Source organism: Ambystoma mexicanum, chromosome 11, assembly GCF_040938575.1.
Source record: "Ambystoma mexicanum isolate Mex_15411 chromosome 11, UKY_AmexF1_1, whole genome shotgun sequence".
Classification (NCBI taxonomy): domain Eukaryota; kingdom Metazoa; phylum Chordata; class Amphibia; order Caudata; family Ambystomatidae; genus Ambystoma; species Ambystoma mexicanum.
Window position 1 is genome coordinate 1,222,421,248 of NC_090934.1, and position 288,358 is coordinate 1,222,709,605.

At 48.4% G+C, this 288,358-nt stretch overlaps 2 protein-coding genes across 2 annotated transcripts; one reads left to right on the forward strand and one right to left on the reverse strand.

Moving 5' to 3' along the window:
• Window positions 1-25,947: 25,947 nt before the first annotated feature.
• On the reverse strand, window positions 25,948-26,943 carry LOC138505123 (uncharacterized). Its single transcript, XM_069625418.1, has one exon. The coding sequence runs from the start codon at window positions 26,941-26,943 to the stop codon at window positions 25,948-25,950; it is 996 nt and encodes a 331-aa protein (XP_069481519.1).
• A 1,448-nt stretch (window positions 26,944-28,391) lies between these two features.
• On the forward strand, window positions 28,392-240,755 carry CYP11A1 (cytochrome P450 family 11 subfamily A member 1). Its single transcript, XM_069624588.1, has 9 exons — window positions 28,392-28,761; window positions 180,618-180,773; window positions 207,986-208,185; window positions 212,129-212,332; window positions 217,046-217,206; window positions 219,864-220,030; window positions 220,921-220,999; window positions 237,694-237,885; window positions 240,494-240,755. The coding sequence occupies exons 1-9, from the start codon at window positions 28,451-28,453 to the stop codon at window positions 240,605-240,607; spliced, it is 1,584 nt and encodes a 527-aa protein (XP_069480689.1). The 5' UTR covers window positions 28,392-28,450; the 3' UTR covers window positions 240,608-240,755.
• The last annotated feature ends 47,603 nt before the right edge of the window (window positions 240,756-288,358 follow it).

A 288,358-nucleotide genomic window follows, 5' to 3' on the forward strand; every position in this document is an offset into this window, starting at 1 on the left:
ACAAAGATTCTTATTATAATGCAGACAAAAAAACTGTTAGGGGTCCCTGGAATAAATATCGTCAGCTACGTTGTTCATTTAGTGATGCATTGCTAGACACTTTCCATGAAAAGTAAATGCACATGTGATGTCATCAATGACATTTGTGATGTCATGGGTGTTACTCTTAGCAGTGCACAGTGGTGGCGCGAGTTATGGTTGCTTAGTTTACCGTAACTGTGAAATTTCAGGGGTTTGTCGGTTACCTGTAACCATAACACCCCTGTAACAACGTTTTTCCATAGAATTTCAAAGTTTTTTGCTAGTGCAACTTAACCATAACGTCCCTTTAACAATGTTTTTGTTAGTGAATATATCAAGTGCTCAGTTGAGCGTGAAACGCGTTGTGTGCGGGTCGTGCCTCTAGGCGTCCTGCCTCTGTTTTTGCTGTTGCCTTTCCGGCCGTGTTTTTATCTTATTTTTGTATTACCCATTAAATAAAACTTATGACCATTCCTACGTTGTGAGCTGCGCTCATTTTTGTTCACTTGGGCACCTTCATTCTGTCCGCGGAGAGTGCGGTTCCCCTTTCCTCTTTGTCTTTTCGATATATATATATATATATATATATATATATATATATATATATATATATATATATATATATATATATGTATTTTCACTGTTAAAGGGACGTAAAACCAGAAAACCCCAGAAATTCGCCAGGTATAGTAAGCTAAGCAACCATAACTCGCACCACCACGGTGCCCTGCTAAGACTTAAACCATATCTGCCAACTGGTTTTTATTTACTGGCATGTTTAGGCTAGTTTTTCTTTTTACTGTCAATCAGAATTTAAAAAATTGAGAAGGTGCTATATATATAAACAGTAACCTTCTTATATCTTCTTAAAGTAGTTTCTATAGAGTTTGATTTGGACCTTATAATGCACGTACATGGGGCAATACGCAGGGCTCAAACGCACAATTAATTTGTGTACATGTTAATCAACTCTATTGTTATTGTCATTTCTTAGTGCTGTTGTTTCTTTCTTTCTTTAGTTTCCCTGTATGTGGCTCTAATGTGTATGTATTCTGGGGTTTTGTATGTATTTTCTGTACTAACACAAGGGTGTCATAAGTTTGAAATTGTTAGCTACTTATTCAATGTTTGACATTGTGCAAAACGTACCTTTTTCTTGGAGCTTCGGACCGTCCTTCCAGGCTGTTCTTGGCTTCTCCGTGCTCCTGACAAACAGGAATCAGGAAGCTGCAAGAGAGTCCTGGTTCCTGTATGTGAGCTGCAAGGAAGCCGAGGGAGGTGGGGTTAGAGCTGAACGTGGCATGTGACATGTGCCACATGTCACGGTCAGCTCCAACGCCAACCTCTACTGAGCACCTCCCTGGCCCAGCCTTCACTCTGATGGGTGAGGACTGGGCCGGGGACCCACCAGACCAGGAGCTTCCATTTATTTTTTGGGGGGTCCAGGTAAGGGAAGACATGAATCCCCTTCTCCTCAGACTGGCTGCCACCACCAACAGCAACTTGGTGAAGATCCTCGGGCGTAGGTGAGCCCAAAAGGCATAATCCAAAACTGGTAGTGGGAACTGTCATTCACAAACTTCGGGTACTTTCTGTGCTTGGGGTGTATGGGACATGAAAGTAAGCACCAACCAATCCTGGAGCTCTAGGGCTTGGAGCATCTGCGAGAGTGTCACCACCTTGAATTTGTTCTTCCTGAGGCACTTGTTAAAGTGCCTCAGGTCTAAGAAGTGTTGCAGTCCCCTCTCATTTTATGGTACCAGGAATTAAAGGAACCATCCATGGCTTCTTTCCACTTGAGTAACCTTTCCTATTGCGTCCTTCTCCAGCAGGAAAACAACCCCCTGCTAGAGTAGCAGATCTGGATTTTGAAAAGGGTCTGTAAGTGGGGGCGATTTGTAGGGAATTTGAGATTGGAGGCAGTACCCTTGGGTACCGACTTGTTGCACGCAGGCATCTGAAGTAATGCTCCACCATTCTCTTGAATGTTGAGCCAAACACCCCCACAAAGAGTGGATTAGGGTGGGAGAATTTCTCTGAGTGGTTTTGGTGTTGTTGTAGAACCTGACAGAACAGAGGAAGGTTTTCATTGGGAAGATTTTCCACCTCTACCGCTGGTTGGTCTTGCAAATATGTGTTGTTCTTCTCTTCCAGAAGTTTGGGCGTTTCCTCTCTGACTAAAGGAGCTGAAATAGTCAAGGGGTCTCCCACTCCAGTTCTGTGCCGTGGATTGAGCTCGCTGTTGGCACACTTCTGCCCCTAAGGATTTTGCTTCTGCTTTTGATGCTTGCAGTTTCTCAAGGCTTACATCTGCCTTAGGCCCAAATAGGTTGGGGCATCAAAGTGCATGCCAAGCAACTTCGTCTGCATATGTGGTGCAAGACAAGAGATTTGGAACCATGGAAATTGTTGTGTTATGAAACTCGTGCCCATGGCTCTACCCACACATTCAGCTGCATCTAGCCCTAATTGCAGCCCTTTCAGACTCAATGGGCCTCATTACGAGGTAGGTGGTAAGGGATTACCAGCACCGGTAAGGACACCGGTGCCGGTAATCCCTTACCACCCTATTCTGAGGTTCCTTAGCGGGTCCCTTCCTTAACGCCTGGTTTTACCAAGCGTTATGGAAGGGACCCGTTAAGGGACTTCAGAGTTAATAACGGTACCGCAAATTCCGGTACCGTTATTAGCTCCATCCCCATTCTCATTAAGCCCTATGAGGGCTCGAATGGGAATGGGGAATGGTTCCCTAAATGGGGTCTTACCGGGTCCTCCAAGGTTGGAATGACCCGGTAAGTCCCTATTTTGGGTACCCAGACCCGGAATGCGTTAAGGGGGTAGCCATGGTGCTAATAGCACCATGGCTACCTCCTACCTGGTAATGAAGCCCAATGGGCCTCATTACGAGGTAGGTGGTAAGGGATTACCGGCACCGGTAAGGACACCGGTGCCGGTAATCCCTTACCACCCTATTCTGAGGTTCCTTAGCGGGTCCCTTCCTTAACGCCTGGTTTTACCAAGCGTTATAGAAGGGACCCGTTAAGGGACTTCAGAGTTAATAACGGTACCGCAAATTGCGGTACCGTTATTAGCTCCATCCCCATTCTCATTGAGCCCTATGGGGGCTCGAATGGGAATGGGGAATGGTTCCCGGAATGGGGATTTATCGGGTCCTCCAAGGTTGGAATGACCCGGTAAGTCCCTATTTTGGGAACCCGGACCCGGAATGCAGTAAGGGGGTAAGCTACCTCCTACCTCGTAATGATGCCCAATGTCCTTAAAACCATCTCTCACTTCCACCTTGCTATGCTGCCTCTGATATTACAAGGTGTGGGTAAGTGCTAGAAATTGTTGTCTGGGTTGAGGTTACCCAGACATCTGGAAGGACCTGGAGTGAGTTAAGCACATGTAATTACTAAAATTGGCTTATATTTTCTCAATTTTTCATTTCATTTACAGAATTTTAAACATTTGTATACAACGAAAATGTTTTGTAGTCTTCAATTCTTTTTTATATTAAATTGAAGCATTTATTCCTTGAACACAGGCATTTTCGGGAAGTTCCATGCATTTCGGTCTTACTAGACCATCTTCAGGGACCAATTTCTAAAAAGGATATAGCCAAATGCATTCTGTAAGTAGATGGGGATATTGTTTTCATATCACATTTGCTGTAATTGGTTAGTACATGGTGAATACCTGTCTACTGTCCTGCTCTCTCATATCTGCTTCAAATGTCCATGTGGTTTTGGTTTCTGGCGCTGCTGGCCTATTCTCAGGTCTTGGGTGCAGACCTGTGTAACATCTTTTGTGATCTACAATGCAAGATCTACATTTTGCTGTTATGTTTGTACAAAATAAACCCTTGAAGGATGGGCATATTTGTATGTTTGACACACCTTGAGATCACAAGGTGTTCTCCATTCACATTGTAGGTCACAAAATAGTTAAACAGGTCTACACCTAAGACCTGAGTAAGACCAAAATGCATTGGACTTCACGAAAATGCCTATGTCCAAGGAATAAATGCTTTAGTTTTATATAAAAAAAGAATTGAAGACTCCAAACCTTTTTTGTTGTATACGAATGTTTACAATGATGTAAATGAGTCAGAAAAGTTTATAACATATAAGCCAATTGTATTAAGTATATGTGAATAACTAATTCCATGTCCTTCCAGAACACAGACAAAAATTGCCAGCTCTTTATCTAGCCTAGAGTGCAAGAGGGACCTCTCTGGCCACAGGTCCAGATAATACATATTAAAGCACAATATAAACCCCCAAACGCATGCACCTGCAGGTTAAGGGAACGTCCAGTCCAGTGCACTGAAAGTGCAAGTTTCAACTGCTTCCTACACTTTTATTGTAAAACGAAATCATTCCGGAACGGTTTATTTTTAAAATAAAAGTATAAGAACAGTAAAACTTCATTAAAAGAAGTAGAGGAGCACTGCTCCTGACCGCTCCTGCCCACTTCGACCACTTGTCCTTAGGTCTTTACTATGATGCAGAGTAGGGTTTTGTCCACAGCTCTAAAAGTGGGTCCCACAGGGCGGCATGAAATGGAAGGACTGGCTCCTTTAGGGGGACCTTTGTCAAAAATGCCCATCAAATCATGTTCGGAAGTATCTTTATCTGGAAGACCCCACCTAAGGCTTCTGACACCTTAGCCATGACCTCCTGTAAGAGGCATTGGGAAGCGCATAGGGACTGAGCAAATTCGACCTCTGGGAAGGTGTGGAGCCCACTGACTTCGTATATGTCAAGGCTAACTCCATCACCCTTGCTTCCTTCGAAATAAATTCCTCTGAAGTGCTTGAGGATCTGAATGGCTCGAAGCCACAGTGTATTTGGTCTTAGTCATCAAATATGCTCTGAAATGACCTCATGAAATCTGACCTTGACTGTGGGAGACATCTCAACGTCGAGGCTGGGTCAGTGATTGAGGCCGATGATCCAATCAAGGAGGGTGCTGACTTGACATCGAAAAAGGCCAAAGTAGTCGTGACAGTCAACCGTGTCTGAGGTGCAAAGCAGATGTTCAGAGAAGCATGCTGAGCATACAAAAAAAAAGGAATACAAAAAAAAGGAGCTGTGGTCATGCGGTGCAGTGGGAGCTACTTATACTGATGCCGATGTACTGTCCGGCCTCAAGGAGGCAGCCCTTTGATGAACCGTGACACCAATGCCATATGGCACCCCATGCTGTCAAAAAGGTTTCTGAGATCTGCCTAAGCAAGAAGAATATACCTTAGGTGAGGAATGCATGGGAGGACACAATTCATTAAAAAAATTGGTTTCCACCATGTAGTGGGGCCTAGGCCATGGATATATTTGGGAGGGGCTAGGACATGGGTTTACTTGATAACAAATAGCACAAACTGAAAAGTGAGCATTTCATGGCGAGTCACCCGGCCATGGTGGAAGAAGATCTAGGATGGTTGGACTATGTGATACATGTATTTTGTTGATGGGAGAGGAAGAGTAGAGAGGAAGACCCAGGGGTGGGCTATCTACTGAGAACCAGGGTGGAGATATGAGTATTGACAGGGTGTTGGGTGAGATACAGGCATATCTTCCTGATATTTAGAAGGTTGATCTTGGACAGTTATGAAATTATGTGATTTGTGATTCTTATCAAAAAGCACAGCACAATTGGGAGCCTTGGGTGGTGATGTGAAGCGGTAAAGAGGAAAGGAGATTAGGGGGGGAAGAACAGGTTTGGCCTTGGAGGCCCAGGAGACAGATGACATTTGTTTTTGCCAGATTTGGTATCAGACAATATATTACGTCTCTTAATGTCTCAGAGACATGAAGAGTGAAGGAGGGAAAGGAAACAATGATCTTGGTATCATGGGCAAATAGGTGGTATGACCAGCTGGAAGATAAGATCAGTTTGCCAATAGATAGGATGAGTAAGGAGAAAAGAGGCATGGGCCCAGGACTGGTCATTGTGGGACTCCAACTCGGAGACACCAATGAGAAGCAGAAGAGTATCAGGAGAGGAGAAGGAGCAGCAGAGAGAAAAGGGCAACACATTTGAGCATGAAGTTCTGTAAGCCAGCATTGGAAAGAGTTTGGGGGAGGGTTGGGTGATCTAAGGCTACAGAGAGTTCAACCAGAATAGGGGTAGATGAGAGGCGGGAGTCATGAGCAGTAATAGAGACATGAGTGAGACCTGTCTCAATAGAGTGTCTGCTGTGGTACCCAGTTTGGAAGAGGTCTCATAAAGCATTGCTCTCATGGTGGTTCACAGTGTGGTTGAAGACAATCCCCTTTAAAATGTTAACATGGCGAGTAAGAAGTGGTCTCATTAAGTAGAAGGAGGGTTTGTAGGGGTCAGCAGAAGGCTTTTTCAAGATTGGTGTGACCATGGCCAACTTGTAGCTGGCCTGTAACATGGCAACTGATAGTAACTCAGCTCAGCAGGATAGGAGGGCAGAAGTGCAATACGTAAGACATGATGTGATTGGAGGATGGTGGAAAGAAGGAGTGGGGAGACACAGAAAAGTAGGCAGGGTGACCTGTGCGTTTGTAAAGAAGTAAGAGGGGAAGTTATCAGCAGAGCAGCAGGAGGATAAGGAGTGCAGGTTGGGGGACAGCTATGGCCTTGGGGGGTCACAGATCTCATGTAATGGTGCAAGAGGAGAACGCATTTGAGTTTGACATAATAAGATTTTATCAAAGTCAACAACAGTAGTAAGGTCAAGTATTGAGTCCTTGTAGGCAGTGAGGAGGCCAGGGGAGCAAGCGTCATGCAAGCAGCCAAGTACAGACATGGTTGGATGTTCGTGCAACACATGATTGAGGACGGGGTGAGAGAGAGAGTAAAAGACTAGGGGCCTCATTCCGAGTGCGGCGGTAAGGGGTTAACGGCGCCGGTAAGGATGCTGGTGCCATTAACCCCTTACCGCCACATTCCGAGGTCCTTTAGCGGGTCCCGCTAAGGGCGGCTGGTAAAACCAGCTGCCCTTAGCGAGAGCCGCTAAAGGACCAGGGAGCTAATAACGGACCTGTTATTAACGGGCCCGTTATTAGCTCCCTCCCCATTCCCATTGAGCCCTATGGGGGCTCGAATGGGAATGGGGATGGCTTCCCTGAATGGGGAAATACTGGGTCCTCCAAGGTTGGAATGACCCGGTAAGTCCCCATTCAGGGAACCCAGACCCGAGTTTGGAGGCAGCCATGCCGCAATTAGCGGCATGGCTACCTCCAAACTCGTAATGAGGCCAAGTCAAGTAGTGTAACTTGAAAGAAAGTTGGCAGAGTAATGTTGAACTCTACAAAATCAAAAGGCAATTGCATCAGAGTGATCGAGTGGGAAAGAGGGAGCATGAAGGGAGGTCCTCATTTGGTCAAGATATACCATGGAGTCATGCTTGACATTTTTCTTAGTGATAGACGAAGAAGGGGTAAGAGAGTGTGGAGGAGGGTGGAAAGAGATGGTATAATTGATGAATGAGTAGTCAGAGGATAAGGCATCAACAGAGATGGGAGAGAAATGAAGGGATGAGGATAGGAAGAGGAGATCCACCTAATTGCTTTGGTGGGGTGTAGGAAGGTTTTGTAGGTTGACCAAAGAGTGGTAAGAAAGAGTGAGGTCCAGCTGCAGTCACTGTGCCTTGATTATATTAGTGAGGTTGAAGTCACCCATGATGACTACTTGGAAATCAGCCTGTAGAGCTTACAATAATAGGTCAAAATCAGAAAAGAAGGAGATGAGGGTGCCAGATGAGTGGTACATCTGAAGGCTAATGAGAGGGTTGGGTTGAGGAGGAATATGGTATATTTTCAAAAAAGGAATGAGTTGAATCGTAGAGGACAAAGGGGCGTATGTTATGTCTCTGCTTTGCATCAGCCTAACACCGCCACATCTCTTGGCAAGTTAAGGGGAGTGTGGGACGACCACAGTGGCAGTGTCAAACAGGAAAATCCATGTAGATTGGGGTGATGGGTGTCAAAGTGGTAAGGGTGTTTTATTGCAGATAGCATGGGCATGTCAGCGGCCTAGAGTGATTTTGATAGGAGAGCAACAGAATTTAGAGGGTGGGAGGAGTGATGTCCCTTGATGGAGATTAGTGGGATAGAAGAGGCTGCAAGGGGCGTGGTGTGAGTAAGAGGAATGTCTGTGCTGTTGTGTGAGAGATGTGTTGGCGGATGGGAACACAGGAAAGGGGAGAGCGATGGAGTGGTGGGATGGCTCATGATAACATGCAAAGGTCACAAGAGAAGATAGAGGAGAGTGAGAACGGTCAGAAGAAGCTGAATATTTAGGAGCATGGTGGATAGATAGTAGACTAAAAAATAGGTTAGAAAGGCTTTGAAGTATTGTGAGCGTGATTGAGAGACAGAGGGTGCGCACTAGGTTAGCTAATGTGACGTGCAGCGGGAGGAGATACCTTTGGCACTTTCAGGTCCAAGTTGGGCCAAATAGTTGTCACACTGGAGTTTGGATGCTCTTTGCAGCAGGATGCTTCATACATGGGACACATAGGTGTGGTGGATAGAATAGGAGAGGTGGGAACCATCTAACAAATTAAATTAGTTTAGCCAGTTGCGACCAACAAATTCATTTAACTTGGCCAGTAGAGGCTGTTAAAGAAATGTACATAGGCCAGTAATCACCAACAAATACATTTAAACCTGTAGCTAACCAAAATTAATTCTAAATAGGCTAGTAGCCACCAAGACATTAATTTAATTAGGCCAGTAGAGCCAAACAAATTAAAGTAAGCCAGTCATGACCTACAAACAAATGTACCCAGACCAGCAGGAACCGTCAAATACATTGACATAGACCAGCATGACCGGAAAGACCCGGGACCCCTCTCGATCTGGGACAGGGGCTAGTGGGGCGAAAGCCAGAGCCAGTACCATCCCAGAGTTGGGGAGAGGAAGTTAGTGGAGTTGGGGAGGGCTGAGTTGTTAAATGGGCCATGCCTGTTGATGTTAGTGCTATTTCTGGCCAGTGTTCTTTCTTTTCTGTTTCAGAACCAAATCTCCCAGAATGCACCTATGAGCAACCGAGAAAACCTGGACCATAGCCAGGAGATCGGAGTCAAGAACAAACATGGACTGGACAGATATTCTACTTGTCAAACAAAAATGCAGCACTCTTCACCCAACCTACCAAACCCAGATGGAACCCAGGCGAATGATGGGACAGCAGAAAATGAACTGGGAGTTAGAAGAGACTTCAGGGGAACAGGAGCAACATATAGATCCTCCCCAGACCAAAACTAACCAGCTCAGGAAGGAAATAACCAGGCAAACAAGCAGTCTGAGTACCTAGCAGCTAAACTGCAAACAGACTGAAAAGGGGGCGTGGCTAAGAGGAATCTTTACACCAGAAGAGCCTGGTCCTTGTGGAAAGAACAGCTGTGGATTGGTCCTTAGCGTCAGGTCAGCTCTGGCACCAATGGAAGGGGAGGGAGACGCAGAACAAGGTAAAGAGCACTATAAAAGGGGAAGGGTGGAGTTAGAGTGTGTGCTGTATTGATTAAGTCAGGAGGCGTGGGGGTGGACTGAGAGACAAGATGGATGATGGTCAGTGGAGCAGAGTGCTTAGGAGTTACTGGCCGAGCTGGAGAAGAGTAAGGTTGAGGTCCTCACTGTGAGATAATGTGGTATCAGTTGTACATAATGTGGTGTGAGGAGGGTGTTACAAGTGAGTGCGAATGAGAGAAATAAAGTTACAGAGATAGGGGAAGACATGTATGAAGGCATTAGAGAGCGAGGCAGAGTGAAAGAGAGAATGTATGGTAAGAGGGTGTGGAGAAAGTACAATGCTGTAGTGGAAGTAGGGGTGAGGGCGTAGTGATGCAGGAGGTGGGGATTGTTGGAAGAGGTAGGCAGAGAGAATGTGTTAAGATTAGGATATAGAGGGATTGATCGGGCATTGTGAGTAGGAGAGGGGAGAGTGAGTAGACTGAGAAGGGAGAGAAGAGTTGAGTTTAGGGGAGAGGGGAGTAGAGTGAAGGGACAAGGAAAGAATGCATCATATGGGGTGATCAACCAACAGGTGCATTTGTATGGCCTGGTAGCAACCAACAAATAAACCTAAACCAGAAGAGACCAACAAATGAATTTCAGTAGGCTGATATCGGCAAACGAATTATTTGTACAGGCAGTTTAGTGTAATGATAATTCTGGCATGCCCATTTGAGTACCGCATGTTCAGGTGTCCAAGGTCAGAATGGGAAAGCTGGGTGGTGAAGGAGAACAAGGGTAAAATAGATAAAGGTCATTGCAGTTGCTTGTTGGCGGCAGTCATCGGGTGAGGTGGGAGAGTCAGGCAAACAGGTGTTTTACCCTTTACCAATAGGTCTTTACATGGCCGTCCAACCAGCTGGACGCCCTGGTGGAGTATTCTTGCAGATGGAGGCTGTGCCAATTGGCCGGGTCAGCCCCCAATCCATAATGCTTCAATACAGCACGAGTGTTTTGGGGCAAGATTGAGAAGAAAACAGGCAGTTTATTGGCAATATCACCACTGCTTCCTTCTGTTGACAGTATCTCCATTTACCGGGTCGGGGTCACGTGGGCAGGCGAGTCCCAATATGCAATGCTTCAATACAATGAGAATGAATACCCAATCAAGACTGTTGTTGGAACTTGCTCCTTTCAGCGGAAGTCCCAAAAACAAAATTCCCCCCTTTCTTCCTAAGGAGCACCACTTCCGCACAGCTGGCTAGCTAATAAACTGACATCTGGATGATGCCAAAACTCTCCCCCCATACCAACCACAAGCTCTGCCAAATTTTAAGATTTCAAAAGATCCAAAAGCATGCGTGCATGATAATGTTTGCACACCCTAGAGACGGCAAAGTCTCTTTCCTCTGCCATCAACCCTTTTTTCCTACTTGGACATATTTCAAACTGTTTCCCGTGGTCGACATAACTCTGTACGTTTCAAACTTCAGAACATGTGAGGCTAGGACCCAAAGACGTCTCCCCTTCAAAGACCTGCAATCATCCTAGGAGCCCCTCCTCAAGATTCCCAACTCAAACCCTGCGTCAGAGGGGCTGGAAATATGTATTTTATGTATACTTTTTAATAAGAGAGTGTCATCTCTAAACAATTGATGTTCACTAGTAACAGAGAGAAGAAGCAGTCCTTGGTTAAGGTGCCGTTACATAGAGGAAAGCATTGTTGTTGTTAAAGAGGTTTACGGGGTGGTGAAGCGATAATAATAGGAACATATACCATGGACACAGACTAGAGGACACACCTTATGTTTTAAGATTGAGAGCCTGAGGTCAGTATTTACATATTTACAGATTGCATAGAGTAGTCCTGAAGGCAGAATACAGCAGGAGTGAGTTGGGCCTTTAGTTTGGATAGGAGACTGCAGGGTTTCCTGGTCTCCTATTGCAGGCAGGAGCCTCGTTTTGAAGAGTTCCACTGACGAGATGGCTTTAATAGCTGGGAGTAGAGCATTCCAGTGTAGTGGGAAAATAGGGAAAAGGAGTAAAATCGAGAGGAGGCACGGGGTGGGGTACTGATAGATGGTGAAGAGATGAGGAGTGGAGAGTTTGAGAGGGAGAGAACAGTGATTTGTATTCAGCAGGGTAGTGGGGGGCAAGACCATGGATAGGTTCATAGATGAGTAGCAGGAATTTAAAGAGTGATTTTGTGTGGAGAGCCGTCCAGCATGATGGCAGTAGTAAGAGGTGAAGGAGGTTCTTAGTAGATTGAAACTGGTGCATGTCATAAAGCTGAGGATTGTGTTGAGGAGAGCAACATAGAAGAGGTGTAGACCAAGAGGCAGGCTCACAGAGGAGTCCAGATTCCTCGACATGGAGAAGGAAGCGAGAAAGATGAGCTCCATCTTTGAAGAGTATAACATGGTGCAGTGTAGAGCCATCCGGTGGTGGATGGCGGTTAGGCAGTTGGTTTTGCGTTTAGAGATTGCAGGGGTGAAGAAGAGGAAAGAGAAGAATATCTCTGTATTGTGAATGAAAAGGCCACAGGTAGCTGCACTGATTATTACTGCAATGTTTGAGTATTACTGTTGGCCTGGTTGCTGGCCCTTCTCACTTACTGTATGTATCAATCTCCATCTGTCTATATTGATTGTATATCTGCCTATTATGATATGCTGTTCGTCCTTGTTGTACTGTCAAGCTCAATAAACAAAATTTAAAAAAAGAAAAGGCCATAGTCAAAGCCAAAAGAGAAAATGAGTTTGCTGAGAAATGGGGTACATAGGGTGAAGAGGGGTGGTCCCAGGACCTTGAAGGACACCCACATGAAGGGGTCTTGTGGAGGACCTGTTGAAGTGCCATACGATGGCAGTTGGTCAGTAAGATAGGAGGATACCCGGACGAGTCCGGTATCCTTGAAGCCACAGAGGGAAAGAGTTTGAAGGAGGGAACAATGATCCAAATGCTAAAGGTCTAGAAGGATGAGGGGAAGAGGTGAGGGAGGGGAACAGTGGTAAGAAAATTGCCAACGTGGATGAGTACAGTCTTTGTGGAGTGCTTGGACAGGAATCCAGATTGGTGGTGATCGGCAACTGATTGTACCTCCAGATAGTTGATTATGCAATTGAAGAGTTTTAGAGTGGTAGGGGAGGAGAGAGACGGGTCTATAGAATGAGAGATTAGAAGGGTCAGCACATGGATTCTTTTGGAGAGCTATGATTATGGATGCTTTAAAATAGTCTGGGAAGATGTCATTTGAGGGAGATTGGGAGATAAGGAGGAGATGTAACTGGAGGGGGGAATGCTAGTTCCTTAACAGTTTGTGATGCAAGGGTTTCATTGGAAAGCACTGTGGGTTAGCACAGCAAGGATGGGCAGAAGTAGAGTGCAGTGGTGAAGTAGAGAAGAGAGTGTGGGGAAGATGGAAGGAGTGGAGAGTGTTGGCGGGAGGGATAGAAAGGTGGACACGGTGACCCATACATTATTTTTAAACGTTGATCTTTATTTGTTTTTACAAGAATTGGAATACAGGCCTCATGGTGCACACAAGGAGTAACTTGCATTTTCTCCTCCCCACATCTCCAAACTTTAAACTTCAGCACTGCAAAATGGTTTTCCAAATACATCTTGCATATAGGGCATATATCCCACAGTCCGTGAGGTCAACACATCCTACACTCAGAAAGACCTTGTCTCAATGCTGCTGCAGCTCCTCTAGGACTGGCTAACAACATGTTCCCCCCTCCCATCTCCCCCTTCGTAAAGGTGTTGACACAAACCACACATCTGGATACCCCCAACCAGTGTCATCGCTACATCCCGGGTGACCAAATGCCACAGATCTAAAGCACAGGTTTACTGCTGCTCCATTCCAACAGACCCCAATACTGATGGAAACTGGAAACTTGGTCGTTAACCAATGCTGTGACCCATATTTTGATGATTTTTTGTAGAGAAGTAGGACACAAGTTCATCCGCTTAGAGAGAGAGTGAGCCTCATTACGACCCTGGCGGTAATCCGCCGTCATTACCGCCATGGCGTAATGAACGTTAACGCCGTGGGACGATGGTGTAAAGTGCGCCACATTACGACCCATCGCGCACGAGCATTACGCCATGGCGGTAATGTAAACAGCGCCATGGCGGTAATGCCCCCAAAACGGCACCTACCGCCATCGTATGCGGCGCAAGGTGCACCACCGCCACCGCCGTACATAGCGGTGACCGTAGTTAGCGGTCACCGCAATTAGCGTTGACCGTAGATAAGCGGAACCGGAAGTAGCGTCACCGCGGCGGAACGGGAAAGAGCACGGCGGCCATCTTTAAAAACACAATCCATTGCCATCCTCCGAAACCACTGGACATCCGAGCCTGAGACCCCGCCAATACCGGCTTCAACCTTCTACCTGCAGGAAGATGCCTAAAGTTTTGAAAAAAGCCTGTGACCGCCAGCGGCAAGACCGCTTCTCCAGAGAGGAGCTCACCATTCTAGCGGAGACCCTACAGGAGAACGCTGCAGTGGTATTCTCAAACCAACTGACAAGACCGGCCATAACCAAGAAGAAGGCCATATGGGCACTGGTAGCTCAGCGGGTCAGTGCCGTGGGAACGACACCCCGCAATGTCAAACAGTGCCGCAAGCGGTGGGACGATCTCCGGCTCAGAGTCAGGAGCATACTATCAGCCAACATGAACCTGGCAATGGCAACTGGGGGAGGATCGGAGTCCCCTATAAAATTGCAGCCATGGGAGGAAATCTGTGCCTCCACAATCGGAATGCAGAGCATTGAAGGAGTAGGAGGAATGGAGAGAGGAGCCCCGACATCGGGCGATGCAGGTAGGTGGCTCAAATCAAGGCATGCAAAGTCCATTCATGTGAAGTACAATGTTGGCCCATAGTGTGAATGCAACACATCAGCAGGAGACTGCCCACAGATACATCCGATCTGCACCCTGTACACATGCAGCATGCACACCCTAACTGCAGGCACCCACATACCTCCATGCTACTTCCACACAAAAGGGAGTCAACTTTTTTCCCCTGCATGAAATGTGCCACATGTACTAACTGATGAGATGCCAGTCGCCACAATGCCCGGCCAATGTCCGCAGACCCATCAATAACACTCTCCCTCCTCTGTCCCACCACAGGCTCAAATTCCGACCTTGAGGAAGAGGACACCACAGCCTCCACACCCACCAAGAGGGCCAGGCCAACTGTGCCAACGCCACAACCCTCCACCTCTGTCGTCCCGAGGAAAACACCACAGCAGGCAAAATCCATGCAAGGGAAACAGGACAGGGCACAGACAGCCACCCCAGCAGGCAGTACAGCAGCAGCAGCAGCAGCAGCAGACATCACACCAATCATGCCCACAGAAGCCACAGCCTCTGCTGCAAGCAGCACACTTGGGGAGACTGCTGCCATTGCTGCCTCCTCCGATAGTGAAGCAGGGACCTTTGAGGAGAGTGATGTCAGGAGCCCCACAGGCCACCCTCATTCCCCCTACCTGTCCCTAAGCAGCCCGCATGTGGATGCCACACAGGGTCAGCCAGAGGATGACGATTGGCCAGCCACTCCATCCCCGCTGCAGGGGCAGATCAGCCCAATGGGAATGCCACTGCCATTAGCCATGGCCCAGAATCCCAACCATTCTCTGGAGGCGATTGCCACCCGGCAGCAGCAACTTTCCTCGCTGCTCGAAGAACATGTTGCTGAATGTGGGGGGTCAAGTGCAGCAATGGATAAATGTGCTGAGACTGTGAAGGCAGCTATAGAGTCGTCCACAAAGGACATCTGCGCGGAACTAGCTGCTGTGCGGCACGCCATCACTGACCTTGTGCAGACAATACGGGCCATGCGTCCAAATGAGCAGGCAGGATCCTCCTCGGTTGCCAGCTCGACACCGAGCAGCCCCATCCGCCGATCGGGGAGGAACCTCCGCAGCACAGGCAGGGGTGCCCCGGGGGCCAGTGGAGGGGGCTGCCAATAGTGGCCGGACAGTGTAGGAATCCTACTACTGACACTGCTGCACAGACCAACTCACACCTTTGTTGGGATTCCAGGGGGGGGGGAGGGTGGAGGGGGGAGTGGGTGTGTTGGGGTGTGCAGGGGGGTGGCGGGGTGGTGTGTTGGGGAGTTAAGGGGGGAGTTTGGGGGGGGTGTGTGCAGGGGGGAGGTGGGAGGTGGGAGGGGGTGTGTTGGGGTGTGCAGGGGGGTGGCGGGGTGGTGTGTTGGGGAGTTAAGGGGGGAGTTTGGGGGGGGTGTGTGCAGGGGGGAGGTGGGAGGTGGGAGGGGGTGTGTTGGGGTGTGCAGGGGGGTGGCGGGGTGGTGTGTTGGGGAGTTAAGGGGGGAGTTTGGGGGGGGGGTGTGCAGGGGGGAGGTGGGAGGTGGGAGGGGGTGTGACACGACAGTACATAGTTCAAATACAGTTTATTCGTTTCACAAAAGGAAACGTGTGGACATTTTCATTGCGTATGTGTGCTTTATTGGTGTCCAGTCCTCAGTGTGCATGCCCCAGAGTCACACAGTGCCCCAAGTGCTGTCTCCATGCGATGAACACCAGCCGTGTGTGCTAGAAGCAGTGGTTGATGATACTTTGGCGCATGGCACGCCCCTCCTGTGCATCGCCTCCTCCATGTGGTGGCGCCCCTTCTGCACCCTCCTCATCCTCATCCTCATCGTCAGGTGGTTGCAGTTCTGCGTCAGGGGGCAGGGGCACATTCCGTCTGACGCACATATTGTGCAGCATGACACATGCCATGACGATCTTTGCCACCTTCTCATGGCCATACAGGAGTGCCCCACCAGACCTGCTGAGGCTTCGGAACCGTGCCTTCAGGAGGCCGAATGTCTGCTCTATGACCACACGAGTACGTGTATGTGCACGGTTGTAGTCCTCCTCGTGCTGGTTCTGCGGGTTCCGGACTGGCGTGAGGAGCCACCTCTTCAGGGGGTAGGCTGCATCACCTGTATGTAGGCGAGAATGTATGTGTCAGTCATGTTGTCTGTCCAGGAACATGATGTCCCACCATGGCTGGCATGGAACTGTTACCTTGGCTCACTTCTACATGCACTAATTGATTCACACTATGCAACCAGTATATGCCCATTGCTGCCATGGCCTGTTTAGCATGCCATCACCCTATGTATGCAGAGGGGTTTAGTGCATTGTGAGTGGCCTTCCTCTGTATCCGTTCTCTGTGTTACTCACAGCCAGGTGGAGTATGCATCATCCCCCCCCCCCTTTCAGCCAGGTGGAGTATGCATCATCCCCCCCCCCCTTTCAGCCAGGTGGAGTATGCATCATCCCCCCCCCCCTTTCAGCCAGGTGGAGTATGCATCATCCCCCCCCCCCTTTCTGCCAGGTGGAGTATGCACTGGTACGTCATTCCCATGCCCACTTCCATGACATAGCACTCACCGAGTAGCCAGGATCTTGGGCCTGCATGTCGCTCCATGTAGCGTGGTATTGTGGAGTTCCTCAGGATCATGGAATCATGGGTTGATCCGGGGAATCGGGCACAACAATGTGTGATGATCTTGTTGGAGTCACAGACCATTTGCACGTTGATAGAGTGGAACTGTTTCCGGTTGCGGTACGGTACCTCCATGGCACGTGGAACCACCAATTCCACATGGGTGCAGTCGATGGCACCAATGCAACCGGGTATGCTGGCTAGTGCATGGAAACCCACTTTGGTGTTTGCAATCTCCTGGGCAGTCCGTGGTAATGAGATGTGGTCGTCTGTGTGCTTGAGGAGGGCATCGAGCACTTGGATGAGTGTTCGTGAGAATAATGGTTGTGAAATGCCATGCAGGTGCCCCACTGTGTGCTGGTAGGTGCCTGTGGCCAGGAAGTGGAGTACAGCCACTACCTTCAGTAGGGGGGGGATGGCGGTTGGACTTTCTATCATGCTGACGATGTCGTTGTGTGTCATGTCTACGATGGCGGTGATGGTGTCCCTGTCCAAACGGTACAGGGTGTGGATCTGCTCAGCAGTGAGGTTGTTTGGATTGGCTCTGATGCGTGGGATTGGGGGCTGCCTGCGTGGTGGCACTGGCTGTGCTGGTGGGGCTTGCTGGGCCTGCCTTGCCCTCCTTCTCCTCCTGCGTCTCCTCTGTGCTGCCTGTTGTTGTTGTTGTTGCTGTTGCTGTTGTAGTAGCACATGCATTGCTATCAGGTCCTCCAGCCCCAACATTGCTAGTCGTATTGGCATCATTGTGGAGTGTGACTGGGTGTGGGTTGGGGTGGGGTGTGCTCTTTTTATACTCCCCTGAGTCTGTATTGCCTTCACCTGTGCTGTTTCTGTGCACCTGTGGCAGCTGCATTCACTTGAATTGGCCCTTTACGGTTGGTTCGCGATGGCGTTATTTGCACCATGGCGGTAAGGTACTTAGCGGGCTCAATGATGGCGTTAGGTGCATGTCCGCTTGGGTCGGCATTTGCGTGCCTTTCCGCCATGGCGCTAAGTACGGTGTGGGCGGTCGCGTGCGCGCACCCTTAGCGCAGTTTGCGGCAGCGTTAACTACGATGCCGCTATTGGCATCGTAGTTAACGGTCACGGGTCATGATCGGACCTGGCGGAAAACGATGGCGGTAAGCATTTACCGCCATCGTTTTTCGCTTAGCGCCAGGGTCGTAATGAGGCCCAGTGAAATGAAGCAGCGCTTGGGGGGGGGGCATAGTTTGGAGGGTCATGAATAGTTTGCAGGGCTGCAAGCAGACAGTGGAATCACGATTACTGTAGTAGGAGAATTTGGCAGTGTCAAATGTTGTGATCAGGGTCAGTAAGGAGTCCTTGTTGGCAGTAAATGTGTGGGAATCGGTGTTCGCATCAGCAATGTAAGCAGTGGTGTATTTTTGTTTCCAACAGCTGAATGGCTGGGTATATCCACTGTTGAGGACCAACATGTGAGGGCGTGAATGAGTGGATAGTGTAATGATCAATGAAGGGGGTAGGCAGTGGGACCTTGAATTCGGTGAAGCGGAGTTCAAAGGAGTGAAAAAGTGAAGGAGAGAGAGCTTTGAGCAAGATGTTAACTTGGTCGAGGTGGGGGACCACAGAACTGGGCTTCAATTTATTTTTGGATACAGATGGATACAGATGAAGGAGAGTGTGGTAGAGTGGCGGGCAATACATTTGGTGAAGTGAATGAAAGAGTGTTCAGAGGGATAGGTGTAAGTTCTGTGAGTAGATGAGACCAGGGAGGAAGATAGGAACAAGAGATGGAGGGAGTTGCTTTGGGTGTGGGTTGCAAGGTATTAAGGTTGACTAGTGAGTTGTTAAAGAGGGTGGATTCAAGTTGGAGCTGTTGGGCCTTACTCATAATGGAGTGTGTGAGGTTACTGTTTAGAACTGAGGGGACATCAGATGGGGGCATTTCAATACGAAGTCAAGATCAGAGAGGACAAGGTTCAATGTGCCCGGTGGGCAGTATAAGCGAGGATAGAAATATGGGTCGGAGCAAGGAGGTGGAAAGGGATATGCTCAAAGGAGGAGGATGTGAACTTTGAGAGGGGACCAGGTGCTGATGGTATGTCCGTGCTGATCATGTGACCACAACACCACCACCTCTTATGGAGAGACAAGGGGAGCGAGAGAATTAGGCGAAATTGATGTGAAGGGCTGCTGGAGTGGAAGTATTATGTGCAGGAATACAGGTTTCAGTGACAGCCATCACCATGAGTTTGTGTTGATTGTAATCAAAATGATTTGTTAGAAATGACATAACATAACACAATGATCTTCCTTGCAGGGGGTCTGAGCATTCTGGGAACTCTGGGTGAGGTCAGTAGGGGGAGCAGAGATAGAGGAGGTGGTCGTTGCTAGGATAGATGATGGGAAGAGGGTAGGTAGATAAGGTTAGAGTGGCAAAGATGGGAGAAAGAGGAGCAGACTGCAAGACATTTGAGAGAGGAGAAAATAATGGAGATGGGGAGAGGAGGAGGAAAGTGGGTGTTTGGAGGAAGAAGAGGGTGAGTGGAGTCCGGAGAGGGGGAAGAAGAGAAGGTAGGAGGGGCAAGATTGGCAAGGAGTGATGGAGTGCTTGTGAGGAGGGGCACAGAGTCCTAGGCGACCAAACAGTGTAATAAACAAATACACAGGTCCTACACGACCAAAAAGCACAATTTACAAAGTGCAATATGTGGCTGCATTGGTGGAAGTTCATAACAGTGATTGAGAAGATTTAGGATTTTATTTTATTTTTTATGAATGTGTTGTGGTTACACAAGTTAATCTTCTGCATAAAATTTTCATAAGAAGAAGAGAAAACATTAAAATAAATAGGACAATGTTAAATGATTCCTACATTACATTATGATTGATAAAAAGTCCATAATCCATCATATTTAGCACCCTTATTTCATATGGGTATAAATATGAACACTTTTCAGGAAAATAAATTCATGAGCAGAAACACATTTTTAAAACCAATATAATACAAAAATGTGTTTCTAAAATAGGAACTTCTTTTATCCTGTTTCTTATCCTATTACACAACTGTTTCTTTTTTGAATAAACATGAATACAGCCAGAGACAGAGAGATGTCATTCCCACTCGACAGGCTATCCCAAAATTCTTGAGTTGTGAACCATTGGACGCTTTTGTGAAATTTCCAAACAGCTAAATTCTCAAACTAGCTAACGCCGGACACATGTTCAGTAGATGTTTCAAAGTTTGTATGTCCTCTTGCGAAAAGACAAAAGCTACAAGTGCTTGAAATGTCTATAGGTTCTGATCAGATTGCTAAAACTTCGTTTGTCGGTAGAAAATTAAGCCTAAACCTCAAAAAAGCGGTTCTCCAATACAGATTGGGATATTTGTTTCAATAAGACGGAATCCTTCCCAGGGGCTTGTTAGGCTGGCATCTTGCTACTAGAGGATGTCCAGTCCACCTGGGACAACATTTTGTTTGACAAAACTGTTTTTGCTGTCAACCGATCCAAGTTCTGAGAGCTATTAACTGAAACGTAATCTGCATAGTTCTTAAATTGAGCTATCGGGCCTGATATGTCAATGAGCATTGCATCCTTTATATCCATAAAGATTGAAGCCTGTGCAGGAGAAGATTTTACAATAAAGCAAAAGAATCCTACCACAATACCATCCCTTAAGCGATATTGGACCCAGTCCAAATCTCATGACTATTATGGGAAGTCCTGGAGGAAGATCAAGAGCCTTTTTCCATATGCAGCTTTCAATAATATCCCAATCCAATTCTCTTGATAAATAAGAGATAAATTCATTCATAGGCTTTATTTCGACAGTAAAAGTCATGAAAGCATCACAGCATAAATGCATCGTATAAATTTAGCAGATGAAAAAAATACGATCATACAAAAATTCATCGTTATAGATCAGTCAAACAATCAAACATGAATTAGATAGGGAGGGGTGAAGGACAGCATCATAAAATTAGATACTAAGGTGGTTATGATATGATAGGTTACTTATAACGTGCTTAATACCCAGAGGTTTCTAAGTGCCGACCCGGGGAACGTGTCGTCTTGCTTCCAAGGCGAGGATGCTGCCGCTGAGCTATCCTCCTGCATTGCTAAGAGTGGCTAGGCAGGCTCCCTAGACTCCTTCTGGTGGACTCTCCATGCCCAGCTCAAATAGTTACTAGTGGCAAAGACGGCCAAAACGTCTGTTGAGTCCAGGCATTTGGCCATGGCTTCGCCAGTGGTCCTGCAGCCACAATTTCAGAATAACGGCTTGAAGGAACATTCCCTCAGAGGCTTGGTGAAAGGGCAAAGTAACCATGGCACAGATCTTCCACAGCATCTTCACATAAAGTGCATGTTGGGGTGGGCATTATTCCATTTATGGGGAAAGGCAGCTGTTGGCAAGATCCCACGATGAAACTTTAAATATGCAAGAGATTCCCATTCCATATAGGAGAGTGGGAATGACTTTCAATTTATAACAAATACCTATGAGTGGCACAATGGAGAATTTACAAAAAGTGATGCGTGCCCTCTTGAGTTGGTTTGCTTTCTTTTGGAATTGATTTATTATGTCTGCCTTTGTGACATTTAGCTCAACTCCCAGATATTTAATGTGTGTCAATGGCTTAAGAGGATATCCAACTATTGACATGTAAAATTAAACTTTTTTTGGTCTCTCTGGTAAAACTTATCACAATCGTTTTTGATTCATTGATCACAAGTTTGTTTTCTAAAGCATAGATCGGTATGGCATCAATAAGGAGCTGCAATCCCAACTGGGTGTGGTCAGCTACAACCACATCATTTGCATATTCCAGCCATAACACTGCAAAAGATTTCGGAATTGGAATATATGTTGTTGTTCTGCATTGATGAGCAAATGAATGAAGGGGGCGATGGGGCAGAATGGGGAGGGTTAGGATCAACCAGGCCCTAAAAGGGCCAAACAGAACCGGCCCATGTCTGTGCAGCCTCTGGACAGAGGCATACCAGATGGCACTGGGGCTGGAAGGGGCAATGAGGGAGCTGCCTGATTCCAAAATGGCCACTCAGATGGGACAAAGGCCAGACATAAGGCTAATCCACAAGTAGGGATCGTCTTCAGATGAACTCCCACTACGCTAGTTTTATATGCAACTAGCAAAAAGTAGACAGGTTCTGTAGACAGACATGATAACATTCTCATGAATTCTTGAAAATCTCATGATCCTGTAGGTCACTATTCTGAGTCGCTTACCGCTTGATGTGCTTTGCGCTCAGAAGTAAACTACACTGCGAATGGGTGCATGCGGCTGGCTGACATACCCCGTAGCAGAGGTGGGGGGAGGGGAGAGTTGGAGTGCTGCTGCATACTGGGACCTTCTGTGCGCTTTCCCCACCTGTCGCCGCACACTCGCGCGCTGCAGTGTGTTGTGATGCAAATATCTCAGAAGCAGCGCATCCTAGGGTTTTGAAAGGCCTTTTAAGTTTTGTTCCTCATGTCAGACACTTAAAATGCACTTTGTCCGGTCCTTGTACGACCACATTGGTGTTTCACCGTCTCAGGTGTGAAGGGGCTAAACTCGGGCGAAAGGGGTGGGTTGTCCAAATGTCATGTAGCCAGCAATGTCCGGAGGGTCCTAACGGGTAACTATGCAAAATGTCGTGCAGAGTGGTGGAACGGTGTGGCATTGTATAAGGAACAAACTAACAGATCTTCTGCTTTTTATTTAGAGACTTCCTCCATCATCACTTCCAAATTCGGAACCATCCGCCAATCTTTTCCCATGACTCACTTCAGGAAATTATGGGAACACTTGGCTCTTTACTTTATCTTAATTGGCCCGTCCCACTGTTTGCGAATTGCTGCCAATTCGCTCTTCCCTCTCTCTCCCTCTACCTCTGTTCCCTTTCTAGTGCCCTTCCCTACCGAGCTCCTCACTCCCTTTCTTTTCTCCAAACTTTCCTCTTTCCTTTGTCTTCTAACCTCTCCCCTCACCATTCCATCTTGTCTAGCGCCAAGCAACAATTAATTCTTTGGTGTGCACAATATCAGAAATGTAAAAAAACACACAGTTTCACTCTGATATTATAGCGAATATATAGATATATAAGGAGAGAGAGCGAGAGAAGGAGAGAGAGAGGGGGAGAAAGAGAGAGAAGGAGAGAGAGGGGGCAAGAGAGAGAGAGGGGGAGAGAGAGAAGGAGAGAGAGGGGGCAGAGAGGGGGAGAGAAGAGAGAGAGAGAGAGAGAGAGAGAGAGAGAGAGAGAGAGAGAGAGAGAGAGAGAGAGAGAGAGAGAAAGAGAGAGAGAGAGAGAGAGAGTCGTGCCTTTGGCAATCCCATACCATGATGCAAAATTCCTAAACATGAAAATAGAAATTCAGGATTAGGTAGCTTGGTGAGTTAAGAGAACCGTGCAGTAACAGGTATGAATCTTGGCAGAGGCGGCTCAGCTGTCATCCTTCTGACCTCGACAAATTCAGTTGGGGAATGAAATCCATATCCACAGCGCTTAGAAGTAGGGGTAATCTGGCATGAAGCACTACATAAAAACGAGATGTATTTGACAATCCCTGTTTCCAACTGCAGGTTAGTATGTGCGGCCTCCGGTGGCAGCATTGCACATGTGTGTGTCTTCACATTTCTAATGATTGGAAAGTAGCTCGGTAGGTCGAGCCCTTGCTGCTCAGCTCTGCGGCTCGCTGGCAGGTCACATGCCCGAATCCAGGAACAGCAAACTCTGACCTGTTCCCTTTCTATGCTTATACTATGAGTTTCTTAGAACGTAGTTTAGTGACTGTAATTCTTGCAGAAAACCCCCCAATTGTTCCTCGGGCCTCAGTCTGCGCCATGCTGCGGGGGTCTGCAACGCCCACCGTTTGCAAGATAGGGCGATAAAGTTCCCTAACTCTGACCACAAAGGGCATAGTCGTGGATGCATGTGATGGGTGGAGCGGGACGCGTGTCCTGTTGTCTTCTTTGCCACGTGACAACAATGCCCCAAAAGACCACACGGAAGAGCTTCTCTGCAGACCCGAGGGCTTTGAGGCACTGCGAGGTGGGGAAGTAGCAAAAATCTACGTGCAATTAGAAACAGCTAGACGTGTAGGACAGAGCGAGCTCCTTGTTGCCCTTCATGGAGGAGCTAACGCTATTCCACAATCACTGACGTCTATTCCAAGGCCTAGCAGTCTGGGATACATGCTTAGCAATACGTAACTCCCTTGAAGCTGCTTCCCCTCCCTCTCTGCAAGGGACTCGAATACTTTATTCCTCCTACACTTTGCCCTGCCTTGGCTTGAGCTTGCAGCACCGATTGCCACCCATCCCCCATCTGCTTAACCTTCCATGTACTCAGCGTGCTGTATCCTCTCCCACTTGCGCCTGCGTTCTCCCTTTTTATGTTTAGAACCCGCTTCGGTGCCCTCTTCGCGTGCATTTACACCTCTCCTGCAACCCCCCACCCCCACCACCCCACGTTACCCCACAACTTGCACTCGCCTGCAGTGCTATTGCCCCTCTCCTCGTGGCATCTCTTCCTCTCCCTGTCTGGCATCTCCTCGTGGCATCTCTTCCTGTCCCTTCCTGGTCTCTCCTCCTAGCATCTCTTCCTCTCCCTGCCTGGCATCTCCTCCTGGCATCTCTTCCTCTCCCTGCCTGGCATCTCCTCCTGGCATCTCTTCCACTCCCTGGCCTCCCCTCGTGGCATCTCTTCCTCTCCCTGTCTGTCCTCTCCTCCTGGCATCTCTTCCTCTCCCTACCTGGCATCTCCTCGTGGCATCTCCTCCACTCCCTGTCTGGCTTCTCCTCGTGGCATCTCTTCCTCTCCCTGCCTGGCCTCTCCTCCTGGCATCTCTTCCTCTCCCTGCCGGGCATCTCCTCCTGGCATCTCATTCTCTCCCTGCCTGGTCTCTCCCCCTGGCATCTCTTCCTCTCCCTGTCTGGCCTCTCCTCCTTGCATCTCTTCCACTCCCTGCCTGGCATCTCCTCCTGGCATCTCTTCCACTCCCTGCATGGCCTCTCCTCGTGGCATCTCTTCCTCTCCCTCTCTGGTCTCTCCTGCTGGCATCTCTTCCTCTCCCTGCCTGGCATCTCCTTGTGGCATCTCCTCCACTCCCTGTCTGGCTTCTCCTCGTGGCATCTCTTCCTCTCCCTGCCTGGCCTCTCCTCCTGGCATCTCTTCCTCTCCCTGCCGGGCATCTCCTCCTGGCATCTCTTCCTCTCCCTGCCTGACCTCTTCTCCTGGCATCTCTTCCTCTCCCTGCCTGGCCCCTCCTCTTGGCATCTCTTCCTGTCCCTGCCTGGCCTCTCCTCCTGGCATCTCTTCCTCTCCCTGCCTGGCATCTCCTCGTGGCATCTCTTTCTCTCCCTGCCTGGTCTCTCCCCCTGGCATCTCTTCCTCTCCCTGTCCGGCCTCTCCTCCTTGCATCTCTTCCACTCCCTGTCTGGCATCTCCTCGTGGCATCTCTTCCTGTCCCTTCCTGGTTTCTCCTCCTAGCATCTCTTCCTCTCCCTGCCTGGCATCTCCTCCTGGCATCTCTTCCTCTCCCTGCCTGGCATCTCCTCCTGGCATATCTTCCACTCCCTGCATGGCCGTCTCCTCGTGGCATCTCTTCCTCTCCCTGTCTGGTCTCTCCTGCTGGCATCTCTTCCTCTCCCTGCCTGGCATCTCCTCGTGGCATCTCTTCCACTCCCTGTCTGGCTTCTCCTCGTGGCATCTCTTCCACTCCTAGTCTGGCCTCTCCTCATGGCATCTCTTCCTCTCCCTGCCTGGCATCTCCTCGTGGCATCTCTTCCTGTCCCTGCCTGGCCTCTCCTCCTGGCATCTCTTCCTCTCCCTGCCTGGCCTCTCCTCTTGGCATCTCTTCCTGTCCCTGCCTGGCCTCTCCTCCTGGCATCTCTTCCTCTCCCTGCCTGACTTCTTCTCCTGGCATCTCTTCCTCTCCCTGCCTGGCCTCTCCTCGTGGCATCTCTTCCACTCCCTGTCTGGTACCTCCTTGTGGCATCTCTTCCTGTTCCTGCCTGGCCTCTCCTCCTGACACCTCTTCCTGTCCCTGCTTGGCCTATCCTCCTGGCATCTCTTCCTCTCCCTGCCGGGCATCTCCTCCTGGCATATCTTCCTCTCCCTGCCTGGCCTCTCCTCCTGGCATCTCTTCCTCTCCCTGTCTGGCCTCTCCTCCTGGCATCTCTTCCACTCCCTGCATGACCTCTCCTCCTGGCATCACTTCCACTCCTTGTCTGGCATCTCCTCGTGGCATCTCTTCCACTCCCTTTCTGGTCTCTCCTCGTGGCATCTCTTCCTCTCCCTGCCTGGCCTCTCCTCCTGGCATCTCTTCCTGTCCCTGCCTGGCCTCTCCTCGTGTCATCTCTTCTTTTTCCTGCCTGGCCTCTCCTCCTGGCATCTCCTCGTGGCATCTCTTCCTCTCCCTGCCTGACCTCTCCTCCTGGCATCTCTTCCTCTCCCTGCCTAGCATCTCCGCCTGACATCTCTTTCCCTCCCTGCCTGGCCTCTCCTCCTGGCATCTCTTCCTCTCCCTACCTGGCCTCTCCTCCTGACATCTCTTCCTCTCCCTGCCATCTCCTCGTGGCATCTCTTCCTCTCCCTGCCTGGCCTCTCCTCCTGGCATCTCTTCCTCTCTCTGCCTGGCATCTCCTCGTGGCATCTCTTCCTTTCCCTGCCTGGCATCTCCTTGTGGCATCTCTTCCTCTCCCTGCCTGGCCTCTCCTCCTGGCATCTCTTCCTCTCCCTGCCTGGCATCTCCTCGTGGCATCTCTTCCTCTCCCTGCCTGGCCTCTCCTCCTGGCATCTCTTCCTTTCCCTGCCTGGCCTCTCCTCTTGGCATCTCTTCCTCTCCCTGCATGGCTTCTCCTCGTGGCAGCATTTCCTCTCCCTGCCTGACCTCTCCTCGTGGCATTTCTTCCTCTCCCTGCCTGGCATCTCCTTGTGGCATCTCTTCCTCTCCCTGCCTGGCCTCTCTTCCTGGCATCTCTTCCTCTCCCTGCCTGGCCTCTCCTCCTGGCATCTCTTCCTCTCCCTGCCTGGCCTCTCCTCTTGGCATCTCCTCGTGGCATCATTTCCTCTCCCTGCCTGGCCTCTCCTCCTGGCATCTCTTTCTCTCCCTGCGCTCTCCTCATGGCATCTCCTCTCCCTGCCTGGCCTCTCCTCCTGGCATCTCTTCCTCTCCCTTCCTGGCCTCTCCTCGTGGCATCTCTTCCTCTCCCTGCCTGGCCTCTCCTCCTGGCATCTCTTCCTCTCCCTGCCTGCCATCTCCTCGTGGCATCTCTTCCTCTCCCTGCCTGGCTCCTCCTCCTGGCATTGCTGGCCCTCTGCCCTGGTGTCGGTGTGGCTTTGAACACAGACATCCTTTTCACTACACAAAAAGCCCAAACTTTCAGCTGTGTCAAGGCCCAGCATGGCGCCAAGATCTTGGCGTGAAGACAAAGAGCACAGGAGACCCCAGAATCCCCCACTGCTTAAAATATGCAACTCTCAAATTAAAGCAAGCTTTGGAAAAGCCAACAGTGTTGCATGGGGCTAACAGTTGCCAGGTACTGCCATAATGGTACCAACTGCCTATAGGGTGGCAACAGCTAGAACATGTTATTTATTACCTGGACATATGATAACATATACATAAGCCAAAACTGCTGGCTTGGCCAACGTTTGTTTTTTACTGGACGTCAGTACAAGGAACAGAAAAACATCAAGTGGCAGAAGGCACACTTGGCTAAGACATTTTGATTCTCGGGAGGATAGCCCAAGGGCAACGTGATCGCCTTGGAAGCAAGATGACGCAGAGTAACACACGTTCGATCCCCGGGTCAGCGCTTAGAAACCTCTGGTTATTATGTGCGTTATAAATAACCTATCATATCATACACCAGTACTGAACTTACAGCAGCCATTAACTCTCAGCAGAATGATTAGAAATGACACTGGCCGGCCAACGTTTGATGTCATTGGTGATAGACCTAGCAGAAAGAGATCGTCGGAGGATGTGTTTTGGTCAGGGAGGGGCAGGTGGGTATGGCCACGTGGATTAGCATGGCCATGGGCAGTCAATGGGTGGGTAAATAACCAAACAATACCCACAGTCTGCGTGTCCCACACCACGTCCTTTCCTCGCAGGTGTATCCAATGCAATTGTTTTGACTTATAGATGGTGCTATAGCACCACCTAATAGCCAAAACTAAAAAGGTTATCTAGTTAATGCCACCCTCTTGAAGGGTCATTGGAATCCAGAAGAGAAGGCCGTTGCACGCAACAGGTGTTGCCCCCCTCCCCCCTCAACCCCCCCCCCTCCCGCGCCTACACGTACAGAGGGGGTCAGAATGATTAAAAATGAATAGTGCACGCGCTCGGATACTAAACTTCCCTCTGCCCGCGGCCTTCATCTCCTCCTAGAAGTTTCCACTCTGATAAATGACTCTGGTTATCTGTGGCCTTCAGCGCCGATAAGTATATAAGAGAAGCGCCGAAGAGTGGGGGCTTCTGAGTGCCAAGAAGTGGCCTGTCCCTCGAGCTCTTCCTCTCCCCCTCGGCTCCTCGCGAGGCTGCTCTAAGGATGTTCGCCAGGGGTAGCAGCCCCGGCGGCCGCATGGCGGCCTTGGCGGAGTCCTGCCGCCTGTCAGCCGCGTCTCTGAGGGAAGAGGGTCGGTGGGTGGTGGGCCAGCGTCGGAGCCACTCCGTGGCCGGTGAGCTTCTGCCTACCCCCTCATCACCCGTCCAAGCAAACCTGGCCCGGCCCTTCGATGAGGTCCCCGGACACTGGAAGAACGGCTGGGCCAACCTCTACCGCTTCTGGAAGCAGGACGGCTTCCAGAACATGCACAACCTCATGACCAAGAACTTCCAGACCTTCGGGCCCATCTACAGGTAAGAAGGGGGCGAGGTCACCTCGGTGGGTGAAAAAGGCCCAGAGGACCATGGGAGAGTGCCACGGCCCATCTAAGGTCAGGGGCTTGTGGGCATAGTGGGGGTACCGACGCCTAAGCACAGGTAAGAGAGGTCCCGGGGCTTAGCATGGTGCCCGAGTCCATCCATATGAGGCGCCCGGGGCTCTAGGGCAGCATGGCAGAGAGATATGGTCCATCTACAGTCAGGGCCAGTGCACGAGTCCATCCACAGGTAAGTTAGGCCACGGGGAGCATGGCAGGGTACCCAACCCCAGCCACAGGGGAGAGAGACCCAGGGGAGATTGCCAGGGCCCTTCTACTATTCAAGATAAGCAGGAGCGTATAGAGTTTCACTGTTAAAATGTGATGGGGCGAATGTCAGAGCGGCCAGGCTATTCTGCAGGCAACAGGTACAGGGGAGCATGGCAGGGTACCCAGCCCCAGCCTCAGGTAAGAGAGACCCCAGGGAGATTGCCAGGGCCCGTCTACTATTAAAGATAAGAAGGAGCATAGAGAGTTTCACTGGTAAGATGCAATGGGGTGAATGTCAGAGCGCCCATGCTCATCTGCAGGCAACAGGTACAGGGGAGCATGGCAGGGTACCCAGCCCCACCCTCAGGTAAGAGAGACACCGGGGAGATTGCCAGGGCCCGTCTACTATTAAAGATAAGAAGGCGCATAGAGAGTTTCACTGGTAAGATGTGGTGGGGCGAATGTCAGAGTGCCCAGGCTCATCTGCAGGCAACAGGTACAGGGGAGCATGGCAGAGTACCCACCCCCAGCCTCAGGTAAGAGAGACCCCTGGGAGATTGCCAGGGCCCATCTACTATTAAAGATAAGAAGGAGCAAAGAGAGTTTCACTGGTAAGATGTGGTGGTGCGAATGGCAGAGCGCCCAAGCTCACCTGCACGCAACAGGTACAAGGGAGCATGGCAGAGTACCCAGCCCCAGCCTCAGGTAAGAGAGACCCCGGGGAGATTGCCAGGACCCATCTACTATTAAAGATACGAAGGAGCAAAGAGAGTTTCACTGGTAAGATGTGGTGGGGCGAATGGCAGAGCGCCCAAGCTCACCTGCAGGCAACAGGTACAAGGGAGCATGGCAGAGTACCCAGCCCCAGCCTCAGGTAAGAGAGACCCCGGGGAGATTGCCAGGGCCCATCTACTATTAAAGATACGAAGGAGCAAAGAGAGTTTCACTGGTAAGATGTGGTGGGGCGAATGGCAGAGCGCCCAAGCTCACCTGCAAGCAACAGGTACAGGGGAGCATGGCAAGGTGTCTCGATCCATATACAGGTAAGATGGTCCTGGGGATAGCATAAAGCTCAGGCCAATCAGCTGGTAAGAGTGTTAGGGGAGCATGGCAGGATGCCTCTTCTCATCCACAGATAAGAGGGTTTCGGAGAAGTATGGTAGGATGCCCGGACTTATCAACAGGTAAAGGGGGCAGCAGGGCAAAGCAGGGCTGCTCCATCTGGATTGGGTGACTAAGCACCTTCCTCAGGTCTGGACATATGAACCTGTTGAGTCCCCAAAGGGGTGTGGAAGCAGAGTGATCCCATTGACGTCTCTGGGGATGGAGGTTTGGGAGGGGTTAAGGGGACGGGCAATCCCCCACCCGCAGTGTGTGAGAGGCCTTTCAGAGCATGAAAATAAGACCTACTCAAAGGTTGCCGATTTACTGACATGCTGGCACCAGTAGGTTTGGGGTACATAAGCCCGACATGCAGCTGAAAGCATTAATTTCTCAAACTTTTGTATTTCATCACTCAAAAAAGTACCAAATCACATTAGTGTGCCTCATAAATGGTCACTGTGCTATTATGCCATTAGCCATCTCTCCTCCAAACAGCCAACAAGCCGTGCTAAAAATTCCATGAATCAGGCCCTCAGTGCTTTTGTTGTGAATTAAGCCCATTTAACGCCTTGCAAAGTGTATTTTTGCAGTGCAAAGTTCCTATTCGCCGTGCCTGCCGGTTTGTGAATTAGGCCCTTTGTTTTTCGAACTTCTGCTTTTTTAGTCACAGATATTCCATAAACCGAGCAGGCATAGCCGAAGTGGGACTGCAGTATGCATGTCCAGGCCCAAATTGGTCCCCACAAAGTGCAGCAAGGACCCCCAACAAAAGCAAAACATAGTTAAAGGATGTGCTGCATCACGCCCACACGCTGCCCCCCCCACCCTCCCTTCAAGGCACTGACTATCTGGGTGGAAGGGAAGCTACTGAGTTATTTTTGCTCTGCCCATTCTTTTGTTGTGGAAGATGTGTTGAGTTGGGAACTAGGGGACATTGTGTGAGGCTGGGTAAATCCCCCCAACCCACCATCGCCCCCGCCCCACGGTTCACGTATTCACTTATCCGTAGGGCTCAATGGGAATGGGGAAGGCGCTAATAACGCCGAATTGCGGTACCGTTATTAGTTCCAGAGTCCCTTTGCGGGTCCCGTCCTTAACGCCTGGAAAAACCAGGCGTTAAGGAAGGACCCACAAAGGGAACTCGTAGTTGGGCGGTAAGAGATTACCAGCACCGGTGCCCTTACCGGTGCCGGTAATCCCTTACCGCCCGCCTCGTAATGAGGCCCCTAGACACGAAATGTGGGCAACACGTTTTTAAATTGACAATGTGATATAGATACAAACTACTTTTTTAGTTTTGGCTTTTAGGTGGCACTGAAAGAGCCGCCTTTACAGCCAAAATGACTGTCATTAAAATGAGAGCTTTAACATAAGAGCTTGATATAGGGGCTTTGAGTGTAGGTTTGTAATGTCTTTCAATGTAGATGACATATGAATATGGATTTATGTAGTTTGGCTACGTGTCCCACCCATTTAACACCCATTGGTAAGTGAAATGAATAGAATTTTCCTCCCATATCCACCAATTTCTTCTCCAACCCCACCTCCTTTTGCACTGTTTGACTGAATTTGTACTGTGTGGTGAATTTGTCAGCAATTTTGACTTCCAAAATGGGGGCCACCATCTGTACATTTTATTGACAAGTCATTTGACTTGATTGTGATTGGATGTGCAGTGTGTGTTCGTTTGTAAATGTAAGCCGTTTTGTTTCTGGTAAGCCGTTTTCTTTTTACATTTGAAGAGAACTGAAAGCTTTGCGTTTTGTTTGTATTCGTTAATTTGTGTAGGCGGCTTTAAGCCGCCGCAGACACTGAATTTGTTTTACTAACGTTAGAAATATGTGCCGGCAGCTGATTAATGTTGTTAACCCACTGCTAGCACATGTTCGCAATGTTAGTGAGATCTTGGCTGCTGATGCTTGTTTAAATGGCACCAGGGTTCTGGGGGGGATGGGCACAGCACATGGGGATTTGAGCTGGTCAAGGGCAGAGAGGCACTTAAGGCCTGGGCAACTTTTTGGGGTTCCAACCTAGCTCTCTCAGTGTTCCAATAATAACCTTTTGCTTTCAGCCCAGTGACGTCTCAATAATGGTTGCATGCTGATCAAAGTGAAACCTTTTCTTCTTTCAGTTGCGTGACACTAGTGATAATGACTGCCTGAGCTGCCAGGTGGTAGCGGAAAAGACTAATGCTCAGAGTGAACCCTGGTACCACGGTCTGGAATAAAGAATAAAGTTGAGAGGAATCGGGCACACACTGACATGAATGACAGCGTGTGCCTCCATACCCCGTGTCTGCCCTTTGCTTTCCATTCATGGTGCTGCGTCCCTAATGTGGTGTCTACAGAAATTACATCGGAAACAACTTCCTGTACGAAGGGACTATTTAACAGCAAAAAGCACGCACTGCTGTGACCAGCGCAAGTCTTCAATTTATAAATCAGTCAGTGACCAGCCAATGGTTTCATTTTTGAAGCGCACTGACTGGTGGTCTCGGCGGTGCATTGCACTTGCTGTCTTTCCACTCAGTTAAGTTAGTCGGCTGGGTCCTCCTTCTCCAACCACCTAGTCCTGCCCCTACCTTGGCCCATGCAGCAGTGGGCCAGACTATCAGAGTGCAGTGATTTGAAATAGGACAGGCCCAAGCACTGCACGTTTTGCGCTTCGGGAGCCAATCACATTAGATTGCGCAGGTCCAGAGGGGCAGCAAAGCCCTGCATTGCTTTTCTATGTCCCATCTCATCTGCTACCTGATCACCTGATCTGTTTCCACTGTCCTTCTCCCGACTCGCCTGCTGCAGCGAGGAGTCCAGGCAGCTGTCTAGGCAACAGCACCGTTAGTGTCTCTTGCCCTCATGCTATGGCTGCCAACTACCCTGCTGCAGCTAGTCCATGTTGCTATGAGGCTCAGGCTGCCTGGCCTTGGGTTCGCATTCTGGGTCTGCTCCGCACTCTGACCGTTAATAAAAGCATTATATCTCAGCTGCTCTATAATCAGTTATTCGCTTCGGCTGTGGCGTCACAATGCCTGCTGCTCGAGCCAGCACACCGCAGACCTCCAGCTGCAACCGCAGCACATCATTAAAGCAGTGATAAGCTTTTCAAATTCCTTGCTTTTAACATTGTTTTCTGTGACACTTTACAGCCATTTATTGACAAGGGACCGTTGATGGTAGAATGTTTCATTTGTGCGCTGCTGAAATTTATTGAACACTTGAACAAGAATCTTCATGGTATTACTTATTTTAAAGCACAACATTAGAGTTACCTGTTCTAGAGTTCTTGAAGCGGGGGATGTGTAGGTGGGCGTTGGCATTGGATCTGAGGGATCTGGTTGCCGTTTTGCGCGTGAGGCATTGATTGAGGTAGATAGGGGCATTTAGAGTGAGACATTTAAGAGTGATGCTAAGTGTTTTGTGGAGTATTTCTGGCTTGCATGGGAAGCCATTGCCTCTCTCCTATTTTGTGATATGTGATCCCTTTTGTTGATTCCAAATGCTGCTCTTAGGGCTTTGTTCTGCAATAGTTGCATTTTGGTAAGGTTTTTCTTAGTGGTACCTAGTAGGAGTACATTACAATAATCTAGCTTGGACAGAATGAGGGCCCTTGCTAGAGTGATGCAGTTTTGGGTAGTAAGAAATGGTTGGCTGAGGGCAATACGTTTCGCAGTGTAGGCAGTGGAGCAGACGAGTGAATTGACATGTTTGCACATGGTGAAACTGGAATCTAGGTATACACGTTTTGACCTGGTTTAGAATGGTAATAGGGGTGCCATCTATGACAATAGCTGTGTAATCTTGGTGTAACCTACACAAACGGGCAGGAGCACCTATGATGAGGATCTCTGTTTTTTCTCAGTTGAGGCAGAGACTGTTTGTAGCCATCCTTTTCTGGATAAGGGAGTAGATTTTGTTTACTAGAATAGTGTAAGGATAACTTCCATAGGCCTTTATCCAGCTTCCACGTCGGTATATAATATTTGTTTTAAACTGAATGCAACCTCGACTTCTCTAATCACACATTGTTTTTTCTGTTGCTCAATTAATCATGTTTTACCAACTAGACCTTTTTTACCGCGTTCTAAACTTATTTTAACCAGCGCAGGCCATGCTTGTCAACAGTCCTGTTTCAGCTCGTTCTTGATTTTTGCATATTCACTTCACCTTTTGGTGGGCCCTCGTATCTGGGCCTATCGAAATCAGCTCTGACCAAACTTTAACAAGTTTTCAAACTCAAAAGCCAAACTGCTCCTGAAATTGAAGCTGGGAGAAACCATATCTTGCTCGCCCTTCATGGGTCCCGATCAGAGAAGTGGATAAAGCCCAATGGGCCACGTTAAGAGTATCAGACAATTACTTGGGATACTTCCGCCAAACTCTTATTTTTACTCCCACCTGTTTGGCGGCAAACCCACCAGATTATAAGTGATGGTCTTATGACTTACTATGTGGTCAGTGGTACAATGGGGTACCCTTTCTTTTTTTTTTAATCCTTGTATTTATTAGTTTTACATCGATATTACATAAAGAAGATAACATTGATACTTATAACTTTCCCTTCCCCCCTCCCCCATCCCTCCCCTCGGGTCGGATGAAGTCATTTTGTCCCGGGTTCCTGATTATGCGTTGAATATGTCTGTGATTTTTATGTTATGGGGGCACCATTGCTCCATAAAGTCTGACTGGAGGTATTGCAGGGTCCCTTCCCATTCTTTTACAAATTGGTCTCCTGTTCCTTGAAGTTTGTGAGTAATTTTTTCCATTGTTATATGGGCCCATATTTTCTGAAGCCAGGTGTAGGTCAGTGGGGTATTTTTGTTTTTCCAGTTCTGTGCAATGGTGGTCCATGCTGCTATGAGTAGTCCCATGAAAGCTCTCCATTGCGTTTTGCTGTATTGCCTCGCTGTATCGTCTCTAATTCCACAGAGCCACACTTCATCCCCCATCAACCCCACATCCGGGAATATTTTGCCCATCTCATTTTTCACTTCTTCCCAAAAGGGGCTAATGTTTTTACAGTCCCACCATATGTGTCTCCATGTTCCCGCTTCGTCACATCCTCTCCAGCAGTGATTGGGTGTGTTTGGGTACATTGAATGGAGCCTCTCTGGAGTGTAGTGCCACTGTATCATAACTTTGACCCACATCTCTCTGGTTTGTGCCGATCGAGTCATTCTGGGGATCTGCTTCCATAGGTCTTCCCATTGTTTATCCGTTGGCTCCTTCCTCAATGTTCTGCCCCATTTTGTTCTGTATGACCATTTAATGCTTTCCCCTTGTGAGTTTATGTATTTGTATAGGGTTGATACCCACTTTTTTTCCCCCGTGTTGGATGTGATGTATGTTTCGAACCCTGTAAGGTCCCTGGTTGCTGCCTCGGTGATTATCGGAGAGTTTAGCCAGTGCTTTAGCTGCTCATACCTGTTTCTATCGCTTTTGGGGATTCTCCTACCTGCCAAGCACGACTCTAGGGAGATGACTTCCTTGTCCTCAAACATCTCGCCTATTTTAGTAATGCCCACCTTCTCCCAACTGTCATAAGCCCCTTGCTCCATCCCCGGCGGAAATAGTGGATTTCTACAGATGGGTGTAAATGGTCCCATCGCTGTGGTCATTATGCCTTTTCTTGTTTGGCTATCCCATGCTTCCAGCGTGGTTTTCATGATTTCGCTTAATCTTAAATTTTCGTGCCTGTGCTGCCTCTGTTTCCAGAGGAGTTCTACCAGTGGGGTCCTGGCTACTGCTCTGTCTTGTTTGGCCCATATCTGTTGGGGGTTCTCCCCCACCCACTCCCTCAGGACTTTAAGCTGTGCTGCTTGGTAATATTTTCTAAAATGGGGGAGCGCCATTCCTCCTTCTCTGGTTGGGGCCGTGAGGACCAACCTTGCTATTCTCGGCGTTTTTCCTTTCCATATAAAGGACAATACCAATTTTGTTAAGGTTTTGAAGAACGTGTCTGGGACTCCCACCGGGAGGGCCTGAAAATAATATAGTACCTTTGGGAGGATGGTCATCTTGACTGATTGTATTCTGCCCCACCAGGATATCTGTAGTGGATTCCATCTATTTAGTTCCTTTCGGATTTTTGTAATTAGCGACGGGTAGTTTTCCCCATAGAATTGTTCTATTTTTGGAGGTACAATTATTCCCAGGTATTTTATACCGTCCTGTACTAGCTTGAGGTCCAGTATTTTTGCTTCCCTTTCTATGTTCGTTCTATCCCCTGCCAGGATGAGGATCTCTGATTTCTTTCTATTTATTTTTAGCCCTGAGATGGTCCCATAATTTTCTAATTCTCTAACTGTGGCTGATAATGTGGATTCCGGGTCCTCTAAGGTTATTAGCATATCGTCCGCATACGCAATTACTTTGTGTTGCTGACCTGCCATTTCTATCCCTTTGATGTGAGTTGACTCCCGTATTTTAATTAGAAGGGGTTCTAGGAAAAGAGCGTATAATAGTGGTGATAGGGGGCAACCCTGTTTCGTTCCTCTCGTTATCGTCACCTTGCCAGTAAGCTCGTCATTAATGACTATTCTGCTGGATGGGGAGTTGTAGTTTGCTCTGATGCTCGCAATAAATTGTTCCCCAAACCCCATGCATTCCAGGACCCTAAACAGTATTGACCACTCCACTCTATCAAAAGCCTTCTCGGCGTCTACTGACAGTAGTATCGCTGGGGTGTGGGATATCCCTATTTTTTCGACCAGATGGGCTAGCCTCCTAGTATTATCGTGGGTTTGCCTGCCGGGAATGAAGCCTGATTGATCCCCGCTTATCAGTTTTGGGAGGAGCGGGGATAATCTAGTTGCCAGGATTTTCGTATATATTTTTGCATCTAGATTGATTAGGGAGATTGGTCTGTATGATGCGGGGTTTATTGGATCCTTGCCTGGTTTGTGAAACACCAGCACCTTCGCCTCATTCATTGTGGGGGTCACGTTACCGGTGTCCTTGAATGAGTTCAGGAGTTTTGTTAGGATCGGAGTCAATATGTTTGCATATTTTTTATAAAATGGGGCCGTAAACCCATCTGGGCCTGGAGCTTTGTCCCTTGGGAGTCCTTTTATGGCTTTATTGACTTCCTCTTCACTAATAGGGGTCTCTAGTGACTGTTTGTCTTCTTCTGAGATTTTCGGGATCTTTAGGGCTTTTAAGTATGAAGCTTGGGCGTTTATATCGGGGTGTTCTGTGAAGTAGAGTGTTTGATAATATTGCCTCAGTGTCTCCCCCATATCATGCGTAGAAGTTTGAGTGACCCCTTTCGCATCGCATATGGCCTTTATCGTTGTTTCTTTTTGTTTCGCTCTTAATTGTCGTGCTAGGAGTCTGTCCGCTTTGTTCGCTCTTATATAGTATCTCTGTTTCAGATAGAGTAGGTTCCTTTCTGCGCCCTTCGTGCGTAACATCTCTAGTTGGCCTTGTGTATGTTTTAATGATTTTTTTAATGTCTTTGTGGGTTTTATCGTCAATTTCTCTTGGATCTCCTCGATTGTTTTTTCCAGGTCTTTTTCCCACATATGTCTTTGTTTATCTCTCGTGATTTTCATCGCTATCATTTTTCCCCTCAAAACTGCTTTGAAAGCATCCCAAACTGTGCTCATTGCAACCTCCCCTGTATCATTTTGTGTGAAGTATTCCTCTATCATTTCCCTTATGGCCTCCCCTGTAACTGGGTCTTGGATCAGTTCCTGCGGTAGCTTCCATTTCCATAGCCCGCTCTTCCTCCCCGGGAGAGTCACCTCCAACCATAGAGGGGCATGGTCCGAGAGGGCTATTGTACCCTTATCTATACCTTGCATCTTTCCCAGTAACCCCACCGACACCCAGAGATAGTCGATCCTGGACATAGAATCGTGAACATGTGAGAAATATGTGTATCCCCTCTGTTCACCCTTCAGTTCCCTCCATGCATCATTCAGAGCCATTTGGTCCATTTGTTGTTTTAGACGTTTTGATGGCGCCCCCTGTCCATGTATGTTTCCTGTGCTCCTATCTAGATGTGGGTTCCACGCCAAGTTAAAATCCCCCCCTAATATCACTTCTCCTCTAGCGAAGTCCTCCAGTTTCGATAGTGCGTCTCTGAGAAAGCCATCCTGTCCCTGATTGGGTGCATATATTGAGGCGAGTGTTATGCGAAATCCTTCGATTTCCACGTTGGCGAAGGCATATCTCCCTTCCTTATCTATTATAGTGTCTAGTGGTTTTATGTGTTTTCCTTCTTTTATCGCTATCAGGACTCCTGCTTTTTTCTCCATTGTCGTTGCCTGTGCCCATATTTTGTATCCTTTCATCCGCATTTTTTGCTTATCCTTAGTTTTGATATGGGTTTCTTGGAGGAGTAGTATATCCGCCTTCCCCATTTTGAACTGTTTCTCCAGTTTCGCTCTTTTTGTTGGGTGATTCATGCCCCTAATATTGTAGGTCAAACAGCGTATCATCCCCATTCTATTTTGTCTGTATGTTGTTGCATTCGGTCCCCTTCTATTCTCGGTTCAACTCTTTGATTCTTCCGATCCCTTCCCTTCCCTTGAACTTCCCTTCCCCCCCAACTTTGAACATTAAAACAACCAAACTGTCCCCCGAGTAGGGCGAGGGTTCCTATTGACACTAGTGCGTTGCGCCCTTCGCTCCCTGCCCTCCATACCCTCGGGGGGTATGTTATGGGGATTCCTAAACCCCATTGAACCATTTGTCTTTAGCGAGTTCCAGATGGTTGGGTCTCGGCCAGACCGCCGTCCTTGAATTGTCCGTTCGGCTCCGTTCCCTTGCTCCCCCCCGACTGGGTCTCAGTAGCAGCGTTTCCATATCTGTTCCCCAAGTATATGTTTTTCTTGTGTTCTTCATGGTACCTTTCTCCGGGTGTCCCTCTCTGCGTTTGCCTTCTTTTGTTTGGTGTATTCCCAGCCCATAGGTCTTCTCGTTCGCTCTCTCTTGTTTGTGGCCTCCCCCTGTTCCATCTCTTCATCTTGTAGTCCCATTGTACTGAGGCCTTCTTCCAGTGTGGTCACTCTTTTCTGTTTTCCTTCCCATGTAAACAGTAACCCAAATGGGAAGGTCCATTTGTAGCGGATTTGTTTTTCTATTAGCACTTTCACCAGTGGGGCCATTGCTCTCCTTTTTTGGAGGGTGATTAGTGCCAAGTCTTGATACAATTGGATGTCTTGCCCATTCATTTTTATATGCTCCAATTCCCTGGTTCTCCTAAGAATCTGTTCTTTCTGCGGGTAGGAAGATAGAGCCACCAGGACATCTCGAGGTCTTTCCCCTGGGGCCCCCGCTCTTTTCGGTCCCACCCTGTGGATTCTGTCGATTCCTATATCTTCCATGTCTTGTGTTCCCAGAATGTCTCTGAACACTTCTCCCACTGCTTTCTTCAGGTCTTTGTCTAGCACTGATTCCGCCATGTTCTTGATTCGGATATTGGAGCGTCTAGAGCGGTTCTCCAGATCCTCACATTGTAGTTCCAAGTTGTGAGTGAGTGTTACCAGGTGTTCTTGCGTTTCGCTTGTTTGTCTCGTGTCCTCTTCCAGGCTTTGCACCATTTTTTCCATTATGTATGTTCTTTCTTCTAGGTTGTTTATATCAGTTCTCAAGTCTTGAACCGCTTGTTTCATTTCGTTCTTCATGGATGTAAATTGTTCCTGAACTCTAGACATGATTTTTTCCTGCAGGTCCATGAACCAGGTTTGCATGTCTTCCCTGGTCAGTGGTTGCTGTTGCTGGGATAGTGGTTCTGCCTCCCCCGTGGAGTCTCCCTGGTTTCTCCCTCTCTGTTGTGTTGTCCCCTCTGTTGACCACATTTGTAGGATATCGGCCCCTTGTTTCGCCGTTTGGGGAGTCTGCTTGATGGGGTTCCCCTTTCCTTTTGCTCTAGACATGGTCGGGGCGCTCCGGCGGACAGTCTATGGGGTTCCTGCGCCCTCTTGTAGCCCTCCGGTGGGGCCTCCTCGCTTGCTTGACCTCCGAGAGGTTCTTATCTATTGGGGGTTCTGCAGTGGTGTGCTCCTCCTTCCTGGGTTTCCCCCCTCTCCTCACCCCCTGCCTGCGTGGGTGGGGGGGACTTGTGTTGTGATTCCTTGTGTCTCCGGAGAGAGAGGTTTTTCTTTTTTTTTTTTTTTTTTTTTTCCTTTTGTCCTTTTGTCGTCTTGGGTCCCCCCCGGGGTGTGTACGCGCGTGCGGGTGCCTTGTTTCTGGACCCCCCCCGGGCCGGCTCACCTTTTGCGCTTCGTTCTCCTTGTGCGCTCTGTGCAGGGCGGCCCCCGCTACTCCTCCCCTGCGGTCCGCCCTGCTCGCGCTGTTTCCTCCCTCGCTTCGGGGCGGTGTGGGGTGATGTGGGGGGCGGTTCTGTCCTCCGGGTCCGCTGTGTCCCCAATCTCGCTCTCTCGCAGCCGGTGCTTCCCGGACTCCCGATGCCACGCTGGATGGGCCCCTACGACGTCTGAGAGTCTCCTCCGGCGCCGATGGGGGAGGGGCCGTCAACCTCGCTCTTTCGATTTACGGCGGCGCTCGCTTCGCCGCAGCGCCTGCTTCTTCGCCGGGGGGGGATATATGGGAGGGGCAGCTTTGTGGTCGGGGGGGCGGAAGACGGTCCGTCACGGCTTCGGTCGTGCTATTTTTGGCGGCCCGGGCGGAGCGCGATTTAGCTGCGACTCCTCACCCCGGTGGCCATCTTGGATCCAGGGTACCCTTTCTTTTAATGTTAAATTTTGATAGGTTGGCCCTGCCCCCATTTCCGGTCAGGGTTGTGCCTCCCAATCGCATCCTTATCTTCAGGAGAGGAGTCTCTCTCCATGAGGTCCTCCTGAATGTTACCACCCCTAGCGGGACTATCGGTTAGCGGTTTCACCTCCCTAGTCCCATGGAGAGGGCTTCTGCCCTGGGTAGAAGTGGTGCCTTCTAAGGATCATCACCAGTGTCACTTTCTCTCTCCATGACCTGTATCTCTCTTTGCACCCTTCCTCCTTCCGTCCTAACTGTAGCTCTCGCCCCGGCACCCTTGAAAATATCCCCTCATTCCATCTTATCCAACTCACCTTTGTTTGAAGCCCTTACTTTTTATCTCACCATTCCAAGTCTCGGGAGGATACCTCCGGGGCAACGTGCTCGCCTTGGAAGCAAGACGACACAGAGCACTACAGGTTCGATCCATGGGTCTGCGCTTAGAAACCTCTGGGTATTAAGTGCGATATAAATAACCTATCATATCTCTTGCCCTCCCACACCTGTATTCTTTTCGCATCCCCCTTAACACTCTGCACTCTTCTCCTTGCACCCTGGTGCTTATAACTGCAAAATTCAAAGAACAGCCATAGATGCCAAAACTATTGGCTTTGCCAATGCTTGTTTATTGTTACGTATCAGTGGGGCAGCGATCATGTTGTCCCAGCTGGACATACCAAAAGATATTGCTTGTTCTGCTCTCTCTTTTCGTGCATTTTATTAGGCACTTTGCACTTTTTCCATATGTAATGACTTTTATGGCATTTTAGCTGAATAAGGTTTTGATTGATTGATTGACATACAGTAAACAGAGAAATATTTGAAATCAGGAATTGGGCACAGTAAGTGTGAAGGGGCACGGGTTCCATGCTTTGAGCAAGCTCCAAGGTTGGGGCTGTGGATATCATGAAACTATTTTAATTAAGCCACAGCTGTGTGTATTATGATGTCCCCTTACGTGATTATTAAGGCCCCCCCAATCGTTTTGATCCCCCGTGAAGCACAGCACTTCCCATGGTTTGGGTCTATTTGACCTAAAAAACATTTGGCCTAATCACATTTGATCGAATTTATTTGACCTTTTTTCAGTCTAAAATGTGGAGGGAGACCACCCGCAACCCTCCCACTTCCCCTCAATCTAATTTATATCCTTACCCACCATATATATGTATATTTAATTACATTTGACCGAAAAAAGGACAACAAAAATTCAATCAAATGTTTTAGGTCAAATGTTTTTAGGTCAATTATGCTACTACCCTTCCCACAGCCCTGTGCCAGGAAGGGCATGGCATGTGACTGACTCTGCCCTAGCATGGCTGTGCAGACTTTTAGACCCTGCCAGGAAACACCTGGTTTCCCAATAGGCCGCTCAGCTTGTAGGCTTCTGGATTCAATCTAGGCCTGTTTGTGTATGCTCAGAAGTCAGTCACAAAGTCCTGAAGTTTCTCAGTGCAATGGGTTTTCAGACTCAATGCTGCCTCACTCTGTGGGACACAATGCTGCCCATACTCTCTCAATGCCAGTCTCAGTAGAGAGGGCATACACCTCTCACCTCTTGCTGCTCCCAAAGAAGACGGGCACGCAGTGGACCGAGAATCCGGTATCCACATCTGCTCTAGAGTGATCTCTCCAAAGACAAAACTAGGTCTGTACATAATTCTCACCCAGCTCCACACCACCGGAGAAAGGCCAACAACTGACTGGGCCTGTGGTTACCCTACTCACCCAATGCAGCATGGCAAAGACACACCGGTGGGGCAGGTTGTAAAAGCCGCCCCTTCCGACTGCTACATGCTGAATGCAACAGGGCATCAAGCTTACATGTTAAAATCCTAACAACACAATGACACCTTCTGCCCCAAGTTAACTAACTGCTCAAATTCACCTGTACTACTTTGAAGCATTCTTTGAGCTGCATATCAGTTTTTGTCCCGTCGACAAGGGCAGTCCAGCACCGAAATGCTATGGCAATTCCTCTCTGAACAAGAGTACCTACAGCAACCCCACACACGTTTCAGGTAACTTAGGGTGACCAACCCCAAGTTCCTTGCAAATATTTCAAAAAAGTTAGCAGGCGCTCCTCTCTAGAAAGAACATGGCATGATAACCTGTTCTGAGATGAGAGTTTGCAGCTCACAGTACAGATCCTAAGCCTTCATCTCCTACTGGTGACAACAGGTGACGCTATGCAAATTGGACTACTGTATATACGAAGGCAACAGCTCCATCTAGCAGAGCATTCTGTGCATTTGGGCAGCCTCTACTGCGCATGATGGCATTGGACAAACATACATCTGGCCTTTTATTATAAAATAAGAGGTTGTTGTGGGATGTTTGGCGCAGAGTGCTAGCAATTTCTTCAGAGCTCTCAAGTTGTACCATGTAAAAGGGGAGTGTGGCATCTGGGCCTCCTTTTAATCACTGCATCCTAGAGCTTGGAGTTTTGTCAATTCAGCTGTTCATCCTTCTGAGTGCCAGTAAATGGGTGAATAAAAACATCTATAAAGAGAGCACATAGAAGAGGGTGGAATCCGACATTCAGCACTATATAAAACATATTATTGTTATTGCAAACAGGACTGAGAACTTGCATATTTACCTGTGGGGCTGGAAGGTCTGGATTTTACAGGGCAACCTTTGATCCCAGTAATGTTTTCGGAAGTGATTTCACAGGCGCATGCCTTTGGTTGACACACTGGCATGGCCTTGTTTCTTTCATTACAGTCTGCAGTTTTTTATCCAAGCGAAAAAGGGATGGACATAAGGTATTAAATTAATCATAACCACTCGCTTTGCCATAAGCAACCTTTCATACCACACACGGGTGGCACAGCAAACACTGGTTTGTAACTGACTGGTCATTTTATGTGATGGGGCAGAAGGATTAAAACTTGATTACCTGGAAGACTGCTTTGAGCAATGATAGTTGTCAGGATTCATTCAAAACCTTGCATTCACCACTTTTCTTTCCCAAAAAGGCCTCCCAGATGGAAGAAGCAATGCCCGACAAAACTCAGTTACATTGCATTTTCATCTTACTCTGTTTTCCCTCCCAGATTTACATTTCTAATAAAAGTTAATGAACCTTTTATAATGCGCTTAATACCGTAGAATGTTGCTCTGCGTTGTCTTGCTTCCAAGACAAACGTTTTGCCCCTCAGCTATCTTCCTGCTCCATAATTCAGCTCGATTTTTTGAACTCTACTCAACAAGTTTATCCAACAGTTTAGATCATTTGAATAAAATGTGTAAGATACCTCAGTTGGTTGAGCAATTGGTGTGCAAGCTGCGGGTCACAAGTTTGTAACCTGGATGTGCCGGCAAATCATTTAAGCCTTCTGAGTCTGATACAATGAGGGACATTGGGCCTTCTTACAAGTGTGGTGGTATCTTGTTGGAAAATCCGCTGAGATACCACCAAACAGATTTACCGTTACCGCCACTTGGTCTGGCCGAATTACGGCCGGATTACGAATGGTGGTAGGTCTCGTTAGTCCCCATTACTTCATGAGGATTTTGGCAGAATTACCACCGGCTATAATTCTACCGGAAGGTAACTCCGCACTAAAGGTAATTCGGCCAATTTTGCCTTTATTTGGCTGTAAAGTGGAGGCATTACCATTTTTCCTCCGCCTTACCTTCAAAACCTGTAGTTGTGCAGTGTGGTAATGCAGAGGTAATGCAGTGCATTACCACCATTTTTGGCCACACCGCCAAACTCATGTCTCTTTCTCTCCTATCCGGGAAGGGACAGGCAAACAGAGCTGCTACTGGTCTTTAGGCCTAGGGAAGCATTTCCCAGTCCTCTCGCGGGCTTACGTGGGAGCAGCGTGCATGATCCACATATACTGGAGGGTGGAGGGGAGAGGTGAGAAAAAGCAAAGTGATGTGTCGAAGGTAGCAAGCCTCAGGATTAGGCAGATAGCAACCCGCCTAAAATTAGATTATTCTTCTCCACTACAGACTGTGTAGCAGATGGAGACTCCATGGCCTTCGGGGTGGCAGATTACCCTCACAGTAAAGGACTAGGGAGTCCCCACCGCTATCCAAACTTTGTAGCATTTCATTTATTTCACTTTTCAGTTAGGAGGGCACCATGGCTCCCAAGTGAGTGTGCCATGAGCAATACATAAGCTATAGGCAATTCAGCATGTGATGTGCACCATATAATTGATACATAATATTATTGTTATACTGAACTAAAACATTTGACCTAATCACATTTGATCAAATTTATTTGACCTTTCTTTTGGTCTAAAATGTGGAGGGAGACCCCCCACAACAACCCCCCCACACTTCCCCTCAACCTAATCTATACCCTTACCCACCCTATATATATATATGTATATATATATATATGTATATATATATATATATATATATATATATATATATATATATATATATATATATATATATATATATTGAATTCAATTTGACCCAAACAAAGATCAAAAAAATTCAACAAATGTGTTAAATATTTTAGGTCAATTATGCTAATACCGTTACACCTGGAGCAAACAGTATAGTCTATTAAATTAGGCATGAGTGAGCTTTTTGTGTAGGGCACACTTCTTAGAAGGTCTTCCAGGGAATTCCAATTTTGATAGCCAAAGAAAATAAGACCCGTTTGGGTAGAGTATTCTGCCCAAATTCCCATAGATTGTGAAACAGGAAGGCCTTGCTGTGAGCCCAGGCTTTCTGGTTGCACAGTTTGCAAATGTGTGCGCCTCGTACTGCATATTTCCGTGTTGGATCTCTAAGTGTCCTGAATAAAGGTTTGATATTTGGCAAGATCTGGCATTTTAGCACACATCACCCTGTCTTCGTGTATAGTATTTATAATGTTATTTATTTTGCCAGCAAAAAATACAGGACAACACATATCAGAATCCAATATAGGGCAGAGCAGCTCACAAACTGAGATTGCTTTAATACATGTGACAAAACCGTGTGCTCTTGGCCAGTAGCCATCATTACAAGTTTGGTTGTGAAGACAAAAACCAGTGGTAATTCCATTACCTCCAATTTTTGGGCGGTAATGAAATGAACTCTGTTTTACTGCAATGCCAAACAACAAGTTTGACCTTGAAGTTGACAGTTTTCCTCCAGCATCATTCTGGAAGTAAATCCACCACTTTTAGGCCAAAAATGATCCGAAGTACCATGGCGGAATTACCAACCGTAGTAATTTCGCCAAAATCCCCATAGAGTCCTAAGGATTCTAAAAATTGGGGTTGACGTTGCCCTACCACCACTCGGAATCCTGTAGTAAACCCATGGGACCAAGTGGCGGTAATGGTAAATGAGCCTGGTGGTAATCAGGTGGATTTACTGCTGATTTACCATCAAACTCATAAGGCCTCTGCTGGAATACTGCCCGACGGAATTACTGTTACAATCAATTGATCCAGCGGAATGACCACCAGATTACAAGTGGCAGTGACGAAGTTAAACTCAATTTTTGGGCCGGCCATTGGACTTTTTGTGGAATTACCACCAGCAGAATTACAGGAGCAGTTATTCTGTTGATTTTGCCGATTTTCAGAGGAAAGTGGGAGGATTTACCTTCAGCATGATGCTTGTAGGGCTATAGTTGTAGTATGGCAGTGCGAGAAAATTAATTTCGGTACTGCCACATTTCTTCCTGCACCGCCACATTTGTAATGAGCCCCATAATGAGGCCCAATGTGCCTTATTGATATGGATGATGTGAACGAAAGTTGATTTCCCAAAAAAGAGTAAACAGACTAAACTTGGGGCTCATTCCAAGTTTGGAGATGCAGTAAAAATTGAGGTAATGGAATTACCTCAATTTTTCCTGCACCACCTAATTACAGGTTTTGGTGGAATGGCCACCGCGGGGGTTACCGGGTGGTAATTCAGCTTATTTTCAGAGGAAAAATGGAGGATATACCTCCTGCATCTAAGTCCACAGTAAGTTACATCAACTGATAGTTTTCGATATTAAAGAATGGTCTTTGGGGTTCATCCGTGTTTATCAGTAATTTGGTGGTAAATTGTAATCACGTGGGTTCAAGTGGTGGTAGGGTGGTGTTAGTTACACATTTTGGCGGATTTACTGGAGGAAAATCTTCCACTGGTCCTCCAAAAATCAGCTGAATAACTCCTCTGTAATTATGCCGCTAATAATTCCACCAACAACGTGTAATTTAGCTGTGCAGGAAAAAAATAGATAATTCCGTTACTGCCAAAGATAATGGTGGTAATGAAATTGCAGCCACTTTTTTACCTCACCACCAAACTCAGAATGAGCCCCTTAATCTATTTCGTTAGAAGAGTTGGAATTTTACACATTTGTGTTCAGCACACATTTTTCACACTAAAGAAATAATTGTTGCTGTTGTACTGTTACCATAAACCTATTCACTAAAAAGGTCTCAAAATCCCTAAGCACAAAGCAGAGTTGAGAGCTTGCTCAATTCAGTCATCTAGTAAAAATTGCAATCTGCGAATGCTTTAAATGCTACATGTTACACTGAATGTGCCTTGTATGTTTCCATTTCACCCTCTAAATCAGGGGTCTGCAACCTGCATCTCTCCAGATGTTTTGGACTACAACTCCCAAGATCAACCGCCATGGACTTTGCTGGCTAGGTCTGATGGGAGTTGTGGTCCAAAACATCTGGTGAGCCGAAGGTTGCAGATCCCTGCTCTAAATCAACAGGCTCATCTTTCGGTTTGGGCAACAACCGTCCACCAATCCTTCTGCAAATAAAAACCTTGAAGGAAACTGAATTCAAGCAAGAACCACCTTCAGGAACATCTGTTTCTTGAGAGAAGTTAGAATACAGTGATTTCAGCAACAACACGCAATTTGGGCCTTTAGAGATCACCCTATGTGTGACAGCAGGTGGCAATGACACACTGACACGTAAGTGACTATCTATCACACTGCTGATGACCTGCTTTTGTCTGCTCTCAGCTGATGGGTCATAGCAAGCAGAGGACAGGATAAGGTATTCCTTGCAGGATACTCTTTGGCCCCTGTAGTCTAATGTTTCATAGGTTGCTGTCTCCAGAAGGGGCACAAAACCACACCCTCAGGTATTCACAGCGGTAGATGAAAACCTGCAGCCCCCATGTAGCCTGAACAATTTATCATGAATGTAGGGACTACATTTCCAAGAATACAAAGCAAAATCCTGGATTGGGTCCTCACACATGGCGTGTATCACTTTGTAGTTCTTAACTCCACATTCACACTTTCTGAGATAAAAAACAAATCAGTTATTTACATTTATTTATATATACCAGCAAAAAGTACCCATACTCTGCACAGGTTCTCTAGACAGAACTAATAACACTTATAAGTTGTTGAAATTCCTCTAGGTCGCTGTTTGAGGCCCTTACCACTTGAAGTGCTTTGCACTCTGAAGTGAACTGCACTGAGAATGGGCGCATATGCCTGGCTGACATACCCAGGAGCAGACCTGGAGGGGAGGCAAGAGTTGGCGTGCTGCAGCGTACTGGAACCTTCCGTGCTCTCTCTCCACCTACCTCCTCAGTGTATGCTGTCAAATTTGTATGCCTGTCTTGGGCCTTTTCCGCAGCTAATTGCATGTTTTCACTGTTGAAATGCACATTTTGTTTGCTTGGAAGATGAAGTCCTATTAGTGTATGCTTAAGGTAACAGCTCCCTCAAGCTGTGATGACAGGCGAAGCGGGCAGTCTCTACTGCACAACTCAAAGTCTTATTGTTGTATGCATAAGGAAACAGCTCCTTCTAGCGGTGGTAATAGGCAAAGCGGGAGCATAACGGCTTTGGGCAAACATACAGCTAGCCTTTTATTATATAGTGTGATAGAGATATATAAAAAAACCCGGGAGAGAATGGAGAATGAAGGTATGGGAGGGAGACAGTGGACAACAGAGAATGAATGAAGTAGCAAAGTAAAATGAGGTGTGAGAAAGCAAAGAGGTGAAGAGAAGGAAATACAGAAAAGGCAAGGCGAAGGGTGGAGAAAGGAAAAGTGAGAATAACAGAAAGGGAGAAGGGAACAGTGAGAGAAACACTACATTGGGTGTAACATAGGTGAGAAAAGGGGTAAAGAAGAGACGGGATAAAGCAGGTAACTTGGAGCAAGGCAAAAATAAGAATGGGTGAATATAGCATCACATTCTCACCATTCACTTCTCATTGTTCCCTTTTAAATTTTGGCTCATAGGTGATGCTAAAGTGACACCTACAAGCTGAAACTTTTGCATTCGAGTGCAGAGGGACACAACACGTGTAGGTGTTGTTTAGCTATTTACCCACCCATTTATTTCCCAAGGCCATGCTAATCGATGTGGCCATTCCAACCCATTTCCTGCCCCCCCCCTCCCAAATTACATCCTTCTAGGATCCCTTTGAGCTAGCTTTATTAAGCTTTACTATCAAACTTCGTCCTTGAAGTGCAAGCCAACGTTTTTTCAAAGTCGTCTTCTGACAGTTAATGACTTAATAGGAGTTGTAAACACACTACTGGTGTAATAAAAATGTCTTGACACGGTTTACCTTCAGCCACTCGATTACTAAGCACTATGTGTGTCCTTCACTGAAATCCTTTTAAAAACAAACATTGACAAAGCCAGCCATTTTGGCATGTGTGTGAGTATTAGGCATTTGCCAGGCACTGTTATTATTCGCACAGTTACTAGCACCATTTTGGAGCTGCTACAGTCGATGGCCAGTTAATACCACTATGGCAGTCCCTGCTAAATGCCTTTCACATGCCTGCACAAAAAACAAAACTGCTGGCATGGCCAATGCTTGTTTGTTGCATCTGATGATATCATTACAGCGTCATTGAGAGAGACTCTGCTGTAGTTATGGCTAAGCTAGATCCTCCGTAGGAAGATAACCTTTTCAGATTCAACAAACCTGCACACAAACATCCGAAATATCATGCACGCAACTCTGCATTTGCTTTCAGGAACTTCCACCCTGAAGAGTTTTTAAGGGGCTCCAAAAACGTGCATTTCAAATGCAATCCTCAATGGGCATCTTTTACTTGCACCTATAACAAAACGGGTTGATGGATTTACAAAAAAAAGGACGAGGCCATGTTGTCCCGAAATGGTACTTTCCATTGGTGAAAATCAATCCAGCATTTTAAAAGCAAAATACAGGCCCTCATTACGACCCTGGCGGAGATCCATGGTGCAATTTGCACCATGGACCATGGCGCAGAGCTGCCAACTCCGCCATGGGGGTTGGCGGACTTACCGCCCCATTCCGACCTTGGTGGGGCGGTAAGTCCCCAATCCCCATTTACCCTTCCCCATTCCCATTTTTGCCCCATAGGGTATAATGGGAGTGGGGAAGGCGTTAATTACGCCACCGTAGAATACAGTGGCGTAATTAACGAGGGGTCCCGTAGCGCCATGGATTTTTCCGCCCGGAAAATCCGGGCGTAAAAATCACCATGGCGCTACGGAAAGTCCTAATCTGGCGGAGAGGTACGCCATGCATTACGCTGGCGTAAACCCCTCTCCGCCAGGGTCGTAATGAGGGCCAAAGTGTTTAAAATGGAGCAGAGCATGCAGAGTGGGCACAGAGTGAGGCTTGACAGTGGCCCACATGTGGAGGCTGATCGAAGATACACGTGAGGCAAAGCCAAGGTATAGTGCAAACAAACATTTATTGGGGTGGGTAAACCACCTTAAGGGCCTGTGGGAAATGACTAAAAACAAAAGGATTGGTTGTGAAAAACGTGTCAGGTATGTGCCAACACAAACAGAGAGAGGTCTGGGGGGGTCGAGATGCTCCTAACCTCACCCGCCTGGTTTAACTCTAAAGGAATTCACACCTAGACTTTATTAGTTATCGTGCCTCCAGGGATGCCCTAAGCTGTCCAAAACACAGTTCCAATTAAATGACCAAGCGAAATGTTCCAAAACCTACTCTCACTCAGTCCTGTTAGCTCCCAGGCTAACTGCAGACTATACAACGCACTAGCCACAGTTACAGCCAACAGAAAAAACAACAACCTGTTGCGATAATGTTCAGCCCTATACCATAAAATAATCCAAAACAGCACAAGCGTTCAGCCTCCCTCCTTTAGGTGTGCTCACAACACCGAGGGCTCTTTGCAGTCAGCTGCCGCTTTCTCGGGTTTCTGGTTCGTCTTCTCAGGCTTTTTTTCCCAGGTCACTGGTTTCCACCCTCTCACCAAGTCTCTCTATCCCAGGTAGCAGGTTTCCACCCTCTCACCAAGTCTCTCTATCCCAGGTCACTGGTTTCCACCATCTCACCAAGTCTCTCTATCCCAGGTCAAGTCTCTCTATCCCAGGTCGCAGGTTTCCACCCTCTCACCAAGTCTGTCTATCCCAGGTCACTGTTTTCCACCATCTCACCAAGTCTCTCTATCCCAGGTCAAGTCTCTCTATCCCAGGTCGCAGGTTTCCACCCTCTCACCAAGCCTCTCTATCCCAGGTCACTGGTTTCCACCCTCTCACCAAGTCTCTCTATCCCAGGTCAAGTCTCTCTATCCCAGGTCGCAGGTTTCCACCTCTCACCAAGTCTCTCTATCCCAGGTCACTGGTTTCCACCCTCTCACCAAGTCTCTCTATCCCAGGTCACTGGTTTCCACCATCTCACCAAGTCTCTCTATCCCAGGTCAAGTCTCTCTATCCCAGGTCGCAGGTTTCCACCCTCTCACCAAGTCTCTCTATCCCAGGTCACTGGTTTCCACCATCTCACCAAGTCTCTCTATCCCAGGTAGCAGGTTTCCACCCTCTCACCAAGTCTCTCTATCCCAGGTCACTGGTTTCCACCATCTCACCAAGTCTCTCTATCCCAGGTCAAGTCTCTCTATCCCAGGTCGCAGGTTTCCACCCTCTCACCAAGTCTCTCTATCCCAGGTCACTGGTTTCCACCATCTCACCAGGTCTCTCTATCCCAGGTCAAGTCTCTCTATCCCAGGTCGCAGGTTTCCACCCTCTCACCAAGTCTCTCTATCCCAGGTCGCTAGTTTCCAGCCTCTCACCAAGTCTCTCCATCCCAGGTCGCAGTTTCCACCCTCTCACCAAGTCTCTCTATCCCAGGTCGCAGGTGTCCACCCTCTCACCAAGTCTCTCTATGCCAGGTCGCAGGTTTCCATCCTCTCACCAAGTCTCTCTAACCCAGGTCGCAGGTTTCCACCCTCTCACCAAGTCTCTCTATCCCAGCTCGCAGGTTTCCACCCTCTCACCAAGTCTCTCTATCCCAGGTAACTGGTTTCCACCATCTCACCAAGTCTCTCTATCCCAGGTCCCTGGTTTCCACCCTCTCACCAAGTCTCTCTATCCCAGGTCACAGGTTCCACCCTTGCACCAAGTCTCTCTATCCCAGGTCGCAGGTTTCCACCCTCTCACCAAGTCTCTCTATCCCAAGTCGCAGGCTTCCACCATCTCACCAGGTCTCTCTATCCAGGTCGCAGGTTTCCACCCTCTCACCAAGTCTCTCTATCCCAGGTCGTAGGTTTCCACCCTCTCACCAAGTCTCTCTATCCCAGGTAACTGGTTTCCACCATCTCACCAAGTCTCTCTATCCCAGGTCACTAGTTTCCACCCTCTCACCAAGTCTCTCTATCCCAGGTCGAAGGTTTCCACCCTTGCACCAAGTCTCTCTATCGCAGGTGGCAGGTTTCCACCTTCTCGCCAAGTCTCTCTATCCCAGGTCGTAGGTTTCCACCCTCTCACCAAGTATCTCAATCCCAGGTCGCAGGTTTCTACCCTCACACCAACTCTCTATCCCAGGTCGCAGGTTTTCCCCTTCTCACCAAGTCTCTCTATCCCAGGTCACAGGTTTCCACCCTCTCACCAATTCTCTGTATCCCGGTCGCAGGTTTCCACCCTCTCACCAAGTCTCTGTATCCCAGGTTGCAGGTTTTCACCCTCGCACCAAGTCTCTCTATCCCAGGTAGCAGGTTTCCACCTTCTCACCAAGTCTCTCTATCCCAGGTCGCAGGTTTCCACCTTCTCACCAAGTCTCTCTATCCCAGGTAGCAGGTTTCCACCCTCGCACCAAGTCTCTCTATCCCAGGTAACAGGTTTCCACCTTCACACAAAGTCTCTCTTTCCCAGGTCACAGGTTTCCACCCTCTCACCAAGTCTCTCTATCCCAGGTCGCAGGTTCCCACCCTCACACCAAGTCTCTCTATCCCAGGTCACTGGTTTCCACCCTCTCACCAAGTCGCTCTATCCCAGGCCGCAGGTTTCCACCCTCTCACCAAGTCTCTCTATCCCAGGTAACTAGTTTCCACCATCTCACCAAGTCTCTCTATCCCAGGTAACTGGTTTCCACCCTCTCACCAAGTCTCTCTATCCCAGGTCACAGGTTTCCACCCTCTCACCAGGTGTCTCTATACCAGGTTGCAGGTTTCCACCCTCTCACCAAGTCTCCCTATCCCAGGTAACTGGTTTCCACCATCTCACCAAGTCTCTCTATCCCAGGTCCCTGGTTTCCACCCTCTCACCAAGTCTCTCTATCCCAGGTCACAGGTTTCCACCCTTGCACCAAGTCTCTCTATCCCAGGTCGCAGGTTTCCACCCCCTCACCAAGTCTCTCTATCCCAAGTCGCAGGCTTCCACCATCTCACCAGGTCTCTCTATCCAGGTCGCAGGTTTCCACCCTCTCACCAAGTCTCTCTATCCCAGGTCGTAGGTTTCCACCCTCTCACCAAGTCTCTCTATCCCAGGTAACTGGTTTCCACCATCTCACCAAGTCTCTCTATCCCAGGTCACTAGTTTCAACCCTCTCACCAAGTCTCTCTAACCCAGGTCGCAGGTTTCCACCCTCTCACCAAGTCTCTCTATCCCAGCTCGCAGGTTTCCACCCTCTCACCAAGTCTCTCTATCTCAGGTAACTGGTTTCCCCCATCTCACCAAGTCTCTCTATCCCAGGTCCCTGGTTTCCACCCTCTCACCAAGTCTCTCTATCCCAGGTCACAGGTTTCCACCCTTGCACCAAGTCTCTCTATCCCAGGTCGCAGGTTTCCACCCTCTCACCAAGTCTCTCTATCCCAAGTCGCAGGCTTCCACCATCTCACCAGGTCTCTCTATCCAGGTCGCAGGTTTCCACCCTCTCACCAAGTCTCTCCATCCCAGGTCGTAGGTTTCCACCCTCTCACCAAGTCTCTCTATCCCAGGTAACTGGTTTCCACCATCTCACCAAGTCTCTCTATCCCAGGTCACTAGTTTCAACCCTCTCACCAAGTCTCTCTATCCCAGGTCGAAGGTTTCCACCCTTGCACCAAGTCTCTCTATCGCAGGTGGCAGGTTTCCACCCTCTCGCCAAGTCTCTCTATCCCAGGTCGCAGGTTTCCACCCTCTCACCAAGTATCTCAATCCCAGGTCGCAGGTTTCTACCCTCACACCAAGTCTCTCTATCCCAGGTCGTAGGTTTCCCCCTTCTCACCAAGTCTCTCTATCCCAGGTCACAGGTTTCCACCCTCCCACCAATTCTCTGTATCCCGGTCGCAGGTTTCCACCCTCTCACCAAGTCTCTGTATCCCAGGTTGCAGGTTTTCACCCTCGCACCAAGTCTCTCTATCCCAGGTAGCAGGTTTCCACCTTTTCACCAAGTCTCTCTATCCCAGGTCGCAGGTTTCCACCTTCTCACCAAGTCTCTCTATCCCAGGTCGCAGGTTTCCACCCTCGCACCAAGTCTCTCTATCCCAGGTAGCAGGTTTCCACCGTCACACAAAGTCTCTCTTTCCCAGGTCGCAGGTTTCCACCCTCTCACCAAGTCTCTCTATCCCAAGTAACTGGTTTCCACCCTCTCACCAATTCTCTCTATCCCAGGTAACTGGTTTCCACCCTCTCACCAAGTCTCTTTATCCCAGGTAACTGGTGTCCACCCTCTCACAAAGTCTCTCTATCCCAGGTCGCAGGTTTCCACCCTCTCACCAAGTCTCCCTATCCCTGGTTGCAGGTTTCCATCCTCTCACCAAGTCTCTCTATCCCAGGTAACTGGTTTCCACCCTCTTGCCAAGTCCCTCTATCCCAGGTCACTGGTTTCCACCCTCTCACTAAGTCTCTCTATCCTAGGTCGCTGGTTTCCACCCTCTCAAAAAGTCTCTCTATCCCAGGTCGCAGGTTCCCACCCTCACACCAAGTCTCTCTATCCCAGGTCACTTGTTTCCACCCTCTCACCAAGTCGCTCTATCCCAGGCCGCAGGTTTCCACCCTCTCACAAAGTCTCTCTATCCCAGGTAACTAGTTTCCACCATCTCACCAAGTCTCTCTATCCCAGGTAACTGGTTTCCACCCTCTCACCAAGTCTCTCTATCCCAGGTCACAGGTTTCCACCCTCTCACCAAGTGTCTCTATACCAGGTTGCAGGTTTCCACCCTCTCACCAAGTCTCTCTATCCCAGATTGCAGGTTTCCACCCTCTCACTAAGTCTCACTATCCCAGGTCGCAGTTTTCCACCCTCTCACAAAGTCTCTCTATACCAGGTCGCAGGTTTCCACCCTCTCACCAAGTCTCTTTATCCCAGGTCGCAGATTTCCACCCTGTCACCAAGTATCTGTATCCCAGGTCACAGGTTTCCACCCTCTCACCAAGTCTCTGTATCCCAGTTCACAGGTTTCCACCCTCTCACCAAGTTTCTCTATCCCAGGTCACTGGTTTCCACCCTGTACCAAGTCTCTCTATCCCAGGTCGCAGGTTTCCACCCTCTCACCAAGTCTCTGTATCCCAGGTCGCAGATTTCCACCCTCTCACCAAGTCTCTCTATCCCAGGTCGCAGGTTCCCACCCTCACACCAAGTCTCTCTATCCCAGGTCACTGGTTTCCACACTCTCACCAAGTCGCTTTATCCCAGCTCGAAGGTTTCCACCCTCTCACCAAGTCTCTCTATCCCAGGTAACTGGTTTCCACCATCTCAGCAAGTCTCTCTATCCCAGGTAACTGGTTTCCACCCTCTCACCAAGTCTTTCTATCCCAGGTCACATGTTTAGACCCTCTCACCAAGTGTCTCTATACCAGGTCGCAGGTTTCCACCCTCTCACTAACTCTCACTATCCCAGGTCGCAGGTTTCCACCCTCTCACCAAGTCTCTCTATCCCAGGTCGCAGGTTTCCACACTGTCACCAAGTCTCGGTATCCCAGGTTGCAGGTTTCCACCCTCGCACCAAATCACTCTATCCCAGGTAGCAGGTTTCCACCTTCTCACCAAGTCTCTCTATCCCAGGTCGCAGGTTTCCACCTTCTCACCAAGTCTCTCTATCCCAGGTCGCAGGTTTCCACCTTTGCACCAAGTCTCTCTATCCCAGGTAGCAGGTTTCCACCTTCTCACCAAGTCTCTCTATCCCAGGTCGCAGGTTTCCACCTTCTCACCAAGTCTCTCTATCCCAGGTCGCAGGTTTCCACCTTTGCACCAAGTCTCTCTATCCCAGGTAGCAGGTTTCCACCTTCTCACCAAGTCTCTCTATCCCAGGTCGCAGGTTTCCACCCTCTCACCAAGTCTCTCTATCCCAGGTCGCAGGTTTCTACCCTCTCACCAAGTCTCTCTATCCCAGGTCACAGGTTTCCACCCTCTCACCAAGTCTTTTTATCCCAGGTTGCAGGTTTCCACCCTCGCACCAAATCTCTCTATCCCAGGTCGCAGGTTTCCACCCTCTCACCAAGTATCTCAATCCCAGGTCGCAGGTTTCTACCCTCTCACCAAGTCTCTCTATCCCAGGTCGCAGGTTTCCCCCTTCTCACCAAGTCTCTCTACCCCAGGTCACAGGTTTCCACCCTCTCACCAATTCCCTGTATCCCGGTTGCAGGTTTCCACCCTCTCACCAAGTCTCTGTATCCCAGGTTGCAGGTTTCCACCCTCGCACCAAGTCTCTCTATCCTAGGTAGCAGGTTTCCACCTTCTCACCAAGTCTCTCTATCCCAGGTCACAGGTTTCCACCTTCTCACCAAGTCTCTCTATCCCAGGTCGCAGGTTTCCACCTTCTCACCAAGTCTCTCTATCCCAGGTCGCAGGTTTCCACCCTCGCACCAAGTCTCTCTATCCTAGGTAGCAGGTTTCCACCTTCTCACCAAGTCTCTCTTTCCAAGGTTACAGGTTTCCACCCTCTCACCAAGTATCTCAGGTAACTGGTTTCCACCCTCTCACCAAGTCCCTCTATCCCAGGTAACTGGTTTCCACCCTCTCACCAAGTCTCTTTATCCCAGGTAACTGGTTTCCACCCTCTCACCAAGTCTCTCTATCCCAGCTCGCAGGTTTCCACCCTCTCACCAAGTCTCTCTATCCCAGGTCACTTGTTTCCACCATCTCACCAAGTCTCTCTATCCCAGGTCAAGTCTCTCTATCCCAGGTCGCAGGTTTCCACCCTCTCACCAAGTCTCTCTATCCCAGGTCACTGGTTTCCACCATCTCACCAAGTCTCTCTATCCCAGGTAGCAGGTTTCCACCCTCTCACCAAGTCTCTCTATCCCAGGTCACTGGTTTCAACCATCTCACCAAGTCTCTCTATCCCAGGTCAAGTCTCTCTATCCCAGGTCGCAGGTTTCCACCCTCTCACCAAGTCTCTCTATCCCAGGTCACTGGTTTCCACCATCTCACCAGGTCTCTCTATCCCAGGTCAAGTCTCTCTATCCCAGGTCGCAGGTTTCCACCCTCTCACCAAGTCTCTCTATCCCAGGTCGCTAGTTTCCAGCCTCTCACCAAGTCTCTCCATCCCAGGTCGCAGTTTCCACCCTCTCACCAAGTCTCTCTATCCCAGGTCGCAGGTGTCCACCCTCTCACCAAGTCTCTCTATGCCAGGTCGCAGGTTTCCAACCTCTCACCAAGTCTCTCTAACCCAGGTCGCAGGTTTCCACCCTCTCACCAAGTCTCTCTATCCCAGCTCGCAGGTTTCCACCCTCTCACCAAGTCTCTCTATCCCAGGTAACTGGTTTCCACCATCTCACCAAGTCTCTCTATCCCAGGTCCCTGGTTTCCACCCTCTCACCAAGTCTCTCTATCCCAGGTCACAGGTTTCCACCCTTGCACCAAGTCTCTCTATCCCAGGTCGCAGGTTTCCACCCTCTCACCAAGTCTCTCTATCCCAAGTCGCAGGCTTCCACCATCTCACCAGGTCTCTCTATCCAGGTCGCAGGTTTCCACCCTCTCACCAAGTCTCTCTATCCCAGGTCGTAGGGTTCCACCCTCTCACCAAGTCTCTCTATCCCAGGTAACTGGTTTCCCCCATCTCACCAAGTCTCTCTATCCCAGGTCACTAGTTTCCACCCTCTCACCAAGTCTCTCTATCCCAGGTCGAAGGTTTCCACCCTTGCACCAAGTCTCTCTATCGCAGATGGCAGGTTTCCAACCTCTCGCCAAGTCTCTCTATCCCAGGTCGTAGGTTTCCACCCTCTCACCAAGTATCTCAATCCCAGGTCGCAGGTTTCTACCCTCACACCAACTCTCTATCCCAGGTCACAGGTTTCCCCCTTCTCACCAAGTCTCTCTATCCCAGGTCACAGGTTTCCACCCTCTCAACAATTCTCTGTATCCCGGTCGCAGGTTTCCACCCTCTCACCAAGTCTCTGTATCCCAGGTTGCAGGTTTTCACCCTCGCACTAAGTCTCTCTATCCCAGGTAGCAGGTTTCCACCTTCTCACCAAGTCTCTCTATCCCAGGTCGCAGGTTTCCACCTTCTCACCAAGTCTCTCTATCCCAGGTCGCAGGTTTCCACCCTCGCACCAAGTCTCTCTATCCCAGGTAGCAGGTTTCCACCTTCACACAAAGTCTCTCTTTCCCAGGTCACAGGTTTCCACCCTCTCACCAAGTCGCTCTATCCCAGGTAACTGGTTTCCACCCTCTCACCAAGTCTCTTTATCCCAGGTAACTGGTTTCCACCCTCTCACAAAGTCTCCCTATCCCTGGTCGCAGGTTTCCACCCTCTCACCAAGTCTCTCTATCCCAGGTAACTGGTTTCCACCCTCTCACCAAGTCTCTCTATCCCAGGTCACTGGTTTCCACCCTCTCACCAAGTCGCTCTATCCCAGGCCGCAGGTTTCCACCCTCTCACCAAGTCTCTCTATCCCAGGTAACTAGTTTCCACCATCTCACCAAGTCTCTCTATCCCAGGTAACTGGTTTCCACCCTCTCACCAAGTCTCTCTATCCCAGGTAACTGGTTTCCACCCTCTCACCAAGTCTCTTTATCCCAGGTCGCAGGTTTCCACCCTCTCACCAAGTCTCCCTATCCCTGGTCGCCGGTTTCCACCCTCTCACCAAGTCTCTCTATCCCAGGTAACTGGTTTCCACCCTCTCACCAAGTCTCTCTATCCCAGGTCACTGGTTTCCACCCTCTCACCAAGTCGCTCTATCCCAGGCCGCAGGTTTCCACCGTCTCACCAAGTCTCTCTATCCCAGGTAACTAGTTTCCACCATCTCACCAAGTCTCTCTATCCCAGGTAACTCGTTTCCACCCTCTCACCAAGTCTCTCTATCCCAGGTCACAGGTTTCCCCCAATCACCAAGTGTCTCTATACCAGGTTGCAGGTTTCCACCCTCTCACCAAGTCTCTCTATCCCAGCTCGCAGGTTTCCACCCTCTCACAAAGTCTCCCTATCCCAGGTAACTGGTTTCCTCCATCTCACCAAGTCTCTCTATCCCAGGTCCCTGGTTTCCACCCTCTCACCAAGTCTCTCTATCCCAGGTCACAGGTTTCCACCCTTGCACCAAGTCTCTCTATCCCAGGTCGCAGGTTTCCACCCTCTCACCAAGTCTCTCTATCCCAAGTCGCAGGTTTCCACCCTTGCACCAAGTCTCTCTATCCCAGGTCGCAGGTTTCCACCCTCTCACCAAGTCTCTCTATCCCAAGTCGCAGGCTTCCACCATCTCACCAGGTCTCTCTATCCAGGTCGCAGGTTTCCACCCTCTCACCAAGTCTCTCTATCCCAGGTCGTAGGTTTCCACCCTCTCACCAAGTCTCTCTATCCCAGGTAACTGGTTTCCACCATCTCACAAAGTCTCTCTATCCCAGGTCACTAGTTTCCACCCTCTCACCAAGTCTCTCTATCCCACGTCGAAGGTTTCCACCCTCACACCAAGTCTCTCTATCCCAGGTCGCAGGTTTCCCCCTTCTCACCAAGTCTCTCTATCCCAGGTCACAGGTTTCCACCCTCTCACCAATTCTCTGTATCCCGGTCGCAGGTTTCCACCCTCTCACTAAGTCTCTTTATCCCAGGTAACTGGTTTCCACCCTCTCACAAAGTCTCTCTATCCCAGGTCGCAGGTTTCCACCCTCTCACCAAGTCTCTCTATCCCAGGTAACTGGTTTCCACCCTCTCACCAAGTCTCTCTATGCCCAGTGTAACTAGTTTCCACCATCTCACCAAGTCTCTCTATCCCAGGTAACTGGTTTCCACCCTCTCACCAAGTCTCTCTGTCCCAGGTCCAGGTTTCCACCCTCTCACCAAGTGTCTCTATACCAGGTTGCAGGTTTCCACCCTCTCACCAAGTCTCTCTATCCCAGATTGCAGGTTTCCACCCTCTCACTAAGTCTCACTATCCAGGTTTCCACCCTCTCACCAAGTGTCTCTATACCAGGTCGCAGGTTTCCACCCTCTCACCAAGTCTCTCTATCCCAGGTCGCAGGTTTCCACCCTGTCACCAAGTCTCTGTATCCCAGGTCGCAGGTTTCCACCCTCTTACCAAGTCTCTGTATCCCAGTTCGCAGGTTTCCACCCTCTCACCAAGTTTCTCTATCCCAGGTAACTGGTTTCCACCCTCTCTCCAAGTCTCTCTATCCCAGGTCACTGGTTTCCACCCTGTACCAAGTCTCTCTATCCCAGGTTGCAGGTTTCCACCCTCTCACCAAGTCTCTGTATCCCAGGTCGCAGATTTCCACCCACTCACCAAGTCTCTCTATCCCAGGTAACTGGTTTGCACCCTCTCTCCAAGTCTGTCTATCCCAGTTCACTGGTTTCCACCCTCTCACCAAGTCTCTCTATCCCAGGTCGCAGGTTTCCACACTCTCACCAAGTCTCTCTATTTCAGGTCGCAGGTTCCCACCGTCACACCAAGTCTCTCTATCCCAGGTCACTGGTTTCCACCCTCTCACCAAGTCGCTCTATCCCAGGTCGAAGGTTTTCCACCCTCTCACCAAGTCTCTCTATCCCAGGTAACTGGTTTCCACCATCTCAGCAAGTCTCTCTATCCCAGATAACTGGTTTCCACCCTCTCACCAAGTCTTTCTATCCCAGGTCACAGGTTTAGACCCTCTCACTAAGTGTCTCTATACCAGGTCGCAGGTTTCCACCCTCTCACCAAGTCTCTCTATCCCAGGTCGCAGGTTTCCACCCTGTCACCAAGTCTCTGTATCCCAGGTTGCAGGTTTCCACCCTTGCACCAAATCACTCTATCCCAGGTAGCAGGTTTCCACCTTCTCACCAAGTCTCTCTATCCCAGGTCGCAGGTTTCCACCTTCTCACCAAGTCTCTCTATCCCAGGTCGCAGGTTTCCACCCTTGCACCAAGTCTCTCTATCCCAGGTAGCAGGTTTCCACCTTCTCACCAAGTCTCTCTATCCCAGGTTGCAGGTTTCCACCCTCTCACCAAGTCTCTTTATCCCATGTCGCAGGTTTCTACCCTCTCACCAAGTCTCTCTATCCCAGGTCGCAGGTTTCCCCCTTCTCACCAAGTCTCTCTATCCCAGGTCACAGGTTTCCACCCTCTCACCAATTCTCTGCATCCCAGTCGCAGGTTTCCACCCTCTCACCAAGTCTCTGTATCCCAGGTTGCAGGTTTCCACCCTCGCACCAAGTCTCTCTATCCCAGGTCGCCGGTTTCCACCCTCTCACCAAGTATCTCTATACCAGGTCGCAGGTTTCCACCCTCTCACCAAGTCTCTCTATCCCAGGTCGCAGGTTTCCACCCTGTCACCAAGTCTCTGTATCCCAGGTCGCAGGTTTCCACCCTCTTACCAAGTCTCTGTATCCCAGTTCGCAGGTTTCCACCCTCTCACCAAGATTCTCTATCCCAGGTAACTGGTTTCCACCCTCTCTCCAAGTCTCTCTATCCCAGGTCACTGGTTTCCACCCTGTACCAAGTCTCTCTATCCCAGGTTGCAGGTTTCCACCCTCTCACCAAGTCTCTGTATCCCAGGTCGCAGATTTCCACCCTCTCACCAAGTCTCTCTATCCCAGGTAACTGGTTTGCACCCTCTCTCCAAGTCTGTCTATCCCAGTTCACTGGTTTCCACCCTCTCACCAAGTCTCTCTATCCCAGGTCGCAGGTTTCCACACTCTCACCAAGTCTCTCTATTTCAGGTCGCAGGTTCCCACCCTCACACCAAGTCTCTCTATCCCAGGTCACTGGTTTCCACCCTCTCACCAAGTCGCTCTATCCCAGGTCGAAGGTTTTCCACCCTCTCACCAAGTCTCCCTATCCCAGGTAACTGGTTTCCACCATCTCAGCAAGTCTCTCTATCCCAGATAACTGGTTTCCACCCTCTCACCAAGTCTTTCTATCCCAGGTCACAGGTTTAGACCCTCTCACTAAGTGTCTCTATACCAGGTCGCAGGTTTCCACCCTCTCACCAAGTCTCTCTATCCCAGGTCGCAGGTTTCCACCCTGTCACCAAGTCTCTGTATCCCAGGTTGCAGGTTTCCACCCTTGCACCAAATCACTCTATCCCAGGTAGCAGGTTTCCACCTTCTCACCAAGTCTCTCTATCCCAGGTCGCAGGTTTCCACCTTCTCACCAAGTCTCTCTATCCCAGGTCGCAGGTTTCCACCCTTGCACCAAGTCTCTCTATCCCAGGTAGCAGGTTTCCACCCTCTCACCAAGTCTCTCTATCCCAGGTTGCAGGCTTCCACCCTCTCACCAAGTCTCTTTATCCCAGGTCGCAGGTTTCTACCCTCTCACCAAGTCTCTCTATCCCAGGTCGCAGGTTTCCCCCTTCTCACCAAGTCTCTCTATCCCAGGTCACAGGTTTCCACCCTCTCACCAATTCTCTGCATCCCAGTCGCAGGTTTCCACCCTCTCACCAAGTCTCTGTATCCCAGGTTGCAGGTTTCCACCCTCGCACCAAGTCTCTCTATCCCAGGTCGCTGGTTTCCACCCTCTCACCAAGTATCTCAATCCCAGATCGCAGGTTTCTACCCTATCACCAAGTCTCTCTATCCCAGGTCGCAGGTTTCTCCCTTCTCACCAAGTCTCTCTACCCCAGGTCACAGGTTTCCACCCTCTCACCAATTCTCTGTATCCCAGTCGCAGGTTTCCACCCTCTCACCAAGTCTCTGTATCCCAGGTTGCAGGTTTCCACCGTCGCACCAAGTCTCTCTATCCCAGGTCGCAGGTTTCCACCTTCTCATCAAGACTCTCTATCCCAGGTCGCAGGATTCCACCCTCGCACCAAGTCTCTCTATCCCAGGTAGCAGGTTTCCACCTTCTCACCAAGTCTCTCTTTCCCAGGTTGCAGGTTTCCACCCTCTCACCAAGTATCTCTGGTAACTGGTTTCCACCCTCTCACCAAGTCTCTCTATCCCAGGTAACTGGTTTCCACCCTCTCACCAAGTCTCTTTATCCCAGGTAACTGGTTTCCACCTGTGAGAGAAGGGCCTCAACGACCGGTGGGGGGTGTCTGTACTTCCGCTCCCTATATGGTGGAGGAGAGGCACAGGAGACCCCAGCCAAGATTCTCTATTCGGTAGCAATGGTCGAGCAATCAAGGCCTAGCTTCTCAGGAGGTGATGCAGGCTGGTTCTTAAGTACAGTGTAGTCCCCAAGCCCCCACAAAGGAATATCCACACTCTGTATTGGTTAGAACACAGTCTTTATATAATCAATATTTAAGGTTATGTACATTTATCATAATAACTCACTTTGTACTCCGGAAAAATCAACAATGGCAAATATATACAATCCTAAAGTGGTACCACCCTAGATCTCATTAAAGTGCATGAACAATACTGTACAATGTCACACAGACCAATAGAGTGAAACCAGCAATAGAGAGAGGGGAGAAAATAAGATGGTTGAGCAATAGGCAGAATACTGGCCCCTACCACTAGGCACAGTTTTGTGTGGAGATCCCGCCACCTGGGCAACCTGTAAAACAAGATATAGCACACGCCCAGTCCATATACTGCTCTGCAAGTCTTATTCCCTCCTATAATGTTTTTACCCCCCCAATGTACCTGGTGGAGTCGAGCTCCTTGAAGAGACGTCGACAAACGTCGAGGAACTCGCTGTTCGGCGACGGGGAATCGACGGCCCTTCTTGAATGCCTTCCCTTTCAAGCGGGAGGCACGGGGCGTCGAACGTCCGTCGAAAAACGAGGTAGAACGATGTCGCTGAGGCGGCAGCTTCGTCCGAGCGGTGCTCGTCGGCGTCGGAGCGTCGGCGTCCTGCAAGGCGGAGGCGTGCGGGGCACCTCGGTGACAATAGTTCTGGACCACAAAGATTGTAGAGACGCAGGCCCAGCAAGGGCGTCGAGTCTTCCGAGTCTTTGAGGTCGTCGGGTGGCGGGAAACCCACCGGCAGGTTTCTCCTCGGCGCGTTGGTCGTCCTCGACTTTCTCCGGCAGGATAAGCGGTCGACGATGTGGTCGAGAGAGTCCTTCAATTGAATGTTCTTAGGCAAAGGAGCGGACGGCTCCAGTGTCGGCGGCACGGCGTCAAGTGGTTCCCACGGCTGGGCAACACAACTTCGACGGGCCTCCAGCGGTTACACAAACCTGCGAACCCTGGTCGACGGCAATGGACTTCGACGGCGTCGATGTCCGGGTGCTTCACTTCGATCTCCTCGGCGGTCCCATCTCGGGTCGACAGCCTTTCGAGGGTCTGTCTTCCAGGGCGCTTCGGCGAAGATGGAGCGGTGCTCGATGGTCCCTCGGAGCACGGGAAGAGGGCGCCTTACCAGGTCCTCTCTCGGGTCAGCCCTTGACGAATTCGACAGCCTTCGGAACGGTCGAAGCAAATGCCACAGCAAGTCTTCTTCTTCCAGCTGGACGTCGAGGATCAGCAGTTCCAGTTACTCGTAGAGTGGAGACTCAGCTCTCTGGCTGCTTTAGGAGCACAATGGTCGCTTCTCAACCAAAGGTCCCTTCTGAACACTTTTCCAGTGGTGAGAGGTCCCCAGATATACTATCCTCTCTCTCATCCACGCTGCTGGCACACACTCAGCAGCCAATCATACTGCAGGGCATTCATGCAGTCAGTCAGCCAATCAGGCACACAGTGCATTCAGGCCACACTCCTCCCTTCCAGACACTCACAACAGGGTGTGAGAGACGGGCCTCAATGACCGGTGGGGGGTGTCTGTACTTCCGCTCCCTATATGGTGGAGGAGAGGCACAGGAGACCCCAGCCAAGATTCTCTATTCTGTAGCAATGGTCGAGCAATCAAGGCCTAGCATCTCAGGAGGTGATGCAGGCTGGTTCTTAAGTACAGTGTATTCCCAAAGCCCCCACAAAGGAATATCCACACTCTGTATTGGTTAGAACACAGTCTTTATATAATCAATAGTTAAAGTTATGTACATTCATCATAGTAACTCACTTTGTACTCCGGCAAAATCTACAATGGCAAATATTTACAATCCTAAAGTGGTACCACCCTAGATCTCAATACAGTGCATTAACAATACTGTACAATGTCACACAGACCAACAGAGTGAAACCAGCAATAGAGAGAGGAGAGAAGATCAGAGGGTTGAGCAGTAGGCAGAATACTGGCCCCTACCACTGGCACAGTTCTGTGTGGAGATCCCCCCACCTGGGCAACCTGTAAATAAAGAGATAGCACAAGCCCAGTCCATATATTGCTCTGCAACTCTTATTCTCTCCTAAAATGTTTTTACCCCCCCAATGTACCTGGTGGAGTCGAGCTCCTGGAAGAGACATCGACAAACGTCGAGGAACTCGCTGTTCGGTGACGGGGAATCGACGGCCCTTCTTGAATGCCTTCCCTTTCAAGCGGGAGGCACGGGGCGTCGAACGTTCGTCGACAAATGAGGTAGAATGATGTCGATGAGGTGGCAGCTTCGTCCGAGTGGTGCTCGTCGGCGTCGGAACGTCGGCGTCCTGCCAGGCGGAGGTGTGCGGGGCACCTCGATGACAATAGTTCTGGACCGCAAAGATTGTAGAGACGGAGGCCCAGCAAGGGCGTCGAGTCGTCCGAGTCTTTGAGGTCGTCGGGTGGCGGGAAACCCACCGGCAGGTTTCTCCTCGGCGCGTTGGTCGTCCTCGACTTTATCCGGCAGGATAAGCGGTTGACGATGCGGTCGAGAGAGTCCTTCGATTGAATGTTCTTAGGCAAAGGAGCGGACGGCTCCAGTCGTCAGCGGCACGGCGTCAAGTGGTTCCCACGGCTGGGCAACACGACTTCGACGGGCCTCCAGCGGTTACACAAACCTGCGAACCCTGGTCGACGGCAATGGACTTCGACGGTGTCGATATCCAGGTGCTTCACTTCGATCTCCTCAGCGGTCCTGTCTCGGGTCGACAACCTTTCAGGGGTCTGTCTTCCAGGGCGCTTCGGCGAAGATGGAGCGGTGCTCGATGGTCCCTCGGAGCACGGGAAGAGGGCGCCTTACCAGGTCCTCTCTTGGGTCAGCCCTCGACGGATTCGTCAGCCTTTGGATCGGTCGAAGCAAATGCCACAGCAAGTCTTCTGCTTCCAGCTGGACGTCTAGGATCAGCAGTTCCAGTTACTCGTAGAGTGGAGACTCAGCTCCCTGGCTGCTTTAGGAGCACAATGGTCGCTTCTCAACCAAAGGTCCCTTCTGAACACTTTTCCAGTGGTGAGAGGTCCCCAGATATACTATCCTCTCTCTCATCCACGCTGCTGGCACACACTCAGCAGCCAATCATACTGCAGGGCATTCATGCAGTCAGTCAGCCAATCAGGCACACAGTGCATTCAGGCCACACTCCTCCCTTCCAGACACTCACAACAGGGTGTGAGAGACGGGCCTCAATGACCGGTGGGGGGTGTCTGTACTTCCGCTCCCTATATGGTGGAGGAGAGGCACAGGAGACCCCAGCCAAGATTCTCTATTCTGTAGCAATGGTCGAGCAATCAAGGCCTAGCATCTCAGGAGGTGATGCAGGCTGGTTCTTAAGTACAGTGTATTCCCAAAGCCCCCACAAAGGAATATCCACACTCTGTATTGGTTAGAACACAGTCTTTATATAATCAATAGTTAAAGTTATGTACATTCATCATAGTAACTCACTTTGTACTCCGGCAAAATCTACAATGGCAAATATTTACAATCCTAAAGTGGTACCACCCTAGATCTCAATACAGTGCATTAACAATACTGTACAATGTCACACAGACCAACAGAGTGAAACCAGCAATAGAGAGAGGAGAGAAGATCAGAGGGTTGAGCAATAGGCAGAATACTGGCCCCTACCACTGGACACAGTTCTGTGTGGAGATCCCCCCACCTGGGCAACCTGTAAATAAAGAGATAGCACAAGCCCAGTCCATATATTGCTCTGCAACTCTTATTCTCTCCTAAAATGTTTTTACCCCCCCAATGTACCTGGTGGAGTCGAGCTCCTGGAAGAGACATCGACAAACGTCGAGGAACTCGCTGTTCGGTGACGGGGAATCGACGGCCCTTCTTGAATGCCTTCCCTTTCAAGCGGGAGGCACGGGGCGTCGAACGTTCGTCGACAAACGAGGTAGAATGATGTCGATGAGGTGGCAGCTTCGTCCGAGCGGTGCTCGTCGGCGTCGGAACGTCGGCGTCCTGCCAGGCGGAGGTGTGCGGGGCACCTCGATGACAATAGTTCTGGACCGCAAAGATTGTAGAGACGGAGGCCCAGCAAGGGCGTCGAGTCGTCCGAGTCTTTGAGGTCGTCGGGTGGCGGGAAACCCACCGGCAGGTTTCTCCTCGGCACGTTGGTCGTCCTCGACTTTCTCCGGCAGGATAAGCGGTCGACGATGCGGTCGAGAGAGTCCTTCGATTGAATGTTCTTAGGCAAAGGAGCGGACGGCTCCAGTCGTCAGCGGCACGGCGTCAAGTGGTTCCCACGGCTGGGCAACACGACTTCGACGGGCCTCCAGCGGTTACACAAACCTGCGAACCCTGGTCGACGGCAATGGACTTCGACGGTGTCGATATCCAGGTGCTTCACTTCGATCTCCTCAGCGGTCCTGTCTCGGGTCGACAACCTTTCAGGGGTCTGTCTTCCAGGGCGCTTCGGCGAAGATGGAGCGGTGCTCGATGGTCCCTCGGAGCACGGGAAGAGGGCGCCTTACCAGGTCCTCTCTTGGGTCAGCCCTCGACGGATTCGTCAGCCTTTGGATCGGTCGAAGCAAATGCCACAGCAAGTCTTCTGCTTCCAGCTGGACGTCTAGGATCAGCAGTTCCAGTTACTCGTAGAGTGGAGACTCAGCTCCCTGGCTGCTTTAGGAGCACAATGGTCGCTTCTCAACCAAAGGTCCCTTCTGAACACTTTTCCAGTGGTGAGAGGTCCCCAGATATACTATCCTCTCTCTCATCCACGCTGCTGGCACACACTCAGCAGCCAATCATACTGCAGGGCATTCATGCAGTCAGTCAGCCAATCAGGCACACAGCGCATTCAGGCCACACTCCTCCCTTCCAGACACTCACAACAGGGAATGTGGATTGGGACAAGTACCCAGCCATTCAACACTACACACTGCATTCAGGCCAGTTTCGGGCAGGGCTGTCTCAGTCTTTGTCTCTCATGCCAGAAACCAGACAACCACAACAAGAAGTGTATATTGGTCACACACTCCATTCACCCAGGTCCCACCCACAGGAGGTACCCACAACATACAGTCACTGAGAAGGCTCCAGCCAGTCTAGCTGGGCCTTCACAACAATATCATACATGGAACTTCCACCCAACAGCCAGTCAGGGGGAAGGGACAGAGACAGGGCTTCCCAGGACTTTGGGAAAACAAGACAACAGGCCATAGAAAGCAAGAGGCCACCGGGGCCATCTTGTTTCCTATCAGGAATCAACAGATCCCAATGGCAGGGCCGGGGTATCCCAAAATGGAGGACACCCGGAGCACCTGTCACATTCAGCACGGAGCTGCCACCAGCCCATACCCTGCTCTGGGGACACCCACAGGTACCCAAAAACATACACTAGGGGCACAGGGTTGTACCCCTACCCATGGGTGCCATAAGGGTATCCCATGGTTCTGTTCACCAAACCAAAAGAGAGAGCTGCACTGCCAGGAGTCCCACATGGACTCCGGGGCAGAAAACATAACAGAACACACGGTAAAAACAGAAAAAGGACAAGGATTCAGAGGTCCTGTCCCTCAGATGCATTTCCAGCATCACAGTGGCCCCCCCCAGACTGAGGTGGAGGGTGTCTAATCTCCCACGGGATAGACACCCTCATCCAGACGGTCAACATACCTTCTGGAAAGGCCATCTGCATTATCGTGACTCTTCCCTGGTCTGTGCTCTATGGTGAAGTCTAGCCCTTGCAGGCTAATGGACCACCTGAGCAATTTCGGGTTCTCACCCTTCATCTGCATAAGCCACTTCAGGGGCTTCTGATCTGTTTGGACCTTGAAGGTGGACCCCGTAAGGTAGGGCCTAAAACGCCTAAGGCTCCAAACTATACTAAAACACTCCTTTTGAACAGTAGCCCACCTAAGTTCTCTACCCTTGAGTTGTCTACTGATGAATATGATAGGGTGTTCTCTCCCTTTGTCATCTAACTGGGACAAGACAGCTCCAATTCCGGTGTCGCAGGCATCCGTCTGGACGATAAAGGGTCGGCTGTAGTCAGGCGCACTCAACACAGGTGCCCTACACAGACTTTCTTTCAAGCCATCAAAGGCCCTCTGACAGTCTTCGGTCCAAATAACCTTCCTAGGCTGCTTGGGTGACGTTAGAGCTGTCAGGGGGGCAGCTATGGTCCCATAGTCTGCCATGAAATTGCGATAGTACCCAGTGAGGCCCAAAAAGGCTCTCACCTGGGTTTGAGTAGTGGGAGCCTCCCAGTTCTGTACATCCTGTACTTTACTGGAGAGAGGTTGGATTTGACCCCCTCCTACCTCATGACCAAGATAGGTGACTTTCCCCTGAGCTATCTGGCACTTGGTGGCCTTGATAGTGAGGTTAGCCCTTTTCAAGGCCTGCAACACCCTATCCATATGTGTCAAATGCTCTTCCCAGGTGGAACTGTAGACGGCAATGTCGTCTAATTAAGCCACACAAAAGGCTTCCAGCCCACTGAGCGCATGGTTGACCAAACTCTGGAAGGTGGCAGGGGCATTCTTCAACCCAAAAGGCATGACCCTAAACTGGTAGAGTCCCTCAGGTGTTGAGAAGGCCGTCTTTTCCTTGGCATGGTCCGTCAGAGCTATTTGCCAATAGCCTGAAGTAAGGTCAAAGGTGCTCACAAACTTGGCAGCACCGATGGTGTCCACGAGCTCATCAGCCCTGGGCAATGGGTGCGTGTCAGTTTTGGTGACGGCATTGACTCCTCGGTAGTCCACACAGAACCTCCAATCCTTGGTACCCGCCTGGGAACTTGCCTTGGGGACAAGGACCACTGGACTGGACCAGGGAGTGGTTGAGGGTTCAATAACACCCAGATCCAACATCTTGGCGACCTCAGCCTGGATGTGGTTCTTGACGGTATCTGACATACGGTAGCACCTGCTTTTGACAGGCACACTGTCACCAGTGTCAATTTCGTGCTTACACCACGGTGTAAGGCCTGGCTTCAGTGAAAACAGAGAGGCGTACTGTTGGAGCAAAGCCCTACAGGCCCTCTGTTGCTCTGTTGTCAAATCTGGAGAGAGATGTACTCCCTCCACTGAGCCATCCTGAGGGTTGCTATGCAGCAAATCAGGAAGGGGCTCACTCTCATCCTCTTCTTGCCCAGAAGCTAGCAAGAGACATGAGACTTCCGCTCGCCGGTGGAAAGGCTTGAGCCTGTTGACATGGAATAGCTGAGGGGCTACCCCAGGGGCTCCCATGTTAACCAGATAGTTGACTTCGCCCACCTTGGAGATGATCCTGAAGGGTCCAGTCCACTTGTCTGCCAAAGCTCTAGGCTTGGTAGGCTCCATCACAAGGATTTCCTGTCCCGGAGTCCAATCCACTTGCGAGGCTTTAAGGTCATGCCAGTACTTGTTCAATTCCTGGCTGGCCTTGAGATTTGCTGTTGCCTGACCCATCATCTGTGTCATCCTCCGTCTGAGGCCTAACACATAGTCCCCCACTTGCTTGGCGGGACCCGGAGGGGTGGCTTCCAAGCCTTCCCTGATCAAGGCGAGGGGCCCCCTCACGGGATGTCCAAAGAGTAACTCAAAGGGGCTGAAACCAACACCCTCTTGAGGTACCTCCCTGTAAGCAAACAGCAGGCATGGCAGGAGGAGGTCCCATTTCCTCCTTAGGGGTTCTTCCAAAGCCCCTAGCATGCCCTTGAGAGTTTTATTAAATCTCTCAACCAGACCATTGGTCTGGGGGTGGTAAGAGGTGGAGAACTTGTAGGTTACCCCACACTCTTTCCACATGGTTTTCATGTAACTAGACATGAAGTTGGATCCTCTGTCAGAGACAACCTCTTTGGGGAATCCAACACGGGTGAAAATGCCCAGGAGAGCCCTGGCAACCACCTTGGCCGTAACAGTCCGAAGGGGTATCGCCTCAGGGTACCTGGTGGCATGATCTACCAAGACCAGGATGAACCGATGTCCAACTGAAGTGGGAGGGTCAAGGGGACCGACAATGTCGATGCCCACCCTCTCAAATGGGGTGCCAACCACTGGCAATGGCTGCAGTGGGGCAATGACACTGCCTCCAGTCTTGCCAGACAACTGACAAGTTGGGCAGGTCCTGCAGTGGGACTCCACCTCTACTCCCATCTGTGGCCAGTAGAAATGGACAGAGAGCCTCCGCTTAGTCTTCTTGGTCCCAAGATGACCAGCCAAGGGCACCTCATGCGCCAACTGCAGTAGGAAGGGCCTGTAAACCTGGGGTACCACCAACCTCTTGCGGGCACCAGGTTCAGGCTTAGTGGGCTCACTAACAAGGAGCTCACCCTCCCAATAAATCCGGAATGTCCTAGGCACCTCTCCTTGTGCCTGGGCCAGGGCCTGTTTCCTCAGTCCCTCGAGAGAGTGGCACTCTCTCTGTTCCTTACAGAAGTCCGCCCGGGAGGGTCCCCCTTCAGCTAACAAGCATTGAAGGTCGGGATGATCCTCCGGTTGAGAACCTCTCCCACAGGAGAGTCTTCTGTCTCTTCTCCCAAAGGAGTTGAGTTTGGGTTTTCCACTGGACCCAGCCCGTCCGGAGCATGGATCCCAATGGGTGCTGTCGGAACAGCAGGAAGAGAAGGTGCTCCCTCCACAGAGGTGGCCTTCTTGGTCTTCCTTCTTCTTGCCTTAGGCCTCGCCTTTGGCTCGGGTACCTGACCCACAGCCAGACCCGGTGTCACCTGTGACCTAGTGACGGCAGCAGCAGTCATGGGAAGACCATCCAAGATCAACCCCATCTCTACTAGATCATTTCCTAACAAAATGTTAGCAGGGACATTGTCCTGAACCAGGACAGGAAGCTTGGCTGTCTTGTCTCCAATCATGAGTGTGACTAAGGCTACAGGTGATAATTTGGGAGGCCCACCAGCTAACCTGGTGGTTTGCAGAGGAGCACCTTCATAGTCCTCTGGCTTGAGCAGGGTCCTGTCCACCACTGTCATGCTTGCCCCAGTGTCTCTCAAACCAGTAGAAGGCTGGCCATTCAAGAGGACACTTCTCAAAAACCTACGGGTGTTCTGTGGGATAGTCGCCAGTACTTCTGCATACTGGTCCCAGGCCCCAAGGGACACTAAGGAAATCTCCACCGGAGCACCAAATGTGATCCCGGCAGAGGAGGGGAGGACAGTGGCCTCCACCTCAGACACGGGGTAAGGGTAGGTCAGGCTGACAGCCTGTACTCCAAGTGCCTTACCTTTACACTTGGGGTCACCCCTTTTGTGATCCAGAGCCCCACAGTCCCAACAAGCGCCAGGAGTGCGGGGTACGGTACTGGAACCACTGGGAGCCTGCTTTGCAGCAGGTGGACCACTACTCTTATTCCCACCCCCAGATGACTTATCCCCACTAGATTTTTGGGTCTTAGGAGAGGAAGGTTTTGGTTTACCCGACTGTGACTGCTTGGGGGACTCCTCAGCTTTCTGAGAGGCCCCCTTCTCTTTGTCCTTGTCCTTCCCACTGGAGTCCTTAGGGGACACCCGGTGGGAGACCCACTTGTCAGCCAACCTAGCCAGCTTAAAGGGATCCAAAATGTTCTGGTCAGCCACATACTGACGCAGCTCTGGTGAACAGGCTTCAGAGAAATGCTCAAAAAACAAGAGGTGGGACAATTCAACAAAAGTCTTAACCTTGTATCCATCGATCCACCCCATCATGTTCATGTGCGCAGCACTCACCCGGTCAACCCAAGACATATTCTCCTTTTTCTTAAAATCCATGAACCTTCTAAGGTATTGGGTAGTTGTCTTGCCGAACTTGGCAATCAAAGCAGACTTCATACACTCGTACTGACCCCTTTCTTCCACACTCAGCTTCAGAATACAGTCATACCCGGTTTGAGGCACTCTGCTTAACAAACACTTCGCCCAATCTCTTTTATCCACATCATGAATCGCACAAGCCATTGCAAACGCTTCAATCCATTGGAGGATATCCGAACCCTCCACAAATACACCAACCAAATCTTTCATAAACTTGGTGGCTGGGGACCTGACACTCTCACTGGTTCTAGCTGAAGTCTCCACTCTAGCTTTCTCTAGCTGGATCCTCTGACATTCAGTGTCCTGGCTCTTGAGTTGAAGGTCCTTATTTTTGAGTTCAAGATCCCTATTCTTGAGCTCCACTTGTTGAGCCAACTCCTCTTTCTTAAGCTCAGCATCTATTTCCAACTTGCGGTATTCAAAGGCCAATTTCATCCTTAATAACTCAAGCTCTAAGGAATTGCTGAAGTTTGGAACAGAGGCAGCAGGAATGGCGGCATTCCCAGAAACAGATTCAGCAGAAACCCCAGGGGCAGAGTCCTCATTGGTTGCATTCCCCCCCTCATCAAGAGTTTCACTATCAGTCTGGTAGTCCACCAGGGCAGCTATCAGCTCAGCCCTAGACTTATCCACAAAGTCTAACTCCCTAGCTTCACAAGCACTCTGGAGAGCCTCGAAGCTCATCCGAGTTAATTTGCCATTCGCAATAGACTCCATCGTTTGTAATGCAGTTACCTTGTACACAACTAAACCTTAATTTAATAAAGGGCAAATATCCTTTGTAAGTGGCACGGTTATACACTGATTCTTAAAACCATAAGCATCCCACCGCTTGCCACCAGTGTGAGAGAAGGGCCTCAACGACCGGTGGGGGGTGTCTGTACTTCCGCTCCCTATATGGTGGAGGAGAGACACAGGAGACCCCAGCCAAGATTCTCTATTCGGTAGCAATGGTCGAGCAATCAAGGCCTAGCTTCTCAGGAGGTGATGCAGGCTGGTTCTTAAGTACAGTGTAGTCCCCAAACCCCCACAAAGGAATATTCACACTCTGTATTGGTTAGAACACAGTCTTTATATAATCAATATTTAAGGTTATGTACATTTATCATAATAACTCACTTTGTACTCCGGAAAAATCAACTGTTAGGAAAGATTTCGTTATTGTAGGGAACTTTCCTTCCATGTGGCAACCCCTAAACTTTTTGCTATTGTTTTCAACCTGTTTTCTTGACTTTGCCAGAGAAGTGCAGCCTTCTGCTGTACTCCTCTGGGCTTTCGCTCCTTTCTTACGGGGAAACTGACATGCCCTTAAGACAGTCAGTACCGGGGAACGCTGTTTCCCGTAGTTTCTTTTATCGTGTCGCCATTTTAGTGCAACACGACACAAGAGGGCACTGTAAGCTAAGTTACAGCTCTCTTGGGTCTCTAGCCTTCTACAGACCCTAGACACTCTTGTAGGATGGTTTCTGGATCGGTGCAAGTCATTCAGGGACTGGGCTGGTGGCAGCGATCATTTGGTTTATTTTGAGCTCCTTTTGCCGTTCTGAGCACCTTTTTGCCGCGAACACAAAAGGGTGGCCCGGCTACACAAAATGGCCGGACCACGAGGCTCCTTTGTCTAGTCCACTGTCCGTCTTGCTCCCTTTACCTTCCCCCGGGTCAGGCGACCCGGGGCCTTCCTTATTTGGGCATGTAGTTTCCCGCGAAACACGGTTGCTTTCGCGGGCTTCTACATGTCGTTTGAGTGCCCCCAGGATGTGGGCTGGGCTGTCTGGTCCCAATACACATCCTGGGTGCCAGAGAGTCTAGGGTGGTGTGAATGCCTGGGACCACTGTGGTCCGTGATTGGTCCACGTATGGTATGTGTGTTGATGAGCGGATCTCCCATTGGCTCCCCTCCGTTTTGGCGCGAAGGGAACCGTGGATAAGAGGGAGCTGGAAACACCACTGCCATGTCGATCTCCTGAGTTCTTACGAACCCAGGGATACAGGAGCCAAGTATCCTGCGAACACGAGGCTGGACCGAGGAATCACTGGTGACCCCCTGAAGAACTTCTGCTCCTCATTGCTGTCGTCCGGTGAAGCCCTTTCCACCTAAGATCGAACAAGAAGGCCTGTACTGGCGCTTCGACCTATTGGAATAGCAGGACCAGCTATTCCCGGCACCTTCATCAACTCCTGCTGTAAGCCTTCGGAAGTGTCTCTGGGCCATCCAGTTGACTGACCAGCTTACTAAGGAGGCCTGCTCTGTAATCGCCGACAGGTTGGGTGGTGTTCTGAGTCCGGGGCATGCTCACACGCTTCGTTTGCTTAGCAGTCCTAAGCTAGAGGTGAGCGGTGCTCGTTTGGCTTGAATACACCCGGCCGTTCCGTTGCCCTGCTGTGGCGACAAAACTGTGCTTGTTTCTTCGATCGGGACGTCTTTTTACTCTGCACGACGACGAGACGTTCCCTGCTCTTCAGAACCTGCCAGAAGCTGTATCTATCGAGGAGAAGCTCGGGCCTGCTTGCTTCGGGGACCGGTGAGTAGATTAGCTAGGATCTGGTCGCCCTCCTGCAGTGCCCCTTGCTTTTCCCCGCTGTAAATACAGCACCCCTTGTCCGTACTCGCGCCCTGCTTCTGCCTCACAGTGGAGGCTGCGCTAGAGTCGCGGACCGTGTTCTCCTTCATTAGAGCTCCCTACAGAGCTGTTCAACGTCCTCCGAAGAGCTTCACCTTCTGCCCATTGGCACCGGCGTGTGCAGGTACTTTTGAGCGCTAGGCTCCACTCTTCGTAGGGATTGGACTACCATCTAGTTAGGGGCCTCAGAAGGCGGACATATCACACGCATTGGTTCGCACTGCCTGTTTTCCTTCCCCTGCAGGTGGATAACATATTTCGTGCTGCTAATGCTGTGAAACTGTGTATTCTGTATATATATTGGGTGGATAGTGTATGTGTTGGTTTAATATCGTTGTATATTGCTGCTTTTACTGTGGTTATTAGTTTCAAGGCCTTATAATAAATGTGTATCTATTTTTGATATAAACAACTGTTTGGAGTAGTTTGTAAGCGCTCTTGCTCTGTGTGCTCATTGCGGGCTTTCAGTCACCCTCACCCCTCTTGAGACCTAGTCTTGACCGCCGCGATCGCTACCTTGATTGGTCTGGCTTGTCCAGAGGTTACCCTGTTCCAAGTAATTAGGTTGGCCTTCTGAACTTCTGCGCCACCAGGACAGAGTTCAGAAATCCGTCTTAACAAATTGGTGTACAGCGGTGGGATACGACTGAAGGTATCCAGTGTTGCGCACGAGCTAAGGCGTTTTCAGGTTATTCCAACCAGGACACGCAGTAGAGTATTGAATATAACGTTAAAAAGGCCATAGTCCTATCAACAGTATGGAAACGAATACTTTATTAACCTTAAATGCTTCGAAATCTGAAACATTGAAGAAGATGTGTGCGGAGAGAGGGGTTTCCTCTCAAGGCACTAAATTGGAAATGATCCAGAGAATCGTGGCGTGGCAAGAAGCGCAGCTTGACGCTATAACTTCCGAGGACAGTGCAGAAGGTGGTGGGGCTGCTCTCACTGGCAGAACCGACGGTTCTGCCGCTGCACTGATCCATCACGACCACGAGGACAGGGAGGATGTAATGTCTAATGTTTCCTCTGCCAGTATTGATGGGGAGGCTATGCTTGAATTCAAGAAGCAAGAGCTGCGGTTTAGGCAGCAGGAGCTTGAATTCAGCATAGCCAAACTGAAAATCGACCAGGCAGAAAAACAAAAAGACAGGGATCACCAGTTGGAACTGGCCAAGCTTCAGTTCGCAAATGGGTCCAAGGGTCCTGGACATGGTTCTGGGGCTTCCTCTCATCCACGGTTTCCAAAAGATCTGCTCAGTGTATATGAGGAACGAAATGACATTATGGACTGGTTAAATGCGTTTGAGTATGCATGCGAGGTTCAGGAGGTTGATAATGCGGATAAGATTGCATGGTTACTCAGCAGACTGCCCCATTCTGGTTGCAGTGCCATTATGGAAATGTCGAAGGCTGAGCGCGCTGATTTTGCAATGTTGAAGCAGACTCTCATTTTAAAGTTTGGGAAGACTCCGACCCAATATTTGAAAAGGTTTAGAGAGTATAAGAAAAAGGAAGGTGGTACTTGGGTGTCGTATGTAGCTGAGTCCCTGAAAAACTTGACTGGCTGGGTTGAAGGTTATAAGGTTTCTACCTTCGAAGGCATGATCAATCTGGTCATGCTGGAACACATTTTTGCTTCTTCTTCCCCGGAGCTTAAGCAGCATTTGGCCGATTCGAAGGAGATAGATCCTAAGAAGCTGGCCATTGCAGCAGACTTATGGGTGTCACATCGAGTGTCCCATAAGGACAAAACTCATCCTGGTAAGCAGGAGGAAGGGAAAAAGACCAAAGATATGGAGGGTGGGGAATCTGCTAAATCATCTTCCCATAAGGGCCACAAAAAGAAAAATAAGGGTAAGCCATCCGAGAACTCACAGGGTAGTGGAGGTTCGCCTCCGAAACAGAACTCTGGTTATAATAAGCCTCCCTACGTAAACAGACCCAATGGGGCTTGTTTTTCTTGTGGAGCAACTGACCATGTGAAGGGGGATCCCCGTTGTAAGGTTAGACCTTTGGGGGTCCACTCCGCTAATCTGGCCTTCTCCTCCTACGAGGAAGAAGAGATTACAGGAGCATCCTTCTCCTCAGACTCATTTCCCAGCGGAATAGAGGCTGAGGTAGTTTTAGTGTCCCTGGGTTCCTGGGAGCCTAAAGTCGCAGAGGCGTATGCTAGGATTCCGGATAATACCAAGCACTACTTTAAAGACAGTGTGCTGATCAATGGAGTGGATACTCCAGCTCTTAGGGATAGTGGGTGCAGTCGAACTGTAGTGGATTCTACCTTGGTAGACTCAGAGGAAGTTGCCAGAGCTACTCTGATGCCCACTAAGTTGGCTGACGGCCCCCTCCGTATGTTTCCCGTGATCCCTGTTAATCTAACTTTAAATGGTACAGCAGTTAGGATTCCAGTGAGCATTCAGAGAAACGTCCCGGGAAAGGTCTTGTTGGGCAATGATCTCAGAGCTCTAGGGCTCGTAGGAGACACTGCCGAAAGACCCTACACACGGTCTCAAGCACGGGCAGCATTGGCCAAGTCCAATACGCCGCCCCAGCCGAAGGGGAAACCCAAGGCGAAAGGAGTCAACAAGTCCCGACGGGGGAAAGAGAATATTCCCCCGAACTCGCCTACCACTGCGGTGGAGGGAGTTGGTCAATCGCCCGAGCCTGACGAGGAGGTGGCGATGCCTGAAGTGTTCGACCCCAACGACCATCCTGAACTAAAAGACTTGTTAGTTGAAGGAGGTCCTGATAGGGACGACTTCAGTAAGGGCCAACGTGAGTGCCCATCTCTGGAAGGCCTAAGGAGACAGGCCTGCTCCCAGCTTGAGGGTGAACCTCCTGGGAAGCATCGGATTTATTGGGAAGGTGGACTCCTGTACAGTGAGCCCACAGAGTCTACAGAAGGAGACCATAGGAGGTTGGTGGTTCCCCTTTCTGTTAGACCCTTCCTCCTGCAGTTGGCGCATGAAGTTCCCCTTGCTGGTCACCTTGGAATGAAGAGGACCAAGCAAAGGTTATCTATGCACTTCTACTGGCCCAAGATGGGGGTGCAAGTAGAAAGTCACTGCAGGAGTTGTGCCTCCTGCCAGTTGTCTGGTAAGGTTGGCGCGACAATCCAAGCTCCGTTGGTACCGCTCCCAGTTGTGGGGGTACCATTTGAAAGGGTAGGGATCGACATCGTTGGTCCCCTTGACCCGCAAACATCCTCAGGCAATAGGTTTATCCTGGTGCTGGTCGACCATGCAACCAGGTATCCTGAGGCCATCCCATTAAAGACTGTAACTGCCAAGTCAGTTGCAAAAGCGTTACTCGGCATATTTACTAGGGTTGGCTTCCCTAAAGAAGTTGTGTCAGATCGTGGCAGCAACTTTATGTCGAAGTATATGCAGGCTATGTGGAAAGAATGTGGGGTCACCTACAAGTTCTCTTCTGCATACCACCCCCAGACCAATGGTCTGGTGGAGCGTTTCAACAGAACGCTAAAGAGCATGATTGGGGCTCTGGAGGAGCCCCAGAGGAGGAAATGGGACCTTCTTTTACCATGCTTGTTGTTTGCCTACAGAGAGGTACCACAGGAGGGTGTTGGCTTCAGCCCCTTCGAACTTCTGTTCGGTCATCCCGTACGGGGACCCTTAGCCATCGTCAAAGAGGGATGGGAGATGCCCACTCCCCCTGTTACTACCAATGTAGTTGACTATGTGCTAGGGCTCAGAAAACGGATGGTACTCCTGATGGGCTTGGCTAGTGAAAAGTTGAAGGCAGGACAAGCGCTGGTGAAACATTGGTACGACCAGAAAGCTTCCTTAATTCACTTTACCCCTGGTCAGCAAGTCCTGATCATGAACCCTATAAGGCCTCGCGCTTTACAGGACAAATGGTCAGGCCCTTACACAGTGGTGGAGCCCCTGGGTGAGGTGAACTATTTAGTGGACCTTGGAAGGCCTGGACAGGCTCCAAAAGTGTTCCACGTAAATAGGCTGAAGGCTTTCGTCCCAAGAGTCGAAATCGCAGCACTGCTACTGGCGTCAGACGTTGAGGAAGAGGAGTCAGAACCTCTTCCCGACCTGTTCCCAAGCGGTCCTTCAGATAGCTCCGTTGAGGGTGTCCGAGTGGCCTCTCACCTGACTTCTGATCAGCAGGCTGAGGTGAAAAGTTTGCTTAGGCAGTTTTCCCCCCTGTTTTCACAGTCGCCTGGTTTGACACCTTGGTGCAAACATAACATTGACACAGGAGACAGTGTACCTACCAAAAGTAGGGGATACAGGATGTCGGATAAAGTACGGTCTTATATTAAGACCGAGGTCAACAAGATGTTAGACCTTGGGGTGATTGAACCCTCTAGTAGTCCTTGGTCCAGTCCTGTGGTATTGGTTCCAAAAGCAGGCACTTCTGAATTGAGGTTCTGCGTGGATTACAGGGCTCTGAATGCTGTCACCAAGACAGACGCTCACCCCTTGCCTCGAACTGACGAGCTGGTGGATACCTTGGGTGCCTCCAAGTACCTCAGCACGTTTGACCTGACTGCGGGCTATTGGCAAATAGCTTTAGCAGAACATGCCAAGGAGAAGACAGCATTTTCAACTCCCGACGGGCTTTACCAATTCCGGGTAATGCCGTTCGGATTGAAGAATGCACCTGCCACTTTCCAGAGGCTTGTGAATCATGTGTTGAATGGGTTGGACGAATTCTGTCTTGCATATCTGGACGATATAGCAGTTTTCAGTGCCACCTGGGAAGACCATGTGAAACACCTCGGGATTGTGCTCCAGGCTCTTCAGAAAGCCCACTTGACCATAAAGGCGAGTAAATGCCAGATTGGACAAGGCTCAGTGGTTTACCTTGGGCATGAAGTAGGTGGAGGAAGGATACAGCCTCTCCCCAGTAAAGTACAAGCAGTACAAGACTGGCCTACCCCCACTACACAAACCCAAGTGAGAGCCTTCTTAGGACTCACGGGTTATTACCGCAATTTTATGGCAGACTATGGCACCATAGCTGCTCCTCTGACTGCCCTCACAACTCCGAAGAAACCCAAGAAGGTAACTTGGACTGACGAGTGTGAGAAGGCCTTCAATGGCTTGAAAGACTCCTTGTGCCAGGCCCCTGTGCTCAGGGCCCCTGATTATCAAAGACCTTTTATCGTGCAGACGGATGCCTCTGACACTGGGATAGGAGCTGTACTATCACAAGTAGATGAGAAGGGTAAGGAACACCCTATCGGTTTTATTAGTCGCCAGCTTAAGGACAGAGAGCTCAGATGGTCCACGGTAGAGAAAGAATGTTTCTCTGTTGTGTGGGCCCTAAGGAAGCTGCGGCCCTACCTCTATGGGACCCACTTCACTGTGCAGACTGACCATAAGCCGTTAAAGTGGCTAATGAACATGAAGGGGGAGAATCCAAAGTTGCTTAGGTGGTCCATAAGTCTACAAGGCTTCGACTTCACTATTGAGCATAGGCCAGGTGTCCAACATAGCAATGCTGATGGGTTGTCCAGAATGTTTTACCGACCTGAACAAGAGACTCATCCAGGGGTGGATTAGTTCCCCCTGTCCATAGTCTGGGAGGGGCGAGTGTTAGGAAAGATTTCGTTATTGTAGGGAACTTTCCTTCCATGTGGCAACCCCTAAACTTTTTGCTATTGTTTTCAACCTGTTTTCTTGACTTTGCCAGAGAAGTGCAGCCTTCTGCTGTACTCCTCTGGGCTTTCGCTCCTTTCTTACGGGGAAACTGACATGCCCTTAAGACAGTCAGTACCGGGGAACGCTGTTTCCCGTAGTTTCTTTTATCGTGTCGCCATTTTAGTGCAACACGACACAAGAGGGCACTGTAAGCTAAGTTACAGCTCTCTTGGGTCTCTAGCCTTCTACAGACCCTAGACACTCTTGTAGGATGGTTTCTGGATCGGTGCAAGTCATTCAGGGACTGGGCTGGTGGCAGCGATCATTTGGTTTATTTTGAGCTCCTTTTGCCGTTCTGAGCACCTTTTTGCCGCGAACACAAAAGGGTGGCCCGGCTACACAAAATGGCCGGACCACGAGGCTCCTTTGTCTAGTCCACTGTCCGTCTTGCTCCCTTTACCTTCCCCCGGGTCAGGCGACCCGGGGCCTTCCTTATTTGGGCATGTAGTTTCCCGCGAAACACGGTTGCTTTCGCGGGCTTCTACATGTCGTTTGAGTGCCCCCAGGATGTGGGCTGGGCTGTCTGGTCCCAATACACATCCTGGGTGCCAGAGAGTCTAGGGTGGTGTGAATGCCTGGGACCACTGTGGTCCGTGATTGGTCCACGTATGGTATGTGTGTTGATGAGCGGATCTCCCATTGGCTCCCCTCCGTTTTGGCGCGAAGGGAACCGTGGATAAGAGGGAGCTGGAAACACCACTGCCATGTCGATCTCCTGAGTTCTTACGAACCCAGGGATACAGGAGCCAAGTATCCTGCGAACACGAGGCTGGACCGAGGAATCACTGGTGACCCCCTGAAGAACTTCTGCTCCTCATTGCTGTCGTCCGGTGAAGCCCTTTCCACCTAAGATCGAACAAGAAGGCCTGTACTGGCGCTTCGACCTATTGGAATAGCAGGACCAGCTATTCCCGGCACCTTCATCAACTCCTGCTGTAAGCCTTCGGAAGTGTCTCTGGGCCATCCAGTTGACTGACCAGCTTACTAAGGAGGCCTGCTCTGTAATCGCCGACAGGTTGGGTGGTGTTCTGAGTCCGGGGCATGCTCACACGCTTCGTTTGCTTAGCAGTCCTAAGCTAGAGGTGAGCGGTGCTCGTTTGGCTTGAATACACCCGGCCGTTCCGTTGCCCTGCTGTGGCGACAAAACTGTGCTTGTTTCTTCGATCGGGACGTCTTTTTACTCTGCACGACGACGAGACGTTCCCTGCTCTTCAGAACCTGCCAGAAGCTGTATCTATCGAGGAGAAGCTCGGGCCTGCTTGCTTCGGGGACCGGTGAGTAGATTAGCTAGGATCTGGTCGCCCTCCTGCAGTGCCCCTTGCTTTTCCCCGCTGTAAATACAGCACCCCTTGTCCGTACTCGCGCCCTGCTTCTGCCTCACAGTGGAGGCTGCGCTAGAGTCGCGGACCGTGTTCTCCTTCATTAGAGCTCCCTACAGAGCTGTTCAACGTCCTCCGAAGAGCTTCACCTTCTGCCCATTGGCACCGGCGTGTGCAGGTACTTTTGAGCGCTAGGCTCCACTCTTCGTAGGGATTGGACTACCATCTAGTTAGGGGCCTCAGAAGGCGGACATATCACACGCATTGGTTCGCACTGCCTGTTTTCCTTCCCCTGCAGGTGGATAACATATTTCGTGCTGCTAATGCTGTGAAACTGTGTATTCTGTATATATATTGGGTGGATAGTGTATGTGTTGGTTTAATATCGTTGTATATTGCTGCTTTTACTGTAGTTATTAGTTTCAAGGCCTTATAATAAATGTGTATCTATTTTTGATATAAACAACTGTTTGGAGTAGTTTGTAAGCGCTCTTGCTTTGTGTGCTCATTGCGGGCTTTCAGTCACCCTCACCCCTCTTGAGACCTAGTCTTGACCGCCGCGATCGCTACCTTGATTGGTCTGGCTTGTCCAGAGGTTACCCTGTTCCAAGTAATTAGGTTGGCCTTCTGAACCTCTGCGCCACCAGGACAGAGTTCAGAAATCCGTCTTAACATCAACAATGGCAAATATATACAATCCTAAAGTGGTACCACCCTAGATCTCATTAAAGTGCATGAACAATACTGTACAATGTCACACAGACCAATAGAGTGAAACCAGCAATAGAGAGAGGGGAGAAAATAAGATGGTTGAGCAATAGGCAGAATACTGGCCCCTACCACTAGGCACAGTTCTGTGTGGAGAACCCCCACCTGGGCAATCTGTAAAACAAGATATAGCACACGCCCAGTCCATATACTGCTCTGCAAGTCTTATTCCCTCCTATAATGTTTTTACCCCCCCAATGTACCTGGTGGAGTCGAGCTCCTTGAAGAGACGTCGTCAAACGTCGATGAACTCGCTGTTCGGCAACGGGGAATCGACGGCCCTTCTTGAATGCCTTCCCTTTCAAGCGGGAGGCACGGGGCGTCGAACGTCCGTCGAAAAATGAGGTAGAACGATGTCGCTGAGGCGGCAGCTTCGTCCGAGCGGTGCTCGTCAGCGTCAGGGCGTCGGCGTCCTGCAAGGCGGAGGCGTGCGGGGCACCTCGGTGACAATAGTTCTGGACCGCAAAGATTGTAGAGACGGAGGCCCAGCAAGGGCGTCGAGTCGTCCGAGTCTTAGAGGTCGTCGGGTGGCGGGAAACCCACCGGCAGGTTTCTCCTCGGCGCGTTGGTCGTCCTCGACTTTCTCCGGCAGGATAAGCGGTCGACGATGTGGTCGAGAGAGTCCTTCGATTGAATGTTCTTAGGCAAAGGAGCGGACGGCTCCAGTCGTCGGCGGCACGGCGTCAAGTGGTTCCCATGGCTGGGCAACACAACTTCGACGGGCCTCCAGCGGTTACACAAACCTGCGAACCCTGATCGACGGCAATGGACTTCGACGGCATCGATGTCCGGGTGCTTCACTTCGATCTCCTCGGCGGTCCCGTCTCGGGTCGACAGCCTTTCGAGGGTCTGTCTTCCAGGGCGCTTCGGCGAAGATGGAGCGGTGCTCGATGGCCCCTCGGAGCACAGGAGGAGGGCGCCTTACCAGGTCCTCTCTCGGGTCAGCCCTCGACGAATTCGACAGCCTTCGGATCGGTCGAAGCAAATGCCACAGCAAGTCTTCTTCTTCCAGCTGGACGTCGAGGATCAGCAGTTCCAGTTACTCGTAGAGTGGAGACTCAGCTCCCTGGCTGCTTTAGGAGCACAATGGTCGCTTCTCAACCAAAAGTCCCTTCTGAACACTTTTCCAGTGGTGAGAGGTCCTCAGATATACTATCCTCTCTCTCATCCACGCTGCTGGCACACACTCAGCAGCCAATCATACTGCAGGGCATTCATGCAGTCAGTCAGCCAGCCAATCAGGCACACAGTGCATTCAGGCCACACTCCTCCCTTCCATACACTCACAACAGGGAATGTGGATTGGGACAAGTACCCAGCCATTCAACACTACACACTGCATTCAGGCCAGTTTCGGGCAGGGCTGTCTCAGTCTTTGTCTCTCATGCCAGAAACCAGACAACCACAACAAGGAGTGTATATTGGTCACACACTCCATTCACCCAGGTCCCACCCACAGGAGGTACCCACAACATTCAGTCACTGGGAAGGCTCCAGTCAGTCTAGCTGGGCCTTCACAACAATACCATACATGGAACTTCCACCCAACAGCCAGTCAGGGGGAAGGGACAGAGGCAGGGCTTCCCAGGACTTTGGGAAAACAAGATAACAGGCTATAGAAAGCAAGAGGCCACAGGGGCCATCTTGTTTCCTATCAGGAATTAACACATCCCAATGGCAGGGCAGGGGTATCCCAAAATGGAGGACACCCGGAGCACCTGTCAAATTCAGCATTTCCAGCATCACACCACCCTCTCACCAAGTCTCTCTATCCCAGCTCGCAGGTTTTCACCCTCTCACCAAGTCTCCCTATCCCTGGTCGCAGGTTTCCACCCTCTCACCAAGTCTCTCTATCCCAGGTAACTGGTTTCCACCCTCTTGCCAAGTCCCTCTATCACAGGTCACTGGTTTCCACCCTCTCACCAAGTCTCTCTATCCTAGGTCACTGGTTTCCACCCTCTCACCAAGTCTCTCTATCGCAGGTCGCAGGTTCCCACCCTCACACCAAGTCTCCCTATCCCAGGTCACTGGTTTCCACCCTCTCACCAAGTCGCTCTATCCCAGGTCGCAGGTTTCCACCCTCTCACCAAGTCTCTCTAACCCAGGTAACTGGTTTCCACCATCTCACCAAGTCTCTCTATCCCAGGTAACTGGTTTCCACCCTCTCACCAAGTCTCTCTATCCCAGGTCACAGGTTTCCACCTTCTCACCAAGTGTCTCTATACCAGGTTGCAGGTTTCCACCGTCTCACCAAGTCTCTGTATCCCAGTTCGCAGGTTTCCACCCTCTCACCAAGTTTCTCTATCCCAGGTAACTGGTTTCCACCCTCTCTTCAAGTCTCTCTATCCCAGGTCACTGGTTTCCACCCTGTCACCAAGTCTCTCTATCCCAGGTCGCAGGTTTCCACCCTCTCACCAGGTCTCTCTATACCAGGTCGCAGGTTTCCACCCTCTCACCAAGTCTCTCTATCCCAGGTCGCAGGTTTCCACCCTTTCACCAAGTCTCTTTATCCCAGGTCGCAGGTTTCCACCCTCTCACCAAGTCTCTGTATCCCAGTTCGCAGGTTTCCACCCTCTCACCAAGTTTCTCTATCCCAGGTAACTGGTTTCCACCCTCTCTTCAAGTCTCTCTATCCCAGGTCACTGGTTTCCACCCTGTCACCAAGTCTCTCTATCCCAGGTCACAGGTTTCCACCCTCTCACCAAGTCTCTGTATCCCAGGTCGCAGGTTTCCACCCTCTCACCAAGTCTCTCTATCCCAGGTAACTGGTTTGCACCCTCTCTCCAAGTCTCTATATCCCAGGTCATTGGTTTCCACCCTTTCACCAAGTCTCTCTATCCCAGGTTGCAGGTTTCCACACTCTCACCAAGTCTCTCTATCCCAGGTCGCAGGTTCCCACCCTCACACCAAGTCTCTCTATCCCAGGTCACTGGTTTCCACCCTCTCACCAAGTCGCTCTATCCCAGGTCGCAGGTTTCCACCCTCTCACCAAGTCTCTCTATCCCAGGTAACTGGTTTCCACCATCTCAGCAAGTCTCTCTATCCCAGGTAACTGGTTTCCACCCTCTCACCAAGTCTCTCTATCCCAGGTCACAGGTTTAGACCCTCTCACCAAGTGTCTCTTTACCAGGTCGCAGGTTTCCACCCTCTCACCAAGTCTCTCTATCCCAGGTCGCAGGTTTCCACCCTCTCACTAAGTCTCACTATCCCAGGTCGCAGGTTTCCACCCTCTCACCAAGTCTCTCTATCCCAGGTCGCAGGTTTCCACCCTGTCACCAAGTCTCTGTATCCCAGGTTGCAGGTTTCCGCCCTCGCACCAAGTCTCTCTATCCCAGGTAGCAGGTTTCCACCTTCTCACCAAGTCTCTCTATCCCAGGTCGCAGGTTTCCACCTTCTCACCAAGTCTCTCTATCCCAGGTCGCAGGTTTCCACCCTTGCACCAAGTCTCTCTATCCCAGGTCGCAGGTTTCCACCCTCTCACCAAGTCTCTCTATCCCAGGTAACTGGTTTCCACCCTCTCACCAAGTCTCTCTATCCCAGGTAACTGGTTTCCACTCTCTCACCAAGTCTCTTTATCCCAGGTAACTGGTTTCCACCCTGTCACCAAGTCTCTCTATCCCAGGTCGCAGGTTTCCACCCTCTCACCAAGTCTCTCTATCCAAGGTCACTGGTTTCCACCCTCTCACCAAGTCTCCCTATCCCAGGTCGCAGGTTTCCACCCTCTCACCAAGTCTCTCTATCCCAGGTAACTGTTTTCCACCCTCTTGCCAAGTCTCTCTATCCCAGGTCACTGGTTTCCACCCTCTCACCAAGTCTCTCTATACTAGGTCACTGGTTTCCACCCTCTCACCAAGTCTCTCTATCCCAGGTTGCAGGTTCCCACCCTCACACCAAGTCTCTCTATCACAGGTCACTGGTTTCCACCCTCTCACCAAGTCGCTCTATCCCAGGTCGCAGGTTTCCATCCTCTCACCAAGTCTCTCTATCCCAGGTAACAGGTTTCCACCATCTCGCCAAGTCTCTCTTTCCCATGTAACTGGTTTCCACCCTCTCACCAAGTCTCTCTATCCCAGGTCACAGGTTTCCACCCTCTCACCAAGTGCCTCTATACCAGGAAGCAGGTTTCCACCCTCTCACCAAGTCTCTCTATCCCAGGTCACTGGTTTCCACCATCTCACCAAGTCTCTCTATCCCAGGTCAAGTCTCTCTATCCCAGGTCACAGGTTTCCACCCTCTCACCAAGTCTCTCTATCCCAGGTCACTGGTTTCCACCATCTCACCAAGTCTCTCTATCCCAGGTCAAGTCTCTCTATCCCAGGTTGCAGGTTTCCACCATCTCACTAAGTCTCACTATCCCAGGTCGCAGGTTTCCAACCTCTCATCAAGTCTCTCTATACCAGGTTGCAGGTTTCAACCCTCTCACCAAGTCTCTCTATCCCAGGTCGCAGGTTTCCACCCTGTCACCAAGTCTCTTTATCCCAGGTCGCAGGTTTCCACCCTCTCACCAAGTCTCTGTATCCCAGTTTGCAGGTTTCCACCCTCTCACCAAGTTTCTCTATCCCAGGTAACTGGTTTCCACCCTCTCTCCAAGTATCTCTATCCCAGGTCACTGGTTTCCACCCTCTCACCAAGTCTCTCTGTCCCAGGTCGTAGGTTTCCACCCTCTCACCAAGTCTCTGTATCCCAGGTCGCAGGTTTCCACCCTCTCACAAGTCTCTCTATCCCAGGTAACTGGTTTGCACCTTCTCTCCAAGTCTCTCTATCCCAGGTCACTGGTTTCCACCCTCTCACCAAGTCTCTCTATCCCAGGTCGCAGGTTTCCACACTCTCACCAAGTCTCTCTATCCCAGGTCGCAGGTTCCCACCCTCACACCAAGTCTCTCTATCCCAGGTCACTGGTTTCTACCCTCTCACCAAGTCTCTCTATCCCAGGTCGCAGGTTTCCACCCTGTCACCAAGTCTCTTTATCCCAGGTCGCAGGTTTCCACCCTCTCACCAAGTCTCTGTATCCCAGGTCGCAGGTTTCCACCCTCTCACCAAGTCTCTCTATCCCAGGTAACTGGTTTGCACCCTCTCTCCAAGTCTCTCTATCCCAGGTAACTGGTTTCCACCATCTCAGCAAGTCTCGCTATCCCAGGTAACTGGTTTCCACCCTCTCACCAAGACTCTCTATCCCAGGTCACAGGTTTAGACCCTCTCACCAAGTATCTCTATAGCAGGTCACAGGTTTCCACCATCTCACCAAGTCTCTCTATCCCAGGTCAAGTCTCTCTATCCCAGGTCACAGGTTTCCACCCTCTCACCAAGTCTCTCTATCCCAGGTCACTGGTTTCCACCATCTCACCAAGTCTCTCTATCCCAGGTCAAGTCTCTCTATCCCAGGTTGCAGGTTTCCACCATCTCACTAAGTCTCACTATCCCAGGTCGCAGGTTTCCAAACTCTCATCAAGTCTCTCTATACCAGGTCGCAGGTTTCAACCCTCTCACCAAGTCTCTCTATCCCAGGTCGCAGGTTTCCACCCTGTCACCAAGTCTCTTTATCCCAGGTCGCAGGTTTCCACCCTCTCACCAAGTCTCTGTATCCCAGTTTGCAGGTTTCCACCCTCTCACCAAGTTTCTCTATCCCAGGTAACTGGTTTCCACCCTCTCTCCAAGTATCTCTATCCCAGGTCACTGGTTTCCACCCTGTCACCAAGTCTCTCTGTCCCAGGTCGCAGGTTTCCACCCTCTCACCAAGTCTCTGTATCCCAGGTCGCAGGTTTCCACCCTCTCACAAGTCTCTCTATCCCAGGTAACTGGTTTGCACCTTCTCTCCAAGTCTCTCTATCCCAGGTCACTGGTTTCCACCCTCTCACCAAGTCTCTCTATCCCAGGTCGCAGGTTTCCACACTCTCACCAAGTCTCTCTATCCCAGGTCGCAGGTTCCCACCCTCACACCAAGTCTCTCTATCCCAGGTCACTGGTTTCTACCCTCTCACCAAGTCTCTCTATCCCAGGTCGCAGGTTTCCACCCTGTCACCAAGTCTCTTTATCCCAGGTCGCAGGTTTCCACCCTCTCACCAAGTCTCTGTATCCCAGGTCGCAGGTTTCCACCCTCTCACCAAGTCTCTCTATTCCAGGTAACTGGTTTGCACCCTCTCTCCAAGTCTCTCTATCCCAGGTAACTGGTTTCCACCATCTCAGCAAGTCTCGCTATCCCAGGTAACTGGTTTCCACCCTCTCACCAAGACTCTCTATCCCAGGTCACAGGTTTAGACCCTCTCACCAAGTATCTCTATAGCAGGTCACAGGTTTCCACCCTCTCACCAAGTCTCTCTATCCCAGGTCGCAGGTTTCCACCCTCTCACTAAGTCTCACTATCCCTGGTCGCAGGTTTCCACCCTCTCACCAAGTCTCTCTATCCCAGGTCGCAGGTTTCCACCCTGTCACCAAGTCTCTGTATCCCAGGTTGCAGGTTTCCACCCTCGCACCAAGTCTCTCTATCCCAGGTAGCAGGTTTCCACCTTCTCACCAAGTCTCTCTATCCCCGGTCGCAGGTTTCCACCTTCTCACCAAGTCTCTCTATCCCAGGTCGCAGGTTTCCACCCTCTCACCAAGTCTCTCTATCCCAGGTAACTGGTTTCCACCCTCTCACCAAGTCTCTTTATCCCAGGTAACTGGTTTCCACCCTCTCACCAAGTCTCTCTATCCCAGGTCGCAGGTTTCCACCCTCTCACCAAGTCTCTCTATCCAAGGTCACTGGTTTCCACCCTCTCACCAAGTCTCCCTATCCCAGGTCGCAGGTTTCCACCCTCTCACCAAGTCTCTCTATCCCAGGTAACTGGTTTCCACACTCTTGCCAAGTCTCTCTATCCCAGGTCACTGGTTTCCACCCTCTCACCAAGTCTCTCTATACTAGGTCACTGGTTTCCACCCTCTCACCAAGTCTCTCTATCCCAGGTTGCAGGTTCCCACCCTCATACCAAGTCTCCATATCCCAGGTCACTGGTTTCCACCCTCTCACCAAGTCGCTCTATCCCAGTCGCAGGTTTCCATCCTCTCTCCAAGTATCTCTATCCCAGGTAACGGGTTTCCACCATCTCGCCAAGTCTCTCTTTCCCATGTAACTGGTTTCCACCCTCTCACCAAGTCTCTCTATCCCAGGTCACAGGTTTCCACCCTCTCACCAAGTGTCTCTATACCAGGTAGCAGGTTTCCACCCTCTCACCAAGTCTCTCTATCCCAGGTCACTGGTTTCCACCATCTCACCAAGTCTCTCTATCCCAGGTCAAGTCTCTCTATCCCAGGTCGCAGGTTTCCACCCGATCACCAAGTCTCTCTATCCCAGGTCACTGGTTTCCACCATCTCACCAAGTCTCTCTATCCCAGGTCAAGTCTCTCTATCCCAGGTCACAGGTTTCCACCCTCTCACCAAGTCTCTCTATCCCAGGTCGCTAGTTTCCACCGTCTCACCAAGTCTCTCTATCCCAGGTAACTGGCTTCCACCCTCTCACCAAGTCTCTTTATCCCAGGTAACTGGTTTCCACCCTCTCACCAAGTCTCCCTATCCCAGGTCGCAGGTTTCCACCCTCTCACCAAGTCTCTCTATCCCAGGTAACTGGTTTCCACACTCTTGCCAAGTCTCTCTATCCCAGGTCACTGGTTTCCACCCTCTCACCAAGTCTCTCTATACTAGGTCACTGGTTTCCACCCTCTCACCAAGTCTCTCTATCCCAGGTTGCAGGTTCCCACCCTCACACCAAGTCTCCATATCCCAGGTCACTGGTTTCCACCCTCTCACCAAGTCGCTCTATCCCAGGTCGCAGGTTTCCATCCTCTCACCAAGTCTCCATATCCCAGGTCACTGGTTTCCACCCTCTCACCAAGTCGCTCTATCCCAGGTCGCAGGTTTCCATCCTCTCACCAAGTCTCTCTATCCCAGGTAACGGGTTTCCACCATCTCGCCAAGTCTCTCTTTCCCATGTAACTGGTTTCCACCCTCTCACCAAGTCTCTCTATCCCAGGTCACAGGTTTAGACCCTCTCACCAAGTGTCTCTATACCAGGTTGCAGGTTTCCACCCTCTCACCAAGTCTCTCTATCCCAGGTCGCAGGTTTCCACCCTCTCAATAAGTCTCACTATCCCAGGTCGCAGGTTTCCACCCTCTCACCAAGTCTCTCTATCCCAGGTCGCAGGTTTCCACCCTGTCACCAAGTCTCTGTATCCCAGGTTGCAGGTTTCCACCCTCGCACCATGTCTCTCTATCCCAGGTCGCAGGTTTCCACCCTCTCACCAAGTCGCTCTATCCCAGGTCGCAGGTTTCCATCCTCTCACCAAGTCTCTCTATCCCAGGTAACGGGTTTCCACCATCTCGCCAAGTCTCTCTTTCCCATGTAACTGGTTTCCACCCTCTCACCAAGTCTCTCTATCCCAGGTCACAGGTTTAGACCCTCTCACCAAGTGTCTCTATACCAGGTTGCAGGTTTCCACCCTCTCACCAAGTCTCTCTATCCCAGGTCGCAGGTTTCCACCCTCTCAATAAGTCTCACTATCCCAGGTCGCAGGTTTCCACCCTCTCACCAAGTCTCTCTATCCCAGGTCGCAGGTTTCCACCCTGTCACCAAGTCTCTGTATCCCAGGTTGCAGGTTTCCACCCTCGCACCATGTCTCTCTATCCCAGGTCGCAGGTTTCCACCCTTGCACCAAGTCTCTCTATCCCAGGTCGCAGGTTTCCACCCTCTCACCAAGTCTCTCTATCCCAGGTAACTGGTTTCCACCCTCTCACCAAGTCTCTCTATCCCAGGTAACTGGTTTCCACTCTCTCATCAAGTCTCTTTATCCCAGGTAACTGGTTTCCACCCTGTCACCAAGTGTCTCTATCCCAGGTCGCAGGTTTCCACCCTCTCACCAAATCTCTCTATCCAAGGTCACTGGTTTCCACCCTCTCACCAAGTCTCCCTATCCCAGGTCGCAGGTTTCCACCCTCTCACCAAGTCTCTCTATCCCAGGTAACTGGTTTCCACCCTCTTGCCAAGTCTCTCTATCCCAGGTCACTGGTTTCCACCCTCTCACAAAGTCTCTCTATACTAGGTCACTGGTTTCCACCCTCTCACCAAGTCTCTCTATCCCAGGTTGCAGGTTCCCACCCTCACACCAAGTCTCTCTATCCCAGGTCACTGGTTTCCACCCTCTCACCAAGTCGCTCTATCCCAGGTCTCAGGTTTCCATCCTCTCACCAAGTCTCTCTATCCCAGGTAACGGGTTTCCACCATCTCGCCAAGTCTCTCTTTCCCATGTAACTGGTTTCCACCCTCTCACCAAGTCTCTCTATCCCAGGTCACAGGTTTCCACCCTCTCACCAAGTGTCTCAATACCAGGAAGCAGGTTTCCACCCTCTCACCAAGTCTCTCTATCCCAGGTCACTGGTTTCCACCATCTCACAAAGTCTCTCTATCCCAGGTCAAGTCTCTCTGTCCCAGGTCGCAGGTTTCCACCCTCTCACCAAGTCTCTCTATCCCAGGTCACTGGTTTCCACCATCTCACCAAGTCTCTCTATCCCAGGTCAAGTCTCTCTATCCCAGGTCACAGGTTTCCACCCTCTCACCAAGTCTCTCTATCCCAGGTCACTGGTTTCCACCCTCTCACCAAGTCTCTCTATCCCAGGTCACAGGTTTCCACCCTCTCACCAAGTGTCTCTATACCAGGTAGCAGGTTTCCACCCTCTCACCAAGTCTCTCTATCCCAGGTCACTGGTTTCCACCATCTCACCAAGTCTCTCTATCCCAGGTCAAGTCTCTCTATCGCAGGTTTCCACCCTCTCACCAAGTCTCTCTATCCCAGGTCACTGGTTTCCACCATCTCACCAAGTCTCTCTATCCCAGGTCAAGTCTCTCTATCCCAGGTCACAGGTTTCCACCCTCTCACCAAGTCTCTCTATCCCAGGTCGCTAGTTTCCACCCTCTCACCAAGTCTCTCTATCCCAGGTAACTGGTTACCACCCTCTCACCAAGTCTCTCTATCCCAGGTAACTGGCTTCCACCCTCTCACCAAGTCTCTTTATCCCAGGTAACTGGTTTCCACCCTCTCACCAAGTCTCCCTATCCCAGGTCGCAGGTTTCCACCCTCTCACCAAGTCTCTCTATCCCAGGTAACTGGTTTCCACACTCTTGCCAAGTCTCTCTATCCCAGGTCACTGGTTTCCACCCTCTCACCAAGTCTCTCTATACTAGGTCATTGGTTTCCACCCTCTCACCAAGTCTCTCTATCCCAGGTTGCAGGTTCCCACCCTCACACCAAGTCTCCATATCCCAGGTCACTGGTTTCCACCCTCTCACCAAGTCTCTCTATCCCAGGTCGCTAGTTTCCACCCTCTCACCAAGTCTCTCTATCCCAGGTAACTGGTTTCCACCCTCTCACCAAGTCTCTCTATCCCAGGTAACTGTCTTCCACCCTCTCACCAAGTCTCTTTATCCCAGGTAACTGGTTTCCACCCTCTCACCAAGTCTCCCTATCCCAGGTCGCAGGTTTCCACCCTCTCACCAAGTCTCTCTATCCCAGGTAACTGGTTTCCACACTCTTGCCAAGTCTCTCTATCCCAGGTCACTGGTTTCCACCCTCTCACCAAGTCTCTCTATACTAGGTCATTGGTTTCCACCCTCTCACCAAGTCTCTCTATCCCAGGTTGCAGGTTCCCACCCTCACACCAAGTCTCCATATCCCAGGTCACTGGTTTCCACCCTCTCACCAAGTCGCTCTATCCCAGGTCGCAGGTTTCCATCCTCTCACCAAGTCTCTCTATCCCAGGTAACGGGTTTCCACCATCTCGCCAAGTCTCTCTTTCCCATGTAACTGGTTTCCACCCTCTCACCAAGTCTCTCTATCCCAGGTCACAGGTTTAGACCCTCTCACCAAGTGTCTCTATACCAGGTCGCAGGTTTCCACCCACTCACCAAGTCTCTCTATCCCAGGTCGCAGGTTTCCACCCTCTCACTAAGTCTCACTATCCCAGGTCGCAGGTTTCCACCCTCTCACCAAGTCTCTCTATCCCAGGTCGCAGGTTTCCACCCTGTCACCAAGTCTCTGTATCCCAGGTTGCAGGTTTCCACCCTCGCACCATGTCTCTCTATCCCAGGTAGCAGGTTTCCACCTTCTCACCAAGTCTCTCTATCCCAGGTCGCAGGTTTCCACCTTCTCACCAAGTCTCTCTATCCCAGGTCGCAGGTTTCCACCCTTGCACCAAGTCTCTCTATCCCAGGTCGCAGGTTTCCACCCTCTCACCAAGTCTCTCTATCCCAGGTAACTGGTTTCCACTCTCTCACCAAGTCTCTCTATCCCAGGTAACTGGTTTCCACTCTCTCACCAAGTCTCTTTATCCCAGGTAACTGGTTTCCACCCTGTCACCAAGTCTCTCTATCCCAGGTCGCAGGTTTCCACCCTCTCACCAAGTCTCTCTATCCAAGGTCACTGGTTTCCACCCTCTCACCAAGTCTCCCTATCCCAGGTCGCAGGTTTCCACCCTCTCACCAAGTCTCTCTATCCCAGGTAACTGGTTTCCACCCTCTTGCCAAATCTCTCTATCCCAGGTCACTGGTTTCCACCCTCTCACCAAGTCTCTCTATACTAGGTCACTGGTTTCCACCCTCTCACCAAGTCTCTCTATCCCAGGTTGCAGGTTCCCACCCTCACACCAAGTCTCTCTATCCCAGGTCACTGGTTTCCACCCTATCACCAAGTCGCTCTATCCCAGGTCGCAGGTTTCCATCCTCTCACCAAGTCTCTCTATCCCAGGTAACGGGTTTCCACCATCTCGCCAAGTCTCTCTTTCCCATGTAACTGGTTTCCACCCTCTCACCAAGTCTCTCTATCCCAGGTCACAGGTTTCCACCCTCTCACCAAGTGTCTCAATACCAGGAAGCAGGTTTCCACCCTCTCACCAAGTCTCTCTATCCCAGGTCACTGGTTTCCACCATCTCACCAAGTCTCTCTATCCCAGGTCAAGTCTCTCTGTCCCAGGTTGCAGGTTTCCACCCTCTCACCAAGTCTCTCTATCCCAGGTCACTGGTTTCCACCATCTCACCAAGTCTCTCTATCACAGGTCAAGTCTCTCTATCCCAGGTCACAGGTTTCCACCCTCTCACCAAGTCTCTCTATCCCAGGTCACTGGTTTCCACCATCTCACCAAGTCTCTCTATCCCAGGTCAAGTCTCTCTATCCCAAGTTGCAGGTTTCCACCCTCTCACTAAGTCTCACTATCCCAGGTCGCAGGTTTCCACCCTCTCACCAAGTCTCTCTATACCAGGTCGCAGGTTTCAACCCTCTCACCAAGTCTCTCTATCCCAGGTCGCAGGTTTCCACCCTGTCACCAAGTCTCTTTATCCCAGGTCGCAGGTTTCCACCCTCTCACCAAGTCTCTGTATCCCAGTTCGCAGGTTTCCACCCTCTCACCAAGTTTCTCTATCCCAGGTAACTGGTTTCCACCCTCTCTCCAAGTCGCTCTATCCCAGGTCGCAGGTTTCCATCCTCTCACCAAGTCTCTCTATCCCAGGTAACGGGTTTCCACCATCTCGCCAAGTCTCTCTTTCCCATGTAACTGGTTTCCACCCTCTCACCAAGTCTCTCTATCCCAGGTCACAGGTTTAGACCCTCTCACCAATTGTCTCTATACCAGGTTGCAGGTTTCCACCCTCTCACCAAGTCTCTCTATCCCAGGTCGCAGGTTTCCACCCTCTCACTAAGTCTCCCTATCCCTGGTCGCAGGTTTCCACCCTCTCACCAAGTCTCTCTATCCCAGGTAACTGGTTTCCACCCTCTTGCCAAGTCCCTCTATCACAGGTCACTGGTTTCCACCCTCTCACCAAGTCTCTCTATCCTAGGTCACTGGTTTCCACCCTCTCACCAAGTCTCTCTATCCCAGGTCGTAGGTTCCCACTCTCACACCAAGTCTCCCTATCCCAGGTCACTGGTTTCCACCCTCTCACCAAGTCGCTCTATCCCAGGTCGCAGGTTTCCACCCTCTCACCAAGTCTCTCTATCCCAGGTAACTGGTTTCCACCATCTCACCAAGTCTCTCTATCCCAGGTCACAGGTTTCCACCTTCTCACCAAGTGTCTCTATACCAGGTTGCAGGTTTCCACCCTCTCACCAAGTCTCTGTATCCCAGTTCGCAGGTTTCCACCCTCTCACCAAGTTTCTCTATCCCAGGTAACTGGTTTCCACCCTCTCTTCAAGTCTCTCTATCCCAGGTCACTGGTTTCCACCCTGTCACCAAGTCTCTCTATCCCAGGTCGCAGGTTTCCACCCTCTCACCAGGTCTCTCTATACCAGGTCGCAGGTTTCCACCCTCTCACCAAGTCTCTCTATCCCAGGTCGCAGGTTTCCACCCTTTCACCAAGTCTCTTTATCCCAGGTCGCAGGTTTCCACCCTCTCACCAAGTCTCTGTATCCCAGTTCGCAGGTTTCCACCCTCTCACTAAGTTTCTCTATCCCAGGTAACTGGTTTCCACCCTCTCTTCAAGTCTCTCTATCCCAGGTCCCTGGTTTCCACCCTGTCACCAAGTCTCTCTATCCCAGGTCACAGGTTTCCACCCTCTCACCAAGTCTCTGTATCCCAGGTCGCAGGTTTCCACCCTCTCACCAAGTCTCTCTATCCCAGGTAACTGGTTTGCACCCTCTCTCCAAGTCTCTATATCCCAGGTCATTGGTTTCCACCCTTTCACCAAGTCTCTCTATCCCAGGTTGCAGGTTTCCACACTCTCACCAAGTCTCTCTATCCCAGGTCGCAGGTTCCCACCCTCACACCAAGTCTCTCTATCCCAGGTCACTGGTTTCCACCCTCTCACCAAGTCGCTCTATCCCAGGTCGCAGGTTTCCACCCTCTCACCAAGTCTCTCTATCCCAGGTAACTGGTTTCCACCATCTCAGCAAGTCTCTCTATCCCAGGTAACTGGTTTCCACCCTCTCACCAAGTCTCTCTATCCCAGGTCACAGGTTTAGACCCTCTCACCAAGTGTATCTTTACCAGGTCGCAGGTTTCCACCCTCTCACCAAGTCTCTCTATCCCAGGTCGCAGGTTTCCACCCTCTCACTAAGTCTCACTATCCCAGGTCGCAGGTTTCCACCCTCTCACCAAGTCTCTCTATCCCAGGTCGCAGGTTTCCACCCTGTCACCAAGTCTCTGTATCCCAGGTTGCAGGTTTCCGCCCTCGCACCAAGTCTCTCTATCCCAGGTAGCAGGTTTCCACCTTCTCACCAAGTCTCTCTATCCCAGGTCGCAGGTTTCCACCTTCTCACCAAGTCTCTCTATCCCAGGTCGCAGGTTTCCACCCTTGCACCAAGTCTCTCTATCCCAGGTCGCAGGTTTCCACCCTCTCACCAAGTCTCTCTATCCCAGGTAACTGGTTTCCACCCTCTCACCAAGTCTCTCTATCCCAGGTAACTGGTTTCCACTCTCTCACCAAGTCTCTTTATCCCAGGTAACTGGTTTCCACCCTGTCACCAAGTCTCTCTATCCCAGGTCGCAGGTTTTCACCCTCTCACCAAGTCTCTCTATCCAAGGTCACTGGTTTCCACCCTCTCACCAAGTCTCCCTATCCCAGGTCGCAGGTTTCCACCCTCTCACCAAGTCTCTCTATCCCAGGTAACTGGTTTCCACCCTCTTGCCAAGTCTCTCTATCCCAGGTCACTGGTTCCCACCCTCACACCAAGTCTCTCTATCACAGGTCACTGGTTTCCACCCTCTCACCAAGTCGCTCTATCCCAGGTCGCAGGTTTCCATCCTCTCACCAAGTCTCTCTATCCCAGGTAACAGGTTTCCACCATCTCTCCAAGTCTCTCTTTCCCATGTAACTGGTTTCCACCCTCTCACCAAGTCTCTCTATCCCAGGTCACAGGTTTCCACCCTCTCACCAAGTGTCTCTATACCAGGAAGCAGGTTTCCACCCTCTCACCAAGTCTCTCTATCCCTGGTCACTGGTTTCCACCATCTCACCAAGTCTCTCTATCCCAGGTCAAGTCTCTCTGTCCCAGGTCGCAGGTTTCCACCCTCTCACCAAGTCTCTCTATCCCTGGTCACTGGTTTCCACCATCTCACCAAGTCTCTCTATCCCAGGTCAAGTCTCTCTGTCCCAGGTCGCAGGTTTCCACCCTCTCACCAAGTCTCTCTATCCCAGGTCACTGGTTTCCACCATCTCACCAAGTCTCTCTATCCCAGGTCAAGTCTCTCTATCCCAGGTCACAGGTTTCCACCCTCTCACCAAGTCTCTCTATCCCAGGTCACTGGTTTCCACCATCTCACCAAGTCTCTCTATCCCAGGTCAAGTCTCTCTATCCCAGGTTGCAGGTTTCCACCCTCTCACTAAATCTCACTATCCCAGGTCGCAGGTTTCCAACCTCTCATCAAGTCTCTCTATACCAGGTCGCAGGTTTCAACCCTCTCACCAAGTCTCTCTATCCCAGGTCGCAGGTTTCCACCCTGTCACCAAGTCTCTTTATCCCAGGTCGCAGGTTTCCACCCTCTCACCAAGTCTCTGTATCCCAGTTTGCAGGTTTCCACCCTCTCACCAAGTTTCTCTATCCCAGGTAACTGGTTTCCACCCTCTCTCCAAGTATCTCTATCCCAGGTCACTGGTTTCCACCCTGTCACCAAGTCTCTCTATCCCAGGTCGCAGGTTTCCACCCTCTCACCAAGTCTCTGTATCCCAGGTCGCAGGTTTCCACCCTCTCACCAAGTCTCTCTATCCCAGGTAACTGGTTTGCACCCTCTCTCCAAGTCTCTCTATCCCAGGTCACTGGTTTCCACCCTCTCACCAAGTCTCTCTATCCCAGGTCGCAGGTTTCCACACTCTCACCAAGTCTCTCTATCCCAGGTCGCAGGTTCCCACCCTCACACCAAGTCTCTCTATCCCAGGTCACTGGTTTCTACCCTCTCACCAAGTCTCTCTATCCCAGGTCGCAGGTTTCCACCCTGTCACCAAGTCTCTTTATCCCAGGTCGCAGGTTTCCACCCTCTCACCAAGTCTCTGTATCCCAGGTCGCAGGTTTCCACCCTCTCACCAAGTCTCTCTATCCCAGGTAACTGGTTTGCACCCTCTCTCCAAGTCTCTCTATCCCAGGTAACTGGTTTCCACCATCTCAGCAAGTCTCGCTATCCCAGGTAACTGGTTTCCACCCTCTCACCAAGACTCTCTATCCCAGGTCACAGGTTTAGACCCTCTCACCAAGTATCTCTATAGCAGGTCGCAGGTTTCCACCCTCTCACCAAGTCTCTCTATCCCAGGTCGCAGGTTTCCACCCTCTCACTAAGTCTCACTATCCCAGGTCGCAGGTTTCCACCCTCTCACCAAGTCTCTCTATCCCAGGTCGCAGGTTTCCACCCTGTCACCAAGTCTCTGTATCCCAGGTTGCAGGTTTCCACCCTCGCACCAAGTCTCTCTATCCCAGGTAGCAGGTTTCCACCTTCTCACCAAGTCTCTCTATCCCCGGTCGCAGGTTTCCACCTTCTCACCAAGTCTCTCTATCCCAGGTCGCAGGTTTCCACCCTTGCACCAAGTCTCTCTAACCCAGGTCGCAGGTTTCCACCCTCTCACCAAGTCTCTCTATCCCAGGTAACTGGTTTCCACCCTCTCACCAAGTCTCTCTATGCCAGGTAACTGGCTTCCACCCTCTCACCAAGTCTCTTTATCCAGGGTAACTGGTTTCCACCCTCTCACCAAGTCTCTCTATCCGAGGTCGCAGGTTTCTACCCTCTCACCAAGTCTCTCTATCCAAGGTCACTGGTTTCCACCCTCTCACCAAGTCTCCCTATCCCAGGTCGCAGGTTTCCACCCTCTCACCAAGTCTCTCTATCCCAGGTAACTGGTTTCCACACTCTTGCCAAGTCTCTCTATCCCAGGTCACTGGTTTCCACCCTCTCACCAAGTCTCTCTATACTAGGTCACTGATTTCCACCCTCTCACCAAGTCTCTCTATCCCAGGTTGCAGGTTCCCACCCTCACACCAAGTCTCCATATCCCAGGTCACTGGTTTCCACCCTCTCACCAAGTCGCTCTATCCCAGTCGCAGGTTTCCATCCTCTCACCAAGTCTCTCTATCCCAGGTAACGGGTTTCCACCATCTCGCCAAGTCTCTCTTTCCCATGTAACTGGTTTCCACCCTCTCACCAAGTCTCTCTATCCCAGGTCACAGGTTTCCACCCTCTCACCAAGTGTCTCTATACCAGGTAGCAGGTTTCCACCCTCTCACCAAGTCTCTCTATCCCAGGTCACTGGTTTCCACCATCTCACCAAGTCTCTCTATCCCAGGTCAAGTCTCTCTATCCCAGGTCGCAGGTTTCCACCCGATCACCAAGTCTCTCTATCCCAGGTCACTGGTTTCCACCATCCCAGGTCAAGTCTCTCTATCCCAGGTCACAGGTTTCCACCCTCTCACCAAGTCTCTCTATCCCAGGTTGCTAGTTTCCACCCTCTCACCAAGTCTCTCTATCCCAGGTAACTGGTTTCCACCCTCTCACCAAGTCTCTCTATCCCAGGTAACTGGCTTCCACCCTCTCACCAAGTCTCTTTATCCCAGGTAACTGGTTTCCACCCTCTCACCAAGTCTCCCTATCCCAGGTCGCAGGTTTCCACCCTCTCACCAAGTCTCTCTATCCCAGGTAACTGGTTTCCACACTCTTGCCAAGTCTCTCTATCCCAGGTCACTGGTTTCCACCCTCTCACCAAGTCTCTCTATACTAGGTCACTGGTTTCCACCCTCTCACCAAGTCTCTCTACCCCAGGTTGCAGGTTCCCACCCTCACACCAAGTCTCCATATCCCAGGTCACTGGTTTCCACCCTCTCACCAAGTCGCTCTATCCCAGGTCGCAGGTTTCCATCCTCTCACCAAGTCTTTCTATCCCAGGTAACGGGTTTCCACCATCTCGCCAAGTCTCTCTTTCCCATGTAACTGGTTTCCACCCTCTCACCAAGTCTCTCTATCCCAGGTCACAGGTTTAGACCCTCTCACCAAGTGTCTCTATACCAGGTTGCAGGTTTCCACCCTCTCACCAAGTCTCTCTATCCCAGGTCGCAGGTTTCCACCCTCTCAATAAGTCTCACTATCCCAGGTCGCAGGTTTCCACCCTCTCACCAAGTCTCTCTATCCCAGGTCGCAGGTTTCCACCCTGTCACCAAGTCTCTGTATCCCAGGTTGCAGGTTTCCACCCTCGCACCATGTCTCTCTATCCCAGATCGCAGGTTTCCACCTTCTCACCAAGTCTCTCTATCCCAGGTCACAGGTTTCCACCCTCTCACCAAGTCTCTCTATCCCAGGTCGCAGGTTTCCACCCTGTCACCAAGTCTCTGTATCCCAGGTTGCAGGTTTCCACCCTCGCACCATGTCTCTCTATCCCAGGTCGCAGGTTTCCACCTTCTCACCAAGTCTCTCTATCCCAGGTCGCAGGTTTCCATCCTCTCACCAAGTCTCTCTATCCCAGGTAACGGGTTTCCACCATCTCGCCAAGTCTCTCTTTCCCATGTAACTGGTTTCCACCCTCTCACCAAGTCTCTCTATCCCAGGTCACAGGTTTAGACCCTCTCACCAAGTGTCTCTATACCAGGTTGCAGGTTTCCACCCTCTCACCAAGTCTCTCTATCCCAGGTCGCAGGTTTCCACCCTCTCAATAAGTCTCACTATCCCAGGTCGCAGGTTTCCACCCTCTCACCAAGTCTCTCTATCCCAGGTCGCAGGTTTCCACCCTGTCACCAAGTCTCTTTATCCCAGGTTGCAGGTTTCCACCCTCGCACCATGTCTCTCTATCCCAGGTCGCAGGTTTCCACCCTTGCACCAAGTCTCTCTATCCCAGGTCGCAGGTTTCCACCCTCTCACCAAGTCTCTCTATCCCAGGTAACTGGTTTCCACCCTCTCACCAAGTCTCTCTATCCCAGGTAACTGGTTTCCACTCTCTCATCAAGTCTCTTTATCCCAGGTAACTGGTTTCCACCCTGTCACCAAGTCTCTCTATCCCAGGTCGCAGGTTTCCACCCTCTCACCAAATCTCTCTATCCAAGGTCACTGGTTTCCACCCTCTCACCAAGTCGCCCTATCCCAGGTCGCAGGTTTCCACCCTCTCACCAAGTCTCTCTATCCCAGGTAACTGGTTTCCACCCTCTTGCCAAGTCTCTCTATCCCAGGTCACTGGTTTCCACCCTCTCACCAAGTCTCTCTATACTAGGTCACTGGTTTCCACCCTCTCACCAAGTCTCTCTATCCCAGGTTGCAGGTTCCCACCCTCACACCAAGTCTCTCTATCCCAGGTCACTGGTTTCCACCCTCTCACCAAGTCGCTCTATCCCAGGTCGCAGGTTTCCATCCTCTCACCAAGTCTCTCTATCCCAGGTAACGGGTTTCCACCATCTCGCCAAGTCTCTCTTTCCCATGTAACTGGTTTCCACCCTCTCACCAAGTCTCTCTATCCCAGGTCACAGGTTTCCACCCTCTCACCAAGTGTCTCAATACCAGGAAGCAGGTTTCCACCCTCTCACCAAGTCTCTCTATCCCAGGTCACTGGTTTCCACCATCTCACCAAGTCTCTCTATCCCAGGTCAAGTCTCTCTGTCCCAGGTCGCAGGTTTCCACCCTCTCACCAAGTCTCTCTATCCCAGGTCACTGGTTTCCACCATCTCACCAAGTCTCTCTATCCCAGGTCAAGTCTCTCTATCCCAGGTCACAGGTTTCCACCCTCTCACCAAGTCTCTCTATCCCAGGTCACTGGTTTCCACCCTCTCACCAAGTCTCTCTATCCCAGGTCACAGGTTTCCACCCTCTCACCAAGTGTCTCTATACCAGGTAGCAGGTTTCCACCCTCTCACCAAATCTCTCTATCCCAGGTCACTGGTTTCCACCATCTCACCAAGTCTCTCTATCCCAGGTCAAGTCTCTCTATCCCAGGTCGCAGGTTTCCACCCTCTCGCCAAGTCTCTCTATCCCAGGTCACTGGTTTCCACCATCTCACCAAGTCTCTCTATCCCAGGTCAAGTCTCTCTATCCCAGGTCACAGGTTTCCACCCTCTCACCAAGTCTCTCTAGCCCAGGTCGCTAGTTTCCACCCTCTCACCAAGTCTCTCTATCCCAGGTAACTGGTTTCCACCCTCTCACCAAGTCTCTCTATCCCAGGTAACTGGCTTCCACCCTCTCACCAAGTCTCTTTATCCCAGGTAACTGGTTTCCACCCTCTCACCAAGTCTCCCTATCCCAGGTCGCAGGTTTCCACCCTCTCACCAAGTCTCTCTATCCCAGGTAACTGGTTTCCACACTCTTGCCAAGTCTCTCTATCCCAGGTCACTGGTTTCCACCCTCTCACCAAGTCTCTCTATACTAGGTCACTGGTTTCCACCCTCTCACCAAGTCTCTCTATCCCAGGTTGCAGGTTCCCACCCTCACACCAAGTCTCCATATCCCAGGTCACTGGTTTCCACCCTCTCACCAAGTCGCTCTATCCCAGGTCGCAGGTTTCCATCCTCTCACCAAGTCTCTCTATCCCAGGTAACGGGTTTCCACCATCTCGCCAAGTCTCTCTTTCCCATGTAACTGGTTTCCACCCTCTCACCAAGTCTCTCTATCCCAGGTCACAGGTTTAGACCCTCTCACCAAGTGTCTCTATACCAGGTCGCAGGTTTCCACCCACTCACCAAGTCTCTCTATCCCAGGTCGCAGGTTTCCACCCTCTCACTAAGTCTCACTATCCCAGGTCGCAGGTTTCCACCCTCTCACCAAGTCTCTCTATCCCAGGTCGCAGGTTTCCACCCTGTCACCAAGTCTCTGTATCCCAGGTTGCAGGTTTCCACCCTCGCACCATGTCTCTCTATCCCAGGTAGCAGGTTTCCACCTTCTCACCAAGTCTCTCTATCCCAGGTCGCAGGTTTCCACCTTCTCACCAAGTCTCTGTATCCCAGGTTGCAGGTTTCCACCCTCGCACCATGTCTCTCTATCCCAGGTCACTGGTTTCCACCATCTCACCAAGTCTCTCTATCCCAGGTCACTGGTTTCCACCCTCTCACCAAGTCTCTCTATCCCAGGTCACAGGTTTCCACCCTCTCACCAAGTTTCTCTATACCAGGTAGCAGGTTTCCACCCTCTCACCAAGTCTCTCTGTCCCAGGTCACAGGTTTCCACCCTCTCACCAAGTGTCTCTATACCAGGTAGCAGGTTTCCACCCTCTCACCAAGTCTCTCTATCCCAGGTCACTGGTTTCCACCCTCTCACCAAGTCTCTCTATCCCAGGTCACAGGTTTCCACCCTCTCACCAAGTGTCTCTATACCAGGTAGCAGGTTTCCACCCTCTCACCAAGTCTCTCTATCCCAGGTCACTGGTTTCCACCATCTCACCAAGTCTCTCTATCCCAGGTCAAGTCTCTCTATCCCAGGTCGCAGGTTTCCACCCTCTCGCCAAGTCTCTCTATCCCAGGTCACTGGTTTCCACCATCTCACCAAGTCTCTCTATCCCAGGTCAAGTCTCTCTATCCCAGGTCACAGGTTTCCACCCTCTCACCAAGTCTCTCTATCCCAGGTTGCAGGTTTCCACCCTCTCACCAAGTCTCTCTATCCCAGGTCACTGGTTTCCACCCTCTCACCAAGTCTCTCTATCCCAGGTCACAGGTTTCCACCCTCTCACCAAGTGTCTCTATACCAGGTAGCAGGTTTCCACCCTCTCACCAAGTCTCTCTATCCCAGGTCAAGGGTTTCCACCATCTCACCAAGTCTCTCTATCCCAGGCCAAGTCTCTCTATCCCAGGTCGCAGGTTTCCACCCTCTCGCCAAGTCTCTCTATCCCAGGTCACTGGTTTCCACCATCTCACCAAGTCTCTCTATCCCAGGTCAAGTCTCTCTATCCCAGGTCACAGGTTTCCACCCTCTCACCAAGTCTCTCTATCCCAGGTCGCTAGTTTCCACCCTCTCACCAAGTCTCTCTATCCCAGGTAACTGGTTTCCACCCTCTCACCAAGTCTCTCTATCCCAGGTAACTGGCTTCCACCCTCTCACCAAGTCTCTTTATCCCAGGTAACTGGTTTCCACCCTCTCACCAAGTCTCCCTATCCCAGGTCGCAGGTTTCCACCCTCTCACCAAGTCTCTCTATCCCAGGTAACTGGTTTCCACACTCTTGCCAACTCTCTCTATCCCAGGTCACTGGTTTCCACCCTCTCACCAAGTCTCCCTATACTAGGTCACTGGTTTCCACCCTCTCACCAAGTCTCTCTATCCCAGGTTGCAGGTTCCCACCCTCACACCAAGTCTCCATATCCCAGGTCACTGGTTTCCACCCTCTCACCAAGTCGCTCTATCCCAGGTCGCAGGTTTCCATCCTCTCACCAAGTCTCTCTATCCCAGGTAACGGGTTTCCACCATCTCGCCAAGTCTCTCTTTCCCATGTAACTGGTTTCCACACTCTCACCAAGTCTCTCTATCCCAGGTCACAGGTTTAGACCCTCTCACCAAGTGTCTCTATACCAGGTCGCAGGTTTCCACCCACTCACCAAGTCTCTCTATCCCAGGTCGCAGGTTTCCACCCTCTCACTAAGTCTCACTATCCCAGGTCGCAGGTTTCCACCCTCTCACCAAGTCTCTCTATCCCAGGTCGCAGGTTTCCACCCTGTCACCAAGTCTCTGTATCCCAGGTTGCAGGTTTCCACCCTCGCACCATGTCTCTCTATCCCAGGTAGCAGGTTTCCACCTTCTCACCAAGTCTCTCTATCCCAGGTCGCAGGTTTCCACCTTCTCACCAAGTCTCTCTATCCCAGGTCGCAGGTTTCCACCCTTGCACCAAGTTTCTCTATCCCAGGTCGCAGGTTTCCACCCTCTCACCAAGTCTCTCTATCCCAGGTAACTGGTTTCCACTCTCTCACCAAGTCTCTCTATCCCAGGTAACTGGTTTCCACTCTCTCATCAAGTCTCTTTATCCCAGGTAACTGGTTTCCACCCTGTCACCAAGTCTCTCTATCCCAGGTCGCAGGTTTCCACCCTCTCACCAAGTCTCTCTATCCAAGGTCACTGGTTTCCACCCTCTCACCAAGTCTCCATATCCCAGGTCGCAGGTTTCCACCCTCTCACCAAGTCTCTCTATCCCAGGTAACTGGTTTCCACCCTCTTGCCAAATCTCTCTATCCCAGGTCACTGGTTTCCACCCTCTCACCAAGTCTCTCTATACTAGGTCACTGGTTTCCACCCTCTCACCAAGTCTCTCTATCCCAGGTTGCAGGTTCCCACCCTCACACCAAGTCTCTCTATCCCAGGTAACGGGTTTCCACCATCTCGCCAAGTCTCTCTTTCCCATGTAACTGGTTTCCACCCTCTCACCAAGTCTCTCTATCCCAGGTCACAGGTTTCCACCCTCTCACCAAGTGTCTCAATACCAGGAAGCAGGTTTCCACCCTCTCACCAAGTCTCTCTATCCCAGGTCACTGGTTTCCACCATCTCACCAAGTCTCTCTATCCCAGGTCAAGTCTCTCTGTCCCAGGTTGCAGGTTTCCACCCTCTCACCAAGTCTCTCTATCCCAGGTCACTGGTTTCCACCATCTCACCAAGTCTCTCTATCACAGGTCAAGTCTCTCTATCCCAGGTCACAGGTTTCCACCCTCTCACCAAGTCTCTCTATCCCAGGTCACTGGTTTCCACCATCTCACCAAGTCTCTCTATCCCAGGTCAAGTCTCTCTATCCCAAGTTGCAGGTTTCCACCCTCTCACTAAGTCTCACTATCCCAGGTCGCAGGTTTCCACCCTCTCACCAAGTCTCTCTATACCAGGTCGCAGGTTTCAACCCTCTCACCAAGTCTCTCTATCCCAGGTCGCAGGTTTCCACCCTGTCACCAAGTCTCTTTATCCCAGGTCGCAGGTGTCCACCCTCTCACCAAGTCTCTGTATCCCAGTTCGCAGGTTTCCACCCTCTCACCAAGTTTCTCTATCCCAGGTAACTGGTTTCCACCCTCTCTCCAAGTCTCTCTATCCCAGGTCACTGGTTTCCACCCTGTCACCAAGTCTCTCTATCCCAGGTCGCAGGTTTCCACCCTCTCACCAAGTCTCTGTATCCCAGGTCGCAGGTTTCCACCCTCTCACCAAGTCTCTCTTTCCCAGGTAACTGGTTTGCACCCTCTCTCCAAGTCTCTCTATCCCAGGTCACTGGTTTCCACCCTCTCACCAAGTCTCTCTATCCCAGGTCGCAGGTTTCCACACTCTCACCAAGTCTCTCTATCCCAGGTCGCAGGTTCCCACCCTCACACCAAGTCTCTCTATCCCAGGTCACTGGTTTCTACCCTCTCACCAAGTCGCTCTATCCCAGGTCGCAGGTTTCCACCCTCTCACCAAGTCTCTCTATCCCAGGTAACTGGTTTCCACCATCTCAGCAAGTCTCTCTATCCCAGGTAACTGGTTTCCACCCTCTCACCAAGTCTCTCTATCCCAGGTCACAGGTTTAGAACCTCTCACCAAGTATCTCTCTACCAGGTCGCAGGTTTCCACCCTCTCACCAAGTCTCTCTATCCCAGGTCGCAGGTTTCCACCCTCTCACTAAGTCTCACTATCCCAGGTCGCAGGTTTCCACCCTCTCACCAAGTCTCTCTATCCCAGGTCGCAGGTTTCCACCCTGTCACCAAGTCTCTGTATCCCAGGTTGCAGGTTTCCACCCTCGCACCAAGTCTCTCTATCCCAGGTAGCAGGTTTCCACCTTCTCACCAAGTCTCTCTATCCCAGGTCGCAGGTTTCCACCTTCTCACCAAGTCTCTCTATCCCAGGTCGCAGGTTTCCACCCTTGCACCAAGTCTCTCTAACCCAGGTCGCAGGTTTCCACCCTCTCACCAAGTCTCTCTATCCCAGGTAACTGGTTTCCACCCTCTCACCAAGTCTCTCTATCCCAGGTAACTGGCTTCCACCCTCTCACCAAGTCTCTTTATCCCAGGTAACTGGTTTCCACCCTCTCACCAAGTCTCTCTATCCCAGGTCGCAGGTTTCCACCCTCTCACCAAGTCTCTCTATCCAAGGTCACTGGTTTCCACCCTCTAACCAAGTCTCCCTATCCCAGGTTGCAGGTTTCCACCCTCTCACCAAGTCTCTCTTTCCCAGGTAACGGGTTTCCACCATCTCGCCAAGTCTCTCTTTCCCATGTAACTGGTTTCCACCCTCTCACCAAGTCTCTCTATCCCAGGTCACAGGTTTCCACCCTCTCACCAAGTGTCTCAATACCAGGAAGCAGGTTTCCACCCTCTCACCAAGTCTCTCTATCCCAGGTCACTGGTTTCCACCATCTCACCAAGTCTCTCTATCCCAGGTCAAGTCTCTCTGTCCCAGGTCGCAGGTTTCCACCCTCTCACCAAGTCTCTCTATCCCAGGTCACTGGTTTCCACCATCTCACCAAGTCTCTCTATCACAGGTCAAGTCTCTCTATCCCAGGTCACAGGTTTCCACCCTCTCACCAAGTCTCTCTATCCCAGGTCACTGGTTTCCACCATCTCACCAAGTCTCTCTATCCCAGGTCAAGTCTCTCTATCCCAGGTTGCAGGTTTCCACCCTCTCACTAAATCTCACTATCCCAGGTCGCAGGTTTCCACCCTCTCAACAAGTCTCTCTATACCAGGTCGCAGGTTTCAACCCTCTCACCAAGTCTCTCTATCCCAGGTCGCAGGTTTCCACCCTGTCACCAAGTCTCTTTATCCCAGGTCGCAGTTTTCCACCCTCTCACCAAGTCTCTGTATCCCAGTTCGCAGGTTTCCACCCTCTCACCAAGTTTCTCTATCCCAGGTCACTGGTTTCCACCGTCACCAAGTCTCTCTATCCCAGGTCGCAGGTTTCCACCCTCTCACCAAGTCTCTGTATCCCAGGTCGCAGGTTTCCACCCTCTCACCAAGTCTCTCTATCCCAGGTAACTGGTTTTCACCCTCTCTCCAAGTCTCTCTATCCCAGGTCACTGGTTTCCACCCTCTCACCAAGTCTCTCTATCCCAGGTCGCAGGTTTCCACACTCTCACCAAGTCTCTCTATCCCAGGTCGCAGGTTCCCACCCTCACACCAAGTCTCTCTATCCCAGGTCACTGGTTTCTACCCTCTCACCAAGTCGCTCTATCCCAGGTCGCAGGTTTCCACCCTCTCACCAAGTCTCTCTATCCCAGGTAACTGGTTTCCACCATCTCAGCAAGTCTCTCTATCCCAGGTAACTGGTTTCCACCCTCTCACCAAGTCTCTCTATCCCAGGTCACAGGTTTAGACCCTCTCACCAAGTATCTCTATACCAGGTCGCAGGTTTCCACCCTCTCACCAAGTCTCTCTATCCCAGGTCGCAGGTTTCCACCCTCTCACTAAGTCTCACTATCCCAGGTCGCAGGTTTCCACCCTCTCACCAAGTCTCTCTATCCCAGGTCGCAGGTTTCCACCCTGTCACCAAGTCTCTGTATCCCAGGTTGCAGGTTTCCACCCTCGCACCAAGTCTCTCTATCCCAGGTAGCAGGTTTCCACCTTCTCACCAAGTCTCTCTATCCCAGGTCGCAGGTTTCCACCTTCTCACCAAGTCTCTCTATCCCAGGTCGCAGGTTTCCACCCTTGCACCAAGTCTCTCTAACCCAGGTCACAGGTTTCCACCCTCTCACCAAGTCTCTCTATCCCAGGTAACTGGTTTCCACCCTCTCACCAAGTCTCTCTATCCAAGGTCACTGGTTTCCACCCTCTAACCAAGTCTCCCTATCCCAGGTCGCAGGTTTCCACCCTCTCACCAAGTCTCTCTATCCAAGGTAACTGGTTTCCACACTCTTGCCAAGTCTCTCTATCCCAGGTCACTGGTTTCCACCCTCTCACCAAGTCTCTCTATACTAGGTCACTGGTTTCCACCCTCTCACCAAGTCTCTCTATCCCAGGTTGCAGGTTCCCACCCTCACACCCAGTCTCCATATCCCAGGTCACTGGTTTCCACCCTCTCACCAAGTCGCTCTATCCCAGGTTGCAGGTTTCCATCCTCTCACCAAGTCTCTCTATCCCAGGTAACGGGTTTCCACCATCTCGCCAAGTCTCTCTTTCCCATGTAACTGGTTTCCACCCTCTCACCAAGTCTCTCTATCCGAGGTCACAGGTTTCCACCCTCTCACCAAGTGTCTCTATACCAGGTAGCAGGTTTCCACCCTCTCACCAAGTCTCTCTATCCCAGGTCACTGGTTTCCACCATCTAACTGTGAGAGAAGGGCCTCAACGACCGGTGAGGGGTGTCTGTACTTCCGCTCCCTATATGGTGGAGGGGAGGCACAGGAGACCCCAGCCAAGATTCTCTATTCGGTAGCAATGGTCGAGCAATCAAGGCCTAGTTTCTCAGGAGGTGATGCAGGCTGGTTCTTAAGTACAGTGTAGTCCCCAAGCCCCCACAAAGGAATATCCACACTCTGTATTGGTTAGAACACAGTCTTTATATAATCAATATTTAAGGTTATGTACATTTATCATAATACCTCACTTTGTACTCCGGAAAAATCAATAATGGCAAAAAATACAATCCTAAAGTGTTACCACCCTAGATCTCATTAAAGTGCATGAACAATACTGTACAATGTCACACAGACCAATAGAGTGAAACCAGCAATAGAGAGAGGAGAGAAAATAAGATGGTTGAGCAATAGGCAGAAAACTGGCCCCTACCACTGGACACAGTTCTGTGTGGAGATCCCCCCACCTGGGCAACCTGTAAATAAAGATATAGCACAAGCCCAGTCCATATATTTCTCTGCAAGTCTTATTCTCTCCTATAATGTTTTTACCCCCCCAATGTACCTGGTGGAGTCGAGCTCCTTGAAGAGACGTCGACAAACGTCGAGGAACTCGCTGTTCGGCGACGGGGAATCGACGGCCCTTCTTGAATGCCTTCCCTTTCAAGCGGGAGGCACGGGGCGTTGAACGTCCGTCGACAAACGAGGTAGAATGATGTCGATGAGGCGGCAGCTTCGTCCGAGCAGTGCTCGTCGGCGTCGGAGCGTCGGCGTCCTGCAAGGCGGAGGCGTGCGGGGCACCTCGGTGACAATAGTTCTGGACCGCAAAGATTGTAGAGACGGAGGCCGAGCAAGGGCGTCGAGTCGTCCGAGTCTTTGAGGTCGTCGGGTGGCGGGAAACCCATCGGCAGGTTTCCCCTCGGTGCGTTGGTCGGCCTCGACTTTCTCCGGCAGGATAAGCGGTCGACGATGCGGTCGAGAGAGTCCTTCGATTGAATGTTCTTAGGCGAAGGAGCGGACGGCTCCGGTCGTCGGCGGCACGGCGTCAAGTGGTTCCCACGGCTGGGCAACACAACTTGGACGGGCCTCCAGCGGTTTCACAAACCTGCGAACCCTGGTCGACGGCAATGGACTTCGACGGCGTCGATGTCCGGGTGCTTCACTTCGATCTCCTTAGCGGTCCCGTCTCGGGTCGACAGCCTTTCGAGGGTCTGTCTTCCAGGGCGCTTCGGCGAAGATGGAGCGGTGCTCGATGGTCCCTCGGAGCACGGGAAGAGGGCGCCTTACCAGGTCCTCTCTCGGGTCAGCCCTCGACAATCTCGTCAGCCTTCAGATCGGTCGAAGCAAATGCCACAGCAAGTCTTCTTCTTCCAGCTGGACGTCGAGGATCAGCAGTTCCAGTTACTCGTAGAGTGGAGACTCAGCTCCCTGGCTGCTTAGGAGCACAATGGTCGCTTCTCAACCAAAGGTCCCTTCTGAACACTTTTCCAGTGGTGAGAGGTCCCCAGATATACTATCCTCTCTCTCATCCACGCTGCTGGCACACACTCAGCAGCCAATCATACTGCAGGTCATTCATGCAGTCAGTCAGCCAATCAGGCACACAGTGCATTCAGGCCACACTCCTCCCTTCCAGACACTCACAACAGGGAATGTGGATTGGGACAAGTACCCAGCCATTCAACACTACACACTGCATTCAGGCCAGTTTCGGGCAGGGCTGTCTCAGTCTTTGTCTCTCATGCCAGAAACCAGACAACCACAACAAGGAGTGTATATTGGTCACACACTCCATTCACCCAGGTCCCACCCACAGGAGGTACCCACAACATACAGTCACTGGGAAGGCTCCAGTCAGTCTAGCTGGGCCTTCACAACAACACCATACATGGAACTTCCACCCAACAGCCAGTCAGGTGGAAGGGACAGAGACAGGGCTTCCCAGGACTTTGGGAAAACAAGATAACAGGCAATAGAAAGCAAGAGGCCACAGGGGCCATCTTGTTTTCTATCAGGAATCAACTGATCCCAATGGCAGGGCCTGGGTATCCCAAAATGGAGGACACCCGGAGCACCTGTCAATTTCAGCATGGAGCTGCCACCAGCCCATACCCTGCTCTGGGGCCACCCATAGGTGCCCAAAAACATACACTAGGGGCACAGGGTTGTACCCCTACCCATGGGTGCCATAAGGGTATCCCATGGGTCTGTTCACCAAACCAAAAGAGAGAGCTGCACTGCCAGGAGTCCCACATGGACTCCAGGGCAGAAAACATGACAGAACACACGATAAGAAACAGTAAGAGGACAAGGATTCAGAGGCCCTGTCCCTCAGATGCATTTCCAGCATCACACTCACCAAGTCTCTCTATCCCAGGTCAAGTCTCTCTATCCCAGGTCGCAGGTTTCCACCCTCTCACCAAGTCTCTCTATCCCAGGTCACTGGTTTCCACCATCTCACCAAGTCTCTCTATCCCAGGTCAAGTCTCTCTATCCCAGGTCACAGGTTTCCACCCTCTCACCAAGTCTCTCTATCCCAGGTCGCTAGTTTCCACCCTCTCACCAAGTCTCTCTATCCCAGGTAACTGGTTTCCACCCTCTCACCAAGTCTCTCTATCCCAGGTAACTGGCTTCCACCCTCTCACCAAGTCTCTTTATCCCAGGTAACTGGTTTCCACCCTCTCACCAAGTCTCCCTATCCCAGGTCGCAGGTTTCCACCCTCTCACCAAGTCTCTCTATCCCAGGTAACTGGTTTCCACACTCTTGCCAAGAATCTCTATCCCAGGTCACTGGTTTCCACCCTCTCACCAAGTCTCTCTATACTAGGTCACTGGTTTCCACCCTCTCACCAAGTCTCTCTATCCCAGGTTGCAGGTTCCCACCCTCACACCAAGTCTCCATATCCCAGGTCACTGGTTTCCACCCTCTCACCAAGTCGCTCTATCCCAGGTCGCAGGTGTCCATCCTCTCACCAAGTCTCTCTATCCCAGGTAACGGGTTTCCACCATCTCGCCAAGCCTCTCTTTCCCATGTAACTGGTTTCCACCCTCTCACCAAGTCTCTCTATCCCAGGTCACAGGTTTCCACCCTCTCACCAAGTGTCTCTATACCAGGTAGCAGGTTTCCACCCTCTCACCAAGTCTCTCTATCCCAGGTCACTGGTTTCCACCATCTCACCAAGTCTCTCTATCCCAGGTCAAGTCTCTCTATCCCAGGTCACAGGTTTCCACCCTCTCACCAAGTCTCTCTATCCCAGGTCGCTAGTTTCCACCCTCTCACCAAGTCTCTCCATCCCAGGTCGCAGTTTCCACCCTCTCACCAAGTCTCTCTATCCCAGGTCGCAGGTGTCCACCCTCTCACCAAGTCTCTCTATGTCAGGTCGCAGGTTTCCATTATCTCACCAAGTCTCTCTATCCCAGGTCGCAGGTTTCCACCCTCTCACCAAGTCTCTCTATCCCAGGTCGCAGGTTTCCACCCTCTCACCAAGTCTCTCTTTCCCAGGTAACTGGTTTCGACCATCTCACCAAGTATCTCTATCCCAGGTCCCTGGTTTCCACCCTCTCACCAAGTCTCTATATCCCAGGTCACAGGTTTCCACCCTTGCACCAAGTCTCTCTATCCCAGGTCGCAGGTTCCCACCCTCACACCAAGTCTCCCTATCCCAAGTCGCAGGTTTCCACACTCTCACCAGGTCTCACTATCCCAGGTCGCAGGTTTCCACCCTCTCACCAAGTCTCTCTATCCCAGGTCGTAGGTTTCCACCTTCTCACCAAGTCTCTCTATCGCAGGTAACTGGTTTCCACCATCTCACCGAGTCTCTCTATCCCAGGTCACTAGTTTCCACCCTCTCACCAAGTCTCTTTATCCCAGGTCGAATGTTTCCACCCTTGCACCAAGTCTCTCTATCGTAGGTGGCAGGTTTCCACCCTCTCACCAAGTCTCTCTATCCCAGGTCGCAGGTTTCCACCCTCTCACCAAGTATCTCAATCCCAGGTCACAGGTTTCCCCCTTCTCACCAAGTCTCTCTATCCCAGGTCACAGGTTTCCACCCTCTCACCAATTCTCTGTATCCCGGTCGCAGGTTCCGACCCTCTCACCAAGTCTCTGTATCCCAGGTTGCAGGTTTCCACCCTCGCACCAAGTCTCTCTATCCCAGGTAGCAGGTTTCCACCTTCTCACCAAGTCTCTCTATCCCAGGTCACAGGTTTCCACCTTCTCACCAAGTCTCTCTATCCCAAGTCGCAGGTTTCCACCCTCGCACCAAGTCTCTCTATCCCAGGTCGCAGGTTTCTACCCTCTCACCAAGTCTCTCTATCCCAGGTCGCAGGTTTCCCCCTTCTCACCAAGTCTCTCTATCCCAGGTCACAGGTTTTCACCCTCTCACCAATTCTCTGTATCCCGGTCGCAGGTTCCCACCCTCTCACCAAGTCTCTCTATCCCAGGTAGCAGGTTTCCACCTTCTCACCAAGTCTCTCTATCCCAGGTCATAGGATTCCACCTTCTCACCAAGTCTCTCTATCCCAAGTCGCAGGTTTCCACCCTCGCACCAAGTCTCTCTATCCCAGGTAGCAGGTTTCCACCTTCTCACCAAGTCTCTCTTTCCCAGGTCGCAGGTTTCCACCCTCTCACCAAGTCTCTCAGGTAACTGGTTTCCACGCTCTCACCAAGTCTCTCTATCCCAGGTAACTGGTTTCCACCCTCTCACCAAGTCTCTTTATCCCAGGTAACTGGTTTCCACCCTTTCACCAAGTCTCTCTATCCCAGGTCGCAGGTTTCCACCCTCTCACCAAGTCTCCCTATGCCTGGTCGCAGGTTTCCACCCTCTCACCAAGTCTCTCTATCCCAGGTAACTGGTTTCCACCATCTTGCCAAGTCCCTGTATCCCAGGTCACTGGTTTCCACCCTCTCACCAAATCTCTCTATCCTAGGTCGCTGGTTTCCACCCTCTCACCAAGTCTCTCTATCCCAGCTCGCAGGTTCCCACCCTCACACCAAGTCTCCCTATCCCAGGTCACTGGTTTCCACCCTCTCACCAAGTCGCTCTATCTCAGGTCGTAGGTTTCCACCCTCTCATCAAGTCTCTCTATCGCAGGTAACTGGTTTCCACCATCTCACCAAGTCTCTCTATCCCAGGTCACTAGTTTCCACCCTCTCACCAAGTCTCTTTATCCCAGGTCAAATGTTTCCACCCTTGCACCAAGTCTCTCTATCGTAGGTGGCAGGTTTCCACCCTCTCACCAAGTCTCTCTATCCAAGGTCGCAGGTTTCCACCCTCTCACCAAGTATCTCAATCCCAGGTCGCAGGTTTCTACCCTTTCACCAAGTCTCTCTATCCCAGGTCACAGGTTTCCCCCTTCTCACCAAGTCTCTCTATCCCAGGTCACAGGTTTCCACCCTCTCACCAATTCTCTGTATCCCGGTCGCAGGTTCCGACCCTCTCACCAAGTCTCTGTATCCCAGGTTGCAGGTTTCCACCCTCGCACCAAGTCTCTCTATCCCAGGTAGCAGGTTTCCACCTTCTCACCAAGTCTCTCTATCCCAGGTCACAGGTTTCCACCTTCTCACCAAGTCTCTCTATCCCAAGTCGCAGGTTTCCACCCTCGCACCAAGTCTCTCTATCCCAGGTCGCAGGTTTCTACCCTCTCACCAAGTCTCTCTATCCCAGGTCGCAGGTTTCCCCCTTCTCACCAAGTCTCTCTATCCCAGGTCACAGGTTTTCACCCTCTCACCAATTCTCTGTATCCCGGTCGCAGGTTCCCACCCTCTCACCAAGTCTCTGTATCCCAGGTTGCAGGTTTCCGCCCTCGCACCAAGTCTCTCTATCCCAGGTAGCAGGTTTCCACCTTCTCACCAAGTCTCGCCATCCCAGGTCACAGGATTCCACCTTCTCACCAAGTCTCTCTATCCCAAGTCGCAGGTTTCCACCCTCGCACCAAGTCTCTCTATTCCAGGTAGCAGGTTTCCACCTTCTCACCAAGTCTCTCTTTCCCAGGTCGCAGGTTTCCACCCTCTCACCAAGTCTCTCAGGTAACTGGTTTCCACGCTCTCACCAAGTCTCTCTATCCCAGGTAACTGGTTTCCACCCTCTCACCAAGTCTCTTTATCCCAGGTAACTGGTTTCCACCCTTTCACCAAGTCTCTCTATCCCAGGTCGCAGGTTTCCACCCTCTCACCAAGTCTCCCTATGCCTGGTCGCAGGTTTCCACCCTCTCACCAAGTCTCTCTATCCCAGGTAACTGGTTTCCACCCTCTTGCCAAGTCCCTCTATCCCAGGTCACTGGTTTCCACCCTCTCACCAAATCTCTCTATCCTAGGTCGCTGGTTTCCACCCTCTCACCAAGTCTCTCTATCCCAGCTCGCAGGTTCCCACCCTCACACCAAGTCTCCCTATCCCAGGTCACTGGTTTCCACCCTCTCACCAAGTCGCTCTATCCCAGGTCGCAGGTTTCCACCCTCTCACCAAGTCTCTCTATCCCAGGTAACTGGTTTCCACCATCTCACCAAGTCTCTCTATCCCAGGTAAATGGTTTCCACCCTCTCACCAAGTCTCTCTATCCCAGGTCACAGGTTTCCACCTGTGATGCTGGAAATGCATCTGAGGGACAGGGCCTCTGAATCCTTGTCCTTTTACTGTTTTTACCGTGTGTTCTGTTATGTTTTCTGCCCCGGAGTCCATGTGGGACTCCTGGCAGTGCAGCTCTCTGTTTTGGTTTGGTGAACAGACCCATGGGATACCCTTATGGCACCCATGGGTAGGGGTACTACCCTGTGCCCCTAGTGTATGTTTTTGGGCACCTGTGGGTGGCCCCAGAGCAGGGTATGGGCTGGTGGCAGCTCCATGCTGAAATTGACAGGTGCTCCGGGTGTCCTCCATTTTGGGATACCCAGGCCCTGCCATTGGGATCAGTTGATTCCTGATAGGAAACAAGATGGCCCCTGTGGCCTCTTGCTTTCTATTGCCTGTTGTCTTGTTTTCCCAAAGTCCTGGGAAGCCCTGTCTCTGTCCCTTCCCCCTGACTGGCTGTTGGGTGGAAGTTCCATATATGGTGTTGTTGTGAAGGCCCAGCTAGACTGACTGGAGCCTTCCCAGTGACTGTATGTTGTGGGTACCTCATTTGGGTGGGACCTGGGTGAATGGAGTGTGTGACCAATATACACTCCTTGTTGTGGTTGTCTGGTTTCTGGTATGAGAGACAAAAGCTGAGACAGCCCTGCCCGAAACTGGCCTGAATGCAGTGTGTAGTGTTGAATGGCTGGGTACTTGTCCCAATCCACATTCCCTGTTGTGAGTGTCTGGAAGGGAGGAGTGTGGCCTGAATGCACTGTGTGCCTGATTGGCTGACTGACTGCATGAATGCCCTTCTGTATGATTGGCTGGTGAGTGTGTACCCGCAGTGTGGATGAGAGGCAGGATAGTATATCTGGGGACCTCTCACCACTGGTAGTGTGTTCAGAAGCAGCCAGGTGTTCAGGAACGTTCAGAAGCATCCTGGAGTGGAGTCTCCACTCTAAGAGTAACTGGAACTGCTGATCCTCGACGTCCAGCTGGAAGAAGAAGACTTGCTGTGGCATTTGCTTCGACCGATCCGAAGGCTGACGAAATCGTCGAAGACTGACCCGAGAGAGGACCTGGTAAGGCGCCCTATTCCCGTGCTCCGAGGGACCATCGAGCACCGCTCCATCTTCGCCGAAGCGCCCTGGAAGACAGACCCTCGAAAGGCTGTCGACCCGAGACGGGACCGCCGAGGAGATCGAAGTGAAGCACCCGGACATCGACGCCGTCGAAGTCCATTGCTGTCGATAAGGGTTCGCAGGTTTGTGTAACCGCTGGAGGCCCGTCGAAGTTGTGTTGCCCAACCGTGGGAACCACTTGACGCCGTGCCGCCGACGACCGGAGCCGTCCGCTCCTTTGCCTAAGACCATTCAATCGAAGGACTCTCTCGACCGCATCGTCGACCGCTTATCCTGCCGGAGAAAGTCGAGGACGACCAACGCGCCGAGGAGAAACCTGCCGGTGGGTTTCCCGCCACCCGAAGACCCCAAAGACTCGAACGACTCGATGCCCTTGCTGGGCCTCCGTCTCTACATTCTTTGCGGTCCAGAACTATTGTCACCGAGGTGCCCCGCACGCCTCTGCCTTGCAGGACGCCGACGCTCCGACGCCGACGAGCACCACTCGGACGAAGCTGCTGCCTCATCGACACCGTTCTACCTCGTTTGTCGACGGACGTTCGACGCCCCGTGCCTCCCGATTGAAAGGGAAGGCATTCAAGAAGGGCCGTCGATTCCCCGTCGCCGAACAGCGAGTTCCTCGACGTTTGTCGACGCCTCTTCAAGGAACTCGACTCCACCAGGTACATTGGGGGGGGTGAAAACATTATAGGAGGGAATAAGACTTGCAGAGCAATATATGGACTAGGCGTGCGCTACATCTTTGTTTTACAGGTTGCCCAGGTGGGGGGATCTCCACACAGAACTGTGCCTAGTGGTAGGGGCCAGTATTCTGCCTATTGCTCAACCATCTTATTTTCTCTCCTCTTTCTATTGCTGGTTTCACTCTATTGATCTGTGTGCCATTATTACAGTATTGTTGATGCACTTTACTAGGATCTAATACAAAGGGTGGTACCACTTTAGAGTTGTATATATCTGCCATTGTTGATTTTTTCCGGAGTACAAAGTGAGTTATTATGATAAGTGTACATAACCTTGAATATTGATTATATAAAGACTGTGTTCTAACCAATACAGAGTGTGGATATTCCTTTGTGGGGGCTTGGGGACTACACTGTACTTAAGAACCAGTCTGCATCACCTCCTGAGAAGCTAGGCCTTGATTGCTCGACCATTGCTACCGTAATAGAGAATCTTGGCTGGGGTCTTCTGTGCCTCTCCTCTACCATATAGGGAGCAGAAGTACAGACACCCCCCACTGGTCGTTGAGGCCCCTCTCTCACACTGGTGGCAAGCGGTGGGATGCTTATGGTTTTAAGAATCAGTGTATAACCGTGCCACTTACAAAGGATATTTGCCCTTTATTAAATTAAGGTTTAGTTGTGTACCAGATAACTGCATTACAAACAATGGAGTCTATTGCAAATGGCAAATTAACTCGGATGAGCTTGGAGGCTCTCCAGAGTGCTTGTGAAGCCAGGGAGTTAGACTTCGTGGATAAGTCTAGGGCTGAGCTGATAGCTGCCCTGGTGGACTACCAGACTGATAGTGAAACTCTTGATGAGGGGGGGAATGCAACCAATGAGGACTCTGCCCCTGGGGTTTCTGCTGAATCTGTTTCTAGGAATACCGCCATTCCTGCTGCCTCTGTTCCAAACCCCAGCAATTCCTTGGAGCTTGAGTTATTAAGGATGGAATTGGCCTTTGAATACCACAAGTTGGAAATAGATGCTGAACTTAAGAAAGAGGAGTTGGCTCAACAAGTGGAGCTCAAAAATAAGGACCTTGAACTCAAGAGCCAGGACACTGAATGTCAGAGAATCCAGCTAGAGAAAGCTAGAGTGGAGACTTCAGCTAAAACCAGTGAGAGTGTCAGGTCCCCAGCCACCAAGTTTATGAAAGATTTGGTTGGTGTATTTGTGGAGGGTTCAGATATCCTCCAATGGATCGAAGCGTTTGAAATGGCTTGTGCGATTCATGATGTTGATAAAAGAGATTGGGCTAAGTGTTTGTTAAGCAGAGTGCCTCAAACCGGATATGACTGTATTCTGAGGCTGGGTGTGGAAGAAAGGGGTCAGTATGAGTGCATGAAGTCTGCTTTGATTGCCAAGTTTGGGAAGACACCTACCCAATACCTTAGAAGGTTCAGGGATTTTAAGAAAAGAGAGAATGTGTCTTGGGTTGACTGGGTGAGTGCTGCGCACATGAACATGATGGGGTGGATCGATGGATACAAGGTTAAGAATTTTGTTGAATTGTCCCACCTCTTGTTTTTTGAGCATTTCTCTGAAGCCTGTTCACCAGTGCTGTGTCAGTATGTGGCTGACCAGAACATTTTGGACCCCTTTAAGCTGGCTAGGGTGGCTGACAAGTGGGTCTCCCACCGGGTGTCCCCTAAGGACTCCAGTGGGAAGGACAAGGACAAAGAGAAGGGGGCCTCTCAGAAAGCTGAGGAGTCCCCCAAGCAGTCACAGTCGGGTAAACTAAAACCTTCCTCTCCTAAGACCCAAAAATCTAGTGGGGATAAGTCATCTGGGGGTGGGAATAAGAGTAGTGGTCCACCTGCTGCAAAGCAGGCTCCCAGTGGTTCCAGTACCGTACCCCGCACTCCTGGCGCTTGTTGGGACTGTGGGGCTCTGGATCACAAAAGGGGTGACCCCAAGTGTAAAGGTAAGGCACTTGGAGTACAGGCTGTCAGCCTGACCTACCCTTACCCCGTGTCTGAGGTGGAGGCCACTGTCCTCCCCTCCTCTGCCGGGATCACATTTGGTGCTCCGGTGGAGATTTCCTTAGTGTCCCTTGGGGCCTGGGACCAGTATGCAGAAGTACTGGCGACTATCCCACAGAACACCCATAGGTTTTTGAGAAGTGTCCTCTTGAATGGCCAGCCTTCTACTGGTTTGAGAGACACTGGGGCAAGCATGACAGTGGTGGACAGGACCCTGCTCAAGCCAGAGGACTATGAAGGTGCTCCTCTGCAAACCACCAGGTTAGCTGGTGGGCCTCCTAAATTATCACCTGTAGCCTTAGTCACACTCATGATTGGAGACAAGACAGCCAAGCTTCCTGTCCTGGTTCAGGACAATGTCCCTGCTAACATTTTGTTAGGAAATGATCTAGTAGAGTTGGGGTTGATCTCGGATGGTCTTCCCATGACTGCTGCTGCCGTCACTAGGTCACAGGTGACACCGGGTCTGGCTGTGGGTCAGGTACCCGAGCCAAAGGCGAGGCCTAAGGCAAGAAGAAGGAAGACCAAGAAGGCCACCTCTGTGGAGGGAGCACCTTCTCTTCCTGCTGTTCCGACAGCACCCATTGGGATCCATGCTCCGGACGGGCTGGGTCCAGTGGAAAACCCAAACTCAACTCCTGTGGGAGAAGAGACAGAAGACTCTCCTGTGGGAGAGGTTCTCAACCCGGAGGATCATCCTGACCTTCAATGCCTGTTAGCTGAAGGGGGACCCTCCCGGGCGGACTTCTGTAAGGGACAGAGAGAGTGCCACTCTCTCGAGGGACTGAGAAAAAAGGCCCTGTCCCAGGCACAAGGAGAAGTGCCTAGGACATTCCGGATTTATTGGGAGGGTGAGCTCCTTGTTAGTGAGCCCACTAAGCCTGAACCTGGTGCCCGCAAGAGGTTGGTGGTACCCCAGGTTTACAGGCCCTTCCTACTGCAGTTGGCGCATGAGGTGCCCTTGGCTGGTCATCTTGGGACCAAGAAGACTAAGCAGAGGCTCTCTGCCCATTTTTACTGGCCACGGATGGGAGTAGAGGTGGAGTCCCACTGCAGGACCTGCCCAACTTGTCAGTTGTCTGGCAAGACTGGAGGCAGTGTCATTGCCCCACTGCAGCCATTGCCAGTGGTTGGCACACCATTTGAGAGGGTGGGCATCGACATCGTCAGTCCCCTTGACCCTCCCACTTCAGGTGGACATCGGTTCATCCTGGTCTTGGTAGATCATGCCACCAGGTACCCTGAGGTGATACCCCTTCGGACTGTTACTGCCAAGGTGGTTGCCAGGGCTCTCCTGGGCATTTTCACCCGTGTTGGATTCCCCAAGGAGGTTGTCTCTGACAGAGGATCCAACTTCATGTCTAGTTACATGAAAACCATGTGGAAAGAGTGCGGGGTAACCTACAAGTTCTCCACCTCTTACCACCCCCAGACCAATGGTCTGGTTGAGATATTTAATAAAACTCTCAAGGGCATGCTAGGGGCTTTGGAAGAACCACTAAGGAGGAAATGGGATCTCCTCCTGCCATGCCTGCTGTTTACTTACAGGGAGGTACCTCAAGAGGGTGTTGGTTTCAGCCCCTTTGAGTTACTCTTTGGACATCCCGTGAGGGGGCCCCTCGCCTTGATCAGAGAAGGCTTGGAAGCCACCCCTCCGGGTCCCGCCAAGCAAGTGGGGGACTATGTGTTAGGCCTCAGACGGAGGATGACACAGATGATGGGTCAGGCAACAGCAAATCTCAAGGCCAGCCAGGAATTGAACAAGTACTGGCATGACCTTAAAGCCTCTCAAGTGGATTGGACTCCGGGACAGGAAATCCTTGTGATGGAGCCTACCAAGCCTAGAGCTTTGGCAGACAAGTGGACTGGACCCTTCAGGATCATCTCCAAGATGGGCGAAGTCAATTATCTGGTTGACATGGGAGCCTCTGGGGTAGCCCCTCAGATATTCCATGTCAACAGGCTCAAGCCTTTCCACCGACGAGCAGAGGTCTCATGTCTCTTGCTAGCTTCCGGGCAAGAAAAGGATGAGAGTGAGCCCCTTCCTGATTTGCTGCATAGCAACCCTCAGGATGGCTCAGTGGAGGGAGTACATCTCTCTCCAGATTTGACAACAGAGCAACAGAGGGCCTGTAGGGCTTTGCTCCAACAGTATGCCTCTCTGTTTTCACTGAAGCCAGGCCTTACACCGTGGTGTAAGCATGAAATTGACACTGGTGACAGTGTGCCTGTCAAAAGCAGGTGATACCGTTAAGAACCACATCCAGGCTGAGGTCGCCAAGATGTTGGATCTGGGTGTTATTGAACCCTCAACCAGTCCCTGGTCCAGTCCAGTGGTCCTTTTCCCCAAGGCAAGTTCCCAGGCGGGTACCAAGGATTGGAGGTTCTGTGTGGACTACCGAGGAGTCAACGCCGTCACCAAAACTGACGCGCACCCATTGCCCAGGGCTGATGAGCTCGTGGACACCATAGGTGCTGCCAAGTTTGTGAGCACCTTTGACCTTACCTCAGGCTATTGGCAAATAGCTCTCACGGACCATGCCAAGGAAAAGACGGCCTTCTCAACACCTGAGGGACTCTACCAGTTTAGGGTCATGCCTTTTGGGTTGAAGAATGCCCCTGCCACCTTCCAGAGATTGGTCAACCATGCGCTCAGTGGGCTGGAAGCCTTTTGTGTGGCTTACTTAGACGACATTGCCGTCTACAGTTCCACCTGGGAAGAGCATTTGACACATCTGGATAAGGTGTTGCAGGCCTTGAAAAGGGCTAACCTCACTATCAAGGCCACCAAGTGCCAGATAGCTCAGGGGAAAGTTACCTATCTTGGTCATGAGGTAGGAGGGGGTCAAATCCAACCTCTCTCCAGTAAAGTACAGGATGTACAGAACTGAGAGACTCCCACTACTCAAACCCAGGTGAGGGCCTTTTTGGGCCTGACTGGGTACTATCGCAATTTCATGGCAGACTATGGGACCATAGCTGCACCCCTGACAGCTCTGACCTCACCCAAGCAGCCTAGGAAGGTTACTTGGACCGAAGACTGTCAGAGGGCCTTTGATGGCTTGAAAGAAAGTCTGTGTAGGGCACCTGTGTTGAGTGCGCCTGACTACAGCCGACCCTTTATCGTCCAGACGGATGCCTGCGACACCGGAATTGGAGCTGTCTTGTCCCAGTTAGATGACAAAGGGAGAGAACACCCTATCATATTCATCAGTAGACAACTCAAGGGTAGAGATCTTAGGTGGGCTACTGTTGAAAAGGAGTGTTTTAGCATAGTTTGGAGCCTTAGGCGTTTTAGGCCCTACCTTACGGGGTCTACCTTCAAGGTCCAAACAGATCATAAGCCCCTGAAGTGGCTTATGCAGATGAAGGGTGAGAATCCGAAATTGCTCAGGTGGTCCTTTAGCCTGCAAGGGCTGTGTGAGAGACGGGCCTTAACGACCGGTGGGGGGTGTCTGTACTTCCGCTCCCTATATGGTGGAGGAGAGACACAGGAGACCCCAGCCAAGATTCTCTATTCGGTAGCAATGGTCGAGCAATCAAGGCCTAGCTTCTCAGGAGGTGATGCAGGCTGGTTCTTAAGTACAGTGTATCCCCAAAGCCCCCACAAAGGAATAGCCACACTCTGTATTGGTTAGAACACAGTCTTTATATAATCAATAGTTAAAGTTATGTACATTCATCATAGTAACTCACTTTGTACTCCGGCAAAATCTACAATGGCAAATATTTACAATCCTAAAGTGGTACCACCCTAGATCTCAATACAGTGCATTAACAATACTGTACAATGTCACACAGACCAATAGAGTGAAACCAGCAATAGAGAGAGGAGAGAAGATCAGAGGGTTGAGCAATAGGCAGAATACTGGCCCCTACTACTGGACACAGTTCTGTGTGGAGATCCCCCCACCTGGGCAACCTGTAAATAAAGAGATAGCACAAGCCCAGTCCATATATTGCTCTGCAACTCTTATTCTCTCCTAAAAAATTTTTACCCCCCCAATGTACCTGGTGGAGTCGAGCTCCTGGAAGAGACGTCGACAAACGTCGAGGAACTCGCGGTTCGGCGACGGGGAATCGACGGCCCTTCTTGAATGCCTTCCCTTTCAAGCCGGAGGCACGGGGCGTCGAACGTCCGTCGACAAACGAGGTAGAACGATGTCGATGAGGTGGCAGCTTCGTCCGAGCGGTGCTCGTCGGCGTCGGAACGTCGGCGTCCTGCAAGGCGGAGGTGTGCGGGGCACCTCGATGACAATAGTTCTGGACCGCAAAGATTGTAGAGACGGAGGCCCAGCAAGGGCGTCGAGTCGTCCGAGTCTTTGAGGTCGTCGGGTGGCGGGAAACCCACCGGCAGGTTTCTCCTCGGCGCGTTGGTCGTCCTCGACTTTCTCCGGCAGGATAAGCGGTCGACGATGCGGTCGATATAGTCCTTCGATTGAATGTTCTTAGGCAAAAGGAGCGGACGGCTCCAGTTGTCGACGGCACGGCGCCAAGTGGTTCCCACGGCTGGGCAACACAACTTCGACGGGCCTCCAGCGGTTACACAAACCTGCGAACCCTGGTCGACGGCAATGGACTTCGATGGCGTCGATGTCCGTGTGCTTCACTTCGATCTCCTCAGCAGTCCCGTCTCGGGTCGACAACCTTTCAGGGGTCTGTCTTTCAGGGCGCTTCGGTGAAGATGGAGCGGTGCTCGATGGTCCCTCGGAGCACGGTAAGAGGTCGCCTTACCAGGTCCTCTCTCGGGTCAGCCCTCGACGAATTCGTCAGCCTTCGGATCGGTCGAAGCAAATGCCACAGCAAGTCTTCTTCTTCCAGCTGGACGTCGAGGATCAGCAGTTCCAGTTACTCGTGGAGTGGAGACTCGCTCACTGGCTGCTTTAGGAGCACAATGGTCGCTTCTCAACCAAAGGTCCCTTCTGAACACTTTTCCAGTGGTGAGAGGTCCCCAGATATACTATCCTCTCTCTCATCCACGCTGCTGGCACACACTCAGCAGCCAATCATACTGCAGGGCATTCATGCAGTCAGTCAGCCAATCAGGCACACAGTGCATTCAGGCCACACTCCTCCCTTCCAGACACTCACAACAGGGAATGTGGATTGGGACAAGTACCCAGCCATTCAACACTACACACTGCATTCAGGCCAGTTTCGGGCAGGGCTGTCTCAGTCTTTGTCTCTCATGCCAGAAACCAGACAACCACAACAAGAAGTGTATATTGGTCACACACTCCATTCACCCAGGTCCCACCCACAGGAGGTACCCACAACATACAGTCACTGGGAAGGCTCCAGCCAGTCTAGCTGGGCCTTCACAACAATACCATACATGGAACTTCCACCCAACAGCCAGTCAGGGGGAAGGGACAGAGACAGGGCTTCCCAGGACTTTGGGAAAACAAGATAACAGGCCATAGAAAGCAAGAGGCCACAGGGGCCATCTTGTTTCCTATCAGGAATCAACAGATCCCAATGGCAGGGCCGGGGTATCCCAAATTGGAGGACACCCGGAGCACCTGTCACATTCAGCGCGGAGCTGCCACCAGCCCATACCCTGCTCTGGGGTCACCCACAGGTACCCAAAAACATACACTAGGGGCACAGGGTTGTACCCCTACCCATGGGTGCCATAAGGGTATCCCATGGTTCTGTTCACCAGACCAAAAGAGAGAGCTGCACTGCCAGGATTCCCACATGGACCCGGGGCAGAAAACATGACAGAACACCCGGTAAAAACAGAAAAAGGACAAGGATTCAGAGGCCCTGCACCTCAGATGCATTTCCAGCATCACAGTCGCCCCCCCCCACACTGAGGTGGAGGGTGTCTAATCTCCCACGGGATAGACACCCTCATCCAGACGGTCAACATACCTTCTGGAAAGGCCATCTGCATTATCGTGACTCTTCCCTGGTCTGTGCTCTATGGTGAAGTCTAGCCCTTGCAGGCTAATGGACCACCTGAGCAATTTCGGATTCTCACCCTTCATCTGCATAAGCCACTTCAGGGGCTTATGATCTGTTTGGACCTTGAAGGTAGACCCCGTAAGGTAGGGCCTAAAACGCCTAAGGCTCCAAACTATGCTAAAACACTCCTTTTCAACAGTAGCCCACCTAAGTTCTCTACCCTTGAGTTGTCTACTGATGAATATGATAGGGTGTTCTCTCCCTTTGTCATCTAACTGGGACAAGACAGCTCCAATTCCGGTGTCGCAGGCATCGGTCTGGATGATAAAGGGTCGGCTGTAGTCAGGCGCACTCAACACAGGTGCCCTACACAGACTTTCTTTCAAGCCAACAAAGGCCCTCTGACAGTCTTCGGTCCAAATAACCTTTCTAGGCTGCTTGGGTGACGTTAGAGCTGTGAGAGGTGCAGCTATGGTCCCATAGTCTGCCATGAAATTGCGATAGTACCCAGTGAGGCCCAAAAAGGCTCTCACCTGGGTTTGAGTAGTGGGAGTCTCCCAGTTCTGTACATCCGGTACTTTACTGGAGAGAGGTTGGATTTGACCCCCTCCTACCTCATGACCAAGATAGGTAACTTTCCCCTGAGCTATCTGGCACTTGGTGGCCTTGATAGTGAGGTTAGCCCTTTTCAAGGCCTGCAACACCCTATCCAGATGAGTCAAATGCTCTTCCCAGGTGGAACTGTAGATGGCAATGTCGTCTAGGTAAGCCACACAAAAGGCTTCCAGCCCACTGAGCGCATGGTTGACCAATCTCTGGAAGGTGACAGGGGCATTCTTCAACCCAAAAGGCATGACCCTAAACTGGTAGAGTCCCTCAGGTGTTGAGAAGGCCGTCTTTTCCTTGGCATGGTCCGTCAGAGCTATTTGCCAATAGCCTGAAGTAAGGTCAAAGGTGCTCACAAACTTGGCAGCACCGATGGTGTCCACGAGCTCATCAGCCCTGGGCAATGGGTGCGCGTCAGTTTTGGTGACGGCATTGACTCCTCGGTAGTCCACCAGAACCTCCAATCCTTGGTACCCGCCTGGGAACTTGCCTTGGGGACAAGGACCACTGGACTGGACCAGGGACTGGTTGAGGGTTCAATAACACCCAGATCCAACATCTTGGCGACCTCAGCCTGGATGTGGTTCTTGACGGTATCTGACATACGGTAGCACCTGCTTTTGACAGGCACACTGTCACCAGTGTCAATTTCGTGCTTACACCACGGTGTAAGGCCTGGCTTCAGTGAAAACAGAGAGGCGTACTGTTGGAGCAAAGCCCTACAGGCCCTCTGTTGCTCTGTTGTCAAATCTGGAGAGAGATGTACCCCCTCCACTGAGCCATCCTGAGGGTTGCCATGCAGCAAATCAGGAAGGGGCTCACTCTCATCCTCTTCTTGCCCAGAAGCTAGCAAGAGACATGAGACTTCCGCTCGCCGGTGGAAAGGCTTGAGCCTGTTGACATGGAATAGCTGAGGGGCTACCCCAGGGGTTCCCATGTCAACCAGATAGTTGACTTCGCCCACCTTGGAGATGATCCTGAAGGGTCCAGTCCACTTGTCTGCCAAAGCCCTAGGCTTGGTAGGCTCCATCACAAGGATTTCCTGTCCCGGAGTCCAATCCACTTGCGAGGCTTTAAGGTCATGCCAGTACTTGTTCAATTCCTGGCTGGCCTTGAGATTTGCTGTTGCCTGACCCATCATCTGTGTCATCCTCCGTCTGAGGCCTAACACATAGTCCCCCACTTGCTTGGCGGGACCCGGAGGGGTGGCTTCCAGGCCTTCTCGGATCAAGGCGAGGGGCCCCCTCACGGGATGTCCAAAGAGTAACTCAAAGGGGCTGAAACCAACACCCTCTTGAGGTACCTCCCTGTAAGCAAACAGCAGGCATGGCAGGAGGAGATCCCATTTCCTCTTTAGGGGTTCTTCCAAAGCCCCTAGCATGCCCTTGAGAGTTTTATTAAACCTCTCAACCAGACCATTGGTCTGGGGGTGGTAAGAGGTGGAGAACTTGTAGGTTACCCCGCACTCTTTCCACATGATTTTCATGTAACTCGACATGAAGTTGGATCCTTGGTCAGAGACAACCTCCTTGGGGAATCCAACACGGGTGAAAATGCCCAGGAGAGCCCTGGCAACCACCTTGGCCGTAACCGTCCGAAGGGGTATCCCCTCAGGGTACCTGGTGGCATGATCTACCAAGACCAGGATGAACCGATGTCCACCTGAAGTGGGAGGGTCAAGGGGACCGACGATGTCGATGCCCACCCTCTCAAATGGGGTGCCAACCACTGGCAACGGCTGCAGTGGGGCAATGACACTGCCTCCAGTCTTGCCAGACAACTGACTAGTTGGGCAGGTCCTGCAGTGGGACTCCACTTCTACTCCCATCCGTGGCCAGTAGAAATGGGCAGAGAGCCTCTGCTTAATCTTCTTGGTCCCAAGATGACCAGCCAAGGGCACCTCATGCGCCAACTGCAGTAGGAAGGGCCTGTAAACCTGGGGTACCACCAACCTCTTGCGGGCACCAGGTTCAGGCTTAGTGGGCTCACTAACAAGGAGCTCACCCTCCCAATAAATCCGGAAATTCCTAGGCACTTCTCCTTGTGCCTGGGCCAGGGCCTGTTTCCTCAGTCCCTCGAGAGAGTGGCACTCTCTCTCTCCCCTACAGGAGTCCGCCCGGGAGGGTCCCCCTTCAGCTAACAAGCATTGAAGGTCGGGATGATCCTCCGGGTTGAGAACCTCTCCCACAGGAGAGTCTTCTGCCTCTTCTCCCAAAGGAGTTGAGTTTGGGTTTTCCACTGGACCCAGCCCGTCCGGAGCATGGATCCCAATGGGTGCAGCAGGAAGAGAAGGTGCTTCCTCCACAGAGGTGGCCTTCTTGGTCTTCCGCCTTCTTGCCTTAGGCCTCGCCTTTGGCTCGGGTATCTGACCCACAGCCAGACCCGGTGTCACCTGTGATCTAGTGACGGCAGCAGCAGTCATGGGAAGACCATCCGAGATCAACCCCAACTCTACTAGATCATTCCCTAACAAAATGTTAGCAGGGACATTGTCCTGAACCAGGACAGGAAGCTTCGCTGTCTTGTCTCCAATCATGAGCGTGACGAAAGCTACAGGGGATAATTTGGGAGGCCCACCAGCTAACCTGGTGGTTTGCAGAGGAGCACCTTCATAGTCCTCTGGCCTGAGCAGGGTCCTGTCCACCACTGTCATGCTTGCCCCAGTGTCTCCCAAACCAGTAGAAGGCTGGCCATTCAAGAGGACACTTCTCAAAAACCTACGGGTGTTCTGTGGGATAGTCGCCAGTACTTCCGCGTACTGGTCCCAGGCCCCAAGGGACACTAAGGAAATCTCTACCGGAGCACCAAATGTGATCCCGGCAGAGGAGGGGAGGACGGTGGCCTCCACCTCAGACACGGGGTAAGGGTAGGTCAGGCTGACAGCCTGTACTCCAAGTGCCTTACCTTTACACTTGGGGTCACCCCTTTTGTGATCCAGAGCCCCACAGTCCCAACAAGCGCCAGGAGTGCGAGGTACGGTACTGGAACCACTGGGAGCCTGCTTTGCAGCAGGTGGACCACTACTCTTATTCCCACCCCCAGATGACTTATCCCCACTAGATTTTTGGGTCTTAGGAGAAGAAGGTTTTGGTTTACCCGACTGTGACTGCTTGGGGGACTCCACAGCTTTCTGAGAGGCCCCCTTCTCTTTGTCCTTGTCCTTCCCACTGGAGTCCTTAGGGGACACCCGGTGGGAGACCCACTTGTCAGCCAACCTAGCCAGCTTAAAGGGGTCCAAAATGTTCTGGTCAGCCACATACTGACGCAGCTCTGGTGAACAGGCTTCAGAGAAATGCTCAAAAAACAAGAGGTGGGACAATTCAACAAAAGTCTTAACCTTGTATCCATCGATCCACCCCATCATGTTCATGTGCGCAGCACTCACCCAGTCAACCCAAGACATATTCTCCTTTTTCTTAAAATCCCTGAACCTTCTAAGATATTGGGTAGGTGTCTTGCCGAACTTGGCAATCAAAGCAGACTTCATACACTCATACTGACCCCTTTCTTCCACGCTCAGCTTCAGAATACAGTCATACCCGGTTTGAGGCACTCTGCTTAACAAACACTTCGCCCAATCTCTTTTATCCACATCATGAATCTCACAAGCCATTTCAAACGCTTCAATCCATTGGAGGATATCCGAACCCTCCACAAATACACCAACCAAATCTTTCATAAACTTGGTGGCTGGGGACCTGACACTCTCACTGGTTCTAGCTGAAGTCTCCACTCTAGCTTTCTCTAGCTGGATCCTCTGACATTCAGTGTCCTGGCTCTTGAGTTCAAGGTCCTTATTTTTGAGTGCAACTTGTTGAGCCAACTCCTCTTTCTTAAGCTCAGCATCTATTTCCAGCTTGCGGTATTCAAAGGCCAATTTCATCCTTAATAACTCAAGCTCTAAGGAATTGCTGGAGTTTGGAACAGAGGCAGCAGGAATGGCGGCATTCCCAGAAGCAGATTCAGCAGAAACCCCAGGGGCAGAGTCCTCATTGGTTGCATTCCCCCCCTCATCAAGAGTTTCACTATCAGTCTGGTAGTCCACCAGGGCAGCTATCAGTTCCGCCCTAGACTTATCCACAAAGTCTAACTCCCTAGCTTCACAAGTACTCTGGAGAGCCTCCAAGCTCATCCGAGTTAATTTGCCATTCGCAATAGACTCCATTGTTTGTAATGCAGTTACCTTGTACACAACTAAACCTTAATTCAATAAAGGGCAAATATCCTTTGTAAGTGGCACGGTTATACACTGATTCTTAAAACCATAAGCATCCCACCGCTTGCCACCAGTGTGAGAGACGGGCCTCAACGACCGGTGGGGGGTGTCTGTACTTCCGCTCCCTATATGGTGGAGGAGAGGCACAGGAGACCCCAGCCAAGATTCTCTATTCGGTAGCAATGGTCGAGCAATCAAGGCCTAGCTTCTCAGGAGGTGATGCAGGCTGGTTCTTAAGTACAGTGTATCCCCAAAGCCCCCACAAAGGAATATCCACACTCTGTATTGGTTAGAACACAGTCTTTATATAATCAATAGTTAAAGTTATGTACATTCATCATAGTAACTCACTTTGTACTCCGGCAAAATCTACAATGGCAAATATTTACAATCCTAAAGTGGTACCACCCTAGATCTCAATACAGTGCATTAACAATACTGCACAATGTCACACAGACCAATAGAGTGAAACCACCAATAGAGAGAGGAGAGAAGATCAGAGGGTTGAGCAATAGGCAGAATACTGGCCCCTACTACTGGACACAGTTCTGTGTGGAGATCCCCCACCTGGGCAACCTGTAAATAAAGAGATAGCACAAGCCCAGTCCATATATTGCTCTGCAACTCTTATTCTCTCCTAAAATGTTTTTACCCCCCCAATGTACCTGGTGGAGTCGAGCTCCTGGAAGAGACGTCGACAAACGTCGAGGAACTCGCTGTTCGGCGACGGGGAATCGACGGCCCTTCTTGAATGCCTTCCCTTTCAAGCGGGAGGCACGGGGCGTCGAACGTCTGTCGACAAACGAGGTAGAACGATGTCGATGAGGTGGCAGCTTCGTCCGAGCGGTGCTCGTCGGCGTCGGAACGTCGGCGTCCTGCAAGGCAGAGGTGTGCGGGGCACCTCGATGACAATAGTTCTGGACCGCAAAGATTGTAGAGACGGAGGCCCAGCAAGGGCATCGAGTCGTCCGAGTCTTTGAGGTCGTCGGGTGGCGGGAAACCCACCGGCAGGTTTCTCCTCGGCACGTTGGTCGTCCTTGACTTTCTCCGGCAGGATAAGCGGTCGACGATGCGGTCGAGAGAGTCCTTCGATTGAATGTTCTTAGGCAAAAGGAGCGGACGGCTCCAGTCGTCGGCGGCACGGCGCCAAGTGGTTCCCACGGCTGGGCAACACAACTTCGACGGGCCTCCAGCGGTTACACAAACCTGCGAACCCTGGTCGACGGCAATGGACTTCGACGGCGTCGATGTCTGGGTGCTTCACTTCGATCTCCTCAGCGGTCCCGTCTCGGGTCGACAGCCTTTCGAGGGTCTGTCTTCCAGGGCGCTTCGGTGAAGATGGAGCGGTGCTCGATGGTCCCCCGGAGCACGGGAAGAGGGCGCCTTACCAGGTCCTCTCTCGGGTCAGCCCTCGACGAATTCGTCAGCCTTCGGATCGGTCGAAGCAAATGCCACAGCAAGTCTTCTTCTTCCAGCTGGACGTCGAGGATCAGCAGTTCCAGTTACTCGTAGAGTGGAGACTCAGCTCCCTGGCTGCTTTAGGAGCACAATGGTCGCTTCTCAACCAAAGGTCCCTTCTGAACACTTTTCCAGTGGTGAGAGGTCCCCAGATATACTATCCTCTCTCTCATCCACGCTGCTGGCACACACTCAGCAGCCAATCATACTGCAGGGCATTCATGCAGTCAGTCAGCCAATCAGGCACACAGTGCATTCAGGCCACACTCCTCCCTTCCAGACACTCACAACAGGGAATGTGGATTGGGACAAGTACCCAGCCATTCAACACTACACACTGCATTCAGGCCAGTTTCGGGCAGGGCTGTCTCAGTCTTTGTCTCTCATGCCAGAAACCAGACAACCACAACAAGAAGTGTATATTGGTCACACACTCCATTCACCCAGGTCCCACCCACAGGAGGTACCCACAACATACAGTCACTGGGAAGGCTCCAGCCAGTCTAGCTGGGCCTTCACAACAATACCATACATGGAACTTCCACCCAACAGCCAGTCAGGGGGAAGGGACAGAGACAGGGCTTCCCAGGACTTTGGGAAAACAAGATAACAGGCCATAGAAAGCAAGAGGCCACAGGGGCCATCTTGTTTCCTATCAGGAATCAACAGATCCCAATGGCAGGGCCGGGGTATCCCAAAATGGAGGACACCCGGAGCACCTGTCACATTCAGCGCGGAGCTGCCACCAGCCCATACCCTGCTCTGGGGTCACCCACAGGTACCCAAAAACATACACTAGGGGCACAGGGTTGTACCCCTACCCATGAGTGCCATAAGGGTATCCCATGGGTCTGTTCACCAGACCAAAAGAGAAAGCTGCACTGCCTGGAGTCCCACATGGACTCCGGGGCAGAAAACATAACAGAACACCTGGTAAAAACAGAAAAAGGACAATGATTCAGAGGCCCTGCCCCTCGCAGAGGACTTACAGAGCAATATATGGACTGGGCGTGTGCTACATCTTTGTTTTACAGGTTGCCCAGGTGGGGGATCTCCACACAGAACTGTGCCTAGTGGTAGGGGCCAGTATTCTGCCTATTGCTCAACCATCTTATTTTCTCTCCTCTTTCTATTGCTGGTTTCACTCTTTTGATCTGTGTGCCATTATTACAGTATTGTTGATGCACTTTACTAGGATCTAATACAAAGGGTGGTACCACTTTAGAGTTGTATATATTTGCCATTGTTGATTTTTTCCGGAGTACAAAGTGAGTTATTATGATAAGTGTACATAACCTTGAATATTGATTATATAAAGACTGTGTTCTAACCAATACAGAGTGTGGATATTCCTTTGTGGGGGCTTGGGGACTTCACAGTACTTAAGAACCAGCCTGCATCACCTCCTGAGAAGCTAGGCCTTGATTGCTCGACCATTGCTACCGTAATAGAGAATCTTGGCTGGGGTCTTCTGTGCCTCTCCTCTACCATATAGGGAGCAGAAGTACAGACACCCCCCACCGGTCGTTGAGGCCCCTCTCTCACACCACCCTCTCACCAAGTGTCTCTATACCAGGTTGCAGGTTTCCACCCTCTCACCAAGTCTCTCTATGCCAGGTCGCAGGTTTCCACCCTCTCACTAAGTCTCACTATCCCAAGTCGCAGGTTTCAACCCTCTCACCAAGTCTCTCTATACCAGGTCGCAGGTTTCCACCCTCTCACCAAGTCTCTCTATCCCAGGTCGCAGGTTTCCACCCTGTCACCAAGTCTCTCTATCCCAGGTCGCAGGTTTCCACCCTCTCACCAAGTCTCTGTATGCCAGTTCGCAGGTTTCCACCCTCTCACCAAGTTTCTCTATCCCAGGTAACTGGTTTCCACCCTCTCTCCAAGTCTCTCTATCCCAGGTCACTGGATTCCACCCTGTCACCAAGTCTCTCTATCCCAGGTCACAGGTTTCCACCCTCTCACCAAGTCTCTGTATCCCAGGTCGCAGGTTTCCACCCTCTCACCAAGTCTCTCTATCCCAGGTAACTGGTTTGCACCCTCTCTCCAAGTCTCTCTATCCCAGGTCACTGGTTTCTACTCTCTCTCCAAGTCTCTCTATCCCAGGTCACTGGTTTCCACCCTCTCACCAAGTCGCTCTATCCCAGGTCACAGGTTTCCACCCTCTCACCAAGTCTCTGTATCTCAGGTAACTGGTTTCCACCATCTCACCAAGTCTCTCTATCCCAGGTAACTGGTTTCCACCCTCTCACCAAGTCTCTCTATCCCAGATCACAGGTTTCCACCCTCTCACCAAGTGTCTCTATACCAGGTTGCAGGTTTCCACCCTCTCACCAAGTCTCTCTATCCCAGGTCGCAGGTTTCCACCCTCTCACTAAGTCTCACTATCCCAGGTCGCAGGTTTCCACCCTCTCACCAAGTCTCTCTATCCCAGGTCGCAGGTTTCCACCCTGTCACCAAGTCTCTGTATCCCAGGTTGCAGGTTTCCACCCTCGCACCAAGTCTCTCTATCCCAGGTAGTAGGTTTCCACCTTCTCACCAAGTCTCTCTATCCCAGGTCGCAGGTTTCCACCTTCTCACCAAGTCTCTCTATCCCAGGTCGCAGGTTTCCACCCTTGCACCAAGTCTCTCTATCCCAGGTAGCAGGTTTCCACCTTCTCACCAAGTCTCTCTATCCCAGGTCGCAGGTTTCCACCCTCTCGCCAAGTCTCTCTATTCCAGGTAACTGGTTTCCACCCTCTCACCAAGTCTCTCTATCCCAGGTAACTGGTTTCCACCCTCTCACCAAGTCTCTTTATCCCAGGTAACTGGTTTCCACCCTCTCACCAAGTCTCTCTATCCCAGGTTGCAGGTTTCCACCCTCTCACCAAGTCTCTCGATCCAAGGTCACTGGTTTCCACCCTCTCACCAAGTATCCCTATCCCAGGTCGCAGGTTCCCACCCTCACACCAAGTCTCTCTATCCCAGGTCACTGGTTTCCACCCTCTCACCAAGTCGCTCTATCCCAGGTCGCAGGTTTCCATCCTCTCACCAAGTCTCTCTATCCCAGGTAACTGGTTTCCACCATCTAGCCAAGTCTCTCTTTCCCAGGTCGCAGGTTTCCACCCTCTCACCAAGTCTCCCTATCCCAGGTCGCAGGTTTCCACCCTCTCACTAAGTCTCACTATCCCAGGTCACAGGTTTCCACCCTCTCACCAAGTCTCTCTATCTCAGGTCGCAGGTTTCCACCCTGTCACCAAGTCTCTCTATCCCAGGTCACAGGTTTCCACCCTCTCACCAAGTCTCTCTATCCCAGGTCGCAGGTTTCCACCCTCTCACCAAGTCTCTGTATCCCAGGTCGCAGGTTTCCACCCTCTCACCAAGTCTCTCTATCCCAGGTAACTGGTTTCCACCCTCCCTCCAAGTCTCTCTATCCCAGGTCACTGGTTTCCACCCTCTCACCAAGTCTCTCTATCCCAGGTCACAGGTTTGCACACTCTCACCAAGTCTCTACATCCCAGGTCACTGGTTTCCACCCTCTCACCAAGTCTCTCTATCCCAGGTCACTGGTTTTCTGCCCTCTCACCAAGTCTCTCTATCCCAGGTTGCAGGTTTCCACCCTCTCACCAAGTCTTTCTATACCAGGAAACTGGTGTCCACCCTCTCACCAAGTCCCTCTCACCAAGTCTCTCTATCCCAGGTCACTGGTTTCCACCCTCTCACCAAGTCTCTCTATCTCAGGTCACAGGTTTCCACCCTCTCACCAAGTCTCTCTATCCCACGTCACTGGTTTCCACCCTCTCACCTAGTCTCTCTATCCCAGGTCACTGGCTTCCACCCTCTCACCAAGTCTCTCTATCCCAGGTCGCAGGTTTCCACCCTCTCACCAAGTCTCTCCTTCCCAGGTCGCAGGTTTCCACCCTCTCACCAAGTCTTTCTATCCCAGGTCAATAGTTACCACCCTCTCACCAAGCCTCACTATCCCAGGTCGTATGTTTCCACCCTCTCACCAAGTCTCTCTATCTCAGGTCGCAGGTTTCCACCCTCTCACCAAGTCTGTCTATCCCAGCTCGCAGGTTTCCACCCTCTCACCAAGTCTTTCTATCCCAGGTCAATAGTTACCACCCTCTCACCAGGTCTCTCCTTCCCAGGTCGCAGGTTTCCACCCTCTCACCAAGTCTCTCTATCCCAGGTAACTGGTTTCCACCATCTCACCAAGTCTCTCTATCCCAGGTCGCAGGTTTCCACCCTCTCACCAAGTCTCTCTATCCCAGGTCGCAGGTTTCCACCCTCTCACCAAGTCTCTCTATCCCAGGTAACTGGTTTCACCATCTCACCAAGTCTCTCTATCCCAGGTTGCAGGTTTCCACCCTCTCACCAAGTCTCTCTATCCCAGTTCGCAGGTTTCCACCCTCTCACCAAGTCTCAATATCCCTGGTCAATAGTTTCCACCCTCTCACCAAGCCTCACTATCCCAGGTCGTATGTTTCCACCCTCTCACCAAGTCTCTCTATCTCAGGACGCAGGTTTCCACCCTCTCACCAAGTCTGTCTATCCCAGCTCGCAGGTTTCCACCCTCTCACCAAGTCTTTCTATCCCAGGTCAATAGTTACCACCCTCTCACCAAGTCTCTCCTTCCCAGGTCGCAGGTTTCCACCCTCTCACCAAGTCTCTCTATCCCAGGTAACTGGTTTCCACCATCTCACCAAGTCTCTCTATCCCAGGTCACAGGTTTCCACCCTCTCACCAAGTCTCTCTATCCCAGGTCGCAGGTTTCCACCCTCTCACCAAGTCTCTCTATCCCAGGTAACTGGTTTCACCGTCTCACCAAGTCTCACTATCCCAGGTCAAAGGTTTCCTCCCTCTCACCAAGTCTCTCTATCCCAGGTCACAGGTTTCCACCCTCTCACCAAGTCTCTCTATCCCAGTTCGCAGGTTTCCACCCTCTCACCAAGTCTCTCTATCCCAGGTCACTGGTTTCTAGCTGGCGTCCTCCCCGCCAGGTTCTGGCTTTCTCGGATGTTATCCTGTCCAGGCCAAGGTGCTTAAGTTTCCTCCCACTGATCTCTTGACTCCCAACAGGCACCTCCAATAGGACTTTCCCCCCTTACCTCCTAGATGCCAGAGGCTTTGTCTCAAAGTCTCCAGAATAAATTCCACCTTCTCCCGGGTGGTGCCTTCCTCACCTCTCATGGTTGTAGTACCAGGATCTTCCAGCTCTTCCTGATAAGCGGGCCTCCAGGGCTTCATTGAGTCAGGCAGCAGTCTCCCTTCAAGGTAAGCAGCAGCAGTAGGTACGTCTACTTCCTGCGGGTCCAACTCACCAAATGTCTGACAGCAGCCGCTTCTATACCCATGAGGCTATAGGCTTTCCTGCAGTACTGGGCTTTCAACGTTATCTGTTGTTGAGTAATCATTTGTTCTCTGGCTTGGTTAATTTGGGTAAGAGCCACTTGAGCCTGCAGATGTTATTTTCTTAGCTCTGGGTAAGGCGTTAATAAGACTCACGTCCTCGGGCGCCATGTTGGTTTTCTGACTTGGATTTCTGCACGGCTCACAAGGTAAGCTAACCGCAGGTGTTGTCTTCTTGGCCTGCGCCTCTCGTCTGCTTTCATGTTCATGTGCTGGGCTTGGTCAATCGGCGCAGTCTCCATGACCCACAATGCGGCACACACAAGTCCCTGGGGTAGCTGAAGCACATGGAATTTCACTCCCTGCATTCTTTGAGGCTCATACCGGATACCGGCGGGATTATCCAATTTCCCTTTGACTCGGTTCCCTCATCCCCATATAAAGAATGACTCGCGACACCAGGTAACGTGGCCTGCACGTCTTTGGGCCTATAGAAGAAGCCTGGTGAACGGCTGAAAGCCATTCCATGGGCAAAGTGGCAACTGGGCATTATAGGCCCACTGGGCACATCAGTTTGCTTGGTGGCGCCTGGGGCATTGACACAGGACATGCAAAATGGGCACATTTGTTTTTTAGGATGTGCCTGTGGCTGAAGCTCATGCCCTTGGGAACGTACCCACTAGGCATTTTGCCATGCCCAGTAGCCACAATGGGCTCTGGGCGAAGCTCAGGGCATTGCTGCCAAAGGCATTTGCCAGAACTGAAGTCCAGTCCCAGCAGACACAATGGATGTTTAGGAGGAGCCAGTGAGAGTTGGAGGTGCCCGGGACAGAGCATGCCCAATCAACATGCTCACTGGGCATAGTGGTTGGCCATGCCCAATTAGCACAGTGGGCGTTTTGGATGTCCCTGGTGCAATGCTGAAGGACAGGCCTTAGGCAAATAAGCCATTGTAGACACAATTGTTGACTAGGCTGTGATTGGGGCTGAAGGCCTTGCCCCACGCAAAGTGATCACAAAAAGGCCCATTGGGGTGTACTCACCTTGGACAAAGCCCCATTCACCAAATCCTGGGCAGTGGGCGCCCTCTATGAGAAGGAGTCACTGTGCGAAAGGACAGTGCCCGCTGCCCTGCTGTTCGAAGTATACAGCGTTCCGAGAGTTTGTCCATCTTTGATATCATGCCACGGCCAGTGGGTTTCCTTCTTTGCTTGGAAAGGCACCCTGGCATATCAATGAATGTGTGCTGTGAAGAGGCAGCAGCACAGCATCGCCTCAAGGTGGGCAAGGCTCCGCTCGTGCTTGAGAATTGAACATATCTCGAATATTTTTTATTTTTTAATGAAAAAGTTTATAGAGAATGCAATTAGGGGTGGGGTAAAGGGTTAAATATTTTTGGGAAACAGTCGGGTGAGTTTTTAGGGGTCGGAAATGGGGGTATGGAGAGAGGACCCCCCCCCCCAAAAAATGTATTTTCTATAAAATGTTTTGTTGTAAAATATTCGATATATGTGAATTGTTTATAAAATACTTCGGTATAAAGACATGCAAACAAATAGGTGAAGGGTGAATATGAGGGGTAGCCCCCTAATTAAAAGCAATGGGGATGTGGGAGTAAAATATCAGGAAAGCCATACGAAAATGATTGCTGGGGGGGGGAGTGTTGGGGGGGAGGGGTAAAAAGAGTATGGGGAGCCAGCCATATACAAGAGAGAGGTAACCTCGATTCATTCAAGTCTGGTCTTTTTGGAGTTACATTTTGGGAGGACAGCCCTCATCCTTCTTAGAGTGATTTCCTTTTTAAAGTTTATGAAATTTATCTGACGTATTTTATCATGTATGATATTGAGGATTGTATTAACAATGTTTTCATTAGTGTTTTTTAATATGCACGTTTTATTTTTATCCTATGTTTTTGACATTTAACAGTTTTTTATTGTATTGTTTTATGTATAAGGTTTGTAATACGCCTATATACAATTAAAAAAAGAAGACAAGAAGAAAAAGAGAGGTAGAAGTGACATGGGGGAGTGAGGAGTAGAGGTTTTTATACAGAAACATTTTAGGGGCGCAGGAATCTGAATAACCTGGCTCGGGAAAAGCATCCATGTGAAATAAATCCGCATTTTTGGTCTGCCCCAATCAAAGAGGTGTATTCAGGAGTGGCAGATTCAGGAGTGGCAGATTCAGGAGTGGCAGATTCAGACAAGAAAGACCTGAAAGAGCAGAGGTTCGCCCATTGGCCATACAGGGATCTGGGAAGTGCCGAGGACCAAAGTGACCCCTGGGAAAGGCTGCAGAGCATGCCCAGTGAGCTTTACTCGTATGCTAGAATATATCAGTAAATAAATGGATGCCATGGTTAAGCTTATGGTACAAAAGCCTTTTCCTGCAGTGTACAACAAAGCCCCAGATATTTCCCAGTTATGGCTCCGAAAGTAATCATAATTCGGCTACCGCGATGCACTGCCCGCGACGCAAGACATGGCATCACAGGCATGACATTTCTCATGACATCACTAGTGTGTAGACACTCTGCAAGAAACAGTGGTTCTATGTGAAAATGACTCCTATGAAAAAGTTGCCAGGTTGGGGCGATTATTCTCCATGCACCCCTGAAATCTTTCCCCCTGCATATTTTAGGACAAGTATTAATTACTATTCTAACTCCAGTCCTAGAATATTTGGACAAAGTGTAGATTTTCGTTGCAGTGCAAATTTGGGGAAATGTCGACCGCCCCTGGTGACCGTTTCTCAGGCGACTTTATCACCGGATACTGAAACAGTAGTGAGAGTACAGAGCACGAACATGCAGCATTGTGCCCTGAGAAGTGAACAGTGTTTAGATGTTTGCAATCCACGCATTTTACTTCTTAATACAGTCCTGCTACTCACCCCATAGGCTATTTGATACCGCCATGTCTATACAACCGTTCTAATAAAGAAACTCAGCCAAAAGGCAAGGCATGCAGCTTGCAGAAGGCCATTTGGATACTGGCTATTGTGGTTGATCCCTGAATCTGCCACTTTTGTAGAGATCTTGAATCCACTGTCAAAAGAAGGCATAGTGATTGGTGTTTGTGTGTGTTGTGTTATGTTATTTGGCTTTTATACTGCGCAAGTAGCTGCCGTGGTGGTTTTAAATCACCAAGTCCTTTTCCGTGGATGAGAGAATTGTGACCCCGCTTCAGGGTGTTGAAACCAGACCGTAGTATGTGGGGAGGAGTAGGAAAAGCACAAAAGATGGAAGGAAAGGGTAAGTAGGTAGAATGTAGGTAAACAGAATGTAACAAAGTTGGGTAACACACATATGGTGGACAGGATACCACTGGGTATAATGAACTTGTAAGCACGGATCTATGTAACAGAGAGATGTAGTTGTTTGTTAGTGAAGGGGAAAGAAAGAGATGACCTTTAGGGCAATCTCATCTTTAGGTGGTTCACTTAGCCATTGAAATTACAGTTTTTTAATTATTTATATACAGTGCTAATTTCCTATTGGTACAAGACGTTCTATGCATAAGCAAGTATAGGTGGCTGGCCAGTTCTAGGGTTTGGTTATATTTGACCTAACACATCTGACCTAATCACATTTGATCGAATTTATTTTACCTTTTATTTGGTCTAAAATGAGGGGGGAAACACCCCCCCGCAATTCTCCCACTTCCCCTCAACCTAACCTATACCCTTACCCACCCCCATATATATATATTGAATTAAATTTGACTGAAAAAAGGTCAAACAAATTCGATCAAATGTTTAGGTCAAATGTTTTTAGGTCAATTAATACCAGTTTTAGTGCTAAATGCCATACAGTAGTACAAAGTAGCAGTGACAGAGTGTAGTGGGAGGCAATGGGGCAGTCTGAGGGACCACACTGACAAGGCAAGGTTGCTTGTAGAGCTCATGCCCCAATTGCCCACCCTCCCCTGTTGTAAGATCCCTGCTCCCCTTTTCTCTGCTTCCCTCACTGTGTTCTTCCCCCTAGATTGTAAAGAGATCCGTTGCTCCCAGAAGCTACATATGCGCTCAATAACTGTCATAATAATATAATAATAATGGAAATAAGGATAATAATAATAATATAAGGAATAGGATTGATGGTGTGAGTTACATATAGCACAGGACTATCGTAAACAGTATATCATGGTTACTCATTCATTTTCCCAGCAGATGTCCTATGACCCCTGGACAGCACAGACAGTAGTGAAGGATCATGGAATATGTAGTCAAAGCATCAGGAGGGCCACATAATGAGTAACCATGCAGTATATACACCAGAGAAGGGTGGATCACAGGAGTGGGACATAGCAGCTAACAACTCTGGTGTTTCTTTGAGGTGGAGTTTTAGGGCAGTTTTGATGGCCAATAAAGTAGGGATGGGCATGATGTTGTGGGTAGGGCATTACAGTGGCTGGGCACAAATAGGGCGAAGGAATTCAAGCGATAGGTAGCACATAGTGGACAAGGTACAGAGAGGTTGAGAGCGCTTGGGATTGCAGTGCTGGATGTAGGTGAGGTGAGAGCCCACGAATAACTGAAGGCTCGGCGCCAGAATACAAGTGGAATGATGGCACATGGACAGCCATCCCTCATGAATGTGGTGCAGATCGAGTGAGGAAACTTAGTAAACAACCAGGTGGTTGGAGTGGTTGGGAGATTTACTGGTATGAAAAGCAGGGATGTTTTTAGATAGTGCCTTATGCCGTTACACTCTGATTTCTAGGCTCTGTGATTATGGATTTTATGCAAAACCGAAGATTGATGGCTGGAAAATGTGAATATAGTATAGCCTGAGGCAGTGCTCTGGGCATCCCTCTAAACCACTGTTCTTTAGCTTGCCATCCCATTAAGGAAGGGCAAAGTCCTTATGCAAATCCTGCTTGGTCCTTTATGCAAAAGGGGAGTCCAGTAAAAACTGCGCAGTCACATCTAGTCTGCTCAAGGCCAAAAATAAGCTTAGAAATGTTGTAAGCATCAATGAGAATCATCTGTGATAAATAACTTTGGTTTCTAGGCCCAGCTGTGTGTGAACTCCATTTTGCAAACCCGTCCCACTTTGTATGAATTATCTAAAGTTGAGGAGACATGTTCTGCTGTAGGACCAACAGAACACACAAGATGGCAAGATATTATTCAACACCGCTTTTGATAAAACAAGTAGATTTTAATGTTATTTTATTGTGCATTTGTATAGCGCCTTATATACCATTGGTATGATCTCAAGGCACTATGGGTTGAACGCTGCTGGGGACTGTAGTCCTGGTCAGTGGAGAGAGTAGGGTAGTATTCAGTGCTGGGGTGCACCCAGTATGTATGCAACCAGTACGGTTTGCACGGTGAGTAGCTGCATTCTAATGCTACGCGCCGTGCGTTGGCTGTGTGTGATCAGCAGAATGTGTGCAGCAAGGCCGTTGACCTCAGGGTCTGCCTTCTGGCAGAGGTGGCACTTGTTTATGGGACTATGTGTGCAGCTAGGCTGATTTTGTCATGGGGTATGGCTGCGTTTTTAATACTGTTGAGGTGTTAATGGAGGTATGTAGGTATGTATGCTGCTAGGTCGAATTGATCGAGGAGTATAGCTGCATTCTATTGTTTGTTGGTGTAGAGGAGCGAGTGAGTATATGTCTCTGTGCAGATTGGTCAGATACCCCTATTCCTGATTAACTTCCAGTGCCCGAGAGAAATGCTCTTTCTAGTGCAGAGTTTGTTCTGATTAATAGGTTTGATGGTGTCTTTCCGGGCATGCAGCGTGGTTAGAGTGGTGATGGTGTCTTTCCGGGCATGCAGCGTGGTTAGAGTGGTGGTTGAATGAATGCCTATAAGGATGACAACATTTCTCAGAAATTGACATATTTCGCTTGGGCTGAAGGAACATTGTCTAGGAAGGGAACAAATCAAGTGGGCATATTTTTTAAGTATTAAGAGGAATACATAAATGTGCTTAAGGGCCTGTCTAAAATGTCTCCTTTTCTTGGCCTTCGCCATTCTAATTTCCACAATCTCAGGGTTAGAGCGCCCATCTCACTTCACAGCCCCAGGGATTCAATGCCCAGTTCGATTCTTGGCTTCTCAGTTCCAGGGATATAGTGTCCAGTAAGCTTCTTGGCTCAGTTCACAGACCCTGGGATATAATAACCCGCCCTTTTCTTGGCTTCTCTGCTCCAGAGATATAGCGTCCACTTAGCTTCTTGGTACAGTTCACAGCTCCAGGGATATAACGTTCGGCTCGTTTCTTGGTTTCTCAGATCCAGGGATATAACGCAGAGTTCTTTTCTGGGATATAGCTTCCACAGTCCCTGAGGTATAATACCCAGGTCTTTTCTTGGCTTCTCAGTTCCAGGGATACAGTGTCCAGTATGCTTCTTAGTTAAGTTCACAGTCCCTGGGATATAATGTTCAACTCGTTTCTTGGCTTCTCAGTTCCAGCGATATAACGCCCAATGCTTTTCTGGGATATAGCTTCCACAGTCCCTGAGATATAATACCCAGCTCTTTTCTTGGCTTCTCAGCTCCAGGGATATAGCGTCCACTTTGCTTCTTGGTACAGTTCACAGCTCCAGGGATATAATGTTCGGCTTGTTTCTTGGCTTCTCAATTCCAGGGTTATAACGCCAAGTTCTTTTCTGGGATATAGCTTCCACAGTCCCTGAGATAAAGGGGCTGATTCGTGGAATTTGTGCACTGAAAAAAGGGAATTTGTGCGTTATTCTGCCCGCAAATCCCTGTTTAACAAATGGGGATTTTTGGGCAGAATGGCGCACAAATCCCTGTTTCTTGGTGCACAAATTCCATGAATCAGCCCCATAATACCCAGCTCTTTTCTTGGCTTCTCTGCTCCAGGGATATAGCGTCCACTTTGCTTCTTGGCTCAGTTCACAACCCCAGGACTACAATGCCCAGCTCTTTTCCTGGCTTCTCAGTTCCAGGGATACAGCGTCCACTTTGCTTCTTGGTTCAGTTCACAGTCCCTGGGATATAATGTTCAACTCGTTTCTTTGTTTCTCAGTTCCATGGATTAACGCTGAGTTCTTTTCTGGGATATAGCTTCCACAGTCCCTGAGATATAATACCCAGCTCTTTTCTTGGCTTCTCATTTCCAGGGATAAAGCATCCAGTATGCTTCTTGGTTCAGTTCACAGTTCCTGGGATATACAGGCCGATTCATGGAATTAATGTGCGCCGAAAATCGCAGCGCAAGCGTGCGAAAGTGTGTGAATCGCAGCACAAGCGCAAAAATTGCAGCGTAAGCGTGCGAAAGCCGCACACATCGATTCATGGAAGTCCGTGCACTTGTAAATCCTGGGATGTGCGCTAAAATCGTGCGTGGCGCACGCAGGCACACACGTCATCAAACGCCGTGCGCTACGCACACAGCGAAAGCACACATAGCGCAACTCACACAACAAAAGTGGGAGTAACACAGGGCGTAACACGCAGAATGGGGAACAACGCGTGAAAATGTGGGCATTACAGGGGAAGTACAGGAGGCAAATGCACAGAACGCCCACACGCGTGCCTACAACACATATTCATGGAATCAAACAGGGGAAACGTGTGCGCCAAAAAAGACGTGCTAATCCGGAAACATGTACGCCAGCAGGATGCAGGCGTACGCGGCCCCGCGCAGCATAAAAGGGCACGCAAACAACAAACAAGATCCGACTCTACGATGAATATACCGTTCCTCACAGCAGTGGTCGTGGGACACCGCAGGAGGAGGAGAATAGCCAGGCCCCGCATTTTTACACCCAGGACCAGCCTTTTTGGGATGCCTGATGACCAGGTGTATGGGAGGTACAGGTTTCCACCACACATAATACTCGACCTGGTGAGTGAGTGGGAGGATGACCTCACATCACCCACCCTGTGCTCCCAAGCACTGAGCCCCTTGCAAAAGGTGCTCAATGTACTGCACTTCTTGGCCACTGGTTCATTTCAGCGGACAAGTGCCATAGTGTGGGGGGTCTCACAGGCCACGCAGTCATGCTGCCTACACCAGGTGTTGGCCATCATGACTGCACGCCCCTCAGTCCGCAGGCACATATACATGCCCAGAACACCTGCAGAAAGGCAGGCTGCCGTCTAGGACTCTTACGAGGTGACACACTTCCCCAAAGTGCTAGGTGCCATTGATTGCACTCATGTGGCTCTACGTCCACCCAGGGCAACTGAGCACATCTATAGAAACCACAAGCACTGGCATTCCATCAACGTGCAGGTAGTATGTGATGCCAAGGGGATCATCACCTCAGTATATGCCAACTATCCAGGCTCCACCCATGATAGTTTCATTTTCAGAATGTCACCCCTAAACCGGGACCTAGAAGCTGGGCAGCATGGCGATACATGGCTGCTTGGTGAGTATAATTGCCTCTGCACATGCATGCATGTCAGATACTGAGTAATGTCACAACCCCACTAATGATACCCATCATCACCTCCCCAGGTGACAGTGCCTACCCTCTGAGCACCCACGCGATGACGCCAATTCGGAAACCCACCACAGCACCTGAGGTAAGATACAACACAGCCCATATTGCAACCCAGGGCATAGTGGAGCGCACATTCGGAGTGCTCAAGTCACGCTTTCGCTCCCTTGACCGCTCTGGTGGGCAGCTGCTATACGCGCCCCCAGTAGTGTGCAGGATCATAGTGGCAGCATGTGTCCTGCACAACGTTGCAACCCGCCGGGGCCTGTGGGTGGATATGGTGGTGCCCCCACATCCCCAACCACATGCACGGCCGCTGCGCATGGGAGGTGAAAGGGCACGTGGTGAGCCAGCCCGTACACAGCTGGTGGCTAATTACTTCACCTAAAATACTACCCCTGTGGAGTGCACACAGCCCTGGCAAATAACAGCTGACAATCAATGATGATGACATAAGGGACAGACAACTGTCAGAACCATACCAGCCTGAGATTGGTCACCTGGCAGTGTTACATTGTGTGCATCCCTACCTACTTAAATACAACCAATGCCGTGTGAAAAAAAGACACACATTCATGCTGCATGAATTACTACCCCCTTGAAAAATACACCATGAAAATAGTGCCATGTCACCCAACCCCTCCCCATCTCAGCTACCCAACACACCATGGCATGTCATGCAATGTGAAAGCAACAAAATGAATGCACAACACATGACACAAGTGTCACAAAGTGCACTGTTCCAAATGTAAACAGGCCACAGACAATATGCTCCCAGTAATCAATAAGAAACAGCACACAGGAACAAATACTTACCAGCAACACAGAACAGCAACACAGGATGAAACAGAGTCAAAATACGACAGTACAAAATTAAAGTAGTGCAAGTCTCACAACCTGACTAAGCCAGCACATCGACCCCTTCCAACTGCAGAGTGTTGCTGTCCGGCAAATGAGTCAGTGTACTGCATACAACATAAACTGCATCTGCAAAGGAGACGGCCTTGTAAAGACATGAAGAAGGTACATGTGAATAAGGAGAAATACATGGATGCACAAGCACATATCAATACACCATGCAGTGTTCAATCCAACAACAATCCCCACTAGGGATGTACAAACAGTTTTGACTGCAGACTGCCCACACAGCTCATGGGAGCCCAATGTCACTGTGTAAGTTACTGTCACTTGGTCACATCCTTTGCAAGCCCATGGAAAGGGAAAGCAGGAGGGGTGTGTGTCTCAGGAACCCAAGCATCTAACCAAAAGACAGGACAATACAGCATATGCCTAGCTGGAATACACAGTGGATGCCCACGGAAGACACACAAGGCAACATAATGTAAAAAAAAATAATAATACAAAAATCAAAAATGGCCATGGTTGGACCAGGGGGGGGGAGGCCACCCAGGAGGTTCGAGGACAGGGTATACCCCAACACCCACCTGCGTGGATGTTGCGAGAAAAAAAAATACCTCCATGGGCTCATGGCCTGCACGGCTACGCTAATGTGGGAGAACTTCTGTCGCTCTCTTCACCCTTTGCTGCTACATCAGGAGGTGCCGATGCTATGGGAGGCAGCCCATGCAAAGCCCTGGTATGGTCCTCCATGGCAGCAAGTATGCGGGTGTGGAAGGTCTGGTTCTGGAGGATGATAGTACGGAGATCCCCATGCAGCACCTCACGGGTTGCCTGCATTTCTGCATGCTTGGCCACCATGATGCCCGGATCTCCTCAAGTGTTGCCTGGAGCTCCTCTGAGAGCGAACGTGTGAGCTGCTCCAGCTGCTGTTCTGCCCTAAAATTTCGGGAAGCCTCAAGTTCTACCAGATTCTCCCTGAGGAAATGGAGTTCTAACCTCAGGGCTTCCCTGTGGCCCTGGGACTCTACAGATATGGCTTCGTGCAGAGTCTCCAGTGCCGCCCGTCGGTCCCTGTTGGACGCCAACATGTCCTCCCTGTGTGATTAGCAAATGGACTCTGTTGCCTGCTGTTGGAGCTCCATCTGCCTTTCAGGGGGGAGAATGGAAGTGGCCACCCTATCCATTACCTGAGCCATCATTTCAACCGATGCTCCCTGTTGTGCTGCTATACTGTACATGGAGTTTTCCCAGCCCTGGTGGCTCAAGGCTACCGTGTCGGCGGGCACCACACCTGTTTGGGGCAAGGCGATCTGCACCTTGCTGTGTTGGCACTGCCTGAGGCCGCAGGACTGCATTCCCCCTCTGATCTGCTGGCCCTGGAACAGGATCAGATGTTGTGGAGTGTGACCCTGCATCCGTAACTGCCAAAGGCGGAGTTACCAACACTGACATCCCCATAGAGGGGTCTACCCCCGGTGTAGGTGGGTTGGCCAGAACAGCATCCCTGCCAGAAACACTCACCTGCGACAGCACATAAGTCTCATTGTCCGATTCAGCACCTGAATCATAGAGGTCTGGGGAGGTGCACCCAGAGACACCCCTGGACGTATGGTCTGCAGGTGGAATGGGTTTTCACCCATCACCACCCCACGTCCTCCACTGGTGCCCGGTCGTGGCTGAGATTCCTCCTGGGTCTGCACCATCTCCTCCACCTCAACAGCATCAAGTGCGTCATCACCTGCAAAAACATGAAAGACAACAAATGGAAACAGGCATGAGCACCATAGCACACAAATAGGCCTGACAAGCCAGAGATCCAGTACATGAATTACACATGTCCCACATGACTATAACCCTGGCATGCATGCACTGTCAATGAGTTGGAAAGCGAGGCAGAAAGCAGACAGTGAGGACTCCAAGATGGAAAAGCAACACATGTGCTGGATGCTGGATAGCACTGGCAGCACACATTAGCCTGTGAGTGGCATGGGCAATCCACATACATGACACATGCCAGCACACAGATGGCACGTAGCATAGCCATGGTACATTTGACAAGTACAGCCATATGTTACTGAATGAGTACTGTCACCCAGCCATGTGAGATGGACATGATGAGATGAAAAAAGCAAAATTGTGTGACAAAATACGCATGTGCCACACACTGCAACACATCCAGTGTACAATTATACAGTGATGGCAGACAGATGGATACATCAATGGCTGGTCACTTCAACATGACAGGAAACAGCAATCATGTTCCACATTCAAACAGGCCCCAAAAATCAATGTGAGCAGGCCCTTACTCAATCAGCCTGAATGGTCAAATCATTCCCATAACAAGGTAATAAAAGTCGCGCATTGTTTGGTGTAATGTATGACAGAAGCATGTCACATATGTGGCATTATGGCTGAAAAATGCATTGTAAAAATGGGAGGATTGAAACAATCAGCCTGAATGAACACTGAAAATTCTGAACAATGTTGTTGCAAGATGACAGTTCAAGGGCAACTGCAGTAATGTGGTGCTGTTTGGCTACTGTGGTCAGAAGGGATACTGTCATACCCAAATCCAAGGGCGGTGAATGGTTTGGAGGAAGCAGATGGGTGACCCATACCACTCAGGACTACACACCCTCACCTGGCACTCAATTAGAACACGTCACCCAAGCAACATACACATGGATTACACACATATGCATGGGCACTCACCGGACAATGCTTCGTAATCTGGTAGGTCTCCCACGCCTTGGATCTGTTCCTCTTTGACGAAGGTTCCAACAACAGACTCATGTTCAATGAGTGGAGACCTCTGGTGGAGACCCACCGCCAGTCACCAGAGTAGAGGCATGATTTGAAGCCAGCTTGTTCTTTGCTCTGTGTTTCAGGTCATTCCACCGCTTGCAGCAATCATCAGCTGTGCGCCTCACAAATCCAAGGGCACTAATATGGTCCGTGATGGTCTGCCAGTGGGCCCTACGTTGACCAGGCGTAGTCTTGCACCCTGCAGTCACCACCATTTCTCGGCTATGTGCCGACACATAGGCCACAAGTGCATCAAGTTCAGCGTCATTAAAGCTAGGGTTCCTTGACGTGCCGGAGTGTGTAGCCATGTCTGGGGTCTCAGCCTGTAGTGCTAGAGCACCCTTCTTCTTCTTCTTCTTGGAAGGTGGTGCAGATCCTGAGTGGCTTACGCCGCTCTGGACAGTAGGGGTAGAAGCAGAGGTGGACTGGGTACTTGAAGTCTGTAAAGGCACAATGACCAAAGGTCTTGGTGCAGGCATTGGCTGCAGGCTGCAGGGTGATGTTGGCAGGGCCAACCTCGGTGTGATGGACCTGGACTGACACTGTCCCGGCTGGGAGACTCGGAGCTGGGGTGGATTGAGCTGCAGCTGTCCCTGCAGCCTCCCCACCCTGGCTACGTGGCCTGGTGACAGCAACTTTCACCGCCACATGTGGCTTAGACTTGGTGACCTGGAAGTTAGCCTGGGAGTCATCCTGTGCCGGTTCAGTTGACAAAATGGGCCCGTCCAACAAGGGCTGAGCTGGGATGGTGTCAGCTACGTTTTCCACAACCATTGGGGGGGGCATAGGTGGCCCCGATTGGACCTCCACACACGGGGCTCTAGGGGCACCCTGCAAATCCTGGCCACGTCCCCTACCACGCCCACCACACCCACGTCCTTGAGATCGGCCACCTTTGCCTCCCGTATTGCTTGGTCGCTTCCCAACCATGGTACTGATGTTGTTGTGTGTATGGGAGTTGCAGTAAACAATTGTCCTGGGCAATTGGGGTGAAAGGGGTAGGGTACGAGATGGAATTTGTACCCTAGTGCTCTAGCAAGGCTGTGTGTGACCCCTGGGGGAAGATGACGGGTCACGCAATGCACAGGCACCCCAAAAACAAAAGTACACGTGCACGCAACCCCTGGTAGACCACATGCGTGGAAAAATGAACCCGCACTACGCTGTGGCACCCAGAAACACAAAAATAAGCGGACGTGTGTCACACGCAGCCTACAATGACCTCTGAAGGGGTACGCGACACATGGGGGCAACCACAGTTGGAAAATACGTGTGCGACTCTCCGTCTGCCTTGAAAAAGAACGTGAAAAAGACATGCATGTGCGCGTTGGCAACACCCCCGCCAAAAGAAGAAAAGAACACAGTCTGAGGAAACTGGGAGTACGAAGTGGAAACATTGTGAAGTAATCGGGTGTGAACCGACAAGGAGTACAAGAATCACCTGCTCGCTCTCCACAAAAAGCACGTACAATAAAATAGCGTGATACTCGTACCCGTTAGGCCAGCCCACACGTGCAACGTCACTTATGCGCTTACGCGCTAAGGCCCTTTCCTCCAATAGCACAGAGACGTGCAGTATTCTCACGTGCTGATTCACTATGCACCTGTGTAGTGGGGAACGCCCACGCGCATAACGTCACAGATGCGCTTACGTGCTAAGGGCCTTTCCTCGGATTTCACGCTGACGTGCAATTTTTTCACGTGCCAAATCCCTCCGCATCAAGCTGGCCACGCAACAACACACGGAAGACCATGCTCCTGCCCAGAAGGCCGAATTACTGCCCCCCACAGCCCCGAGCACGCTCCCACCTGCCAGCCTGCCTGCCTGCTGCCCACGTGCCCTGCTATTTGCTGCCTGCACGTCAGCCAGGGGTGCAATTGCTGTGACCACCCCTGCTGGAACAGAAGACTCCCGACTGGGATACCATCGCTCCACAGCCCAGCCCCAGGACCCAGTTGCCCACCCACACCTGCCTCCGGGGTTGCCATGTCTGGCACAACACCATCTGGCACCACTGGCAACCCCCAGCCAGAGAGGCAGAGGACCACCAGCTTCAGTGCCAGGGAAGTTGGTGTCCTGGTGGAGCAAGTTCTGGGGCAGTATGATGCCCTCTTTGGAAGTTCGTGCGCTGACAATGAAGGAAGGACGAGGATCTGGATGGACATTGTGACTGCCATCAACGAAGAGGGGGTGGCAGTCCACGACATCAAACATGCCCAGAAGTGCTGGGAGGACTTCAGGTCCAGGACCCTCGACAAGGCCCGGCGCCTCTTGAAGGCAGCGGATGCCAAGGGGTGCCGGGGCCACCTGTCCGACCACCAAATGAGGGTCCTGGAACGCATACGCCCAGCGCTCCACGTCCAGGTCCTTGAGAGGCAGACCCGCCTGGAGTCTAGCGGTAAGTGTACATGCCTACTGATTGGACGATGTGCGTGTTGCGGTGTGCCAGGAGTGTGCAAGTTCAACATATGTCTTTGTAGGGCCATGTATGGATGCCTATGTACAGGGACGTGAACCAGCCACATGTGATTCCTCTTATGTGTGAGACACATCGATGGTGTATGTGTTGGCAAGCATGCTGGCCAAATGCATGTGTGGGTGCGCACATGTGAAAATTATGTGTATGTACTGTGGCATGGTTGTGGTGTCACACATGGATGGGGGTTCCTGCTGCATGTATCTGCACTGTGTACATGTGCATGTGTGTGTATGTGACAAGTGTGAAACTGTGATGCAACATGGATGCATGTGACACTGACATGTAGGAGGCTGATTGCCAGATGTGACATGGATGGTGACATTATCACTGCAGTGGTGGAGATGTACAGATGCATGTCAGTCTGGTGGCTTGTGTGCATGTGTTGTGCACTCCCTGTGTTTCATGTGACGTCAGGCTCACCTTCGGCTGCTCATGCTGTTGTTTGTGTATGGACGGTGCTGCCTGGTGCAAGATTCCTGTTGATTTGCTCATGTGTGTGAGTTCAAATGGCATGTGTGTTGGGGAGTGTGATGCCATGTCTGTAGTTTTACACTGCCACTCATGTGCAACTGTCATGTGTGTATCAGTCCATTGTACAGTGCCCTGATGCCTGTGTTCTATCTCTCCCTGTCTGCAGCGTCAACTGATGAAGAGGGCGGAGAGGGTGCTGTGGAGCAAAGCGGCAGGGATCGCACCACCAGCCGGAGACGCAAGGCCCGGCTCCCCTCGCAGGTTGTCATCTCGTCGGGGAGTGAGGAGTCTGGTGCTGCGTCCCAGGCCGCAGCTGCCGAGGGTATGTCCAAGAGGCGGAGGTCAGAGGTGGACTCCTCGGCAGCAGAAGGGGCAGCTGAGACCCCACAGGGTCCGACGGAGGAAGATGGCATGGAGTCATCCAGGTTGGTGGGGGGTTTGGTGGAGGAGAAGGCTGTGGAAGGGACAAACACGGGATCTGGAGGTAGAAGTCCACTGGTGCAAGTGGTACAGTGGAGGGGCAGGGACAGGAGGCAGCACAGGCCGCCGCAGAGGTGCCTGTGTGTAATCCTGTCCCCGATCCTGTGACTGCATCATCCTGCACCAAGAGGGATGCCTACTCCCAGTCCCGTTTTCAGGGAGGGAATGAGCGCACAACAACTGGCCTTCCTCTCCCTGCGGGCGTGGCAATCCGGGACCGGGTTGAGCCTGTCCTGGCTGGGATGGCGTTGCGTCAACGGGGCATGCGAGGTGACCTGCAGTGTTTTCGTGAAGACACTGCACGTCATCTCGGATGCCTTGTTGACTGCGTTGACCTACTGGGACGGGTCACCAGGGCTGGATTCCTCTGTATGCTGGACCTTGTTCCGACCCCCTCCTCACCAGAACCCCCTTTGCGCCAGTCGTCCTCCATGCCATCTTCCCACCCATGTATCACCTGGGTACCCTGTGGAGCTGCCTCTGACCCTGCGGCCAGGCTGGTGGAGGACACATCCCTGCCACAGTCGGGAGTCGGACGTCCAGCAGGGGTGGCCACCTCAACAACTGCACCCCAGCCAGAGGAGGACGTGCAGGCAGCAAGATCCAGGGCACAGGCACAGCAGCAGCAGCAACATGGTGGGAGCCATGATGGCTGGGGCCTTCAGCATCCGAGGGGCAGGCATCGGCCAGAGGGCAAGAGGACCCAGGATTGGAAGTGTCTTCCGTGTGGCAGCGGTTGGGCCAGGCCATAGATGCGGAGCGGAGGCAGGCGGAAGAGGCACGGCTGACAATGGTCAGGGCGGAGAACTCCATGCGGAGGGCACTGAGGCGGGCCGAGTGCCTTGAGGCAATTCGCAGGGAGTTGGAGGTCAACATGGCATCGTCCCTGCGAACCCTCGGGGCCATGGAAGAGGACCACCTCCAGGACATTGAGCAGGAGTTCGATGATGCCCTGGCCGGGGAAATCGTAAAGTGAGCCGTCGGACTAGCCCGCCGCCATTGTATATAGTTTTTAGTGTTAGGTTTAATTTTCGTTTTTCTTTATTTTGGGGTGTTTGGACTTTGCCCCACACATTTGTATATAGTTTTTTTATTAGGTCGTTTTTTTTCATAGATTTCTGTTCTTTCGTTGGGCTCATGGACCCTTGACAATTGATTGTACATAGTTGGACAATGGATTTATTGGAACTTTTTCTTTGAATTTCACCATGGATTAATGGATTTTACTTTTTACGTTTCCTTTGGATTTGCTTTGGTGGAGGGAAAGTTTGGACAATTTTTCTTTTTGATTTCTTTGGATTGGTTATACTTTTCATGTACTCATCTTTTGGCAATGCTTTTCATTTCATGTTTGCAATTTTTTTATGCTTTCATTTCATTGCTTTATTTTTGTCCATAATACATTTTGATATTTTACTTCCATGTGTGTAATTCGCTCATTGAGTTCATGCATGTGAAAATGTGGGTTTACACAATCAATGCCAACCAGTGTGTGTGTGTAACGGACATGTGTTGATGTACATAGTTGACTTTTGGTTTGTGTCTTGAGATAGGCATGTCAGTGTGGGGTGGATTGGAAAATCATAGCATCTCAAGACTGGGGTGGTGTGCTGTGGTATTTTGGTGGAGATGTGGGCCATGATTGTGCATCTTTATGTCATGTAGGGGGGGACATGAGTCGGGGCCTGCTGGCAGGTGCCCGTCAATGCTGGGTGGGTGGGGGTGCTGGGGGACATGAGTCGGGGCCTGCTGGCAGGTGCCCCTCACTGCTGGGTGGGTGGGGGTGCTGTGGGACCTGAGTCGGGGCCTGCTGGCAGGTGTCTGTCAATGCTGGGTGGGTGGGGGTGCTGGGGGACATGAGTTGGGGCCTGCTGGCAGGTGCCCCTCACTGCTGGGTGGGTGGGGGTGCTGGGGGACATGAGTCGGGGCCTGCTGGCAGGTGCCCGTCAATGCTGGGTGGGTGGGGGTGCTGGGGGACATGAGTCGGGGCCTGCTGGCAGGTGCCCCTCACTGCTGGGTGGGTGGGGGTGCTGGGGGACATGAGTCGGGGCCTGCTGGCAGGTGCCCGTCAATGCTGGGTGGATGGGGGTACTGGGGGACATGAGTCGGGGCCTGCTGGCAGGTGCCTGTCAATGCTGGGTGGGTGGGGGTGCTGGGGGACATGAGTCGGGGCCTGCTGGGAGGTGCCCCTCACTGCTGGGTGGGTGGGGGTGCTGGGGGACCTGAGTCAGGGCCTGCTGGCAGGTGCCTGTCAATGCTGGGTGGGTGGCGGTGCTGGGGGACATGAGTCGGGGCCTGCTGGCAGGTGCCCTTCACTGCTGGGTGGGTGGGGGTGCTGGGGGACCTGAGTCAGGGCCTGCTGGCAGGTGCCCGTCAATGCTGGGTGGGTGAGGGTGCTGGGGGACATGAGTCGGGGCCTGCTGGCAGGTGCCCCTCACTGCTGGGTGGGTGGGGGTGCTGGGGTACCTGAGTCGGGGCCTGCTGGCAGGTGCCTGTCAATGCTGGGTGGGTGGGGGTGCTGGGGGACATGAGTCAGGGCCTGCTGGCAGGTGCCTGTCAATGCTGGGTGGGTCGGGGTGCTGGGGGACATGAGTCGGGGCTTGCTGGCAGGTGCCCGTCAATGCTGGGTGGGTGGAGTTGCTGGGGGACATGAGTCAGGGCCTGAGGCTCACTGCTGGGGGATGGGGGTGCTGGGGGACATGAGTCGGGGCCTGCTGGCAGGTGCCCATCAATGCTGGGTGGGTGGGTGTGCTGGGGGACATGAGTCAGGGCTTGAGCCTCACTGCTGGGGGTGGGGGTGCTGGGGGACCTGAGTCGGGGCCTGCTGGCAGGTGCCCCTCACTGCTGGGGGGTGGGGGTGCAGGGGGACATGAGTTGGTGATCACTAGTGCAAGGTGACATGTGGGCTGGCTGGGGGGCATGCCCATGGTGGATGGGCTGCCGGCGGGACATGACCAGGGTTGATGGGTAGTCCCCTGTGGTGTGGGCTGCCTGCAGGGGCCCTGGAGGGGGTAAAGGGCACACCTGGGAGGACCCAAACTGCCAATTCACGTGTGGGACTCCCCGCGCACCCCACTGGATACACGTACCCCGCTCAGACAGCGAAATCACGTGTGAAACTGCCTGCGAACCCCAGTAATACACGTACCCTGCTCGCACAGGGACAATCGCGTGTGAAACTTCCTGTGCACCCCCGTAATACACGTACCCCGCTCGCACAGGGCCAATCACGTGTGAAACTGCCTGCGAACCCCAGTAATACACGTACCCTGCTCGCACAGGGACAATCGCGTCTGAAACTCCCCGTGCACCCCCAAAATACACGTACCCCGCTCACACAGGGCCAATCATGTGTGAAACTCCCCGCAAACCCCAGTAATACACATACCCTATTCTCACAGGGACAATCGCGTGTGAAACTTCCTGCGCACCCCCGAAATACACGTACCCCGCTCGCACAGGGCCAATCGCATGTGAAATCCCCGCTCACTTCCGAAATACACGTACCCCACTTGCACAGGGCCAATCGCGTAAGAAACTCCCCGCGAACCCCAGTAATACACGTACCCTGCTCGCAAAGGGCCAATCGCATGTGAAACTCCCCGCGCACCCCCGAAATACACGTACCCCGCTCGCACAGGGCCAATCGCATGTGAAACTTCCTGCGCACCCCAGTAATACACGTACCCTGCTCGCACAGGGCCAATCGCGTGTGAAACTCCCCGTGCACCCCCAAAATACACGTACCCCGCTCGCACAGGGCCAATCGTGTGTGAAACTCCCCGCAAACCCCAGTAATACACATACCCTATTCTCACAGGGCCAATCGCGTGTGAAACTTCCTGCGCACCCCCGAAATACACGTACCCCGCTCGCACAGGGCCAATCGCATGTGAAATCCCCGCTCACTTCCGAAATACACGTACCCCGTTTGCACAGGGCCAATCGCGTAAGAAACTCCCCGCGAACCCCAGTAATACACGTACCCCACTCGCACATGGCTAATCGCGTGTGATTCTCCCCGTGCAGCGGGGTACATGTATTCAGAGGGGTGCGCTGGGAGTTTTACAGGCGTTTTCGTGGTTGGGGACCTGTATGCTGGTCCTCTGGCCTGTGCACCATGTACGGGATTTGTGCGCTGTACATGGCGCATTGGTAGGGGGTGGGGGCATAACTGGCGCTGCTGCAGGGTCGCTGCGCCACTCTGCGCCACGGCTGGTAATGGATGTTAAAATCCATGAATACGCTGTGCGCAGAAATGGATTTTGGTGCACGCGGCTGGTGCAGACTGTTGCAGACTGTCGCACGTGCACACTGTGCGCCAGCCGCGTGCACTACTTGTGCGCTGAATTCTATGAATTACCCCCATAATGTTCAACTCGTTTCTTGGCTTCTCAGTTCGAGGGGTATATAACGCCCAATGCTTTTCTGGGATATAGCTTCCACAGTCCCTGAGATATAATACCCAGCTCTTTTCTTGGCTTCTCTGCTCCAGGGATATAGCGTCCACTTTGCTTCTTGGTACAGTTCACAGTCCCTGGGATATAATGTTCAACTTGTTTCTTCGCATCTCAGTTCCACGGATATAACACTGAGTTCTTTTATGGGATATAGCTTCCACAGTCCCTGAGATATAATACCCAGCTCTTTTCTTGGTTTCTCTGCTCCAGGGATATAACGTTCACTTTGCTTCTTGGTACAGTTCACAGCCCCAGGGCTATAGCACCCAGCTCTTTTCTTGGCTTCTCAGTTCCAGGGATATAGCGCCCAGTTCTTTTCTGGGATATAGCTTCCACAGTCCCTGCGATATAATACTCAGCTCTTTTCTTGGCTTCTCAGTTCCAGGGTTATAGCGCCCAGTATGCGTCTTGGTTCAGTTCACAGTCTCTGGGATATAACGTTCAACTCGTTTCTTGGCTTCTAGGTTCCAGGGATATAACGCCCAATGCTTTTATGGGATATAGCTTCCACAGTCCCTGAGATATAATACCCAGCTCTATTCTTGGCTTCTCTGCTCCAGGGATATAGCGTCCACTTTGCTTCTTGGTACAGTTCACAGCCCCAGGGCTATAACACCCAGCTCTTTTCTTAGCTTTTCAGTTCCAGGGATATAGCACCCAGTATGCTTCTTGGCTCAGTTCACAGCCTCAGGGCTGTAACCCCCAGCTATATTCTTGGCTTCCCAGTTCCAGGGATATAACGCCCAGTTATTTTCTGGGATATAGCTTCCACAGTCCCTGAGATATAATACCCAGCTCTTTTCTTGGCTTCTCATTTTCAAGGATACAGCAACCAGTATGCTTCTTGGTTCAGTTCACAGTCCCTGGGATATAATGTTCAACTCGTTTTTTGGCTTCTCAGTTCCAGGGATATAAGGCCCAGTTATTTTCTGGGATATAGCTTCCACACTCCCTGAGATATAATACCCAGCTCTTTTCTTGGCTTCTCTGCTCCAGGGATATAACGTTCACTTTGCTTCTTGACTCAGTTCACAGCCCCAGGGCTATAATACCCAGCTCTTTTCTTGGTTTCTCAGATCCAGGGATATAGCGCCCAGATCTTTTCTGGGATATAGCTTCCACAGTCCCTGAGATATAATACCCAGCTCTTTTCTTGGCTTCTCTGCTCCAGGGGTATAGCCTCCACTATGCTTCTTCCCCAGTTTCCCTCTTCTCTATCAAGTTTTTCTCGTCCGCTCTCAGGTGTTGGACCTCATTTCTGTTTCTCGGCTTGACACACTCTTTCCTTTCTGGTGTGGCTTGTGGGTTTAAACCCCCTGTCGCCACCTTGAAGTCCTTCAGATGTGCGTTCAACGTTACGCAGCTCCGCGCAGCACCGCCAGACTGTGCTGCTTCCTCGGGCAGAAATGGCAAGCATGGCTAAAGCAAGTGGCCGCGGAAGGGTTGTGTGCAGGACTCATAACTAACCTTCCGAAATGGGGTATGTGGAACCAGTGTGATCATGTTCACCCCTCGCGTGTGATTGTTATAATGGGGTGACAGTGCTCCCTCCCTGGTTTCTGGAAGGCGCAAGTGGTTGGGCGGCGGGAAGGAACCCTGGGAGATCCCCGGTATATCCCCAAAGGGTAGCACATGACATTATTGGTGGTCATCCCTGGCCACTAGAGTGCCCTAACCTCAGCAGGTGCCCCCGCAAATGTGACTTTGTCACGGGTGGCTGGAAGATTTGAATAAACCATAAATACTGGCATTTCTCTGGGCAACTCTTGAAACCATCGTTTAAGACATTAGAAAGGCAGAAAGCCATTTGCAAAGCAGGCTTGGCCCCGCCTGAACAAATTCCACCTTTCACTCTTCCATGGCGCGCATGCGCACGCAAGCGCGCGCGCCTGGTGCATGTGTCTAACTCACTGAACTATTTTACCGGCATAAAATTCATTTGAAAACTCATTTTATACAGGAGAGGAATTCTGACGAGGTTTTTTATTATTTCCAATAGACGAAATTACTTTGCAAGTACTAACTTGTTACATTTATTTTCTGATATAAGATACACTAATGGTTTATCAGTAGATACAACAAAGGATTTGAAGAGGTCTTAAAATCCGAGAGGATGGAATATATAGTTCAACAGCGCCATCATGTGGCAATTAACGATTTGTGTCGTTTACATGCTGATCACAGTCACCGACGCTGATTTGGAGCTGCCCTGCCTCCAAGTAAAGGAGGAGAATGGGTAAGTGTCCACATCTTAGCTGCCTTTGAGAAGCCTCGACCTGTCAGGAATCTGAATGATTTGCTGACAGAGCCATGTTATGGGATGGGGGATTTATTCGACATCATCAACGTGCTAAACTGAGACGGTCTACTCTTTCTCAGACCCCTCCACCTTTTCAGAGGCAGTGACTGTAATGAAAGCTCATGACGTTTGTAGCCATTAATGGGACGTATTTAATTAACTTCAGCGAAGAAACCTTTACATTTTCAGAGGCACTGGCCCGTGACCCAACTAAATGGTGCTTATCTAGCAACTTGAGAAGCATGAAAAGATGTGCGGCCCCTGTCGGTCTCAAAACCTAGATTCACTGACCTGAAATGATCACCATATATTGTGTACCCCTATTAGTGGTGCTCATCAGATCAACGTTGTGAGAACTGCTGCAGCAAAAGGCACTCACCCTGACCCTCTTTGGCCTCCTTTCAGATGCATAGCCCTGTAGTGAAACCTCCCTGATGTATCTTCCCAACACAATGCTATGGGCCTCATTACAACTCAGGCATTAACCCTAACGCCTGATTCCAATTTTAACGGCTGCTTTTAGCAGCCGTTAAAACCCATGGGCCCTCATTACGACCCAGGCGGTAAGTTACCGCCTGGGTCGTACCCTTACCACCATGGCGTAAACTACGTTTACGCCATGGTGGTTGGCAAATTTACCGCCCCATTCCAAGGTGAGTGGGGCGGTAAATCCCCATTTCCCATTTTACCCTTCCCCATTCCCATTTTCGCCCCATAGGGCATAATGGGAATGGGGAAAGGCGATAATTACGGCACCGTAAATTACGGTGCCGTAATTATCGCCAAGGTCCCTTTGCGGCATGGATTTTAACGCCTGCAAAAAGCAGGCGTTAAAATCACCATCCCGCAAAGGGACCTTGGAATCAGGCGTTAAGGGTCGGCGCCGTTTGCGGCGCCGTAAACCCCTTAACGCCTGGGTCCAAATGAGGGCCATGGCGCTAACCCGCCTTGGTGCTAATTACGGCACCGTAATTTACGGTGCCGTAATTAGCGCCTTCCCCACTCCCATTATGCCCTATGGGGCAAAAATGGGAATGGGGAAGGGTAAATGGGAAATGGGGATTTACCGCCCCACTCACCTTGGAATGGGGCGGTAAATCCGCCATCCACCATGGTGTAAACGTAGTTTACACCATGGTGGTAAAGTTGGCGTACTTACCGCCTGGGTCGTAATGTGTGTTAGACGTCTCAGTATAATGCGAGGCAGAGCCATCTTTAACCAGACTGTAAAGGTTTGGAACCAGATGTTTGGAATGTACCTATGTGGCGATATCCCCTTCTGAACCTTATAGTGTGTGTGTGTTTGGGGGCAACGTAGGGGGCCAGGCCCCAGAACCAGCTGCATGGCGTGGGGTGGGAGCGGTGCGGGGAGGATCCCATACCCCTTTCACAATAATGGGGGTATGCTGCAGGGGGCCGTCACTTTTTGACTTAGCCTCCTCTGCCCTTTCAGTAATCCAGTCCGCCCTGCAGTGTGGAAACCCGTGAGCACTGGGGGAAGAGTGACCCAAAGGTGGATTTAGCACTCGGATGACGGACAAAGGGCGAGCGGGCCCTGCTCTGCCCGGGTGAGACACCTTCGTAATATCTCCTTACATTAGCCCCACCACACCCGCCCTCATCCCTGCTTGCTGGCAGTCAGACACATTGGAATAAGAAAGAGCAGTTTTAGCACTCACTCACAGGGCCCACTAAACATTTGTCAAGGCTCATGGGGGCCCATTTAAATATGATTGGGCCCCACTTGTCTACAGTTAGTGCGGTTGGCGCCCTTGGGTTGTTATTAATAAGAATGAATACAAAGGAATATGCTTTAACCTCACAGGCAGGCAGCCAGCCAGAGGAGAGCTGAAACACTAAACTGCCACTGAAAAGTTAGTAATTGCTCTGTCAGCAAGGTGCTAACGCAGATGAAACCAGAGTAAAACGCAAAGAGTTGATAACACTACTGGATGCTGTGTGCTATCAAAGGTAGGCTGCAACCTGCTGGAAAGCGCACATTTAAAGTCTTCCATTAAGGTGACAGCAGCCAGAAACGGGCAACCTGTAACATGCACACAAGGAAAAATGCATATTTAATGTCATGAAAGTAAGAAATATGTTGCTGTGTAGTAGCAAAAATAAGGACACCTGCTTGGGCCCTCTGCCCCCCCCCCAACTCATTTGCCAACCCCCCTTCCCAGAGGCTCCGGAACACATACACAGAACAACAAAATAACAATGATGTGGGTCTGTTATTCATAAAACGCACTGACATTCTAATTTATCTTCCGGACCTGTTCAACAAAAAATATGCAGGGCCCTCTTTTGCACGATATATATGGACAAGATCAGAAGAGACATCACAGTAAATAACATTACAATCAGTGACAACCGTCTTCAATACTCTAGGACACCATTGGTAAAGATATTAAAAGACGTTGCAAACTAATCCCTTCCAGCAACACCGAATGTCAGCTGATCAGGCACAGTGATATTAAATGATTTGTCCAGGCTCACGCCTTTTATTAAAGTGGCAAAATCAGTATTTGGACCCAGGCGGCGATTTAAGCACTTGAGTACATATCTTCCCAGTTATAGGTCATAAATATTTATTAAGGGTGGGTTGCAAAAATGAAATAATTAGTTTTTGTACCAATGCCTTGAAATGTACCCAAAAGCACATAAGAAACCAACCTGACATTATAAACATTGTTATAGAAATAGGTGAAGAAAAAAGACACGCATAACTTTATGTTCACCACCCTGAATGCATGATTGCAGTAGCAGCATGCAAAGGAATGTGGCAACAAAAACAATATCATTTGGTTTAAAAAAGGTATTTACAGAGAAAGAGAATTCAATACAAGGTAATCTGCTTGAGCCATTATTTTACAAAGCATACTGTGTTATACTCCCTCCCCTCATGTATTTTTACCCACCAACTGCACCTTCTAATGGACAACATTCCTTACCCAGGCGTCCCTTTGTCTGGGCTACCAACCTCTAATCGGTTTATTGAAATTAGGTTGACACAAAGCTGAGCCTGCGGGTGGTGGGGGGTGGGGCAGTGGGAAAGGCACTGTACTTACCTGTGATTTTAGCTGTCACACAAAAAGTATGAGCTGGGAAGACTTTGGACAGCTGATCCTGCTCCATAGGAGAAAAGTCAGGCCTTATTCCTGTCCCGAGCTGGCTGTGTGCGAGACACTGGCTACGCCCATAAAATTGGGACAGTCCTGCAAAATGCGGGATGGTTGGCCACACTACAGACATACCCAGCCCTGTTCCCCGACCTTCGGTTTCATCTGTGTGTTTAGCTGCCAACTTGGTGGACATGGAGAGCTTGTACAAAAGGAGTTTTCGTGAACCATGTCGATCTTTTTGGTCCATTTCAAAACAACCTTCTCTAAGTGGCTGCATTTTAATTGTATCCCCGATCATTTATCTATTGCAGCTGTGACTGCGTATAGGTGGGTATCTACGGGAAGCACCTGCTCACCTTGCATCGCAAATATGCTCGATTTCTATTCCTTTCCCTCCTGCTTCCTTTTTCTCCCATACAGCATTCTTTTTGGCCCCCTCTTTTTTCCTTACCAGCAATTTCCTCTCTTTCCTGCTCTTTATGAACACTTTGTCATCCCCTATTCTTTCCTCATTCCCTTAATCCTCCTTTCTCCATTTCTGCCAAAGGTTCTTTCACATAAATTTCCTGTTTTCTTCCTCATTCTCCTGCTATTCACATACTCAAATTCCTGCCTTGACTACCTTTTTCCATCCCACGTTTACCCACATCACACACCATTTGCTTACATTGCTGCCCCTCCACTCCCCATTCATCACTCACTTGCCTCCCTTCCCTCTCTTCCCTCCCTTCCCTCCCTTTCTCCTGTCCTCTGTCACTCTTTTTTTCTCCCTGACTCTTTAGACTTCCATTATTCCCCATTCTCCTTACACTCCTGAACCCCCTGCTCTTTATTTTCCCTCCCTTTCATCCTTTTTGCCCTGCATTTCCCCTCATTCTTTTACCTCATTAACCTTTGACCCATTCTCCTGTCCTCGTTCATTTTCTGCATCCATTCACCCTTTAACCCTCACCTGGGTCCCTTCAATGACCTTATCTCCTGCCTTCCCGCTCTCTCAATCTCCCCCTCACGCTTCTGCCCTCCTCCACTCTCCACTTTCCTGTCCCATCAGTGTTCATGTTACCTGCTCCTTCTCTACCTTTCTCCCTCTCTTTCCTGCCCTTATTCCATCTCAACTTCCATTCACTGCTCTACAACAGGGCAATGTGGAGCTGGAGGAGATGTAGAGGTGATAGGTCTGAGTTAAGGGGTCTTTCAAGTGCCACAAGCAGCACCTACCAAAAAAGGTAACCCCTTGTATGTTCTGATATTAAAAGGTGAACTCCTTTAAGTCTGTGATGTTCAGTGACATTTCAAGTGTGTTGGGTAAGAACACTGGGCACATGCACAAAATAGTTCTGCATGCTGTAGGAATTATTCCATGATATCACCTCATTTAATGTCCCTTCCCATTGCCCATGTTATTGCCCAATACCTTGAACCCAATCATTTTCAACATTACCTTCAGGCTTTATCATTCAATATTACCACCATTGCCAGCAAAACCTGTCAAGGAGGCCCAGCTGTCTCTAGCTAGAGATAGACCCCCAAAACACAGAAAACTGAAAAAACAAAACTTTAAAAAATGAAGCATTTGTCCCTAAAGTTCATTATTGTGCAACTCTATGCAATCTAGCCTCTGCCTCCATGACCCACCCTCCAGGTGCCACGGGGCCCAGTGCCTCAAATCTGCCCTGGGGAAGACACCTGAAGTGTTTGCAATATTGTTCTGCTACATTTCACATTATTGAACATTCCAAAAATAGTCTCACTGCTACTGCGGCAAGATAATGGGGGGATGCGGAGAGAGTAGTAGAAGTAGCAGTCCTTTATATTGCACCTTTTCCCATTTCTATGGCCTCAACACACTTGTGGTGGGAGTGCCCTCAGGGACCGAAAGTCCAGATGTGGGAAAATTCTTAGACAAGTCTTGCGACGCATCTGTGCATTTGGCCAAAATTAGGAATTAGGTGCGCTACTAGGTTCCAGTAAGCAACCCAAGAGGTCTGGCATGTGGATGAGTGCTGACGGACGTCACGACAGTGCGCTTGTGCAAGAGATTCGTTATGTGACCAGGTAGACTGAATATAGTGATAGTTTGCCGCTGTATTTTAAAGGCAGACGTGTTGAGGCAAATCTGGTGTAAGGAGGCGAAAACCGTTATGTGTCCAGCAAGACCACATTTTTTGTAGTCATAGCTGCTTTCTAAATTGCATGGATGGAAAGCCATGCCTGCGGCAGATGTCCGCTGAAGTGGTGCGTCTATACATACCTTAAACTCAGATGGAGATTATCTTTGAACCTGTTGTCTCGGCTCGGGCCCCCAACAAGCTTAGGCATCCTTTGCCTAGGCCCTCTTGGGGCCAGTCCTGGCGCCTTTGGCGCCAGGCTCATACTTAAAGATGACTTGAACTTGGGAACTACTTTATTTTAATGCCAGCCAACATGGAGGCATCCACATAGCTTGGCTCCTTGGAACCAAGCTATGCAGTATAGTGTTTTGGGTGTGGTAGCCTAGGGACTATTTTACCTGGACTACTTTTTTGATGCTATTTAAACCACACCCGACTTGGAGAACACGCTTCGCGTTACTTTGCAATCCTGCAAAGTGACGCTCATCGTGTTCAGCAGCATCTGCAAACCTCGGAAGAACAGCATCTGAAAAAACAAAAGGGACATCGTTCTTAGCAGCAGCTTACCTGTGATTCCACCGCTAGATGCCCTCTGCTCCTGCAAACAGCATCCAAGGAACAGCGAGCCTCCCGGACCATCGGATCTGCAAAAGGAGAGAAACAAGACATTAGACATTTACAATTGTGCCGGCAGTTTACCTATCAAGTCGCCCATCGACCAGCAGCGCCTTGGGACTTCTTGCACCCGGTGAGCACCGCAACCTACGGGAACAAAAGACAACAGGTTAGCAAAGGCAAGGCATCATAGTGCTGCGCATAGCGCCTACTTACCGCATCAAGGCGCTCTCGAAACACCATCACCTGCCGGTGAGTCCAAATTCAGCCAACGTTCCACAGCGAACTTCTGCGCACCTAAGGAGAGAGAAAAGACATTATTGAATCCAAGAAAGGCTTACAGTATAACAGTAATAAGACCTACCTGAAAGACTCTAAAGGGCAGCATCAGTGAAGTAACTAGATCGCACTCACCCACAAAGGACAACGCGCCCCTGCCAAGAAGGCAGGACGGAGAGCACGCCAAAACCCATAACAAGGTGAGGAAAGGTCCGGGGGATGCGGAGAGAGTAGTAGAAGTAGCAGTCCTTTATATTGCACCTTTTCCCATTTCTATGGCCTCAACACACTTGTGGTGGGAGTGCCCTCAGGGACCGAAAGTCCAGATGTGGGAAAATTCTTAGACAAGTCTTGCGACGCATCTGTGCATTTGGCCAAAATTAGGAATTAGGTGCGCTACTAGGTTCCAGTAAGCAACCCAAGAGGTCTGGCATGTGGATGAGTGCTGACGGACGTCACGACAGTGCGCTTGTGCAAGAGATTCGTTATGTGACCAGGTAGACTGAATATAGTGATAGTTTGCCGCTGTATTTTAAAGGCAGACGTGTTGAGGCAAATCTGGTGTAAGGAGGCGAAAACCGTTATGTGTCCAGCAAGACCACATTTTTTGTAGTCATAGCTGCTTTCTAAATTGCATGGATGGAAAGCCATGCCTGTGGCAGATGTCCGCTGAAGTGGTGCGTCTATACATACCTTAAACTCAGATGGAGATTATCTTTGAACCTGTTGTGCGATCCGATCATCTGTGTGCGATCCGATCCTGTGTGTGAAAATACAAGCTACCCTCATAGGCTATTTTAGGCAATAAAGACAGGCTACCCTCAAAGTCCTCTAGGAGTAAATAGACCAGCAATCCTAGTATGTTTTAGATGTGTGGCAGACAGGTTGCCTTAGTTATGGGCATCATAGGATTTCCTAAGTGCAATAGACAGTTTATCCTCGTAGTCTGTCACGACCCACTTCCTGAAACCCCCCGGCAGGCCCATGGGCCAGGAGGGGTCTCGGCTCGGGCCCCCAACAAGCTTAGGCATCCTTTGCCTAGGCCCTCTTGGGGCCAGTCCTGGCGCCTTTGGCGCCAGGCTCATACTTAAAGATGACTTGAACTTGGGAACTACTTTATTTTAATGCCAGCCAACATGGAGGCATCCACATAGCTTGGCTCCTTGGAACCAAGCTATGCAGTATAGTGTTTTGGGTGTGGTAGCCTAGGGACTATTTTACCTGGACTACTTTTTTGATGCTATTTAAACCACACCCGACTTGGAGAACACGCTTCGCGTTACTTTGCAATCCTGCAAAGTGACGCTCATCGTGTTCAGCAGCATCTGCAAACCTCGGAAGAACAGCATCTGAAAAAACAAAAGGGACATCGTTCTTAGCAGCAGCTTACCTGTGATTCCACCGCTAGATGCCCTCTGCTCCTGCAAACAGCATCCAAGGAACAGCGAGCCTCCCGGACCATCGGATCTGCAAAAGGAGAGAAACAAGACATTAGACATTTACAATTGTGCCGGCAGTTTACCTATCAAGTCGCCCATCGACCAGCAGCGCCTTGGGACTTCTTGCACCCGGTGAGCACCGCAACCTACGGGAACAAAAGACAACAGGTTAGCAAAGGCAAGGCATCATAGTGCTGTGCATAGCGCCTACTTACCGCATCAAGGCGCTCTCGAAACACCATCACCTGCCGGTGAGTCCAAATTCAGCCAACGTTCCACAGCGAACTTCTGCGCACCTAAGGAGAGAGAAAAGACATTATTGAATCCAAGAAAGGCTTACAGTATAACAGTAATAAGACCTACCTGAAAGACTCTAAAGGGCAGCATCAGTGAAGTAACTAGATCGCACTCACCCACAAAGGACAACGCGCCCCTGCCAAGAAGGCAGGACGGAGAGCACGCCAAAACCCATAACAAGGTGAGGAAAGGTCCGGGGAGGGGATGCTGGCATACGGGGTGATGGGAGGCTCTTACCCCAGTTGCCCAGTCTTGAACATTGCCCACCTGTTTTGCAGGCAGAACCTCCCCGCTGATTATACCCGGGAGCGGCTGAGAAGGGCACCAGAGTCCCTGCAGCTGGGTGGCGTCCCCTTGGATACCAGGTGAGCGTAACAGAATGCGAAGACTGCCAAACCAATCCACCTGGGCACCATGGAAACATCAGAATTAGACCAATTGGCCCAATTGTTGGCGGAACTTCGTGCCGAGGTTCACTCTGCCAGACAGGAGACTAACGCTCTCCAGAGAGACTTATTGGTGACTAAAGAGCGTACCGAAGATATCAGCAGGCAAGTCTTGCAATCACAAGCGGGTCAGACACCTCTACCTGGGAGAACCCACCAATGCAAAATCCTAGCATGTCATCCACTGTCTCTACTCCGGTACAAGTTGTCTTACCAGATACAGTTCCTTTGGCACCACCGTAGAGGTTTGCTGGTGATCCACGAAAATATGCAGCTTTCATGAATCAGTGTCGCCTTCATTTTCTTTGCAGGCCGGGAGCATTCCCAAATGACCAAGCCCAGGTAGCCTTTGTTTTATCATACCTAAGTGGCAGCGCCGCAGATTGGTCGGTACCATTGGTGACCCTTTATTACATAACTTTGGAGACTTTCAGAGGGAAATGGAAAAACTCTTTGCTCGCCATACCCGAGAACAAGCTGTGGACAATGAACTCCTTTCCCTCCGACAGGGGAATCAGGATTTGTTAATGTACATCGCTACTTTCAACCGATTGGTTGTTGAAGCTAGGTGGCCTGAAAACAAAAGAACCACGTTGTTTCATTGGGGCTTACGAGGCGAATTAAAAGATGTTCTAGCTCAAGTGGTTAATCCTCCCAGAGATTGTTCTGAATTCATAGACTTGGTTGTGCAACTGGACCACCAGTTGCAAGACCGAAAAGCAGACCGTTCTAAAATGGACCCTCGGCCAGTGTACGTTCGGCCTAGAGACAATGTAACTCGAGTGCAAGAAAATACTGTGGAGCCCATGCAAATCGGAGGGGTATGACCCCCACTAACAAAACAAGAGCAAGATAAAAGGAGATAACAACAACTATGTCTGTACTGTGGAAAGTCAGGGCATTTCCTGAAGGACTGCCCAGTGAAACCTCTGAGGAAGATCGTTGGAGCCACGGAAAAAGATGAAGAGAAGGAGTGTCAGTCGGGAAACTGCCCAGCTCGGCAAACGTAGAGGTCAGTTTGTCGAGTGAGGGAAAAGAGCCACCGACCTCACACTTTGCAATTCCGGTGATCTTAATTAATAACCAAGGGTCGTCAAGAATTCATGCCATTGAAGCATATATCAACAGCAGAGCAGTTGGGAATTATATACATCAGGACCTAGCTGCAGAGATGGGGCTTCCCCTGTGTTCCAAGCCGACTACAGACAAGGTAACCACGGTGGATGGGACAGAAATTGCTTCCGGACCCGTAACCCAGCACACAGCCGAGATAACCTTGCTGTGCCAGGACGGTCATCGGGAATTTATCTCGTTCGATCTCATCAAGGCACCTCAATTCCGGCTCATACTAGGGATGCCATGGTTAGTTGCTCAGAACCCTTTGATTGACTGGCGGGCAAGAAAATTAACCTTTCCCACCGACTGCTCTCCAGCCTGTTATTACCAAGAACAGAAACCTGCTTTCAGTATTTCTACGACTCCTGAAGTGGCAACTTTGGGAGTGACTAGTACCTTGCCTGAGGAATACCAAGATTTCCAGGATGTATTCCAGAAGGACCAAGCAAACATGCTGCCGCCGCACAGGCCCTATGACTGCCAGATCGACCTTGTTCCCGGTGCTCAGGTTCCTTGCGGCAGAATCTATGCTCTCACGGTACCCAAAAACCTTCATCTGAAGGCTTATTTAGACCAGTACCTCACAAATGGATTCATCTGCCCATCCAAGTCCCCTGCAGCTAGTCCTTTGTTGTTCATACTGAAAAAAGAAGGGGACCTAAGAACCTGTATTGAATACCACGCATTAAACCAGATCACTGTAAAGAACTGTTACCCCTTGCCGCTCATCCCAGAAATACTGGACCAGGTCAAAGATGCCCAAATTTACACCAAACTGGACCTTCGAGGAGCATACCACCTGGTGCGGGTCAGAAGCGGAGAAAAATGGAAAACTGCTTTCCACACCAAATATGGTTTGTTCGAATATCAAGTCATGCCCTTTGGGTTATGCAATGCTCCTGCAGCGTTTCAGTATTTTATGAATGACGTTTTGAGAGAGTTAATTGATGTCTGCGCCCTAGTGTACATAGATGATATCTTAGTGTACTCAACTTCAAAACAGGATCACATCAAGCACGTCCGTTCAGTCCTCTCCAAGCTCCGGAAACATTGTTTATATGCAAAGCTGGAGAAGTGCTTTTTTCAAGTCACCGAAGTTGAGTTTCTGGGTTTTATTCTTACTCCAGGAGGCATCAGAATGGACCCGCATAAAGTGGACGCCGTTTTGAAATGGCCATCACCAACGTCAGTAAAAGGGGTACACAGCATGTTGGGCTTTGCAAACTTCTATCGCCGGTTCATACCAGACTTCTCACAGGTCGTACACCCGATCACCATATTGCTAAGAAAAAACAACAAGAAATTTGCCTGGACCGAAGAAGCAGAGAAGGCTTTTCAGGAACTCAAGAAAAGGTTCACCTCTGCGCCAATCCTGCGATATCCTCACCCCGATCTTCCTTATAAAGTGGAAACAGACACTTCCAGCATAGCAATGGGAGCTGTCCTCTAGCCAAGAGATCCAGTAACAGGCCAGCTACATTCAGTGGCCTTTTGGTCGAAGAAATGTTCTCCCCCGGAGATGAATTATGCCATCACGGACAAAGAACTCTTGGCGATCAAATCCGCCTTTAAGGCCTGGCGGCACTACCTTCTGGGGGCCAGACACAGCATTACAGTTATCACAGACCACCGAAACCTGCAATACCTGAAGACAGCTAAAGCCCAGTCTTCACGCCAATTGCGGTGGGCCCTTTTCTTCGCCGAATACGACTATGTCATCACTTTTCGACCAGGGGTCAATAATGGAAAAGCTGACACACTCTCTCGTGCAGGCACTGATGACTTGATATATATGCCCCCAGATCCAGTCCCCATCATACCGGAAGACAAGCTCTTGGGCCTCACTACAGCCTTAACCCAAGTTGAACTGAGGGATAAGATTCAACAAACCATGAGCCCAGATGCCTTCCTCGCATGGCAAGCGCAAGGAGAACAATATTCCATTAAAGATCACTTACCCTTTTTTAAGGATCGGTTGAATGTACCCACCAAAGACTTACAACAATAAATTGTTGCTAGTTATCATGATTCCCTGATCAAAGGGCACCCAGGAATCACCAAGACTCTAGCCAAGGTAAAAAAGAACTTCTGGTGGCCTGCCTGGCGTAAGGATGTCATCCAATATGTTCAGTCCTACAGAGTCTGTGCGCAAAACAAGTCGCAAAAACAAAAACCATCCGGTCTTCTGCAACCTTTAGACATTCCTCCCACTCCTTGGCCCACTCTTTCCCTCGATTTCATCACTGACCTATCTCCCAGTCAACGGTTTAACACCATCCTGGTAGTCGTGGACTTGTTATCAAAGATGGCACACTTTTTTCCACTCAAAGGCCTCCCTGACGCACCCACTCTAGCCAAAGTGTTCCTGGATGGTATTGTAAGACTGCATGGCTTCCCATCAGTCCTGATCTCCGATCGAGGTAGCCAGTTCATCTCCAACTTCTGGAAAAAATGTTGTGCAATGACACAAATTGACATCAGGCTATCCACTAGCCATCACCCCCTAACGGACGGTCAGACTGAGAGGACCAAACAGACTCTTAAACAATTCCTACGGTGCATGTTACACCATGAACTAAGAGACTGGAAAGATTTGTTATGGATAGCCGAGTATGCATATAACAACTCTTTGCACTCCAGTACCAGACAAACACCCTTTTATACCCTTTATCGTAGACACCCACATACCTCAGAAGTAGATGTCCCAACAAATTTGGAAATGCCAGCAGTAAAAACTCTTCACACCATCACTCAGGCTTTCAGAAAGGCCAAAGAACATCTTATTTTCGCCAAAGAAAAACAAAAGCAATTTGCGGACCAACACCGGAAAAAGGCCCCAGACTATCAGGTAGGAGACAAGGTTTGGCTGGCTGCCAAGTTTGTACCCATCAAGGGAACCCGGACTTTTCAACCCAGGTACTTAGGTCCTTAGACCATCAAGGCAATTATCAATCCAGCGGCCGTCAAACTAGGCTTGCCACCTAACCTACAGATTCACCCAGTATTTTATGTGTCCCTATTAAAACCAATGCAGCCCTGTACACGGATTGGGACACCACCAAAACCCATACTTATTGACGGAGAACCAGAATTCGAAGACAGAACTATCTTGGATTGCAAGTATTCGAGGGGAAGGTTATACTACCTAGTCGATTGGAAAGGATTTGGACCCCAAGACAGATCCTGGGAACCCTGTGAAAACATTCATGCACCACGTCCGATCAGAACATATCATCGCAACTTTCCAGCTAAACCAGGGCCGGACAGAAGGAACACTTTGAGAGGGGCCTTGGGGGGGAGTGCTGTCACAACCCACTTCCTGAAACCCCCCCCCGGCAGGCCCCTTGGGCCAGGAGGGGTCTCGGCTCGGGCCCCCAAAAAGCCTAGGCATCCTTTGCCTAGGCCCTCTTGGGGCAAGTCCTGGTGCCTTTGGCACCAGGCTCATACTTAATGAAGACGTGTGCTTGGGAACTACTTTATTTCAATGCCAGTCAACATGGAGGCATCCACATAGCTTGGCTCCTTGGAACCAAGCTATGCGGTTTAGTGTTTTGGGTGTGGTAACCTAGGGACTATTTTACTTGGACTACTTTCTTGATGCTATTTAAACCACACCCGACTTGGAGAACACGCTTCGCGTTGCTTTGCAATCCTGCAACGTGACGCTCATCGTGTTCAGCAGCATCTGCGAACCTCGGAAGAACAGCACCTAAAAAAACAAAAGGGACATCGTTATTAGCAGCAGCTTACCTGTGATTCCACCGCTAGATGCCCTCTGCTCCTGCAAACAGCATCCAAGGAACAGCGAGCCTCCCGGACCATCGGATCTGCAAAAGGAGAGAAACAAGACATTAGATATTTACAATTGTGCCGGCAGCTTACCTCTCAAGTCGCCCATCGACCAGCACCGCCTTGGGACTTCTTGCTCCGGGTGAGCACCGCAACCTACGGGAACAAAAGACAACAGGTTAGCAAAGGCAAGGCATCATAGCGCTGCGCATAGCGCCTACTTACCGCATCAAGGTGCTCTCGAAACACCATCACCTGCAGGTGAGTCCAAATTCAGCCAACGTTCCACAGCGAACTTCCGCACACCTAAGGAGAGAGAAAAGACATTATTGAATCCAAGAAAGGCTTAAAGTATAACAGTAATAAGACCTACCTGAAAGACTCTAAAGGGCAGTATCAGTGAAGTAACTAGATCGCACTCACCTACAAAGGACAACGCGCCCCTGCCAAGAAGGCAGGACGGAGAGCACGCCAAAACCCATAACAAGGTGCGGAAAGGTCCGGGGAGGGGCTGTGGGCATATAGGGTGTTGGGATGCTCTTACCCCAGTTGCCCAGTCTTGAACATTGCCCACCAGTTTTCCAGGCAGAACCTCCCTGCTGATTATACCAGGGAGCGGCTGAGAAGGGCACCAGAGTCCTCGCAGCTGGGTGGCATCCCCGTGGATACCAGGTGAGCGTAACATAGTCGTACCATATATTTTCTAAGTTCCATGAAAGGCATCTTCTAAGTGCAATATCAGAGCTAACCTTCACAAATTCTTCTAGGGCAGTACATGTCCTGGCCTTTACAGTTCTTGATATGCAATTGACTTTGAAGTAGTTGGGTGCTTAGGTCATCTGTAAAGGCTGCATTATCACTAGATTGGAACAAGACATGCTGGTCTAAAACCTCTTTTAATCATAGCAGACAGTTTGACATCATTGGAGGAGAGGAGAGGAGGTGGACAAGAAACTAGGTGGTGAATCGGTGGTGGAGCGGAGCGTTGAGGAAATTGTGCCAGAGATTGTTAAAGGTGAGTTGTTGGTAGTGAGAGAAAGTGGTACCAGATAGTGAGAGTGAGCCTGTGATAGAGTGAGTGATTGATGGATTGTGTGAGTGGGGCTTGGTGTAGAGAGAGAGGGGTGAGTGTGAGCACAGAGAGATGAAAAGGAGGGATATTGTAGAGAGGAGCGAGGAGAGAAGGGAGACTAGAGTGAGGAGAGAAGTGAGAGTAGAGGAGAGTGGGTGAGAGGAGATAGGGGAGAGGTTAGAGAAGAAGGGCGGAGCAGAGAAAGGAGAGAAGAGGGGAGAGGAGGGAGGAGAGTGCATGAACATCAGAGGGACAGAGGAGTGGAGTGGATGGAGATAGAAAAGGAGGAGTTGGTCAATAAAGAGGGAAGAGGATCAGGAATAGAGTGGAGTCAAGAGTAGAAAAGGGACCATCAGTGAATGGAGCAGGTGAGAGTGAGTGGAGATAGAAAGAAAGAAGCAGAGTACATGGTAAGGAACAATACAGAGAAAACATCATTCCACAATGTGACCTGGGAAAGTTAGGATAGGCGAACCCCAAATGGAAACAATAGTGAAGGCCTTAGCTTTTAGGCCCTCTCTGAGCTAGTTTATACAGAGTAGGTATTACTGATCGCTAGTTGCCACTCAGGGCTTTAGGGAATCCCAGGCTAGGGAGATGGGAGTCCACGAGTAGACCAAAGAGGGGCGTGCACTAGTGTGACCCCAATCCTGGGTCTATCTGTTACAAGTCAGAATATTTGATCTTATTTTTTCAATAAAAACTCGAACTACACTTTGGAGTCTGGGAGGTTACCAGGCCATCTGCGACCCAGGGATGTGGGTAAGTGTTCACCCACCCCCCCCCGCCTCCAGTGAAGAAAGTGAAGAGGTTTAGACATGTCATTATGTTTAGGCATTGAACCTTAAGTGCAGAGACTGAGGACATTCTGGTTTTAAATCATACATGTTTCTATAAGAGGAAGTGTACATCAAGCTGCCTGTGTTGAAGATGGGGTACAAAGTATGTTAATCTACCCACATAGTAACTGTGTGTGCATGTGTGTGCGTGCGGGAGCAAATGAATCAACTTGGTGATTGATAACACGATTCTTGTTTCAAAAACGGACAAAATACATACATTGCCTAAAGGAAAAGGCATGTTCATTGGGTTCTATATCTAAAGGTCGACATCCAATAGATAGTGGACCTCAAGTAATACTGAAAGTTGACCTTCCCAATGTATAAATCCTATCAGGGGTAGGCTGGCCTATAGGGAACTCTGGAGATTTCCCGGTAGGCGGCTGCACACTGGGCCTCTTTTGTGTGGTATTTCCAAATGTTCCCATAGGAAAAGGGTTGGGCTTGCTTCCATCTCATAATCTCAATGATTGAATTGGCCATAAAATGACTTCAAGGTCATCCCTTTTGAAAGTCTATCCCATTTTCATAATATAATTATAACAAAATACACCAACGAAACTACGCGATTGTCCCAAAAAATTCCATTCAGAATTGTATTGTTTCTGCATCATAGATATTTACAACCCTAAACAAAAACTCTTCCCCTTAGCAAAGTCAACGTGCCTTAGCCAACACGCGTTTCTACCACTTTCTGGTCCTTTTCAAGGCAAGTATATATCTAGTGAAAAAAACAATATGTCTCAAAGTATTACAACCAGTCCTTGGTCACACCTATACATTCTCTGAGGATGGGAACAATATTTCTCACAGTTTTACAACTTATCCTTGGTAAGGCCTGTGCATGAATAATCCATCCCAAATAATTAGTATAGTGCAAAAGAAAAGAGACTTGAAGGGGAAAGGTATTGGGAGACACAGAAAGTGAAGTCATTAGAAAAACAACATATAAAATAGTAGTTTCCAATATGATCCAAATTCCAGATTATTATCATGTCAGTGACTCACAGGTCCATTCTTATTTAGTGTGTAAACCACACATTTATTTTGCTAAGGGGAAGAGTTTTTGTTCAGGGATAGAAATATCTATGATGCTGAAACTAAATTGAATACAGAATTGAATTTTTGGGTACAATCGCGCAGTTTGGTTGGCGAGATCGACAAAATGAGCAACGTTGATTGAAATAATGCCACCAGTTACCAGAACCTGGGAATAAGTGAAGTCATAAAGTACACTATATGAGAGTAGCTATGGATATTATATTGTAGAGGAAGCATCAGGACTTGTTTTTCCATGACAGGGCCAAACTAGAGTGCTGCTAATTGGAAGTGTATGTTCTCCCCAACATATGGCAAATGCAGGGAACGTCCCTGGGTTAACACCTATTTTTTGTTTCAAAGGAGGGCCAAACCTTTTACATGTTTATCAACTATACTCTATAATTTCAAGCCAAATTTGTGCCATCACCAGGGACGAGGGTCAGGACTGTGGATCATATGCTCCAGTGATGCTTAATAATGTAATTGTATATGTATATAGTTCTCCTCTTTACATTGGAGCACGCGCCCCATTAGCTTAATGTTACAATTTTAAGTCACCTGTTTCTTTTATATTATTTTCGGTTTGTTTTGTTTTGTTCCTGGTCTATGTCACACTTTTTCTACACACTCTATGACTGGTTCACCGCTACCCGTCAGTGTTGTGCTATTGTAGAGGCACCCTTTGGGAGCCCTCTTTCAACTCCTACTCCAATGGAAAGCACTGCATGCCCCGCGGTGGAACGAAGAGTTGAGCTAGTAGAGTCCTTGGTCTTCTGTTTCTGGCATGGTGCAATTATCCTCCCCCCACTCCTCTCCACCCTCCACAAGAACACCAGGTCCACTTTAAACAATGCAATACAACGCAAACAAGCACATTCTGGACCTAGAATAGGACGCCATACAAAACAGGTACTCAAATGCAGGTTATGTTACTGAGCCTTGCTATGGCATGGCTTTTGCCGGTGTGCAGTGATGAAAAAGTCAAAAACATTATGTCGAAAGTCATAATGTCGAGAAAAAAAAATGTCAATTTTTTTTTCAAAATGTTTTCTTTTTTTATTTATATGTTTTTTTGGGTTCTGCAACAACAAAAAAGGTGGAAAACAACACAAAAATTTGAAAAAAGGGGGGTTGGGGGAACCCCCCATTTCGAACAAAAAACCCCCCAAAAAAATACATTTGAAATGTAATTCGGTAATATCACTATAAACCGCTTTTGCCACTCATGTGGCTTCCTTGCATTTTGAGTTTTTGGTGGGAAGACACCAAAGGCTGCTATTAGTTCATCTGTGCAAGTCAGGCATCACTTTATAATTGCCCAGGTGGGCCCATGTTTTGAGAGTGAAAGGGATCAGTGTTTTGCTGGGTGTTGTGGCTGCATGCAGGTTAATCTAGGGTATGGAGAGGTATGGAGAGGTAGCGACTGTGCGAAGTAGATCTGGGTAGTTTAGTGCTTCTTGATTTGTGTAATGTTTGTTGTCTGGAGACAAGGATACAGCTGGAGAATCGTATTGCACAGTTTGGTTGAGTGAGCTGTTAGCAACAGAATATAATTGCAAATCTTACATAATACAGCATTGTTCACTGCATCTGTCACCAGTGTTATGATATGATAGGTTATTCATAATGCGCTTAGTACCCAGAGGTTTCTAAGCGCGGACCCGGGGATCAACTGTGGTGCTCCATGACGTCTTGCTTCCAAGGTGAGCACGTTGCCCCTGAGCTATCATCCAGAGACTCCTGTTGGAACAGCGGATGTGGTCATGCTGCACCTCACTTCATTGCAGCTTAGCATGTCAGCTTGAGACAGCCCCTTAGCTCAGCAGCAACGTGCTCGCCTTGGAAGCAAGACGACACGGAGCAACACAGGTTCGATCCCCAGGTCCGCACTTAGAAACTCCGAGTATTAAGCGCGTTATAAATGACCTATCAAATCTAAACAGAGTATGAGATGATTAGTGTTCTTAGGTAGGTTCCTATAAGGTGTATTGCAGGAATCGTTGCAGAGCTTGACATATAGTCTGGAGTGAAGGGAGCAGACAGGAACATTCTCTGCCTGGACCATACAGGCTTCAGGTATAGAAGTTACCCATGTGTTCCAAGGGCCATTCCTAACTTGCACCCCAAAAATAGTACTTAGTACTCATTAACGATACAAACGGTGCACTGTCCACAAGCAAAATTCGCTTTGGTGATATATAGCAGTCTGTTGCAATGTAAAGGCATTCGACCCAAGCTTAGAATAGAACAGGACCACCTCCTATTGTCATTAAAGCATTCTCCTAAATGTGTTTTTCAGCTGAATCATTTAAGGCCTCGAGCGTGGCCCCATGTCTGTTGTGTAACGTGCACCATTTGCACTTCGCCCTGGAGAATGCACTTCTTGCCATCTGAAGAGGCTGACGACATTTCATAAAACAGCATGGGACAAGAAATACTGAAGCAAATCACCGCAGTGAATACATATTGTTATTTGAAAGTGGTTTGGAGCAAGCAGGGATGAACTAGCTAATAACCTTCTCAGGCAAATTGCCAATTGGCCAGCTGCTTGATCCCCTGATTTTTCAAGGCGGCATCACTGCTTTAAGAGATACCCCTGTCTCTCCTCTTCAAACACTAAGCAGCGTGCTGTCTCCATTGAAAAATGCCCAGGAGGCTTGTGAGACCGGAGCCCGCCTCGGATATGGAGCAATTAGGCAGGCTACTGAAGTGGATGAAATTGAAGTGCTAACAGTGGCCAGGTAATGGGACAAACATACCTGTACCCAGTTCTTCACCAGAATCCCCACTTATACTTGGTACTCGATAACCTTTTATCCCACGTTTTCTGTGAGTCTGATACATGTCGTGATGGGTAAGTTGGTGCTTTGCTTGGACGCGGGCAGTACAACCACGGTGGTATGCTACCATCCTTTACGTAACGCGAGCCCAGATGTTCAATACTTTCTGACAGCCAATGCGTGGAGGACAGCAGGGTTCTTTAACACGTACACATACACCATAATTTTGAGAACAAATGTATCTGCCAAAGGTTTTAGATTCCCTGTGGAACCCAGCCTGAAGCATGGTAAGTATGTGCCACATCATAGTCACAGATGACTTAAAATACAACATTCAGAGGCAGCCTGGTCCATGTGTCCTTTCTAAAGCACATTTTATTTTTACTTCTTCCAGAAAATCTAAAAAGTATTGTTTAACTCTCCTCCTACCTCGAGCGCGCTTCAGATAAGAAGGTATACAACCAGATGCTTGTCGAGACACTTCAACCAGTACCATTGTTTCCTGTCCTACACATTCTCACTTCTGATGTGCTGCCTCTGTCCCACCATTGCCCTTTGATTTTTCAGGGAGAAGATTGGATACTATGAGAGTGTGAACGTCATCTTGCCTGAAGACGCGGCGGCCATCTTCAAAGTGGAAGGATGTTTCCCGGAGCGATTAACCGTGCAGCCGTGGGTGGCCTATCGGGACTTCCGCAACAAGAAGTATGGCGTTCTTCTCAAGTAAGTGCGGCACGGGATCTCTGGCAAGTGCAATAGTTATGCTCCATTAGGGTTCTAGTGAGTACATGTACACCCGCAAAAACAAATATCTCCTCCTCTCCAATAACACTGAAAAACAACCACAGCGAGACCTGAGTATTCGCTAGGTATCTAGAGGGCTTCACCCTGCTACTGACCCCATGCACCAAGTCCCTGGGATTCCACATTGACAGCCATCTCTCCTTCAAAACACACATGCAAAGAAAACCCAGACAGCTTGGTACCAATTATTTCTTTGCAGAAAATTTAGCCCATCCAGAGAAAAACCCTTTCTATTTTTGAATTTATTTGAAGATCTCGGATGTCCATTTCCAATGAATGACTTAGACTACAACATTTACAGATGGCAGAGGCATTCCCCCCGAAGGGTGCCTCTACAATAGCACAACACTGACGGGTAGCGGTGAACCAGTCATAGAGTGTGTAGAAAAAGTGGGACATAGACCAGGAACAAAACAAAACAAATCGACAATAATATAAAAGACACAGGTGATTTACAATTGTAACATTAAGCTAATGGGGCACATTCTCCAATGTAAAGAGGAAACTATATACATATACAATTACATTATTAAGCATCACTGGAGCATTTGATCCACAGTGCTGACCCTCGTCCTTTCTCAATCTGCGAATTCTTGAAATTCAGGGAGAAGCCCAGGCATGCAGCAACGAGCAAGTGTTCTCGAGATACCTTGGAAATTGCTGCAGGACAAACTTGGATCAGCCAGTCATCTAAGTACGGGACTACAAAGACTCCAGATCTCCTGAGGAGGGCTGGCACTACTGACATCAGCTTGGTGAATACCATGGGCACGGAAGTCAGATGAAAGGGGAGCACCTTGAACTGATAATGAGTGTCCCCTATGATGAACCTCATGAACCACATGTGCTGTGAGTGGATTGGCACAGTGAAATAAGCGTCCTGAAGATCCAGAGACACCAGCCAGTCCTGAGACTGAAGAGCCTGGCTAATTTCCCTCTATGTCACCTTCCTGAACCTTCAAGGCCCTGAGTTCAAGCATGGGACAGAACCCTGCCCCTTTCTTTGGAACTAGGAAGTATTGGGAGTAACAGCCCAAGCCTCTGTCCACGGCTGGTACCTCCTCCACTGCACCCTTCTGTAGGAGAGCTTGCAGTTCCTCCTGGAGCTCAGATACTGGTTTGGGAGAAGGTTTTGGTGGTCTGTACTGGGGATGCTTGTGAAAGGGCAACCAGTACCTTTGTTCCGCCAAATGGAGGACCCAGGCGTCAGAGATGATCTCTTCCAAACTCTCTCCAAGCCTGGAGACTCTCCCTCTAACCAGGGTAACATAAGTAAAAAGCTCAAATAGCCTTTTAGGTGGCAGGTGCTTTAGATGCCAACACCGCGGGCGACTGGTAGTTCGACTTGCCCTTGCCTCTACCTGGGCATGCAAATTTCAATTGCCCTTGTGTGGCCCAAGGTAAGTGTGCCATCCTTGGGAAGAGGTTGTATCACCCAAACCCCATTTCTCTGGAGCTAACCGAGACGGCCTGTTTACCTGGTTGTTGCATTGCCACTCCCAGAGGTCTAGCTGCCAGGAACTCATAAGCTTTTGGGCCAAACAGTGATTCCCCCCAAATGCCAAGTCGAGGGGTTTTGCCTGGACATTCAGCAAGAAATACAACATACAGAGGTAAGCAAATCTGCATAGCACTGTGCATGTACCCATGGATCGACCCAAACAATCTGGGGCATTGAGACTGACCTAAAGTTCTCGGCATGTTGTTTCCTTGCCATCCTTTACTATATCCAGGAAACCATCTGTGATCTCACTTTCCAGAAAGTGGTCAGCAGCTTCTGTGATAGTCATCCACAGAATGTGTGAATATTTAGCAAATGCACCACCTTCAAAGCCATGCTCCCTGTGGCAAAACCTTCTTGGCTTGACCTTCTTCGACTCTCGGACAGGAGGTTGGACAACGAGGTTGGAGGCCTTAAGCTCACGGTTGCAACCTGTACCACTAACCCCTCTGAGCTCAGATGCACTGACAAAAACGGGAGGGCTCCCCATGCCGGTTTATACTTTTTGTTGAGCATGGCGTTGACTGGGCACGGATGATGCAATATGTTCCTGATCAGATCTACAATGGCTGTATTGAAAGGCAGGGCTCTGTCCGTCTGTGGCCCTCTGTTGAGTAGGTCCATTAACTTGTATTGCAGAAGCAGCTTGGAAGGAGCGTTGAGACTGAGAGCAGTAATCACCCTCTCTACCACCTTGTGGTTCTGAGAGTTTGGGTGCACATATGGGGATGCTTGTTGCGACTCAATGTCAGTTGACTTATCGAGTCCACTCGTGTCATGTAGACCCTTCTCCAGCTCGACTAGACCCACGTGGTCGTCCATGAAATTGGGCATGGGGTCCATATCAACCCACACCAGGGGTTCCATCCCAAAGGGTATTGGATCACCTTCTTCATCAAACATCGACCGCATGGAGTTGAAGAAATCCGCCTTGGATTCTGGTGCATAGCCCTGATCCACCAAAGGCAGAATTGAGACGTGGACACCGATGGTGGAGCCAGCACCGAGGCAAGTTAATTTTGGATTGAGGTTGAGCTGAAGTGCCTTGGACTTTCTTTGGCCACTTTCGGGCAGACGAACTGGGCGTAGTCCAAGACGAATTAGCTGACGGAATTGAGGCTGAAGCTCTACCTACCAGTGCCTTCTCTAAGACCTGCATCATTTGTTTTTTTTTAATTCCTCCTCAAAACCCCCTTACCAGGGTAGGACTTACCGATTTCCTCTGACAAGTAGGAGCAGCACTTGTGTATGTGTTTCTTTTTGTCGTGGGAGGAAGAGGAGAAAGAGTGGTGGAATTGGCTGTGCGAGTGCCACCATTTATTTTATTTTGTGCAGTGTCTACCCTTCCTTTCTTTTTTTGCAGGGGACCCATCAGTGTCTGGCTCTGAGGATTTTCCAGATGACAATCTGAAAAGGGGCCTTCCAAGCGCTAGTTTTGTCAGACAATTCTTCAATGCTTTTGGGTTCACTGCCTGACAAGAACCACACTGCTTGGTGTCGTGTCCGCTCCCAGACACTACACACAAATAGTGTGCATGTCCGTGAGGGACATCTTCAAGGTGCAGTCCTAACAGTGCTTTAAATCCGACGGTTTGGGCCCGGACATTCTGATGCAGATAAGAATTTTAATAGAAAGGATTTGAGCTGTGTTCTATAACAGCGTGTTTAGCGTATGGAACAGGGGAACTGTAGGTGTGGTGCCATAGTGCATCCCTTAAGTACGATGACTGAAGTCATGTCCAGAGTCGAGAATTGGTCGGTCCAGACCAGCAATGGTCGAGAGATGACATTCAACCACACTACACCCCCTATCGAAATGTTCCAAGCAGCTGATGCTGGGCGGGATATCTATCAAGATGAGGAATCCGTGGGAGAATGCAATCCACTGAAATTTTATATGTCTCATGGACTGGGATATATTCTGACCCCCCCCCCGCCCCAGGAAGTTGGATGTGAATCATTTTGTTTTTCAACATTTGGGAAAAATCACTTCAGTTTTCATCTTGTTGATTGCCAATCCTTTATTTCCCATCCACCAGTTGAATCTCTTGAAAGCAGCTCTGCAGCACTGGATATTTGACCTTTAGCAAGCAGATAGTTGCTCCTTGTCTAGTCTAGTTGTGTGCAATCTGCTTTTTTTTGCTAACTGACAACATGTGATTGAATTATCTTAGCTGCCATTTCTCTGGTTGAATGTGCTCTGATGCCCTCTGGAACCTCCTTTCCTGCAATGGAGTAGCACTCAGAAATACATAATACTATCCACCTGGATAGTGTTTGGTTTGAGAATGACTTGCCCATTCTAGGACCAGCATAGCCCAGAAAAAGTTGATCATCCACCATGAATTGCATAAATCATGCGATAAGCTTAGACCCCTTTAAGGACGCAATCTATGGAACCTCTCCTCTACCTTAGTTGGTAGTGGGGAGGTTAAAGAACTGTGAATCCTTTGAGAAAGATGACATTTCGAGACTACCTAGGGCAAAAAAGACAGTCTGATTCTCAAGGTAACGTTGTCTCTGGATAAGACCAGGAATGGTGCTTTACAGCATAGGGCTTGCTGTTCTCTCACACTCCATGCCGAAGCGATTGCCACCAAAAGCACAGTCTTTCAAGTAAGGAGTCTGAGCAGATGAGAATGCATAGGCTCGAAGGGAGCACACACTAGAAAGGTCAACACCAGATTTAAGTCACAGGCCAGTGGAATGAAGGGATCCAGGGAGAACTTGTTTGTTAAGCTTTAAAGAAGTTGCATAAATGTAGGGATGGCAAAGTAAGGACCTTGCTCAGGTGTGCACTTAAAAAATGATAACGCAGCCAAATACCCTTTTACTGTTGACGCCTGAGGTCCCTGTTGGGCAATGTTCACAAGAAAAGGTAGTTCTGTTCCTATGTGGCACAATTAAGAGTAAACCTTTCTAATCCTGCACCAGCTGCTAAATTGTTTTCATTTGCAACTATACAGAGCTTCATTGCATGGTCTTCTTGAAGAAAACAAAACCTACATTACATCCTCCAGGGCGTCCCTGTCCTTGGATCTTATTCTTTCAGAAGGCATGCATGAAGGCTGAGAGAATTCATGGTCGGGTGAAGTAGTATGTCGCTTGCCTGTGAAAGCAAGTCTGCCCTCTCAGGAAGATGCCATGGGGGATTGATGGCCATGTCCAGAATGTCTGAGTACCACGTCCCACTGGCCCAATCAGGGGGATCAAGATCATAGTGGTGCGAACCTGCTCAACCTCCTGTGAACGTGAAAAATTACAGAAATGTGTGGGAATGTGTAGGAAGTGGAATATTCAATCTAACAAAAACTCATTCCCAGTGCCCCTTTCAGGGGAAATTACCTTGTGCAGAACAGTTTGCACTTCCTGTTGCAGTTGGAAGTGAAAGGATCCACCTGAGGGTTTGCACAACCCGTGATGACCTCTAAAAGGACCTCCTGGCACAACTCCCACTCCAGGGAGATCGAGCCCTGCCTACTCAAGGCAACTTCCATTGTGTTCTCCACCCTGGCTAGATGGACAATAGAGAAGGAGATCCTGTTCTGTAATGGCCAAAATCAGAGGTGTATTCCCTCCCTGCACAGGGGCATGACCTCACAGCCCCTCTCTTGTTGAGGTACTGTATGGCCTCTGTGTTGTCCGTCATTATTAGTACAGCCTTAGCCTATATCGAAGGCAAGAATGCAACCAGTGCCAGTCTGATAGTGTGATAAATGCTATTGATATGACAGCTCAACACGGGGATATCACCATGCGATATCCTTTTCCTTCGTTTAAGATGGAAGTGCATCAGAGTACCAGCGGCAGCGGGCTAGTGTTTCCGACAGCCGCAGGCGGGCCGGGAGCCATGCCCCCTGACGCACGCTACGCATATCAGGATACGCAGACGGCTATCCAGTGCGTTGCTACTCTCCATCGAGTTTGGTCACGCTCCGTAAGCTCGTCTCCTTACTTTCCTTACTTACGACGAATGTATTGGATCTTTTTCTTACTAGGAAAAGGGACTCCCTGTTAGTTCTGATCTATTGTTGTGTTATTGTGTTCTATTCCTTCACTAGCTCGGTATTGGAAAAACTAAGGATCATTCAGAGCTGCTTTCTCTTTCACTTTCACGGCGTCGCGAAGACGCAGCAGCTGATAACAGACACTCCGCACCAGGGTAGGTTAGCGGTAGTCTCGATTCCCGACTCTTACGATCCTCACTATTCATTTCAGCAGGATAGGGGCGAGCTCTCGTTCTGATTATTCTTCCTTCTACACTTACAGACATCCAAGCTCTAACTCCAGCTTTAGGGATTTCGGCTGCCTCGCCATTGATCTACACAAGCTTTCAAGGCTGAATTCTTCACCTCCTCCTGTTTCAAGGGTAACAGTGTTTTCATCTTTGGTTTCTGTAGGATATCCTTTCTGGTTATCTTGTACTACGAAAATACTGATCCCACTCTGTTCCCCATTGCAGTTCTTTGGTAGAGGTGTTAGAGCACCTTTCTTCCAACATTGGAATTTACATCCTCCGTCGTTCGGAGACTTCTGATTCATATCCCAGGGTGAGTCATATGATCCAGTGGGAAGTATTTCATTCTTTCTTTCTAGAATACTTCTTTTCTGAAGGATTCTAATTTACCTCTGATTTTGTTCCTTCATCCTAATTAGTCTTTCCCAAGCCTGGAGAACAAGCCTTTTCCTTGGAGAAGAGAACCATTCTGACTAGACGAGGGGAGCTGGGTACAGGACACTTCGAACTCTAGCAGCTCTTCCCCGCAAAGGGTTTCGCCCCATTGGGGGTTTTCCCTGGAAGTCTCACCACAGGCTGAATCTTTATTTCCAGTCGGTGAAGGGGCTTTTAGGTATTTCCCCATTATCATCTTGATCAGAAGAGAGCTGTTCAAAGGAAGACTCAGGTGGGTGAATCCTACGCAGTGTTTGAACCTTATCAAAACAATTGTATTACTAAATATTACAGATAGCAACGCCCAAAAGAGAGGAAACAGCCAATAAAGAAAAAAGGCTGTTTTGGCACGGTTCAAACATTTCTGGGTGACACCTCAGGTTTAGATGGACCAGCAAATCCAACAGCTGATCGCTGCCGTACAATCCTTGACTTCAGAAGTACAAACCCTCAAACAAGAGAATGCTGCACTCTTACAGAATCAGCAGCAGGCAGCCCAACAGCAAGCAGCTCAACAGCAGGCTGCTCAGCAGCAGGCTGCTCAACAACAGGCTGCTCAACAAGTAGCAAGCGAAAGGATGCCTCATTGCTCAGAAGTTCCCCCTGGAGCATTACCCGGAGGGCAGTTTGATGGAAACCCTCATCGAGTAAAAGAATTCTTAGATGCTTGTACTGTGCAGTTTGCTTTCAAGCATGCTTTTTTTCATACAGATAGAGACCGTGTAGGGTACATGATTTCCCAAATGTCAGGACCCGCTTTAGCTTGGGCCACTCCATTGGTCACCTCCAATAACCCAATTCTTGACTCACATACGGCTTTCAGTAACAGTATTCGCACAATGTTTGCGAGACAAGAAATTAGGGTAGCCTCTCAAGAACACTTGTTGGATCTAAGACAGGGGAACCAAGATATACTAGCTTATATCACCCGATTTAAACAAATGGCTAGCAAGACAACATGGTCGGATGATGCACAGGTTACCTTATTTCGTAGAGGTCTTTCCGAAGAGCTGAAGGATGAGGTCTCTAGGGTACCTCGCCCTTCATCCTTGGCCGAATTAGTGGCGCTGGTTATGCAGTTAGATTATCGGATTAGAGAAAAAACAGTGAAAGAAGGAAAAGAAGAGGCTTACGCCCCTTTCCTCCTCTGTCCTTATCTACGGCTTCAAAATCCAGTATGGAAGAACCCATGCAATTGGGAACCACGACTCCTCGGGGTCCATTATCTACAGAAGAGCGTACCCGAAGGAGAACCCACAATTTATGTATGTGTTGCGGGCACATACACATGTGGTGCAAGAATGTCCAATCGCTCCCCCGAGAAGGTCGGGAAACGCCAGTGCCTGACCGTAGGAGGAACCGCGGTTCGGGAACCCTCTTTTGTATCAGGTTCCTCACACAAGTTGCAACTCTCTGTGTGTCTGAATTCCCCTCAGACGTACATGATGGTTTTGAAGGTAACCTTAAGATTTGGAAAACATATCCTGTCCGAGGTCCCGGCTCTGGTGGATAGCGGGGCTGCTGGCAATTTCATCAATGATCTTTGGGCCAGGCAGAAAGTCATTCCCCGCTCAGCGAAGACAGAAGCCATTCCCGTCGAAAGTGTTGATGGGAGTCCTCTAACATCTGCTCCTATTATGAGTCAAACAAATCCTCTAACCATGTCAATATTTTCACATCACGAGATGATTACTATGGACATAATCCGGGTGGCCCATTATCCTATTATTCTGGGGCTGCCATGATTATGAAGACATAACCCTTTTATCAATTGGAGAGCAGGCTCCCTATTTCTGGGGTCAGAGTATTGTGTGGATCATTGTATTAGGATCCCAGGACAAAAGATCGAAACTCCCGAAGGATCCATCCAAGAAACCCAGATTCCAAAGATAGTCAATTACATCTCAAGTCTCCCTAAGGAATATAAAGAGTATGAGGAAGTTTTTTCTACATCAGAATATTTGCAACTCCCACCTCATCGTCGTGATGACTGCGCCATAGAACTAGTTCCGGTGCACCCTCTTCCTTTCCGCAGAATGTACATTCTCTCTAAGTCGGAGAGAGAAGTCCTTCGAGAGTATTTGAACACTCATTTGAAGAATGGTCTGATTACAGAGTCTACATCCCCGGCAGCTGCCTCATTATTCTTTATTCCCAAAAAGAATTCTTCAGAGCTTCGACCCTGTATTGACTACAGGGGTTTAAATAAAATCACTATTCCGGACAAATATCCGACGATGCCCCTAATCCCGGATATTTTAGAAGCCGTCCAAGGGGCTAACCTTTACACCAAGCTGGATCTCAAAGGGGCTTATCATCTGATACGAATCCGACAAGGAGATGAATGGAAGACTGCGTTAAGGACTCCGTTCGGAACACTATCAATATCAAGTGATGCCTTTTGGACTCTCGAACACCCCCGCAGTCTTTTAGAGGTTCATGGACCATCTTTTCTCTGACCTTCTCCTTCGGTAATTCGGTAATTCGGTAATTGTCTATTTAGATGATATTCTGGTATTTTCTGATAATCTTCCAGATCATAGGATGCATGTCCAGGAAGTCCTGAGTCGACTACACCAAAACCATTTGTGTTGTAACATGGAGAAATGTTCATTCCACCAACCACAAGTGACCTGTTTGGGTTACATCTTATCCGCCCAAGGGATTTCGATGGATCTAGAGAAGGTGGCTGCTGTCAAGGAATGGCCTGTCCCTACAAATTGTAAAGAAATCCAGAGGTTTGTGGGATTTTCCAATTTTTATAGGCGTTTCATCCCAAACCTCTCCTCTCTTACATTGCCCTTGACAAACCTGCTAAAGAAAGGAGTTCCTTATGTTTGGAACTCCGTCGCTCAAGAATCTTTTGATGAACTAAAGACTCGGTTTACAACGGCTCCTATTTTGAAGACTCTCGATCAAAATCTGGGCTTCATTATCGAAACCGATGCTTCACAACATGCTTTAGGGGCAGTATTGTTACAAAAGGACAATCAGGATCAAGAAAGACCTATAGCTTATTTATCTAAAACATTATCCCCTTCAGAGTGGAACTATACTGTTCTTGAGAAAGAACTATTGGCCATCAAAAGGGCTTTTGAAGAATGGAGACATTTGTTACTAGGGGCGGTGGCTCCAATTGAAGTTAGAACAGATCACCCTAACTTGCGCATTTTACAATATGCACAAACCTGCAATAGCAGACAGGCTCGGTGGGCCCATTTCTTCTCCCCTTTTCGGATTATCTTCTCTTTTATTCCGGGGAAGAACAATTTGCAGGCAGACGCTTTATCTAGAAAGGACCCTACACCATTGAGCACATTCCAATCGGAACCTATGTTTTCTTGCTTTATGCTAAAACTCAATAAACCCTTTCAATTCTGGAAGCGCCTGGAACAACAATCTGGTCCAGCGGCATTGAAGAAACTTTCTTTGGCGCAACAAAAGACCCTGACCAGGATAGATGGTTGCTACTTTCATGGTCATCAGGTTTTCGTACCCACGGGGATTCTTCGTCAAGAAGTTTTGAAATGGTGCCATGACTCTAAATCTTCAGGACATCGAGGACGTTTTACCACTGGTGAGTTGATCTCTCGTTACTTCTGGTGGCCTTCCATCACCAGTGACGTAAAACAATACGTCAATTCCTGTCCTGTGTGTCTTCAGACTAAGTGTCCACGTCAGCATCCCTTAGGGAAGTTAGTCCGAATGACAATACCCTCTTGGCCCTGGCAAATTATCTCAACCGATTTTGTAGTGGACCTTCCCCCCTCAAGGGGTCATTCCGCCATTATGGTAACTATTGATACTTTCACTAAGATGGCTCATTTTGAGCCACTCGAGGGACTTCCTTCTACCGCCGAATTGGCACGAAAATTAATTGACAAGATTTTTTACCGACACGGATTACCTGAAGTCATCATCTCGGACAGGGGGTCACAGTACACCTCCAGATATTGGAAACAGATTTGTAAAATATTGGGAATAACGCGAGCGTTAAGCTCAGGTTATCATCCCCAAACCAATGGGCAGACTGAAAGGCTGAACCAAACCCTGCAAGGGTATTTGAGAAACTATATTTCAGCGGCACATGATAACTGGTCAGATTTGTTACCACTAGCGGAGTTTGCATACAATGACTCTTATCATTCCTCTCTCAAGACCTCTCCTTTCTTTTGTTCATATGGATTCCATCCGACCATATTCCCCACAAGTAAGCACTCGGATGACAAATTTCCAGATGTGGATCAATTGCTGGGACAGATACATCAGGGTCATCTTGATGCCAGAAAAGCTCTCATGGAGTCACAAGAACGAGTTAAGAAATTTGCAGATCGCCTACGTACCTCTGCTCCTGTCATCAACCCTGGGGATTGGGTATGGTTGTCCTCTCGTTTCCTTCCTAGGCACCTTAGGCCTTCAAAACGTTCACCAAAATATCTGGGTCCATTTCGAGTGGTGACAGCCATTGGTCCGACAGCTTTCAAACTTAAACTCCCCAGGACATGGTCTCGTATTCATCCGGTATTCCACGTCTCTCAGTTAAAACCAGATGTCCGGAGTACATTTCATCCTAAAGTTGCAGTACGTCCTCCTCCCGTACAAGGATCTTCCGGATCAGATTACGAAGTATCTGATATTTGTGGTTCTCGACTCCATCATGGGAAGGTTCAATATCTGGTGGACTGGAAGTGGTACTCCCCTTCGGATCGAACCTGGGAATCATATCATGCTGTCCATGCCCCCTGACTCGTTCAGAAGTTTCATCTAAAGCATCCGAATAAACCCGGGGGCGGTACCCTTAGGAGGGGGCATACTGTGATAAATGCTATTGATATGACAGCTCAACACGGGGATATCACCATGCGATATCCTTTTCCTTCGTTTAAGATGGAAGTGCATCAGAGTACCAGCGGCAGCAGGCTAGTGTTTCCGACAGCCGCAGGCGGGCCGGGAGCCACGCCCCCAGACGCACGCTACGCATATCAGGATACGCAGACGGCTATCCAGTGCGTTGCTACTCTCCATCGAGTTTGGTCACGCTCCGTAAATTCGTCTCCTTACTTTCCTTACTTACGACAAATTTATTGGATCTTTTTCTTACTAGGAAAAGGGACTCCCTGTTAGTTCTGATCTATTGTTGTGTTATTGTGTTCTATTCCTTCACTAGCTCAGTATTGGAAAAACTAAGGATCATTCAGAGCTACTTTCTCTTTCACTTTCACGGCGTCGCGAAGACTCCGCACCTGATAACGGACACTCCGCACCAGGGTAGGTTAGCGGTAGTCTCGATTCCCGACTCTTACGATCCTCACTATTCATTTCAGCAGGATAGGGGCGAGCTCTCGTTCTGATTATTCTTCCTTCTATACTTACAGACATCCAAGCTCTAACTCCAGCTTTAGGGATTTCGGCTGCCTCGCCATTGATCTACACAAGCTTTCAAGGCTGAATTCTTCACCTCCTCCTGTTTCAAGGGTAACAGTGTTTTCATCTTTGGTTTCTGTAGGATATCCTTTCTGGTTATCTTGTACTACTAAAATACTGATCCCACTCTGTTCCCCATTGCAGTTCTTTGGTAGAGGTGTTAGAGCACCTTTCTTCCAACATTGGAATTTACATCCTCTGTCGTTCGGAGACTTCTGATTCATATCCCAGGGTGAGTCATATGATCCAGTGGGAAGTATTTCATTCTTTCTTTCTAGAATAGTTCTTTTCTAAAGGATTCTAATTTACCTCTGATTTTGTTCCTTCATCCTAATTAGTCTTTCCCAAGCCTGGAGAACAAGCCTTTTCCTTGGAGAAGAGAACCATTCTGACTAGACGAGGGGAGCTGGGTACAGGACACTTCGAACTCTAGCAGCTCTTCCCCGCAAAGGGTTTTTCCCCCTATTGGGGGTTTTCCCTGGAAGTCTCAACACAGGCTGAATCTTTATTTCCAGTCGGCGGAGGGCTTTTAGGTATTTCCCCATTATCATCTTGATCAGAAGAGAGCTGTTCAAAGGAAGACTCAGGTGGGTGATTCCTATGCAGTGTTTGAACCTTATCAAAACAATTGTATTACTAAATATTACAGATAGCCCTCAGTTCTAACAGATTTATGTGAAGTGACTATAACCTGCTCACGATCAACTTGTTCAGGTGCACACCCAGCTTTTCAGGGATGCCTCCTGTGAGAAACCTGAAGGTATCCCACCCGCTAATCCCCAGAGATCTGTCGTCCAGGTGGCCAGGACACGGCCATCCCTATTGGATGGGGGTGGACCAGTGGGGGAGGATCACCTGGTGAGGGGTCTTCGGGAGTGGAATTGGGACCTTTTCCCCATCCTACCCTGTAGGATATTTAGAAGCTAATCCCCCGCCCCCTTTTCCCACACAAACACTTTCTTACATTGAAACAGACAATGGACTAACACCAGAGCCATTTACCTGACATGCCCCAACACAGGGGTCAGGCAGAGTCAGGCAATTGAAAATAAGCACACACAGCTGCCAGCCCTTTACCTTACCCACAGGGATAAAAGGCGGAGCACGAGAGCACACTTCGAGCAAGGCTGAACACATGACCAGACAGCTACACCAAACCGGCAGTTCAAAAGGAGGAGAAAGGCAATGAGACCTGGAAGAACGATGAAGAGGGACTTGTCCATGCCCTTTTCAACTCAGACCTAAAAAGCATCCGAAAAGGAAATTGTAAGACCGGGAGTTACAGCTGGTGTGCGGAGCAGCAGAAGTCAATGGTACACGGGGGCCTCCCGCATTGGTAACGCAGGCGGAGAGGCAATCTGGCTACCCTTGTACTATCCTGACTCCAGAGATCAGAGAAGCCAACGGGTTCAGCACAGCTGGTGAGTCGGAGCAAGCTTATAGCAAACCAAACAGTGTTAAGCCAAGGGTTGCAAGTAGCAACATTTTGTACGCAAGAGAAATAACTTTTGTGTGTATTTGAATTTTAAAGAAAACCCAGTTGAGATCCAGGTGAAGAGGGATCCTGTTTTGAAACTACAAGAAACTAAAAGAACCAGAAGGTCCTAGTAAAGTGTGGCGTAAGGCGTCAGAGTGGTCCTACAAGGGTCACATCAAATCCTTTGTACAATCAAAAGTCTCTGACCAATTGCCAGAGGAAAGCTAGGGGAAGGGAACCCCACTTTCCGATAAGATTGTGAACTGTGGAATAAGGCAAGTATGAACCCGATGGAGGCATGCCGAAAAAAGGCTAGGGGAAGGAGAACCCCGTTTTCTGATGGAAAAGAGCAAAACATAAACTGGGTGAACAATACATGAACTGTGTTAAGGAAACGCTGTAGTGAACCGAATGGAGCGAGGCCAAAACTTCGAGGAGGCTCCGAGACCGGTGGAGGGAGATCCTGGGGGTGAAGTGCAATTCCCCAAGGTGCACGATCAATGAGAGAACTTCTTTTTGTTTGTTTATTACTTTGAATCAGCAATTCTACTAAGGCAAGAGACTTTTGCAGGAAAGATACTTAGCCTCTGAAGGTTTTGATATTGTTTAACTGGAACTGTGAACCTCGTGCTGATGAGGCCAAGGAGCGTGCTGTACTTGAGAGTCCCGCCTTTTCCCATGCTTCAAACGTGGGGAAGGGAGACTCAGCCATACCATCCTGAGTTATCATATTGTGAACACTCATTTCTTTCCTGGTGGATATTATCCCACAGTCCTTCTTGTAATTTAGAAGTAAGGATTGGCAATAGTTTTTTTTAGTATAGGCCCTTTTTATTTGACAAGACGCCACTAGGACTGACTTATTAATATTTGATGGTCGTAGCTTGCTCCCATCTAGGATTTAGGTTTAGATTGGGCGTTCATCTCACCCATTATAAAGTTCAATAAACACCCTTGAACTGTGATCACTTGTGTATGTCTTTACTGTTGCCACTATGAGTTCCTTACAATCCGTAACCACAGCCACTTTGGCCATGGTTGCCAAAAAGGTTCACTGTCATCAAGTTCTCCCTGCGTGACCACCACAGGACATCCTGTGATGACCTTCTCAGGAACTGAAGAAGGTCCATCATGCTGCCTGAGAATTGTGACCACTGATATCTGAGAGCCCATTGAAGTGCTCTCTTTCTCAATCCATCCTCTGGAACCGGGAAAACATATGCAGACATGAATCTGAGATCTGTAGAAACTATAGGGCTGACAGAGAGAAGGGCCCTTTGAAACTCCATAACTATTTGTTGAATATGAAGAGTCCTGACCTTGAACAGAGAAGCCTTCCCAAAGAGGAGTCCAGGACCACTTTGATGACCTGGATCATTTGCAAGAGTGTCACCTTGAACTTCTTGAAGTTCAGCTTAAAAGCAAGAGGTAGCAGATGCGGCTGATGTGTTTCCGAGGCTGCTCCGTGGAACATGCTCTAATTTTCCAATCATACAGTTAAGGGAAGATGTCAATCACCTCTCTCCTTAGACTGGCTGTCACCACCGCCAACATCTTGCTGAAGACCCTTGGTGCAGAGGTTAGCCGGGAATACAAAAACTGGTAATGTGTACTGCCAATCACAAACCTTAGATACTTCCTGTGCTTGGGATGGATGAGCACATGGAAATAAGTACCCTGCAGTTCAAGTAACACCAACCAATCCTGGAAGTGTGGGCCCAGGAGGATCTGCAATATGATCACAATCTCAAATTTGTCATTGCTGAGGAAGTTGTTAAGGATCCTTAGGTCCAAAATGGGTTGCAATCCTCTGTCCTTTTTCAGTACTAGAAAATAGTCGGAGTGCCACCCCAGGTTCAGTTCTCTGATGGGCACTTTCTCTGTGGCCCCCTTTTCCAAGAAGACAGTACTCTCTTTTAGTAATAGCATATCTAGTGGCCAAAAAGCATGGGGAAAAGGTCAATCTGGAGGTCATCTCAGAAAGGGGAGTCAATAGCCACATCTAAAGTAATGTGCAACCATTTTTTGGAGCATTCTTCTTCGTGTCCACACCACCTGAAACAAGCACCTCCTTCCTGCTGGCTGCATCTGAAGCTGAATGTCATCATCTCTACAGCACAGCTGTGAATTCCAACATCACAGCTGAGAAGGTAAGCCCAGAAGGGCCTTGGGACTGCAATTTAGAGAATTTTGAGCGTGCGTAATGGTGAGTGTGAAATTCATTAATTTCGCCATTGCTGACTTACATTTTTCTGCTGCTACACACTCCTCCACCAACGTGTGCAAATTCATGTCAGAGCTGTGTTTTTGGCCAGTGGGCCATGCAGTGCCTTTGTCTTCTTTGCCCCGTTAAAATGGCTGCTTTATTATTCCAAACACCGAATGCTCAGATACGTGGCCCTGCCTCACTCTGATTGGCCTGCCTTCTCCATTTCTAGCCAATCAGGAGCCGGAAGGTGAATAGCCGGTCCCTGTTTCAAAGGCCCCTTTCTAAGCCTGTCTGTGCCTGTCTGGGCCATGAAGGGCCTGGAGAGCCATAGAAAACTCTAATCTAACTATGCTGTGCCTCACCCGCCCCCGGACAAATTCCTGGACTGCTCCTCTGTCTCAGAATCAAAGGCCTCCTACGATCCCTGCAGTAATGATTGTGAGTTTGGCTGTTCTATCATTTCTAACCCTCCTGAGGCATTGCCAATTCTGCACTCTCAATTAAGTGTCGCAACTAACCTCATTTCATTTTACTACATTTACTTCTTTCATACATGTATATCAGTGCTTCTGTTTCCCTGTGCACCATGTGCATTCAATGTTTGCTGCATTTAAAATTGTTTTCTGTGGTTTGCTGCTTAAATTCGAATTTGGGTGCTTCTGGTTCCCTGTGCTCCATCTCATTCTCTCTCACATAACCTACTAGACCTCCTAGTGAGTTAGCCAGAACTGTGCTGTACTCTCTCACTTTGTGAATTAAACCTCTGCCTCCTATGGCTCTCTCGATCTCTCCTATATTTTCTAACTGCTACACTATCTCCTATGTCCCATCCCTCTCCAAGTATGGCAAGAAAAAGCACTAAAAGATATCCTGAGTGTAAACCTGGGACTTCCCATTGCAGACACCTATGTCAGTGCTTCATCTACAGAGGTTTTCACTGATATCCTTTTCTCTGTCCCCTCTCCTGACCGCTGGACTCCCCATCTAATCTCCACTCATTCTCCCTCCTCAAACTCTTCTATTAATGCTGGCACCAAGTGGGAAGTCCTCTTGGAGGGCTTCGCATCCTCTCGTTGCTTCGTTAATGTCTATCCCACCGGCACCATCCTGTTTCAGGGCCCACAATCCAACCTCCTCCTCTTTGACCACATCCTGCCTTCTCTCATTAACTTCCATCCCTCACCTGCATCTCCCCCTCCTACTCTCTTCCCCCTCCTCTGAATGGGGTACCATACCCCTATGCCCCACTTCAGAAAACCTTCAAAAGCACTGACCACCTCCACCTGGCGACTCTTAATGCCCCCTCAGCCAACAAACACTCCTCTGACATCTGTCTCCTTCTTGAAGACATTGACCTCGACATTCTTGTGCTTACCAAGACTTGGTTAAATGCTAGCTCAGTCTCTGCCTTTGACTCTCTCCTCCCTCTTGGATTCAAGATCATCTCCAAGCCTTGACCTCACTGCACTGGCTGGGGGTTGCCTTAATTTTCTCTCAGTGGCTGCCTGCCTCCATCTTACCTACCCAGACTTATTCCTCTTTTGAAAGCCTGGTTTGCAAGTTGGTCACCTCTCCCACCTCCACCCTGACCATTGCTACCATCTAATGTCCTCCAGGTGCTGTCTCCCTATTCCTCTCTGAATGTGCTGACTTCTGCTCTTCTTTATTTGCTTCCACCTCTAACCTTCTCCTCCTGTGTGACTTCAACATTCAATTGGACTCCACTGGCTCCTCGACCACTCTATTCACTGATCTCTTCTTCTTGCTTTCCCTCTCCATTCTCCCTTCTGGGCCAACCCACACAGCTGGACACACTCTGGATGCCCTCATACACTCGGACTTCTCTCTCCCCCCCCCATTAGTCACCCCCCTATCCTGGTCTCTCCTCTCCTCTCACCTGGGTCCCATTGGCACCCTTGCCACTCCCAAAATGTCGCACCAACCTTGTTCACTGACACCTGCCCGATGAAATGAGTGACTGAAGCTGCCTTCACATCCACCTACCTACCCCCTCACGCTCCCACCTCTGACTCTACCGCTGTCCCTGCCCTCAGCAACCTACACTTGTCCATCACCAGCATCCTTGACATTCTTGCCCCAGTCACTTGGTACGACTCCAAACTTGCAGTCCTGAAACAAAGTGCAGGGCAGCAGAACGGAAGTGGCTAACCTCAGGCTCATCCAAGTGTGAAACACTTGTGTACGAGCGCGATATAAATAAAATATCAATCAATCAATCCTCTGACAAACTGGCCTGCCGCCTGCTCCATAGGCAAAACAGACTCACCATACGTGCAAAGAAAAGAGCCCACATTCAGGCACGGGTCCCCGGCGCATCCAATAACACGGCTGAACATTTCAAAATCTGCAGGGAACTAGCTAAACCCTAAACAGTCTCCTCCTCGCTTTCTCCTTCACAGGCCCTCTGCAATGCATTGGCCTCACACTTTGCCACCAAAACACATTCTGACCTCCCTTTCTACATCCCGCACATCCCATCCCACACACCCCTCCACACCCCTGCCCCACACCCTTTCTTCCTCCTTTCCTTCTTTCTCACCTGTCACTCCCGAGGAAGTTACCATAGTTGTCTGCTTCATGAAGGTCTCTTCTAGACTGGTCTCCCCTTGCTCATCCAGGACCATCAAGGATAACATTGGCTCTCTCGCTCCTGCTCTCGCTGAATTCTGCAATCACTCTTTTACCACAGAATCTTTCCCCACTCCCGTAAAGCACTCCCTTGTGTGCCCACTCCTGAAAAAAACCTTCCTCTGACCCTTACTGCCCTGCCAGCTATCGCCATATTTTCATCACCCTCTTCCTTGGGATGCTTCTTGAGAAGGTGGCCTTGCCTCAACTTAACTCTCACACAGAATTTATTGGTGGCCTCCATGACCATCAATCTGGATTCTGAGCATCCAGAGGCACGGAAACTGCTCTTCTGAACACCCGCAAAGAACTGCTTGGCTCTCTTGACACCAACTCCCCAGTGGTTCTTATCCTTCTTGATCTCTCCTCTGCATTGGAAACAGTTAACCCTTCCATCCTCATACAAAGGCTCCACGATACACTTGGTATCTCGGAGTGGGCACTGGTCTAGCTGTCCTTTGACCTCACTAACCGCTCTTTCCAAGTCTTCCTGGGCCCATTCTCTTCTCCTACTTTCATCTTCATCAGTGGCGTCCCCCAGGGTTCTATTCTCTCCCCCTGGCACTTTAACATCTACCTTGCTCTCCTTGCACGCCCCATCTCCTCCTTCTCCTCCAACTTCCAGTGTTATGCAGGCAACACAAGCTCTTCTTCAGACTCCCTGCTGACCCTCTTGCACCCTCCATCATCTCTGACTGCCTTTTTGCCATCCAGAAATGGTGCGCCTCCAATTATCTCTGCCTCAACGCCTGTAAAACTGAGATCCTTCTCATTGAAACACCTGCTCCTTCTTTCTTCCCTTCACTCGGGCCTTACTCCTTGGGTTCTCCCCCTTCTCCTTCAACTGAAGTCAGAAGCCTTGGAGTCATCTTCAACTCCTCGCTCTCCTTCCTCCTTCACAGTCAGGATATTGCCAAGAGGTTCAACTACCAGCTCTTCCTTCTCAAAGGAATTCTATCTTTTCTCACTTTCCCACAGAGGCTCAATGTGATTTAAGCCCTAGTCCTCTCTAGACTTGACCACTGCAATAGCCTTCTCCTGAATCTTCCTTCCTCCACTCTGCGACCCCTCCAGCTTATCCAGAATAGAGCAGCCAGATTTATCCTTGGCCTTAAGCCCAGGGACCGCATCTCTCCTGCTCTAAAAAGCCATTAGTGGCTCCTGGTTGCTGCACAGATTAAATTTAAATCCCTCTGCATCATCCACAAGGCTGTCTGGGCCCGGGGACCACACTATCTTCAACTCTGTCTCACTAAATACTCTCTCACTAGACCTCTTCGCTCCTCTGGCACCAACTCTTTGTGTGTAAAGCATTTTGCTAAAAAAAGGGCAGGGGGTTGCTCACTTTCTTCTGCGGGCTCCCTCCTTTGGAATAGCCTCCTCCTCCCCTTGTGCCTTGAGCAGGACCTTCTCAAATTCTGGAACCTCCTTAAGACTTTCCTTTTTTCCTCCTCCTTCCCACCTTCTCTCCTCTGGTAGTCACACAGTTGCTGAATCTGTGTCCCTAGCCCTTATGCATCTTCGGGGCCTTGACCTCCCTCGCCGATTACTCCCAGCTCCTGTCTATCCACAGCACTTTGGATCTGCACACCCTCTGCTCTGGAGACTCGCACTTAACCTCCTGAAGCTCTGGCCATGTAGCACTCAACATTCCTAGCACTTCCTCAATGGCTCTCCCACGAGCTCAGCCTCCCCAGCACTTACGCTCCTCTTCCTTCTTCCTTTCTGCACTTGCATGTTCTGAATACTCACAAGGCATAGTAGGTTCATCCCTCTTCCTCTTCCCCTCCGCTCTTAATATTGTGTTGGAATGTACCCTCCCTACCTCCCTGCCCTGTAGGCGCTTTGAAACAGTTGTTAGGGAGAATTCTCAGAAATGTGCTTATTTTCCTTCACCTTAGAGACCCCCAGCAACTTTGCTGGATTTTGACGACTGGAGTGCGTGTCAGCCTTTTCCCCACTCTCTCAGGTATTTGGATGTGTATTTTACTCTTGTGTTCTTTGATTATGGAGTTTTAGCAAACCCCATAAGGCTTCATCTTTTTATTGTTGTGTCACATAGCACCTTTAGTGCAGTGGCACAAGGGTGACCTTTGGACTCCCCAAGGTTTAAATACCTTCTCTGGGATGAACTACTGTTCCCCAGAGAATGTAAAGTTAAATTGACTTTACTAGTCTTTCTAAATTCATAGACCCAGCACACACCATCTTACAATGGAGTGCTGAAGGGGTTACCTAGTATCCCCTGTGTCTAAACACTCTTGCAGCAGTCAAATGCTACACTTTCCTATCGAAATGGCTGGTGGCAGTGGTTTTATAATGAACTACCTTGATTTTTCTAGACCGTGAACACCGGTAGCTAAAAATGGGGGTAGCCATGTTTTTCAATGTGGCGACCACGACCCCTCTGTAAAAATAGACTCTGGTCATCTTTTTTCGCCGTTTCTTTGTGGAAAGGTCCTTCTTGTGTTGAACTCTGCGCACCAAACCAGGTTTGGTCCCTTTGTTTGATGCCCTTTGGCGGCTTCAGTGCTGAAGACTTCTCTGGCGCCTGAGTGTCTGGGGTGGACAGGATGTGAGGGAGGTGCCCGAGACTCCCTGTGCTTAGTCTCCTAAGGGACCTGAATGCACTCGGGCATGATTGGCTGGCTGACTGTCCGGCAAGGACAGCAACCCTGCTGGGTGAGTGGCAGCTAGGCTGAAATGAATGGGGAAAACTGTTTAAAAGGTGAGTCTCCAGGACTGGAAGGCAGAGTCGACCACTGGAATGAAAGAACCAAAGACGAGCTGGAAGAGGATGGCTGCTGCAACCACTGGACCATTGGTTTGCCTGGTGAAGCCCTGCTGCAACCCCGAATTGCCAAATCTCCAATCGACAGAGAAGCTCCTTCAAGGATGGTTTCTCCCTTTGAGTTGGTGGGACCAATCAACTCAGCAAACGCCTGGATACCATTCTTGGAGCTGGTTAAGGTTAACCAGGGGGAAGAAAACCAGCTTGTGGTTGGAAGCCACAGCTACTTGAGCTGAAGTGACACCATTTTGTTTGCTCCGACGACGATCCCGTGCAGTGCAGGAGTCCTCCGACGTCCTCCCTCTTGTCCCCATGACTAAGGCTCAGGAACAGCGAGACCTGCCGGACCTGCCAGAAACCAACGTCTTCAGCTGCATCTTTTTGCTCCACTTTTAGGTACTGTGTCCTATGGTTGAGAGATCCCAACTCTCGCGGTGGAAGTTCGTGAAACTTTCCCAACTCGTAGGCCTAATCAGCTTGTGACCCGGCATATCTTGGTTTTCATCTGAACTACTTCTAAAAACTTTTACAAAGACTTCTCCATTTGTACTAGAACTGTGCTATCCTATCCAAAAACACTAGACTATTGATTTTTGCCAGACCTATTGAATCAAATTGACCCTCCTGGCACAAGGAACCTTTGCATTACCTAAAATAAGTGTTTTTTAACCCTTTGTACAAACCTATGCTGTTTATTCCTAATTAAAAGTATTGAAGTGCTATTTGGCTACTTTTTCAGGGAAGCGTAAACTGTCTTTATAACTTAGAGTTTGTTGCTGTAGTATATTGGTTTTTAATATTGAGTTGGTTTCTACTAGTGAAAGTTTTCTAAATGACTGTGTAAATAAATGTTTAATTATTTTTTACCAAGAAACCTTGATTGTAAGTGTCTACTTGAACCACTGCAATTGTGATACTTCTGTGTAACTTCTTCTACTGCTCACATTCACTCTTGAGATAAGCCTGGCTGCTCATCTCTACAATCAAAAGTGTGTGGTACAGACTTATTCCAAAGGTTGGTTTTTGCTTACACCTGTAGTCCTAATTATGTGTGCTGTTCCCAGAGGGTACTGCCTGCAATTCTGCCTAACAACAGTATAGTCTTATTGTATTAGCGCCTAACAAGCAAACAATAAATAAATAAAATAGTCTCCCTCTGCCACCTTAGTCTCCACCTGACCTAGAGAATCTTCTTTGGCCTTCCTTGGTTATAAACCGACCCCCGCCCCTTTAACTAAATTAGCAAAAGTATCAAAATGGCCTGCCTCTCTAGGCTAGTGTCAATGTTTGCTCTTGTTCCTCCCTTGCTGTAGCCTATAAGAACTTTGCAGCTGGTTCGCACTCCTCAAAATTCCAGGGTGTTGCTAGGGTTTTGTCCAAACAAGTGGTCTGAGTGGAATGGCATTTCGAGGACTTTTGCTTTTTTGCTTGAACATGTGGGGCAAAGATCATTGCGGTCATTACGAGTTTGGAGGTAACCATGGTGCTATTAGCACCATGGCTGCCTCCAAACCCGCGTCCGGGTCCGGTCTGACTGAATGGGGACTTACCGGGTCATTCCGACCTTGGAGGACCCGGTAAGTCCCCATTCAGTAAACCATTCCCCATTCCCATTTCAGCCCCCTTAGGGCTCAATGGGAATGGGGAAATAACGGGCCCGCAAATTGTGGGCCCGTTATTAGCTACAAGGTCCCTTAACAGGTCCTGTAGAGAACGGCTGGTCAGACCAGCCGTTTCTGCTTGGACCCATTAAGGGACATCGGAATAGGGCAGTAAGGGTTTACCTGCACTGGCATCCTTACCGGTGCCCGTAAACCCTTACCGCCCAGCTCGGAATGACCCCCCATTTCCTGAACCATGAAAATCTCCTTGTGAAGGAGACGATACTGAGCCTATACCCATAGATCGGCTGAATCAGTCTGAAGCACCAAGTCCTGACTACAGAGTCTGACCCGCAGCCTCCTTCCCATTGGAGATGAGCTCGGTGAACTCATTCCTGTTTTCAACTTCAGGCAAATGGACCACAGCCTCCGAAGAGACTGTCTACAAAATATGGGAATATTCCACAAGAGCGCAAGATGCATTAACTTCTTTGAATGCTGTACTCCCAGATACAAAGGGCCTCATTACGACCTCGGTGGTAGCCATGCCGCTATTAGCTGCCGCCGAAATCGCATCAGGGTCCGGGTCCTCAGAATGAGGAATTACCAGGCCATTCCGAGTTCGGAAGGCCCGGTAATTCCTCCCTCCAAGGACCCGGACCCAGTCCTTCCCCATTCCCATTTCAGCCCTCATACAGCTGAATGGGAATGGGAGAGGGAGCAAACAACGAGCCATTACGAGTTGGCCCGTTGTTTGCTCCCTCTTCCCCTCGCGGGATCCGGTAAGCACGCCTGGTTTGACCTCGTAATGAGGCGGTACGGGGTAAACGGCACGGGCACCTTTTACGGCGCCGTTTATCCCGTACCGCCAGGGTCGTAATGAGGCCCAAACACTTTCTTAGCCAGTGCTTCAATGTTTTTGCCATCCATGTCTGGGGAAAGGGTCGGACACATGGATGATTTTGATCCGTATTTGGCTGCTTGGACAATGAGAATCTCCAGACTCGGATGATTCAATAGGAATTTTGGGTCAGTCGATGCCAGCCTACATTTACTGAGCAGATCCTTGTTTACGGCTGATACAAATCATCGCCTTTGCTATATGTCCAAAATGGGATCTTTCAGGACTGCTTGGAAAGGGACCACTAGCATCCTTGTTGAGTAGAGTTCAGATAGTTCTCTGTAAGGGGCCTCGAAAGAGGGCCTAACCCATACCCTCAGACACCTTTGAAAATTGGTGCCTGTATGCCGTGTTCAGAGTTTGATTAAATTAGGGAAAGTTCTGGGGATGTATCAAGGCTACTCAGGTTCCTCAGGTCACTGGCCAAATCAGCTATTCTTGCCTCTACCAAAATAAATTCTTGCAGAGTGCACGTTTGTACTCCCTGGAGGGGTTTTATTCCAAAGGATATTGGGTCCCTCTTATTGTCAGATATGGATTGCAATGAATTTATTCAATTCTGCCCTCCGGGCTTTACTTCAATGCAGAAGTAGAGCTCCATGTTGATGGATCTTTCAAAAAGAAACACTAAGGCGGTATCGAGTGTTGAGGAGGAACCGGCGGTGGTCGACGGTGTTGCCCCTGACATTTGGGTTTAGCACCCTACCAGAGCTTTTGGGCAAGTGAGAATTGAGTTTTGTGGACTCCCTGGAAGCTTTAAAGGGTGTTATAGGAAATGATTGTGTTTGCGATTTCGTGGGCGAAGCCATCGGAGTGGCTTTACTATACCTCTATCATTGTTAAGAGGAATTCCTCCCTCTGTTCTGCTGAAGCAGATATTGAGGGAAAGAGTATCTTCTCTATGTCGGGTGAGGTCTCAGAGGAAGAATCTCGGTGATGCCTCTTCTTTTTTGAGGATGAACATGATGGAGCTCATTTTGCTCCGTGGCGTAGTGTGAATGAAAGGCGTAAATGCCACACCACATTTTCATCATGGAAGAGAGAAGGGGGCGGAACGCAACTTGCGTTACTGCCTCTCCCTTCCTCTCCACCATACAAATACTCCAGCATTTGCGCCTGCATGCATTTTCATTTGCACCAGCAAAAATCATGCCAACTCCACAGGGATCCATTGTAAACGCTGCCTGCCATGAGTTCATCGCAGAAGGCATTTACTTCATTTGCACGTTGCAGTGCCAAAGCGCGTGACAAAAGGCAGTGGACATGCTTGCACGCTGCCTTTTGCCTTGAAGTTTGGCATTCCACCATACAAATGATCAAAACTCAGCGGCAGGGAGCCATTTACTTTGAAGCGTTAATGTTACGGTTCGCCGTCACCGAATTACAGGACTCATTTAAAGTGAGCTCTGATGAGTGAACAGACTCATTTCTCGATTGTGACCACTATCTGTGCTTGTTGCTTCTCTTTTGGGCTCTCTGGAGACTTTTCGGCAATTTCTGAGCTCCTTCCCACTGAGTTTGTGCATTGTTAGGGGGTGGGGCTTAGCGATTTAGAGGCTGAGCCCCCTGATGCCAACTTAGACGATCTTTCCTTTCCTAGCGTTTTTCGCTGTCAAAGAATGACACAATCAGAGATTTCGTGTTCGGCAGCAAAGACATACGTGTTGCGGATCAACTAGGGACATCATGGCATCGAAGTCTGCGCACCGCTTAAACCCTGACAGCTGAGGATAGATATTTTGACAAAAATGTTGACTGATTTTCTCTGAGGAAATCGGGTGTTCGATAAAAACGCACTGAACGTGCAGAAAGTTCACGGGCGTGGTGCACGCTAAATTAATGGATGCCAAAATCACATCCAGTTTCAAGGAAGGCCCGCGTCGAGGGATCCCTACACTGTGGTCGCAAGGCACCCTCTTCTGGTGAAAACCTTTCTGTGATCAGCTGAAGCTGCAAGAATATACGAATGATTAGGGATCTGTGGGAGGACGCTGTCCATCATAAACGATATTCAAATAAGTCTTTGTCCTACCCCAAAAGGAGCAGTCCAGCACAAACTACTAGAACAGATCCATTATGGTTAGGACAGTAAGCAGACCCAGGCATGTTATAGCATCTTTGGATATCTATGGTTAGGACAGTAAGCAGACCCAGGCATGTTATAGCATCTTTGGATATCTATGGTTAGGACAGTAAGCAGACCCAGGCATGTTATAGCATCTTTGGATATCTATGGTTAGGACAGTAAGCAGACCCAGGCATGTTATAGCATCTTTGGATATCTATGGTTAGGACAGTAAGCAGACCCAGGCATGTTATAGCATCTTTGGATATCTATGGTTAGGACAGTAAGCAGACCCAGGCATGTTATATCATCTTTGGATATCTATGGTTAGGACAGTAAGCAGACCCAGGCATGTTATAGCATCTTTGGATATCTCCAATGAGGTGTAGTTAAGTTTGTACCTTAAGCAAATCTCACTCGAACCACATTTGGGCATCCCAATGCTCCTTAATTTAGAACACTTCACCAAAGATCCCTTCTCCGTTGCTCTCTCCATTCCCCCTTCCTGCTGCTTTATGCCATTGTAACAGCAACCTGCGGTTCTACGGATGCCATCCTCTCATAGGAATTCAGGTGCCCCTGAAGCTACCAAGCAGTATATAAGCAACTTATATTTGGGGCAGAACCAGGCCCTCAAGGTTTAGTGATCAATATTGGAAGAAGGGAGCTATGGACACAGAAGTTAGATCAAACCACCAAATAGGAAGCTATACCACCTATCTAATATACCCAATATCTCAGACGAATTGCCAATATTCCGATATCTTGGCTGAACTCCATTTGACAGCTTTCTTTGTATGAGAGCTTAAGAGAGAATCTCCAACCCTAGTGCTCAATTGACTGCCATCTTCCATCAAACCCTCTGATAATATCTTCTCACATTTGAAGAATTTAAGGTATGTAAACGAACTACTATGGAAGCAGCCAATATAATTGACAGATTATACACAATCAAACTGGGGCAGTTAAAGGAACCATGCAGTTACTCCATTAGAGAACTTTAAAGTGCTGTACTGTAAGATGAGAGGACTGTTGTGGTGAGTTGGTCGAATGTGAGCATTTTGGTTGGAGGGGGATTAAATGACAGGGGTGAGTTGTGTTGAGAGTTTGCAGATGGGCCTATTAAAGTGGTTAAAAGAAACATTAATTAGAAGAAAGTGTGGTATTTAAAGACTAGACTCGAAAACATACACAACCTCCAGAAAGTCTATTAATGGTAAGTACTGACTGCCATCTCCCCACGCTCTATATTCAGGAGTGGTGTGCATATGTGTCAGCAGATATTATCATCATAAATGCAAGACAACATCCCTAAACCCATCCAAAATAAAACCTAATCCAACGCAATGTAAAGGGGAGGAAGGGTAGCTCAGGGTGAACACATTTGTCTTGAAAGCAAGACAATGTGGCAAAAAACACAGGTTTGAATCCCGAGCCTGCGCTTAGAAACCACTTGCTGGTATTAAGCGCTTTATAAATGAGCAATAAAATAAATAAATTAAAATGTAGCGTCTACCTAATCTATTGCAGCACTACCCACCAGCACTTTCCCACAAGTAGACAAGCAAAATGACCTAAAATATTTGCTAGGTGGAGCCCTTTTCTGCATGGTATGCTTTGTATTCTTAGATTACTGTTAGTCGCCACTCAGCTTCATGGATCCTTGTGTCAAATGCAGATTGCCGAACATGGCTTTGTTTCTGCAATGGTTCTTTTTCTCCAAAGTGTATTTTAGGCTCAGTCTTTCAATGTGAAATGTAATAGTACTACTCATTATTTCCTAAAAAAAAGTGATGATTTTTGATGTTGTCCTCATAACACTTTTCCCTCATGATTGGTAGGAGTGGGGAAGACTGGAGATCCAACCGATTGGTCCTCAACAGAGAAGTGCTTGCCCTTAACGTCATTGAACAGTTCCTGCCTCTCCTCACTGAAGTTGGCGAGGATTTTGTGAAACGAGTCCACCACCAAATTGAGAGAAGTGGGCGTGGGAGATGGACCGCTGATATGTCCAATGAGCTCTTTCGATACGCCCTAGAGTGTAAGCCTATGCTCTTCTTTATTTGGTATGTAACAAGTCATATATGACAGCGGAATATTGGGAAAACAACTGGACTCACTGTTAGTCCATAGTCACATGTTATGTTCACAGATGGTCAACAGCATGTATGATATAATTCACAAACGCCTTTCTGTAGTCAAACCTGATTCAACCTATGCATGTATCAGCTATCCCGCCAGAACCATTCCACCCTCTATCAATAGAGCCAGCAAACACACTTCCCAAACTACCTTCATTACATTAGCACAAATACCAGCCGCCTACTCTGATACTATCCGTTATGCCAACAGTACAGTAGATCCATACATTCTCTAAGACAACCATGACCACCTCATCAAAGGTACCTTGATATTACTGATGGTTATGATTACACCTGTAATGTGTCCTTGTCAGGCCTCAGGGTGACAGATTCACATAGAATAGGAGACATAATGCAACAATGGAGAGGGGTTGACTGCTCAACTTGCAACAGGGATCAACACACCTAAGCCAATTACTGATACGCAGCAGTCGCTATCCAAAGACTTTCTTGAAAATATCAATATTTAGAGATAATTGATATGTTGGTGAGTGGCACGAAGAGGGATGGACCAGGAGGGAGAAATCTTCACTTAGTAAAGTCAAATTGAGCAACATATGTGTAAAAGGATCAAATCTGACACTCGGGTAGCTTTGGCCCAACTCTACAGCGACTCATTGAACAATAGAAAGCGGTTTGCACTCACCGCATTGGCAAATTGGAAGCGTATGAAAGGCAGACTAAGAAGGTGTTACCTGATGCCTGGGAAACAGGTCCAATTCATCTGTGTATACCTCCTATGGAACCTCCACAGCTTAGATATCATGTGGTTGGAACATTTGGCAATGGTTTGTTTGTTTGTTTGTTTAGTTATTTGGTAATGCGCTCCGAGCCCGTGGGCATCTGGGCGTAGCAGTACAAGAGGATTCGAAACTTAGTTACAATGCCTGACACAGGCTAATTACAGAAAAACAGTGGTCACTTACAATAGGTGATACAATGCATATAGAATAACAAGGGTTAAGCGCATAAGAATAACATTTTAACAGGTTGTGCCGTTTCCGCTAGGGTGAGGAACATTGCATGTCGTTGCTGTGTAGCCATTTGAGAGCGTAGGATCTGAAACTTGTGTAAGGTAAAGGGCATCTAAGGTCAGATGGGAGTGTGTTCCATGATTGTGCAGCTCTAACTGGGAAGCTCGCACCACCCGCTGTGGTAAGTTTGAATCTAGGGACTTCCAGTAGGAAGGTGTTGGCAGATCTCGTCAGTCGGTGAGAGGGTCTCCAATTGATTCTTTCCGCTAGGTAGGGGGGTGCTTGATTGTTGAGGCATTTAGAGGTGAGGGAAATAGTTTTAAGTAGGATTCTGTCCTTTATCTTTAGCCAAATGGCTTCTGTCCGGTGTTTGGAGATATGTTCTCTGCGTGGGATGTTCAGAGCTGCTCTAAGAGCGTTATTTTGTAATCTCTGGAGTTTGTCAGTGACCGACTTGTTAGCACCAGAGTATAAGGCATTGCAATAGTCCAGTCTGGACATGACAAGGGCATTGGCCAAGGTGAGGCAGTTGGCACTGGACAGGAAGGGTCTGGCGGCGCAGATGAGTTTACACGTATAGGTGGTTGAGGAGGCAAGGAAGTTCACTTGCTTTTTGAGGGTGAGAGCTGAGTCGAGGTAAAAACCCAGCGTTTTGACCTCGCGCATAACCTTAATAGTATTGTTACCAATGTTAAATGAGGCATAGTCCGGGGTGAGTTTGGATAAGTTGTGGTCTGAGCCGAGGAGCAGGATTTCAGTTTAATCGTCGTTCAGGCAGAGGCCATGTGTGGCCATCCATGCTTGAATGAGGATGTAAATTTTATTCACCAGAGCCAAGTCCACTTCGTAGTTGCCCAAAAGGGGTATGAGGATCTGGGTGTCATCTGCGTAATTAGTGTAGGTGACGCCCAGTCTGTCCAACTTGTCGAACAATGGCTTGGTGAAGATATTGTACATAGTGGGTGAGACACAGGAGCCCTGTGGGACTCCACATGTGATTTGGATGGGATCGGCACAGGTGGATGAGGAGAACACTCTCATGGTCCGGTTGGCTAGAAAGGAGTGGACCCATGCTATAGCATCTCCTGTGAAGTTGGCAGCCAGCTTGAGGTGGTTGCATAAGGCTGCATGGTCCACCAGATCAAAAGCTGCTGACAAGTCCAGTAAAAGTAGCAGCGCTGTTTTCCCATTATCCTTAAATTCCTCCATTTTAGTTTTAAGATCTATCAGGGCTGTTTCCGTGCCATGGAGAGGGCGAAAGCCCGATTGGCGCGAGCCTAGTAGATGATTAGCTTCTAAGTACTCTTGAATTTGGAGATAGGCTACTTTGTCGATAATTTTTAGTAGGAAGGGTACCGTGGTGATAGGCCTATAGTTAGTCGGGATGGATGGATCGAGGGTTTGTTTTTTGAGAAGGGGGAGGACCCAGGATTCTTTTAAGTTGGCTGGCACTGTGTTGGATTTGAAGGATGAGTTGATAAGCTTCGAGATGAAAGGGGCTAAGTCTCTGGCAGCGTCCTTTATTATTTGAGCTGGGCAACTGTCGCCCTTACAGTTAGAGGGCTTCAGTGAGAGGATAGCCTTTTCAGTGTCTATGATGGAGATGGGTTTGAAGCTAAAAGGGGGGATAGTAGTATGTTCAGTTACTAGAGGCGCTTGTTGATCAGTAAGAGAGAGGGTGTCTTTTTTATTCATTATTTTAAGTTGGAGGGTGGAGATTTTTTTTGATAGGGCATTCTGTATATTAGTACACCATATCTTGTCCTTTGGGATCGTGTCAGTTGGTTGGATAGGGGATTCCATTTCCCGGAGGATGGCAAAAAGTTCCTTGGTATTCGATTTGGCATTGGTGATTCTGTCATTGAATACGTTTTTTTTAGTGTTGATAATTTCTGACTTGTAATGTTTTGTAGCTTGGGTTAGCTTGGCTTTGTTGTCGTTGGTGGGCGAATTGCGCCAGATGGTTTGGAGTTTTCGTTTCTGCTTTCTAAGGTCCTTAAGCTGGGGGGTGAACCAGGCATTAAGGTGGGCTTCTTGCTTAGCTTTATGTACTTTTGCGGGTGCAATGGTGTCTAGTGCGTGAGACAATTTATATGAAGAAGGAGATGCAGACAGCACGTCCCTCGCTTAGGAATGAACAGCATGTAAACATGTTACCAGCGTTCGAGGGTCACCGGAATGGAGAAGATAACATGCTTAGGCATTTTCCTTCATTCATTTATTTATTCAGTGGTATAAGATTACATGTTAGTCTAAATTACAAATTAAAAGACCTAATACAATGTTGTCCCTGCATTTTCCCAGTGGTGCAGGATTACTTTTAATTCTAGTTAAGTTACAAAGAATACAGATCAGACAAAAGTTTTAAACAGTTCTTCAGGGCTCATGAATCAAGCCTTTCTGAGCTGAAAAGTGTTTTAAACATAAGTCCAGAGATCATGAGCTGGTAAAATGGAAATTCGAGGACTGAAGACATCTAATAAAGACTTAACACGTCGCTCGTCACAGGCACATGACACCTTTCCAGGTTTAAACCATTCATTCAGGAGCACCAAAGGTATCACACGTAGAAGTGCCTTATTCGTAACTTGCCTGGTTGCGGCTGAACTTCCCAAATAAGCCATATATTGAACCAACTCTCATTGAGTTCCACCAGACTTACTCATGGGGCTTTGAGGGTATGCAGGTGGAGAGGTGGGTCTAGAACAGTGGATCAAAGAGAGAGATTTATCAAAGAGAACATTACATTATTTCCCTTCGTATTTTTAAAATGTGGTCAGGGTCGAGTGATAAGTGATGGCATGGTGTTGGAAAACAGAAAGTTAGTGGACAATCAATGTGTGCTTCTTCTATTTTTGAAATCCCACAGCGGTTTCCTATATCTTGTACGGGGAGCGTCTTGGACTCCTTCAGGACTATATCGATCCAGAAGTCCAGCGGTTCATTGACGCAGTGACGATCATGTTCCAGACAACGTCGCCCATGCTGTACATCCCACCGGAGCTGCTGCGTAGACTCAACTCTAAAATCTGGAAAGATCACATAGAGGCGTGGGATGTGATCTTCACTCAAGGTGAGCAGAGCTGCTGCGTAGACTCACCTCTAAAATCTGGAAAGATCCCATACAGGCGTGGGATGTGATCTTCACTCAAGGTGAGCAAATGGCTTCCGCGTGAACTGTTATACGAGTGGCCCATCGACAGGAGCAAAGGGCGGGAGATCACTGCGTCGCACATAGCTGGACGTGGAGAATGGCAGGCATGAGGTCAGTAGGCATAACCATTCAGGTATCTTCATGATCTAGTAGAAATGGTTATGGGTGAGGTACATCAAAGGAACTTTGCATGCTCTTTTAATGGGAACAGCAGGTGGTGCTTTATATTTGAAATGGAGATGTGAGGACTGGAGCAGCAAGAAACGCTCCAAGTGTGAATTGCGGTGCATTTATGTTTTTCAGGATTGCAATGGCAAGAAGTCTTTTAATGCGTGGTTGGGCTACTCTCTCAGAGTTAAATGAAGTCCCAATACTTGCATAACAAGCTTCCCTGTAGCTCAGAACTGACGTGCATTGACAGAGCTCCATGGAGTGGTGTACTACCATAGCAGAAGGTGATGAAGGATAGAATTGAGGTGCACTGGGAGGGTTGAAAGTGGGGTCCAGTTCTGGAATAGAGGAGTCGTAGATGGTGCTGCGCGGTGTGCATTTGCAGATCAGTGTGGAGAGCTGCACTCCTGGAATAGCAGTGTCAGCCAAATGAAAGGGTTGAGGTGCAAAAGCAGATGAAGGGTGCATTCATAAAGCTGAGTCTTCTTGGCACCCAACTAGAAAAATAAGTATTTGCTTGGGAGAGGGTTCATATACATTTGTCAGAGCTCTGTTGGGACACAATAGTTGAACATCACAGTATGTAAGCATGCAGAGGTGGGTGCAAGCACCACAATTGTTTGAGTATTGGTTGCTAATGATCTGCAGTTGTATGCATTTGCAAAGTGGTGTAGGAGTCCTACAAAGTGTCAGTATAGGTGGTCACTTTAGGTAATTAAAGTGTGCTGGTAGTACTGGGCAGCTTGGGCATAGGGGTTCATTAACACAAAAATAGGAAATGAGGTAGAGACAGGGCTCTGCAATGGTGCAGCGTGTTCATTGTGTAGCTGAGGTCTTGGGTCTTTTCCTCTCGATAAACAGAACCACTGTTTTGAGGGTGAGGCACTGTTGCTATACATTAGGGATCATGGAAAGTCAGTACAAACAATGTCAGCAAAGGTATGCTACCAGACAAACAAGAGTAAAACACATATGGTGGCACAAAGGCAGGAAGTGTGGGGCGGTGGTTCAAAGAACACTGTGGCACATGGGGGTGGGATGAGGCAATTGAACCACAGCAGCAAATGGGGCATACTGGAAGCATTACTAGAGAATTAAGGAAGGCAGGACATTTAAATCCGAGGGGCACAAAGTAGACACATAGCAATGGGATCCCAGGACAAAGGCAATCAGAGAATACAGGGGGGGGGGACTGTGGGACTTGAGGCCTTTAGCAAAGGGGTTAGGAGGACATGAATGCGGGCAAAGGTGATCAAGAAATGACAAAGCCAAGGCTAATACTGGGCGAATGATGTACCGGAGTTCAGATACCGGGGGCGAAGGAGGGTCTTGGAGGACACGACGAATGAGCTCAAGTAATGTGGTCAGTACAACATTACAATGCAGTAGAAAGAACAAAAGAAAATCCATAGCATGGGGGGGTTCGAAAGGATGGTCTGCAAACATGGTGAGGAGGACACAGAAGACAGGGGAACCTATTGGACCTATGAGGGAAGAGAAGCCAAAGGGGGATCAGGGAAGATGAAGATTCTGTCAAAGGAGATGATGGAGCAATGGGAAAAACACACTGGCCTTCATGTTCTATGTGGGCGTCACGTAAATGAAAGACGCAAAAGCCTTGCAAAGCGGAGGGTCGGAACATAACTTACGTTTCTTCCACTGCTTTCCTCTCTGTCATACACATGCTACAGCATTTGCGCCGGCACGCACCGGCAAAAAGTAGGCAGGCTCCATAGGAATCTATTATAAACACTGATTGCCATGTGTACATGGCAGGCGGCGTTTACCTCATCTGCACGGCGGAGTGCGAAAGGATGGCGTGCGAGCGTGTACGCTGGCTTTTTCCACTCCTCTTTTGCACTCTGCAGCATAAATGAGGAACATTCGGGGGTGGGGGTCCTGTCTACTCTAAAATGTTAACGTAGCAGGTCCCCAACGAGAAATTATGGGGAGTTACGGGGCCCATAGACAATGATGCCATTATGCCAGGAAGCAAATCGAAGAGCAAGAAGAGATCCGATGGTTGCTAGAACAGGATGTGACAGATGGCTATTTGAAGACTCCCACATTAAAATATGCAGTCATACTATTTATAAAATATTTAACATGCAAACCCTTCATCACCAATATGTATGGGTTACTAGTATCCACCCAACATAGACACATCTGCACTCCAGGTTCTAAAATGCAATTAAGATGCTTTGGCTCCAATGCGCTGCATTGATGGAGCAGTGTATTATTTTTTTTTTAGGATTGATTGCTTATTTGTATAGCGCCTATAAACAATGTGTTTCAAAGCGCTTCAAGGCGGGAGGGAAACATGGAAGAATATAGTAACATTCTTACAGGCCCTTGAAACAAATCAGAATGTGAAAATAACATATCATATTAGATAGTACAAGTGCATAGAACAATAAGGGAGAGGAGAGGAAGGCAAAAAAGGAGACAAGACTAGCAGTAGCATTACTATGCCTGACGACAAATTGTTGCAGTGCATGAATGACACGAGGGGATTGGGCAGGGGAGATGTGGGGGAGTGGAGAGAAGGGATAAGGAGAGCAACAGAACAAGTAACTATCTTAAGTGGTCAAAGACTATTCAAGGTAGTGCTGGGGAGGGAGTGGGAGGAGAAGACAAGGAGGGAAGGTGGGAGACAGACAGGCTGTTATCAGAGGTCAAGGGATAAATGATAAGAGGAATTGCTAAAATATAATTGGAAAGGAGGCACAATGTGAAGCCATGCTTGGGTGCAGACAGTACAGCAGAAGAGCTTTGCCTCACTGCTGCAAAAGTAGGGGTCTTACCGTCAGGACTGAGGATCTTTGGCAAGGCTTTCTGCGGGGGCTGAAGGTAAGCCTCGCTTGGCAACTGTTATCCCGGAGTGAAACGTTTCCCATTCATGCTCTACAATAGTTGTCTGTCCACTGGGGTCCATGACACGCATGTTGCCTCCATGCTTAGATTCCCAGGAGTGAGCCCAATCACTGAATGGACATTGCCCTTGCCCCTCCTTTTCTGGTCCCACTCTATGCCAAGTATTGGTCAGGACTCCTGTTTATCAAGTGAAGGAAGCTTACACTACGCGCTCTAACTATGAATCAACATTCCGTAAACAAGCGCTGTTAACAACTGTTACTCTACCTTAAAAGGTACAAGTTTATAATTCCAGCATACAAAACAAAGGCTCTGTCTGGTCCTTTGCTTTCTTGAGCATCACTTTGCATTCTGTCTGGAATGGCACATGCTAACTATTTAAACAGTACTCAGGACGCTAAAATAATGACAGCTCAACTGATTTGGTGTGATAACAAGTAATCTGTTTATTGTGACGATACAACACAACTACTCTGGGGAGTGGTAGCACTCCCGTTAATTCAAGTAAGTCAAGGAGACTTCTTTCAAGAGCCCCTCCTAGGGTTCAGTTCCTTTCAGACCCACATAATTTTCCAATTGGCCTGAAATGACCTCTTGAATTGAGTTCCTATGAGTTCCACCTTGGGCCTCGATTTTGGTTGTGTGATCCTTCAACTGGAATCAATGCACGGGAGCTATTGATTGATTCCTTTCTGTCACACCTTTAATTGATTTTGTTGTTAGAAATCCCACATTCTCAGAGAGAACAATAGACATGTGTTCCCTGGGTACTTCCTCAACTTGAGCTCATTTGAATTCTGGGTGCAATCCTTTCATTGTTAGGATCCTTCAAATTTGTCTTCAACAAGAGACCCCCTGTTTGATGCTTTTTTTCTGTGCTAATGTATACTCTGCAGACAGGCACTAAGATGCTTTTTCGCTCGAGTTATTCAAAGTTGCACTTGTTGTAATGCTTCCCGAGCCATCCCTGCTCTTCTGTGCACAGGTTTGATTTGAGTTTTGCTCCTTTTTCCCTCTGTGCACTCAGCTACCCGCTGACTTCAGTCACTCCATAAAACCTGTTGTCTTCTCACCCACAAGACTCACCTCGAATTGAGTATTGGACACTCCCCCAGCACATGACTTCCAGCGAGTGACCTTCAACCAAGTTTTTCCCTAATTCTGAAATCCTACAGGGTCGCCTTCAAGCTTAACTCATCTAAGTCTCTCGTGGTTGGAGTTATTTCATGTTCCCCATCAACTGGACCTTTTCTGTTTTTTCATCTCAGTTCCACTAAGATGTTCCTTGATCCCTTGATCAAGGTGCCTGCACATGTGTCTTTGTGTTAATCAACAATCTCTCTCCTCTATTACCATTTGACTTGAGCTACCAATAGATCCCCTTCAACTTATAAGTATATCCTTCATCCAGGCTCAATTATCTGTGTACTCTTTCTTTGAGTCCTGCTGCGTTCTCAAGCTACTTGTCTCATAGGCTTATATTCAATTACAAACATGGAAGCTTATTCATTCAAATCTTTTATCCATCACAGATATTCTCCAGTTTTCCAGTCATGAAGTCTTCACTCTATCACTCTCTTTTCATAGCGGACAAGTGCATCCAGAACATCTACAGGGACTTAAGACTTAACCAAGGAAACAAAAAAGAATACATCGGAGTGCTCGCTACCCTTCTACTGCAGAACAAGCTTCACATTGATGACATCAAAGCCAGCGTGACAGAGCTGATGGCAGGCGGAGTGGATACGGTAAGAGTGATGGACAGAAAAGGTCTGTGATGATATGATAGGTTATTTATAACACGCTTATTACCCACTGGATTCTAAGTGCAGACCCTGGGATCAAACCTGTGTTGCTCCGTGTCATCTTGCTTCCAAGGCGAGCATGTTGCCCCTGAGCTATCCTCCCAAAACTGGTAGTCAAAGCTTCATTGCGAACATTCAACTAAGACTATCAGTTAACATTTATTAGAGAGCAAGATCAGTGGCTTGCACCACTTAATTGAATCACTTTGCAGTAGTCTGCAAGATTCACAGTAAGAGGAAATAACATGAAATACAGCTGTTTAAATAAAAGAAAATTTAAAACAAATATGTAATGCATTGAAAAGAACAATTCCTGGCAGCTAAACAAAGCGTGCATTTTGAAAATGTAATGATCAAAAGGACATATACACATCTAAGTTTGCAGAGTCATTATTGTTGTAGATCAATTCCACATGCATGCCTGCCATATGAGTCATAGACATAAACAAAACCGGGAGGATAGCTCAGGGGCAATGAGTTTATCTTGGAAGCAAGAAACCGGTCTCCGGTATTAAGCGCGTTATAACAGAGCAATGATTATTATTATTTTAGATGAAATAAAACAGTAAACAGGGGCAGATCCACCTTGTGGACCTTAGCTCTTATCCACTGCTCATTCTTCCTCTCCATGTTACACATCTCCCTTACAAAGATTCTAAAACCTGGAGACCTACTTTAAAAATAACAATTTTCTAAAAACCTGTACCCCCAACTCTACCCTGTTACCAGAGGTTGTTGCAGTATTACAAATGTAATACCAATCAAATGCACACCATTGAAATGCCTATTGTTTTAATGTTTTTTCTCTATTTTTCCTTATCATTAATTTGGCATTGTACCCAGGTTATATTTTTCATTCAATACATTTATTAATTCCCCGCATGCAATAAAGCATTACATTTAAGGCAACGACATTCGTTCCGTACCGAGCACATGAAACTAGCCCTCCGAGGACTTGTAATTGTGATTTGTAATTGGTTATTTATAATGTGCTTAATACCTAGAGGTTTCTAAGTTCGGACCTGGGGAGCGAACCTGTGTTGCTCCATGCTGTCTTGCTTCCAAGATGAGCACGCTGCCCCTGAGCTATCCTCCCGAGACTTGCTGTGGAGTCTCTGCTAGGATTACATAGTCAACTTCTAGGCCATGCTTGAACTCCTGACCACCCAGAGCCATTACCAGAGGTTCCAGATGTGTTCTCAGTGCCACCCACAAAAGCCCAGAAACATGGAATATAACAGGCTTCCCTGTTGCATCAACCTCTATCCCATCCAACTTCCTGCCCTTATTTATTTTATTTTTTACAGGACTTGTATTATATTCTGATTTTTAAGGTACTAGAGGCGTCACATGTTGCATCCAGCTGGAAGGGAAACGGGGGATCGTGGAGCACCGAGAGAGGACGGATGCAAATAGGCCTTTCAAGATGGTGAAATAACTGCTTTCCAGGAGACATGGGCACCCATTGTATACACTGACAAAATATAAGTGCTTGGTAAAGGTGGCATTATTATAAATTGTTTTTAGGGAAGAAGACGCAAATGCTCCTCACATGAAAAATAAGAATGACTCCGTGATTCTGCGCCAAGTCTTTCACAGTTGATTAGGTTTTATTATAGAACACATTTTTTGTTTTTAGTTTGATCCAACTTGGTTCATTGTAATTGTATTACAAGCCCTAGCGAGACACGTGTTTCGGCTTAAAAAAGCCTTTTTCAAATCCGGGCTGTTCCAGGTTGCACACAAAATATATGTATTCACTAAATTTTGCGACAATTTTGAGGCAATTAAAATAAGGAAAACTTGATTTTGGAGTTGCTCAATGTAAAAGGGTAAATAAGGAGTCGCCCATAGCACTAGTTGGACTACAAAAAGCCAAACTCTTAAGTCTGGCTCCTCACATGAAGGCTCGCGTCATGAGTTCTGTTTCATATGTTCACTTGAACCTTCAATAATCTTGTTTTTGCATCAGATCCGTTTACGGGGTTTATCACAGAATGGGCCCTGGGATGGTCAGCCGTTTCCTTCCAATTTCCACTTGGTTGGGAAAGGGTCTTTGGATTCTCTGAGGTGCAGAAGTCTCTATGCTTGGTACTGATGTAGGTGGTCTATCTGGTGGTTGGATCCAACTTTCCAATAGCCTTTGTGTGTAATGACAGGCAAGTGTCTTGGGAATAATTCTCTTTCTTTTTGATTGGGAGCCACCAAAGGATTTCAGAGCTGGGGAGATATAGTTCCAGTGGTTTAAACCAAAAATGATACTGACTGCTTTGTTCATGACTAGTTGCAATTGCCTGATTAGTATTTAGTTATCTCAGATGGTGAATGCTGCAATAGTCTTGTTTCCTTGTGATTATTTATACATCTGGGGCCTTACTGGTGTCAGGTCGGTGCCAATGAGGTGACAGCCTTATTTATGAAAATTCTCACATTCTGTGCAAACGAATATGTCTGACCTTTAAAGTTCACATCAAATTACCTCACATGAAACCACAAAGATCTTGCTTGCAATTGTCATTGGTCATCCTCATCTCTTTCCATGTGTCACATTTGTGTTTGTTTTCTTGGTCTGAAATTCTTTGGTTTGTTTTTGTTCACAGACTTCTATGACCTTGCAGTGGACGATGTACGAGCTAGCTCGGTACCCCATGGTGCAAGACAAACTGCGGGCAGAGGTGCTTGCTGCTAAGGCGGCTGCCCAGGGTGACCTGTCCAAGGTGCTGAAGAGTGTGCCATTGGTGAGAGCTGCCATTAAGGAAACCCTCAGGTACAGGACCACCAACATTCAATTCCATGTAATGTCTGGGGCTCAAACACAGCAATCTGCACGAACAGCGGCGACAGTGTGAACGTAGCGTGACAGGTGCCATAGGAGGATAACAGGAAATCCATCCATTCCCACTCTCCTCCAAGAAGAAGAGGCAGGCAACATGGGTGTCTACACACAGCCAAAGCAAGCTGATATAAAGGGATCATGTCTAGTAGAAGGAAGGGGTGGTTCTCTGTGGCCATAGAATTACAGAACTCTCTCTGGAAGGCATGCCCCCAGATGTGAGAGAATTTGTTTTCTCTCCATGGCCACTGAGTGACTGGTCTCCCTCTGGCCTCAGAGTCAATTTATGTTCATTCCTTGCTCTCCCCCTCTTCCTCTCTGAAAGGAATACTGAGAGAGAGAGAGAGAGAGAGGGAGAGAGAGAGAGAAAGAGACAGAGAGAGGAATTCAATGTCTCAGCAGAACTCATGAACTTATAGCTCTGTGAGCACTTGACCTATAGACGTCCCGTCCTGTGTACCGTCCTGTATAGAGGTGCTGAGCCACCATTCCATTCCATTCCGTTCCACTCAGTCTCTGGATGGATTTCCTCACAGGGAGAAATGTATCTCATTATTCCCTTTGTAAACTCCACATGATTGTGTCTGTTAGTTCTCTGGACATCAGTTAACTTAATGCTTTACTGAGAATGATCATTTAGTTCACACTAGTTATTGACAACCTCCAGCACCAACCAGGGGACAGAACTGTAACCAGTAGTATTGTGAGCACCAGTTTTAGCCTCTAATGTTAGTGCCTAGCAAGTAAAGAATTCCATTGGTAAACCCAGTGCTGACTTCACAACTGTATCTCAAAGCAGCTCACATGCTTCTCCTTTTCCGCAGGCTACATCCCGTCGCTGTGAGCCTACAGAGGTATATCCGACAGGAAACTGTGATCCAGAACTACCTCATCCCATCTGGGGTAAGGGACTGAGCCCCCTTCTGTTGTTCTGCAGCACTGAACCACACTGCACACTAAGACGACCATGGCAATGAATTAGCACAGATACAACATCAATGACATAACGTATTGCATTACTTTGTTTTGGAATTTATTTGCAGTTCTTCGGGTTTCTTTTGGCAAACGGAGCATACAAGACCAATTCTACATATATACCCTTTTATGATCCGCTAGGTCTTTAGGGGCATTGAGGAGAGGGAGTTTAGGGGTCTACTTCTCTCACCTGGATGAGTACACCTGGCCATGTGCTAACACCCTACTCCAGGTTACCTCTGTATTGGTCCCTCAGCACTAAACAGGGATCATATGGTCACCTGTGCAACCAGGGGGCCAAGCAGGTGTGTCACGGGGAGGATCTGGCTTTTCCAAACAGGGATCATATGGTCACCTCTGCAACCAGGGGGCCAAGCAGGTGTGTCACCGGGAGGATCTGGCTTTTCCCACCTTGGCCTCCCCTCTTTCCTGTGTGTATTCCCTGCAGTCACTTGTAGGTTGTCAACTGTCGGTTCTGGCGCTTACGCCAGTATGCTCAGTGCTCACATAGTATCTCTCCCCTTATTGATCAGGATTGGGGGGAAATTTAAAATGTGATCTGGTGAGAAGCCTTCACACTTAAAGGGCACGCTTGAACACATCTTGAGTCCCTCACACAACCAGGCGCAGACTAATTCTAATACCATGCAACAAAGCACTAGAAAATATCTTAATTGACAATTCTTACAGCCAGGAAGTATTCTAACGTTTAACAATCAGCACTTTGCTCAATTATCACAATCAGATATGATATCCCCATCAAGCCCCTTGCAACCTTCCAATTTTTTGTCTGTTTCTCTCCCCCTCCTACTGCACCTATCCGCACACCTCTTTGCCTTATTTCGTTCCCCCAGAGACCATGGCCTGGTTACCACTGGCAGAGGTGCAGTATGCCACAATCTAGGCACACCTTTGCCTTGTAAGACCACTATGGCGTGTTTTGGCACAGTACAAAAGCTTATTTACAACATACCATTAGCATATGGTGCTTAAGCCTTGCAGGGCATAATGAAGGGTGGCTAACAGTGATACCAGAGACTGTGATAATATACAATTCATATGATTTTCCACACCATTTCTATCTAAAGGGCGGCATGCAATATTGTTTGCATTGTATAATTAGTTGGCAATATACCCTGACACTGATTTTATTTACCTAAAATGTTTGATCGGTTGGGGTAACATGATTCAAACCTGTGGCTCTGAAGGTCACACAAACCACACAAATAGTGCATTAAACCAACTGAGCTGTCCCATTGGGACTACAACCTGTTATTTGGTCCTTTCTAATTTCAAAATTGCAGACTTGCGTATGGATGGACTCTTCTGATCCTGAGATGTTCTGCTACCAAGCTGATCATACTGGCAGGCTGGAACATTGGTCAATGGACGAGACCAAGATACGCTTTCCTTTTTTCCACTCTATTCATTCTTCCTATTGCTAATGTTCTGCAGACAAATGACTGACGAATTAGGCAATAGCGCTTAAAGAAACACCACTGTAGCCCCCTACTTTTATGATTGTGAGGTCTGGTGTCTTTCTTCCACCCTATGCCTTCACCCCTGGGGCAGTTAATGTTGTAGTTGTGTTCGTCAATGATTCCTCTGGAAAATGTTGAATGATCACAAAAAACAAATGTTCTCCTTGGGATTGTTAGCATAACTTTTCTGTCCCAAATCCGATGCAATCTAGTAAATGAAGTCCCAAAAAATTACCCAAGTGTCTCTTTCCTCAAAACAAACTGCTGAAGAACACAAATCCTTGTCTTCAAGGTTCCTAGTTTAATGAGGATTCCTCTCCTTGGTCAGTCACACTTTTGATGCCAGTTGTCTCTTCTCCCTTCCCCACCAATGAAGCTCCTTCGGTGGGATAGGACCACCTCATATGTAGGCGTAGGTAGCTCAGGCGGTGTTGAACCCCCTCTAGCACTCACAAGGACTCATGGAGTGTGTCTCCTATTCCCAAGGAAGGCCAACCAGATTTGCTCCTCTCAGTTGATTAATACGCTCTTAAGGGTTCTAAGACCTCCAACATGTAAGGCCTCATTACGACCCAGGCGCTAAGTAGTTAACGGCACCATAAAAGGCTGCGGCGCCATTAACCACTTAGCGCCTTACTACAAGGTCCCTTTGCGGGACCCGACCTGAACGGCTGGTCTGGACCAGCTGTTAAAGTAGGGACCCGCAAAGGGACCTCGCAGGCAATTACGGTACCGCAATTTGCGGTACCGTAATTGCCGCCTTCCCCATTCCCATTGAGCCCTATGGGGCAAAAATGTGAATGGGGAAGGGCCATGGTGAAATGGGGAAATACTGCCCCGCCAACCTTAGAATGGGGCGGTATTTCCCCATTTCACCATGGCAGACTCGTTACAACACCGGCACCAACCGTGGTGCTAATAGCGCCATGGTTTAGCGCCGGTGTTGTAATGACTGCCGTAGTGTCTGTCTCTTTGAAGCCTTCCTACAACTGCTCTTCATGTGCTTCTCCTCAATGTCATGCGCTTGATCCTCCCCCCACTGTTAGTTCCACCTCTGTTGATTGGGGTCTCACCCAAACTCTCTGCCTTTGGGCAGATGTGCCCTCTCAAGCCTTGCTGCTCTTGCTAGTTACCAGCTTGCCAGCCTGCTGTACATTCTCCTGATGTTCTACTCCAACCCTCTCATGATCCTCAATTCCAATTTACTTCTGATTTTTCCTTTTCATCTCCTCTTGGGGCTACACTCCAACTTTAATCTCCTTTTCCTTAATCTTCTTCTAGTGATGTACCAATCCAAGCTTTTCCAGATGACTACCTTCAACCTCCTCCAGATGTCAGTTCATCACTCCCACTGATGCTCAACTCTAACATCTCACTGATGTTCCTTAACCTCCTTCTTCTTCTGATGGCCATTCTCCCCCTCTCACTGCTTGCACTCCATGCTCTCTTTTCAAACTCCTCTCTGCACTGCAACTCACTACAAACTCATGCTGCAACCTTTAACTCCAAACCCACACACCTTTATTTACATGGCTGGGTCTTTTATACTATGGGGATTTGTGATTGGTCCTTCATTATTGGTCACTTTGTCTGAGGCGTGAGGGGCTTGGTTGTAAGGGCCCCCTAAACCCAGCATGTACTGAGGCTCCAGAAGCCTGGTGCACCATTTTGTATTGGCAAATTTTGTTTCAATATGCATGTACCCATTCGCCGGGCTGCCTTAGCAGAACCACATTTGCTCCTATTCACTGCACAAACTCAACAAGCAACATCATGTTCCTATCCTCTGCTGTGATGGTGTAAGTGTTGGGCAAGTGGTTGTTTACCCGTGGTGCCCACATTACAGAAATTAAAAGGGGATGGCTGAAAGATTTTGAATCAATCATAACCACAGGCACAGCTCTGAGCAACCCTCCAGACAATCGTTTTTCAGCCTTCCAAGATACTACAGAAGGAAACAGTCAATATGCAAATTAGGCCTGGTCCCACTCCAAAAGGGGCTGTCTAGCCCAACCATCCCTTCTGCACGAAACCACAATAACCCACAGACATGTATTGGCCACATTGGGCATCATCAGTGAAGTGCAGCTTGGGTCTCTAGGCAGGGCAGGCTCGCAACCCACGTCTGGGCAAACCTGTCCCACTTGGGGGGATTTTAGCAAAACGAAAAGGTGAATTCTGGAAGATTTTGAATCAATCATAGCCATGGGCACAGATCTTGGCAACCCTCCAGATCATTGTTTTTGAGCCTGCTGAGGTATTACAGAAGGGGCAGGCCATATGCAAACGAGGCTTGGTCCCACACCAAGAGGGGCAGTCCATCCCAAACTACTAGGTCATATCCCTTTTGCATGAGACCACAAGCAACCCCAGACATGTTTTGGCCTAATTGGGCATCATCAGTGAGGTGTTGCTTGGGTCTCCAGGACCAGCAGGCTCGGGACCCACTTCAGGGCATACCAGTCCCAGATTAGAGAGCCACAAGCATCTCTGGTTTTGGTAGCACAATCTCTTATCTGAAGACCAGGTCTATTTAAAGGGGCAGTATTGTTTATTTGCTGTATGTGACTATCTCCTGCCGATGGCAGGTAATAAGTTACGGTGACCAAATGGTCCGCCCCATACCTCCCGCAAGTCCATCATTAATTAGCTCAGGAGCCCGACCCTGTTGGTCACCTCATTAGAGAGCCCCAGAGTAAGCCAGAGAAAGGCAGGTGACTTTGTCACAGAGTTTATTTGTAACAAAAGGATAGAATAGATGGTACAGATGGAGTGCTCGATCTCAAGTGTCTTACTTATAACCCCACCATATCACACTACCAATCTTAGTCTCTCCTATACACCACCACTCACCTAGAACACAGTGATACTATGACACATTCGGTATAGCTGTTCTCATACTAACACCCGCCTCATTATCCTAATTAAACACAGCTAGCTGAGCACACACCGCTAGCCTAAGCGTCTCGTCAGGCCTAACGCAGCCAGATATCAGTCTGGGCGTCAACCCTCCAGAATGAACCCATATACCTGACCTCCAAACCACCACACGTAAGAAGCAGCTATCATGCAACTGCCACACCGGCTGCACACAGATCCGGACTCTCTCTCTCTTTACTGACTTGAACTACGGTTCCCGAGGGCGTTCAACCTAACAGCGCCTTGAGATCATACCAATGATACATAAGGCGCTATATAAATGCCAAGTAACATAACATAAAAGAAGGAGGGTAGACTGAGGTATTGATCCTGAATGGCAGAGAAAGAGAGGAATCCTTGTCACGGTCTTTCATTGTCCCCTCTCTTTACAAACCATTGCATTTGCACATTCCTTTTTCTCTCCCTATCCTGTCAAAAACATCCTCCGTTTCATCCTCACATTTTATCTCTTTTCTACCTCCCCATTCACCCTCACCCACCCCCAAAAAGTGCAACACATCCCTGTGCTTACAGATTATTTAAGAAGGAAGGCCCACTCAGGACAGACAGGGGAATATTGAACTACAGGGTAGGGGTAGGCAACCTGAGGCCCTACAGATGTTTTGGCCCATGAATACCATTATCCCTCACCATTCACTACACGGACTAGGGCTGCTGGGAGTTGTATGCCAGCACATCTGGCGAGCAGTAGGCTGCATACCCATATTATAGAGTCTCAAATGGCTGCAGCAGTTGAATCTGTTCCGAATGTTGTTGTAGTGCAGAGATATTTTAAAATCCCTAAAAAGACCCACCTCTGTTTTATTTTTCACTTTTAGTCAACGTTTGCTGGGTCTATGTTATATGTTACAAAGTCCTCTACCTAGCTTTGCAGCTTGCGGAGATAGTGAATCGGGGGCCAGGGGCCTCTGAACCAGTAGATGATAGGTCCCGTGGTAAACTGGAGAGTACCTCTGGATCACTTTCCTGTGGTCCTGGCAGCTTAGCACGAGCCAATCTCATTGCTTCAAGCAAGACCAGTACTGGCAATCTGGACCTTCTCCGATACAGCAATTCACTAGGAGAGTTTAACACAGAAAGCCCTACATCCTTGTACTCTGTGTAGAATTGTCGGTCTCTGGGAGTCATTCCAAGCAATAACCCGACCAAAATCCCCAAGAAAAGGACCGATACCTTCTTCTTTAAGAGGAAGGGGATTCATTTCCCGTAGGTTACCAGCGAGTGTTTTAATACATCTCCTTGCGCGGTACAGGTATTGAGGAAAACTATTAAACACACAGCTCCAGCCTGAAGATGTTCTGTGGCTACAAAATCACAAAAGGGGAACACGATTCATAAAATTATACTCCATGCCAGGCAGTCACTGTTTTCTGGCACGCACTTGGACCACCTCAGTTTCAGTATTGCTCTTTCCTCATGCAGGAGGGAGTTTTTCTGAAGCAGACCGCTCACCAAAGGACTCTCTGATTTCTGAGTCATACGCAGGTGAGTTGAGGGAGCGCAGTTTTCACCAGGCAACCCTGAGGAGGTTGACAGGGGACATGTCAGAGAATAGCGGGGTATCCACGCCATTTCTTGAATCTAAGATGGCAGCTGGCCTTCTTATATCCACAGGCCGACCCGGTCAGGACACCTGACGATAGGCTCATGGCCCAATTACAGCTCAGCCCGGGGCCCACCACACATGTGCAGATACTGAAAGGACAGTCTTCCCAATTAAAGATGGTGCTACTCTATATAAACATATTCAATGTGGGTGGCAGGAGCAAGTGTCTCAGTTTTGGAGAAGCTAGAGACTAGAGAGCACTGAAAAAAGCATAGAGTAGAGGTAGCTGGAAAAGTGGTGGCAGTCGAGAGTAAAATAAGGTGGGAATTGTAAAGGAGGTGGTTCCCTCAGGGGGGAGATAAACAAGAACAGGGAAGGGATTGTAACACATGTAGTCACTTTAGGAGGATAGATTTATTAGAAGATACTCGTAATAAAGGCGGTGGTAAAATCAGGAGAGGAAATTGACCAGGAGGGGTCAGCGGTTTCAAGGAGGACAGTAACGTCAGAAGACGCTAACAAAACGTTGGAGGAGATGGTTGTAAAACAAGGCAGTGGCAAAGACGTGTAGGAGCTGGCAATATCAGAAGGAGAGAGTGGAAGAGTGGCATAAGTTTTGAAGAAGGCAACAACAACTAGCTCTAGACCGAGGGAGCTTGTGATAGTGAACTCATGGGCAGTAGGTTAAACTAGGAGTAGAAAGGTGGAGGAAACAGTGAGATAGACGTTGAGGGAAATACTTGGAAGAACAAAAGAGTTGAAGAACGTGGAACACCACAAGAAGAATTAAGAGCATAGAAAGTGGGAAGTTTAGAGACATGGCTTCAAGAGAAGGAGGAGGTACAATCCCAGGGTGAGAAAGAGCTATGGACATCGGGGCTCAGGAATGACATAGAAGCAGCCACCACAGGAGAGGAGTGTGGCAAGGAAGAGGTGGGGTGAAAACAGAGGAGATCAAGAAGGGGAGAAGAGAGAGAAGAAGGCAAGAGCCAAGTCAGCCAGAATATTCAGGTTTTAGTGGGCCAGGTCAGCCCTTCGCAGTAACCAGAGGATGGGTGAAGGAATGGGACCGGGTCAGGGATGTTATGAACAGTTCAGAGTGATGAATGAGGAGAAGCAAAAGGCCTGCTCAACCTACTCCAGAGACCACTCTTTAGCTCTCCCTGCTGGCCATGACTAACAATTAATCTTCCCACAAGACCTGGAAGCAACAGTATTTGAGGAGTAGACCACATATATCTACATCATTTAAAACACTGTGAGCCTGCAATGCTAGAGACGAGGGCCGTGAAGCACCCTTCAATGAACTTAAAAGACTTGGGAATTGGCTCAAAAGGCCTGAATGCCTGGATACCTGCACACAGCGGACAAGACAACTTCTGCAAGAAGACCATGGACCTCATTCCAAGTTTGGCAGTAATTTGGTGGTTATTTTGCAAATTACAGCCAAAATCAGATACCGTTACCGCCACATGGTCATGTGGATTTACCGCAGGATTACAAGTGGTGGTAGGGCGGTATTAGTCCCCATTGATGAAGTCCTATTGGCTCTAGTGGTAATTTCGCTGATTTGTGGAGGAAAAGTTGAGGATTTACCTGCAGCATCATTCTCCTGCCAGCAATATGGGGAACTCTAGATCCTCATTCCTCTCCAACCGAGGGAAATATAAAATGACAAGAACTCAGCTACTGCCCGTTTTGTCTCATTCAGCTTCAGTGTTTCTTCTGCCTCCTTCGGGATGAAGTTTTCACAAATATGTTTGCCAATGAGGATCTTACACCTTTCCAAACCATAGTTAAGGAGAAGGACCTTCACAATACTCTCATAATTCTCGCCTATGACCAACGCTCCCCCATCAATTCCAAACCTCACTGCCAAACCAGATTTCGAGGTTGCTCTCCCATATGTCCCTCTGGGTAATGATGCTTTCAATTAAGAGTTTCAGCTTCTTACTCAGCTCCCACATTTTCCAATATTCCTTGGGTTCTTCTTCGAGGTTCTGGAACTGATCCCTCATCAAAGGTCCGGATATCTGTGTCACCCACAACCTAACCGAACCTGAAATAAGCTCTCTAACCCCGCATGGGACAATGCCCATAAAAGCTTAATTCTGACAATAATACATAGCCGTCAAAGCACTAAAACACATCAGAAAATAACAATAAAACAGTTTAAAACAGAATATTTTCCAGACAATCACATATCATGAAACATCCATTGAAATTCATACTCGGTTAAGACATCCAATTCATATAATTCCTATGTTTATATCAAGCAAAGTATAAGTAATTCATAAAAGACATAACCACATCTTGTACGTTCAGTGTATTAAAATAAGGCATACAGGAACTTACAATTCTTCCTGTATTCTTTTGATAGCTATTCATGATTAAACAAACATTATCCAATGCCTGGTGTATGACGGACAAAAAATAAGAAATGTATAATTCTTAATCCTTACAAGATTGGCGGTGTGGGAAAAAAGTGGCGGTAATTGCATTACCACCACTTTTCCTGCACTGCCAAACTTCAAACTTGCCGTTGCGGTGACCTGATTTATCTCCAGCCAAGAGCTGGAGGTAACTCAGGCACCGCACTAGACAAAAACAGCTAGTATTACCGGTGCCGGTTATATCGGCAATCCCCCTTTGGAGTCCTATGGAGTCTTAAGGGACTCCACGGAATGGGGATTCAGATGCCCATACTGGCATCTGTAATCTGCCGGTGATTCCGGCAGATCAGGCGCCAGTAACAGTATTACCGTTTGGTGGTATCCCACCCGATTTACCGGCGGGATACCACCAGACTTGTAAAGAGGCCAGAGTCTTCAGCTGGAGAGCTATAGGATTACCATCAAATTAGCTAAGGCAAACTTTATCAATACAATTTGTTTTTAAGGACTCAACTGTCCCTTTTACAGATCATGTCAAATCAGGCACAAATGGCACTTCCTATGGAAGAAGTTGAAATGGTTCCAAAACTGCCCAGTGGGTCCTGTGAGTATGTTTGCTGTGTCCAGTGCCCCAGGTCCCGATCTATAAGCATGGCCTGCAGCCCTGCTTGGTGAGCACTATCGGTGTGCTGGCTGCACCGAAGGCATAGTCAAAAGCCACCATGCACAGAGTTAACACGGAACAGGAGCAGGTTATGCCTAGTTGTCACTGTGGTATTTTTCACTGTGCCCTGGGCACTGTCTCTGATAATAACTTTTGCAGGCCATGCCTAATGGGAACTCTGGCATAGTTGAAGACAATACCCCAAGCTGATTGCCTATTGAGCATTGCCACAAGACATCCTCAGGTGCAACTTTGGGTCCCTTTAGGGTCCAGGCCATGCCCCTAGCACAGTGTCTACTGGGCACTTTGGGACTATTAGAGGTGTCTGGGGCATGACCATGTTAAGTGAGCACTGCTGGTCACTCTGAGATGCTCATATCATTGGCCATATTCACTCTCTTTCTCATTGAGGTGCGTGGGCATAGGCAATGCCGGGGCCAAATAGGCTGTGAGGGTCTGTTTGTGAAGCCTAGCACAGTGTTCACTAGGAATGGCCACAAGCCATGCCCATTCAGTACCTTGGGCCACTTTAAAACCCAATGTTGGATCATTGGCCATGTCCAGTGGTTCTTTGGGAGTGTTTGTGGTGCTTTGCGAATGGGCAAAGTGCATAACTTGGGGACAGTGCTCAATGAGAATGGTTTCAGGCCATACCCAGTGGGCTCTTTGGGTGTGTGTGCTGTGGATGAGGCACTGTATCCGCCATGCCCAGTGAGCACACTGTGGGTGTATTAGAGTGTATCATTCAAACTCAAAAAGTAGTGAAAAATTGTTTACTATAGCTATGATAAACCTATAGTTACAAAAACCATAGAAATTCACCTTCTAAAAGAAAGTATATACCTATTCCTCCCAAATGCCAGTGACAGGATCTTAAAGATATTCCCCAAAAGGAAGGAAAGAATAGTCCTTCTTTGGCCCCTTGCTCACCAATTCAGTGAGCTTGTCTTCTTCCCCATGGTCTGCCGAGTCCAGCACCTGGATATCCAGAGCATTAACAGTCCTCCACATAAAGGCCATGTGTGACTTGAATTCTGCATAGGAGGACTCTAACACTCTTGCGTTGAGGCCTACCTTAGGGGACGTGTCCATGTCACTGACATTCTGAAGGTCTTTTAGGCTGTCACCGCTTCACTTGACAGTTGCTCATAGACCCTCTTGCTCCGGAGAAGAGTTCCACTGAATCACCAATATCAAATCATCCCCCCTGTCAAGGAGAGCATCAACTTTCCTATGCGATTCCTGCACTCTGAAGCCGACCAGCTGCCAGCTAACCTCTGGCTTCATACGTGGTGCTAGTGTCGACGTCATGCTGGACATTAGCAACCCTGCTCTTGAATCCATTGAGTCGTTGGAGAAGTCCTTGCCAACAGGTTCAACATTGATAGTGTTCAGTTCATCCAACATTTCACATATGTCTTGCGCCGTCAGCACTGTTGAGTCACATGGAGCCCTATCTGCAGATTTACACTGGGTAACGGGCATGGTGGGAGTGGAGATAGATCTGAACAGCTGCTGTTGCATTTTATCAAACATGACTTGCACCTCCCACAAGAAGTATACAAGTTCCCCTAAGGCAACCAGCATCTGCGATTCTTTAACAGCCGCCTGCACTGACCTGACACTAGCGTCTCTGTTTGAGTCATCTGTCCTTGTCTTCTTCTTCTCGATTTTGGTCAAGTGCCTATGTTTGGAGGATGGGGAGGCAGTCCTAGGAAGCATCGTCGCCTCGTTTCTCCTCTTGGAACCTGTGGAGGAACTTCCTCCAGTGACTCTCCTCCGCTAGTGCTCAGAGTGCACCCGCACCGTTTCGGAGGAGCCCCGGTGATCATCCGGAGGCAAACCTTTCCCCTTGGTTCTTTCCTTGAACATCAGAAAGTGACGTTCCTGGGAACCTCTGGCCTTGGATGTCATGTCTTGGCATGCCTCACACTCTTTGATGTTGTGTCAGGTGCCGAGGCACCCCATGCAGTGGTCATGGGTGTGCATTACAGACATTGTAACCAGACACTTGCTGCAGGGCTTAAACCCCTGAGGGCTTCCTGCTAATTGTAGGGAAATAATGTGACTATCCAATTTTAATCAAAAGAAGGGAAAACATAATTTGAACCAGCAAGACTGCTGGAAGTAGCAGCTCAGAATGCGTTTTGAAGACCTGAAACCAATGGCGCCGCTTATAACCTGGGCACAGTCACTTATGCTGGAGGCAGTGAGGGGCGCTCTCACAGCACTGGGTGTATGGGTGCTTTTGTCTATCTCGGTGTGCCTGGCAGACAGTTGTTGATGGGACAAATCAACAGCTTTGGTCCGCTGAACACTTGGATGATGAGTAAGTACAAAGTTGAATGCAACCAAAAAGATGTGCCAACGTACCTACCCATACCAAATACAATTTTATGATTCGTATACACGGTCACGTGGTGCCTGACCACCTCCAGAAAGTGCTCCTATTCTGTGAAAGCAGCCTTAGCATTGCATAAATCTCGACTATGTACCAAGTAATTCTGCTACAGCGGTGAAAGCGTACATGATTCGTATGCCACTGGATGAAGTTATTTACTCACTGCAAACCACTGCCAGGGCAACTGCGGCACGTCGGCTTTCACAAAGAGGAGATGTGCAGGATCCACGTTCTGCACCACAGGCGCCAGGGCAAACACTTTCATCAGACACACAAGGGGCCTGCACCTGGATGGATCCCACATATGGATCCGTAGCCTTAGAAAGGTAGCTAAGCAGTGCAACCATTGTTAAAAACCTCTGGATGAATTCCTTGTAAAATTTGCAAAGCCCAAAAAGCAGTGCAGAGTTCCAGGGTGGTGGGGGCTGGGAATTCTGGCACTGCCTGCACCTTTCCAGGATTTGTGAACAGAGGATAGCACAGTGGCAAGACCACGCCGAGCAACAGAGGTTCGAATCCCGGATCTGCGCTTAGAAACCGATTAAGCGTGTTATAAAAATAAAATTAAATTAAAATTAAAATTAAATCCAGCAGATGACAGCACTATCCCAAAGAATGCCACTGTGATCACATGTAAATTACACTTCTCCCATTTACTCTGCAAATGTGGTGTTAGAAAAGGTGACTTACATTTCAACATGCCTGAGGGATGATGAATTAATAAAAATATCATCCAGGTACACCAAACATACAAACCCAAAATTTACCGGAAGATATCGTATTTGAAGAAGGCAGTCAGGTCATTACAACACCAAAAGGGCATTGCCTGGTATCTATTAAGCCCATATCTCAGCTGGAGTGCAATCGTCCACTCGGTGCCTTAATGAACCCATAGCAGGGTATAGACGGTTGTAGGCTCAATTTGGTGTAACTATGTGGCTTTTTGATTTGAGCCGATAGAACCGGAATCAGGAGCAGAGGATAGCAGTTGTTTGTGTTTGCATTCATCGCACTATAGTCTATGAAAGTACTTAATGCCCCAAGTGAATCGGACAATCAAAGTTCCGGTCTGGAGGAATGGTTTCTGCTTGGATGTTATTGAACACATCCGATTAATAAGCATAGGCAGCAGAGAGCCCTCCAGAAACCAAGGCAATGTTATGCAATGTTAACAGAAGAAGAGGGCGACTCCTCATTCATCTGAGGCATTCCTTCAGCTGGTGGACCTCTTTGCCAGTTGAGCCACATCCTTTACAGAAAGATGCTATCTTCATGGTCCAATCTACTAATGGATTGTGCAAGGCCAACAAACATCCAGCACTTTGACTACGTAAAATGCAACACAAGAGATAGGTAACCTGCTAAAAGTAGCACAATAATCACCCAAAGAGTAATCGATGCTGTGCATTTGAAGGTTTGGTTAAAATCGAAGAAAAGTCTCCAGAAATATTAACCACTCACTGACAGGGCAATATTTCCGGAAAAAAACACTTTTTGCATAGACAGCAAAACAACCTAAAAGATATATTTGTCAATGTTGATGTAAGAAAGATAAAAGATCAGTAAATGAGACTTTCACAACTGAGAACAGGTATTTACCCTGGGTTTATGAGGCTCAATGTCAATTTCAAGAGTCCAAGTAATTGTCAACTATTGTGGTAGTCTGGTTATTATGAGGCTTTTAGACTGAAACAAGAGAATGAGAAGCGTGTACACACCAGCTCTCATCACGAGTGTGGTGTAACCGGAAAAACAAGTTCATTCCAGATACCTCTTTCCTTGTGCGGCTCCTAACTCCGTGATGTGGTCTCTCAACACTTTAATTCAACAACTGATAAATTGACAAATACATTCATCCAGTGTGAAATTCATCATGATATAATATTTATCACGTTTTGAATGCAACATTTATTGAAATCGGGAACGCTGATACCCAGGACACAAGGAGTGCCTCATTGGAATACTAATTGAATATGCGATCAACTGATTGAACAAGATTACAGTTTTCTGCCCTAAGGAAGACCTTGATTGGTCGAAACAGGTGTTGGTGATTGATAGATATTAAATCAGGATGAATTTCTTACTGGATGAATGTTTCTGTCAATTTATCAGTTGTTGAATTAAAGTGTTGAGAGACCACATCACAGAGTTAGGAGCGCAGGTGTCCGAGCCGCAAAAGGAAAGACATATTTGTTTTTGATGGCCGTGGGCTTAGGTTATTGGCTCAAGTGAGACCCTGCTGGCACCCTCCCAATTAAGAGGTTGAAGAGTAGGCCACATGTGTTGTAGTTTACAACCTAAGGTAGTGAGCTAAGCCAGATAATGAGCCCCCTCAGTCACAATTTCAATCCAGATATCGCCTGTTTGACAGCTCCACCTGGCTATGAGTTTCACAAAACTAATGTCAAGAAACCGCCTGCTTGGACATGGACGTTAATCAACCAGAAAAACGTGTCAGTAAGGGTGCCTTTTGGAATTACTTAATGCCGTAATTCTGCCAATCCGCAATGAAATCCAATTGATGCCATAATGGGGAATAACCAAAACCTGTAATCTTGAGGAAACACCATGGTTACAGCCGGCAGTAATGCTAATCACCATGTTTGCATTGCTAATGCCACCAAACTTGCAATGAGGGTTTAAGTGTTTTCCAATGCCAATTGATGGGATTTTCCAATGGATGCCATAATGGGGAATAACCAAAACGTTTAATCTTGAGGAAACACTGTGGTTACAGCCGGCAGTAATGCTAATCATGTTGGGCCATGCTTTCATTGCTAATGCCATCAAGCTTGCAATGAGGATGTTTTCCAATGCCAATTGATGGGATTTCCAATGGATGCTGTAATGGGGAATAACCAAAACCTGTAATCTTGAGGAAACACCACGGTTACAGCCGGCAGTAATGCTAATCATGTTAGGCCATGGTTGCATTGCTAATGCCACCAAACTTGCAATGAGGATGTAAGTGTTTTCTAATGGATGCCATAATGGGGAATAACCAAAACCTGTAATCTTGAGGAAACACTATGGTTACAGCCGGCAGTAATGCTAATCATGTTAGGCCAGCAAACTTGTAATGAGGATGTAAGTGTTTTCCAATGCCATTTGATGGTATTTTTTATTTTGTGTCATGATTTGAACAATTTACCGAGAGACATGTTCGTCTGTTTTCATACACATGGGCGGAAAAAATGAGCGCACCCACCCCAGCCCCCCCTCGGGGAAGGAGAAGAAGCCACGTTAGGGAAAGTCACCTGGGAACTCATTTTGCTCCGGGGTGTGACGTGAATGAAAGGCATAAAAAAAGCCTTGTGTAAGGCTTTTACGCCTTTCATTCACGTCACGCCCCATTTTCATTAATTTGTATGTCCGAGAGGAGGGATGGATCGTAACTTATGATTCCGCTGCCCCTTCCTCTCCGACATACAAATATTACAGCATTTGTGCTGGCATGGATTTGCATGCCGGCGCAATGCTGGGGAGTCCTGTTGAGTCCGCCTGCTTTTTGCACCAGCAAAAAGCAGGCGGACTCCACAGGAATCAATTGTAAACTCTAGTTGCCATGCATACGTAGTGGACGGCGTTTGTCACTTGCACAGTGGGTGCAAAAGGGCGGCTAAAAGCGTGTAAATCGCTTTCCAACTGTCCCCTTAACCGTCCCCTTTTGCACCCTGCCGTGCAAATGAGGAAAATCCGGCGGTCGGGACTCGTTTACAAATAATTGTAAATGTACAGGTCCCTGAGGCCGAATTACAACGGAACTCTAAAATGAGCTCCATGGAGAGTTGTTCTAAGTGAGAGGCGACTAAGTTCAAATCTATCAATTCTGTTATTTAATTTGTATACATTAAGATCTGCTTAAAACACTGTGCAGTGAGTGGACTTGAAAATTCAATATTAAAATAAGTAATAAAATATGTGGGACTGAAAAGACATCAGAACCTGTGTTTATGAACATTGTAGAATTTCCCACAGTTTGAAACCTAAGCAGCACCTCTAAAAATGGCAGTGCAGATTCTACCTGTAAATATTAAATAATTATTAGTGCCAGGTATTCACACATTGACTGCGCCACATAGATTAATTGTTGGAATAATATGCTGGCTCAAATGGAAATTGTGAAATTGCATATCTCCTGTAATTGCATATCTCCTGTGAAATTGCATATCTCCTGTAGGAGATATGCAATTTCACAATTTCCATTTGAGTCAGCATATTAGTCCAATCAATGTGTGAATAACTGGCACAAAGTAATCTAAAAACCTCAGAGGAGAGGTAGTGGTTCCTCCGTTTCTACTTTCACACTGACGCAACACCAGCAATTTGCTTTTTTCTAAATAAAGGGCGCAAGACCGAAGAGGTTGACTCCCAAAAAACTACCTCAAAATCACTCAAAAACTAAATAATGATTGGCCAATATGTCTTGTTCAGGCAAACCTTTGTGCTTAAAACATTATTGATAGATATAATAGAAGTGGTTGTGTGGTGCCTTTAATGATGGATGCCTAAAATCCCAATTGGTAGCCTGCTGAAATAAATTAATAGAAATTGAATGTAGAGATCAATTATATAAGCAGTTTGAGAGTCTTCCCAAACAACCCGCAAAGCATAATAGGCTAAGTTTTAGACTGACATAAGCGACGATACGCAAAGGGGCACCAGCGTACAGTAGTGCAATGAAGCCGTCAAGGAATTCCACTAGTAAGGCCGTAGACAAAGTCCATAGACACCATAACCCTTGGCCAACTCAGACAAGAACTAGGATGCCCCTGAGTTCTAAGTAGGATGCTCCCAAGTTCTAAGTGGGAACAGTGATGCGAGACACTCCACTCACAGGTGTCAGAGAGATTGGAACATTAGAGTACCATGAGTAGAGACACTAATTTCACGAGCATTTACATCCCTGGGGTTTTCCTCTAAGCAAGTGGTCACACCATCCTCCCCCAACAAAGACCCATTCTTATGCACGAAAACGTGTCGATGTTCTACTTTTCCCCAAATGTGTACAGGTGTTTAAATGCAGGCTCACTCAATGGGAAAGATACACCTACAATCATGCACAGTGGTAGAGCACTTTTATAATCCCTTTGCCCCATGCTTCCTTCAGCATGCAAACCCTGGACTTTTTTTCCCAAAGATATATGACTGTTGCTTCTGGATCATGTTTGTCATTCCTTGTTCCTGGTCATTGCAGACACTGGTGCAAGTGGGGCTCTATGCTATGGGGCGTGATTCGACTGTCTTCAAAAGGCCTGAGAAATACAGCCCCGAACGATGGCTGCAGAAAGACAACAACCACTTCCGGGCGCTCAGCTTCGGCTTTGGTCCTCGCCAGTGTCTCGGCCGCCGAATCGCAGAGATGGAGATGCACCTCTTTCTGATCCATGTACGTATGGGCCACATCTGACCGATTATGTCGACAAGTCAATGTCATCTCACCTATTTCACGCGGGGGAGGGCAGTCAAAAAAAGATACAAAAAGGCGGTGGGCAGTCAAAAAACAATATAAAAAAGGAAACATACAAAAATAATCAGACTAAAATATTTAATTCCAAAAATATATAAAAACAATCAAAACAAAAAGAAATATTATTCTGACCAGGGGCAGTCTGGATAAGGGCATGGGCAAAGGGTTTAAAAGGATATTGTGGTTCCTGGGGGGCCCCCACTTTTTTTTAAACATACCTTTGTAGATGGAACTAGGTGTGTGCAAGTACAGGTACGATAAGTTGTGCTAGAGTGGAACTGTTTTATTTGATATGATATGATATATGATATGATATGGCATTTATAACGTGCCTGTACACAAGTGTTTCTAGGTGCCCCAAGACAAGGGAGGGAAGACATAGGGAGGAGAAGACAAACAATCTTACCAGGCCTTGTGTCATTCAGATTGTGCAAGTGCGACAATGGAAGTGCAAGGGGAAGTGCAAGGGAGAGGAAAGGAGGAAGTGTGATCAGGGCAGCATGGCCCTGAGTAAGTGCAGCCAGTGCCGCACGGCTCTGGGTAAGTGCCAGGAGGTAGGTGGGCTGTAAGGGTACAGTTACAGCCCTTAAGTGTGTGGTAGGCCAAGAGGCAGTGCAAGGGAAGACTGGTCAGGGAGACTCTGAGGGAACCAAGCAACCAGTCGGTGCAGCAGACAGGTAAGTTAGTAAGGGATCAAGAGAGAGAAGGCAGAGGAGAAAAGGAGGGTCTTGAGCTGATTACGGAACTTCAGGTGGTCCAGCTCAAGTCTGAGAGGGACAGGGAGACTGTTCCAGAGGGAGGCACCTTCAGAGGAGAGAGATCTACCCCCACTCTCTTCACGGAGAAGTGTCTGCCCTCAGAGAGTTGGAGGTAGCTGAGCGAAGGGCTCTAGAAGGGAGGCATTTTGGACGAGAGAGTTGCATGTAGTGCGGGCCACGGCCCCAGAAAGCCTTATAGATGATGCAGAGGGTCTTGATCTTGATCCTTGCAGCTCCCAGGAGCCAGTGGAGAGATCTCAAGGCTAGAGAGATACGGTTCCTGGGCTTGAGGCCAAGGATAAATCTTGCAGTCCTGTTCTGGATTAGTTGCAGGGGGCAAAGAGTAGAGGTAGGCAGATTGAGAAAGAGGCTGTTGCAGTAGTCCAGCCCTTGCACTTCTAAATACATAACAAAGCAATGACCCATTTCTAATACAATCACATATATTTGGACTGATTTTTCCTTTCCAGAAAAAAAAGCACACATGGTTTAGTTATTTCTCCTTTCTTAATTAAAAATGGCTTTCATGACTATTCCCATGATATTAAATTTGAAAATGAAAAGTTTTGGACCAAGAAGCACTATACTCAGGCTATATTGATGGCTGGGGCAGACCATGTGTTGGGTGCATCACAAATCTTGACAAAGCCATGATATGAAGCAGTAGTTAACATATTAAACCAGATAGTGGTGAGGGAGGACTGTAAACAGTAAATGGGAGAGAAAAAGGCATCTTCATCAGGACCTTTCAGGGCACTCTTTGGCATCCGTCAGACCTTGGTCTATTCGTTGAACACACCCTTATTTGATCCAGTAAGCAGACCAAAGAATCGAGATGAATGATTGCCAAACAATGGTGTCTGCTACTGAAGAGTTCAAAATATTTTCCTTGAATTGGAAAATAATATCGAGACTTAAAAGGTGTCCAATCACAACCAAAAGATCTGGGACTATAGCCCCCCTCCTCAAGATCCCCTTGCAACACCTCTGCTCAAAGGTGTTAAAGAAAGAAGCAATGATCTGGGGTTTTCAGTGGCTCATGCAGTGCATATTGAGTGTGCTGCATTCGCCTATGGATTACCAGTGCAGGGCCTTAAGCTCCTGAGCGATGGGTCATGAACTTTGACTACCAGCACCAGTCTGGCTGTTGTGTTCTGGATGAGTTTAAGTTGGTATATTTAACACTGTTGCGTTGGTCTAATTTACAGATAACCAAGGTCATGTAAGCTTAAAAATTATGCTGAGGCTTTTGATGGTGCAGGTGACTGTGTGGGTGGTCTAGTGTATGGGGCCAACTGAAGGAAGAGTAATTTCGGTTTTGCTGACATTAAAACCTAAGTAGTTGGCTATCATTCAGTCTTGGATCAATTGGGAGAACTTGGCGAGGGTTTTGCTAGGACTGTTAGAAGTGGACAGACTGAAGGCAATCTGGGAATCATTGGTGAAGAGTTGGAAAGAGAGGCAGATAATTGGTTCTGTAGGGAAGGTAGTGGTTTCAGAGCACTAATAGCCAAGGGGATAGTGGTGACCCTTGAGTTACCCCAACAATCATGTTGGAGTGGGCAGACTTGAATTTGCTAGTGCTGGAAGAGGCCTATTGCAGATGTATAAGTGATTCAGGTTATTAAAGGGAGCACATCACTCACATACCATCATGGCAGGCTCTTAAGCGAATTCCTTGAGCAGTTATATAATCCAGATTCTACTCAGGGCTAAAGGATTGAGACTTCATTTTTCTCTTACACATTTCATTTGTTTCTATTCCACAGCTACTGGAGAATTTCCGGATCGAAGTCAAAAGAGAAGCAGAAGTCAAGACCACCTTTGATCTCATCCTGGTCCCATCAAAGCCAATTCAGCTGACATTACTGCCGCTAGAGTGACACTACTGTACAGATTTGCCATTTTGTATGACCTGACACATCTTCTCGAACCTTATGCCCTATGGCAGTGTGATTTTGTGGCCTTGGAATTTCCAAATGTCTACCTAACAAGAAGAAACCCCGAATCTGTACAGGATACAGCAGTCCTATTTGCTTTCATATAATATTAAAAATCCCTAAGGCGATTAGTATAGAACTGTGTCCAAACCTCTGCACTTGAAATCATATGTTCAGTGCAACATAGCACTCGACTGCCACACTGCAGATGCAATTCAGGGACAGAGACCACAGGAAACAACAGTGTGGGGCGCTGACAAGTGAATGGTGCCAATGACATCAGGAGATCATTATCTCCTAATGAGAAAAGATTGTTGTTTTTGGCTCACAGAAACAGCTTGCCTGTCAACAAGGTCCTGGGCCGGCAGTCCCAAACTAAGCCAGCCAGTTGCACAAACTGTCATTTCACAAGTGAGACCATAATGCACTGAAGATTCGGGGACATATCATCAATGACTCAGTAATAAGGCAACCCAAGTCTACTATGGCATGTCACTTGTGCCTAATTGACAAAGATATAACCACAAAAGTGATCGAGCTTCTGGGAGAGGTATGCCAGAATGATTAGCCTATAAAAACAATCTTCTGATATTGACTACTAAATATTTGGACCACATCTAATCCCACTAATCACTGGGGGGCATCTCGCCCACACTGTATTGCTTAGGACTGAACCTACCAAAAAAGAATCTCAGGATGGGTTTCGAGACTGGCAAATGGCAGGAATTGTACTTGTAATTGGTTATTTATAGCCCGCTTAATACCCTGAGGTTTCTAAGCGTGGACCCAGGGATCGAACATGTATTGCTCTGCGTCGTATTGCTTCGAAGTTGAGCGTGTTGCCCCTGAACTATCACCTCGAGACTAGTGGATGATGAAAGGCTTGTTCTTGGCCCCTCACTCTGTACCCTTCCCATGAAGGCAGATAGAAAATGATGGACTCATGCCAATCCAAGCTTGGTGTGGGCAAAAACCGCTTCTGCTGCCTCAGCTTATTTAATGCATAATTGCTTTAGTATGTTCCCCTCGCCCTCACTCTCACTCAGTAAATTATTCAGGAGTGTTCTTAGTTCAGATCTTTCCATGCAAGACACCAAAGGTTATAGATTCATTTGGGTGTAGATTAAAAGTCATGCCGGAGCCATAGTACAAGTCCCGATCCAGATGATTGGCCGTCCGATAGCATAGAGTGCTCGCTTTGACATCCGTGCAGAGCCTGCCGTTGTAGGATCAAATCCCGGCTGGTCCATACTCAGCCTTTCATCCTCCCGAGGTCAATGAATGAGCACCACACACCGTGTATAATAATGAGCAGCGCTCAGATACCTGAGGGTTCATAGCGCTATATAAATGCAAATTATTATTGTCCAGAAGATTTATTTAAAGAGTGATAAGGTGTTAATGTGGTATTGTTCTCAGCAGCTGGGAATGTTGAGCTGCTAGTAGAAGTGCCTCTAGGAAGAACCCACTGAGGTTGAGGAGCTATCCCCAGAGAAGTTGGGACATTCTTGGGGGTAGGCATTTCCTGATAAAGGACTTGTGCGATTTCCATGCAAAGCTCCTCTCTGTTGGCTGTTGCCTGATTTCCCCAGTGCAGCATTTCAGTCCCATGATTAGTTGACAGCACCTCTTGTGTTGTGGTCTGCAGGAGGCACACACTGGGGTAGTTGAAGAACAAAGGATAAGTAACTCTTGTGCTGCATAATTCCCTGTATTCTGAGGGCCAAATGCAGGCTCTGCCAAAACAAGCTGAGTGGAAGAATCCTCTGTCTGCTCAAATGTTGTGAGTAGAGCAGAAAGAATGCAAAGCAAGGCTCACAATTCTCTGAAGACCTGGTAGCCCACTCATAAACCGAATAGCGCCTTCTCTTTCACTTCAAAGTCATGTCATCCATGAAGAGGGCAGAAGCCAAGCTTTCAGCAGCATTTAGCATCCAAAGAGAAAGATGATGAAGAGCAGGATCAATGCAGCTGCAGCCATGTAAACAAAGTGGCAAGTGCTTGTGCCGAAATATCAAACAATGTTTTCTATGCCAGAGCCTGCATCGAAGACAGTGGCCCTCATTACAACCCTGGCATTAACCAATGGCGCTATTAGCGCCATGGTTGACGCCGGTAACTTACTGATTCCGCCATGGTGAAATGGGGAATTACCACCCCATTCGAAGGTTGGCGGGGGAGGTAATTTCCCATTTACCATTGGCCCTTCCCCATTCCCATTTTTGCCTCATAGGGCTCAATGGGAAAGGGGAAGGCGGTAATTATGGTACCACAAATTGCGGTACCGTAATTACCTTCAAGGTCCCTTTGCGGGTCCCTACCTTAACGGCTGGTCCAGACCAGCTGTTAAGGTCGGGAGCCGCAAAGGGACCTCGTAGTAAGGCGTTAAGGGGTTAACGACGCAGCAACCTTTTACGGCGCCGTTAACCCCTTAATGCCTGGGACGTAATGACCCCCAAGGTCCCTTTGCGGGTCCCTACCTTAACGGCTGTTCCAGACCAGCCATTAAGGTCGGGAGCTGCAAAGGGACCTCGTAGTAAGGCGTTAAGGGGTTAACGACGCTGCAACCTTTACGGCGCCGTTAACCCCTTAATGCCTGGGTCGTAATGACCCCCAAGGTCCCTTTGCGGGTCCCTACCTTAACGGCTGTTCCAGACCAGCCGTTAAGGTCAGGAGCCGCAAAGGGACCTCGTAGTAAGGTGTTAAGGGGTTAACGGCGCCGCAACCTTTTACGGTGCCGTTAACCCCTAACGCCTGGGTCGGAATGACCCCCAGTGTGTGTTGCCCAACTGATAGATTTGGCCAGTCACCTCACTATGTCTAATGCACCTTGAATGTCTCAGATGTGCATTCAATCATGATTTTCCACTTCTTGGGGTGTTCCCACCTCAGGACAACTGAAGATGCCCAATCCTGAGTTCAGGCCACAGCTGGAGAATGACTGGCAGAATACAATTACATTCCTAAGAGTTACCGTGCGGAACATTCCGACTGGCCCACCACAGGCTGGAGTATTAAAACAAATGATGTAGGCACCATTGGGTAAGAAGTAAAACCTGCTCGTCCAAATCTCAACGAACTCATAGTACAGGCTTTAGATTCTCAAGACAGCCTGCAGCACTAATATATTCTTGTAATGTATTGGTACTTTATTTGAAGGGCTTGAACACAGTGTTTGGGGGCACACTGGTAAATCGTAGAGTCCCCTTGCGTCACGCGGTCATGTGTGTAACATACCTCGTGGGTAGTCTTTATCCAGTGGTGTTCTACCTGGCATAGAGTTGCTAAGGATTGCAGTGCTTGGCAGATCCAAGCTGGCCCCGCGGACACTGGAATGCTCAAGATCCCATTGATTGGCCAAGCCATAACATCTGTACCCAAAGTTGATGATGCATACAAGTGTTCTGTCAAGAGTTTAACTAGTCACTGAATGAGTCTGCCATCGTGATTGGGTAGTCAAACTCTGTTCTCTCCTTTGAACAGGTCAGATTTAGTGATGTCTTTTGCTCGTTCTCATACTTTTCTGACCAACTTCACGAGTCTCATCCTAACTGTCTTCTGGCTGTTAAGAAATGTATGCTTCCTCATGTTTGTCATTTCACTTTCTCTTCTTTCATCCTCCTTCCTCGATCATCTTTCCTCTGGACTCTCGTCTACTTTCTTCTTCTGCTCGGAATCTTTGACCCATCTCTTAAATGTTCTAGTCATCTTTCCTCTCTTGCCCGCACGTTTTACTGTGAGCTCTATCGCATTTCCAAAGTTCAACTTTTCCTCAGCTTCTCTGCTACCGAAATTCTCATACTCCTCTAGTTTATTCTTTTGAGACTATTGCTCTAACCACCTTTTGGGTCTTAATGCTCATGCCCCCCCCTCCCTCAGCCTATCTTCAAAGCTTCTGTTTGTCTTCTCTGTCATCTTTCTCCTTGCTCACACACCTATCATCTTGTGCTGCCCACCACTGGCTCTCTTTTCCTGCTCTCAATCAGTTTCATTTTGTTATGTATGGTCTTTAAGTCTCTTTGTGGGCTTGTCTGACTGTTCTTATGTCTGTCTATTCTCTGCACCTTAAGCTTAGTTTCTTCTCCTTTTTTCTTCTGCCTGCTCCCCATCCTCCCTTTGACCAGACCTGTTTCTGTTAATTTTCTCTTCTTGCTCCTAAACTGTGGAATGCCCCCCTCTGTCATCAGGTTCTGCACCTACTCTTGCCTCGTTTGGCCCATCTTTGACAACCTTTCTCTTATAATCTTCTCGATACCAACTTCCCGCTGGATGTTAATTACCCAATGTTCTTCATGAATTTGTTAGTGTTTATTTAATCCAACTGCAGAGTGCTCAAACAAAAGCACTTTATTAATAAAATCAAATGCATAATAAATACATTAAATCCCTTTTTGAAGAGCAAGGAAATTGTCATCTGTAGCATTGAAGCTTCTCGCTATGATATGCTGTCCTAGACACAGTATCGATAGGACAGCTTCTTGCTGAGTGTATATTCCATGGAACACGTGTGTCTAGGCTTTGCTAGATCTGCCTGATTGCAATCATTGGTTGATGAACCTGATGTGTCTAGGTCGTGGATGAGGGAGCTCAACATTGAATGCACAGCTATCAATTGGCATCATTTGCCAGTTGAGCCTGCAGATGTTTGGGAGGTGCTGGGCATGGGCAAAGCACTATAAGGACTACACTAGAAGGATATCAGAAGCATATGTTATGGGTCTGCTGTCATTAAGGACTACTTATTCACTTTGGGACATATTTCAGAACTTGCCCTTTTGGTGTCCCAATGTGGATAAAATGACTTGTTCTGCAGGTAGCTTGAAAATGTGTATAATTTAAAAAGGGCAAAAGGTTAGGACACCTACATGTTAGGAATCCGCCCAACATCCATGTGGAGTTTAAAGGGACAGATTCTTGCCTGGATTCCTCTGCCGTGTGAGCATAAAACATTCTGTGACATATTGCTGTATTTGTAGACTAATAGAAGCTATCATCCTGAGGTGGTTACAGGAAGTTATCAGTTCCCACATCTATATTTCACCCTTGCAATGGACCCCAGCATCACAGGACGCCAATCGAAGGACACGTTTGAAAACATATTGCACAGTTGTTCACCTTCAGTACTGGGTTATGCTTATAAACCAAGCATGTATCAGGAACATTTTACAAACCAAACATGATCAGCCATGTCAGACTCGCGTCACCCTTAATATGTTCCCCTATGCATTCAAAACAGGGACACAGGCGTGAAGCATTCTTGACTCGTCTATCATCGATAATGTATCTGAAGTTACATGGTAGATCCGCTGTGTGTTCTCTACTGGCATGTTCAGAACTGACCCAATAAAAGTAGATGATTGCTTATAGATACAGGGACACTATCAATGCATCCGCCTCACGATGTGTATAGGCAGTGGCCCTTATTACAACACCGGCGGTAACCAATGGCGCTATTAGCATCATGGTTGCTGCCGGTATTGTAACGATTCCGCCATGGTGCAATGGGGGTTGGCGGGGTGGTAATTCCCCATGCACCATTGGCCCTTCCCCATTCCCATTTTTGCCCCATAGGGCTCAAAGGGAATGGGGAAGGCGGTAATTACGGTACCGCAAATTGTGGTACCGTAATTACCTTCAAGGTCCCTTTGCGGGTCCCTACTTTAACGGCTGGTCCAGGCCAGCCGTTAAGGTAGGGAGCCGCAAAGGGACCTCATAATTAGGCGCTAAGGGGTTAACGGCGCCGCAGCCTTTTACAGCTGCCTTAACCCCTTAGCGCCAGGGTCGTAATGAGGCCCAGTGCCTATTTGATGTCTTATTTGCTAGACTACTGGAAGGATGCGTAGTAGCTGGAGCAAAACATGTGTAATGATCAAAAATATACAAAACATGATGAGGTTCTTTCTCCAAGGTCCACTTTCTATTGTATATCACAGAACTGATTTTCCGTTGTTATGGGAAAGCTGTGTGCCGTTGTTTGGTTTACGTGAAGTCTAGGGCCCTCATTACAACCTCGGCGGTAGCCATGCCGCTATTGGCGGCATGGCTGCCGCCGAAATCGCGTCCGGGTCCACAGAATGAGGAATTACCGGGCCATTCCGAGTTCGGAAGGCCCGGTAATTCCTCCCTCCAAGAACCCGGACCCGGTCCTTCCCCATTCCCATTTCAGCCCCAATAGGGCTGAATGGGAATGGGAGAGGGAGCAAACAACAGGCCATTACGAGTTGGCCCGTTGTTTGCACCCTCTTCCCCTCGCGGGACCCGGTAAGCATGTCTGGTTTGACCAGGCGTTACTTCCTGGGTCCCGCGAGGGGACCTCGTAATGAGGCGGTACGGGGTAAACGGCTCCGGCACCTTTTACGGCGCCATTAACCCCGTACCGCCAGGGTCGTAATGAGGCCCTATCTGTTTCAAATAAAACAGCGATGATTACATCATGATTCTTTTCTTTCATCGATCATTAAGATTTCATTTTTCCTTGACTGTTTTCACATTGCCCAAGAGAAACAGTTTTCTCTCTTTGTTATGGAGGACTAACAATACGGAGCTGGTTTTCAAGTGGTCCACAGACACTGAACGTGCTCCTTTCATGTGAGAAGATCTGAAAAGGCGGATGCTCTTGGGCCCACAGAACAAATTACTTATTACTGGTAATGTTCTTTCTGATGGATGCTCCTCCCATGAATTCCTCATTTTAGATATATTCTTCCTGCTTTAGCAGATCTCTGGAACTTTCTGACAACAGGGGGCGCCATGCAGCCTTGGTATCAAGATCCCTCAGTGTGCTTCATCCTCAAGGCCAGACGTGACGTTCGTGTCAGTATAAGTAGCTCACACCTCGCTCCAGGATCTCAGTTGAATCCTTTTTTTCTCCTGTACACAGACGATATGGGGATTCAAATTACTTTACAACAAAAGAAAATTAGCTTGAAGCATAAAAAGAGACAGTTCTTTACCAGATGGCCAGGATGGGACGGCGATGAGGAATTCATGGGCAGAACAGCTAACGTGCACGCCTTGGAAGCAAGACAACACGGAGCACCACAGGTTCGATCCCCAGGTCCGCGCTTAGAAACCTCTGGGTATTAGGCACGTTATAAATAACCTATCATCTCATACATCATATCATCAGAAGGAACATTCCAGGAGGTAAGTCACTTGTTCTTTTAATGGATTGTGTCATTCCACAGCTTCCTCATCTCAGATAGACTCCCATAGCAGTATTGTTTAGAAGGAGGAGTGAAGAGCGAACTCTGAGGTGAAAGTCAGATCAAAAAGGTTTGCAAGACTGCCCAACCAAAACCGGTGCCCAGTCCCGACAGAGTGTCCAGGCAGTAGTGTCTTGTGAAAGTATGTAACCAAGGCTGCGTTGCAGCCTGGCAGACATCCAATGCTGGAACTCCTCCTTGGAGAGCCGAAGTGGCAATCATTCCTCTAGTGGAGTGTGCTGTACTGCCTTCAGGAATCTCCCTACCTGACATGGTATAGCACTGTGCTACACACAACATTATCCAGCTCAATAGTGTTAGCTTTGTCATTATTTCCCTAATCAAGGCTCCTGTATAACCAATGAAGAGTTGATTCTCGGTTCTGGAAATGTAGAACCCTAATGTGCTATTAGGGTCTATCCTATACATCCCCTCCTCCTCTTTGGAAGGTTGAAGAGGAGGCTAGAAGACCAACAAGTACATGTTTTGAGATAGGTAAAACTCTGATACCACCTTAGGGAGGAAGGTGGCCATACCCGGAGCATTACCTTATCGTTTGAGAAGGCAGTGAAGGGAGGTTTGCATGAAAGGGGCCTGTAGTTCGCTCAATCTGCGTACAGATGTAAGTGCAACTAGTAGTATAGTTTTCCATGTAAGGACTCAGAGCGGACAGGAATGTAGTGGCTCGAAGTGTGCTTCTATTAGGTAAGTAAAGAAAATATTCAGGTCCCAGGCCAGCACTACAAACAGGACCAGGGCAAGTGTATTAGTAAGGCCTTTCAGAATATCAATCAGCAAAGTACGAGCCTTGTTCAGGCGTGCACTTCAAAATGGAGAGTGAAGCCAAGTATCCCTTGCTTGTAGTCACCTGTAACCTCTGTTGGGCAAGGTGTAAAAGAAGTGATAGCACCATAGGGGCGTTGAACAGGTACGGATATATGTCCTTGGCACTGCACCAGCTGAAACATTTCTTCCAGCGACAATGTTATAGAGCTTTGGTCGCTGGCCTTCTGAAAGGCTTGGGATGGAACCCATTTTTTAAGACAGTTTTGTCATATGTACTTTAGAGCATAAGGCACTCTACTTCCATTATTTACGGTACATGTTGGAAATATTGTGCTTTTCCTTTAAAACAATAACTGATTCTAATTTACCCAGTTTGACAGAGTTGTGATAAGTAAATTTGCTCCTGAAGAACAGACACATGAGTCCCGAAATGCGTTGAGCTGAATTGGATATCGCTCTCTCTCAACAAATTACCTGGATGAAAATAAGAATTCAAGAATGATTCATGACTTTATTTTCACATTTGAGTGTAATCTAGTCTTGTTTAATTCAAGAATGGCTAAAACATGTCTACACAGCATTACTGGTTAATATTTTCTTTTAAGCTTTTGGCTTGTTCTTATCCTCTGACATTGTGTAGGGGACGGGAGTGTCCTACAAGTTAGGCCACTTTTATTGGTTCTTATGTACCACAATCTCTGTGCCAGGATTGTTTCTCTCAAGCACTTTTACAACCTTAAATAATTATATCATCATACTCTCAGTCTACCTCTACTAACATTGATGTGCAGTGTAAGCTACTCCATTTTATTCTCTTCTAACTTTGCACAAGGTGTTCAGGAAAAGAGCCTGGATTTGCCCTTCGAAGGGGCTGGGTTCGTCCACACATCAACAGACAAGGTGCTCACTAAGAAAAAGACGTCTGCCATTATGGCTACATTTTTGACATTCTTAAGAAGCACACTCAAAGGTCCTCCAAGCTGACTCTTCAGCTCGTCAAGACTTTAGATCTAGGATCTCAGGTGGTTTCCAAAACCGGCTGGAAAGGAGACAGAGAGAGCCTGACTGTCCCGAGCATGCCTAGAAAGAAGAAACACAATACTACAAAGGATTTTTATCGACCACCTAGAACCCAAACCTACTAAGGGGAGGAGAAGCAAAAATGACATGCTCATCTCTGTCCACCCATCTCCAGTAGGAGGAAGGATTTTGTTTCAGAATGGATCACCATCACGAAAGACTCATGGATTTTGTTGGTCGTATCCATGGGGCACGGGGAACAGGCTATCTCTCTCCCAAACCATCCCCTTTCTTCTTGTTTGAAAAAGACAGGTTCAGAAGTACCTCTGCAGGCTCTTTACCGTCCCAAAAAGAGACCATGCAGGCCTGATAATGTTTTTGGACCTGTCTCCCCTCAACCTTGGCTTAGAGCCCTTTGGATAGCTTGCATGCAATGGATAGGATGCAGAATAACTCTGACACCAAATAATCAAACCAACTCAAGAAGATGGCAAAGTTTTGCTGTTTTATTAACTATTGTCTAAAACAGGGAGTTACAATGGACATGTATGGATGTTCACTCGAGATCTCGTTAAAATTCACATAAAAACACATTTATATACTAACAATTCATTATACATGACGTCTTACTACGTGGCAAATAAGAAAAACCTACGAAGGGTTGTGGTAGGCTCAAGGGGAACATCTAAGTATGCTTTATATATGGGTGGGATTATGATTGGATATCTACAGTCAGGAGGACAACTTATGCCTACCTCTAAAGCAAGTCACCTTGAACACTTATTAAGTACACAGTATATCATTGGCTCTCACTCAAACTATAAGGCCCTTCATTATATGGCCCTCTACAATTGGTTGGCACACGCATATGCCATTTCTGAAACATTCGGTACACTTAGCATCATGTAAGCCATGAGGTGGACTTGACTTTATCTCCCCACCAAATTAGCCCAACATCTCTCATCTCCCATGCCTTCTGCCATGAGGATTATCTTTGAACTTGGCTTTGCAGAGTATTCTTGTCTCTGGGAATATAAGGGAGTATGAGCATGCACTATCGCTGTTCTAGAACTCCAAGCTCAACTCTATTTTCATCCTTGGCCCACGTGATAGTAGACCACAGTTTGGTCCATTTTGCAGCATTTAATTGTCTTAATTGAATAAAACTTGGCATGCTTGGTGCTCTTCCTTTGCACCTTAACAAGTGATGATTCAGCTTCTCACGTTCAATGCCTTGCGAATAGATAATCGGCATTGGCTTGCTTCAACTTTGATACCAGTTCTCTGCCTTTCCTTTTCATGGGTCTGGGCTTACTAAATTCATGACACATATGTCCAGTTTCTATACAATGGTGGCTTCATCTGCAGTCTATTCACTATGTATATTAACAAGGGGGTCCTGGGAGTCCCTCTGCCAGACATTAGTCCTGGTTACAAGAGACTTACCCAGTGTCTTTAGCTCACCATCTTTCACAGAGAAGAAATATCCCAAACATATCAGTTTTTGTCCTGCCCTGGGGCAGTCCAGCACCGAAATGCTAGGCAATTCTCCTCTGAACAAGAGTACCAACAGCATCCCCAGACACGTGTTTCGGTCTGGTTGGACCTCATCAGTAGGGAGGAGCTGTGCCTCTCTAAGAGTAGTGAGCAAGGGGTCCACGTCTGGATTCCCCTAGTAACTTAGGGTGAGACCCAAATTTACTTAAATAAGCAAATTAACAAGGGGGTCCTGGGAGTCCCTCTGCCAGACATTAGTCCTGGTTACAAGAGACTTACCCAGTGTCTTTAGCTCACTATCTTTCACAGAGAAGAAATATCCCAAACATATCAGTCTTTGTCCTGCCCTGGGGCAGTCCAGCACCAAAATGCTAGGCAATTCTCCTCTGAACACGAGTACCAACTATTCACTATGTATAGCCAGCTTCTAAGATCACTTAGTCTACTTGAGTCACAGAATCTGTGCAGTGATGGAACGGCTTGCATTTTCTGCAGTACTTCACACACATGCAATCTTCTTCTCGCATATGAAATTTTACTCAATTCTTTACTTCTTCACCAGTTTCTATAAGTTCCATATATTTGCTTCAACCAGTCTTCTCAGTGCGTCACGTTCATATTTTGTAATGTCACTAGCTCCTCTTTCGCTCTTTTCATATTTAGTGGGGGGAGTAATTGAGGCCTCTGCCTCACAGGGAGTACTAGCATGATAGAAACTGTGAAAAAGAGGGAATAGAAAGACAAAGGGCCTCATTCCGAGTACGGCGCTAACCAATGGCGCTATTAACGCCTTGGTTGACGCCGTACCCGGACCGGCAGCGCCTTGGTGGATGGCGGAATCACCGCCCCATTCCAAGGTTGGCGGGGCGGTAATTCCCCATTCACCAAGGCTCTTCCCCATTCCCAAATGAGCCCCTATAGGGCTCAATGGGAATGGGGAAGATGCAAATAACGGTGACCGTTCATTACGGTCACCGTTATTGGCTTGGAGGCCCCTTTGCGCCCTCGACTTTAACACCTGCTCAAAGCAGGCGTTAAGGGCGAGGGCGCAGAGGGAACTCGGAGTATGGCGGTAAGGGATTACCGCCACCGGTCTCGTTACCGGTGGCCGCTATCCCTTACCGCCATACTCGGAATGAGGCCCAAAGAGTGTAACTGTGCAGGCATATAGTATTTACCAAAACATAGATAACCACCTTTTGTGACATTTTGTTCATTCTGTAGAACCGTGCAGGCTTCCAAATTTCTCATCTTTAATACAATTTGTCAAATTATTTTATACTTGCAATTGCAATATCTGTTCAATGATGGCAATGAACAGTCTTTTAATCATAGGGCCATTTTTGGGATCCTGTAAACAAAAAGTGTGAACATCAATGTCTCTTCTGACAAGAGCAGGATAAGCTTGAAGTATAAATACAAAAACAGCAAGCACAAGCCTGTGCACATCACTATCAGTGAGTATGACAGGGTTAACTTCTCAGAACAGGTATGCCCCATGAAATGAATCTGGGTACTGATCTTGTTTCCCGTTTCTGATTAAGAACTGACACTTAGGCATATTTTTGATGCTTAAATGTGTTTCTAGAGTTCATGTTTGGCCTACTAAAACTCGCTGCAAGTCTTTGTACACCTGTTTAAATATCTATACGGAGTATCACCTGAGTTTTAGTCCAAACTAAATCTGCATCATTCAAAAGTTTTTCTTTCATCATCCTTCTTCTTCGTCATCGATCAAGTCTTTACACGCTGAAATTCTTCTTGTCTTGCTTCTGGATCAGCAATGGTGGGTGGGTGGTTCTCACCTTTAAAGGCTTTCATGTCATGTAATTAAGGCAAGCTCTTCTCCCTTGGATATTTACAGCTGAAGGGGTTATATTTTCAACCTCACCACTAACTTCTGTCTCACACCTACCTGCCTTAGCCCCCCAGTATCTCCATCCTCTCCTTACTTCCACCCCAATGGCGCTTTCTGTTTCTCCTATCTTCTCCAACTGCTTCTCCATTGACTATCCTTCCCTCATTACTAAGTCTGGTAGGAAGAAGTTCAAAAAGGATATCTTGGCCTCTAATCCTGGTATTCCTATCGCCAACACCTACTCCAATGCTTCCGCCAGACAGACCCTTACCGACATCCTCTTTGTCGTTCCTTCGCCAGATTTATGGACTCCTCATATGGTCTCTGTGCTCTGCCCTATCTCCTCCTCTCCCATTAATGCTGGCACTCACTGGGAAGTTCTCATGGCTTCCTTCGAATCCTCTAAAGTCATCATTAATGTCTACCTAAATGGCACTGTCATGATCCAAGGCCCTCAGGCCAATCTCCTCCTCTTTGATAGGCGCTTCCCTCGCCTCATCAATTTCCTTTCATCTCCTGCTGTTCCCTCCTCTCCCCCCTTGGCTACCTTGCCCTCGCTCTCCTCCTCCTCCTCTGCCACTCCGAGGGCTCTTTCTCCTCCACAGGGCATACCTCTGATCTGTACCCCTCCCTGCAAGGTCTTTAAGGCTGGAAGCCTTCTTCATATTGCCACTCTCAACTCTCGCTCTGCCGTCAAACACTCCTCTGACATCTGCCACCTCCTTGAAGAACTAGACCTTGATGTCCTTGGTCTTACTGAGACATGGTTCACGGCCAGCTCAGTCACGAGCTTTGACACTCTCCTCCCTGATGGCTACATGATCCTCCCAGCACCCAGATCCTCCCGGTCCGGTGGGAGGGTAGCCCTGATCTTTCCTGAGTGGATTCCTGCCTCTATCATTCCCACTCAGACCTACTTCTCTTTTGAATCCCTTGTCTGTAGGCTTTCTCTCTCGCCAACCCATTCTCTTACTGTGGTTACCATCTACCGGACTCCTGGTCAAATCACCTCATTTCTCTCTGAGTGGGCAGACCTCTCCTCCTCCCTCCTGGCCTCTGCCACTCAACTCCTCCTCCTCGGTGACCTAAATATACATTTAGACTCTCCTTGATCCTCCTCTGTACTCTTCCGTGACCTCTGTGACTCCCTCTCCCTGTCCATCCTCCCCTCTGGCCCGACTCACTCTGCAGGGCACACACTCGATGTCTTGATCTCCTCTGACCTCCCCTTCTCCATCCCTCTGACCACTCCTCTCTCCTGGAGCGATCACTCCCTCCTCTCATCTCATCTCTCCCTCTCTTCCCCCCCAAGCCAAGCCTACCCCGACACTGCCACCTACCTTCTCGGACATCCGGCCCATGAAGCGTGTGTCAGTTGAGGCTTTTGCCGCCACTTTCTCTCCCCCCCTCCACCTTTGGCTGTCTCTCATCCTGATACAGCCCTGTCTCTGCTCTACTGTTCAATTTCTCATACGCTTGATGCTCTTGCCCCTGTCATGAGGATCCTTTTGAAGTCCAAAACCAAGTGCAATTCCTGGTATGACTCTGACCTAGCTACACTTAAACGTAAGTGTAGGCAGCTGAGAGGAAATGGAGGACTTCCTGTTCATCCTCTGACAAACTGGCCTGCCTCCTGCTACAAAGGCAATACCGACTCTCTGTCCTCACCAAGAAGAGAGTCCACATTCAAGCTTGTGTCTCTGCGGCATCTAACAACTCAGCCCAACTCTTTAAAATCTATTGCCTCCCAGGCTTTTTGCAAAGCCCTTGCCTCTCACTTCATTTAAAAAACCCAGGACATCCTGTCCACCCTCTCCACCCACACTCCTCCTCTTCCCTCTCCATCTGTGCTTGCTGACCCTCCTTTAGCCACCATCCTTCTTGTTCTTTCCTCTTTTCACCCCTGATGAGGTTGCTAGACTAGTCCGATCTATGAAAGCCTCATCAAAACAGGTTCATCCCTGGTCCTCTAAAACCATCAAGGACCACATTGACACCCTCGCTCCGGCTCATGCTGATTTTTGCAACCACTCCTTTGCCTCTGGATCCTTCCCCTCCCCTCTGAAGCACTTCTTTGTGCATCCTCTTCTCAAGAAACCCACAGCGGATCCTTCTTGTCCAGCTAACTATCGCCCAATTTCCATTACTCCCTTTCTTGGCAAACTCCTGGAAAAGTTGGCCATCTCTCAGCTTAACCTTCATTCCAATTCTGTTGGCTGTCTCCATGACCACCAGTCTGGCTTCAGAGCTACCAGAAGCACGGAAACTGCTCTCCTAAACATCCGTGAAGATCTGCTCACCAACCTTGACTCTAACATTCCATCTGTCCTCATCCTCCTCGATCTCTCTTCTGCCTTCGACACGGTCAACCATACCATCCTGCTCAACCATCTCCGTGAAAACCTGGGTATCACTGATCAGGCTCTGGCCTGGCTGACCTCTTTCCTCTCAGATCGACCCTCCCAGGTCCAACTTGGGTCCTTCCTTTCATCTATCTTCCTCTCTACCTGTGGTGTTCCCCAGGGGTCTAACCTCTCGCCCTGGCTTTTCAACCAATACCTGGCAACTCTCGCCCACTGCATTGCCATTTTCTGCTCAAATTTCCAGTGCTACGCTGATGACACTCAACTCATTTTCAAGCTGCCCTCTGCCACCTCCTCTCCCTCTCTCATCTCTGATTGCCTAACTGCCATTCAAGATTGGTGTGCCGCCAATGATCTTTGTCTGAATGCCAGCAAGACGGAGACCCTCCTCATCAGCACACCTTCGCCATTCTTTCCCCTCACTCGCTGGCCTGCCTCCCTTAGCCCGCCTCCTACCCCCACCTGCGAGGCTAAGAACCTCGGGGTCATCTTTGACTCCACCCTTTCCTTCTCTGCCCACATCTCTGAGGTCTCTAAAAAGTCAAATTTCCGACTGCACCTACTCAGAGGTACTCTGCCTTTCCTCTCCTTCCCCCAGAAGCTCATGGTATCTCAAGCTCTGGTTCTCTCTATCTTGGACTATTGTAACAGCCTCTTTCTAAATCTACCTGCCTCTACTCTCCGCCCCACTTCAACTAATCCAGAACAGGACTGCAAGACTTGTCCTTGGCCTCAAGCCCTGGGATCGTATCTCTCCAGCTCTGAAATCTCTCCACTGGCTCCCAGTGGATGCAAGGATTAAATTCAAAACCCTCTGCATTGTCCACAAGGCTTTCTGGGGCCTGGGTCCAAAATACCTTCAGCTATCCCTCTGCAAATACCACCCCTCTCGAGCTCTTCGCTCCTCTACCTCCAACTCACTCAGGGTCAGTCGTTTTTCTAAGAAACGAGCGGGGGGTAGATCTCTGTCTTCGGCTGGGGCCTCCCTCTGGAACAGCCTCCCTGCCACTCTAAAACTTGAGAAGAACCATCTCCGGTTCCGGAAGCACCTCAAGATCTTCCTCTTTTCTTCTGCCTTCGCTCCCCCTCTCCCCTGCTGATCTGTTCTCTCTTGGCACCGTGCACCTGGCCACCCTCTGTCTTTTGGGCCCAGGTACCTGCTCAACCTGCCACCCTCCCGCACTGCCTCCAGGCCGCCCCTTGCACTGGGGTCTCTATCTGTACCCATACAGCCCCCCTCTTTTTCTTCCTGCACTTATCAGACCTAGCCTGTCTGCTGCCTTAAACCTAGCACTTGCAAATTGCTGGCTGCATTACCACTGTTTATTGCCTTTATTATTTATTGTTATTTATCTGTTTCTCCTCTGCTTCACACTTTCCACCTCTTCCCCCTTCCATGCACTTTTCCCCTCCCCCCTCTCCCATGCACCTGCGCGTTCTCAATGTCACTGGGCCTAGTAAGATCGTTGTTTTGTTCTCCCCTGTACCCCTCCCTTGCCTTGTCACGCTCTGAAACACTTGTGTACGAGCACGATAGAAATAAAATATCAATCAATCAAAAACAAAAAAGCGGCCATTAAAACGTGGTTCATGCCACTTTCTGTGAAATTCCTGGTTAGTATTAAATTACCAACATACAACTTGGGTGCCGATAGAAGTTCAAGTGTGCTGGTTGTTGAATTGTCTTCATCTGTGTTCTGAGGTTGACCCCCCTGACACTTGATTTGATCTGAAATGAGATGCTAGAGGTCCTACATGTCAAATAGTCATAGTCATGCAATTCATCATCCAACATTTTAGCTACACTCTGGGCATCACTTCTACTTCTAGACGGAGGTGTAAGTGGTGTTCTCATACGCTGCCCTGTCTCCAGTTTCTGAGGGGTGACATGTTGGCCCGATCCAGGCTGGTTCTGAAGGGCATATAAAGCTAAGGGTAGGCAGTATAACGATCCCTTCTTCAAAGTCAATTTAATCTTGGCAATTCTGTCTTTGAGGAGGTTGTTGAGTCTCTCACATATCCAATTTCTCTTGCGGGTGATAAGCAGAAGAAAACTTGTGTTTAATATTCAATAGAAGCCCTATTTGTTCAAATACCTCATTCACAAAATGTGGCCCATTGCCGGATCTCAGCACTTCACACACGTTGCTGCGCAAGTAGCATCAGGTTGTGTAGACAGACCTGCCTCGATCCACCTATAAAAGAGACACACCACCACTAAAGGATACCTATATACATTACATACTTGCAGCATATCGACATAGTCAATATGTAAATGCTGAAATTGACCATTTGGTTGACGTATACCCCTCTAATTGTTCTCAGTGTATGCCCGGCAGTAAGCCTTTGACACACAGTGCAGTTCACTATAAATAGTGCAACGTGTTGCAACACATTTGGAATGAACCAGTCTTCTGCCATCATAGAAGCAAGACTCTCATTAGTTACATGCACGGGGTGATGCAGGTGTTCAAGCATGATTTTCAATATTGCGACTGCCATTACCGGCTTTCTAGTGCTATCCTTTCACCATAATGCTTCAGTGGGAGATAAAGAACACCCCCTTCATTTCCATAATTCCTTCTCATCCTGCGGTGCACTCCCTTGAATCACCATTAGCTGGGTTATTGACAATGTATAAAACCCTCCTTGTAGCAACATGGTTGTGACTACTTTCTCCTTAATGTTCTCAATCTCAAAACTCGAACTATCTGAGGAATATGCTACCCTTTTGGCTTCTTCGTCTGTGGCTTCCTTCCCGCAAAAGATAAAATCCATTTGCTTAGTGTGGGCGGTGCATTTAATGATCACTATGGTTACTGGGAGTTTGTAGTGCCTTAATGGGCCTGTTCATTAAGGATGCTTGCTGCACTGGAGTGCCGTCTGCACGGAGGTAGCCCCTCCTTTTCCAATGTGATAATCCTGCATGTACAGTTGACGTACCGTAGGTGGAGTCACTGTACACTGTTACTTCCTGCCCTTCGTGTTTCTCGAGCGCAACAATGAGCGCAAACAATTCTGCTGCTTGCGCTGAAAAGTGAAATGGTAGTCTTGCCCTTGCTACAACTTCAAATTATCCATTTAATCTGTGTTCCACTACCACTGCACCTGAATGCCTTTCCCTAGTCTGATCGATTTCGAAAACCATCAATAAAAAGAAATTCCCCTCCGGCTAAAGCCTTTTCCTTCACATGGGGTATATCATCATAAAATTCAACATAATCACCACAGTCATGCACATGTTCATCATCTTTCACTGGTTCAGGATTCACTATTTTGCATCTTACAATTTTAATCGGTGGATTCGAAATCATTACCTCACAAGCTGAAGGTCTTTGGGATGTCAATGTACCTTTGGGTCTCTAAAATGGCAAATAGAGCAGCCCATCATAATACTTGTTGACTTCTCAGTTGCGAATGTGGAGGCTGCCAATGACTGTTCGCATGGAAAGTTCCTCTCTTTACTGGGTCTAAAATCCCACTATAATATGCTAAAGACTTGTACCCCATTGTGGTTCTCTGTGTGACCACTGCTGTCGTGACTGTCCCATTTGTGTGCAAACACAGATAAAATTCTTCTGTATGATTGGGAATTCCCAAAACAGGGGCTGTACAAATTGGTTTTTTCAACTCATCAAACCCTTCCTCCATTTCTTCAGTCCATTCTATATTTACTTTGTCCACTTGTGCTTTCTTTAATGCTTGTAAAAGGGGGCTTGTGCACAAACTGTAATCCAGCACCCAGGCTCTAACGTAGTTGCATAGCCCCAGAAACTGTTGCATCTATTTCACAGTATTTGGCCTCAAGGTTTTCATAATCGTCTCAGTTCTTTCAGGTGTCACTTTCTTTCCTTCATGTGAAATCAACTGCCTTATGTATAACACCTCTTCTTGGCATTATTGTATCTTTTCCTTGTCTACCTTGTATCCCTTGTTGGCTAGAATAGTCATCAACTTAATAGAATCTTGTCTGCACTGATCTTCCATGGTGCTACAAATTAAAATGTCATGCACATACTGTATCACTGCACTCTTAAAATAAATATTGCCTAAAGCCATCTGCAGGACTCTGTTAAAGATCGATGGGGACTCACAGTACCCCTGAGGAAAATGAGTATGTTTCAGTTGAGTTCGGCGAAACATAAAGGAAGTCAAGTCTTGTGAGTCTTTGTGCAACGAGATCGAGAAAAACACATTTTTCAAATCGATCACTGTGAAATATCGAGCTTCCACTGGGATACTGCACAGTCGCTGGATTAGGAACTAAAGGAAACTCTGCATCTACAATCTGGTTAATCTGTCTCATATCTTGTATAAATCTCCACGATCCTCCTTTAGATTTTTTAATCGGATGTACTGCAGTGTTACACAACAATTCCGATGGGACCAGAATACCTTGTTTCATCAGTGCTTTAATAGTCTGAAATATACCCTTATCAGTCTCTCAAGACATGGGGTACTGTCTTGCTCGAGGTAAAGTTGCTCCTGGCTTCAGCTTTATTTTAACTTCCCTACTCACTTTAATAGACCTACCTCATAAGGGCCACTCAGCACTTTCTCCAAGTCTTCCTGAAAATATGCAGGATGCTGCTGCTTTATTGTCATTCACTGTGGAACTTCCCTCTTCTCTATTCTTATCCAGTATGTGATGCTCATGAAAAACACCACTTCATCATCTGTGTGGTCTTCCCTAAACATGTCGTCATCAGTGATGTCAGTCAATCTGTACCCTTCCTCGAGAGCTATTATCATTCTACGTAGTCTACCTTTATTATACACTCCTTCATGCATTGCCATTTCCCTTCGTACTTTGACTGCTTCTAATTCTATAGGGATAGTCTGTCCCCCCTCTTCGTCCATGGGTATTCGCGGTATAAACAAAAACTCCTTAGGTATCCTCACAATTGTTCCCACTAAGCCAGATAGCCATGCCAATAGTATGCTCACTCCATATATAAAAAACCTTTGGATCTACTGGAATGCCTCACAGAGCCACCTGCCCTGTGAATAATTTGCCCACGTTTAAATAGTGTACTCCTGGTGTGGAACACAGCATTCCCTGATCAGTGAATGAAATAGTAATGTGAATTTTTGTCATTAAATCTCTTCCCAAAATGTTAACTGGTGTCTGTTGTGAATATAACAAGGGAACAGACATGTCATACTCTCCTATAGAGACTGGCAATTCATCAGTAAAAGGAACTCGAATCGTAGCTCCAGAGAACCCTTGAGCATTCATGGCAATTCCCGACATTGGATATTGTCCCTCTCATATACATGAAAGAGTAGCCCTGGTGTCTACTAGAAAATAAAAAGATTTTCCCCGTATCGTCACATCAACTCTTGGTTCCTCTTGGGCATCTGGTGTCACAGATAGTACTGAACATATCAAGTCACCCTGTGAGCTATCCTATTGTGGATACTGTGTTTGCATACTGCTGTGTCTGCATTGGGCCTGTTGTGACTGCCCTTGTGGTGGATTAATTTGCACTCACTCTTGCTGCTGTACCTGCTGCACATGCGGTGCTTGTGTCTGATACACTGTGCGATCTTGAGCAAAACCTTCCCTAGTTTGTATGCTGTATGGTGGAGGATACGCTGTCCCCCTTCTTGAAAATGGGCCATTCTGTACATTCCCTTGGATCCCACATATGCGTGCAATATGCCATGTCATCCCACAAGTCCAACATACTGGGGGTGCCCATCTGACCAAGTCCTCCTTGGTTAAATCCTTCCTGGGTACTCTGATTCTCAGTCTGTGTATTCTGAAACCCACGTTGATTATTTTGGAATCCTCCTTTTCTTCCTCTATAGCCCATACCTCTGCCTCGTGGCATGAACACATATCCACTTTGGTCCATCGAGTGCTGATTACTCACCTGCGATGTACCCATAGCTTCCTGCATTCCCAATCCTTCTCCGCTTGTCAATACCGCCCCTTCTATGGCAAATTTTGACAATTTTATCTGGACTAATTTGGCTTTCTTGATCTTTCTAGTATCATCTTTCTTCCTATTTTCTCTTGCAACAACGAACAGTGATGCACTATCATCAGCCGTATCCCAGCCCATGGCTCCGCTTCCATTCCCACTTGTTTCTTCATCTGTCTCTATACTGGCTCAGGCAACCCGTGACATAAAATGTGATAAAATAATGCCACAGTTTTTTTATCACAGCTCGCAAGTTTCAAGATGCCATTTCTCTTGAATATCCTGAATGTAAGCAATAAGGTCCTCATCATGCTTCATTTTACGTGTCATAATTGCACCCATATTTGATGTGTCAGGATACTATACCCCGAGAGCCCTCCACACATCTGCTTTCCAATTGTTAAACGGCGCTCCGTCAAGCGCTGTGTTTTGTACTGTCACACTCAAATACTCTGCTCTTCTCCATATGTCACCAGCTCTCTCCCCAAGAATGGCTGCCAGGAGACCCTTTAAGTCCCTTATGGCCAGCATATTTCTCCTGTCATTTTTTCTAACTCGTATGTCCATTTTCTAGCACCCAAAGTCAAACTTGGGAGTTTAAACCTTAAATTATCCTTATCCATCTGCGACCTTGGAATATACTGTGGTTTCCTCCCCCTTTTTCCAATAAGGGAAACCGCGTAAACCCTAACCCACAGTCAGTTACCATTGTTAGTTTATCCATGGCAGGGACGATCAGCCCTGTCCAACTCCTTGCTGGTAGTGAGCTTAATCTGGTCACCTATGCTTTGATTCTCCATTCTCACTATACGATCGCCCTCCGGGAGGCTGTGGATATGTCATGGCATCTGGCATGCTATCCTTAGGTTGTTCCAGATCTGAATATCCTACTTCTTTATCTAATTGCAAGCTTCCTTCAGGGGCGCAGACGCTCCTGTCCTCCCACCTCGAGGATGGGCTCTCTTTCTTCATCTAACATGTCTTGTCCCCAACTAGTGTGAGTTTTATCTTCCTCCCATCTATCTAGGTTCAGTCTGCTTAAGGACAATGCTCTATGTTCATGACTGATCAGATTTACGACTTCACTTCATGATTGAAATGCTATGGATTGATTCCTCTTCCCTTGACTTCCATAGTTGCGACCTTCCTTTAATTCTTGATAAACCTTATCGATCCGATCTCTGATGCTTCCCGCATAAATGTTTTCTTCTTCCAATATTACTCTAGATGCCCCTGACTTTGATTCCTTTAAAGGAAGAAACTCTTCTGTTCTATTCCATCGTATTGCTGGGTTTGGCCCTACTGGCTCTTTAGGAATGAGACTGGCATCAAGGCCCTGCTGTCTTCTCACTCATTCTATTTCTTCATCTAATTATCTTAGTGTTCTCATCTCCCTTCTAAATCTTTCTTCCTCTTGCCTTCATTCTTCTCTCCTCACTCCTTCCCTTCTTTCCACTTCTTCCCTTAGTCTCTGTATTCTTTTGTCTGTTCATTTTTGTGCTTACTCCTCTTCTTTCTTCCTTTCTCTTCTTTCCCTATCTTCTATCACTCTCTGTCTATTGTCATATTTTCTTTGTTTGTCTGCCCGTTCTTCTTTTCTTTCTTGCTCCTCTTGATACATCTGCTCTCATCGTTACTTGTTCTTCCTTTTCTGCTCATCTTCTTTCAATCTCTTCTCTTGTTCATTGTCCCTTCTTTCTTGTTCATCCCTATCTTCTCTTTGTCTAACTTCTTCAATGTTTTTCCCATCTAACTTGAGTAATATCTGTCCTCCCATCCATTTGTTCTGCACAAGCAAAACCTCACCAGCTTTATCCTTCTTGTTATTTCCATCTTTTAATCTCCCTTCCTATTTCTGTTGATATATTTGACCGCTCACTCTTTTCTTCTTTGTCCTGTATGATCTTGCAGATCTCTTCTTTTCTTGTACTCTCCTCTGGACTATCATTGCTTCTATAAGTGGGAGGTTCATATATTGGGTTACTATACCCCGTTGCCGCTTTCAACTCCTTTAGAGGATACAATCCTATTTCTTCTGTGCTAGTGCCTTTTTCTTCAGGTGAGGTAAGGGGAGCAGAGGGCTCAACACCTTCCTCCTTTCTCTGACTAAACATCCACACCTCAGGAGGCAGATCTTCCCTCTCTTCTTGGTAAATTTTCCAAAAGCGCTAGAATTGCTAACATCTTCTCTAATTTCTTCCCCGTGTACGTAGCGTGCAAGTATGTGGTCATGTGTTGCAATACCGCTTTTGAGAGCGATCCCCCTTTGCGGCCAAGGCATGAACATCTTATCTGCCATGGTTTTCACCCATCACGCAGTATGATGTTTAAGCTTGGGCATGTGCTTTGGTAGTGTCTTACATAAGTGCATCAAAAGCGTATCCCCCATAATGACAAGTCCCAAATGACTATCAATACTTATCAGATTTGTAAAATAACCTTTATATTTTTTGGTTAAATCACCACTTCTTCAACTCTTTAAAACAACAAATTTGAGTGCGCACCATCAATCGCTGCTCAAGCCTCTACTTCCTCAATTAGCTATTTTTACCTTTGGATTGGTAACCACTTTGCTAAGGTAGTCACTATAGCTTCTCAACTTTTCCTCAATGACGTCACAACTTGTATTGCTCTTCGATATTTCAACTGAACAAACAGCATGCAGACTAGTCAACATTAATAAACACTGAGATCACCTTTTCTTTTTCTCGCCTTTACTTAATACAGAGTTTGAGACATCACCTTACATGAACTTGTTCATGCGTTATATTTTTCTGCTCTACCCACGTTGGGATTTGAGACGTCTCCTTCTGAGCTCCCTTGAGCTAGGACTCTAGGCACTATTATTCTCTTTACACAATATTTCCTGTTACTCAAACATTATTAAAACTCATGCCTTTAATTTGCCATTCCCCTTAGTCTACTCATCATTCGTTTGTTAATCGACTTGAGGCTTTTGGTATTGACTCTTCCTCCAATTGACCACTTTGCCTTCCATCCGCAGATCACCTCTGAAAACCGGGTAGGGATTTCGTCAAAGGGGACCTGCCAACCGTCTCGGTTCTTCTTGCAAGTTTATGTCTATTCGACCACTCTCCACAGGGTACCCCGCGACCTTCCGGCTAATGGTGGAGGTGGCCTGACCATCCGAAACTCTGGAGACAAACTAGTTTGGATCTTTTAACCATCCACAGTGCTACCACGTGAGCTTAGAGCCCGTTAGGTAGCACACATGCAATGGATGGGATGCAGAATAACTATGACACCAAATAATCAAACCAACTCAGGAAAATAGCAAAGTTTGCTGTTTTAATATCAATTGTCTAAAACAGGGAATTACAACGGACATCAACAGACATTCACTCAAGCTTCTCGGCTCATTTCACATAGAAACATGTTTATATACTAACTATTTGACATACTACGTGGCAAATGATAATAACCTACAAAAAGTGGTGATAGGCTCAAGAGGAACATCTGAGAATACTTTCTATAAGGGGTGAGATTATGATTGGATATCTACTGTCAGGTGGCCAACTTATGCCTACCTCTAGTGCAAGTAATCTTCAACACTATTAAGTACACGATATATCATTGGCTCTCAAACTATAGGGCCCTTAGCTATATGGCCTTCTACAATTCATTGGCACGCTTGTGCCATGTCCGGAACATTCGGTTCACGTAGCAGCACGTAAGCTCATACCCAGGTGCCAGGAGGTGGACTTGACTTTACCTCCCCACCCAACGTCTCTCATCACCCATGCCTTCTGCCATGAAAATTGCCTTTGTACTTGGCCTTGCAGTGTAGTCTTGTCTGTGATAATATAAGGGAGTGTGAGCACGCACTATTGCTTGTTCTAGAACTCTAAGGCCAACTCTATTTCGATCCTTGGCTCACATGACAGGAGACCATGGTTTGGACCATTTTGCAGCATTTAAATGCCTTAAATGAATAAATCATGACATGCCTGGTGTTCTTTCTTTGCACCTTAACAAGGGATGATTCAACTTCTCATGTTCACTGCCTCTGAGAATAAATAACCGGCCTTGGCTGCCCCAGCTTTGATACCAGGCCAAACGGCCTTGCCATTCATTTCCACGAGATAAGCTAGTTCTTGATGCAACAGAGTTCTCAGTGGTTCTTCTCCATGGGTCCGAGCTTACTAAATTCATGACACCGATGTCCACTTTCTATGCAATTGCGGCTGCACCTGCAGTCTATTCACTACATACAGCCAGCTTCTAAGATTAATTAATCTACTTGCATTGCTGCATCTGTACAGTTATTGAACGATTTGCATTTTCTGCAGTGCATCACACATGTGCAATCTTCTTTTCTCATATGAAAGTTTCATCAATACTTTATTTCGTTATCAGTTTCTATAAGGTCCATGCATTTTCTTCAGCTAGTCTTCTCGTTGTGTCACATTCGTCTCTTGTGATGTGACTAGCTCCTTTTTGTCTTGTTTTCATATTTCTTCAGGCAGTTCCTCCCTCAGATTGTCGTCTCTTCAGGAATACATTTGATAGGGTTTTCTCAGAGGGCACTTTCTTTTAAATATTCATCATGGTATGGTCACAACTGTGGTCACAACTGGGGTCTCAAGCATGGCACAATCTCAGGCTTGCAGCATACAGGAGGTAGCGGGGTGGGATTATCTGCAGAGGCATGCAGCTTCTCCTCTACACTGGCGTTGAGGCAGAGATCATTGGCAGAGCACAAACCCTGAATAGCAGTCAGGCAGTCAGGTATAAGGCAGGAAGAGGAGGAGGGGGTAGGGTAAGGCAGCTGGAAAGAGAGCTGTGCATCGTCTGTGTTTAGGAAAGTAGGTGGAGATCAGGTTGGCCATATGTTGCAGAGCCATGGCGTTAGGATAGATCCCTGAGGGATGCCACAGGTAGAGAGTGAAGTGGAGATGAGAAAAGGACCTATTGAACTTGGGAGGGTCTGTTAGAGAGGAAAGAGGTATGCCTCGCTGGTGCCCTGTCCGTGATGCCAATCAGCAATTAAGGCCCTAAATTATCATACCTTTTCATTTATCAGTGAATGGTATTAACACATTTATCACATTGCAGTGAGTTGTGCAATGAATGACCCTCATTGGAAAATGTGTATGGGTCAATTCAAGATGACCCATGCCTTAGCAGTTACCAATCCAGCCTACAAAATAATATTGTGGACCAGATATATCGTAGACATATTAGTTATTTAGGGAGGAACTGAATTGGAATTAGATGTTCTAAACAATAACACTTTGGGGATGCAGCTCACTAAACATCATGCCAAGTGGTCCATTCCATACTTAGATCTCAATATGTATGTCAAAGATGAGAAATGATGCACTGGAACATATTGCAAATATTACAAACTAACAGAGAATAATTTCACGTTACATGATATTAGTTGTCACTGCAGTTTCAATATTGAGAATATTCTGACAGGACAATTTATTAGGGGCCATAGAAAATACAGTAAAAATCAGAATGCATTAGAATTTCAGATGATCACCATGAGATTTTTCAACAGAAATACAAACTACACAATTCAACAAGCAGCCAGAAAGTTCAGTAATAGATCGAAGACAGAACTTCGAAGCCCTAAACATAAAGCAGTTAAATCAAAGTACCCAACAAGATCAAGTTCATCACACAATATTCCAGTGATAGTTAGGACTTATAAAATATCCTGACTAAACATTTGCATATATTAATGCTAGATGATGACTTTAAGAATTATATTAATGAGAAGCCCAGAATTGTTTATACAAAAGCACCTACTTTATGAATCGACTTTGTCTGAGTTATAAGCAACAACAAAAAGAAAGCATCACCACATGGTCACGTATAGGATAAGATATTGTGTTTCTTTAAATGTGGCCACTACAATGTGCAGATATGCTAAACATGACACTAACACTGTTACAATCGCTCAGGGAATCAGAGTTCTGCTCAGGCAATTTCTAAATTATAAAAGTAAGTTGGTTGTCTATGTGAGTATATGTGTATGTGTTAACATATATATTAGAAGTGGCATAAGAGAATAACGAATAAGAATACATGTAGACATTGGTATGAGAGGCCACCAGGATCCAAAGATTCCTCTGGCCCAAGACTGGCGCCAGAATCATCAGGAAGCAGATACAACAACAGTCAAATGTTTGGCAATAGACAGAGTGGTAATATCACCAAGAGTAAAGGGGGAATGTAGACAACTTGAAGCAAAATACATCAGTGAAATTAGTACAACATACTTCTGCCTCAACAAAGATGATGAATTTAATGTATTTCTATGAATTGCTCTTTTGTGACTGATGTGATTAATGAATTGAAAATATCTAATGAAAATAACTTGTGCATAGATATAATAGATTTTATACAACTCTGGTTAAGCACATATACAGGTGTCACATATTGCATTAGATTAGGAGATTAAAAATAATATATGAAAATTATGTGTGCATGGATCTAATTTATTTGATATCATTTGGGTTAAGCACACAGACAGATGTCACATATCCTATTGGAATAATGATTGAAAACTAATTCTGTTTCAAGAGTTCCAAAACTAACAATTGTAAATTAAGGTAATATGGAACACAAATGATTACAAAGATCTCCAATATGGCAGCAGATGCAACCATAGTAAGAAAGACCTTGTTCAGTGTCTCATGCTCACTACCATTACATCACAGTTAACACATGATGATGTCACATTGACACGTATTTACATAATTGGGCAATCTAATGTCCACCATTACACACACAGCATGCCGAATTATGGGGATTCTGAATGCAACAGGAATTAAGGAGATTAACATTCTAGAAAGTGTAAACCTTTAATCAGAAAACTGCCTTCATTGTAATATATATTAAGATGAATCGTGGTTGATAACATTATGATTAAATATATGAACTACTTGATCAATTACTCCGCAGATAAAAATACCAAACAAAGAGACGTTCATATACAAGATACAATGAAATAAAATAACTATTGAAAAGTAAAGTGTGACAACACAAATCAGATGCCTATAAGGAATGGGTAAGTCCTTCAACTAAGAATGACTTTTTAACATATTAATAACACCTGAAAATGTTTTAGAATGTATATAGGCAATCTGCTACTTCTATTCTAATTAAGAATCTGTGGGCCTCATTACGACCCAGGCGGTAAGTTACCGCCTGGGCCGTGACTTTACCACCATGGCGTAAACTACGTTTACTCCATGGTGGTTGGCGGACTTACCGCCCCATTCCGACCTTGGCGGGGCGGTAAGTCCCCAATCCCCATTTACCCTTCCCCATTCCCATTTTTGCCCCATAGGGCATAATGGGAGTGGGGAAGGCGTTAATTACGCCACCGTAAATTACGGTGGCGTAATTAACTCCATGGTCCCTTAGCGCCATGGATTTTAACACCTGCTAAAAGCAGGTGTTAAATCCGCCATGGTGCTAAGGGACCTCGTACTCAGGCGGTAAGGGTCGGCGCTGTTTACGCCGTCGTAAAACCCTTACCGCCTGAGTCGTAATGAGGCCCTGTATGTCTTAAATGCCTGTTCAAATTTCATTGTTAAAACAACATGAGGCCAACAGCCAAAATTACCCCACCAGAAGCAGAAGATTTAGGATTAGTGTTAAGCCCATTATACCTACATTCTTCAATGAATTTAGTAATAAGCATTCGTGTATATATATATATATATGTATATATATATATATATATATATATATATATATATATATATATATATATATATGTGTGTACATAGATATTCATTGAGAAATTGGCATTAATAATCAAAATCTGATTCGAGTCAAACAGTATTATATGTGGCTTTGAAGAAATGAGCAGTTTTTCTGGTTAAAATGTCCAATTATCACCTGTTACAGAATTTAGAATTACTACTCAACAAAACTAATATGATGGTCCAAAACAATTGGAAATTTTGATGTTGTTTGGCAAAAAGGAACAGGGAAAATAGTTGTAACATGATTGTTGTTTTCCTTTTCTCTCTCCAATGTTCCCCTTCCCCCCAAACCAATGTGACTATATTCTTTTGCATTCATATAATGCCTTTCTAAACATACATTTACCAAAAAGTTAAGATGATGAACATTAATTACACACCTTTTGAAGGTATGAGACATAATCAGCACACTATCCATTAGCAAGCAGCTTTATAATGTTTATTAATAATGCATCATGAAAATGTTACAACCCTTTCTTAGTGTCATAGCCTTGCAAAAGCCTGGTGGGAGAATCACGCGTCAGCAGCATACAATATCAAAAGTGGAATTCATTTAAATTGCAATGTAATCATTGATGTTACCGAAATCTTCCGAAGGCAAAAGACAGTATAAGAAATTGATCTAATGTAAATTGCAATGTAATCATTGATGTTACCGCAATCTTCTGAAGAAAAGCAGTGACATGGACAGTTTTTGTATGCAACATAATTATTGAATAGGGAGTGTAAACATTCAACAATATGGACTTTATGAGATGGAATGTTCTAGATGCATTGTATATATAATTTTTTGAATAAAGAACATTCCTTAATATATCAGCATGTGCTTTTCGAATACATTGATGTAATCAGGTCCTTCAAACCCAGGAACATTTCAAATGATTCCTGTGAAATCTGCCTGCTATTATCAGGTGCAAAAGCATGTGGAGTGCATATGAATTTAAAGCATTTCCACCAGCCTCAAAATCATATGCGGACAAAGATCCTCTTGGATTTGTGAGGCAGAGTAGATATGAATGGCAGAATCATGAATTATAATCCATGCCGCTGTTGTGCTTCACAAATCAAATATATCACACATTGTGTAAAAACAATTAAGGCATGCACCCCACCACTACAAATATGACTGCCATTGTGTTGAGTTTACTTCCCAATCACAACATGACACGTGTAGCCATTGCCCCTATTTAAAAAATATATCCAAGTTCAGCATAGATAGGTACAAATGAAATCACAGTGAGACCAGCTAATTCCAAAGGTGACCCCATGCTTTGCCTAGCTCTACACCAGGGGCCCGCAACCTTTGTCTCACCAGATTTTTTGATATGAAAAGGCATTTATAACACGCCTGTACACAAGTGTTTTGGACAGCAACTCCCATCAACCCTATCCAGCATAGTCAATGATGAAGGATTATGGGAGTCATAGTCCAAAACATCTGGAGAGTCACAGGTTGCAAACCCCTGCTCTAGAGGATGAAGCGGGGGAATCGTACAACCCTGGGATTAACAAAAGGAGCTAATAACTAATACTGTCCTATCCTGACACTAGAAATGGCACACACTCAATGGTTTATCAGAGTCCTCACCAACATACATGAGATTTTCTGAAAGAAACAATAGTTTACGTGTTAAATAAATAACTCGAGCCATGAATTGTATCAAAAATATCTGCTTTTATTGCAACTCAACTGTTAAGATTGTACATACTGGTCAGAAAAATAAAATCACTAAAAAACGTATTTAATCAAGTCTATCAAAGTTATTTGAATCAGATTGAAGGTGAATGGTCTAGACCTCCAGGATACAGAGCTCATGCGACGGAACGATGGGGAACCTCCCATCCAGATGCAGGAACAAAAGGGTCTATAGAGATTTAGCAGCTTTTGAGTCCAAGTCACAGTCTCCCATCGACTGTTCACTGAGGAAAGCAAGATCTTCTTTCTTAAATTAAGTATGTTTTTCAACACTAAATATTGCAAGTTTTGAAATTATTTGATATGTTTTGGTTCCTGTTACAGTTTAAGGAATTGCCAAAGCTGAGAAATCCAATGCTGGAAAGTTATTGAATCACACCCCAGTGCGTGGGGATGAGGGGAGCTACACTGATGGCGACAGGGGAAGTGCCAGACGTAACCGAATACAGCGTGCCCCAGCTCTAGCAGCCTTTCCATCATCACCCAAGATGGCCCGCAAGAAGCATTTTTATAAGTGTCCGACTTGGACACTTTGGTGAGGTTGGTCACCATATCACAGTTTACAGCTCAGCAGATACGCCCAGTCTCTGGTTTCTACAATCTGGGAGGATAGCTCAGCGGCAACGTGCTCGCCTTGGAAACAAGACGACACGAAGCAACACAGGTTTGATCCCCAGGTCGCGCTTAGAAACCTCAGGGTATTAAGCGCGTTAGAAATAACCAATCATAATCACACAAAGGTGAACTGTGCTTGGTCACGCTGTCAGATGGATATTGTATGCGGATGATTGTTACAAAGAGAAAGCCTTACAATGGAAACCAAGTGTGAAACGTGGCACAGATTTAAAGGGAAGTTAGTTAAAATTCATTAAAGTCCCAAAAATTTTCCTTTTTAGAAAAGATGTCACCAACTATTGGATTAAAAGACTATGGGTCTCATTATAAGTTTGCCGGTCCGGGAACTACGATACCTGTAAGCTACGGTACTGGTAAACTTGCCGGTACCGAGTTCCCGGACCGGCAAACTACGAGTTGTGCTCATGGGTTGCTTTCTGCCTGCCAGGTCGGACCTGGCGGGCAGAATAGTACACACGAGCACAGCATGTCGATGCACCGGCATCGTTCACAACGGTGCCGGTGCATCCGGCTTCCCCAATCCCATTGAGTGCTATAAGGCTCAAATGGGAATGGGGAAGAATTTTTCCTGGCACCCAGGAATGGCCAAATACTGGGTATGGCAAGGCCGTAATGACCCGGTAATTGCCCATTTCTGGGTGCGGAAAACATAAATTACAGGCACGGCTATTGCCAGCTTCGTAATGAGGCCCTATATCGCTCAACTGACCCTGACCACAATTAAGAGATTCTAGCGCTTCTTTTATGGAAAAACAGATCTACGGGAGACAAGTTTTTAAGCATTGAAATTGGCCCAGGTTCACCCTCCCATCTTATCTCTTGTACCCCACTCTGCTCCTTGATGAACTCTATCTGCGAGCACCCACTGCAACCCCATCCACCCTTCTTCAGAGTAGACAGTATCCAATCGAAGTACTTGTTCACGAGTCACATAGTGAAGAATAAATAGTGTGGTAAGTCAGTGGAATACGTCTCCCCATAGGGTTGTGCGATGATGCGCGTTACAGTGGTCTTAAAACAGGGCCCGTGGCAGGCCTGTCTGCCCTAACTGCAATGGACATAGCTGATGTTACTGCGGGAATCCTCTAGTATTGAGGTTGTTTCAGGATGAGGAAACCATGCTCTCCTAGCCTGTATGGCATTAATGGTTTTCCGTCACCTGCTCTGAGCTTTACTCACTAGGGCAGGGATTGCACATCAATCTTTATGCAGAAGGCAACTTTGACCATAGTACACCAGAGCAAGTTACAGGATAAGCTATACTGAGGCCCCTGGAGGTAGCTTAAAGTAGTGAATCAATGCTTTTGCTACCTGTGGAGTGGCAGGTGGCTGGGACCAAGATCTAATATGGAGTACCCTTCAAAGACAATCCTCTTATTCAAAAGCACAGGAAGAAGGTTGGCCAAAGCTTTGTATGTCTTTATAATCCAGAGTGGGGCGACCATCCTAATAAAAGGAAAGGGCTGTAGACTGAAGGTATGGAGCATGCAGCAGCCACCTAGAACTTGCATCAGTCAAAGCATCGCTAGCAAGTAGGAGTGGGGGTTGGCAAGTGCTCCGGATCAGGAAGCCTTCTGTGCCAGTAGGCACGGAAGGGTGGAGTAGAAGGCAGTGGCCCAGGTTTGAGTTTTGTTTTCTGGCCTCGTTTGGAATCCTTCTCAGGGTACAGCAAAGGATACCATGTGAACAAGCTGAGGATCTAAAGATAAGCAAAAGAAAACGCCACGCATTTACGGTAGATTTTGAAAAGATTAAGGGGAAAACAGAGGTTTTGAATGAGATCCAGCTGAAGAATGTTTAGAGTTAGCGGACATGCCAACATCTGTCACCCCTTTTCAATCCAGACTGGGCTCGGGCGAACCAAAAAGGGAAAATGCTAGTGTGGACCAGTTTTTTGGGTGAAAGTGGGACACTCTTTTGACCAATTTGGGCCAGTTTGATGAGTTAATTCACCATGCAGCTAGTAGTTTTGACCAGTGTTGCTGGATGCATAATCTTTAAAACGCACAATTTGCATCCCATTTGATCAAAGATCTCCCCCTTGGATACTGCTCAAACAGTCTGTCACAAAAGGAATGAATTGCCATTTGCATCCGTGGGCCATTTTTTCATTGGTGCCCGAGACAATGTTATGCCTCAGTCCAACCCTGATCCAGACACAGACAATCCTCCCCGGAACCTTCTCCAGACCGAAACCGAGGCGTTGTCTTTGACCTGAGGAAAAGGGTCAAAACTATGAGAAACAATCTGTAAACCTACAAGGTGTACAACAAGTATTGGGTGTAGAATAGACGCGGTATAACAGAACCCTAATCTCTTCTACCCACAGATTAGGTAGTGATAATCCACAGAAGAGCAACACAAAAGATGTAAGTGAAAGGATTCTGTGATTACCACTCCACATTTGACAGCGTGCATTATCATGAATAATGCATTCTGACTCTTCCTACATGTGTTCCCTTGGGCATCTGATTTGTATTTTCGACCCTCTATCTAGGATGATATGTGAGAGCATATCTGCAGAGTGGAACATTGTAAATAACTGGGGCACGTAAAGATTGGTGGGGGTCAAATGAAAGAAGTGTGCCTTAGATGCAGGGTTCATACACACGATATGTTGAACGTGCATGCAGGGGTTGCAGACAGGCTCATGTTTTACGCGAGAAGTGTGTTGATGTCAAGACAAAAGAATGTCAGTAGGATCTGTGTGAACTCTGACACCAACTGTTACAGAAGGCATGCAGGCATAATAGGGCAGTGTTTTTTTATATTTTGATTTGCTTAGGGTCCGGGGGAGGGGTCGTGGGGGGGCCATAAGGGGGGTTGGCCAGTCAACCTCATAGGGAGAATGGCAGGGTGTCTTTTTCAAAGATGGGGAGAAACGGAAGGACTTGAGATGTGTCTCCTCTGACAGTATGCGGGGTGAGAAAGGTTGGTGAATGGCCCTCCATTTGGGCAGAGTCAGTGAATAGCTGTTTCAAATACCCTGGACTCAAATAGCCGATGGGATTAGGCATGCCAGAGAGGCATCTTTTGTTTGTAGACTGGCCGTGTCAGAATGAAAGTGGTGTGGTCTCTTAGTGGAGGCAAGCCATGTGATAGAGCACACCATGATCAGAGAATGAAACATTCCTGCTTTGGTAGCAGAGGATGGATCAATTTTAAGTGAGACGACAGAACATGGTCAGAGTGAGTTCAACTGGCTGATGTATTGCTGTGCTGCCCTACTAAACCTGCCATTACAGCCACTCCCGGGGCGTTCTGATGCCTGTTTATTGCGAGCACTGATGGCTCGATGACTGCAGGGTAGAGGCTGCATTTGGGCAAGGAGTCCCCCTTCTTGGGTTAATAGGCCTTGTGCAGGTACGAGCAGCTGAAATGTTATGACTTGGCCAAGCAGGGATGGCATTGTACACATGTTTTCGGGATTGCCCAGGAATAAACCACACTATGTTGTCCTTGTCTATGTATGATACATTCCTAAGGTTGACTTGCAGAGCAACAGAGCCTTAAAGACTAAACCATTCCTACACAGCAAAGCCCAGCCTCTATCCATGTGTTGCTAAATAAACCAATGCTAGGTGGCACCACAAGTTGGCAAAAATAATGTTTTAAAAAATCCAGTCTCCAAACATAGATCTCTAAACTTGGATAGGATCATTCTTTCTGGTCAGATAACTGATTTGGAAGAGATGCAAGCGTGGCTAACAGCGTCAGGGCATGTTGCATTTCCCCGCTAACAGCGTCAGGGCATGGTGCGTTTCCCCGCTAACAGTGTCAGGGTATGTTGTGTTTCCCCACTAGCAGCATCAGGGCATGTTGCGTTTCCCCGCTAGCAGCGGCAGGGCATGGTGCGTTTCCCCGCTGGCAGCGGCAGGGCATGGTGCGTTACCCCGCTAACAGTGTCATGGCATGTTGCGTTTCTGGCGTTTAACCCCACTGTACTTTGGACACATGGCTACCATGGCAACCATTTAAAAAACGTTCTCGCAATCAACTTTTCTGAGTATTGCTCTAGTTCAATAAAGAACACACACATTTGCAGACCACAAACTTCTTGGTGAGATGAGCGCGTCCTCCGATGTCTTCTATGACAGACGTAGTGCTATGGAGAATCACAAGCCAGTCTGGCTGTTGCTGCTGAGCCGTAGCACCTCAAAGATCCTTGCCGACTCAGCCCTTTGTGCCATTGCCTCTGGGGTTTGGGTTAAAACAAGGCTCATGTTTTTCCAACAGTGGACAGCGAGGCACCATAATCAGAGTGTTCAATGGCGCCAAGACGAGTATCTGGATGTAAACGTTTTCAAAATGGCGACAGTCCTAAAAAAAAGTGTTGCTCATGTGAGTGGGTTGAGCTTCTGATGTCGTCGCAGGTTCAGCACAGGTTCCGATCCGTTTTTCTGTCCAGAGGGAAAAGAGGGTGATACGCCATTAACTTGGTGATAACTGTAGCTGTGGTATAATTTAGTGGCATAGCCTTGCAGTAGTGTAAGGAAAGAAGACCAGCGCTTGTGAAGCAGATTAGCCTACCGTCCTCTATAGAGCAAACTACTTCTGACATTTGGGCTTGCAGCCTGCTTTCTGACTGGATAGGAATGACCTCCCAGTTGAAAAATACACTCCTGATTGGTTCAGGGCCATGCTGCTCTAGCAAACGACACACTGCCTCCTCAAAGTCTCTGCTCTCTTCGTCCAGGCTGTGAAGGCCCCCAGAGGCTCAGGGACCTGCCCAGAGGCGTAGACGTGGTAGGGCCTGAGCAGGCAAGGCCCACCCAAAATCTGTTAATGGCCACTCATCAGAGCTGTGTGGGCATTTACAGATGTTAATGTCACTTTGATGCCCAGCTCCATTAGCTTCAGGCCCTCTTGTTAGACAATTCTGGCTACACCTCTGGGCCTGCTTAGACAATACATTGACTTGGGTGGTGCACAGGTGGATACTTTCTCATCAGATGGCCTTTGATTTGTGCAAGTGAAGGAGGGGATGTGAGATGAGCAGTGAAGAGGGAGAGAGGCAAAGGTTCGTGCCAAGTCATGAAAGGAGGCTCTGAGCCGGCTCATTATTGCTTCCTACCCCCTCCCCACCCTATTCCCAGCCATCCTGTACTGGACCATGGAGAGCGGACAAGATGTAGTATGTTCCACTGGCCCCATATATGCCTCACACTGATGCTCTGCTCCAGGCAGGCAAGCAGCATGCAGGGACCCCTCCCCAGAAACACAGACTGCAGAATGTGGCCAGCTAGAAAGGCAACTCCACGGGGAAAGGGGGTGTTTTGCACAGAAACAGCATTCTGATGGGCAATACTTTCCTGTAGAGCAATATTTTTTTAAAAAGGTGTTCACTTCTCAAAATAGTATTCCCAGTTGTCAATGTATATCTCTGGACCCGTATTCTGACGGGCATCGCATAGCAGAGTATTATGGCTAGGCAGCATTCATTCTGCCATGGTATTCACAAAGGAAACTATCTCCCAGCTTTCAATATTCCCAACAGAACAACAGCTCCACTAACCCAGCCCTCATTAAAGGCCCTTTTCCTTCTGGGATAGGTTTATTGGAGGTATTATTACTCTTGACACAGTACCAGCAGAACGGGTATCCCCAATTGTGAAAACACTGCCAATTATGTGAGGAAGGATGTGCCTCTCACAGTCTGGCAGCGGCAAATAAAGCATCTCAGCGACCATGCAATGTGAGAGTTGGCACTCCCTCTTCATGTGACTTATGGAACAGGAAGGGGGTTTCTCACCTACCACGTGTTCGTTTTCACTCAGATGGCCTCCCTCTTGCCAAAGAAGGGTTGCAAAAGTGCAGCTGGCGAATGCACCATGTTTCAGATCAAAAGGTTTCTCACATAATAATAATTTTGCATTTATATAGCGCTATGAACCCTCGCTGCTTATTATTCCTCATGGTTGTGGTGCTCATTTATCGACCTGGAAGGATGTTAGGCTCTGCTGGGATTCGAACCTGCGTCGGCAGGCTCTGCATGGGTGTCAAAGTGAGCGCTCTACTAGCTGTGCTATGTGACCAGGACTAAACATATGCAACCTGCAAGAGATATCTGTCAATCAATGTGTGCTGGTCTGATGATGGATGTGTTTCTTGCTCACCATGGGGTAGTCGTGCAATATCATGGTTGAGGTCCTGGCGAATCCATGGTCCTGTTCAGAGAGCTTCATCACCAACTCCTGCTTCTCTCGCCCCCATTTCCTTGCTGCTTCCTCTAACTGATGAGAAAAAAAGACATGTGAACTGGGCAGGAGTTCCCTCTTGACTGGAAGCACTCTTGATGGGGATAAGAGGCGATCATAGACATGGGGGAAAATAATATCAGCATTTACTGGAGCGAGAGAGGCTTCAAGAACTGCGGAACGAGTGAAGAACAACTGAAGAAGGAAAACAGGATGGCTAACAGAGATACAGGAAGGAAAAGGGTGGAGAGATATGGAGGATCCACGTGTTGGAGGGAACATAGAGGCAGGAGGTAGAATAGGGTCCGACATGAGGTGAGAGCGGGAAGAGGGAAAAAGGAGGAGACGAGGGAACGCTTTAAGGTCCCTGGTAGAGCACCAGGAACCTTAAAGTGCCAAATGGCCCGTAGCTCACATGGAAGGTCAAAGCGGGATAGCCAGCTATTATAGGTCTGGTCAGCACAACCTGCGGACATCAACAGCTCATTAATTTAAAACTCAATGTTTATCGCTGCACTATGTGACAATGTCCATGGCATGATCGTCGGGACTTGTAGTGGGTGGCAAAGGGGGCCAAGTACCTCGACTAGCAAGAGGATAATGGCCCAATGGGTGGTACTCTCTTCACCCTCACTTAGCCCCTTACATAGAACAGGAGACATTCACAAGGCATATAAGTATGGCACTAGCCCTTTTAGTCACCTCCAAGAGACAACCTGGCTCAGGAAAGATCAACATTCAACACCTTTATAACACATCTTTTACCATAGGGCCAAGCAAGCTCCTCTTTGAGAGGCTATGAAGAACCATTTCCAAAACACTACTTATTTAAGGAATGGGGGTTTTGAGGGTCCCCCCAGCAACATAGAGCACACAGCACAAAGAATGTACTGCCACGTACCGAAGCCTACATAGACATCGGTGACCCTGCAAAGATTCCTGTGCGGCCTCACTCACACAGATCACAGGAGTTTGCAAAAACACTCCTGCGGAAACTGCAGAGCAAGTTCACCAGTGCAGACACCTTGGGTAGTGCCGGCAGCTCTTACGCCACTAGTGGAGGAGGTACCATGAAAGCGGGAGAGTTTAAAAGATCTATCCCACGCTTATTAAGACCAAATGAACCTATTACTCACAGCAAATCTCAATCTGTCACCAATATACCATCACAGGTGCAGACCCTCACAGAGTGTCTGGCAAAACTGGAGGGGTTACAGAGCTACAAAGGCCCAGGGTCTCAGTCAGACAGTGTGGGTGTTTGGGGGTGGTGTGTGCAAATTGTTGATATTGGATAGAGGTGGTGGCAAGAGTTTGGAGAGGGGGCGAGAAGGGAAGAAGGTGGTGGCAGGAGGAAATACGAAAGAGATGGGAGAACATCCGGAGGGGGTTGGTGAACAGCAGTAGGAGGTGGCAGGAGAAGATAAGGAATTGGTGATATTGGAAGGAGGAGGTGGCAAGATTTGGGGGGGAGGCTAGAAGGAAAGAGGAATGTGGTAGGAGGAAATAAGAAAGAGGTGGGAGAACATCTGGAGAATGTTGGTGAACAGCAGTAGGAGGTGGCAGGAGAAGATCAAGAGTTGGAGATATTGGAAGGGGGTGGTGGCAAGATTTGGAGAGGAGGCTAGAAGGGCAGAAGGAGGTGTTAGGAGGAAATAGGAAAGAGGTGGGAGAACATCTGGAGGAGGTTGGTGATCAGTAGAAGGTGGCAGAAGAAGATAAAGAGTTGGTGATATTGGAAGGAGGTGGTGGCAAGATTTGGAGAGGAGGCTTGAAGGGCAGAAGGAGGTGGTAGGAGGAAATAAGAAAGAGGTGGGAGAACATCTAGAGGAGGTTGGTGAACATCAGTAGGAGGTGGCAGGAGAAGATAAAGAGGCGGTAGGTGAAAAGCATAAGGAGGTCTTAAAATATGAGGATGTGATTGGCAGGCAGCAGGAGGTGGTTGGCAAGTAGCAGGAGAATAGGAGGAAGAGGATGGTGAGCATCAAGAGTAGATGATAGAGAACAATAAGAAGGACATTCAAGAATAACAGCCTGACCAGAAAGTCAGCATAGGGAGGTTTGCTGAGGCCAGCTGGACCCAAGGCATGGGTGGGGAAACACCCTGATCTGAAGGGAAGGGGGAACTAGCATGTGGCTGAACATTGAAGAGGGCCATAACACAGAGGAGCTAAGGGGGATAAAGGTCAGGACCCTAAAAGGGGGGGTTGACAAAGTGCTGCTCAAGCAGCTTGGGGTTGTGGAATAAGAACTGTTTCCTTGGTCCAATCTGAGCCTCGCCAAGACGTTTGCCTTATACCAGCAGCTACTGGAAGACATACAGGAATGGCTACAGGAGCGGTCCGAACAAGAGAATAACCACAGAGAAGAAGGGTGCAGGAGCCCCCTTAAGCACAGCACTGAGAAACGTGAAGTACCTGAAGAAATAGGGAGCAGGAAACCCCCAAACTGGAATCTGATTCAACATTGTAAGTGGAGGTGGGACTGTTTGCCGATGGTTGGAAGAAACTTGAATAGAAGGTATCAACAATTACCCTGTTGAACAGGGTCCTTTGTGATGCCCAATGGCTATAGGAGCGTTTACTTTCAGGAATTACCTTTGCTCGTGTGCCGTGCAGAAGCAGACTTCAGTCCTTATCTAAACGTGCAATACGACTCGGCAGAGGTTTTCACGGGCATTCCACACGCTTCCTGGAGGAGGCGTGTCATACAGCACGTGACTGCATCACGTGACCCGGCTCCACTTCAAAACCCGGAGGCTGCCGCCCGCTCAGTGTGAGCGTTTATTTTCAGGAATTACCTTTGCTCGTGTGCCGTGCAGAAGCAGACTTCAGTCCTTATCTAAACGTGCAATACGACTCGGCAGAGGTTTTCACGGGCATTCCACACGCTTCCTGGAGGAGGCGTGTCATACAGCACGTGACTGCATCACGTGACCCGGCTCCACTTCAAAACCTGGAGGCTGCCGGCCGCTCAGTGTGAGCGTTTACTTTCAGGAATTACCTTTGCTCGTGTGCCGTGCAGAAGCAGACTTCAGTCCTTATCTAAACGTGCAATACGACTCGGCAGAGGTTTTCACAGGCATTCCACACGCTTCCTGGAGGAGGCGTGTCATACAGCACGTGACTGCATCACGTGACCCGGCTCCACTTCAAAACCCGGAGGCTGCCGCCCGCTCAGTGTGAGCGTTTACTTTCAGGAATTACCTTTGCTCGTGTGCCGTGCAGAAGCAGACTTCAGTCCTTATCTAAACGTGCAATACGACTCGGCAGAGGTTTTCACGGGCATTCCACACGCTTCCTGGAGGAGGCGTGTCATACAGCATGTGACTGCATCACGTGACCCGGCTCCACTTCAAAACCCGGAGGCTACCACCCTTGTGGCTGTAAGCCCGGTGGAAAGAAGCCCACTGGCTGTTATACGGCTGTTGTACGCAGTGGACGCAAACCAATAACTTATACGATGAGCCCCCAAACACGTCAAAAGCAGAAAACACGACTACAGTCTGAGCGGTCAGACCATCCTCTACAGACACTGTCAAGTACTCTTGAGGAAAATATCTCGTTGGCAAATGAAGCAAATGAGGTAAGAAATATTACATTAAATACGTTTACGTTGCCTCGAATGACACAATCGGAAATTACATGTTCTACACCGCCATTATATAGAGTAAGGTCTTTGCTTACCTTGACAGAAAACTTTATCAGTAAGGACAATCTACTTTCTCGCTGTCGATTGAAGCTGATTCCGAATGCAGCATGTCAACTGATACTTTTATTGCCTTGTGCATCATGTACAACGATGCAAACAAAAAAGAGCTCTCTTAGTGCTGCATACACTAAATATGCTCAGACACATGAAAGATCAGAAGTTTTGGATGAAACATTACTAGTGGAAAAATGCAATAAATGTGCAATCTCAATAATTCGGCCTTCAGATTTCTATACTGGTCTTATGACCTGACCCACAGATTCGAGAATGCAGGGTAACGTGATCGAGGTAAATACTTCCTCGTCCCAGTCTCCCTTTGATGTAACGGATGCAGAGTTACTGTCAATCCAAGTGCCTGCAAATACCTTACATGAGACAAATCTCATATTTATGCCTCCCCTAAACCAACCGATTGGGCAGACAGACAAAAATGACTTACATAGTGTATCTCAAACAAATGAAGGAGCAATGACGTCCATGACGTTGGCATCAGCGAAATTTCAAGAAGCCGCACTGAATGTGGCAATGTCACCACAAGCCTCTCTAGGTTTCTCAAAAACTGGAGCTGAAAGCCGAAAAGAGAGTTTAATAAAGCGTAATCCGTCACACCCTCGTTTATTTACAACTGCAAATAGTGGCGGAGCAGTATACGGGGTGGGAACGAGGAGTCCATCTGCTACCTCTACAGCACCGCATCTTAATTTGATAAATATAGGAACAAACCAAAGAATAACATCGGAGACTTCAATTAAAGCTCTTGACCCGGCAGGACGAGAGGCTCGTTTGACAGAGAGGCTAACTGCTGACTACAACTCCATCAAAGAAAAGCTGATACAGAGTTTTGGTGAAAAATCCAACTTTAAACATACAAATTCTGCACTAAACAGATGTAGCTCTAGTGATATCTGTCATCATCCTAAATTTGGATTTCCTGACCTGAACCTTTCCAACCACAGCTCAATAATTGACTGCACTACCTCTGGTAACAATAATGTTGTAACACCTGCTGGGATGGAGAATTTAAATCAAATGAATGAAGACGAGGCAGAAGATGTGTCCCTACAGCAACGAAGGAGGAGGCGAGAGTCTATGGTTAAACAAACACATGAAACCACACCAAAATCTTCATCTGCAACTTATGCACAGGAACAACTGAACAAATCTAACTTGTCAGTTGCAGCTGGCATTCAAATTCATAATAATGTATTGGCCGCCACCTCTCTGGCGCTCATTCCTTTCGTAAAATTGTACGAGAGTCTAAATGAGGCCATAAAAGACCAGAGTTTGCAAATTAATCAGCTAACCTCAAAAGTGGACACGATGGAACATATGAACAATGCTCTGCTGCAAAGAATGGACAGAGAGGCAGAGACGTCCTCACAATGGCAATACCGCCTTGGAGATCTCCTAGCAAGTACCCATGCGGATAATTCCACCTTAATGGCTGCAACGCTTGAATGTATGAAATGGGTTAGGCATAATACCCCGGCAAATACAGAACAAATCCCGGAGCATGTAAGTGGATCAGTCACCTCAAATCAAACCACTCTCGCTCCAAAAAGTACAAACTCTGTACCGACTTTGGTTTATCTTTCAAAGAACACTCCACAAGTGGGGCTCCCTTGTATCAACGTGAATAATACACGACTTCAGGAAACTTTAGCTCAATCAGAAAAAAACAAATCTAATTCTGTAGCCCCGCTGTTCTGTCCTATAAATACAAGTGCAGTTCTCGCAGATAGGGGGACATCAACAACAGCACAAATTAAAAAAACTCGAGCCTCCTCTGGTGATGCAGAAACAGCAGATTTGACTCATGCGGTTACAGAGTCTGTAGGTCCAGTACAAGCACTGGAGGTTTGTAGTGTGATTGAAAATCAAATTTTACCATCTGCCCCAAGGACTACAAATTCGTTTGACATTTTTAAAGGTAGAGCTAAGAACATTCCAGTTGACAGCTCAAAGGCACCAATATTGTCTGCAAAAAAGGTACGATTGGCTCCAAAAAAGCTATCAAACAAACCGGTAAAAAAACCTAAATCTAATGTCAAACAATTTGTAAGGAACATAGTGATTCCTCCAAAGCTTGCGCTTTTTGAACGCCCTACAAATGAGGTGTCTGCAGTCAATGTTACCACTGTGCAATCACAAGAATTACGGAGTAAGTCGAATGATGTAAAGCGTCCCTCAATGCAGAAACAAAATTCAAATAAACGTGCTCGCTTAGACTCTAATTCTGAAAAAACAGCGCAAGACGAAGAATCAGTGGATCTATGTGACCTCTCAACTTACTCACTTGATTCGGCTAGTTCTACCTCAACTTTGTCTGGGGAATCAATGAGCAAGAGACGGTCAATTGGACCAAGTGAAGCACACGCTAGAGAACAAATACATGATGAGGTAAAAGGGCTTAGAAAGGTCACTATGTTTCCCTCAACTTCTGATACGAACTCTTTGGAATTTAATCGGTCTAATGCACAGCAGATTCCAATCATAAAAATGATATCTGAATCACCTCAAAATTTCAATCCTAAAATGACTGCTGCTCAACGGAACAAACGAACCTCAATAAGAATGAATGAAAGAGATGGACGTCAATTTAGTTCCAAATACCAAACTTGGAAAATCAGAGTGGAAAATGTGTTGTCTGATGATAAAGATGTTAACTTAAATAGAAGAAATGTTATGAAACTATTTCATATCATCCCTTCTCTACGTACCATCACTACAGATGACATTCTAATCGTTGAATATATCTCAGAGAAATCCGCTGACAAAGTCTTTTTACATATAAATTCATCAGCAGTAGAAAAAACCCTTTTAGCTGCACGAGATGAATTACTATCCTATGGATTCGAAATACACTCAGAGAGGAATTTATCAAATTATGTGAAAAGTGATGAAATAAAATCAAGAAATGATTACCAACGTGAAAAATCTAGGAATCAATTTTCTTTGCGAGAACGTGGAGCTGGAACCAAATCTACCTGGAAAAACTATGATGAAATCATAAAACGAGCTGCAACACAGAAAAATCAACAAACATAACCATCAGCAAATATGGGCACAGAGAATTGTGGGATCCTCTCTTGGAACACTAGAGGATTCCTTCATCTGTTTAACGATTTCCCTAAGGACTTAGCAAATAATTTTATCATCTGCCTTCAAGAAACGTGGCTCCGAGAAGTACCCTCTAAAGATGGCTACACAATTGTCTTAAATAAAGCAGGAAAGCATCAGCGTGGGAGACCTTTTTCTGGTTTAATCACAATGGTTAATAATGCTTATGGTTGGGAGGTAATTCAAACATTTATGCCAAACCTTTTTGTACTTGGATCATTACTGCAGCTGAGTTTGGGGGAACATAAACTCTCCCCACAACTATTGATTATAAACCTATATTGGAATCCGGCTATGATCTCCTCTGCAAGCTTTATTAAATCAGTGACGACAATTATCGATCCCTGCTTAACATCAAACTTGGAGACCATCATAATAATATGTGGAGATTTTAACTTTTCATGGCTCGAAAAATCTTCCAAAAATAGGATTGCAACAACTATAGTACCAACGAGAGGAGATAAATGGTCGGAAGCGATGAAATCCAGAAATTGCGAGATGGTCAATGGTTGTATTCAAGGCGACATTCCTCCAAACTACACTTGGAATAGAGATAAAAGCCGAAAAATATTAGATTACTTTTGGATTTCTGCTTCTTTTTGGTAGAAAGTCACAAAAATGTCCATAAGCAAAACAGCTGTAGGTGATCATAGCATATTAGAGCTATTCTGTATACTAGAACAGCGCGTAACACCAGCAAAGTATGGCTTACCACTGGAGGTGAACGAGGGTCTGAACAGGCTGCGAATTAAAGACCATCACATCTGTCAGCTGAGAGATGGTCTTAAGGATGACATAACAACTACTTCTTATAGAATAAATTATGCTCCTCTGTTAATTCAATTTGGCACTGCAATAAAACACACTCACAAACCTCTTCAAATTCAAAAAAAATATATATACAATGCACAGGTAAACCAGAAAAAGAAACAAATGATCAAAAACATCAGACAAATTAACAAGAAAGGAAATAATTCTATTCAGAAAAAAAAGGAAATCCAAAATTGTAAAACCAAATACCGAAATTGAGTAAAATCTTTCAAAATAATTAGAGAGCAAGAACGGGCTGAATTAATGTTAGGCCTAATTATTCAGCGAAACTCACGAGATATCTGGAAGATTTTAAATAACAATCATACCCAGGAATCTGGTTTAACCAATGGAATATCGAAGCTAACTTGGGAACAACATTTTAGGGAAGTCTTTAAAAACACCTCAGCTCCGAGCTTCCAAGAACAACTGACTTCACCAGCAACATGGGATGTATGTGAATCCAGAGCAAAATTTATCACTCAAATAACACAATTGAAGAATTCCCGTGCAGTAGGCCCTGATGGGTTAACAAATGTCCTCTTAAAAGAGAAAAAGGAACTTTGGGCCGACTTTATTGTAGACCTGTTTGAAGTAATTTCAGCAGCCAAGATGATACCGAGTTCATGGAGGACTGCAATTATTGTGCCAATATTCAAGAAGGGCAATAGAGATAACCCGGCCAACTATTGCCCAATTGCCCTCTTGGATATAATAGGCAAAATCTTTGCTACATGTTTACAACAAAAACTCTCCAAATGGGCTTCTTTCAACAATCTATTGGATAAGCGACAAACAGGCTTCACAAAAGATGTTGGAACAGAAATTAATCTTTTCATTGTAAACATACTCAAGCTTGAAGCAATGAAAAATAAGAGAAACATTTTTGTAGCATTTATAGACATGCGGCAGGCCTTCGACCAAATCAATCGTTCAAATCTATGGAAAAAAATTAACATCATGGTCATGTCCTCCAAATATTCTTCATCCACTCATGGCCCTACATACAGGAACCTCAATAAAAGTCCACATTGATAACAAAGGTACCTTGACGAAAGAAATTCCAACTACCCAAGGAGTGAAACAGGGCTGCCCCTTGGCAGCCCTTTTATTTAAGCTATATATTGCTGACCTACCGGAAGCGTTTGCGAACATTCGCTGCTTTCCCCCTAAAGTAAACAACCAGCCAATTAGCTATGCGACATATGCCGACGACATTGTATTATTCGATCAAACTAAAATTGGACTACAACGTCTAATACACGTGTTGGTTTTGTAACTGCAAACGAATGATTTGGAAATAAACGCTGGGAAATCAAAGATCATGTCTTTCGGGTCATCACAGAAAAGATTAGCTGAGAATTTCAGTTGGTACGCATCAGGAGAAAAGATGGAGATTGTACAAACTGTGCGATATTTAGGGATACAAATAAACAAATCAATTAGAGAACAAGAGTGGATCTTAGATCTGAAGCATCGTATGATTGCCTTCACCCTTCAGGGAAAACGCCTGCACAACGAATTTGGCAAATTTACCTTGATCCCGGTCATGACCTTCTATCGACAAAAAGTCATTCCTGCCTTGACCTACGGGGTAGAGGCAGGATTAAACATCGATAATCGTATTTGGGCAGTTCTGGAAGGCCAATTCTGGAGAGGAGTTTTAGCCCTTCCAACTTTTGTGCCCATCGTAGCAATAAGACATGAACTAGGCCTTGATCCATTAGATGGCCTGATCCTATGGAAGTCCATTGTCTTGTTACGAAAAATGAACTTAAACATAGTTGCTCCAGCTTATGAGATCTTAAAAGAATTGGAGGCCACATATTATTCTGGATTGATACATATATGGGCTATGAAAATCAGAAAGTCACTAGCGGCCATGGACATTGCTTGGGAGACTGTATGTAATACACCACAGATTGCCAAACGAAAACTGAGATCTTGGTATTGGATAAAAAATGAAGAACTACGTGAAGCAATGCCATCTTCACTTAACTTAGGCTTGACTTGTAATACTCTAGACAAGCTACCCAAATACTTAACAAGATTTCCATCAAGATACCATCGTAACAAATTTTTAAGATTTCGGCTAAATATATATAAAACCAAAGAGATGATGTACCTGAGACATTATAAAGAAATAGATGATAATAAATGTAGGTTCTGTAAAAACGAAGCAGAATCACTCAAACATCTAGTCTCTGAATGCGGCCATACGGCGACTCAGCGGGCATCCTTCTTTCCTCATCTAACATCAACCTTTCAACAAACTGAACGTTTGTGGTGTACGTTGGTAGCTGGAAATAATGTTAAATCAATCTGTGCCTTGGTAGACTTTCTTGATAACATCTTGGAGAAAGCCCTATGTTAAAAACAAGCCTCCTACTTGAAAGAGCAGTAGGGGAATGATGAACTTAAACGACAGCTGATAGATGATAAGGAAAGAAGATGAAGTTATTGTCGTAATTCTTGTAATTAAAGTTGTGTAAATAACTAATTGTTACAAGTAAAATAAAAAAAATAAAAAAAAAATAGGACCAATGTATTTCTGAACGTTTGATATGCAGAGCCTTGCATTAACCACTCTAGAATTACACCCATGCACACAAACTGTTGTTGTGACTAAACACTGGCTAACGCCATATCAAGTTTGGTCACAGAACACTCCGTAGAGGAAAAAGCTGCAGCTTCCACATCTGGCCTCAAACAAGTGGAAATATGTGAATATATGAAAGATACCAAAGCTGGAGAACTGTAGTTACGGGTGAGAAAGAAAAATGTATGTATAACCTCCATCCAGCTAGCTAGAGGGAATCATGAACCATTTGTTGGCTAACCTGAGCGTGTTTTAGTATAAATAGTAAGCCTTTACTCTCTTAGTAAAGCTTTACTCTCAGAAAGCGACAGGGCCCAAAAGACACTAGAGAGATTAGGAGACTATAGCACTTTACCAGAGAGCTCGAGCATGTAGCAGCAGGCAATTACCGACCTAGGAGAGATGTAGCAGCAGGCAATGACCAACCCAGGAGAGATATAGGAACAGTCAATGACTGACCTAGGAGAGATGTAGCAGAAGGCAATGACCGACCTAGGAGAGATGTAGCAGAAGGCAATGAC

Bases quoted from the DNA above. Each gene is read 5' to 3' on its own strand.
- LOC138505123 (XM_069625418.1), bottom strand. From the start codon at position 26,943: ATGCCAAGAGGAGAGGCCAGGCAGGGAGAGGAAGAGATGCCAGGAGGA.
- CYP11A1 (XM_069624588.1), top strand. From the start codon at position 28,451: ATGTTCGCCAGGGGTAGCAGCCCCGGCGGCCGCATGGCGGCCTTGGCG. The intron at 208,186-212,128 runs GTAAGCCTATGC...GAAATCCCACAG, and splicing joins CTTTCGATACGCCCTAGAGT to CGGTTTCCTATATCTTGTAC. The intron at 212,333-217,045 runs GTGAGCAGAGCT...CTCTTTTCATAG, and splicing joins GGATGTGATCTTCACTCAAG to CGGACAAGTGCATCCAGAAC.